The following is a 288,358-nucleotide window of genomic DNA, read 5'->3' as shown; positions in this document are numbered from 1 at the left end:
CAATATAACCCGCAGCAGCCTTCTTTTAGGGTATGGCCAGGGACGGCCACCCTGGAAGATGCGGAAGCCTCGACCTCCAGTACAACCACGAACACGAATAAAAACAAAACCCCCTTTTTTCAAAAAACAAAGAAAATAATACAACCACCAGTAACCATGGAGGTAGGTGGGTGTGGTTCTTTTGTAAAAAAAGGGACCCACGACGGTGGGAGGGAGGTTGCAATACTACAGTGACGAATGGTGTAAAATCACTACAGACTCGTATGTTCTAAGCAGTATTCAGGGTTATCTGATAGAATTTACTCATCCCAATAACCCCCCAGTACAACATACACCAGAAAGGCATTTCGTCCTTACAAAAAACGAACAATCTAAAGCCCACACGGAGCTACAACGATTGTATACAAAAGGTGTAATTGAGCATACTATTCATGAACACTTAGAATTTGTATCAAACATATTTATAAAAAATAAAAAAGATGGGGGTTGCCGGATTATCATTGACCTTTCAACACATTCATTCAATATGTTCATTTTAAGATGGATACTTTTATCACTGCTAAAGAATTAGTGTCAAGTGGGTTCCATATGGCAAGCATTGACTTAAAAGATGCATACTATACAATACCCATCAGAAGGGAACACAGACGGTATTTGAAATTTAACTGGATGGGGGAACTTTGGCAATATAGAGCCTTACCAAATGGGCTAACATCAGCCCCCAGATTATTTACAAAAATTCTGAAACCAGCTTTGGCATTGTTACGTAAACAAAGCCATAGGGTGATGGCATATTTAGACGACATTTTTATTTTTGGCAAAACTTACGAATTGGCACATCAAACAGTACTTGCCACAAAACAATTGTTTGAACAACTAGGGTTTATCATCCATCCAGTCAAGTGTAAATTGATACCAGCAACTAATATGGATTATTTAGGTTTCACCATTAACACGGTCAATATGTTAGTAACTTTACCAATAGACAAAGCTGTAGTCCTACAGGAGGATTGCAGCGAGCTTCTTAACACCAACAGACCCTCCATTAGACGGGTAGCCCGGATGATTGGGAAGATTGTGGCTACATTCCCGGCCACACAATTTGGGCCATTACATTATCAAAATTTGCAAAGAACAAAAATTAGAGCACTCAAATTTAACAAGGGTCATTTTGATAGACCTATGGAGCTGCCTACGGAAGCTATACTTGAACTACAGTGGTGGGAACATAACATTAGGTATTGCTCCAACCCAATCATTATTGACAACCCGTCTATGGTATTACAAACAGATGCCAGCGCCATTGGTTGGGGAGCCACTAATTGTGTTTCTAGTTGTGGAGGGAGGTGGAAGACAGAGGAGGCAGTATTACTTAACACACGTGGTATTAACTGCCTAGAGATGTTAGGGGCATTTTATGGCCTAAAGTCATATTGCTCAGCAATTAACCACCAGCATGTACGATTACAAATTGATAATACCACCGCGGTGGCATATATAAATCACATGGGTGGAAATATATCAACATCTTGTGATCAATTGGCAAATTTAATTTGGCAATGGTGTATCCAAAGAAACATTTGGATATCGGCAACATACCTACCAGGTAAGCTAAATTCAGTGGCAGACACCAGATCACGCAAATTTAACGAAAACACGGAATGGATGTTAAATAAAAATGTATTTGCTGAAATTACAGCAAAATATGGTAGACCAGATATTTATTTTTTTGCATCCAGGTTGAATCACCAATTACCAACGTATGTGTCCTGGGAACCAGACCCTGGGGCAGAAGCTACAGATGCTTTCTCACTGCTTTGGCGGAAATTGATTTTTTATGCATTTCCCCCGTTCTGCCTCATCAATCGGGTACTAAGGAAAATTCAACAAGATTCGGCATCTGGGATTCTCATAGTACCCGATTGGCCTACTCAACCGTGGTATTCGGTCATACAGGGGATGGTGTTAGAACCATGTGCCCTTATTGGACATAGCCCAAATTTATTAATTCATCCAGTGACTGGGGGCAGTCACCCATGCCATAAGACAATGGATTTGTTGATTTGTAGAATCTGAAAGACCCACTACACGGCATGGAGCTGTCAGACAGGACTATGAATCTCATCACATCCGCACAAAGACTGTCAACACGGAAGCAGTACCTCGGACACATCAAGGGCTACAGTGCCATCAATAGTGCCAGAAGTGCACTCTCCAATTACCTATCGCAAGGAACGGAGCGGCACACGGTGGGAACGCACCCCCTGGTAACAAAACTTATGAGAGGCATATTCAATGCAAAACCCCCTAAAACCAGGTACTCCAGAATCTGGGATGTGGGTGTCGTTTTGAACATGCTGAGGAGCTGGTCGCCCATAACAGCATTATCACTTCGGAAACTGACCATGAAGATGGTTATGCTCATGGCGTTAGTTACCGCACAACCAGTCCAGTCATTAAACAAACTGAGCCTGGACTGCTTGATCATCTCACCCGAGAAACTGGTGTTTGTCATACATGATTTAATAAAACAAACTATCTCAAGGTGGCTCAAATGTGTCCTAAAGATGGCAGGAATAGACACTAATGTTTTCAAATTTCATTCCCGCAGGGCTGCAGCAACATCCGCAGCAAAAAATGTGGAGGACTTTCCAAAGGTTTTATAACAAACCAGTTTTGGAGCCATCATCTTTTTTCTGAAAGCGTTTTACGCTCAATAATATAACTTGCCCGAAAGGTTACAGGGCTATGATTTCAATTTAATAAATTTATTTTTCGTTATACCACACAAGTCTTTGTATAAGTGTGTTTTAAAAAATCACTAATGATACCTCCCAGTACCCAAGGCAGTTGTGAAGCATGGACTCGTTCCACGGCATGAGGTCACAGAGCTTTGAAATCTTCACGTAGTCACTCACGTGACTCCGAAGTAAAATAGTAAGATTAAACGAGAACTTACCAGTTTGAAGTTTGATCTGAATTTTATGAGGAGGAACGTTGAGGGAATACGTGCCCTCCGCTCCCACCCTCCTATGATCATATCATAAACTGGTATCTCTTTGATAATCTTACTATGTTAGGTCATTATAGTTTCTGTGACATCACACCGCTGCTTTGAAGAATGACACGCATGCGCTGGAAGCGGGTTCTTCACGTATTCCCTCAACGTTCCTCCTCATAAAATACAGATCAAACTTCAAACTGGTAAGTTCTCGTTTAATCTTACTATTCTGGCATGTCAGAGACTGACTCACCACCAGTGTCCACGTCACCGCCGGCAACTGTTAGCATCAGAAGGTCATCGGCGCCACCGTCCATCGGGAACTGACCGCCCGGACAATCAATGACTTTACTCTCAGGATCGTCATGGTCATCCGGAACCAGATCTAGGAGGAAGAATAAACCGGAATGATCTTCCTGAAAACCTAAATTGTTTTGTAAGCTGCAAGGGATGTGAAATAAACACGGAATATTGGAGTAACTCAGCGGGACAGGCAGCATCTCTGGATAGAAGTAATGGGTGACGTTTAGAGTCGAGACCCTTCTTCAGACTGAGATGTTGTTGTGTAATTGGTATCTGTACGGAGAGAGGACCGTGTTGGGCTTGTGAACTATTTAATGTTGCTCCAATCCAGCGCTATAATTGGTGTTATAGTTCAAGTCCTATCCGCATTGAGAATATAAACACACAATGAATGTTTCATTCAATTACACAGCTGGAGATCGAGAGGTTTATCTTCAGTCAAATTGTTGATGTTTTAAATAGAAATTCCGTACAAGTTATTGAGATCGCCTCTCTATCATTTCACAGCGAACATGCTCGGACACCTTTTCCCTGATATGTTCTGATTACGAACAAAATGAATTAAAATAGGAGAAAATGGGAAGCAAAACATACACCAACCTCGAACACTGGAGGAGGTTCCTTCAGGGAGTTCGCTTGTTGAATGAGCACAACCCAGAGGGTCGCTGGTGTAATATTCTATTTGATTCATGGAATCAATGGATCCAGAGACTAGAAGTCAACGACAGAGATAGTTATTAGACATCGGGCTAAATTGGGCATTGGAGCAGAAGACACACATTATTCGTCGTCCCAATGACAGTATCGCGGATATGACATATGACATAATGGTGCAATGCTGTTCACCAGGAAGGTTAGCTGTAGCGATCTACGAACGAACCAAATAAAGAAACGAGGAACCGCAGATGCTGTTTTACAAAAAAGACACAGTGCTGGAGGATGCGAGCGAGTCAAGCAGCACGCCTGGAGAACATGAAGAGGTGACGTTTCGGGTCGGACTCCTCCTCTCACTGTATGTATTGTTCTATTTTATATTATATATCATGTATTATATTATATATTATATTACATATTATAGCAATTTTAATCCTTACACAACACCCATTCACTGAGCAATATAAACACTGAAAGATGCCATAAATCCATTATAGATATGAACATTTATATGGATACGGTGAGAATCTCACTGTCATAGCTATTCTTCCCTTGCGGAAAGTTTCTGATATCTGTTCGTTTCCATTCGAAATATTGATAACATATTAAAACAAAACACAAGCGCATTCGGTAAACATCATTAACATGTCAGTCACCAGGTGTGGAGAAGAAGCAAATCTATCACCAACCTTCACAGAGCTCATCACTTCCGGTATCTACCCACTACAGTCTGGAAACTGATAGACTCAAAGTTTCCACTGCCCGCCATCGATCCCCCACCATAATGCCATAAACAGGACTGTGCTAATGGGAGATTTTTTTCAACTCCTTTTGTCCCATTGTTTAACCTCAGAGCATAAACGTCCCTCGACCTCGTTGCCAATCGTGTCTGCTTACATCTGCACACCTCAGATGCTCCCCACAACGTTTACAACTTGCAGTCTGTGAGGCTCACTACTCCTCATGTGTATCATCCAGGAACAGTCCCTTCCCATCACAAAGTTTTCTGGACAATTGATTTCGTCCCAGAGCAGTGACCCAATGACTTCAGTGCAGCTAACAGTCTCCTCTGCCTGGTGGTACTTGTCTCCTTTGGATGCCCTAGCGTTCTTCAAATCAAATGAGTAGCCATGGACAATCTCATGGGCCCCATCTAATCATGTCTATCTGTCGGCTTCATTCAACACACTTTTTTTTGGAAAAGCACCCTGGCCATGGATTTGAGGCTGACTCCAGGATGGTGCAGATTCCTTGACTCGATCTATCTTCACACGATCCACCTTGTACATCCCCCTCCCACTAACCACAGGTGATGCAACACCTAGTATTACACCTGCTCCTTTATCTCCATTCAGGGACCTAAACGTCAGTCTCCACTATTCCATTCCATGCTCTCGATGTACCCTCCTTTACCTACGTGATGCCAAATGCAGACGAGGCAACCAGATTCTGTCCGCCAGGAACAGCTGGATTTCAATTCCATTCCTCATTCCCATTCGCCCTCTCTGTTCTCCACCTCTTACATTGCCAGATTGAGTTTACATGCAAGCTGGAAGAGCAGCACTTCAGGTAACGCTGACAATCCGATGGTGTAAATATTTAATTCTCCAATTGTCACCCCAGTTCTCTCTCCTAATAATCAACCCTGGCTCTCTCAAACACAACATTCTCTCCACTGAGCCTGTCCCTCGCTTCCTATTTCCTTTCCTCACCTCCACCATCTCCATCAGCTCATCACCTATCCCTTTCTGCACAGGGTCCACAATTTCCATCCCCTTTTTCCCACCTACCCACCATTCTTCCCAATGTTTCTCCATTTCATTAGTTGACATGTTTTTTCTAATCAAATTCTACCATCTGGAGTCCTTGTCCTCCCTACTATCACCTCCAACCATTGTGGTCACCTCCACTCTTCATCCGCCTCCCCAAATGGATTTGTCTACAATTCCACCCCTCGTTGCATACATCCACCTGTCATCTACCAGAAACTTGTGCAGCATTTCCTCTCGCCACTTTCTATCAACCATCTCCGCTCTACTCCAGACAGGAAGAAGGGTACGGACACAAACGGTCATCTGTACATTTTCCTTCATAGATTCTGCCCGACCCACTGCGTTGCTCCAACAGTTTGCTTTTGTCCGATGTATCTGTTACAATGTTTTTCTTTTTACTCAATGATCATTAATACGGTTATTGGAGTGGAGGGGATATTTATCGCTGAAGAGCGAGTGTCGAGTACAAATACTCACTTGAATCATCCATCTGATTGAAGTTGTTTCCAGGGAGAGTATCGTCAATCTCTTCATAAATTGCTTCGTAAAAGCCAAAGCCCCTGCCTCTCATCTTTCCACCTGTTGAAAGGAGAATGTGGGTTAACTTGTGGATTTACAGGAATAGTATTTAACAGTTAGTAATTTGCGTATGACATGTAAAAATTATGAATTAATGATATTCAAGGTGAACTGTTGATGAGCGTTATTGAAGAATTACACTAGAGGTCTAACGGCTTCTTGCAGAAATTAGCGAATTCTACGAACATCAGGAAGATCACAGCTAGTGTGCATTAGTAGGAAGCAATTCCTCATTTCTGTTCCGCCACGACAATGCCGTTCAAAGCCTGATTGCATTCCCAAATACATACGGATGGTACAAGTGTGTCACTGGGTGATCAGGAGTTGAAATTTCCACAGGTTTGTCAATTTAGGAAATGGAAGACAGATTGTGTTGCATCAAATAAATGGAAGGAGATGGGGAATAAAGCATTGCAGGAGCACAGAATGTGAGGAAAGATCAAGCTTGAGATGTGGTGCCTCTAACCTCATCAGAATGTTCGCGGTTGTGCAGCGCATTGAACAGGATGTTGAATGGAATGTTCTTCTACTTTTTGCCTTTGGCGTACACAGCCTAAAGTTGTCGGACAACTTGTTCTATGTGATCTTATATGATTGTGCACGTCAGGTTGATTGCAATCTTCGAAACAGGGCGGACAGAGTGAAGGTTGCAATCTCCCACCCCAATGGAATGTTGAACAACAGTCAAGTGAACAATTGATGGAGGAACCCAAACAATAATCACATTTAACATTCCATGCTATTACGACAAATTGCTCTTTCCAATAGGAACCATGGAATACCTACACGATGCCGCACAGTCGCATTTGTTGCTCAAAATGCAAGAAAGAAAAGAGCACATGGAAAAGCGAATGAAAGTCTCTTCACGCTATGAAATACTGTCTGGAATAATAACGCTGTAAAGATGAATCTCACCTCTTCTTGCTGATTGTCTCCGAGCTATTATCACCAGTGTGACAAATTCAGCGAAGAGGATGATTCCGAGAGTTGTACAAACCACAACCACCGTGGAGGGCCGCTTCTTTCCCAACTCTGAATTTGAAATTCCTGGATAAACGGAAAACAGGAGCAGTTGGTCCAAACTGAAAACATTTCTAGGGACCATTGATGAATTTTTAACCGCTGGTTGTGCATCTTGCTTTGCTAGAAATGTTCCCCAAAATCCGGGCATACATTGCACCAGAAGAATGGCCGAGAGGAAAACAATAAAAAGCTCAAGTCTCCATTGTATTGTGCGGAGTGGTATAAATAGAAAATATACTAGAATGTCCTGATTCCTCACTGGTGACACTCTGAATCCAGACAACAGTTGCAATATTGTATTCAGGCATAATGTGCATCAACACTGCATCCACACTGCTTGGCACAGACCTCAATGCCATAATATCCAAATCAGAAGAACACAAAGGATATGGAAGCGCATGCCCATAAATTCTTGCTTGATATGAAACTGTTTCCAAAAGACGATATCTATAATATGTACCACGGGTAACATATCAAGACTATTTCATATGGGAGGTGGCTCTAGAAATAGTGGACGTATTGGTGATCATTTTCCAATGTTCAATAGATTCAGGATCAGTTCCTGTGGATTGGAGGATAGCTAATGTTATCCCACATTTCAAGAAAGGAGCGAGAGAGAAAACGGGGAATTACAGACCAGTTAGCCTGACTTCGGTGGTGAGAAAGATACTGGAGTCAATTATTAAAGAGGTAATAACGGGGCATTTGGATAGCAGTAAAATAATGAGTCCAAGTTAGCATGGATTTATGAAAGGAAAATCATGCTTGACTAATCTTCTGGAATTTTCTGACGATGTGACAAGTAAAATGGATGAAGGGGAGCCAGTGGATGTAGTGTATATAGACTTTCAGAAAGCCTTTGATAAGGTCTCGCATGGGAGACTGGTGACTAAAATTAGAGCACATGGTATTGGGGATAGGGTATTGACGTGGATAGAAAATTGGTTGGCAGACCGGAAGCAAAGAGTAGGAGTGAATGGGTCCTTTTCAGAATGGCAGGCAGTGGCGAGTGGAGTGCCGCAAGGCTCGGTGTTGGGACCGCAACTGCTTACTATATATATTAATGATTTGGAAGAGGGAATGAGGAGCAACACTAGCAAGTCTGCGGATGACACAAAGCTGGGTGGCAGCGTGAACTGTGAAGAGGATGCTAGGAGGTTGCATGGTGACCTGGACAGGTTGAGTGAGTGGGCAGATGCGTGGCAGATGCAGTATAATATAGATAAATGTGAGGTTATCCACTTCGGTGGCAAAAACAAGGGGGGCAGATTATTATCTCAATAGGGTTAGGTTAGGTAAGGGGGAGGTGCAGCGAGACCTGGGCGTCCTTGTACACTAGTCACTGAAAGGTGGCGTGCAGGTACAGCAGGCAGTGAAGAAAGCTAATGGAATGTTGGCCTTCATAACAAGAGGATTTCAGTATAGGTTCTTCTGCAGTTGAATAGGGCTCTGGTAAGACCACATCTGGAGTATTGTGTACAGTTTTGGTCTCCTAATTTGAGGAAGGACATCCTTGTGATTGAGGCAGTGCAGCGTAGTTTGATCCCTGGGATGGCGGGACTGTCATATGAGGAAAGATTGAACGGACTAGGTTTGTATTCACTGGAGTTTAGAAAGATAAGGGGGGATCTTATAGAAATATACAGAATTGTAAATAGACTGGACAAGCTGGATGCAGGAAAAGTGTTCCCAATGTTGTGCGAGTCCAGAACCAGGGGCCACAGTCTTAGAATAAAGGAGAGGCAATTTAAGTCTGAGGTGAGAAAATACTTTTTCACCCAGAGAATTGTGAATTTGTGAAATTCCCTGCCACAGAGGGCAGTGGATGCCAAATCACTGGATGGATTTAAGAGAGAGTTGTATAGAGCTCTCGGGGCTAGTGGAATCAAGGGATTATGGGGAGAAGGCAGGCACGGGTTATTGATTGGGGACGATCAGCCATGATTACAATTAATGGCGGTGCTGGCTCGAAGGGCCGAATGGCCTCCTCCTGCACCTATTTTCTATGTTTTCTATGTTCACAAATTTATAAGTTCCTGTGCTCCAGTAGCAGTATAAGGCCATTTGGCCCATCAAGTCCACTCCGCCCTTCAATTACATCGTTCCCTCTTAACCCCATTCACCAGACTTCACCCCATAAACCCGGACACCCGTTCGACAACATTATCATTATCATTATCATTATCATCCTTTTATTCTCATCATGCAAAGCAACAATTGTACAGTGCAAAATGAGAAGACGTTTCTCAGGGAATACCGGAGCATCCCACATAAAACCTTAAACATCTCACGCATGAATAAAAACAACCCAGTTCCTGATAAAAACAGTACGAATAGTTTTAAAAAAGTGCAGCTAAAAAAAGCAACATTAAAATACAATAGAAAACAAATTGCGAAAGAGCCAGAACTGTTTTCACTCCCTCGACATGCCACTAAACAGAGTCACTCACTTACAAATCGAATTATCTTGGTTCCTACACATAATAACAGTTAATTAACAGCCATTAATCAAAGGTCAGTAATCCTCAATGAAAAGCGCAATATGTTTCCTATTACCAACACTTCCTGAGGAGAAAATACTGCAATGAGCCCAATATCCTGTCTTGTCACAGAGATATTTGGCTGTAGCTGGACATCATGTTTTTTTAGAATTTTGCAAGTTCTGTTTCACATACTGAGTCAGCCAAATTGAAAACCAACCATCATGTTCTCAGCAATTAGCAAACAGTAGCTGGCGAATATCAACACAGGCGGCATAGTGTTTAAGTGTAATGGTCAACATCGCATGAATAATAAATACCTGAAGTGCTGGAGCCAGAGGGGGTCAAAACTGGACGTGGACATTGTAAAGAGTTTTTAGCAACCTCATCTCTTTTAGATTTTCAATTTAAAAAAAAAATATTTTACTTATGAAATAGAAGGGGTGTAGAGATCGGGGAATATGCCGAACGATACATACCAGAACAGGTGACAAAGACATCTTCCTTGTGATCACAGTCATGTTGACCGAGTGGTGAAGCCAGACAACGGGACAGGAATGATTCACTTCCCGTGCATTTCACTTCATCCAGCCAGATGTCACCTGAGGCCGGGGCAATGGTCGCCGCTCCTGGAGTCCAAAGAGCAGAGCCACAGCCCAACTGTCTGCAGACGACATTGGCATCGGCGAGACCCCAGGAGTCATCACACACCGTTCCCCAGCGGTTATTGAATAATATGTCAACCCTTCCGGAGCAATTGTTGCTGCCGCCATCAACCCGCAGTTGTAGATCTAAGTGAAGTTAAATTAAATACTCAGTTAAAAATACGTGAGTGCTGAAGTCACTCAACGGGTCAGACAATATATCTGCATGACGTGTGCAGTGACGTTTCGGATCGGGACCCATCTTTAGACTAATTCTTGTAAGAGGGAGGGGAAGCGGCTGTAACAGAGATGAAGGCGGGTCTAATCTAGGCAAGTGATAGGAGGATTCAGGTGTGGGGGTGTTCATTGACGGATCGGTGCACAAAGGTTAGATATGATAAGAGGTCAAAAGGCTGTAATATAAGGAATGATGAGGATGAAATATGAAATATGAAATAGGGGGGGGGGGGGAGGGTATGTGGGTGGTATATTTCATGTCGAAGGAGCGAAGAATGAGGAGTTTGTGGAATTATGCCAGTGCACGTTTGGAAGAAGGACTGGTCACAGTACTTGAATCAAAAGGCAGACATAGCTGGGATCCATGCAAGGACCCATGGCTACACGTTTAACGAGAAGAACGTGATTGAAGTCTAAAGAGAAGTTGTTGAGGGTTCTCAGGTATTTAGTTGATCACTCATTCATCAAACATCCGGGGTTGACGTCACGCTGACGGCGTAAGTAGTAGAATGACTCGCCTGGTAAACGGCGAGATTTAGATTCATTTCCTCCGTCGCAGCCTTTCCCGCGGGTTGTCTCCGGCATTTCAGCATCTGTTGGGAACAGTGAAATGTTGACGGATTTACGCGCGTGTTTAATCTGCCATCGTATGCTGACTTTCCTGTGTTACCTTTACATGAAACGCCTGCATCCTCCCTGTGGTCACAGTTGTGTTTCCCCCACGGGTCAAACTGACACTGCCAAAGGGCTGACTCGTGCGAGCTACATTTCATCTCATCGATCCATATGGGCCCAGAACCTTGTCCATATATCCAGGCGCGATATTCAATATATGCGAGGGGTCCACATTCTAATTGTTTACAGATCACTTCAGCCTCCACTCTATAAAGCTTCTCGGAGCACACTGTTCCCCATGTCCCGTTGTACCACACTTCCACTCTCCCTTCACACCGCCGGCCTCCGTTCACCAGGCGCATCTCTTTGTGTTCTGTGAAGGGAACAGGAGACATACAGGTCATCATAATGTATCCATCCCGCAGATAGCAACAAAGAGGCACGAGATAGATCTGATTCAACAAAAACAGATGTCGCTGGAAAAACTCAACAGGGGCTGGTAATTGGGAACAGATTGGGTGAAGAGGAAATCGCAAGGTCAGCTGTTTTATTAAGTCGCTGAAAGTGGGGGGCAGGGAGATACTCGTGTGAAGTGGTGAAATCTTGCTTCAGTTCTGGTTGAAAATGCGACAATTCTCCATTTAATTAACCTTCGATTGTGCAACATCGAAATGAAAATTGACAATCACGATCCCTAAAGCAAGAGTCTAAAATAAAGAGGGAATATCTCCCGTTCATACAAAATAAGAACATAGAACAGATCAGCTCAGGAACAGACACTTCCGCCCACAATACCTTTGCCGAAAATGCCGAAACAATAAACATCTCGTCGGTCTGTTTCGGGAAATGTGAACAAATGCCGTTAAAGCGGACAACAGCTGAGGGCGAAATGAGCTGAGCTACACTTGGGGAGAGTTTGGTGTTGGTAAGTAGAAGAAACCCTAAGCAGAGAAAGGACTTTATTCCATCAACGAGATTCAATGCTCGCATTGTTTGAGATAAACCATTGAATACATCTCTGGAATGAAGGTCCCCACTATAAGCTGCAGAGAATCAGCAGACCGAACGTATCCTTACCAGAACACTTCACTGTCACATCTTCCTTATGACTGCAATCGTGCCGACCCCACGGTGCGGAGGAACAGTTCCAGAGGTATGATTCGTTACCCGAGCATCTTACTTCATCCAACCAAATTTGGCCTTTACTTTGTCCACAGAATCCCGGAATTTTATCTTCCACAGCATATCCGCAACCTAGCTGCCCACAGACCACGTTAGCGTCGTCTAGATCCCAGGAGTCATCACAAACTGTGCCCCAAGATCCATTGTAATAAATCTCCACTCGTCCAGCACATGTACTTCCACCCCCAGACAGCCGTAATTGGAGATGGTCTGTTGAACACATACAAGGGGGTTAATCACACAATTGCAATGTACACCCATCACCCCACCTTCGGCCGCGCCTTCTATGCTATCTCTCGAAAAGGTACCCCGTGTTGTTCCACACCACATGGAAGTGTTACTTGTCCAGACTTCTCTCACACACGGCCCCTCACACTCACCATCGCCTGCTCCCTGGAACTGGTGGTCTCTTCTGCCGACTGGAAATGGAGAGGGCCCATAGTATACGTGGACAATCTCTATACGTGGACAACCTCCCACTTTACACCCAGGTCCTGGGTGGAGAATGTTGCAAAGGTCCTGCTATGTATTTTGCTTTAATAGACAATAGACAATAGGTGCAGGAGGAGGCCATTCGGCCCTTTGAGCCAGCACCGCCATTCACTGTGATCATGGCTAATCATCCACATTCAGTACCCCGTTTCTGCCTTCTCCCCATATCCCCTGACTCCGCTATCTTTAAGAGCTCTCTCTCTCTCACTTGCTTGGCAGTCTCCTGGGAGCTAACTCTTCAGCGGCGCAGATGGTAATGCTGTGGTCTCACACTACCAGGGACTCCGGTTCGGGGTGGACTCGATGGGCCGAAGGGCCCGTCTCCATGCTGTATCTGTACACGATATTATAACTTTCTCCAGGCTAACATATAAATAAATGTGTGTGTGCTAATGTGTGCGTACGAATGTGCCTGTGTGTGTGATAATGTTGGTGTGTGTGTGATAGTGTTGGTGTGCGCGCGCGCGTGTGTGTGTGTGTGTGTGTGTGTGTGTGTGTGTGTGTGATAGTGTTGGTGTGTGCGTGTGTGTGCGTGTGTGTGTGTGTGTGTGTGTGTATGTGTGTGTGTGTGTGTGTGTGATAGTGTTGGTGTGTGTGTGAGTGTGTGTGTGTGTGTGTGTGTGTGTGTGTGTGTGTGTGTGTGTGTGTGTGTATGTGTGTGTGTGTGTGTGTGTGTGTGTGTGTGTGTGTGTGTGATTGTGTTGGTGTGTGTGTGAGTGTGTGTGTGTGATAGTGTTGGTGTGTTGGTGTGTGGGTGTGTGTGCCTGTGTGTATGTGCATACACCTAGACTATTGTTCAGGTATTATTCTCCAACATAGTTTTAAAGGGATCTCAAGTGTGTAATATATATATTTATATACAAATGTGTAATATAAATATTTATCGACAATCGATTTAAGGAATTCTCTGGAATTCTCTGCCACATAAGATAGTTCAGGCCAGTTCATTAGCTATATTTAAGAGGGAGTTAGTGTGGCCCTTGTGGCTAAAGGGGTCAGGGGGTATGGAGAGAAGGCAGGTACAGGATACTGGGTTGGATGATCAGCCATGATCATATTGAATGGCGGTGCAGGCTTGAAGGGCCTACTCCTGCACCTATTTTCTATGTTTCTAATTTGATAAATTAAGAAATGTTATTTCGACCTTTGATTAGATTGACCAGAACGGATAAATAAAGCTTCTTCATTTTCCGTGCCTTCCCAATTGACAAGTCGAAAACCCAAATGACAGAAGCGCCAATACAACTCGAAAGTCACTAACAATCATTACAATGTCTAATTTGAGTATTTATGCCAATATTTACCTGAGCACAGGACTCCAACACCGATGCTGTCGCTGGATGCCTGATTCAGTGTAAATATGCTGCAATTTCGGAGCTGCGACTCGTTTCCTTCACAGTGAACGTTGTTCACCCACACGGGCAGCTCACTCTCTCCGTACCTTGAGGAGTTGTAGGCGAATATGGCGGAGCCACAGCCCAACTCTCTGCAGACCACGTTGGAATCATTGATGTTCCAGGCGCTATCCTGCACTCTCCCCCATCTACCATTGCGGTAAACCTCCACTCGGCCGTCGCAGCGGCTGCCCCCATTGATCAATCTCAGAGACCAAATTTCATCTATAATACAAAACATGTTGGCTTAAACCATTAATGTGAAGCCAAAATATTCCATAACTTCTCAACATTTACCTGGTGAGCTATTAGTTTTAAGGATTATATTCTGCATCAATTGTCCACATGTCACATGTCCTAATCTGAGGAAAGACATTCTTGCCATAGAGGAAGTTCAGAGAAGGTTCACCAGACTGATTCCTGGAATATCAGGACTTTCATATGAAGAAAGACTGGATAGACTCGGCTTGTACTCGCTAGAAATGAGAAGATTGAGGGGGGATCATATAGAAATTTACAAAATTCGTAAGGGGCTGGACAGGCTAGATGCAGGAAAATTGTTCCCGATGATGGGGAAGCCCAGAACAATAGTCACAGTTTAAGGATAAGGGGGAAATCTTTTAGGACCGAGATGAGAAAAACATTTTTCACACAGAGTGGTGAATCTCTGGAATTCTCTGCCACAGAATGTAGTTGAGGCCAGATTATGGGCTATATTTAAGAGAGAGTTAGATGTGGCCCTTGTGGCTAAAGGGATCAGGGGGTATGGAGAGAAGGCAGGTACAGGATACTGAGTTGGATGATCAGCCATGATCATATTGAATGGTGGTGCAGGCTCGAAGGGCTGAATGACCTACTCCTGCACCTATTTTCTATGTTTCTATGTCACATTGGCAGAAAAACTGCAATGGGCCCAATAACAAGGAATAAACTGGCTATTGAATAAATGATAACCACTCATGCATTGATCTAAACCGAATGCAATAGGCATGCTGAGACCAGTCCAGCGCCCGTTCCTCGTGTAGGCGGGGTCTTTTGAAGTCTCGCTTTATCTTTGTTCTCTTTTGGTAAATAAATACATTCCTGGAACCATTCCAATATCAGGAAAAAAATGATTTTTCCATTTTTCATTCCATATTGCAGATGCTGGTTTAAACCGAAGATAGACACACAAAGCTGGAGTAACTCAGTGGGTCAGATCGCATCTCTGGTGAAAAGGAATAGATGACTGAAGAAGGGTCTCGACCAGAAACGTCACCTATTCCTTTTCTGACGCTGTCTGACCTGCTGAGATACTCCTGCTTTTAGGGTCATGCTCGTGAAAGAATCACTAAGCCACTTCAAATTTCATATCGCATTCTTCGTACAGACTCTATCTCAGATCTCTACAGCTGATGTAACTAATTTATATCTGTGTATTGTAGCAGTGAACCGAGAATTAGAACCCGACTGTACAAATCGCCATCCTTCTCTCTCCTTAATGAACAGTTCTTATCCTTTATACTATCCTTACTATGTTTACTAGATACAATCTCTCAGTTACTATCCATAGAAACTATTTTATGAACTGCAGAATTCTGCACTGCATACTCTAATTCAGTCTATCGATGTATGACAACGTTGTATAACAATTGGCCCCAGTATCCTATCAGTGGGGGAAGGGAAAGACGGCACCTGAAGAAAATAAAGAATAGATCCAGCAGTAGGCCATTCGGCCCATCGACCCAGCCCGCCAAACAATGTGATCATGGCTGATCATCCCCAATTAGTACCCCGTTCCTGCCTTCTCCCCATATCCCCTGACTCCGCTATCTTTAACACCTATCTAGCTCTTTATTGAAAGTATCCTGCTAAAAAGAAAATGAAGATGGTCGTCAGGAAACAGCAGATGTTTTCACTGGTTAAAAGAGTCACCGTGTGAACATCTCTACCACTGGGCAACTCTGTTTTTCAGTTCAAGGATATTTGGTGACTCACCTGAGCAGGTGAGACCGGCGTCGTTTCCGTGTGAACAACTCGTCTGATCCCTGGGTAAGACTGGACAATCAATTAATCGGGACTCGTTCCCCTGACAGTGGTAGTTCTCCTTCCACACAGGGCCGGATCCTCTGCCAAAGTGAGTAACTCCGGGAGTTGCGGCCACTGCACCACAATGTAGTTGTTCACAGACCACGCCGGCATCAAGCAAGCTAAAGTACTGATCGCAAACTGTCCCCCACTCGTCTCTGTGTAGAACTTCCACCCGGCCAGAGCATCTATCCTTCCCACCCACCAGTCGTGGTTGATGGTTCCCTGTTTTTATGGGACAAAATGACAGTTAAATACACAATAAGAATAGAGAAAAATATTTAAAGTTAGAAATTGCTTGTTTATTTTTCTCATTTTCTAAGCGGCCACCTTCAAAGTGTGTGCGCGCGTGGTGATATTTCAATACACACAGTGAATGGTTACGGTCTTCAACTCGGCACGTCGGGATCGTCAGTTTCACATTATTTAGTTTAAAGTCCTGACCAAATAAGTTCAGATCTCATCTGGAATACTTGTGGATTTGGAGCGTTCACCAGAATAGAGTGTACACCCGTGTACACACTAATTGACGGTCTTGTTTCGTGTAGCCTACATTGTTGAACACAGGACTACATATATGCCATATTTTTTGTCCACTCGCTTTTCCGTATGTTTTAGAAGGAACTGCATATGCTGGTTGATGTGTTGTCCAATGCATGTGAAAGACACTCAGCCGATCAGGCAGCATCACTGGACAACATGGATATGTGACATTTCGGGTCGGGACCCTTCTTTAGCTTGAAGAGCCCAGACCTGAGTCGTCATCTATCCATTTTCACCAGAAATGCTGCCTGACCCACTGACTTACTCCAGCATTTTGTGTATTTCACTGTAAACCAGCATCTGCAGTTCCTTCTGCCAACACCTTGCGTCATGGCATTAGCAATATTGAATATGTTACATTTAACAGCAGCAGCTACCACCCCCACCCCCCTCACAAGCCAATGCACCCATTAATATAGTTTGTGAATAAATGGCGTTGCCTTGGCACCCTCCCGACATAACCAGCCAATCTGTTTGGACCCATTCTGTCCTCCCTCCGTCCCCTTTGTCAAGCGTGTTTTGTTGTCATATGTCCCAGATAGAACCTTGAAATTCTTAATTGCTGCAGCACAAGTATAAAAAAGTATAAAAGTATCCTTTATTGTCTTTCAGACATTTCAGTCTGAACGAAATTGTATGACAACAGAATATGTAAACGTGTTAACTGTCTCTTTGATGCAGATCGGTGTGTGATCTTCCTGAAACATAAGAATACATTTCCTGAAAATTCCTCTTTATCTGCCGTGAGAAATACACTTACAAATAGCTTCAGTGGATTCGTCAAACACGGCTTCACTTTGAGCAATTCAACCCGACGTTACTTATTATTTTCAGTGCTTCAGATGGCCCATGTTAATGTGAACTCCATCATTCGTCCAAGGCCGGAACAGATCGGCTGTTCATGTTTTCTCTATCCTCCTCTTTTCAAAGAGTGAATACCGAAGTCAAGTCAAGTCAAGTCAAGTCTATTCGTCACATACACATACGAGATGTGCAGTGAAATGAAAAGTGGCAATGCTCGCGGACTTTGTGTAAAAAGACAAACAAACAAACAACCAAACAAACTATAAACACAATCAAATATTCTTTTACATATTAAATATTGTGGGCATTAAATCCTGTGGGCTGCAATCTGCAAGACCCATTGCAGAAACTATACGTTGTTGGATATTGTAGCGAGCGTGCCCTTTGCTTCAATTATAGTATGATGCGGATCTTTGGATCCATGGAATTTTCAGATATTCAGGCTCACTGTCCTCCCTGGTATTATTTCGTCACTAATATATTTTATATTACTTGCTCGTTTTGTGTGGGCGTTTGGTTTTCCAGCATTTAAACAAGTTTACATTTATTAGCTAAGATGGAATCAACATTTTATAAAATTATTCGGCGAAATAATTTCCGTATTCCACTGTTTAAATTCGCCCCACGTGTGGATAAGTTGCAGTGTTTTCTTCTCTCATTGTTGTCCCTTTTCATATCTGTCCTTTGCCGAATTCTAATTTCACCTTGTCACTGCTTATTCTGGAAACGTTAACCCATCCCATCAAATTTCCATTTTGCACGGATTACATTTCCCCCGTATATGTCGGCAAACAGTTGATATTTCCCCTTGCTAATATTTTCCTTTGCTGAATTCTACAATATTCAAAGTCATCATGCATATTGTTGTCATTGAAAAAATATCAGATACAACCCCTCGTTTCTCCACCCCCCGCCACCTCTCCGGACTATTATATTTGTTCATTTTTCCTGTAGTCTAAGATCTATATTCGTTTCCCGTTGTGTGTTGGGCGAGGTCGAGGACAGATGAAACCAGATGTTTGGATGAAACCCATTATGACATTGCATATTTCTACATTACAGCAATGTATTTACTATGATCCATTTCCCATTAGTTTACTTCGCTCCTGAGTCCAGTTGGGTTCGTATCCCCATGTTATCAAGTGCTGCTTCATCTTGGCGTGATACGGTCTCTGATTACACATGGATGTTCTTCACTCACAGTGATCAGGATGTTATTTCCTTGTACATTATTGTAAATGCTGATGGGAAGTAATCGTTCACTTCGCTATTTTCTAATGCACTAATTGGTTCCTCATTTATAATAGAATCATATGACAACAAAATCATTCCTAACAAAAACTCCTCATAACCCCTATTAAACTAGAATCTGTCAATCCCCGCCTTACAATTATAAGACAATTACAATTAAATGTATCCATTGACTTGGCCTCCACAACCGTCTGTGGCAATGACTTCTGCAGATTTATCATAAAAAAATCTCCAGACATACGGGTGGTGTGTGGAAAAGTAAGTTTTCTATCATTATGCTATTGAGATGTATATTTTAGCAAATAATAAAATGTCCCGACAGCTTCAACACCCACTCCCTTTCAAATATATTGTCAATTTGCTGAGGTTGATTATGTCCAATTAACAGCTAACAATTATGCCATTCCATGGTTTGCATCTGAGTAAAATGTAATTCAATACTTACGCATGGTTTGCGATTAATTTAATGATAAATTTAGCTTCAGAAACGTTTTATTTTTGCATGTAACCCCCACTTGAGATCCTTGGGCGATTAAAAAAATTTACAGCCTGATTTATCACTTCTGAAACTTTTTACATACAAAAGGAATCAAGAAAAAGCACAAATAATGCCTCACTGATGAAATGCAGTGAGCAAACACGATAATTCCCAATGTTTTCAATCTTGATATCTACACGGCCAATGTTCGCCAACCACTTTATCTGTTGTTGTCCCTTCAGCTCTAGCTTCTCTCTACCATCATTTCTCTTCACTTTTGGAATTCTGAAGTAGGATAAATGTCTCTCACGGTTACCCCGATTTCCACAATTATTTACTGCCCAAAAATTGACAATTTCGGCGGTTTTTAATAGGTAAGAAAGTGCTCGTATCGTGTGTTAACAGTGGAGCTGCTCCGTGCGTCGCGCCCTTTGACCCGATGACCTGACGTGCAACCCCCCTATTCCTCTCTTGCCACCAGTCCCCGACAGTTGCTGCTTCACCAACTCAGTTCCTCCAGCCGCGTGTTTCTTGACCCCGTCATTGTACCGGGTGAGAGTATTTAATGCTCCCGGTTGTGTTTTTTAAATTAAATCCAAAATGTGAGATCCAGAAGCGAAATTTGATTCCAATTGGAAAGGAATAAAACGGACAGACACTGGATTTAATTTGACACCACTCGCCGCGGGCGGTCAGTCCGAGTCATTTACATCCAGGGCATCCCGGAAATCACCAAACTGCGGAGCAAAGAGAGAAAAAGCTGATGTTCACCTTCGCAGATAACGCCGGCATCCCGGGAGTGTGGAGCGGCATAGGACTCCCATGACGGTGATCTACACTCCCGCAGAGTGGCCTCGCTCCCGCTGCATTCAACATCATACGTCACAACGGGTCCGGACCCCAGTCCAAAGTGAGCATCGCCCGGGGCTCCCGTGGCGGCGCCGCAGCCCAGCTCCCGACACACCACCGCCGCGTCCTGCAGGTCCCAGCCTTGATCATACACAGTCCCCCAGTTCCCCCTGTAGTGAACCTCCACTCTCCCGGTGCATGGACTGCCCCCGTTCACCAGCCTCAACTTCACGCTTTCTGAAAACAAAAATCAGAAAATAGAAGAACAAACGTTGCCGCCGGTTTGAGCCGCGGGTCAATCGGCGCCCCGCCACCGCGCTCCCAGCCACCCCTGGCTCCAACCATTCAAAGTCCACATGTACCACTGAATGATCAACGGGAGCGGCAGACCCCGAATGAACTGTTAACAGTGTCAACAATATGCAGTAAGCTGGTAACCGTTCGGAGAACCGGGATCAACCGGTCATTCTTGGGATGAAAGCGGCGCCCGAGCAGGCAGGGTGAGCTGCGGACACAGAGTGCTGGAGTAACTCAGCGGACACCCACCCATGTCCTCCTGAGATGCTGCCTGTCTAACCCAGTTACTCCAGCACTGTGATTTTTATTATAAACCCGCATCTACAGTTCCTTGTGTCTCCAAGTTCAGCTGCAGGTTCGTTTTCATTCTCGGGAGAGCGGCTGATGAGCTGCGCGGGTCAGTGCCCCGCTGTACTCAAAGCTCATGTGACGGGCAATGGAACCCAAACGTGTTAGAGGTGTGAAGGCATTTCTGGAATTAGACGCCAAAGGTGAAAGATCCGGACTGGGACTCCACAGTGGGATGAGCAGTGGGAACACGCTTGGAACCGGGAACCACGTCAGCAGAGTCGACTCCCCACACTGTGCGCTTCAGGGACATTACTGATCGTCACTCCGTCTGTAGACGACAGTCTCCGCGCAAGTTGCATTAAAGGTCTTCAGTAACGATCAGTCTCAGTAGCCGCACTCTTAACGCAGTGAAAGTTAAGCGAGGTTACCTGAAGGGTCCGCCTGACAATCCCCGGGGCGGCCTGAAATGAGAAATAAAGAATGAGATTTGACTGTGTGACGGGTGGAGTGATGGGGTTGGGATGTGGGAGCGAATGGGTCCATGGAGAGGTGGGCATCTCATTAATGCAACCATCACCGAAAAACGTCCCGACAGTAACCTGAGATGCAGCGTTCCGAACCGCTACAGAGAGTTGTTTCACCTTCCCACCTGCTTTAAAAAAGCATCTTTAAAAAAGTAACATCTAAAAGTTACTGTAAATGAGTATCAGCAGTCAAAAAATCATATCCTGTCTCTTTTGTAATGACATGTATTGTTAGACCTACAGAGATCTGGATACAATTTACCGATGTGGTAAATTTGGTCCATGACGGCCAGATTATCCCATCTAAGCAAGTTCCATTTGTCCACGTTTGGCCCATGTCTCTCTAAAACGTTCCAATGCTTGTACCTGATCACTGAATTTTAAACGCAGTAAATACCTTAAATACCTGCCCCAGCTGCCTCCCCTGGCAGCTTGTTCCATATACCCACCACCCTGTGTCTGGAAAAAACGCCCCTCTGGGTCCTTTCCCGTCTCATCTTAAACCTTTAGCCGCTGTGGTTTTAATTGATCCTATCCTGGTTTAAAATACTCTGTGCCATTCACTTTATTAATTCCTCTCGTGATTATATGCACCTCCATCGCCCATTGGTCACCTGCGCCCCAAGGAATAAAGTCCTAGCTTGCCCAATCTCTCTCTACAGCTCGGGTCCTTAAGTGCTGGAAACGTTCTTGTAAATCTTCACTGCATTATTTCCATCTTAATGGCATCCTTCCTACACCAGGGTGACCCTTTAGAACGACAGGGAACAATATACATGGAAAGTTGGCCTGTCGGGCCACGACAACTCTCCTATCTCCTCCCCTTCCTTCACCCTCTAGCTGTCTCCTCCCACCCTCCCATCCGCCCGCCCTCGGGCTCCTCCTCCTCCTCCCTTTGTCCTTCTTTCTTTCCCCACCCCCTATCAGTCTGAAGAAGGGTTTCGGCCCGAAACGTCGCCTATTTCCTTCGCTCCATAGATGCTGCTGCACCCGCTGAGTTTCCCCAGCAATTTTGTGTACCTTCGATATTCCAGCATCTGCAGTTCCCTTTTGAACGCCTCTGGTGAACTATCAGGTTCGGACACATTTTACGTAGGATTGAAAATACATTGTGTTGCCACTCTGATATTTCGCATAGGAAAATTCATAATGCAATTCACAGTGATCAACCCAATCTTTATTCCCATAAAAAAAAGTTTTCATTTTTTTCAGTTTTCGGTGCATATGACAGTTTAAAAAAAAAAAAACACTCTTGAAATAGCTCCTGTCTGTGAGGTTCACACTGTCACGAGTTCAGATTCTCATTTCAATTTTACTTTCCACAGGCGATACGAAGTGAACTGACCCGTGTGCCAAACTCGATCATTTTAATTTTCTGCGGACAGCCACTCCTTCATTTCCCCTCCAACAACATTTACGATGAAATTCCCTCCGATGCATTTGCATGATATTTTTCTGTGTTCAACACCGTCTACTACATGATCGACAAATGACCTGATCCCAGACTACTGAAGTTTTCTGCCCCTGATTTCTATACTACTTTCCAGTATCTTAATACAGGTGCGGCGATGCTAATATTTGCGACTCTATGACTCTATTTATTTTCAGATTTGCTTGTGGAGAATGCTTGAATGATATTCCAACGTTACACGTTGGTTCGCTTGTGTCCTGCGTTGTCCAGCAATAACTGGGCACGACTTGCTCCCACACCTGAGTGCTGTTATCCACTTGGCTCCAGGAACAGATACTGTCTCGCCAGTTGCCATTTTCCTTTAACCGATTTTCAAGAAGTGGGGAAAGTCTATTTACGTTCACAGTTTCAAACCCAAGTTACAATTTGTGAATCTAGATAATGTTATTCAATTCTTTGCCTTTCACCGATTGCACAAACCCGGCCCGTGGACAATGCAGTGGACAATTGATCGCATGCACAATAGGCTCATTAATTTAGCGCTATATCTCACGAAGTAATAATAATATAAACAGCACAATCGTATCTGACGATTTGGGAATCATTAGGACCATATTTTCTCAGACGTGTATTACGATTATTCAAGTATTTAATGCACACGGAAGCAGTACCATTACACATCATGTATAAAACACAGTTCCCATTCTAAACTTCTAAGGACAAGGAGGAGACCATTCAGCCCATCGGCTCCATACCAAGCACTGTACCACAGTCACGTTGATTTAATTTACCCTCTCCTTATTTCCCTTCATTCGGGCCCATCAACACTTCTTTCATCCGTTTGACCATTCCACTCAAGATAATTTACAGTAGGTAATTAAACTACCTAGCAACAAATCATTGGGATGCGCGAAGAAACGCGAGCACCCGGGCAAACGCGCACAGTCACAGGGAAGATGCAAGTGTAATAGCATGTCATACAGCACCGGTGGTAAGGAATGAACCGAGATCGCTACAACTGGGTGGAAGCAGCGGTAGTAAAATTAAATAGAGGATACCGATAACTTGCTCCTTCCAACCAGTAGAGCCACTGCAGGCAGCGTCATAGACCCGAGTTCAATGCCGACCTCGGGTGCTGTCAGTGTGGATTTTGCACGTTCTCCTAGTGCCTGTGTGGGTTTCCCCCGCGCGTTCTGTTTTTGTCCTACATTCCAAACCGGGCATTTACCCGCTGTAAATATTCCCTCATGTGCATGAGTGGCAGTATCTTCGGGGAGTTGATGAGAACGAGGAAAAATAAAACAGGATTAATAATGCAATTGGATGTTTGCTGCTCGCCTGAGACTCGGTGGTCAAGGGGTCTTTCCATGTTGTTTGTTTAAACCAGAATCTGCAGTTCCTTCCTACACATTTACTTAGATGCCAACGTGGTGTCAATTACACAGGCTCCAACAATATTCAATAACGTGATGTTATCTTAACGACAAAATCAGAAGAAAAGTTGGTGTTTGATTTAGCCAGCGCCCAATTTCTGCCGATAATTCACGGATGAATATGTCCTGCTTTTGTTTTCTGATTTGTTTAATGAGGTGGACGGGAATGGAGAAACAACAGCGGAATATGTGCCTGAATTTATCTATAAAGCATCAAATGAGATAAATCTTCAAAACAAAGAAGTAAAACTCTGAAACTCTCAACAGAGAGAAAACAGAGATGAGTTCTGTACATCAGTCCCAACGTGGACTGTTTTACTTTCCTCAGAAGCTGCGGCCCCGCCGAAGGTTCTGTTTGCGCGTCTCACTGCCTCATTATGTATTTAACACGAGGTACATGTAGGAGATAAAATATCAAGGCGAAATTTGTGACGGAAATCTGCACTGAGCATTTAACCAAAATAGAGCAAGTGAAAAGCAATTTAAATAAAATTGCAACATCTCTCTAACTGCGATTCTCCACCTAACCAGAATGGAGAATGCACAAATGCCCCGAGAAATAAATGTGTTGCTACTAATAGCCGGACACGCACAGTGCCAAACTGAAAACTCCGTTAATATATAATGTGACGCATTTGAAGATCATTGACAACCGTGTGGAAATGTCAGCGTCAATATCCATCGAAGTGAGTGTTCAATGACAAAATTAATGCTAATTTTAACAGTGTTCATTCTACATCAGGATGACTTTTAATGATAGAAAATTAATAAAACCTTTCCAACAACAGGATACTAACTACATTTTATAAATATGCTCAGTTCACAGTATGACATGGTGGATAAAAATACCTGCAGCTGATCACTATCAGCGACAGGAATTTGTGTGCGGCTTCAGTCAGCAACAGCTGCAGCTTTGGATGCTGTTGTTCACCTCAAGGAGTTTATACTCTCTGGAATCCGATGTTCTCTGCTCCAACAGTGACCGCCCTATACCTCTGATAAATTCAGATGAATAATCTATTTCTGAATTGCAGTACACAAGACCCGAGTCTTGCGGGTGGACTGACCTGTGACTGAAGAACATTCCCGTAGATGAAATTTCACGTTTAAATCTGTTTGCAAAATCGGAATGGGACGCTAAATGTGTTCATCTCGGCGACATTATCCAAACACACACTGTTCCGGCAGAAGTCAGCAACTAGTTACCAAATGGCTCAGTTAGAAAATATTAGAAAATAATGAATAATTTATAAACATAATTGCCACACTTGAATAGGTCACTTCTCCCGTCATAAATTTGAAGTATATGAGCATATTTTCTCATCTCTGCTCCTGTGCGCTCATTATAAAAATACCCAAACTCCTGATCTGGACAGGTGGGCATTTCACACGTGGCAGAAATTTATCATCAATTTAATAAATCACTATTTTAATAATCACAACATTTAGTGATAAGCCACAAAGTGCTGGAGTGACTCAGTGGATCAGGCAGCAACAGTTTGAAGAAGGGTCCCGACCTGAAATGTCATCTATCCAAGTTCTCCAGAGACGCTGCCTGACCCGCTGTGTAATTCCAGCAAATTGTGTCTTTTTTAGTAAAGCAGCATCTGCAGGCCCTTGTGTCTCCATTCAGAGAATAAATATTTTCTACTATCCACAGTCCATACACCACAACGTTCAATTATGCAGCTATAAAGATACGGGAATATAGAGTATAATAATAAATAGCATGTTAATTGATCACCGAATACTTTCAACATTCTCAATGAACTCACAGTTCCAAATCTGCAATACAACCAAAGTCAAGAAGGACCGCAGCATTCTCCCAGCGGCCAATTGCAGCGATGACACCAGGACTTCAACTGAACACCCACTACGGACATAGAATGGTCTCTCCAAAATCTTCTGACACACTAACGTATCTGAGAGTTAATTCTTTGATAACAGTTTTCATAGTAAATGATGTTTTGCTCCAAACAACCAATAGATTTTGAACGAAGTAAGGCGTGAACTGCAGTCTGCTGGAATGCACCAATGAGAAAGAACCTGTCCATTAATGGGTTTATCCCATCCATTTTCTTTCTTTCATCTTCTCTTGAGAAACCAATGAAGGGATTAAAAGTAACATTAACAAATTTGCAGATGACACAAAGCTGGTGGGGGTGTGAACTGTGAGGATGATGCTGTGAGATTGCAGGGTGACTTGGACAGGTTGGGTGAGTGGGCAGATGCAGTTTAATGTGGATAAATGTGAGGTTATCCACTTAGGTGGCAAAAACAGGAAGGCAGATTATTATCTGAATGGTGTCAAGTTGGGAAAAGGGGAAGCACAACTTGATTTTGGGCTCTTTGTTCATTAGTCACTGAAGTAAGCATGCAGGTATAGCAGGCAGTGAAGAAAGCGGATGGCATGTTGGCCTTCATAACAAGAGGAGTTGAGTATTGGAGCAAAGAGGTCGTTCTGCAGTTGTACAGGGCCTTAGTGAGACCACACCTGGAGTATTGTGTGCAGTTTTCTGGACAAATCTGTGGAAAGACATTTTTGCTATTGAGGGAGTGCAGCGTAGGTTCTCTCCCGGGATGGCAGACTGTCATATGTTGATAGAATGGAGCGGCAAGGCTTGTATACTCTGGAATTTAGAGGGTGAGAGGTGATCTTATTGAAACAGAAAATATTATTAAGGGTTTGGACACACTAGAGGCAGGAAACATGTTCCCGATGTTGGGGGAGTCCAGAACCAGGGGCCACAGTTTAAGAATAAAGGGTAAGCCATTAGATTGGAGATGAGGAAAAACCTTTTCACCCAGAGAGTTGTGAATCTGTGGAATTCTCTGCCTGAGAAGGCAGTGGAGGCCAATTCTCTGGATGCTTTCAAGAGAGAGTTAGATAGAGCTCTTAAAGACAGCGGAGTCAAGGGATATAGTGAGAAGGCAGGAACGGGGTATTGATTGTGGATGATCAGCCATGATCACAGTAAATGGCGGTGCTGGCTCAAAGGGCCGAATGATATACTCCTGCACCTATTGTCTATTATCTATTGAATTTGAAACGGAAACGTGTGTACGAGCCGATACCTGCATCCAAGAAGCAGACAGTTAAAGACGCTTACCTTCAGCGAGGAGATGGTTGATCCCAGTGTCCACAGTGTGATCCAGACCATGTGGGTGCTCTTCTCATTTCCATCCTTCCACCACCTGGTGCTTTGGCAATTTGCAAACAGTTCAGAGCACCCAGCCCACCCGCACTCTCAGCAGTCGCCTGAAAATACCACACCATGCTGAATGCAGATTTAATTCATTTTTATTGTGCCCTATATCACAGTCTCCAGTGTAGAAGAGAACAAAAATACTTCATACTCTCGTGTTTTTATGTTCATGTCATAGGAGCAGAATTAGGCCATTTGGCCCATCCTGGCCACTCACTCATCTCCCTGCTGCCTTCAGGTAGAAGGTACAGGAGCCTGAAGTCTGCAACGTCCAGGTTCATGAACAGCTTCTTCCCCACAGCCATCAGACTATTAAACTCAACTGTAACAAATCTCTGAATATTAATAGACCATTATCTGTTTATTTGCACTTTATCTGCTTATTTATTGATGTGTGTATATATTTATATAATGGTATATGGACTCACTAATATGTTCTGTATTCATGCCTACTATGTTCTGTTGTGCTGAAGCAAAGCAAGAATTTCATTGTCCTATCTGGGACACATGACAATAAACTCTCTTGACTTGACTTGACTTGACTTGACAGTCAGTAAAACTTCCAACCTGTGCAAGTACTTCTGCAGACTCCCTGCTTCCTCTACATTAGCTACTCCTCCACCTATCTTTGTATCATCTACAAACAGCCAAATTTCCTCATCCAAATCATTGATAAACTATGTGAAGAGTAGCGGCCTCAACCCCGACCCCAACGGAACACCACTAGTCACCAGTAGCCTATCACAAAAAGTCCCTTTTTCCCACTCTTTGCCTTCTGCCATTCAGCCAACCTGCTATCCATGCAGGTATCTTCCCTCTAATACCTTGCACTCTCATCTTGTTTAGCAGCATCACATGGGGCAAGTTATCCATCTGTCATAGAGTCATACAGCATGGAAACAGGCTCGACAGCCCCAATTGTCCATGCTCACCAAATTGCCCCATCTAAGCTAGTCTCTTTTGCACACATTTGACCCATATGGCTTTAAACCATTCCTTTCATGTATCTCTCCACGTGTCTTTTAAATGCTGTTATAGTACCTGCCACAGCTACTGTCCCTCCTCTGGCAGCTCGTAACAGAAAACCCACCATTCTCTGTGTAAAAAAGTTGTCCCTTGGATTTCTAATGAATTTTTCCCTGTCACCTTAAACCTTTGTCATCTGGTTATTGACTTCCCTACCCTAGTTAAAAGATTGTGCATTAATGGGAAGGGCGGTGTGTCAGATGCTGTGTTGGGGGGGGGGGGGGCAAGTACTGTATGTGGGGGAGGGGCAAGAGCTGCTCTGTGGGGGAGGGGCAAGTGCTGTGTGTGGGGGAGGGGCAAGTGTTGTGTGGGGGGGGGGCAATTGCTGTGTGTGGAGGAGGGGCAAGTGCTGTGTGTGGGGGGAGGGGCAAGTGTTGTGTGGGGGGGAGGGGCAAGTGTTGTGTGTGGGGGGGAGGGGCAAGTGTTGTGTGGGGGGGAGGGGCAAGTGATGTGTGTGGGGGAGGGGCAAGTGTTGTGTGGGGGGGGGGCAAGTGCTGTGTGGGGGGGAGGGGCAAGTGTTGTGTGGGGGAGGGTCAAGTGCTGTGTGTGTGGGGGAGGGGCAAGTGCTGTGTGTGTGGGGGGGAGGGGCAAGTGTTGTGTGGGGGGGGCAAGTTGGTTTAGAAGATAACGTAAATTCTGCACGTGTGTGAGTCTTGTGATTGTTTTTTTCTTTCTTGGGTGAGTGCAGCGCAGGTGGCAGGTAAATTGGTTCAATACTCCTCAATCAGGATGTGGGAAGGTAGGAAAACTGCTGGAGACCGTAACTATTATACCTGTAGTTATTGTGTCCAGGTACAGCGTGTTAAGGACTGTGATCGGAAGCAAGACGTGCATCTGGATGACCTTTGGACTATCCAGGAGAATGAGAGCTTCTTTGATAAGATGTGCAGTGAAGTCATAATGCCCATGGTCCAGGAATAGAGAGGGTGGGTGAGCATGAGAAAAGGAAATAGACAGGGAGTGCATGTAACCTCTGTGGATCACCCCATATAGTGTAACCCCACCCATATAGTAGAGCCAACCTGCTTGCCTGGATATTTGTTCCCTTCCAGTTCAGGTGCAACTCATCCTTCTTGTACACGTCTGGATCAATTGGCCAGGTGGGCGGAAGAATGGTTGATGGAATTCAATACTGAGAAGTGTGAGGTGTTGCATTTTGGGATGTCGAACAAGGGCAGGACCTACACAGTAAATGGTAGGCCCCTGGGTAGTGTTGTAGAGCAGAGGGATCTAGCAGTACATGTGCATGGTTCCTTGAAGGTTGACTCGCAGGTAGGTAGGATGGTCAAAAAGGCTTTTGGCACTTTGGCCTTCATCAGTCAGAGTATTGAGTATAGAAGTTGGGAGGTCATGTTGCAGTGTATAAGATGTTGGTGAGACCACATTTAGAATATTGTGTTCAGTTCTGGGCACCATGTTATAGGAAAGATAATGTCAAGCTTGAATAGGTTCACAAATTATTTACGAGGACGTTGCCAGGACTGGGGGGTGCGAGCTATAGAGGGAGGTTTAGTAGGGTAATCTTATAGAGGTGTACACAATCATGAGAGGAATTGATCAAGAGGTGCACTGTCTCTTGCCCAGAGTAAGGGAATCGTGGACCAGATGTCATAGGTTCAAGATGAAGGGGAAAAGATTTAGACAGGTCCATGGATAAGACAGGTTTGGAGAGAGATAGACCAAGCGCAAGCAAGTGGGTTTAGTGTAGCTGGGACATTGTTGGCTGGGGTGGGCAAGTTGGGCCGAAGGGCCTGTGTCCACACTGTATCACTGTATGACTCTATGTAACCATATAGGTTGATGGCAGAGCTGTAGACATTTTCTACATAGATTTCAGCAAGGCATTTGATGAGGTACCACATGGTAGCTGTTCTGGAAGGTTAGATTGCATGGGATGCAAAGATAGCTAATGGCCTGGATAGAAAATTATTTTTATGGCAGGAAACAGAGGGTGATGGTGGAACATTGTTTTATGGACTTGGGGACTCTGATTAGTGACGTGCCTCAAGGATTGGTGCTGGATCCACTGCTGTTTGTGGTTTACATCAACAATTTGGATGTGAACCTACAAGGCATGGTAAGTAAATTTGCAGATTACATTAAAGTAGCTGGTATTGTAGACAGTGCAAATAGTTGTCAAAAAGTGCAGCAGGATCTTGATCAGTTGGCAAGGGGGCAGAATAATGGTTAATAGAGTTGAATGCAGATAAATGTGAGGTACAGCATTTCGGGAACTCTAATCTGGGCGGGATCTTCACTATAAATATCAGGACTGGGGAGTTTTGCAGAACAGAGATCTCGGAATGCAGGTGAATAGTTCATTGAAATTGGTAGCACAGAGGTTGATAAGCTGGGCAAAAAGGATTTTGGCACTTTGGACTTCATTAATCAGGATTTTGTGGGTAGAAGTTTGGATGTTACAACTGTACAAAGTACTAATGAGGCCACAGTTGTAGTATTGTGATCAGAGTTGGTCACCCAGCTATAGAAGGTGTTGTTAAACTAGAAATAATGTAGAGATTTACCTGAACAAGGATGTTGTCAGGTCTTGAGGGACTGAGCTATAAGGACCGATTGGGCAGGCTAGGACTGTATTCTGTGGAGAGTGCGTGGATGTGAGGTGATATTATAGAGTTGTATATGATCATGAGGGGATAGGATGGATAGTCTATTATCCAGAGTAGGGGAATCAAGAACCAGGGGATTAGGTTGATGGTGAGAGGGCTATATGTATGTATTTATGTATGCACTTAATCTATGAACCAATGTTGTATAACGTTAATACCTCCACCAATGTCAATCACTTTGGCCAACGAGAGTTGTTTGTTAAATGTGCTATAGAAATAAAAGTGACTTGACTTGAAGGGGAACGTTTTCCAAACACAGGGTGATGGGCACAAGAGATGAGCTGCCGGTGGAGGTACTGTAATTGAGGCAGAAACAATAACATTTAAAAGACATACGCACAGGTACATTGAAAGGAAAATTTAAGAGGGATATGGGCCAAACATGGCCAGGTGTAGATGTGGCACCTTGGTTGTCATGGGCCAGCTGGGTCAAAGGGCCTGTTTCTTTGCTGTATGACTCGGAGATACTCTAAGACACCCCACCTTGTAGCTGTGACCTCTAGTGTTTGACTTTTCCAACCTTGGATAAAAGGTTCTGACCATCTACCCTATCCATGCCTCTCATAATTTTGTTTACTTCTATCAAGTCTCCCCTCAACCTTTGACATTCCAACGAAGCAAATTCAAGTCATTGAAACCCTGACAACTGGAAACTGGAAAGTCCTTTCACCAGAGAGAGTGCAGTCCTGACCTCCCATCTACCACATTGGAGACCTTTGAACTATCTTTAATAAACATTATCAGACTTTTTCTTGCACTGAATGTTGCCCCCTTTATCTTGTACCTCTACACTGTGGACAGCATGATTGTAATCATGTGTAGGTTTTTCATTGACAGGATGGCATGCAACAAAAAGCTTTTCACTGTTCCTGAGTGTATGTAACAATAATAAACTAAACTAAACTAATCAGGTAGCATTCTGGGAAACCTCCTCTGCACCCTCTCGAAAACCTCCACATCTTATGAACTGTTTTTCCCGTAGTGGGGCGACCAGATCTGCAGACAATACTTCGAATGTAGCCTAACCAAAGTCCTATACAGCTGCATCGTGACTCCCAGACTCTTGTATTCAATCCCCCTCGCAATGCAGGCAAGCACACAATTTATCTCCTTTACCACCTTATCTACTTCTGCTGCCACCTTCTGTAAACAATGAAATTGGACTCCAAGATCCCTCTGCACGCCAATGCTTTTACGGGTCTTGCCATTAACTGGATGCTCTCTTCTTACATTTGATCCCGCTCTGTCTTCTGGCAGCATTCCTCACTATCGGCAACTCCACCAATATTAGTATAGTCAACAAACATTCTTAACAACCCATCTACATTTACATCAGGTAATTTATATATTACCTGCACAGCATGTCTCTGCAAAATATCTTTTTGCTGTTGAGCTGGCAGGAAACAACTGCTATAGTGGTGTTTGCTGAGCTTATCTGTCATTTATCTTCTGTGAAATATTGGTATGCTGACAAACATGTTTCCGCAGCACACAGATCAGAAGATTTGGGATCTAAGTTCTATTCCAGGCACATATTCAAAATGGTTAATTTGCAACTTCTAGTTCAGTGCCAGGTAAATGGTGTGATGTATAACGTGGAATGCATCATATTTTTCTCTGAGTGATGACCGGTGCTTGTCCCTCATCTGGAAAGTTAACTGTGTCTCTTTCCACATAATCTGCCTATCCTGCATAGATTGTCCAGAATATTCCATTTTCATCATGTCAAGTCAATTTTCTTTTCTAACTCATCAGTTCTAGCCTGTTTGTTCTGACCACAACATTGACTATTCATTACCCAGACAAAGAGTCTTAATGTGCTGGTAACTGCAGTCATGAAGCCATTTCAATTAATCACATCGCATTCATTCCCTTCGCTTTACACATCCTTCCCTCGCCTCCTCATCCAATGAAAACTACCTTGCATCTCTCTCGTTACTGATTCTGTTGAATGGGCATCGACCTTAAATGTTGACTGTACACAAAAATGCTGGAGAAACTCAGTGGGTGCAGCAGCATCTTTGGAGCGAAGGAAATAGGCAACGTTTCGGGCCAAAACCCTTCTTCAGACTGGCGAAGGAAATGGGCAACGTTTCGGGCCGAAACCCTTCTTTAGACTGTTGACTGTTTCTCTTTCCACTGATGCTGAGTTTTACCAGTATTTTCTGTTTTTGTGTCTGATTTCCAGCACATGAAGATTTTTTGTTTTTATTACATTCTTCATTACTCTGCAAATGAATCAGCCTTTGGCTGCCTGCAACAAAATCTAGACAATTTTCTAAAATGTGCTAACAAATGGCAAACAAAGAATTAACGTTTTTTGGACTGGAGTCAGTGTAACATTACAACACTGCTGTTTATCCTGATTCAATAAAGGAACAGCCATGTTTATTTCAAAGTGAGATTACATTTAACTTGGAGAAAACCTTGGAAATGGCTGCTTTTTCATCCGGCTCCTTTTTTCTTCCCTACAGGTGGCAGATGCCAGTGATCTGGAAGATTCTAGAAGGTTGCAGCAGTGCACCCAATCCATGTTATACACTACAGTCACACTGTGTCGGTGAGGCGGCGGGTGGGAGAAATGTTTAAACTGGTGGTTGATTTGTTGCTCAGTAGAATATTTAGGAGTGATTCTACACTCTCTGCAACACCTCCAGTGTTGGTGCAGTCTTGAAACTTACAAACCAACTGTCTCCAATTAGTTAAAATCAGAAGTGCTTCAAGGACTCAACGGGTCGGGCAGTATCTCTGGATTACGTGAATGGGATATGGTTTGAGTTGGAACCTTTCTTCAGACTATTTGTAGTGGGGAGAGAAAGCTGGATAAATGCTGGCGACACAGGTGAGGGGGGGTTGTGATTGGCAGATGGGTGGACAAAGGCCAGATATGAAAAGACAACAAATCCATAAAATAACATAAAATAAGTGAAATATGAAGCCTGAGGAAAGGGTATTGGGCGAAGGGATGGAGGAATTGAGTGGATAGTGGAATAAATGGATGTGCATCTTGGAGAGGCACGGGAAACTGAGGGGGGAAGGATGGGGGATGAGTGTTAGCTCCAATTTTAAGCAACACCCACCTCACCCCATTTCCCTATCTCTCTATCCTGTGCCACAGCTGGAAGCACATTCATTTCTCCCACTAACCCCCCCCCCCCCCCCCCCCCGATCTATTTCCTTTCCTCCGCTTTTACATTACATTCATATTCTCTTTATCTTACATGAGTGAATGTGAGGGTTAGGCAAAAGATTCAAAAGCAGGGCCATTGTGGGTAGTGACCTGTGCCTGCTAGCTCAGTGCCACGTATTACTGAGGGTAGGAATTGGAGTTTAGGATAGATGAGTGTGCGGCTGAAGAGATAGTGCTGGGATTCCAATTTATGGACCATTGGGATCTCATCTGGAGCAGAAGTAACCTGTACTGGAGGAACGGGTTCCACCTGAACTGAAAAGGGACCAATATCCGGATGGGCAGTTTTGCTGTTAATACTTGGAATGGTTTCATCTCGATTGGCGGGGAGGTGGGATCCAAAGGTGTGGTGTGGAATTTGATACAGGTTAGCTTCAGAATGTTCATTATACAAGGCAGGCAGGAGCATGGCAGGGAGCAAGTAAAGACCGTTGGATTAAAATGCATTATTTTAATGCAAGACTCTGACAGGTAAAGTCAGCATGGATTTATGAAGGGGAAATCATACTTGACTAATCTTTTGGAATTTTTTGAGGAACACTTGGTTCGGAAAAAGAGAGAGATCTACAATAATTATAGGCAGCATGGAGTAAATGAAGTGCTTGAGGAGTATAAAGAATGTAAAAAGAATCTTAAGAAAGAAATTAGAAAAGGCAAGTAAGGCGGAAGTAAATCCAAAGGGTTTCCACAGCTATATTAATAGCAAAAGGATAATGAGGGATAAAATTGGTCCATTGGAGAGTCAGAGTGGACAGCTATCTGCAGAGCCAAAAGAGATGGGGAAAATTTTTTTTTCTTCGGCATTCACCAAGGAGGATATTGAATTCTGTGAGGTATGGGAAAAGTAGGGTAGCTAAGGAAACTATGAGGATCAAAGAAGAGGAAGTACTGACACTTTAGAAAAATATAAAAGTGGATAAGTTTCCAGGTCCTGACAGGATATTCCCTAGGGCTGAGGGAAGTTAGTGTAGAAATAGAAGGGGCAATGTCAGAAATATTTCAGATGTCATTAGAAACGGGAATGGTGCCCGAGGATTGGCATACTGCGCATGTTATTCCATTGTTTAAAAAGGGTTCTAAGAGTAAACCTAGCAATTATAGACCTGTTAGTTTGACGTCAGTGGTGGGCAAATTAATGGAAAGGATACTTAGAGATAATATATATAATCATCTGGATAAACAGGAACAGTCAACATGGATTTGTGCCTGGAAGGTCATGTTTGAATAATCGTATTGAATTTTTTGAAGAGGTTACTAGGGAAATTGATGAGGGTAAAGTGGTGGATGTTGTCCATATGGACTTCAGTAACGCCTTTGACAAGGTTCCACATGGAAGGTTGGTTAAGAAGGATCAATTGTTGGGTATTAATAGTGGAGTAGCAAGAAGGATTCAACAGTGGCTGAATGGGAGATACCAGAGAGTAATTGTGGATGGCTGTTTGCCAGGTTAGAGGCCTTCCCATCACCTTTGGAGACTTTTATTGCTGTTTATCAACATGAAAACCAAAGTTGTGCCAATGAAAGTCAAAGAAGTCATTATGAGACCGTGAAACAAGAATAAAACTGTTAGAGACAAAAGCAAAACATTAGGCTTACGAAAATCAACTGATTGGAACATCACTAAGAAGAAAGAGAGCATTGGTGAGCTTACTAATCGCAAAGGGACTGGCAGGCCAAGGAAGACCTCCACAGCTGATGACAGAAGAATTCTCGCTATAATAACGAAAAAAAACCCTAACACCTGTCCGAAAGATCAGAAACACTCTTCAGGAGTCAGGTGTGGATTTGTCAATGACCACTGTCCGCAGAAGAATTCATGAACAGAAATACAGAAGCTACAAGATGCAAACCACTGGTTAGCCACAAAAACAGGAATGGCCAGGTTACAGTTTACCAAGAAATACTTAAAAGAGCAACCACCGTTCTGGAAAAATGTCTTGTAGACAGATGAGACGAAGATCAGCATATCAGAGTAATGGCAAGACCAAAGTATGGAGGAGAGAAGGAACTGCCAAAGATCCAAAGCATGCCACCTCATCTTTGAAACATGGTGGTGGAGGTGTTATGGCCTGGGCATGTATGGCTGCTGAAGGTACTGGCTCACTTATCTTCATTGATGATACAACTGCTGATGGTAGTAGCATAAGCACTACTTTAGAAAGACGTTGTACAGATCTATGGAAAGGAAGGATATGGAGGGCCATGGGTCAATTGCAGACAGATAGTCGGGGGTGAAGGCTGGCAAAGAAAGATGAGGATGGGACAAAGCCTGTTAAGTGTTGGGTGGATATAGGTGAGGGTTTTTGATTGGCAGATGTGTGGAGTGACAAAGCTTGACATTTGTGTTCTTAGGGTCCTCCATTGCCAGAGTGAGGCCACATGAAAACTGGAGGAACAGCAACTCATATTCCTCTTGGGTAGCTTACACCCAATGGTTGGAACACTGAATTCTCTAATTTTAAGCAAGACCCCCAACCTCTCTCCCATTCCTGCACCCCTGCATCCCGGTGCATACATATTTCTCCCATATTTCTTCCTCTTTTTCCCATCGCCCCACCCTCATCTTCCCTTCCAGATATATCCATTTCTCTCCTTCTCTGACCCCCTTTTGTGGTTTCATCTCTAGCCTTTTTTATTTACTCCACCCATCTTGAAAACAAACACCTTTCACATGTATCCATCTATCGCCATGTCCAACTCTCAGGTTTTTTCAGCCTTCACAGTACCACATTCAGACTGAAGAAGGATTCCAGCCTGAAATTACACTTATCCATTCCATCTGCAGATGCTACCTGAGCCAGTCAAGCCCTTGTCCAACTTTCATGACCTAATTGGCGACCTCTGCCAAGTTTGCCCTTGACTCATACTCGCAGCATGGTCGCCACGAGGTCGTAGGAGGTCTTCGTAACTCTTCCTCATGCTCGTGAGTGGTCTCCGCGTACTCGTGGCCTCAAGTAGGTCGCGCTGTTTTTTCCAGCCTGTAAAAAATGCCCACGAGTAAAAAAAAGGTTGGCATGGAAAAAACGGATACTTATTACTCGTAGGTAGATCGTAGGTAGGTCGTAGTAGGTCGTGATAGTAGTCGTAGATAGTCGTAGGTAGTCGTAGGTCGGTAACTGGTCCGAGAAAAAATGCAAACCTGACATCATTTTATCATGCGATCATTTTCCACTCGTAGCTAGGTGTGATAGACTGAGATCCAGGGGGGTCATAGGAAGTCGTAGACAAAGTTGTAGGAGGTCATAGGCGGTCTTTTACTTCAGCGAGTCAACACGACCTTGACATTTTTTTCAACTCGTCTAGGGTCTTCTAAACTCGTGGATTATGTTGTCCAAGTGGGACAGGCCCTTTACTCCACCACGTTGTGTTTAGCTCAAGATTCCAGCATCTGCAGTTTCTGTATCTCCATAGCTTCATTAGCTTTGAAGTCTAGATTTCAAACACTAGATTCAATGTACAGAAATAGATCCTTTATACCACTTCATCCTAACTGTCGGCCCCAGTTTCCAGGTCTTGGCTGATATGCCAGTCACCCTTAATCAGCCTGTGTGCAGATTTTTAATTGGAAGATGGCTCTCATTGTAGTATGGAGGAGAAAGGCTAAAACATAAAAATAACAATTCGGATAATTATCGTTGCATCTCCAACACTTGCTGTAATTTAGGTTATCTGGAGAAGCCTTTAGGCAACATTTGCTAAACAGATTTTAATATAATTAACATCCAAATCCTTGAAGTGAAATAAAAGCGAAAATTCCAAATATGGAGTTGGACAGGCTAGATGCAGGAAGATTGTTCCCGATGTTGGGGAAGTCCAGGACAAGGGGTCACAGTTTAAGGATAAGGGGGACATTTTTTAGGACCGAGATGAGAAAAACATTTTTCACACAGAGAGCGATGAATCTCTGGAATTCTCTGCCACAGGAGGTAGTTGAGGCCAGTTCATTGGCTATATTTAAGAGGGAGTTAGGTGTGGCCCTTGTGGCTAAAGGGATCAAGGGGTCTGGAGAGAAGGCAGGTACAGGATACCGAGTTGGATGATCAGCCATGATCATATTGAATGGTGGTGTAGGCTTGAAGGGCCGAATGGCCTACTCCTGCACCTATTTTCTATGTTTCTATGTTTCTATGTAAAGAGCACATTGTGGTAACAAAATCTCGCAGAATGAATTACACCAAATGTTGGTCACTGGGTAAAATAAACATCACCTCATGGGACCTGGCCATATGTGTAGCATCCATCTTCCAATACAATACCTGGGTCAGGATGGGCTGGTATGTCATCCCAACGCTGTGGCCCAGAATTACTGCATGTGAACAGTATGCCTGAGACTACAACACCAAGGGTCAAGTTCAAACCCACAAGTATTTGAGATAGTTTCAAATCAGGGCAGCTGCAGCCCCAATTTTATACCCGAGCAGATCACTACATCATGGTTCACTGACATTATTACACGCACTAAAATTATTAACGCACAAGAACATTTGGACATAAAGACTACACCTAAACTTGTTTTTATTTTCACTTTCAGATGTAAATGTGTGCTCGAGGCATATATTGAAATAAATAGGCTGTTACCATTTTTTAAAAGATTACCTGTTGAACTAAAGTTGGGGAGGATTCTCAAAGGTCTGTTCTTTGCAAAACAATGACCAAAGGCCGGCACAAATCACATAGCTATCATGTAGTTCAAGTTCAAGTTCAAGTTTATTGTCATGTGTCCCTGATAGGACAATGAAATTCTTGCTTTGCTTCAGCACCCAGAACATAATAGGCATTGACTACAAAACACATGAATAAATAAACTGATAAAGTGCAAATAACATATAATGGGTTATAATGTTCAGAGTTTTGTCCGAGCCAGGTTTAATAGCCTGATGGCTGTGGGGAAGTAGCTATTCCTGAACCTGGTCGTTGCAGTCTTCAGGCACCTGTACCTTCTACCTGAAGGTAGCAGGGAGATGAGAGTGTGGCCAGGATGGTGTGGGTCTTTGATGATACTGCCAGCCTTTTTGAGGCAGCGACTTCGATAAATCCCCTCGATGGAAGGAAGGTCAGAGCCGATGATGGACTGGGCAGTGTTTAGTACTTTTTGTAGTCTCTTCCTCTCCAGGGCGCTCAAGTTGCCGAACCAAGCCACGATGCAACCGGTCAGCATGCTCTCTACTGTGCACCTGTAGAAGTTAGAGAGAGTCCTCCTTGACAAACCAACTCTCCGTAATCTTCTCAGGAAGTAGAGGCGCTGATGTGCTTTCTTGATAATTGTATCAGTGTTCTCCAACCAGGAAAGATCTTCTGAGATGTGCACGCCCAGGAATTTGAAGCTCTTGACCCTTTCAACCATTGACCCGTTGATATAAACGGGACTGTGTGTCCCCATCCTACTCCTTCCAAAGTCCACAATCAGTTCCTTGGTTGTAGCAGAAATAGAATGATGTACCAGGCTGCATTATGCACAAAAGAAATGTTCTTTCAAAGTAGTTTTATACATGCTGGATTGCAAGTGATTGCAACCTTCATGTGGTCCACTCTGTTTCGACGAATGCAATCAACCCGGCGTGAACAATCAAGTAAGATGAAATAGAACAAGTTGTCCTACAACTTTAGGCTGTGCACGTCATACGCAAGAAGAAGAAGAACATCATTTAAAGGACATTTGGATAGGAAACGTTGAGACGAAGACCGTTTAGAAACGTATGGGCCAGATGTGGGCAAATGGGGGTAATTTAGATGACACCTTGGTCGGTATGGACGAGTTGAGCTGAAGGGCCCATTTCCATCCTAAATAACTCTATGACTCTATTACCAATACTCTAACAATCTTCCAACCCAATGCTACAAACATGGAATTCTCCAATTGCAATATACCCTCCCTCCTCTTTTTCCTGTGTCGCTCTTTCCCCATAACCTATCCATATCCATTTGCAGCTTCCTTCTTTCCTTTTACTTTCATGCATAACTTTGCTTATATCAAAAAAATTACTTTGTCCTCCCTTTATCCAAGGTATTTCCATAAATGGTAAAAGGTTGCTGCCTACTACAACTCAATTTGTTTGCCCAGTCTACATGTTGATTTTAGTCCCATATGATTACTATATTACCCGTTAGATGCCCTTCTAATTACCTGACACCATGCCCTATACAACCATTAGCAGTTCGATTCCTATCAATGGTTTTTGATCTTGCTGTTTCTTAGCTCCAATGCAAACTGATTCCACTTGAATTTTCTGAACTGCAGGACAAGAGAATTTTTCCCATCGATGAAAAATAAAAGTGTTATTAGTGTTTAAAAAATGTTGAGATTCTCTCTCCTGAAGGCCACGCTTCTTCCGGAGGGACTATAAAACTCAGAAGTGTTGAGTGCCTCAGTCAGTCTCTGCAAGATGGGGGAGCGAGAGGGTCACGTCTCTCAGTCTGAGCTGTGAATAACACTAAACACATGTCTACTAATCTGTTAGTGTGGTTTTACTGACCTTGAGTGCCCTTAATGTGGTTTGAAAATGAAAATGTGATTGGTTTGAAATAAAGCACAGCAAATGGTTGGTGGTGGTTGGTTTGGAATGGCAAATGATTAAAAGTCTGAACTTGACAATTTCCTGTATATTGGTTTTAGATAAAACGCTACCACTTACGGCTGTGAGTTTTTCGCCATCTTATTCAGTCCCCCTCCACTCATCAGGTGCAGCGGATTCTGCACCTGATGAAATGAAAAATAAAAGTGTTATTAGTGTTTTAAAACTATCGAGAATCGCTCTCCTCTCAATCATGCCATAAAGGCCAAGCCCCCTCCCGTGACCTTGCACCCTGCTTGAAGTGGCATGAAACTGCATTGAATTTGGTGGCTTTGCACCCAGCTTGAAGTGGTACAAAACTGCAGTTGAATTTGGTGGCCTTGCACCCTGCTTGGTGGCATTAAACTGCACTTGATTTTGGTGGCATTGCACCCTGCTTGAAGTGGCATGAAACCACTTGAATTTGGTGGCCTTGCACCGTGCTTGATATGGCATGAAACTGCACTTGAATTTGGTGGACTTGCACCCTGCTTGAAGTGGTAAAAAACTGCAGTTGAATTTGGTGGCCTTGCACCCTGCTTGAAGTGGTCGGAAGCTGCACTTGAATTTGGTGGGCTTGCACCCTGCTTGAAGTGGCATGAAACTGCACGAGTTTGGTGGTCTTGCACCTTGCTTGAAGTGGTAGGAAACTGCACTTGAGTTTGGTGGCTCTGCACCCTGCTTGAAGTGGTAGGAAACTGCACTTGAATTCGGTGGCCTTGCACCCTGCTTGAAGTGTTAGGATATTGCACCTGAATTTGGTGGCCTTGCACCCTGCTTGAAGTGGTATAAAACTGCACTTGAATTTGGTGGCCTTGCACCCTGCTTGAAGTGGTAAGAAACCACACTTGAATTTGGTGGCCTTGCACCCTGCTTGAAATGGAATTTCAAGGAATAGCCGTGAGTGAACTGCCAGCCCACCAGCCATGAGTGAGCTGCCAGCTCATCAGGCTTGAGTGACTGAGCTGCCACCCCAAGAATCCATTTGGCCCACAATGTCCATACTAGTCATCTGAAAACCAGTCCCTTCAGCCCACAACACCCATACCATTGCACCAGAGAGCCCCCCCCCTCCCCCACTGGCCACCAATATTGGAATTGGTGGAGAGGTGCAAAATTGCATTGGGGGCCAGCCCTCCCGTGTGAACATCGGACCTAACGGGTCCCACTTAGTCTAGTATAATAATAAAAATATATTTTTATTTACAGTTGAAAGTTCCCAGTATTGATCCTATCAGTTTGCAACATGCTCAGAAGGAAGATGAAGTATTCAGTTGAGGCCAGATTGTGGGACGGAGTGACCGACTGACCATCCGCCGCTCTCACAGATGACACGACAGTAGATTTCCCGTCACTCCTCAGCAGCTCCTACGACAAAGTAAACGGGCACAGTCACCAATAGCCTGGGCCCGGACTGACAGGCTGACGGGCACACTGGAACACCGCTCACCCGCCGCCTCCTCCACGGGCGCAGAGATTGCAGCACTTCCGGTGCTGCCGCATGCCAGCGGCCGTTGGTCAATCTGAATTCAAACTCCTGCCGGCTGGTAGACACAAAAAGCTGTAGAAACTCAATGAGTGAGGCAGCATCTCTCGAGATATGGAATTGGCGGCGTGTCATATTGAGACCCTTCTTCAGACTGCACACACTGCCACACTGCAAGCCTCAGCTTTCCCAGTCCACATGGCCATTATTAAGTGCAATGCCCATTCGAGTTGCCACAACAAAGCAATCTCTCTGGGGAATGCCCTAGCTGACATTATGGCCCGCTTGGCAGCTTGCGAATTCTGCACATTGGTCCCCACAGAACCAAAGATTCTAATAGACAGAATGGTCTTGCCAGACATGAGGGAGGTTCAGGAATTATAGAGGGACGCCTCTGCACATGAGAAACAAATGTGGAAACAAGAGGGATTCCAAGGAACTTTGGCTCACTCATCTCAGACACGTTTGTGTACCTGATGCTTTTATATATGCTCCCTTATGCATGCTGGAAAGGAGGGAGGGGAATGTGGATTGTGTGGAATGTAGCTTACACTTTGAAAATTTTGTGAAATAGCCCGTGTCTAAGAAGGGGGAGTAGCAACAGCAGAGAGAGAGAGGGGGTCAAGTGTCACTAGTGGAAAAGTACTCGGGGCTCATAAGAGAGACAGGTACGAGCTAGCCCAGAAAAACAGCTACATATTAGAACATCATGACTAATGCTTTTGCTATGCTGCTACTTGACTTTAACAGTATATAAGACCCTGTGAGGCTTTGTTAATTTGAGTGGCAACTCAAGGGGGACTGCAAGTATTCTTGAATACATGCTGAAGCAATCCCTGCCACCCCCGTCATGACGAACTGAAGTAAAACTTGTTTGGTTTACCTCAACCCATTGTGTTCTTGTCTGTATTTAAGTAGCAAACTTTATCGGCATTGTGCGGAAAGCATGTTGATATGCCTTGTGTCTTGAAACTTGGTGCTTCTGTGGAGAATTTTACATGGACTCAATCATCGCCAGTTTTGTGATTTTCTAGGAGAAATTGATTCTGAGTGTTGACTTGCCTTATTATACAGCAGTTTGGTGGTTTAATTGTGGAAAGGTTTTATTGCGGTTCTTTCTGAAAGGATATTAATTCATTTCTCAGAGAGAAAAATCATCCTCAACTGCTTTTATCAGCTGCTGAGTGGCTTTGGAAATTGGCATTATTTGCAGATGTGACAAGCCGTATGAATCAATTGGATTTGAAGCTTCAAGGCGGAAAAAAAAATGATTTGTGACCATTTCTGCTCGTCAAGGCATTCAGAGCAAAACTGATGCTACTTGAAGGCCACGTGAACGTTTATAATTTTGTTAATTTATCATGGTGTGAAGAATTTCATGAAGAAAGTGAAGCAGAATTTTCTTCCCCATTTGCAAATGAAGTAAGTTTACGATTGAAAACATTTTCAGGAGTGATTTTCTGACCTTGATGCCAAAGCAAATGAAATCAGGCTCTTTCAAAATCCATTTGTTTGCAATGTTGCAAATCTCCCAAGTCGGTTTCAAATGGAAATTATTGATCTTCACGCAGATGACGGACTGAAAGACAAGTATAAAGAAAGAAATCTGATTGAGTTTTATACATTTTTGAAGCCTGAGCAGTTTCCAAATTTGAAGCAATTTGCTTGTAGATTTGTGTCCACCTTGGTACAATATACAGTACCTCTGTAAACAAACATGTTCAAAAATGAAGTATGTCACAACTAAATTGGCTCCTCAAATTTGGATCCTCAATTCAATGAAATTTTGAAAACAAAAAAGCAGTTTCATCCTTCCCATTAATGTGGTTACATAAAACTATGATTTCATTGGTTAACCTTGATTGATGGCTACAGGTTTTGCTTTGAGTTTCTTCCAATTGTTTTACTTAAGTTCTTTTTTGAGTTCATTAAATTTATAAAACTGCAATTTCATTATTTTTTCCCACGGCCCGCAAAAATGTGCCAAATATATAATGTGGCCCTCCTGCTGAAAGGTTTGGAGGTCCCTGATATAGATGACTGGCAAATATAGAGAAAGGTGAGATGTTGTCCTCTGCTCCTCAATTCACTTACTCCGGGCAAAAGACTCAACAATATCTTCTGGGCAAAAGACTCAACCATATCTATTCAAATCATGATTTTATACACCTCTATTAGAACATCCCTCATGCTCCTGTGCTCCATGAAATAGAGTCCCAGCCTTCTCAACCTCTCCCAATAACTCTGGCCCTCTAGTCCTGGCAACATCCTCATAAATCTTCACTGTACCCTTTCCAATTTGATGACGTCTTTCCTATAACATGGTGCCCAGAACTGGACACAATACTCTGAATGCGGCCTCGCCAACTTCTTATGCAACTGCAACATGACCTCCCAACTTCTATACTCAGCCTGACCCGCTGAGTTACTCCAGCACTCTGTGAAACGTCACAGAACAGGGCAAGATTAGCAAGTTTGCTGATGATACAGAAGTGAGTGGTTTTGCAGATAGTGAAGATGGTTGTGAAAGATTGCAGCAGGATCTGGATCAATTAGTCAGGTGGGCAGAGGAATGGTTGATGGTTGCATGGTTCCTTGAAGGTCGTGTCGCAGGTATATCAGGTGGTCAAAAAGCATTTTGACACTTTGGCCCTCATCAGTCAGAGTATTGAGTATAGAAGTTGGGAGGTCATGTTGCAGTTGTATAAGACGTTGGTGAGACTGCATTTAGAATATTGTGTTCAGTTCTGGGCACCATGTTATAGGAAAGATGTCAAACTGAAAAGAGTACAGAGATCCCTATCTGGATCAGTCCAATCAGGGTTGTGTCATCCGCAAACTTGAGAAGCTTGATAGAGGTGTCTGTGGAGGTGCAGTCATTGGGTGTGAAGTGGTGATTAGAGTGGGGTGGGTGTAGAAGGGTCCAGTCTTTGCAGACTGAGGTCAGGCTATGAGTGGGTGTGAAGTGTTGGTTGGGGTGGGAAAGGGTCCACTCTTTTCATACTGGAGTCTTGCCTTAAGTAGGTGTGAAGTGGTGAATGGGAAGGAGAGGGTGCAGGGTCCATTCTTTGCAGACTGGGGTCTGGCTGTATTTGTTGGGGAAGCGGTACCAGGGTTTACGTTTCTGATTTTCAAGCCTGCAGTAAAACTCATTCAGGTCGTTTGTCAGCTGACGATTGTCCAAAGTGCGGGGGGCTTTCCTCTTATAGCTGGTGATTTCTTGCATGTCCTTCCAAACTGAAGAAGAGTACCTTTCCGTGGCAGCTCTGATTCCTCTTCTCAGCTCTTAGGCTATCTTCCTCTTAGGCTATATTTTAACTCTTTAACGATTATGCTATCGGCTTGATGCATATTTGCCCCCAGCCCCCCCCCCCCCCCCCTCACCCCGATCTCAAAATGGAAATGTTACATCTGTATATAATGATCCCATTAAAATGTATATTTATGTCACAAACTATGGAATTCATATTTTTCAGTATTGTTATCGAGGAAAAGAAAGCAGTTCCAATTGTTTGATATTATATGATGTTGTTTAATATTATTCATATGGAGGAGAAAATATAATAGCTTTAAACCCTACCTTAATTTTGCAATCTCACTCAAGATAATCCCCCTTTCCCTCTCCCCTCCCCCATCTCTCTCTCCTCTCCCTTCCCCTCTCTCTCTCCCCCTCCCTCCTCTCACAACCACCCCTCTTTCTTGCAGGGGGGGGCGAAGATGAAGGTGGCGCGGTCCCAGCGGGCGGGGGGGATGAAGGTGGCGTTGGCCCAGCGGGGGTCAGCTGGGGTGGCGTGGGACCAGCAGGGGTGGCGTGGGCCCAGTGGGGGTCAGCGGGGGTGGCATGGACCCAGCAGGGGTCTACAGGGGTGGCGTGGGCCCAGCGGGGGTGGTGTAGGCCCAGCGGAGTGGCGTGGGGCCAGCAGGGGTGGCATGAGCCCAGCGGGGATGGCTTGGCCTAGCTGGGGTCAGCGAGGCTGGTGTGGGAGGAAGATGGCTTGGGCCCTGGCGGCCAGGGGGAGGTGAGGGGAGCAGGCTCCGTCTGGTGTTGGGTTTACAGCCGTTGGGTTCACATTCAGCCACTCCCGCCCGGGGACGGGAGAACAGAGAACTGGCCGTTTCCAAAGTGGAAACGTCTATTTTTTTTTTTCCCGAGATTAAGATCAGTAATCCTTGGCTTTTTGGGTACGGGAACAATAGTGGAGACTTTGAAGCTGGCAGGGACAGTGCAGGATTGCAGGGACCGATTGAAAATGTCTGTGAAGACTGGTGCCAGTTGTTCGGCACAGAGCTTGAGGGTAGAGGGGGAAACATTGTCCAGTCCTGGAGATTTCCGGCTTTTCCGTCCCCTGAATAGCTTCTCCACCTCATCAATTGCTTTTGTTAGTTGATGTTGGGCAGAAAGGAGGGGGTGGGTTTGCAGACTGGAGTCAGGCTGTAAGTGGGTGTCGCAGTTATATAGGAAGTTGCTGAGGATGCATTTAGAATATTGTGTTCAGTTCTGGGCACCGTGTTAGAGGAAAGATGTTGTCAAGCTGGAAAGGAAACAGACAAGATTGATGAGGATGTTGCCAGGACTAGGGGGTCTGAGCTATAAGGAGACGTTGAGTAGGCTGGGACTCTATTCCTTGGATCATAGGAGGATGAGGGGGTGATCTTATAGAGTTGTATAAAATCACAAGAGGAATACATCAGGTATATGCACAGAGTCTCTTGCCCAGAGTAGGTAAATCGAGGACATAGGTCTAAGGTGAAGGGGAAAATATTTAATAGGAAATTGAGGGGTAACCTTTTCATACAAAGGGTGGTGGGTGTGTGGAACAAGCTGCTCGAGGAGATAATTGAGGCTGGGACTCTCCCAACGTTTAAGAAACAGTTATGCCCCTGTCCCACTTAGGAAACCTGAACGGAAACCTATGGAGACTTTGCGGCCCACCCAAGGTTTCCGTGCGGTTCCCGGAGGTTGCAGGTGGTTGCCGGAGGTTGCAGGTAGTGGAAGCAGGTAGGGAGACTGACAAAAACCTCCGGGAACCTCCGTGAACTGCACGGAAACCTTGGTTGGGGCGCAAAGTCTCCAGAGGTTTCCGTTCAGGTTTCCTAAGTGGGACAGGGGCTTTACTTTGTGTCTATCTTCGATTTAAACAAGTATTTACAGTTCTTTCCTACACTTCCAGGAATAAGAGTTTTTTTTAACAGAATAGACATATGTGCACCATAGATTTCCCCAGGATTCGCTATTATACTTTTCTCAAGATGGATTAATTGGGTCTACAGGGCGCAGTTTTCAAAATCACAGGTGACACCTGAGGCAGACTGAATTGTAAGACACATACACTGGCACAGCACCACAGACATGGGTCCAATCCTGACCGCAGGTGCTGTCAGTGTCGTGTTTGCACATTCTCCCCATGACTGTAGATAGAGTCATAGAGTGATAGTGCGTGGAAACGGCCCTTCAGCCCAACTTGCCCACACTGGCCAACATGTCCCAACAACACTAGTCCCACCTGCCTGCGTTTGGTCCATATCCCTCCAAACATGTCCGTTCATTGTTCTTTATCTCTCCACATCACCGTCCATATCTCTTGTTTCCCTTATCCCTAACCAGTCTGAAGAAGGGTATCGACCCAAAACGTCACCCATTCATCTTCTCTCCAGAGATGCTGCCTATCCCGCTGAGTTACTACTGAATTATTAGAGTAGCCAATTCAAATGTGGTATCAGTACTCAATTGTTATGCCTATCTAGATCCACTCCCAATCCAGAAACTGCCCTCTACATTACCACAGCACAATACTATAAAACCTGCATTGATGTTTTTACAGTAATTGATACAAATCATTTCTCTTCCTTGTGCTGTAAGTTTGACTTGGGGACAGATTTCCCTTCTCATCATCTCATGTATGGTTATCCAAAATGTTGCAAGAATACTAGCAAAGCTCTCCAACTACATAATATTATGTTACATTGTTTTTTTTAAATATATTCTTACTGATTATTATCCAATATCATTGATGGATCAATTTCGATGTTGGTAGCTGTATCAGATGTGTCTAATATTGTCATAGATGCAGTTGGATGTAAGAAGAGCTTCATCTGCCAGTTAGTTAATGTTATTACTGTCACGTGTACTGAGGTACAGTGAAAAGCTTTTGTTGCGTTCTATCCAGTCAGTAGAATGACAATACATGATTACAATCGAGCCATACACAGTGTATAGATACATGATAGTGCAAGATAAAGCCAGCAAAATCCGATCAAGGATAATCCGAGGGTCAGCACTGCTGTCAGCACTGCTCTCTGGTTGTGGTAGGTTGATTCAGTTGACTGATAACATTGGGGAACTGTCCCTGAATCTGGAGGTGTGTGTTTTCACACTTCTATACTTTTTGCCTGATGGGGGAGGGGAGAAGATGGAGTGGCCAGGGAGCGACTTGTTCTTGATTATGCTGCTGGCCTTGCTAAGGCAGCATGAGGTATAAATGGAGTCTCAATAGAAGGGAGGTTGGTTCGTGTGATGGTCTGGGCTGCGTCCACAATTCACTGCAATTTCGTGTGGTCTTGGATGGAGCTGTTCCCAAGCTAAGCTGTGATTTGGGAACAGCTCCATTTGGAAACTTCACGTTCAGTTAGACCATGTTGAAACCAGGGCACCCTTAACTAGTCAACTTAATTTCTCACAATTGATGGGAAATGCCAAATCAATGGTCCAAAACTTTACACAAAGTTATTACTAGATCAATTTTTATGTTGGTTATCTTTAATCAGATATATCAAATATTCTCATATGTACAGTAAAATGTAAGATGACAACTGATGTATAATTAATGTCACAGATGGGTGAATGCAGATTTAATACAAACTGTTAACCAAAACTGTTTAATGCTATTAACCTTCTGTGTGAATGCTGCTAGAGAAACATTTATTCTTGCAGCCTGATTTCAAACCGAGTGCCCAGAGGTGTGTTAGTGCACGGAGCCATCCACGTTCACACTTTGTCCATCTTCACATTGTATATCTCCTGTCCTGTAAAATAAATGCACGGAACTGCAAGTTTACAGAATGCCTCTGTTGCTGAAATGTGATACATTATTGCTGCATCTCACAGAAGATCAATATGGCCGCCATCTTTTCTAGTGGTAATAATTTTAAAACCACCATATAGTGTGATGTTGGGAGCTTTGGACACAGAGTATTTAATGTAGACAGCGCACTCTGGTGGTGATTTGTGGAACGCAATTTGGTTTCAGAATTGCAATGCTCACAATGTGTGAATGAAAAGAGAATGAGCAGTTGCTTTGTGAGGAACAGCAACCTGTTGATTGGGGAGCAGAAATCAAAACAAAACGTAGACAGTGTGAAGAGTGATGAAAACAAATATCTCATGTAACAACTTGACCTGGGACAAGCAAGGAAGATGCAAATAAATCAAGTTGCAGGTAGAGTCATAGAGTAATTCAACATGGAAAAAGGCCCTTCTTAGGCCCAAATTTCCCACACCGGCCAAAATGTCCAAGCTTGACTAATCCCACCTGCCTGTGTTTGGCCTACATAACTCTAGATCTATCCTATCCATGTACCTGTCTATTTCTTAAACATTGCGATAGTCCCTGCCTCAGATACCTCCTCTGGCAGCTTGTTCCATACACCCATCACCCTTTGTGTGAAAAAGGAACCCCTCAGATTCCTATTAAATCTGTTCCCCTTCACCTTAAATACATGTCCTCTGGTCCTCGATTCCGCTACCCTGGGCAAGAAATTCTGTGCATCTACCCAATCTATTCCTCTCATGATTTTGCACACCTCTATAAGATCACACCTCATCCTCCTGCGCTGCAAGAAATAGAGTCCCAGCATACTCAACTTCTCCCTATGGCTCAGACCTTCGTGTACTGGAAACATCCTCGTAAATCTTCTCTGTACCCTTTCTAACTTTGGAACATCTTTTCTATAATTGGTGCCCAAAACTGAACACAATACTCCAAATGCGGCCTCACCAATGTCCTATATAACTGCAACATGATCTCTCAACTATTGCAGTATACTCAATAGGTAGACACAAAATGCTGTGAGTAACTCAGCAGGACAGGCAGCATCTCAGGAGAGAAGGAATGGGTGACGTTTCAGGTCGAGACCCTTCTTCAGTCTGAGTTACTCCAGCATTTTGTCTCTACCTTCGATTTAAACAAGCATCTGCAGTTCCTTCCTACACATTATATACTCAATACTCTGACTGATGAAGACCAATGTGCCAATAGTCTTTTTTACCTATCCACCTGTGACTCTACCTTCAAGGAAGTATATACCTGCACTCCTACATCCCTCTGCTCTACAACACTACACTCCCCAGAGCCCCAACATTAACTGTGTATGTCCTGCCCAAGTTAGACTTCCCATAATGTAACATTTCACATTTCTCTGTATTAAATTCCATCAACCACTCCTCAGCCCATCTGGCCAACCTGTTGCAATTTTTCATAACCATCATCACTATATGAAATATCACCATTTTTATATTATCTGCAACTAACTAATCTTGCCATGTATGTTCTCATCCAAATCATTACAAACAGTAATGGGCCCAGCACTGCACCATGAGGCACCACTGGTCACAGGCCTCCAGTCCAAGAATCAACGTTCTACCATCACCCATGATGGAGTTCCTTCCATGAAGCCAATTTTCTATCCATTTAGCTATCACTCCATGGCTCCCGTGCGATCTAACTTTTCAGAGCAGCCTACCATATGAAACCTTGTTGAATGATTTGCTCAATTCCATATCTATCTATACTATTACTAAAAGTCACATCTTGTCCCACTACCTGTCTACATTGTAAATACATTTTAGAAAAACGCTACCCTATATCGCTATGATTATTTCGCCATCTTACTCACCGCCCTCCTCTCCTCCAACCACCCCGAGATTTTTTCTGATCGGTGAAATATTAAAAAAGTTATGAATGCTTAAAAAAATCATGAGATCAACTGATTGGTTTTCTCGCCTGTCACTCACCATGATGAAGGTAACACCCCTTCCGGGGGGCCTGAGGAAAAAGCCCCAGATGCCAGACATGAGTCAGCCACTCTGGAAGACCGTGAGTGAGAGTTGAATCCAGAACTTTGATTCTCCGCCGTGTGTGAACTGAAATGTGTCTGTGCTGTACTGATTGAACTGTGCCTGCCCCATGAGTGAACTGAATTGGTAGCCCTGCACTGTGCTTGACTTGAAATGAAATGGATTAAATTGTTGGTCCTGCACTGTGCTTGACTTGAAATGAAATGGATTTTGTTCTTGGCCCTGCACTATGTTTGACTCGAAATGAAATGGATTTTGTTCTTGGCCCTGCACTGTGTTTGACTTGAAATGAAATGGATTTTGTTCTTGGCCCTGCACTGTGCTTGACTTGAAAGGACATGGATTTTGTTCTTGGCCCTGCACTGTGCTTGACTTGAAATGGAATTTATTGAATTGATGGCCCTGCACTGTGCTTGACTTGAAAGGACATGGATTTTGTTCTTGGCCCTGCACTGTGCATGACTTGAAAGTACATGGATTTTGTTCTTGGCTCTGCACTGTGCTTGACTTGAAATGAAATGGATGTTGTTTTTGGCCCTGCACTATGCTTGACTTGAAATGAAATGGATTTTGTTCTTGGCCCTGCACTGTGCTTGACTTGAAATGGAATTTATTGAATTGATGGCCCTGCACTGTGCTTGTCTTGAAATGGAATGGATGTTGCTGTTGGCCCAGCACTGTGCTTGACTTGGAATGGAATGGATGATGCTGTTGGCCCAGCACTGTGTTTGACTTGAAAGGAAATGGGTTTTGTTCGTGGCCCTTCTTCGTGGCCCTTCATAGAAACATAGAAATTAGGTGCAGGAGTAGGCCATTCGGCCCTTCGAGCCTGCACCGCCATTCAATATGATCATGGCTGATCATCCAACTCAGTATCCCGTACCTGCCTTCTCTCCATACCCTCTGATCCCCTTAGCCACAAGGGCCACATCTAACTCCCTCTTAAATATAGCCAATGAACTGGCCTCGACTACCCTCTGTGGCAGGGAGTTCCAGAGATTCACCACTCTCTGTGTGAAAAAAGTTCTTCTCATCTCGGTTTCAAAGGATTTCCCCCTTATCCTTAAGCTGTGATCCCTTGTCCTGGACTTCCCCAACATCGGGAGCAATCTTCCTGCATCTAGCCTGTCCAACCCCTTAAGAATTTTGTAAGTTTCTATAAGATCCCCTCTCAATCTCCTAAATTCTAGAGAGTATAAACCAAGTCTATCCAGTCTTTCTTCATAAGACAGTCCTGACATCCCAGGAATCAGTCTGGTGAACCTTCTCTGCACTCCCTCTATGGCAATAATGTCCTTCCTCAGATTTGGAGACCAAAACTGTACGCAATACTCCAGGTGTGGTCTCACCAAGACCCTGTACAACTGCAGTAGAACCTCCCTGCTCCTGTACTCAAATCCTTTTGCTATGAAAGCTAACATACCATTCGCTTTCTTCACTGCCTGCTGCACCTGCATGCCCACTTTCAATGACTGGTGTACCATGACACCCAGGTCTCGCTGCATCTCCCCTTTTCCTAGTCGGCCACCATTTAGATAATAGTCTGCTTTCCTGTTTTTGCCACCAAAATGGAGAACCTCACATTTATCCACATTATACTGCATCTGCCAAACATTTGCCCACTCACCCAGCCTATCCAAGTCACCTTGCAGTCTCCTAGCATCCTCCTCACAGCTAACACTGCCCCCCAGCTTAGTGTCATCCGCAAACTTGGAGATATTGCCTTCAATTCCCTCATCCAGATCATTAATATATATTGTAAATAGCTGGGGTCCCAGCACTGAGCCTTGCGGTACCCCACTAGTCACTGCCTGCCATTGTGAAAAGGACCCGTTTACTCCTACTCTTTGCTTCCTGTTTGCCAGCCAGTTCTCTATCCACATCAATACTGAACCCCCAATGCCGTGTGCTTTAAGTTTGTAAACTAATCTCTTATGTGGGACCTTGTCGAAAGCCTTCTGGAAGTCCAGATACACCACATCCACTGGTTCTCCCCTATCCACGCTACTAGTTACATCCTCGAAAAATTCTATAAGATTCGTCAGACATGATTTACCTTTTGTAAATCCATGCTGACTTTGTCCAATGATTTCACCACTTTCCAAATGTGCTGCTATCCCATCTTTAATAACTGACTCTAGCAGTTTCCCCACTACCGATGTTAGACTAACTGGTCTGTAATTCCCCGTTTTCTCTCTCCCTCCCTTCTTAAAAAGTGGGGTTACGTTTGCTACCCGCCAATCCTCAGGAACTACTCCAGAATCTAAAGAGTTTTGAAAGATTATTACTAATGCATCCACTATTTCTGGAGCTACTTCCTTAAGTACTCTGGGATGCAGCCTATCTGGCCCTGGGGATTTATCGGCCTTTAATCCATTTAATTTACCCAACACCACTTCCCGGCTAACCTGGATTTCACTCAATTCCTCCAACTCCTTTGACCCGCGGTCCCCTGCTATTTCCGGCAGATTATTTATGTCTTCCTTAGTGAAGACGGAACCAAAGTAGTTATTCAATTGGTCCGCCATATCCTTGTTCCCCATGATCAACTCACCTGTTTCTGACTGCAAGGGACCTACATTTGTTTTAACTAATCTCTTTCTTTTCACATATCTATAAAAACTTTTGCAGTCAGTTTTTATGTTCCCTGCCAGTTTTCTTTCATAATCTATTTTTCCTTTCCTAATTAAGCCCTTTGTCCTCCTCTGCTGGTCTCTGAATTTCTCCCAGTCCTCCGGTATGCTGCTTTTTCTGGCTAATTTGTACGCATCATCCTTCGCTTTGATACTATCCCTGATTTCCCTTGTTATCCACGGATGCACTACCTTCCCTGATTTATTCTTTTGCCAAACTGGGATGAACAATTTTTGTAGTTCATCCATGCAGTCTTTAAATGTCTTCCATTGCATATCCACCGTCAACCCTTTTAGAATTAATTGCCAGTCAATCTTGGCCAATTCACGTCTCATACCCTCAAAGTTACCTTTCTTTAAGTTCAGAACCATTGTTTCTGAATTAACAATGTCACTCTCCATCCTAATGAAGAACTCAACCATATTATGGTCACTCTTGCCCAAGGGGGCACGTACAACAAGACTGCTAACTAACCCTTCCTCATTACTCAATACCCAGTCTAAAATAGCCTGCTCTCTCGTTGGTTCCTCTACATGTTGATTTAGATAACTATCCCGCATACATTCCAAAAAATCCTCTTCCTCAGCACCCCTGCCAATTTGATTCACCCAATCTATATGTAGATTGAAGTCACCCATTATAACGGTTTTGCCTTTGTCGCACGCATTTCTAATTTCCTGTTTGATACCATCTCCAACTTCACTACTACTGTTAGGTGGCCTGTACACAACACCCACCAGCGTTTTCTGCCCCTTAGTGTTTCGCAGCTCTACCCATACCGATTCCACATCCTGCAAACTAATGTCCTTCCTTTCCATTGCGTTAATCTCCTCTCTAATCAGCAACGCTACCCCACCTCCTTTTCCTTTCTCTCTATCCCTCCTGAATATTGAATATCCCTGGATGTTCAGCTCCCAGCCTTGGTCACCCTGGAGCCATGTCTCCGTGATCCCAACTATATCATAGTCATTAATAGCTATCTGCACATTCAACTCATCCACCTTATTACGAATGCTCCTTGCATTGAGACACAAAGCCTTCAGGCTTGTTTTTACAACACTCTTACCCCTTATACAATTTTGTTGAAAAGTGGCCCTTTTTGATTTTTGCCCTGGATGTTCCGGCCTGCCACTTTTACTTTTCACCTTGCTACCTATTGCTTCTACCCTCATTTTACACCCCTCTGTCTCTACGCTCACACATTTAAGAAACCCTTTCCCTTTAACTCCATCCTCCACTAGCCCATTCGACACCCCACCCCCCTTATTCAGTTTAAAACCACCCGTGTAGCAGTGGCAAACCTGCCTGCCAGAATGCTGGTCCCACACCTGTTAAGATGCAATCCGTCCCTTTTGTACAGTTCCCCCTTACCCCAAAACAGATCCCAGTGATCTAAGAATCTAAATCCCTGCCCCGTGCACCAGTTCCTCAGCCACACGTTCAGGTCCCGTATCTCCCTGTTCCTGCTCTCGCCAGCACGAGGAACTGGAAGCAAACCGGAGATAACAACCCTGGAGGTCCTGCTTTTCAGCATTTTTCCGAGCTCTCTAAAGTCACGCTGCAGAATATTCATCCCCTTCTTTCCGACATCGTTTGTGCCGACATGCACTACCACTTCCGGATGTTCACCTTCGCCCTTGAGGATTTTCTGCACTCTGTCCGTGACATCCTGGATCCTGGCACCAGGAAGGCAGCACACCATCCTCGCATCCCGTCTGTTGCCGCAGAAACCCCTGTCCGTACCTCTCACAATGGAGTCTCCTACTACAATGGCGTTGCCTGCCTTAGGCCTTTTTGGTTTCGGCTCAACAGCCCTATTCGCATCACAAGCCAGTCCGCCGCCCAGTGTAAACACCTCTTCTGTCCCGACAGCTTCTAAGTGGGTGAACCTGTTCACAAGAGGTACAACACCCGGGGACGTTGGCATTCCATGCTTCCCTCCCGTTCTCACTGTCTCCCACCTTCTCTCTTCCAGTACCTTAGGTGTAACAATCGTACTGTAGGACTTGTCGAGGAACGACTCCGTTTCTCGGACGAACCGGAGGTCATCCACTTGCTTCTCCAGTTCCCCAACACGGCCCTTCAGGAGCTCTACCTGGATGCACTTTTCGCATTTGTAGCAGCCAGAGGCACCAGCGGTGTCCTTGACCTCCCACATACTGCAAGCATCACACTGAATCAGCTTGCCTGACATCTCCTTCTTTCGTCTCTCCCTCTGCAGTGTTTTGCGTAGTCTCCTCTCCTCAGCCTCCTCTCCGAAGACTCTCGAGCCAAAGACTCACACTTTACTCACAGGGCACTTCCCTCGCAAGGCCGCTCACTCACTGCCGCTCGCTAAGAGCAGTCTTGCTTAAATTGACTGATAAATTGCCTGATTTACCAATTTACAAACCAAATTCCTCAGTTTTCAACTGTTTTCCCAGCACTGACTCACTTCTCTCCTCCCACTTGGGCTAGAGCCAATCAGTCGTATCTCTTGCTAAGCTCCTGCTGCTGTTGTTGCTCCCAAAGCTACAGCAGTCCTTCGTGACCCACTGTGCTGGACTTGGAATGGAATGGATTCAACTGTTGGCCCTGCACTGTGCTTGACTTGGAATGGAATGGATTGAATTGTTGGCACTGCACTGTCCTTGATTTGTAATGGAACGGATTGAATTGTTGGCCCTGCACTTTGCTTGACTTGGAATGGAATGGATTGAATTGTTGGCCCTGCACTGTGCTTGGTCCAAAGGTCCTGCTCACTCCGGAAGTCCTGCTCAGTCCAGAAGTCCCATTCAGTGGAGAGGCCGCGCTCAGCCGCATGAGTAGAACCAAGAAAGTTTTACTGTCATATATATGTTGTGTGTGTGTGTGTTTGAGATGGAGGGCGTCTGTGTGTGTGGCTGTGCGCATGTGATGGAGGGTGTCTGTGTGTGTGTGTGTGTGTGTGTGTGTGTGTGTGTGTGTGTGTGTGTGTGTGTGTGTGTGTGTGTGTGTGTGTGTGTGTGTGTGTGTGTGTGTGTGTGTGTGTGTTGGAGGGTGTGTGTGTGTGTGTGTGGAGGGTGTGTGTGTGTGTTGGAGGGTGTGTGTGTGTGTTGGAGGGTGTGTGTGTGTGATGGAGGGTGTGTGTGTGTGTGTGATGGAGGGTGTGTGTGTGTGATGGAGGGTGTGTGCTTGTGTGTGTGAGCCCACCAGCCGTGAGTCAACTGCCAGCCCACCAGCCGTGAGTGAGTCAACTGCCAGCCCACCAACCGTGAGTGAGGCAACTGCCAGCCCATCTTTGGCCTTCCTGAAATCACTCATTTCAGCCCACAAGGCCCCTATTAGCCCAGAAACCAAGCCCCGTTTCCCAAAATGCCTGTATTAGCCCAGGCGGAGCATTTTGGCCCAAAAGACACGTCAGGCCAGGAAAAGTCCAGAAAAAGTGTCCTTCACTGAGATTTCACTCAGATTGTTTTTGTCTCTTTGGCCCATCAGGCCTGTACTATCCCAGGAGGAGTCCCTTCGGCCCATCAGTAAGTATTCCCCCTGTAAGTGTTAAACCTCAGACAAGTATTTTTATCCCTCCCTTCATTGGCTCCGTGTGAGATCCACGCCAGGATAGGCGTTCCTCCTTCATTGCTGTGATCTGTAGAAAAATGTCTAAAATTGATTCTTCACCCTTCTCTCTCACCTGTTTTGGGCAGAATTTCTGGCAATTTCTGAGCTGCCAGCCCAACAGCCAGGAGTGAGTGTGTTGCCAGCCCACCAGGCCTGAGTGACTGAGCTGTGAGCCCAGCAGGCCTGAGTGACTGAGCTGACAGGCCTGAGTGACTGAGCTGCCAGGCCTGAGTGACTGAGCTGCCAGGCCTGAGTGACTGAGCTGCCAGGCCTGAGTGATTGAGCTGCCAGGCCTGAGTGACTGAGCTGCCAGGCCTGAGTGACTGGGCTGCCAGGTCTGAGTGACTGAGCTGCCAGCCCAAGAATCCATTCGGCCCACAATGTCCATACTAGCCCTCTGGAGCCAGTCCCTTCGGCCCATAACACCCATACTGCGCTCCAGAAACCCACTCCCCCATTGGCCATCAATATTGGAATTGGTGGAGAGGTGGAATATTGCGTTGGGGGACCTGTGTGAACATGGGTCCCAGCGGGTCCCACTTAGTCTAGTATATATCTATAGTTCTGCCTCATCAACCTTTTTGGTCACAGCCTCAAAAAACTCAATCAGATTTGTGAGACATGATCTCCCACATACAAAACCATGCTGGCTACCCCAAATCAGCCCTTGTCCTAGAAAATGCCCTTATATCCTATCCCTCAGAATAATCTCTATTAGCTTTCCAACAACAGATGTTAAGCTCACTGGCCTATAGTTTCATGCATTTTCTCCGCAGCCCTTCTTGCATAGAGACACATTTGCCACCCTCCAGTCTTCTGACACCTCCCCTGTGTTTAATGCCGACTCGTAAATTTCAACTAGGGCTCCAGCAATTTCCTCTCTAGCTTCCCACAATGTCCTTAGATATACGTATCTGATCAGATGCATTTGCAGGAAGTGGCTTGCTCAGTGGAGACAGGTTTCTTCTAAAATAGCTTGTATATGCAAACACTGAACAATATTTTAAAATATAAGATTTAACAATATTTGTTAATTAAAAATATTGACTATTAATAATGTATAAAAATACTAACTAATATACGTGGAAAGATTTTTTTAATGTTGTTAAATATAATGCAAAATAAACTGCTGGAGGACCTCAGCAGGTCAAGCATCATTTATGGAGCCAAAGGGATAGTCAATGTTTTGGGTCGATATCCTCCATTAATAGTGAGAATGTCGCGAGATAGTGACATTTCATATGGTATCTCTTTAAATTTATTCCCTAAAAATCCTTGTCAAATAAGAAATCTTTGTTTCATTTGTGTGAGACATGAAATATAAACTGAAAATGTTGCTATATGAGTTCTGTAAGGGTCTCTAGGTAATAGCAAAATGACATGGTGTTCCATGAAATATGAAAGGTAATGCAATTAAATGACTAAATGCTTCCTGTCCTGGTCCCAGCTCATTGCTACAATCATAAAGAACCATTAACGCCTGTACTTCCTTAAAAGATTGTGGAGATTCGGCATATCGACGAATACGCTCTTGAACTGTTCTGGAGAGGAGACAAAATTGTTGTTCCCCTCTTTGCAGAATATGAATTTGTAAAGAGGGTCTGGTGAACCATGCAAACATTCCTGTCACAGTACATCCCCAACAGTTCCGATTTGTGGGCTGTTCCCAGGGACTCATCAATGTTCCCAGACAGACATCAAATGCTGCTGAAATACCATCAACTCACTTTGGTCTGCCCAAAACTCCAAGCACAGCGATTTGTTCATCAGGGAATGTTGCCGACTATCCCATTTCCCCGTCCGACCTCTCTGTCCTGGGTCTCCTCCATGGCCAGAATGAGCAACACCGGAAATTGGAGGAACAGCACCTCATATTCCGCTTGGGGAGTCTGCATCCTGCGGGCATGAACATTGAATTCTCCCAATTTTGTTAGCCCTTGCTGTCTCCTCCCATTCCTCAGCCCTCGAGCTACTCCTCCTCCTCCTTTTTCCTTTCTTCGCCCCGCCAACCCCCATCAGTCTGAAGAAGGGTTTCGGCTCGAAACGTTGTCTATTTCCTTCGCTCCATAGATGCTGCTGCACCCGCTGAGTTTCTCCAGCATTTTTGTGTACCTTCAAGCTGTAGGCTTGTATGCTGAGCGACGCGCTGAAGCTTGGTGCAGTCAACACCAAGGCTCTGTGGGAGAGGACCACTTTCCAGGGTCGTTCTACTGTTGGGCATTGAAGGGCAGAGTCCAGTGAGGACACCCCTCAAACTAAGTAAGGGAGATCACCTCAAGAGATCAATGGTGTAATGTACATACAAAGATCACTGAGTGTGGCACTATTGAATGTACAGACACGGAGAATGTATGAAGAATTTTTGCACAATTTTTCTTTTGTATATATTTTTTTTCTGAATATAGTTTATTTTTGAAGAAATATCTATTAAATGTATTCTTATAGTTTATTCTTGATATTTTAAAAATCTATTAATTTTATTCTTAATAGTAATGTAAATATTACATATCTTAAATAATTCTGGTCCCAAGCAGAGAGCAAAGCCACCAGATTCCAGCATCTATGTTTCCTTGTGTCAAAGACAATGTTTTCAGTCAGCTGGCTGTATCATTTTTAATACACTCCATCATTAACGGACACATATCCATTAATATTTTCTGATACTCCATGAGCGCCTGACTGTAAGAATCACGTTCTATTACAAATGACCGGAAGAGGTTTATAGGCTCTGCTTTTAGAAGAATTTCTGGAATTTCAATTTGCTTAAGAAATGATTGATTTCCAATCATAAATCTCTGTAGCCTTTTCTCATCCAAACATTTTCCGAGATATTTTAACATATCTCTCAGCCTATGTTCCAGGTGACTTTCATGCCAGTTTGAAAATGGCTGACTTAACAGCAGATGCATAAGGACAGTCTTAAAAACATAGGAACCAAGAACAGATTGCTGGTCTGGAGAACTGCGCAGTTTTTCAGTTAGAAAGATCAGTATTTGAAGGCATTTGAGGTGACACGAGCTTTTGGGGGTATTTTTGGCCATGATTTGCAGAAACCTGTGCTCACAGACTGCACAGGAAATGTTCCAGTAAGTAGTGGATGCTGTACTGTTCATGGAGCAATCGGAAAAACTGGGTACAAGATGGACATCTGAATTCTTCAGCCTCACAGCAGGAAAGACTTTTATGCAAATGGTTCGTCCAGACTGATAATGGACTTTTAACCCACAGCAACCTGTAATATTGCAAAAGGTAAGTTCAAAATCGTACTTATGGCGAATTTTGTTCCAAGATTTGGCTAATAAATCCCTGAACCATTTTACTACCTTCTTATAATCCAAATACCAATCGGAACACATGATAGAAGCAAGGCAATTGGCACGAACATCAGGTTCAAATCTCTTGCTGTGAATAAGACACAGAATATCCCCTTCAAGTTCTGTGGTTTTACATTGGCAGCCCAAGTCAGCATTGTGCGGTGTAACCATGAGAATCCTGCCATAATTCTGTTTTTCAGGTGGGATGTCACAGGAACAAATCTCTGGTTTAAAACAATATCCATCCTGGAGAAAAATTGGAACCAAAATATCATATATAGATGGTGTCTTACAGCCCCATTTTTCAAACTGACTCCCAATACCCACACAGTCTTCAATGATCAGCTCAGAGTTCCACTGACAGAGATTCCTACTGGCCTCCAAAAGATTGTCCACAAAGCTTTCTACAAATTCACAGGTCTGATTTGGCTCTTGGCTCGCATTCTGAATGCAAATGGTGTAGAACTGATCCAGCACACTTTGATCAGGAATATTCAAAATGTTGCCGTAAATTCTTCGAGGAAATTCATTTTCATTTTCTTCTTCCTCTTCTTCCTCACTATTATAGTCCTGGGGAATATGTGGCAAAGTGTCGCCTATCCAGAATCCCAAGAACTGGATTGTGACCAGCAGGAGAATAATATGAGTGTTCCAATTCCATGTTACTGAATCTTCCTTTTTTGCAAATGTATTCCTTATATTACCATCACGGTTACTTTTTTCCTCCATTTCTCTCTGGAGCCGTTCTATCTCCAGTCTGTACCGGTACTCGTGCTCCTTGATTCTGTTCTGGACCTCCTCACTCTCCACTTCATCACTGAGGAGACGAGGGTGGTACAAGCTCCCCGTGATCATCAGAACACACATGTTGAAAAGCTTTAACGCAGTTGTCATCCAATAAAGAACAAGCAGATAACAGATATTCAGGTGTGTGGATAATTCAAGTGGAAGCTACATTAGTACATCTGTAGAAGGATCTGCTATTTTGGGATCATGGAAGATTTCATGAAACATTTATGAAACATTTCATCTTCCATCATTATTTCATAATATATGTGCAGGTACCTTCCTGATCCACAATTGTCGTCAGATATGGGATCACACCACCCCCCCAGACAACAATCGGACTATCGGAACCACCCTGCCTGATGTCATCTGTTGCCAGCCCTGAAATATCCTGGTCTATTCTTGCTTCTCGTTCCTCCCCCCCCCCCCCCCCCCCCCCCACCTCCTATAATCAGTGTTTAAACGGATCCTAACCCAAAACGTCAACTATCCATTTTCTCCAGAGATGCTTCCTTTATCATTGTTACTTTTTTGCCTATTTTTCATTCATGTTTTCTTTATCTATCTATATCACCATCTATATCTCTTGATCACCTTTCCGCTGGCTCACAGTCTGAAGAAGGGTCTTGACCCAAAACGTCACCTATTCCTTTTCTGCAGAGATGATGACTGACCCGCTGAGTTACTCCAGGATTTTGTGTCGACCTTTGGATATTTTCATTGTTGGGTTGGCCCTGGAGAGACTTGGCAGCTTCATAGTCCTGAGCAAGAACATCTCGGATGACTTGTCCGGGGCCCAGTTTATTGATGTTTTCATGAAAAAGGCATGCGATTGCTTCTATTTTCTTCGAAATTAAAGGGATTCAACTTGTCACGGAATATTTTAACAAATTTCTACAGATGTACTATAGAAAGTATCCTGACTGGTCTAATGTAATAGAATGCTAGTGGCTTCAGAGAGTGAAGGACTCAGCCTGGTCCATCACAGGCGCAGCCCATCGCACTATCAAAAGTATCAAAATTATGCACTAACTCAAGAGGGTGCTACTATCAAGGACATACACCCTCTGGACCATCCCCTCTTCTCACAGCTACTATTGGACTATTGCTACGAACAGGTGATAAAGAAAGCATACAACATGCTCGCATTTATTTCAAGAGGGCTTGTTTACAAAAAACAGGGATGTAATGCTGAGGCTCTATAAGGCCGCATTTGGAATATTGTGAGCAATTTTGGGCACCATATCTGAGGAAGGATGTGCTGGCTCTGGAGAGGGTCCAGAGGAGGTTTATAAGAATGATCCCAGGAATGAGTAGGTTATCATATGATGAGCATTTAATGGCACTTGGCCTATGCTCGATGAAGTTTAGAAGAATGAGGGCGGACCTCATTTAAACATACAAAATAGTGAAAGGCTTGGTCAGAGTGGATGTGGAGAGGATATTTTCACTAGTGGGAGAGTCCAGGACTTAGGTTATAGCCTCAGAATTAAAGGACATTCTTTTAGGAAGGAGATGAGGAATTTCTTTAGTCAGAGCCTGATGAATCTGTGGAATTATTTGCCAGAGAAAGCAATGGTGGCAAAGTCAGTTGAAATATTTAAGGCAGAGACAGATAGATTGTTGATTAGTATGGGTGTCAGAGGTTATGAGGGGAGAAAGCAGGAGAATGGGGTAAGGAGGGAGAGATAGATCAGCCATGATTGAATGGCAGAGTAGACGTATTGGGCCGAATGGCCTATTTCTGCTCCTGTCACTTATCTATACTATTACTAAAACTCTCATCTTGTCCTCTTCCGGTTTGCATGGTTTTTAATTTTGCGCAAAAACGACCCCCCATAGCGCTACAATTTTTCACCACCTTACTCACCATTCTCCTCTGCGGTAAGTTATATGTTTCGGTGAAATAGGACAAAAGTTATGAAGGTTTAAAAATTGTAAAAAACACCACTTCCGGCACCCGCTGTCAATAACGGGACATTCTTTTGTAATATTACTCTATGGATTAAACCATCACATCGCAGGAATATTACGCTGTATACAAAAACATACAGTAACTGCAGCATCTACAGTCTAGGACTATTACAGAGCCAGAACAAGTTCCTGAAGTTTACACTCATAAAGGATTTTTCCCTTTGCGAACTGACAGATAATCAGCAGAGGTGGCTGTCTGCTCAAAGTCACACAGTGAGGGTACAGTTTAGCGAAAGCAGATGTTTCTGTCTTCATTTACACTGTGTATTATTCGATTAATAACACTATGAAAGTTCTTCCAGAAACCATCAACGAATTCCTCGGATTCATCTCATGCAAAATCTACATAGAACTTGCAAAAGGCAAAGGAGAACGTCATAAATACTCGTCTATCGTCTTCTGTGGTCACATTGGCAATCCGCACATTTCAGTAGCTGCCTCATAACTTCACCACAAGGCACAACCAGAAGAGGGCGCTCTAGGGCCTTCAAACGTTTTGGACCAAGCAGGAAGGTGAATTAAGGTGATCGAATTGATAACCGAGTGATTACTTATCAATGACTTTTAAATGACATGAGATTTCATCTTTTGTATAATCTCCTTTAATTAAATAGTTATTTTTCGAACATAACACAAAAAACATGGGACAATGCAGCACAAAAACTGACCTGTCGGCCCACACGTCCTGTGCCAAAACATGATGTCAGGACAAACTCTTATCTGCCTGCATATAACCCATATCCCACCATTCCCCGCATATCCATGTTCCGATCAGAAATACACTTCACCGCCACTATCGTATTTGCCTCCACCACCACATATGGCAGCCTGTTCCAAGCACACCATCCTCTGTGTAAAAAAATACTCCTCCCTTAAAAATTGCCACTCTCATCTTCAAACTATGTCCTTAAGTCTTTGACATTTCCGCATTGAGGAAAAGGATCCGACGCTACACCCTATCTAAGCCTCACATAGATTTGCCTAACATACGATCACAAACAACAGAGCGGTGTGTTGACAACAGATGTTGAGAAACTTGTGGGGAGATATTCAACTTTAGCAGGGACTTTTATGGAAATAACGTGAAACTGGTCCCAGTGGGATTGGAACAAACAGAAGAAACAGATGTGGGGTGATTCCTAATAAATCCAGAGGGGAGGTGAGATTTTCTTCACTCCCAGGGAGCGCTATGTTGTGGAATTTGCTCACTGATAGTCCTGTGAATGGATAATTAACAAAGGCCCTCGAAAGAGCATTGTCTACATGTTAATTTGATATAATGAAACACATTGGAGTATGGTCCAGCTGAGGCACAGGTGACAGAGGGCAGAGAAACGGGGGTGTGGGGGAGAATGGGGAGAGAGTGGAAGTTACTTAAAATTGGAAAATTCAATGTTCACACCGCTGGGTGGGAAGCTACACAAGCGAATATGTGGGAAGTTCTTTCAGTTTGCATGACGCCTCACTCTGGCTATTGAGGAGGACCAGGACAGAAACGTTATTGTGGGAACGTGAAAGAGGTTAAAATGGTTAATCACCGGGAGATCCAGTAGGCCTTGGAGGATTGAGAGCAGTTGTCCGGAAAATGGTGGGCGAGACTCTGCTTGGTAAAGTTGATGTACAGGAGGTGGCATCGAGAACACCAGATACAGTAGGTGAGGTTAGAGGAGGTGCACTTGAACATCTGTATCATCTGGGAGGACAGATGGGGTCACTGGATGAAGGCAAGCGAGGAGATATAGGCACAGGTATTACATCTCCTGCGGTTGCAGCGGAACGTACTTGGAGAGGGGCAGGTTTGGGTGGGAAGGGAGTGTGAATGGAGGTTATATGGAGGCAGAGGTCTCTGCGACCAGCAACATGGAGTGGAAATGGGATGATGTAACTGTGGAGAGAACGCATTGGAGGTGACGGAAATGTCGATGGTGCGTTGGTTGCGGAGGCTGGTGGGGAGAAAGGTGAGTATCATGGGAACTCTAACCAGGTTCCATCTGGAGGAAGAGGAGACGAGAGCAGAAGTACGGACTACGAAGGAGACGCCAATGAGGAATCTATCCATGACAGCACGGGGAGGGAGGGGGAGGGTGTGGACAATTACCACATCTCGGATGCCCTAGAATGGAAAGGCTCATCTTGGGAGCAGATGCGACTGAGACGGAGGAATTGAGAGCAGGAGATAGCGTCTTTGAAAGTGGTAGAGTGGGAGGAAATGTGGAATAGATTACTGTGGGAGTCAGCAGGTTTGCAGAACACATACGTTTGGCCTTATTTTACTGTTTTCTCTCCCTATATGACCACTTGGTTACCGGTTTCATGATTTCCCAATTACCCTCTTGATGCCTATATCCATGTACTTACTGGTGAGAATTGGATTTTGCAAATTCAAAGTAAATCGTATAATCTGATTTATTATCCAATGTACATTTATCACCCTGGTCTTGAAAGGATGTTTCCCGCTCATTACTAAGCTTTCACAATTAGACTTATGTTCTGCAATGTCTAGCCTGTGTCTTTAGCTCACATCTTGAGACCACGGGCAATCAACGTGGTGCTTTGTTTTAGTGTCTATGGGATGTGTATGTATGCTCGGACAAAATATGAACACATTAATATCGAATTCCACCTGAAGTATTTATTATGCTTCTTCAATTCTTACATTGAGCGAGATTGAAACAGTTCATTACAAACACCAAAGCAAGGTAAAGCATGATAAGAACAAAGTAACATTCATTTTAACCTGCACAATCTTAAGCATTTACATGGAATATAAAAACGCTTACAAATTCAAATTAACATGGGTTTATTGATTAGGAAAAAAAAAGATCTTTCTTCCAGAAGAAGAATGACGATTGAATATGTTTTTCTACACCTGTCCATAGAGCAGTGCATACATGTTTTCTTCCAAGGTTTAGGGCAAAAAAAAATAATCAAACCAAGTGGTTTAAAATCAAGTCAAAGATTCTGCTTGTTATAAGGTGGCGAGTGATATCAATGCTGTGAAGATCTGCTTGTCGATCTTGCAGGATGGGTGAAAGGCACGTGCTGTCTGCTGAAACGCCGAGCTACTTCAATCATTTCAAGCCAGGCTTTGGAAACAAGGTATCATGCTAGATTCACCTGGGAAAGAAAACAAAGCAAATATTATTGGGCCAGCTAAAATCAAGATTTAACATGATTAAAAAAAACGGATTTTTGTAATATTCGAGGCATGGAGTCATACAGCCCTGAAACAGGACATTTGACTCAACTCGTCAATTCCAACCAAAGAGCCCACCTAAGCTGCTCCCACCAGCCCGCGTTTGGCTCATGTACATTTCACCTAACCTGCCCATGTACCTGTCCAAGTATTGTTTGGAAGCGGTTACATTGCTTGTCCCAACCACCTCCAGCTCGTTCCACGTATCGTCAACCCTCTGAAATAAAAGTTTGCCCTGTCACCTTAAATCTACCACTCTCCCCTTAAACCTATGTACAGTAATTCATGATATCCCTCCTCTAGGTAAAAGGCACTGTACATTTGCCCTATCCGGTCTGCTCAACATTTAGTACATAGAAAATAGGTGCAGGAGGAGGCCATTCGGACCTTCGAGCCAGCATCGCCAATTACTACACACCTATTAGATAACCCTCAGCCTCCTACGCTCCAAGGAACAATGTCCTACTCTGTCCAGCCTTTCGCTACACCTCAGCCGTTCAAATCTTGGTGATACCATTGGATATCATCTCTGTTCTCTTTTCAGCTTAATGACATGCTTCGTGTAGCAGGGCGACACAAACTGAACAGAGTTCCCCAAATGGAACCATGCCAACGTCATGTACGTAACACAACACCCCACGTTAACACTCAAAAACTTGACTAATGAAAGCCAATGCGCTAAAAGCCTTCTTTGCCACACTATCTACCTGTGTAAGTAATTGTGAATTTCAACAAAAGTATGTGGCATTTTCTCACCAATAACGTTATTTCGAATCAGCATCACAGATATTTCAACACAGTCCACCCAAAATTGAACAAATACCCCACGCCCACATCACCGGTGTTGCGATATAGACAGTGAAAGCAAACGCATGAAATATTATTTTCTTTCCGTCTTCATGGCTCTGATATAAAATATGGAATAGAGCCATCAAACCCAATGCGTGCTGTAAGGGCCGGGACTGTGAATGTGCCACAGTGGCGTTCATCATTGCTGTTTGTAGAGCAGGTAGCCGGGAAAACAGGATCAGTGAGAATCTGCGGACTATGCTCTGTATGATTGAACATCAATGACACGAACCTCAGTTTGCAGGAGACGGCATTGTATGGCGAGGATTATTCAATTATGGAAGAACGGCAGCATTGGAATAGAGCGGACACAATGAACTATAGATGTTGGTGTACAAAAAGTAACCCAAAGTGCTGGAGAAACATAACGGATCAAACAACATCTCTTAACCACATGGATAGGGAAGGTTTCGAGTCGGGACCCTTTTCTCAGACAAATTGTAATGGGGGGAGAAATCTGGCGAAGAGGCGGGGGAGGTACAAAATCCTGCCCGTGATTTGTGGATGCAGGTGGGGGTTGTTTGATCGACAGATGGGCGGACCAAGGCTAGAGATGGGGAAAAGGCAAAATGTTGTGAGATAGAGTAAGGTGGGAAATGTGAAGGGATAGAATGGAAAGTGATGGGGAATGGAAAGGGGACGGTACAATGGGGAAATGGTGCGCATTCGGGGTGGTGAACAGGGAAGAGGGGGGATAAAGGGGAGTGCAGTTTTGGTGGGCGGGTGGTTGGGTTGTGTATAAAATGGAAGACTTTAACGTTCATTCCGTTGGGTTGTTATTTCCCCAGCCGTATCCACCTATCAGCTGCCAGACTCTCCCGACTCTTACACAGTCTCTCCCTCCCTCCTAGAATGTTGAAGAACTTGAACCGTTAATCATCCCTGTTGATTGATGTTGATTGACCCTCTGACTTATTCCGCCGCTTTGTGTCTGGCATATTTGTTTTGTTTTTGTTTTTTTTAATAAAGAAAGAAAGGAAGAAATTAGAAAAATAGGATAAACTATCAATAATACAACTTGGGAGATAGGTCCGTAGGTCAGAGAACATAACTATTCATCTAGTCCTGTGTTCAGGCTTCAGTCCGACCTCTGCGCCGGTCTAATCTATCCCTTCAAATCTATATTACTAAATCTCTGTTCTTGACCGCTTTTGGCCAACTGTGCTGCGATTTCCGAGAGAACGCCGCCACCTACGGCCGTCATTTTTGGCCACCTCGCTCAGAGCCCCCCTCCGCCGCATGTGTACCGAGGATTTTTCCCGTTGATGAGAAATGAGAGAGATATTAATGTTTTTACAAAATTCCCCATTCTCTCTGCTGCCCCTGCTGGAGGGAGGGGGAGGGACTATAAAACCAGGCAGTGGTGTGCCTCAATCAGTCTCTGCAAGTGGTGTGCCTCAATCATAATGTGGTTTGAAAATGAAAATATGGTTAGTTTGAGGGAAAAAAGCACTGCCTGCAAATGGTTGTTTGGGTTGAAGTAAAAAGGCACCCTCTCCCTCTCTCCCCTCCTCTCTCTCCCCACCTCTCTCCCTATCCCTCTCTCTTTCTCTCTCTCACTCTCTTCCCCCCTGTCACGCTCCCTTTCTAACTCTCCCCCCCCCTCTCCCCATCACCCCCCCTCTCCCCCCCCCCCCCCCCTCCTCCCTCCTCTCCTCTCGCACCCCCCTTTCCCCCTCCTCTCCCCCCCCTTTCCCCCTCCTCTCCCCCTCTCCTCTCCCCCTCTACTCTCCCCCCTCTCCTCTCCCCTCCCCCCCTCTCCCCCCCCTCTCCCCCCCTCTCCCCTCCCCTCCCCCCACACCCCTCCCCTCCCCTCCCCTCTCCCCTCCCCCCCTCTCCTCTCCCCCCCTCTCTGACCCTCTCCTCTGCCCCCTCTCCTCTCCCTCCTCTCCTCTCACCCCTCCCCCTTTCTCCCCTCTTTTTCTCCCTCTCCTCCCCTCCATCCCATCCCCCACCGTCCCTCCCCTGAACCCCCCTCCCCTCCACACACCCCTACCCCCTTCCCTCCACCCTCCCTCCCCCTCTGCTCCCCACCTCTCCCCCTCCCCTCACCTCACCCCCCTCTCCTCCTCCACTCACCTCACCCCCTCTCAGCACACCCTCTCTCTCCCCCTCTCCCCCTCCCCCTCCTCCCCCTCTCTCCTCCCCCTCTCCCCCCCCCCTCTCTCCTCCCCCTCTCCTCCCCCTCCCCCACCCTCCCTCCCCTAACTCCCCTCCACACCCCCTACCCTCTTCCATCCACCCTCCCCCCTCCCCTCCCTCCCCCCCCTGCTCCCCACCTCTCCCCCTCACCCCCCTCTCAGCACCCCCTCTCTCTCCCCCTCACTCTCACCCTCTCCCTCTCCTCCCCTCCTCCCCCCCCTTGCCCCCTTCACCCACCCTCCCTCTTCTCCTCCTCTCCACCCCCATCCCTCTTGCCCCTCTCTCTGTGTCTCTGTCTCTCTCTCTGTCTCTGCCCCTTCTCTCTCTGCCCTCACTCTCTAACCCCCCCCCCCCCTTCTCTCTAGATGTGACTGCAAGTTGGGGGCTATGCGTCAGTAGATAGGGTGGTTATGGGGTAAAAGGAGCAAATTAATAATAATAATATAATATCAAGGGTGGTAATTAGCGTGAGTGCGCGGGGGGGGGAGGGGATAGTTAGTGTGTGTGACGCTGCATGCCGCCCCCCCCCCCCCCCCCCCCCCCACCCCCGCACGTTGAGGGAACAGACCCAACGGGTCTGCACTTGGTCTAGTAAATCTATAAATGGAGACCATACTCTAATAAATAATTCTGGTTTGTCAATTAAGACAAATCTAATTTTGTCCAAATGTGAGGTCTCCGACATCTCCATAATCCACATCTTGATTGTGGGGGTTGTTGGGTTTTTCAAAAATGTTAATATCAATTTTTTCCCAATTATTTATTGTACTGTAATTTCTTTGGTTTATTGTGAGTTTTAGATATTGTTCTGATATGCCAAATATTATTAATTTAGGGTCGGGATCCAGTTGGATATTAACGACTACAGAAATTATTTTAAAAATATCCATCCAGTAGTGTCTGGCATATTTGGACAGAGAGAGGACCGTGCAATAGAATAGTCAGCAGTCCGGTTTTTTATGTGCAGCAATTATATATTTTGTAAAAGGGGGCTTTGTTTGTGTGCGGAGACTAGAAGTGGTTTCTGTTGGAGTCTCCACCCCCCCCCCCCCCCCCCCCCCCCCCCCTCCCCGTCATTCCCGTGCAGGTTCAGAACGCAGTCTCAAGGGGGAAATAAGCCGACATGGAACATGACAAAATAGATACTGTATTCATATGGTTTACATTGCAGTTGTGAATGACACGTTGTTCGAGTAAGAACAAAACCGTCCGTGGGCAACTTTCTCTGAAAATGTCTTTTCTTTTAGCAAATAATATTTGAAGCAGGAAAGTGAATATAAAACAACGCAGTGGGTGGAATATTTTGCTGAGCATTGGTGATTCTGGCATGTCAGAGACTGACTCACCACCAATGTCCACGTCACCGCCGGCAACTGTTAGCATCAGAAGGTCATCGGGGCCACCGTCCATCGGGAACTGACCGCCCGGACAATCAATGGCTTTACTCTCAGGATCGTCATGGTCATCCGGAACTAGATCTAGGAGGAAGTATAAACCGGAATGATCTTCCTGAAAACCTAAATCGTTTTGTAAGCTGCAAGGGATGTGAAATAAACACAGAATATTGGAGTAACTCAGCGGGACAGGCAGCATATATGGATAGAAGTAACGGGTGACGTTTAGAGTCGAGACCCTTCTTCAGACTGAGATGTTGTTGTGTAATTGGTATCTGGACGGAGAGAGGACTGTGTTGGGCCTGTGAACTATTTAACGTTGCTCCAACCCGGCGCTATAATTGGTGTTATAGTTCAAGTCCTATCCGCATTGAGAATATAAACACACAATGAATGTTTCATTCAATTACACAGCTGGCGGTCGAGAGGTTTATCTTCAAAGTCCAATTGTTGATGTTTTAAATAGAAATCCCTTACAAGTTATTGAGATCGCCTCTCTACCATTTCACGGCGAACATGCTCGGACACCTTTTCCCTGATATGTTCTGATTACGAACAAAATGAATTAAAATAGGAGAAAATGGAAAGCAAAACATGCACCAACCTCGAACACTGGAGGAGGTTCCTTCAGGGAGTTCGCTTGTTGAATGAGCACAACCCAGAGGGTCGCTGGTGTAATATTCTATTTGATTCATGGAATCAATGGATCCAGAGACTAGAAGTCAATGACAGAGATAGTTATTAGACATCGGGCTAAATTGGGCATTGGAGCAGAAGACACACATTATTCATCGTCCCAATGACAGTATCGCGGATATGACATATGACATAATGGTACAATGCTGGTTCAACAAGAAGGTCAGCTGTAGCGATCCACGAGCGAACCAATTAAAGAAACGAGGAACCGCAGATGCTGTTTTACAAAAAGGACACAACATGCTGGAGGATGCGAGCGAGTCAAGCAGCACGCCTGGAGAACACGAAGAGGTGTCGTTTCGGGTCGGACTCCTTCTGACACTGTGTGTATTGTACAAACACCAATGGATATGTGTAAATAAGTTATCATCAATTGTTTATCTCATTGATATCCGACTCGGATAACTGTGATAATGTTGCTGGAGCCAAATGAACAAATAAGGTTGAACTGCTGGCTATTTTAATCATACACAACACCCATTCATTGAGCAATATAAACACTGAAAGATGCCGTAAATCCATTATAGATATGAACATTTATATGGATACGGTGAGAATCTCACTGTCATAGCAATTCTTCCCTTGCGGAAAGTTTCTGATATCTGTTCGTTTCCATTCGAAATATTGAAAACATATTAAAACAAAACAAAGGCGCATTCGGTAAACATCATTAACATGTCAGTCACCAGGTGTGGAGAAGAAGCAAATCTATCACCAACCTTCACAGAGCTCATCACTTCTGGTATCTACCCACTACAGTCTGGAAACTGATAGACTCAAAGTGTCCACTGCCCGCTTCTATCCCCCGCCCTAATGCCATAAACAGGATGGGAGTATTTTTCCAACTCCGTTTGTCCCATTGTTTAACCTCAGAGCTTAAATGTCCCTCGACCTCATTGCCAATCGTGTCTACTTACATCTGCACACCTCAGATGCTCCCCACAACTTTTACAACTTCCAATCTGTGTGGCTCACTACTCCTCATGTGTTCCATCCAGGAACAGTCCCTTCCCATCACGAAGGTTTATGGACAATTGCTTTCGTCCCAGAGCAGTGACCCAACGACTTCAGTGCAGCTAACAGTCTCCTCTGCCTGGTGGTACTTGTCTTCTTTGGATGCCCTAGCGTTCTACAAATCAAATGAGTAGCCATGGACAATCTCATGGGCCCCATCTAATCATGTCTATCTGTCGGCTTCATTCAACACACCTTTTTTTGGAAAAGCACCCTGGCCATGGATATGAGGCTGACTCCAAGATGGTGCAGATTCCTTGACTTGATCTATCTTCACACGATCCACCTTGTACATCCCCCTCCCACTAACCACAGGTGATGCAACACCTAGTATTACACCTGCTCCTTTTCTCCATTCAGGGACCTAAACGTCAGTCTCCACTATTCCATTCTATGCTCTCGATGTACCCTCCTTTACCTACGTGATGCCAAATGCAGACGAGGCAAACAGGGACAGGGACAGCTGGATTTCGATTCCATTCCTCATTCCCATTCGCCCTCTCTGTCCTCCGCCTCTTACATTGCCAGATTGAGTTTACATGCAAGCTGGAAGAGCAGCACTTCAGGTAACGCTGATAATCCGATGGTGTAAATATTTAATTCTCCAATTGTCACCCCACTTCTCTCTCCTGATAATCAACCCTGACTCTCTCAAACACAACATTCTCTCCACTGAGCCTGTCCCTCGCTTCCCATTTCCTGTCCTCACCTCCACCATCTCCATCAGCTTATAACCTATCCCTATCTGCACAGGGGCCACAATTCCCATCCCCATTTTTCCCACCTACCCACCATTATTCCCCAAGGTTTCTATATTTCAATTGTTTACTTTTTTTCTTATCAGATTCCACCATCTGGAGCTCCTTGTCCTCCCTACTATCACCTCCAACCACTGTGGTCACCTCCACTCTTCATCCGCCTCCCCAAATGGATTTGTCTACAATTCCACCCCTCGTTGCATACATCCACCTGTCATCTACCAGAAACTTGTGCAGCATTTCCTCTCGCCACTTTCTATCAACCATCTCCGCTCTACTCCAGACATGAAGAAGGGTACGGACACAAACGGTCATCTGTACATTTTCCTTCATAGATTCTGCCCGACCCACTGCGTTGCTCCAACAGTTTGCTTGTGTCCGATGAATCTGTTACAATGGATACTCAATAACCATTAATACGGTTATTGGAGTGGAGGGGATATTTATCGCTGAAGGGTGACTGTCGAGTGCAAATACTCACTTGAATCATCCATCTGACTGAAATTGTTTCCAGGGAGAGTATCGTCAATCTCTTCATAAATTGCTTCATAAAAGCCGAAGCCCCTGCCTCTCATCTCTGCATCTGTTGAAAGGAGAGTGTGGGTTAACTTGTGGATTTACAGGAATAGTTTCTAACCGTTAGTAATTTGCGTATGACATGTAAAAATTATGAATTAATAATATTCAAGGTAAACTGTTGATGAGCGTTACCATTGAAGAATTACGCTAGATGTCTAACGGCTTCTTACAGACATTAGAGAATTCTACGAACATCAGGAAGATCACAGCTAGTGTGCATTAGTCGGAAGCAATTCCTCATTTCTGTTCCGCCACGACAATGCCGTTCAGAGCGTGATTGCATTCCCAAATACATACGGATGGTACAGGTGTAGCACTGGGTGATCAGGAATTTAAATTTCCATGTGTGTCAATTTAGGAAGTGGAAAATACAGATTGTGTTGCATCAAATAAATGGAAGGAGTCAAATAAAGCATTGCAGGAGCACAGAATGTGAGGAAAGAGCAAGTTTGAGATGTGGTGGATAGAATCTAATCAGAATGTTCGCGGTTGAGCATCGCATTGAACAGGATGTTGAATGGAATGTTCTTCTTCATGCGTATGGCGTGCACAGCCTAAAGTTGTCGGACAACTTGTTCTATTTGATCTTATTTGATTGTGCACGTCAGGTTGATTGCATTCGTCGAAACAGGGCGGACAGAGTGAAGGTTGCAATCTCCCACCCCAATGGAATGTTGAACATCAGTCACGTGAACAATTGATGGAGGAACCCAAACAATAATCACATTTAACATTCCATGCTATTACGACAAATTGCTCTTTCCAATAGGAACCATGGAATACCTACACAATGCCGCACAGTCGCATTTGTTGCACAAAATGCAAGAAAGAAAAGAGCACATGGAAAAGCGAATGAAAGTCTCTTCACGCTATGAAATATTTTCTGGAATAATAACGCTGTAAAGATGAACCTCACCTCTTCTTGCTGATTGCCTCCGAGCTATTATCACCAGTGTGACAAATTCAGCGATGAGGAGGATTCCCAGAGTTGTGCAAACCACAACAGCCACAGAGGGCGTCTTCTTTCCCAACTCTGAAATTGAAATTCCTGGATAAACGGAAAACAGGAGCAGTTGGTCCAAACAGAAAACATTTCTAGGGACAATTGATAAATTTTAACCGCTGGTTGTGCATCTTGCTTTACTAGAAATGTTCCCAAAATCCGGTCATACATTTGCACCAGAAGAATGGCTGAGCGGAAAACTATAAAAAGCTCAAGTCTCTATTGTATTGTGCAGAGTGGTATAAATAGAAAATATACTAGAATGTCCTGATTCCTCACTAGTGACGCTCTGTATCCAGACAACAGCTGCAATATTGTATTCAGGCATAAAGTGCATCCACACTGCATCCACATTGCTTGGCACAGACCTCAATGCCATAAAATCCAAATCAGAAGAACACAAAAGATATGGAAGCACATGCCTATAAATTCCTGCATGATATGATGCTGTTTACAAAAAATCGATATCTATAATATGTACTATGGGTAACATATGAAGACTATTTCATGTTCATAAATTCATAAGCTCCTTTGTTCCAGGAGCAGAATAAGGCAATTTGGCCCATCAGCTCCGCCCTTCAATTATATCTTTCCCTCTTTACCCCATTCACCTGCCTTCGCCCCATAAGCCCGGACACCCTCTCGACAACATCTTGCGAAAGAATAAGCACTGTTTTCACTGCCTCGACATGCCATCAAACAGTCACTCACTTACAAATCGAATTATCTTTGTTCCTACACATAATAACAGTTAATTAACAGCAATTAATCAAAGGTCAGTAATCCTCACTGAAAAGCGCAACATGATTCCTATTACCAACACTTCCTGAGGAGAAAATACTGCAATGAGCCCAATATCCTGTCTTGTCACAGAGATATTTGGCTGGAGCTGGACATCATGGTTTTTTAGAATTTTGCAAGTCCTGTTTCACATACTGAGTCAGCCAATTTGAAAACCACCTATCATGTTCTCAGCAATTAGCAAACAGAAGCAAGCGAATATCAGCACAGTCAGCATAGTATGTAAGTGTAATGGTCAACATCGCATGAATAATAAATAACTGAAGTGCTGGAGACAGAGGGGATCAAAACTGGACGTGGACATTGTAAACAGTTTTTAGCAACGTCATCTCTTTAGATTTTCAATTAAAAAATAAACGATATATTACTTATGAAATTGAAGATGTGCAGAGATCGGGGAATATGCCGAACGACACATACCAGAACAGGTGACAAAGACATCTTCCTTGTGATCACAGTCATGTTGACCGAGCGGTGAAGCCAGACAACGGGACAGGAATGATTCACTTCCCGTGCATTTCACTTCATCCAGCCAGATATCACCTGAGGCCGGGGCAATGGTCGCCGCTCCTGGAGTCCAAAGAGCAGAGCCACAGCCCAACTGTCTGCAGACGACATTGGCATCGGCGAGACCCCAGGAGTCATCACACACCGTTCCCCAGCTGTTGTTGAATAATAACTGAACCCTTCCGGAGCAATTGTTGCTGCCGCCATCAACCCGCAGTTGTAGATCTAAGTGAAGTTAAATTAAATATTCAGTTAAAGATAGGTGAGTGCGGATCGGCCGGTGGCGCCATGCTCTGCTAGCAGTCGCAAATCTTTTAGCTCCGCTGAAAAAATCGCGATTTTTCGCGTAAAAATCGGGTCTGGAGGTCGGGACCGTTTTTAAAAACTTACCGGAGCCCCGGGTCGCTGGGCTGATGACGTCATCCGTAAACGCCGTGAATTTAACGGAGGGAAAGTCATTTTAAATGAAAAACACGTCTCCAGGTCAGAGCCCACAGAGGAAAGCTACAAAACACCTGCTGAACACTCAGGAACATCAAGACACTGCACAGCTGACCTCTGGAGTGGACTCTGGAATGGATACACGATCTAAGACTGAGATGACCACAAAAGAGATAACCGAAATGGAGGAGATAAAGAACTCGGTAAAAGACTTGAGAAAGGACGTTGAAACTGGAAATTTACAAATGATGGAAAACATGGAAGCCGGTAATCAAAAAATCCTTGAGGGCATTGGGGCTCTGCAAAAAAGAGTTGAGGATGTGCAAGAAGAATTAACGGGGAAAATTAATAAGGTGGCAGAAGAGACCACAAAGATGTTTGAGGCTGTGCATGAAACTGTTTCTGCAAATGTAACTGCGGTGAAAGATATGGAAGCTGTTGTGGAAGAGATGACCGGAGAGATGCAGACGATGAAGTTAGAATTAGACAGCCTCAAGAGTCAACTAACAAAAGTCTCTGATAAATGTGTTGACCTCGAAGCTCGCTCAAGACGCCAAAATATACGAATACGTGGAGTAACAGAGGGAGCTGAGGGGGACAATGCCTGTGAGTTCACTGCCAATCTAATCAAACACGTACTCAAGCTACCTGAGGCACCTGTAATTGAAGTAGCACATCGACTACCCAGATTTAAACCAAAATCACAAGGAGACCAAGCCTATCCACGACAGATCATAATCAAACTTCGTGATATCTCAACAGTGGAAGCGCTGATGAAAAAAATTAAACACGGAGAGAAGATGATGTATAGAAATGATTCTATCAAACTCCTACGGGACTACCCTTATGAGATTGTGCAAAAGAGAAGAATGTTCTCACAGACAAGAGAAGCTCTTTACGGTGTCAAGGAAGTCATATGCGGAGTGTATTATCCGGCCAGGATGCGTATTACTTACAAGGGAGTTTCAAAAACATTTACTAATTCGGTAGCATCTCTTAAATATGCTCAAGAAATCGTGGCAGAACTCACAGCGTAGGAAAGAAAATTAATCACGGCATCAGTACGTTATGAACAAACTAGCTTGCTTATTCCCTTAAAGAGAATATTAGAAGAAAAGAGAAATAACACCAATCTTTAAAAATTATTAAATGCAACAGCTTTTCCACGAGAAGTGTCTAGACATTATTATCTCCCCTTGGACATTGTGGAATTCAATTCAAGGACACTTTGTGTTCAAACGGCGAAAGGTTGATAAACATGGGAGTGACGATCTGCTGAGCTGAATGGGGAAAACATCACAAGGACAAGTGTCGCTTTACGATTTTACATAGTTTCACAAAATATAGAGAATTAATAATAATTAATAACTAACAATACTAATATAAAAATAGTAATGGAAACTAACTTGAGGTAAATAATGGTAAAAATTGTAAAAATGCGTTGCCTGATATATAACGCAGACAACTGTAATCTTATGTGTTTCGCAGCTTGAGTGGGGAGGGGAGGAGACTCAGACACCTGGCATAATTCCAGGAGCCTGACTCTGGTTAACCCTTTCAGCGAACAGCTCACTATTAACAAAGCTAAAACCGATTGTAAATAGTTAATAGATAAAGAGTGAGGAATATAGGTAATTCAATATATGATTAGATTTGATAAGTCGGAATGAAACATATATACATAGTGTAACTGGGTGAAATAGAACTAATTTGGAAATGGTAACGACCCCCTAGGTTTAGGGTAATAAAGGCAGCGGGGCTAACTTCATACCACCTACACCGGAAGCGGTATGTCGAAACCCACAGACGAGTGGGACACTCACTACAGTGTCGAATACTCAGACACTGTAAATTTACTTGTTCTATTTTTTTTTTTTATCACAATAGGTCACATCTATGTGCTTTTTTTTTCAAGGAAAATCGCGGAAGGGAGCTACCAAAGAAGTCTATAATATAATCGCCCCCCAAATAACCAGAGTCCTGAGTATGGACGCACCGCAATAAATAAGGTCATTAAAATTGGTAAAAATGCATGACGACAATCAAAAGAAAATGGGAGGAATCACACTATGTAATTGGAATATAAGGGGTATTAATGAACCTATTAAAAGGGGCAAGATACTAGCTCAGTTGAAATCATACAACACGGACATTTCGTTTCTACAAGAAACGCATCTTAAACACCAAGATCAGACGAGACTGAGGGCGAACTGGATAGGCCAAACATTTCACTCTTCATTCACTTCCAAATCTAGAGGCACTGCAATCATTATTCGTAAAGGAATACCATTTAAATCAAAGAATATTATATCAGATAAGGAAGGGAGATACCTTATAGTAACAGGAGAAATCAATACTACGCCAATTACGCTGGTAAACATTTATGCGCCCAATTTTTATAATCCTCAATTTTTTAATAAAATTTTTAATATAATTGCAGAATTTAATTATCAAAATGTTATAATTAGAGGAGACTTCAACTGTGTTTTAGACCCGTATCTAGATAAATCGACGCAAAAACAAAGAGGTAACATGAAATCTAAAACCAGTGAACTCTTACATACATATATAAAAAACACAAATATAGCAGACGTTTGGAGGATTGCAAACCCGACGGGAAGGGATTATTCGTTTTATTCAACGGTACATAAAACATACTCACGTATAGACTATTTCCTAGTGGATACAAAATTAATTCCGCATACTATGAACCCTAAATACCACATCAATGCGATCTCAGACCACTCTCCGTTAACTTTTGTTTTAAAATTAGAAGGAATGTTTATGAATAAATCATTCTGGAGGTTTAACTCGCAAATTTTAAAAGACCCACAAGGGAGTATATATCTAAAAAAACAGATGGACCTATTTTTTGAGATAAATGATACACCAGATATATCCCCCACGCTATTATGGGAATCCTTCAAAGCATTTATTAGAGGAGTCATTATTTCATTTCAAGCTTTTCAAAATAAAAAGAATAAGAATGAACAAAGACATTTAGAAGAACAAATAAAACAATTAGATACAGATAATGCTAAAGATCCAACTATGGATAAACATAATAAAATTCTACTATTGAAATTCAAGCTAAACAAATTGTTGTCAGAGAAAGTTATAACACTATTTCAAATTACTAAACAAGAACATTTTGAATTCGGGGACAAACCCCACAAACTTCTAGCACGCCAATTGAAAAAACGGGAAAAAGAGAATGCAATACTAAAGATTAAATCAGATAGAGGGGAATTATTAACACTACCCAAGGATATCAATAAAAGATTTGCTCAATTTTACCAGAATCTATATACATCTAAAACGTCAATAGACAATAATAAAGTCTCAGAATTGCTGGATAATTGTAATCTCCCTCAATTAGAACTGAGGGAACAAGAGGAATTGGGAGCACAAATTACTTCTAAGGAGATAGAAGACACAATAAACACACTTAAGAATGGAAAAACACCAGGACCAGACGGATTCAGTAACGAATTCTATAAATCCTTTTACGACATAGTTACTCCACGCCTACAGAAAATGTATACATATGCTTTTAAAGAGCAAAGATTACCTGAAACATTAGCAGAATCAACGATCACACTAATACTTAAAAAAGATCAAAATATAGAAGAACCAGGATCATATAGAGCTATTGCTCTGTTAAATACGGATCAAAAAATAATAGCGAAAACACTAGCTAGAAGACTAAGCAGGTATGTTAGTAGATTAATAAATGAGGATCAAACAGGATTTATACCTAATTCAATTCAATTCAATTGAATTGAATTAGGTATAAGAGACACTCATTCAATAATTTGAGACGCTTGCTTAACATAATGCACTCACATAAATCTCATGACCAAGAGTTATGTATCATTTCACTGGACGCAGAAAAAGCGTTTGATCAAGTAGAATGGGATTATATGATTAAAGTATTGCAAAAATTCCAAATGGGAGAGAACTTCATCGCATGGATAAAATTATTATATAGCAAACCCACGGCTAGAATACTAACTAATAATATACTATCCACGAAATTTGAATTATCAAGGGGTAATAGACAAGGATGTTCATTATCACCGCTGTTATTTGCTTTGGTAATTGAACCCCTTGCTCAAAAAATAAGAACACACCCGGATATTTATGGTTATAATACAAAACACTCAAATAACATAATATCTTTATACGCCGATGATGTACTATTGTACATCACAAAACCACAAATTAGTATACCAAACATTTTAAATTTAATTGAGGACTTTGGATCCTTCTCAGGATATAGAATAAACTGGAACAAAAGTGAAATTATGTCGATAAAACCAAAAGACTCAACACACCTCCGGAAATTCCCCTTTAAAATAGCCACAGAAAAATTTAAATATTTGGGAATTGAAATTACTAGAAACTACCTTGATATGTTTAAAGCCAATTATAATCCCTTTCTTAAGAAACTAAATAATTTGATTAAATTCAGGAAAACACTTCCGATGTCCCTAATAGGCAGAATAAACGCTATAAAAATGATCTTTCTACCACAAATCCTATACCTATTTCAATCAATACCTATATATCTCCCAAAAAAGTTTTTCAAAAAATTGGATTCAGACATTACAAATTTTATATGGGATTATAAATCCCATAGAATACAAAGAGTACACCTTAATAAACGAAAAGAGCTGGGTGGTCTAGCGCTCCCCAACTTTATGTATTATAATTGGGCAGTAAATATTAAAAATATGATTCACCTGCTGGACAATTCTGCCCAGCAGGTGGACTGGATTGTAATGGAAAGAGAGGACTGCTCTCCGTGTAATATAGGAGCGACTCTCCTCTCACCAATACATCTGAGTAACAAAAATTATAATAAAAATCCAATTATACATAGCACAATTAGAACATGGAAACAAATAAAACAGAACCAAAAACTAAGAAACCTATCTCTTTTAATACCAATAGTTAATAATCCATTGTTTAAACCATCAATTATAGACAAATCATTCATACAATGGGAAAGAATGGGAATCAAAACGCTCGGAGATCTGTATGACTTGGGAAAATTACTATCATTTCAACAACTACAACTGAAATATAATTTGAAAAATAATCAATATTTTAAATATCTTCAAATTCGTGATTATCTGAAAAAATACACAAAAGACTATCATAAAATGCCTACAGACTTACTGGATGAAGCAATGAAGACAAAGGCGGAATCAGCTAATCTAATATCGTACTTGTATAACATCATCTTAAACATAGAAATACCCACAACTGATGGAATTAGAAGAGACTGGGAACAAGAATTAGCTATAAAAATTTCAAAAGAGAGCTGGGATAATCATTTACTACAGGTGCATAAATGTTCGATCAACGTACGACATTCTCTCATCCAATTCAAAACATTACATAGACTATATTATTCATAAACTAAAATAAATAAATTCTTCCCTAATGTCTCACCCATCTGTGATAAATGTCTGTGTCAAGAAGCTAACATAGCGCATTCTTTCGTTTTTTGTACAAAAATTCTGGAATGAAATATTTGACATCTTTACAAAATTAATTAAAATAAAACTGGTACCAAAACCAGAATGGATTATTTTTGGAATATCGGAAGGTAACCCTGAACTAAACGTGTTTCAGAAGAATTTACTCAATTATGGGCTAATAATGGGAAAAAAGCTTATACTTAAATTCTGGAAAAATGCGCCCACACCAACAATAAAAATGTGGATATCAGATATGTTTGAAACACTACATCTGGAAGAGATGAGATTCCTCTTAGCAGGCAAAGCAGACCAATTCCAAAAGACGTGGTGTACGTTTTTGGAACTATTACAAGCATGAGGTGCAATAGTAATTTAAAAAATAAATAAATAAATGGTACCAGGATCTGGCAACGGGGGTAAAACAACAAAAACAGACTTGGTTGGTAGTTCCCTTTCTGCGGAGTTTAATGTTATAATAGAGCGATTCTTTCTCCTTTCTTTTTCCTTCTTTTCTAGGGTCTACTTTCTTTCTTTCTTTACTTCCTTCTCTAACTTCTTTTCTAAGGGGATTTCTTTTCTCAACACTCTCTTGCACCTTCACGACTTGCGCACTTTCCTTACTTTCTTTACTTCTATCTTTTTCTTAAAGCTTAAAAAATGAAGCGGTACAAAAAAATGTATTAAGACATATGTGTTGTGTATTATTGTAACTTACCGTACTTCTAATAAATATATATTTTTTTTTAAATAAAAAATACGTCAGTGCTGAAGTAACTCAACGGGTCAGACAGCATCTCTGCATGACGTGTGCAGTGACGTTTCGGATAGGGACCCATCTTTAGACTAATTCTAGTAAGAGGGAGGGGAAGAGGCTGTAACAGAGTTGAAGGCGGGTCTAATCTAGGCAAGTGATAGGTGGAAGGTACACAAAAGGCTGGAGAAACTCAGCGGGTACAGCAGCATCTATGGAGCGAAGGAAATAGGCAACGTTTCGGGCCGAAACCCTTCTTCAGTGATAGGTGGATTCAGGTGTGTGAGGTGTTCATTGACAGATGGGTGCACAAAGGTTAGATATGAAAAGAGGACAAAAGGCTGTAATATAAGGAATGACGAGGATAAAATATGAAATAGGGGGGGGGGGGGGGGGGGGAGGGGGGTATGTGGGTGGTATATTTCATGTCGAAGGAGCGAAGAATGAGGAGTTTGGGGAATGATGCCAGTGCACGTTTGGAAGAAGGACTATTCACAGTACTTGAATCAAAAGGCTGACATAGCTGGGATCCATGCAAGGGCCCATGGCTACTCGTTTAACGAGAAGATCGTGAGAGAAGTCTAAAGAGAAGTTGTTGAGGATTCTCAGCTATGTGTTGATCACTCATTCATCAAACATCCGGGGTTGACGTCACGCTGACGGTGTAAGTAGTAGAATGACTCGCCTGGTAAACGGCGAGATTTTGATTCATTTCCTCCGTCGCAGCCTTTCCCGCGGGTTGTCTCCGGCATTTCAGCATCTGTTGAGAACAGTGAAATGTTGACGGATTTACGCGCGTGTTTAATCTGCCATCGTATGCTGACTTTCCTGTGTTACCTTTACATGAAACGCCTGCATCCTTCCTATGGTTACAGTTGTGTTTCCCCCACGGGTCAAAATGGCACTGCCAAAGGGCTGACTCGTGCGAGCTACATTTCATCTCATCGATCCATATGGGCCCTGAACCTTGTCCATATTTCCTGGCGCCATATTCAATATATGCGAGGGGTCCACATTCTAATTGTTTACAGATCACTTCCGCCTCCACTCCATAGAGCTTCCCGGAGCACACTGTTCCCCATGTCCCGTTGTACCACACTTCCACTCTCCCTTCACACCGCCGGCCTCCGTTCACCAGCCGCATCTCTTTGTGTTCTGTGAAGGGAACAGGAGACACACAGGTCATCATAATGTATCCATCCCGCAGATAGCAACAAAGAGGCATGAGAAAGTTCTGATTCAACAAAAACAGATGTCGCTGGAAAAACTCAACAGGGGCTGTTAATTGGGAACAGATTGGGTGAAGAGGAAATCGCTAGGTCAGTTGTTTTATCAAGTCACTGAAAGTGGGGGGCAGGGAGATACTTGTGTGAAGTGGTGCAATCTTCCTTCAGTTCTGGTTGAAAATGCGACAGATCTGAACCTGAAAGAAAATACTCAATGTACTTAACCTTCGATTGTGTAACATCGAAATTAAAATTGACAATCACGATCCCTAAAGCAAGAGTATAAAATAAAGAGGGAATATCTCCCGTTCACAGATATCAGCTCATGAACAGACACTTCCGCCCACAATGCTTTTGCCGAAAATGCCGAAACAATATCATCTCGTCGGTCTGTTTCGGGAAATATGGACAAATGCCGTTAAACCGGACAACAGCTGAGGGCGAAATGAGCAGAGCTACACGTGGGGAGAGTTTGGTGTTGGTAAGTAGAAGAAAACCTAAGCAGAGAAAGGATTTTATTCCATCAAGGCATTAGGCATGCAGATGCAGCAGGCAGTGAAGAAAGCGAATGGTACGTTAGCTTTCATAGCAAAAGGATTTGAGTATAGGAGCAGGGAGGTTCTACTGCAGTTGTACAGGGTCTTGGTGAGACCACACCTGGAGTATTGCGTATAGTTTTGGTCTCCAAATCTGAGGAAGGACATTATTGCCATAGAGGGAGTGCAGAGAAGGTTCACCAGACTGATTCTGGGATGTCAGGACTGTCTTATGAAGAAAGACTGGATAGACTTGGTTTATACTCTCTAGAATTTAGGAGATTGAGAGGGGATCTTATAGAAACTTACAAAATTCTTAAGGGGTTTGACAGGCTAGATGCAGGAAGATTGTTCCCGATGTTGGGGAAGTCCAGGACAAGGGGTCACAGCTTAAGGATAAGGGGGAAATCCTTTAAAACCGAGATGAGAAGAACATTTTTCCCACAGAGTGGTGAATCTCTGGAACTCTCTGCCACATAGGGTAGTCGAGGCCAGTTCATTGGCTATATTTAAGAGGGAGTTAGATGTGGCCCTTGTGGCTAAGGGGATCAGAGGGTATGGAGAGAAGGCAGGTACGGGATACTGAGTTGGATGATCAGCCATGATCATATTGAATGGCGGTGCAGGGTCGAAGGGCCGAATGGCCTACTCCTGCACCTAATTTCTATGTTTCTATCAACGAGATTCAATGCTCGCATTGGTTACGATAAACCATTGAATACATCTCTGGAATGCAGGTTCCCACTATAAGTTGCAGAGAATCAGCAGACCGAACGTATCCTTACCAGAACACTTCACTGTCACATCTTCCTTATGACTGCAATCGTGCCGACCCCACGGTGCGGAGGGACAGTTCCAGAGGTATGATTCGTTACCCGAGCATCTTACTTCATCCAACCAAATTTGGCCTTTACTTCGTCCACAGAATCCTGGAATTTTATCTTCCACAGCATATCCGCAACCTAGCTGCCCGCAGACCACGTTAGCGTCGTCTAGATCCCAGGAGTCATCACAAACTGTGCCCCAAGACCCATTGTAATAAATCTCCACTCGTCCAGCACATGTACTTCCACCCTCAGACAGCCGTAATTGGAGATGGTCTGTTGAAGGGAGTTAATCACACAATTGCAATGTACACCTATCACCTCACGTTCGGCCGCGCCTTCTATGCTATCCCTCGGAAAGGTACCCTGTGTTGTTCCACACCACATTGAAGTGTTTATTGTCCAGACTTCTCTCACACACGGCCCCTCACACTCACCATCGCCTGATCCCTGGACCTGGTGGTCTCTTCTGCCGACTGGAAATGGAGAGGGCCCATAGTATACGTGGACAATCTCTATACGTGGAAAACCTCCCACTTTACACCCAGGTCCTTGGCGGAGAGTGGTGCAAAAGTCCTGTTATGTATTTTGCTTTAGTAGATAATAGACAATAGGTGCCGGAGTGGGCCATTCGGCCCTTCGAGCCAGCACCGCCATTCACTGTGATCATGGCTAATCATCCACATTCAGTACCCCGTTTCTGCCTTCTCCCCATATCCCCTGACTCCGCTATCTTTAAGAACTCTATCTCACTTGCTTGGCGGTCTTCTGGGAGCTAACTCTTCAGCGGCGCAGATGGTAATGTTGTGGTCTCACACTACCTGAGACTCCGGTTCGATCCTGACCTCAGGTGCGGTCTGTGGGGAGATTACACGATTGCACACGTGACCACGTGGGTTACATCCAGATCGAAAGGCGCGTTTGCAGGTTAAATGGCCTTCGTTAAATTTCCCCCAGTGTCAAGGAAGTTTATGAGACCGTGGGATAATATAGAACCAATGGGTAATCAGTCTTCGGGGTGCACTCGATGGGCCGAAGGGCTTGTCTCCATGCTGTATCTGTACACGATACTATAACTTTCTCCAGGCTAACATATAAATAAATGTGTGTGTGCTAATGTGTGCGTACGAATGTGCCTGTGTGTGTGATAATGTTGGTGTGTGTGATAATGTTGGTGTGTGTGTGATAGTGTTGGTGTGTGTGTGTGTGTGTGTGTGTGTGTGTGTGTGTGTGTGTGTGTGTGTGTGTGTGTGTGCGTGTGTGTGTGCGTGCGTGCGTGTGTGTGTGTGTATGTGTGTGTGTATGAGTGTGTGTGATAGTGTTGGTGTGTGGGTGTGTGTGCCTGTGTGTATGTGCATACACCTAGACTATTGTTCAGGTATTATTCTCCAACATAGTTTTAAAGGGATCTCAAGTGTGTAATATATATATTTATATACAGATGTGTATTGTATTGTATTCAATTTATTGTCATTGTCTCAATTAGAGACAACGAAATGAATTTTCCTTACAGTCAGTATCATAAAAATAAATAAATAATAAATAATAAAACATATTAAAAAAATAAAATAGTCGCGTTCTCGAATAATAGTCGCGTCCTCTCCAGGAAGCGACTGAAGGACGGTATCCCCCGCACCGTGCCATCTTCCCCCACATAAAGACATTAAAAAAATCATAAAAAACACACATCAACATAACTAAAAAAGATACCCGGCTGAATGTGGAGGCTGCTGGCACCAGCGCCACCGGAAGTACAATACCGGTGTAATATAAATATTTATCGATAATCGATTTAAGGAATTCTCTGGAATTCTCTGCCACATAAGGTAGTTCAGGCCAGTTCATTAGCTATATTTAAGAGGGAGTTAGTGTGGCCCTTGTGGCTAAAGGGATCAGGGGGTATGGAGAGAAGGCAGGTACAGGATACTGAGTTGGATGATCAGCCATGATCATATTGAATGGCGGTGCAGGCTCGATGGGCCGAATGGCCTACTCCTGCACCTATTTTCTATGTTTCTAATTTGATAAATTAAGACATGTTATTTCGACCTTTGATTAGATTGACCAGAACGGATAAATAAAGCTTCTTCATTTTCCGTGCCTTCCCAATTGACAAGTCGAAAACCCAGATGACAGAAGCGCCAATACAACTCAAAAGTCACTAACAATCATTACAATGTCTAATTTGAGTATTTATGCCAATATTCACCTGAGCACAGGACTCCAACACCGATGCTGTCGCTGGATGTCTGATTCGGCGTAAATGTGCTGCAATTTCGGAGCTGCGACTCGTTCCCTTCACAGTGAACGTTGTTGACCCACATGGGCAGCTCACTCTCTCCGTTCCTTGAGGAGTTGTAGGCGAATATGGCGGAGCCGCAGCCCAACTCTCTGCAGACCACGTTGGAATCATTGATGTTCCAGGCGCTATCCTGCACTCTCCCCCATCTACCATTGTGGTAAACCTCCACTCGGCCGTCGCAGCGGCTGCCCCCATTGATCAATCTCAGAGACCAAATTTCATCTATAATACAAAACATGTTGGCTTAACCATTAATGTGAAGCCAAAATATTCCACAACTTCTCAACATTTACCTGGTCAGCTATTAGTTTTAAGGATTATTTTCTGCATCAATTGTCCACATGTCACATGTCCTAATCTGAGGAAAGACATTCTTGCCATAGAGGAAGTTCAGAGAAGGTCCACCAGACAGATTCCTGGGATATCAGGACTTTCATATGAAGAAAGACTGAATAGACTCGGCTTGAACTCGCTAGAATTTAGAAGATTGAGGGGGGATCATATAGAAACTTACAAAATTCTTAAGGGGCTGGACAGGCTAGATGCAGGAAGATTGTTCCCGATGTTGGGGAAGTCCAGAACAATAGTCACAGTTTAAGGGTAAGGGGGAAATCTTTTAGGACCGAGATGAGAAAAACATTTTTCACACAGAGAGTGGTGAATCTCTGGAATTCTCTGCCACAGAATGTAGTTGAGGCCAGATCATGGGCTATATTTAAGAGGGAGTTAGATGTGGCCCTTGTGGCTAAAGGGATCAGGGGGTATGGAGAGAAGGCAGGTACATGATACTGAGTTGGATGATCAGCCATGATCATATTGAATGGCGGTGCAGGTTCGAAGGGCCGAATGGCCTACTCCTGCACCTATTTTCCATGTTTCTATGTCACATTGGCAGAAAAACTGCATAGAAACATTCTGTCTACGTCTACATAAAACAATGCAGAGAAACCTATGTGCCTCACCAAGAGAAATGGGCCCAATAACAAGGAATAAACTGACTATTGAATAAATGATAACCACTCATGCATTGATCTAAACCGAATGCAATAGGCATGCTGAGACCAGTCCAGCGCCCGTTCCTCGTGTAGGCGGGGTCTTTTGAAGTCTCGCTTTATCTTTGTTCTCTTTTGGTAAATAAATGCATTCCTGGAACCATTCCAATATCAGGAAAAAAATGATTTTTCCATTTTTCATTCCATATTGCAGATGCTGGTTTAAACCGAAGATAGAGACACAAAGCTGGAGTAACTCAGTGGGTCAGATCGCATCTCTGGTGAAAAGGAATAGATGAATAGAATAGAATAGAATAGAATCTTTAATTGCCACGCAACCAGGGTTGGTGGTATTTGGGTTCGGTACATGATGGTACACTGCTTTTGTTACATACCACTAATAACACAGATCACCGTAATAAAGTGCATCCATACCACATCACAAATCACAAATCTCACCAACAATACATAGTGCAAAAGAACAAACAAAGACCATAGACAAGACACTGTATACATCAAAAGTCATATTATTGTCTGATTATTGGACGGAATTGAGAGTTCTTATTGCTGAGGGGAAGAAACTGTTTTTAAAGCGGGTGGTTTTAGTAGCAAGTGACCTGAGGCGCCTCCCCGAAGGGAGAGACTGAAAAGGGTGATTTGCTGGATGGGAGTGGTCCGAGATGATCTTTTTTGCCCGTTTTGAGGTACGTTGGAGATAACTGGAATGGATTGAGGGGAGGGGGGAGTTGATGATCCTGGAGGCCTTGGAGACAATGCGTTGTATTCTGTGTAGTGAGTGACTATCGGTGTTACCGTACCAGACTGTGATTGAGGAGGTGATGATGCTTTCAATGATTGATTGATAGAAACGGACCAGGAGGTGTTTATCGACTCTGAACTTTTTGAGCTGTCTGAGGAAATATAGGCGTCTCGACCAGAAACGTCACTTATTCATTTTCTGACGCTGTCTGACCTGCTGAGTTACTCCTGCTTTTAGGGTCAAGCTCTTGAAAGAATCACTAAGCCACTTCAAATTTCATATCGCATTCTTCCTACAGCCTCTATCTCAGATCTCTGCAGCAGATGTAACTAATTTATATCTGTGTATTGTAGCAGTGAACCGAGAATTAGAACCCGACTGTACAAATCGCCATCATTCTCTCTCCTTAATGAACAGTTCTTATCCTTTATACTATCCTTACTATGTTTACTAGATACAATCTCTCAGTTACTATCCATAGAAACAATTTTATAAACTGCAGAATTCTGCACTGCATACTCAAATTCAGGCTATCGATGTATGACAACGTTGTATAACAATTGGCCCCAGTATCCTATCAGTGGGGGAAGGGAAAGACGGCACCTGAAGAAAATAGACAATAGATCCAGCAGTAGGCCATTCGGCCCATCGAGCCAGCACCGCCAAACAATGTGATCATGGCTGATCATCCCCAATCAGTACCCCGTTCCTGCCTTCTCCCCATATCCCCTGACCGCTATCTTTAACAGCTCTATCTAGCTCTCTCTTGAAAGTATCCTTCTGAAAAGAAAATAAAGATGGTCGTCAGTAAACAGCAGATGTTTTCAATGGTTAAAAGAGTCACCGTATCTCTACAACTGGGCAACTCTGTTTTTCAGTTCAAGGATATTTGGTGACTAACCTGAGCAGATGAGACCGACGTCGTTTCCGTGTGAACAACTCGTCTGATCCCTGGGTAAGACTGGACAATCAACTAATCGGGACTCGTTCCCCTGACAGTGGTAGTTCTCCTTCCACACAGGGCCGGATCCTCGGCCAAAGTGAGTAACTCCGGGAGTTGCGGCCACTGCACCACAATGTAGTTGTTCACAGACCACGCCGGCATCAAGTAAGCTAAAGTGCTGATCACAAACTGTCCCCCACTCGTCTCCATGTAGAACTTCCACCCGGCCAGAGCATCTATCCTTCCCACCCACCAGTCGTGGGCCATGGTTCCCTGTTTTTATGGGACAAAATGACAGTTAAATACACAATAAGAATAGAGAAAAATATTGAAAGTTAGAAATTGTTTGTTTATTTTTCTCATTTTCTAAACTGTCACCTTCAAAGTGTGTGCGCGTGGTGATATTTCAATACACACAGTGAATGGTTACGGTCTTCAATTCGGCACGTCGGGACCGTCAGTTTCACGTTATTTAGTTTAAAGTCCTGACCAAATAATTTCAGATCTCATCTGTAATACTTGCGGCTTTGGAGCGTTCACCAGAATAAAGTGTGCACCCGACCTAATTGACGGTCTCGAATAGTGCAGCCTACATTTTTCAACACAGTACTACATATATACCATATTTTTTGTCCACTCGCTTTTCCGTATGTTTTAGAAGGAACTGCAGATGCTGGTTGATGTGTTGTCCAATGCAAGTGAAAGACACTGAGCCGATCAGGCAGCATCACTGGACAACATGGATATGTGGCGTTTCGGGTCGGGACCCTTCTTTAGCTTGAAGAGCCCAGGCCTGAGACGTCACCTATCCATTTCCACCAGAGATGCTGCCTGACCCACTGACTTACTCCAGCATTTTGTGTATTTTACTGTAAATCAGCATCTGCAGTTCCTTCTGCCAACACCTTGCGTCATGGCATTAGCAATATTGAATACGTTACGCTGAACAGCACCAGCTACCACCCACCTCACAACCCAATGCACCCATTAATATAGTTTGTGAATAAATGGCGTTGCCTTGGCACCCTCCCGACATAACCAGCCAATCTGTCTGGACCCATTCATCCTCCCCCCCCCCCCCCCCCTCTGTCAAGAGTGTTTTGTTGTCATATGTCCCAGATAGAACCATGAAATTCTTAATTGCTGCAGCACAACAGAATATGTAAACGTGTTAACTGTCTCTTTGATGCAGATCAGTGTGTGATCTTCCAGAAACATAAGAACACATTTTCTGAAAATTCTTCTTTATCTGCCGTGAGAAATACACTTACAAATAGCTTCAGTGGATTAGTCAAACACGACTTCACTTTGAGCAATTCAACCCGACGTTACTTATTATTTTCAGTGCTTCAGATGGCCCATGTTATTGTGAACTCCGTCATTCGTCCAAGGCCGGAACAGATCGGCTGTTCATGTTTTCTCTATCCTTCCTCTTTTCAAAGAATGAATACCGAAGTCAAGTCAAGTCAAGAAGTTTATTCGTCACATACACATACGAGATGTGCAGTGAAATGAAAAGTGGCAATGCTCGCGGACTTTGTGCAAAAAGACAAACAAACAAACAACCAAACAAACTATAAACACAATCACATATTCTTTTACATATTAAATATTGTGGGCATTAAATCCTGTGGGCTGCAATCTGCAAGACCCATTGCAGAAACTATACGTTGTTGGATATTGTAGCGAGCGTGCCCTTTGCTTCAATTATAGTATGATGTGGTTCTTTGGATCCATGGAATTTTCGGATATTCAGGCTCACTGTCCTCCCTGGTATAATGTTGTCACTAATATATTTTATATTACTTGCTCATTTTGCGTGGGCGTTTGGTTTTATAGCATTTAAATAAGTTTACATTTATTAGCTAAGATGGAATCAACATTTTATAAAATTATTCGGCGAAATAATTTCCGTATTCCTCTGTTTAAATTCTCCCCACGTGTGGGTAAGTTGCAGTCTTTTCTTCTCTCATTGTTGTCCCTTTTCATATCTGTCCTTTGCCGAAATCTAATTTATTCTTGTCACCGCTTATTCTGGAAACGTTAACCCATCCCATCAAATTTCAATTTTGCACGGATTACATTTCCCCCCTATATGTCGGCAAATAGTTGATATTTCCCCTTGCTAATATTGTCCTTTGCTGAATTCTACAATATTCAAATTCATCATGCATAATGTTGTAATTGAAAAAATATCAGATACAACCCCTTGTTCCCCCACCACCTCTTCGGACTATTATATTTGTTCATTTTTCCTGTAGTTTAAGATCTATATCCGTTTCCTGGTGTGTGTTGGGCGAGGTCGAGGACAGATGAAACCAGATGTTTGGATGAAACCCATTATGACATTGTATATTTCTACATTACAGCAATGGATTTACTACGATCCATTTCCCATCAGTTTACTTCACTCCTGACTCCTGTTGGGTTCGCATCCCCATAACACACTGGTTTAAACCTTTGTTATGGAGAAAAATAAAGTATTCTTGTTCCCCATCCTCTCCTCCTGCCAATGCTCAGGATCTCATTTGTTCAAGAGCCGTCACCGTCTCCACTTCATTTATTTATTCAGTTGGGCATTTTGTCTCCACACTGTTATCAAGTGCTGCTTCATCTTGGCGTGATACGGTCTCTGATTACACATGAATGTTCTTCACTCTCAGTGATCAGGATGTTATTTCCTTGTACATTATTGTAAATGCTGATGGGAAGTAATCGTTCACTGCGCTATTTTCTAATGCACTGCTTGGTTCCCCATTTATAATAGGATCATATGACAACAAAATCATTCCTAACAAAAAATGTAAATCATGGGATAAATTTACTTTTAAACGTCATGCATTCTTCTGCCGTCTCTTTTTATATGTCTTACTGGCAGTTGCATCATCTTATATAACCCCCCCCCCCCCCCCCCCCACCACCACCCCAGTGCCAGGATCCTTGCTTGTATTATCATTATCATTATCATCCTTTTATTGTCATCATGCAAAGCAAAATAGTACTTTTCTATGTGTAATCATTTATATCTAAAACCGTCCATGGTTTTTCTTCCTGCAGTGAGCTGTCTTTCCACTCAAAATGCTCCAAGGTTTCAGTGAAGAAGTACATTTGTTTATAAACAAATATAATTATTTTACTCTAGAGTAATTTTTGATTAGGATTCATTGGACAATCGCTGTTGCATCGCATGGATATCACCATCTAAATATAGTGTTAATTTCCTCCTTCTGAACTACACATTGTAAACCATCATAAATTTTTGTCTATAGGAAATTATTTAAGTTATTTTAGCCGGTTAATACGTTTGCCAATATCACATCAAAGTCGTGTATTGGTCAATTATATTCCAGCATTTTATAACCCTTTGATAAAAGTAAATGGCGAGATCTCATCCCTATCTTCCAAGTATAATGAGTGCTTATTAATAATTAGTTTCCAAAGCTGGCACTCACCAGTACAGATCACACTGACATCGCTCGTGTGGTTGCAATGAAAAGTTCCTAAAGAACGCGGACATTCCCATAGGCTTGTCTCACCACCCTTACATTCAAATACATCATTCCGTACAAGGCCAGTTCCCTTTCCAAAATAAGCCCCTCTCGGAACAGACACGGCGACTCCACAATGAAGCTGACTGCACACCACATTGGCATCATCCATATCCCAGGCCCGGTCACACACGGTTCCCCAGGTTTCACCATACTGCACTTCCAGTCTTCCCGAGCACTGATCATCTTTGGATACCAATCTTGGCTCTCTGTGATCTGAGAAAAAATATAAAAGATAGTCATGAAAGCCACAATTGTGAAGACAATTTACAAAAACATCCCTGAAAGTTCAGCACAAATCTGACGTTGAAATCAGTCCCTTACTAATGACATCTGTGCTCCCCTTCTCCTCCTTCCTCTATCACGATGCGCTAACATGCTGAGTACTATATTCCGCTCTCTGTAACTTCCTCTTTACACTATATATTGTATTTGATTACAAATATGCGTTGTGTATCTGATCTGTTTGCATAGCATGCAAAACAAAGCTTTTCACGCCACCTCAGTAACGTCACAATGATAAACCTAAACCTAATCCTATAAGTCGAATATAATTATTATTTATAGAACATTCCGTCCTGCAGAACTTGACAAACTCCACAGGCAAGACTGTGCTAACTGACCCAGTGTATCTGTCTGCTCCTGTCCCATTAAACGAATTCTAAGTACAAACTGTGGAAAAAAGAACCATATACCATTCGGCCCACGTCTGCTTCACCGTTAAAACGTGGCTGGTCTAGCTTTCCCTCTCAACCCCTTACTCCTCATAACCCCTATTAAACAATAATCTGTCAATCCCCGCCTTACAATTATAATTAAATGTATCCATTGACTTGGCCTCCACAGCCGCCTGTGGCAATGAATTCTGCAGATTTATCATTAAAAAATCTCCAGACTGGTGTGTGGAAAAGTAAGTTTTCTATCATTATGCTATTGAGATGTATATTTTGGCAAATAATAAAATGTCCCGACAGCTTCAACACCCACTCCCTTTCAAAGATATTGTCAATTTGCTGAGGTTGATTATGTCCAATTAACAGCTAACAATTATGCCAATCCTTGGCTTGCATCTGAGTAAAATGTAATTCAATACCTACGCATGGTTTGCGATTAATTTAATGATAAATTTAGCTTCAGAAACGTTTTATTTTTGCATGTAAACCCCACTTGAGATCCATGGGCGATTTAAAAAATTTACAGCCAGATTTATCACTTCTGAAACTTTTTACATACAAAAGTAATCAAGAAAAAACACAAATAATGCTTCACTGTTGATGAAATGCAGTGAGCAAACACGATAACTCCCAATATTTTCAATCTTGATATCTACACGGCCAATGTTCGCCAACCACTTTAGCTGTTGTTGTCCCTTCAACTCTCGCTTCTCTCCACCATCATTTCTCTTCACTTTTTGAATTCTGAGCTGCTCCGTGCATCACGCCCTTTGACCCGATGACCCGACGTGCAACCCCCCTATTCCTCTCTTGCCACCAGTACCCGACAGTTGCTGCTTCACCAACTCAGTCCCTCCAGCCGCTTGTTTCTTGGCCCCGTCATTGTACCGGGTGAGAGTATTTAATGCTCCCGGTTGTGTTTATTTAATTAAAACCAGAATGTGAGATCCAGAAGCGAAATTTGATTCCAATTGGAAAGGAATAAAACGGACAGGCACTGGATTTAATTTGACACCACTCGCCGCGGGCGGTCAGTCCGAGTCATTTACATCCAGGGCATCCCGGAAATCACCAAACTGCGGAGCAAAGAGAGAAAAAGCTGATGTTTACCTTTGCAGATAACGCCGGCATCCCGGGAGTGTGGAGCGTTATAGTTCCCCCATGACGATGATCTACACTCCCGCAGAGCGGCCTCGCTCCCGCTGCATTCAACATCATACGTCACAACGGGTCCGGACCCCGGTCCAAAGTGAGATCCGCCCGGGGCTTTCACCGCGGCGCCGCAGCCCAGCTCCCGACACACCACCGCCGCGTCCTGCAGGTCCCAGCCTTGATCATACACAGTCCCCCAGTTCCCCCTGTAGTGAACCTCCACTCTCCCGGTGCATGGACTGCCCCCGTTCACCAGCCTCAACTTCACGCTTTCTGAAAACAAAAATCAGAAAATAGAAGAACAAACGTTGCCGCCGGTTTGAGCCGCGGGTCAGTCGGCGCCCCGCACACCGCGCTCCCAGCCACCCCTAGCTCCAACCATTCAAAGTCCACATGTACCACGGAATGATCAACGGGAGCGGCAGACCCCGAATGAACTGTGAACAGAGTCAACAATATGCAGTAAGCTGGTAACCGTCCGGAGAACCGGGATCACCCGGTCATTCTTGGGATGAAAGCGGCGCCCGAGCAGGCAGGGTGAGCTGCGGACACAGAGTGCTGGAGTAACTCAGCGGACACCCACCCATGTTCTCCTGAGATGCTGCCTGTCCAACCCAGTTACTCCAGCACTGTGATTTTTATTATAAACCAGCATCTACAGTTCCTTGTGTCTACAAGTTCAGCTGCAGGTTCGTTTTCATTCTTGGGAGAGCGGCTGATGAGCTGCGCGGGTCAGTGCCCCGCTGTACTCAAAGCTTATGTGACGGGCAATGGAACCCAAACGTGTTAGAGGTTTGAAGGCATTCCTGGAATTGGACGCCAAAGGTGAAAGATCCGGACTGGGACTCCACAGTGGGATGAGCAGTGGGAACACGCTTGGAACCGGGAACCATGTCAGCAGAGTCGACTCCCCACACTGCGCGCTTCAGGGACATTACTGATCATCACTCCGTCTGCAGACGGCAGTCACCTCGCAAGTAGCATTAAAGGTCTTCAGTAACAATCAGTCTCAGTAGACGCACTCTTAACGCAGTGAAAGTTAAGCGAGGTTACCTGTAGGGTCCACCTGACAATCCCCGGGGCGGCCTGAAATGAGAAATAAAGAATGAGATTTGGCTGTGTGACGGGTGGAGTGATGGGGTTGGGATGTTGGAGCGAATGGGTCCATGGGGAGGTGGGCATCTCATTAATGAAACCATCACCGGGAAAAGTCCCGACAGTAATCTGAGAGGCAGCGTTCCGAACCGCTACAGAGAGTTGTTTCACCTTCCCGCCTGCTTTAAAAAAGCATCTTTAAAAAAGTAACATCTAAAAGTTACTGTAAATGAGTATCAGCAGTCAAAAAATCGTATCCTGTCTCTTTTGTAATGACATGTATTGTTAGATCTACAGAGATCTGGATACAATTTACCGATGTGGTAAATTTGGTCCATGACGGCCAGATTGTCCCATCTAAGCAAGTTCCATTTGCCCACGTTTGGCCCATGTCTCTCTAAAACGTTCCAATGTTTGTACCTGATCACTGAATTTTAAACGCAGTAAGTACCTTAAATACCTGCCCCAGCTGCCTCCCCTGGCAGCTTGTTCCATATACCCACCACCCTGTGTCTGGAAAAAACGCCCCTCTGGATCCTTTCCCGTCTCATCTTAAACCTTTAGCCTCTGTTATTTTAATTTCTCCTATCCTGGTTTAAAATATTATGTGCCATTCACCTTATTAATTCCTCTCGTGATTATATGCACCTCCATCGCCCCTTGGTCTCCTGCGCCCCAAGGAATAAAGTCCTAGCTTGCCCAATCTCTCTCTACAGCTCGGATCCTTAAGTGCTGGAAACGTTCTTGTAAATCTTCACTGCATTCTTTCCATCTTAATGGCATCCTTCCTACACCATGGTGACCCTTTAGAACGACAGGGAACAATATACATGGAAAGTTGGCCGTCGGGCCACGACAACTCTCCTATTGCCTCTGGTGAACTATCAGGTTCGGGCACATTTTACGTAGGATTGAAAATACATTGTGTTGCCACTCTGATATTTCGCATGGGAAAATTCATAATGCAATTAACAGTGATCAACCCAATCCTCATTCCCATAAAAAAATGTTTTCATTTTTTTCAGTTTTCGGTGCATATGACAGTTTAAAAAAAAAAAACACTCTTGAAATAGTTCCTGTCTGTGAGGTTCACACTGTCACGAGTTCAGATTCTCATTTCAATTTTACTTTCCACAGACGATACAAAGTGAACTGACCCGTGTGACAAACTCGATCATTTTAATTTTCTGCGGACAGCCACTCCTTCATTTCCCCTCCAACAACATTTACAATGATATTCCCTCCGATGCATTTGCAGGATATGTTTTCTGTGTTCAACACTGTCTACCACATGATGGACAAATGACCTGATCCCAGACTACTGAAGTTATTCTGCCCCTGATTTCTATACTACTTTCCAGTATCTTAATACAGGTGCGGCGATGCTAATATTACGACTCTATGACTCTATTTATTTTCAGATTTGCTTGTGGAGAATGCTTGAATGATATTCCAACGTTACACGTTGGTTGGTTTGTGTCCTGCGTTGTCCAGCAATAACTGGGCACGACTTGCTCCCGCACCTGAGTGCTGTTATCCACTTGGCTCCAGGAACAGATACTGTCTCGCCAGTTGCCATTTTCCTTTAACCGATTTTCAAGAAGTGGGGAAAGTCTATTTACGTTCACAGTTTCAAACCCGCGTTACAATTTGTGAATCTAGATAATGTTATTCAATTCCATGCCTTTCACCGATTGCACAAACTGGGCCCGTGGACAATGCAGTGGGCAATTGATCGCATGCACAATAGGCTCATTAATTTAGTGTTATATCTCACGAAGTAATAATAATATAAACAGCACAATCGTATCTGACGATTTGGGAATCATTGGGATCATATTTTCTCAGACGTGTATTACGATTATTCAAGTATTTAATGCACACGGAAGCAGTACCATTACACATCATGTATAAATCACAGTTCCCATTCTAAACTTCTAAGGACAAGGAGGAGACCATTCAGCCCATCGGCTCCATCCAAGCACCGTACAACAGTCTCGTTGATTTAATTTACCCTCTCCTTATTTCCCTTCATTCGGGCCCATCAACACTTCTTTCATCCGTTTGACCATTCTACTCAAGATAATTTACAGTAGGTAATTAAACTACCTAGCAACGAATCATTGGGATGCGCGAAGAAACGCGAGCACCCGGGCAAACGCGCACAGTCACAGGGAAGATGCAAGTGTAATAGCACGTCATACAGCACCGGTGGTAAGGAATGAACCGAGATCGCTATAACTGGGTGGAAGCAGCGGTAGTATAATTAAATAGAGGATACCGATAACGTGCTCCTTCCAACCAGTAGAGCCACTGCAGGCAGCGTCATAGACCCGAGTTCAATGCCGACCTCGGGTGCTGTCAGTGTGGATTTTGTACGTTCTCCTAGTGCCTGTGTGGGTTTCCCCCGCGCGTTCTGTTTTTGTCCTACATTCCAAACCGGGCATGTACCCGCTGTAAATATTCCCTCATGTGCATGAGTGGCAGTATCTTCGGGGAGTTGATGAGAACAAGGACAAATAAAATAGGATTAATAATGCAATTGGATGTTTGCTGCTCGCCTGAGACTCGGTGGTCAAGGGGTCTTTCCATGTTGTTTGTTTAAACCAGAATAGTAAGATTAAACGAGAACTTACCAGTTTGAAGTTTGATCTTTATTTTATGAGGAGGAACGTTGAGGGACTACGTGAAGAACCCCGCCTACGGCGCATGCGTGTCATTCTTCAAAGCAGCGGTGTGAGGTCACAGATAGAAAATAATGACCTAAGATAGTAAGATTATTAAAGAGATACCAGTTTAAGATATGACCATATAAGGGTGGGAGCGGAGGGCACGTAGTCCCTCAACGTTCCTCCTCATAAAATAAAGATCAAACTTCAAACTGGTAAGTTCTCGTTTAATCTTACTATTTTACTTCGGAGTCACGTGAGTGACTTCGTGAAGACTTCAAAGCTCTGTGACCTCATGCCGTGGAACGAGTCCAATTTTCACAACTGCCTTGGTAGTTTGGGAGAAATTGTTACTGGTATTTTAAAAAAAAACACAATGATACCAACATTTTTAAGCAAAAATTGTAAATAATATTGATTAAATCAATTTATAAACCTTATAAGCTTCAGGTGTAAATTAAATAGAACTCAAAATTTTTCCCCGAAAACGTTTCTTCTTTCCTAACTGGTTTGTTGTAATATGTGCGAAACGTTTTCTCTGATGACCATCCTGCAGTTCTGAGGATATTGTCCATCGGTACCTCCAGGCGATTAGCTGCTGATGTAGATGCAGCCCTGGTGGAGTGAGATTTGAATACATTAGTGTCCACTCCTGCCTGAACTAAGCAATATCTCAGCCACCGTGAAATGGTCTGAGTCGAGACTTTATGGTATGGCTTCTTATGGCTAATTAAAAGAGCCTTTTCATTGCCTCTGATAGCCTTCGTTCTGTCCATATATAACATGATGTGTTTTACTACACAGAGACGTTCATCCTGTGGATAGGCTATGAACTCTATCACCTGACCCGCTGATCCTGGTCTATTGTGCTTAATAAGGCCCTGGATCACGAAAATCAGCCTTCCTGTCGCCTCCGTCAAGTTATCCAATCTTAACTTCTGTAATGACTGGACCCTTTGCGCTGTGACCAGCGCCATAAGCATAACCATTTTCATAGTTAGATAGTTTAGCGGTAATGCCGTAGCCGGTGACCAATTCCGTAACATTTTTTAGGACTACGCTCACATCCCAGATTTGGCTATATCTAGCCCTTGGTGGGTTAGTGTTAAAGATGCCTCGTAGCAGTTTTATTACTAGAGGATGTGAGCCGACACCCTGTCTTTCTGTGCCTTCCCATAAATAACTGGACAAGGCACTCCTAGCACTATTGACCGTGCTGTAACTGAGTCCTTCAAAGTGCAGGCTTGTGAGGAATTCTAGGACAGCTGGAATATCCACCTTTCTGTGGTCTAGATTGTTGTCCAGGCAGTATTTAGTCCATTTCTTGACATGACATAAATATTGTTTTTGAGTGGAAAGTCTCTGTGCTGCTGTGATCATGTCCACAGTTCTATCAGATAAACCCATATGCCGAAATGGTTCCTTCAGAGTCTACAAACCAATAAATTTAGATAATTATGGCAAGGATGGCTGTCCCCAGTCACCGGATGCACCAGCAACTGAGGACTATGTTTTAAAGTAATATATGGTGTAAGCACCAAATCCTGCAGCACCGAGAACCATGGTTGGGTAGGCCAATCAGGTACTATGAGAATCCCAGATGCCGAGTCTAGCTGAATTTTCCGTAGTACCCGATTGATGAGGCAGAAAGGAGGAAATGCATAAATGAACCATTTCCCCCAGTGCAAAGAGAATGCATCTGTAGCTTCTGCCTCAGGATCTGGTTCCCATGATATATACCTAGGTAACTGATGATTTAACCTGGATGCAAAAAAGATCAATATCCGGCCTTCCGTACTTTGCTGTGATATCAGCAAATATCTTTCTGTCTAACATCCATTCCGTATTTTCATTAAATTTTCGTGACCTGGCGTCTGCCACTGAATTAAGTATCCCTGGTAGATACGTAGCCGATAACCAAATATTCCTTTGGATACACCATTCCCAAATATGGTTTGCCAATTCATCACAGGATATTGATATATTTCCACCCATATGATTTATATATGCCACCACCGTGGTATTGTCTATCTGCAATCTAACATGCTGGTTAATCATTCCCGAGCAATAAGATTTTAAACCATAAAAAGCACTCAACATTTCTAAGTAATTTATACCCTTTGTGGTAAGTAGGTTAGTTTCCTGTATATTCCATCTCCCTCCAGAGCTCGAGATGGTATCCGTTGCTCCCCAACCCAGTGCACTGGCATCTGTTTGTAATACCACAGATGGGTTTGGAATAACTATTGGGTTGGAGCTATATATAACATTTTGTTCCCACCATTGTAGTTCTTTTATAGCTCTAATTGTTAGCTCCATAGGCCTATCAAAATGGCCTCTATTAATTTTTAGTGCTCTAATTTTTTTCTCTCTGTAAATTTTGGTAATGCAATCGTCCAAATTGAATGGCAGGAAACGTGGCTATAATTTTCCCAATAATCCTGGCTACCCGTCTAATGGATGGTTTAACGGTATTAATAAGCTCTGTGCAATCCTTTTGGAACTCAGTGGCTTTCCCTATAGGTAAAGTCACTAACATATCAAGTGTGTTAATAGTGAACCCGAAGTAATCAATATTAGTTGCAGGTGTTAATCTTGACTTAATTGGATGGATAATGAATCCCAGCTGTTCCATCAATTTTCTTGTGGCAACCACTGCTCTACTAGCCAATTCATAAGTTTTCCCCACAATCAAGATATCCATTTTAAAATGAGCATATTGTACAAACTTATTAAGTGTTGATAAATCAATAATTATCCGGCAACCCCCATCTTTCTTATGTCTAATGAATATATTTGAGACAAATTCCTGTTGTTCATGTTTGGTTTTTTTTTCCTTACTCCTTTCGTGAACAACCTTTGTATTTCAATTTTTGCTTTAGCTCTGTCTAATTTGGTAAGCATATAAGTTCTGTCCGGTGTATGTTGTACTGGAGGTTCTTGTATGTGTATAAACTCTATAAGATATCCCTTAATACTGCTAAGGATATACCTATCCACAGTTAACTTACACCATGCTTCCAAATGAAATTGCAACCTCCCTCCAAGTTCTGTGCTCCTTATTAATTTTTGAGGCACAGACCCACCTACCTCCATGGTTATTGGTGGTGTTACTTTCTTGGTCTTAACCGAGGTTGCGGAGGGCCTTGAGGTTGAAAGTGGGGTAAATGTTGAAGTGGAGGCTTCCGCATTTTCCATTGTGGGCGTCCCGGGCCAACCCCTAAAAAGGACGCTGTTGCTGGTTTCCTCTGGCCTCTCTCCAATTTTTCGTACTATACATACTAGTACTTGCTTTTTTAGTCGTCCCATAAGGATGATACCGTTTTCCGACATATCCTTTGGTCGCTTTTATTAGGCCCAACGTTTTGGCCTCTTCCTCCAAATCTTTGACCTGTTTTGATAGGTCACCCCCAAACAACAAATTTTGAGGTTTTATGGCTTTCTGTTTGCACAGGATTGCAAATTTTGGGTCTAACGTTGGCTGAATAGCCCCTTTCCTGATGTTGTTCAGTTCAAATTGAACATTGCAAAACAGTGCTAAAGCGTCTTTCATGTCATTGGACATATCCACATTTTCCAGCCTACGGGCCAAAGCTGTTATACCCGCCGAGAGTCCTTTACTAGCATTCTGTATTTTTATATCCAGACTCCGAATATCCTGCCCCACGTGTCTCCAAATGCTTCGGTTCACCTTGGGTACATTCAGAGCCGCACAATTTCGCGGAGGTAAATGTCTTGCCCATACCTCAGCTAAGGTATCAGTTTTGAGGTGATGGGTCGTCATATAATCAATGCTGGCCGCCATCCTGGCCTCTAGGTCTTTTCCAGTTTCTTCTTGCTGGAAATATGTGTGCACCATGTCCAGCAACTGTGTTCCCTCATCCTCCATATGGGAACGTGGCTCTGACTCTTGTTCAGAGTCCGAGTCAGGCAGCCCTTGAACACCCTCTTCAGATGAGGATGATATGTCCAGCAGCCTTTTCTGGCCATGCTCTGAGGGACTTACACCTGTATGTGTGCGGCTTTTATCCATTTTCTGGAGCCTGACACTATGGAGATGTTCCTCCCACAACCGCTCCAGCCGACTTTCGTGCTCTCCCGCACTAGTCGCTCGCGGGTGTTTCTTTTTAGCCCACCGCTCCTGCCGACTTTCGTGCCCTCGGGCACTAGTCGCACGCGGTTTAAATCGCAACTCGTCGCCATGCCTACCGGCTCTGGTTGCTCCCGGCCGCTGCAAACGCCGTTTTTTCGCCGTCCCGGTACTCCTCCAAACAGATAGATGACGGCCCCACATGCTGCAGCCACTCGTACTGTTTTCCGAGCTCTGCAGATGCGATCGCTGCCGGCTGCTCTATGCCCTGCAGCTGGTCATCATCACTGCTATACAAGTAAGTATTTACCGGCGATTTTTCGGGCTCACTTTCACAGCGGTTCGTTTTGCGTTTCGCCTTCCCGCCCGGTCTAGAATTAGTTTTTCCCGGCGCGGGGTTTGAATCTGGCACAGCTGGCTCAACGCAAACTGCCTGTGCCGTCGGCTGCTGCTGCGGGTCCCCGGCACCTTTACCGCCGACATCCTGCAGCTTCTTCACAGCCTTTCTGCGTCCTCTATCCATTCCTAAAAAACGGTGAAAATGCAGAATCACTTACCTGCCGTCGACCGGCTTGTTAACTCTCCCGTTCAAGGGGACGTTCTCCCCAGGTCCGACACGTTCAATGCGTGTATGCGATATGACACGCATGCGCCGTAGGCGGGGTTCTTCACGAAGTCACTCACGTGACTCCGAAGTAAAATCTGCAGTTCATTCCTACACATTTACTTAGATGCCAACGTGGTGTCAATTACACAGGCTCCAACAATATTCAATAACGTGATGTTATCTTAACGACAAAATCAGAAGAAAAGTTGGTGTTTGATTTAGCCAGCGCCCAATTTCTGCCGATAATTCACGGATGAAAATGTCCTGCTTTTGTTTTCTGATTTGTGTAATGAGGTGGACGGGAATGGAGAAACAACAGCGGAATATATGCCTGAATTTATCTATAAAGCATCAAATGAGATAAATCTTCAAAACAAAGAATTAAAACTCTGAAACTCTCAACAGAGAGAAAACAGAGGTGAGTTCTGTACATCAGTCCCAACGTGGACTGTTTTACTTTCCTCAGAAGCTGCGGCCCCGCCGAAGGTTCTGTTTGCGCGTCTCACTGCCTCATTATGTATTTAACACGAGGTATATGTAGGAGATAAAATATCAAGGCGAAATTTGTGACGGAAATCTGCACTGAACTTTTAACCAAAATAGAGCAAGTGAAAAGCAATTTAAATAAAATTGCAACATCTCTCTAACTGCGATTCTCCATCTAACCAGAATGGAGAATGCACAAATGCCCCGAGAAATAAATGTGTTGCTACTAATAGCCGGACGCGCATAGTGCCAAACTGAAAACTCCGTTAATATATAATGAGACGCATTTGAAGATCATTGACCACTGTGTGGAAATGTCAGCGTCAATATCCATCGAAGTGAGTGTTCAATGACAAAATTAATGCTGATTTTAACAGTGTTCATTCTACATCAGGATGACTTTTAATGATAGAAAATTAATAAAACCTTTCCAACAACAGGATACTAACTACATTTTATAAATATGCTCAGTTCACAGTATGACATGGTGGATAAAAATACCTGCAACTGATCACTATCAGCGACAGGAATGTGTGTGCGGCTTCAGTCAGCAACAGCTGCAGCTTTGGATGCTGTTGTTCACCTCAAGGAGTTTATACTCTCTGGACTCCGATGTTCTCTGCCCCAACAGTGACCGCCCTATACCTCTGATAAATTCAGATTAATAATCTATTTCTGAATTGCAGTACACAAGACCCGAGTCTTGCGGGTTGACTGGTCTGTGACTGAAGAAAATTCCGGTGGGTGAAATTTCACGTTTAAATCTGTTTTCAAAAATCTGAATGGGACGTTAAATGTGTTCATCTTGGCGACATTATCCAAATATATAGCCTATTCCGACGGAAGTGAGCGACTGTTATACAAGGACTCAAATAGCAAACATTAGAAAATAACTAATTAATTATAGAAAGCAAATAACACACTTCAATATTCCATTCAGCCGTTGTCAAGGTGAATGAGCCTATTTTTTTAATCCACTCTGCTCCTGTGCTCACATTACAAAACACCCAAAGCCCTGATCTGGACAGGTGGAAAATTCACACGTGGACGACATTTTTCATCACTTTAATAGATCACTATGTATTCATCACAACATTTAGAAATACAGAAATAAAGGGCTGCAGTAACCCAGCGGGTCAGGCAGCATCAGTTTGAAGAAGGGGGGCGATTTAAAACGTCACCTATCCATGTTCTCCAGAGATGCTGCCTGACACGATGTGTTATTACAACAAATTGAGTTTTTTTATAAACCAACATCTGCAGGCCCTCGTGTCTCCATTCGGAAATACATATTTTCTGATCGAGATATCAAACAGAGTAAAACTGAAGTTAGCTGTTAATAGAAAATGCAGGACGTGGAGCAAGTGGAAGCAAACTGTAAAAAAGTATCGGTATTTCATCCAACGCAACTGAATATTCTGCAGAAAATTCAATATAGGCGAATCGATTTCAAAAGAAAGGAGATGTAAAGATTGCCGAAAGTCTACTCGATCAGGCAATGCGCATTTCCCTTTGATGGAGTTTATAACATAAACCTTAACCAAAACCGTGAACATTGAGAAACTATACGATCGACTGAACGTGGCACTAAATAGAAGCGTCAATGAGGTGGACGGGGATTGAGAAACAACAGCTGAATCTGTGCCTGAATTAATCAAGAAAGCAGCAAATGGGAGAAATCGTCAAAACAGAGGTAAAACTCTGAAACACTCAGTACCTGTGGAAAGAGAAACAAAGGTGATTTGTTCTCTGCTGTTCTTTCCACAAATTCTGTCCATCAGTCCCAACGTGGACTATTATACTTTCCTCAGCAGCTGCTGCCCCGCCGAAGGTTCTGTTTATATCTCTCTCTCTCGGGGCGAGTGGAGAGAGAGATGAGAGAGAGGAGAAGAGAGAGAGGCGAGAGAGAGAGGAGAGAGAGAGAGAGAGAGAGAGAGAGAGAGAGAGAGAGAGAGAGAGAGAGGAGAGAGAGAGAGATAGAGAGAGAGAGAGAGAGTCGAGAGAGAGAGAGAGAGAGAGAGAGAGAGAGAGAGAGAGAGAGAGAGAGAGAGAGAGAGAGAGAGAGAGAGAGAGAGAGAGAGAGAGAGAGAGAGAGAGAGAGAGAGAGTAGAGAGAGAGAGAGAGAGAGAGAGAGAGAGAGCAGAGAGAGAGAGAGAGAGAGAGCTCGCTCGATCTCTCTGCTCTCTCTCTCTCTCTCTCTCTCTCTCTCTCTCTCTCTCTCTCTCTCTCTCTCTCTCTCTCTCTCTCTCTCTCTCTCTCTCTCTCTCTCTCTCTCTCTCTCTGCATTTAACACGTTAAACTTTCAAGCTGAATCGAAGAAGTGAATTTGCAACATCTCACAAATTGCGATTCTCTATATAAACAAAATGGAGAATGCAAAAATGCCCCGAGCAAAATGAGTTACTATTTATCGCCGCACACACACAGGGGCAAACTGAAAACTCAGTTTAATATATACTGTCACACATTTGAAGAAGGAAATATCCTTCCTAGTGAGTGATTAAGATCAAAGATCAATGACAAAATGAATGTTAATTTTAACAGTGTTCATTCTACATCGGTATGCCTTCTAATGATGTAAAATTAATAAAACCTTTCCAACAACACGATATTAACTGCAATTTATAAATTTGCTCCGCTCACTCTATGACATGGTGGACAAAAAATCTGCAACTGATCACTATCAGCGACAGGAATCTGTGTGCGGCTTCAGTCAGCAACAGCTGCAGCTTTGGATGCTGTTGTTCACCTCAAGGAGTTTATACTCTACGGACTCCGATGTACTCAGTCCCAACAGTGACCGCCCTATATCTCTGATCAATTCAGATTAATAATCTCTTTCTGAATTGCAGTACACAAGACCAGAGTCGTGCGGGTGGACCGATCTGTGACTGAAGAAAATTCCCGTAGATGAAATTTCACGTTTAAATCTGTTTGCAAAATCGGAATGGGACGTTAAATGTGTTAATCTCGGCGACATTATCCAAACACACACTGTTCCGGCAGAAGTCAGCAACTAGTTACCAAATGGCTCAGTTAGAAAATATTTGAAAATAATGAATAATTTATAAACATAATTGCCACACTTGAATAGCCCACTTCTCCCGTCATAAATTTGAAGTATATGAGCATATTTTCTCATCTCTGCTCCTGTGCGCTCATTATAAAAAATACCCAAACCTCTGATCTGGACAGGTGGGCATTTCACACGTGGCAGAAATTTATCATCAATTTAATAAATCACTATTTTAATAATCACAACATTTAGTGATAAGCCACACAGTGCTGGAGTGACTCAGTGGATCAGGCAGCAACAGTTTGAAGAAGGGTCCCGACCTGAAATGTCATCTATCCAAGTTCTCCAGAGACGCTGCCTGACCCGCTGTGTTATTCCAGCAAATTGTGTCTTTTTTAGTAAAGCAGCATCTTCAGGCCCTTGTGTCTCCATTCAGAGAATAAATATTTTCTACTATCCACAGTCCATACACCACAACGTTCAATTATGTAGCTATAAAGATACGGTAATATAGAGTATAATAATAAATATCATGTTAATTGATCACCGAATACTTTCAACATTCTCAATGAACTCACAGTTCCAAATCTGCAATACAACCAAAGTCAAGAAGGACCGCAGCATTCTCCCAGCGGCCAATTGCAGCGATGACACCAGGACTTCAACTGAACACCCACTACGGACATAGAATGGTCTCTCCAAAATCTTCTGACACACTAACGTATCTGAGAGTTAATTCTTTGATAACTGTTTTCATAGTAAATGATGTTTTGCTCCAAACAACCAATAGATTTTGAACGAAGTAAGGCGTGAACTGCAGTCTGCTAGAATGCACCAATGAGAAGAACCTGCCCATTAATGGGTTTATCCCATCCATTTTCTTTCTTTCATCTTCTCTTGAGAAACCAATGAAGGGATTAAAAGTAACATTAACAAATTTGCAGATGATACAAAGCTGGTGGGGGTGTGAACTGTGAGGATGATGCTGTGAGATTGCAGGGTGACTTGGACAGGTTGGGTGAGTGGGCAAATGCAGTTTAATGTGGATAAATGTGAGGTTATCCACTTAGGTGGCAAAAACAGGAAGGCAGATTATTAACTGAATGGTGTCAAATTGGGAAAAGGGGAAGCACAACTTGATTTTGGGCTCTTTGTTCATTAGTCACTGAAGTAAGCTTGCAGGTATAGCAGGCAGTGAAGAAAGCGGATGGCATGTTGGCCTTCATAACAAGAGGAGTTGAGTATTGGAGCAAAGAGGTCGTTCTGCAGTTGTACAGGGCCTTAGTGAGACCACACCTGGAGTATTGTGTGCAGTTTTCTGGACAAATCTGTGGAAAGACATTCTTGCTATTGAGGGAGTGCAGCGTAGGTTCTCTCCCGGGATGGCAGACTGTCATATGTTGATAGAATGGAGCGGCTGGGCTTGTATACTTTGGAATTTAGAGGGTGAGAGGTGATCTTATTGAAACAGAAAATATTATTAAGGGTTTGGACACACTAGAGGCAGGAAACATGTTCCCAATTTGGGGGAGTCCAGAACCAGGGGCCACAGTTTAAGAATAAAGGGTAAGCCATTAGATTGGAGATGAAGATAAACCTTTTCACCCAGAGAGTTGTGAATCTGTGGAATTCTCTGCCTGAGAAGGCAGTGGAGGCCAATTCTCTGGATGCTTTCAAGAGAGAGTTAGATAGCGGAGTCAAGGGATATAGTGAGAAGGCAGGAACGGGGTACTGATTGTGGATGATCAGCAATGATCACAGTCAATGGCGGTGCTGGCTCAAAGGGCCGAATGGTCTACTCCTGCACCTATTGTCTATTATTTATTGAATTTGAAACGGAAACGTGCCACCGAGCCGATACCTGCATCCAAGAAGCAGACAGTTAAAGAAGCTTACCGTCAGCGAGGAGATGGTTGATCCCAGTGTCCACAGTGTGATCCAGACCATGTGGGTGCTCTTCTCATTTACATCCTTCCACCACCTGGTGCTTTGGCAATTTGCAAACAGTTCAGAGCACCCAGCCCACCCGCACTCTCAGCAGCCGATTGAAAATACCACACCATGCTGAATGCAGTTTTAATTCATTTTTATTGTGCCCTGTATCACAGTCTCCAGTGTAGAAGAGAACAAAAATACTTCATACTCTCATGTTTTTATGTTCATGTCATAGGAGCAGAATTAGGCCAATTGGCCCATCCTGGCCACTCACTCATCTCCCTGCTGCCTTCAGGTAGAAGGTACAGGAGCCTGAAGTCTACAACATCCAGGTTCATGAACAGCTTCTTCCCCACAGCCATCAGACTATTAAACTCAACTGTAACAAATCTCTGAACATTAATAGACCATTATCTGTTTATTTGCACTTTATCTGCTTATTTATTGATGTGTGTATATATTTATATAATGGTATATGGACTCACTGATATGTTCTGTATTCATGCCTACTATGTTCTGTTGTGCTGAAGCAAAGCAAGAATTTCATTGTCCTATCTGGGACACATGACAATAAACTCTCTTGACTTGACTTGACTTGACAGTCAGTAAAACTTCCAACCTGTACAAGTACTTCTGCAGACTCCCTGCTTCCTCTACATTAGCTACTCCTCCACCTATCTTTGTATCATCTGCAAACAGCCAAATTTCCTCATCCAAATCATTGATAAACTATGTGAAGAGCAGAGGCCTCAACCCCGACCCCAACGGAACACCACTAGTCACCAGTAGCCTATCACAAAAAGTCCTTTTTTCCCACTCTCGGCCTTCTGCCATTTAGCCAACCTGCTATCCATGCAGGTATATTCCCTCTAATACCTTGCACTCTCATCTTGTTTAGCAGCATCACATGGGGCAAGTTATCCATCTGTCATAGAGTCATACAGCATGGAAACAGGCTCGACAGCCCCAATTGTCCATGCTCACCAAATTGCCCCATCTAAGCTAGTCTCTTTTGCACACATTTGACCCATATGGCTCTAAACCTTTCCTTTCATGTATCTCTCCACGTGTCTTTTAAATGCTGTTATAGTCCCTGCCACAGCTACTGTCCCTCCTCTGGCAGCTCGTAACAGAAAACCCACCATTCTCTGAGTAAAACAGTTGTCCCTTGGATTTCTAATGAATTTTTCTCTGTCACCTTAAACCTTTATCATCTGGTTATTGACTTCCCTACCCTAGATAAAAGATTGCGCATTAATGGGAAGGGCGGTGTGTCAGATGCTGTGTTGCGGGGGGCAAGTACTGTATGTGGGGGAGGGGCAAGAACTGCTCTGTGTGGGGGAGGGGCAAGTGCTGTGTGTGGGGGAGGGGCAAGTGTTGTGTGGGGGGGCAAGTGCTGTGTGTGGGGAGGGGCAAGTGCTGTGTGTTGGGGGGCAAGTGTTGTGTGGGGGGGGGCAAGTGTTGTGTGGGGGGGGCAAGTGCTGTGTGTGGGGGAGGGGCAAGTGTTGTGTGGGGGGGCAAGTGCTGTGTGTGGAGGAGGGGCAAGTGCTGTGTGTGGGGGGAGGGGCAAGTGTTGTGTGGGGGGGCAAGTGCTGTGTGTGGGGGAGGGGCAAGTGCTGTGTGTGGGGGGAGGGGCAAGTGTTGTGTGGGGGGGAGGGGCAAGTGCTGTGTGTGGGGGGAGGGGCAAGTGTTGTGTGGGGGGGCAAGTGCTGTGTGTGGGGGAGGGGCAAGTGCTGTGTGTGGGGGGGGGCAAGTGCTGTGTGTGGGGGGAGAGGCAAGTGTTGTGTGTGGGGGTGGGGGGCAAGTTGGTTTAGAAGATAACGTACATTCTGCACGTGTGTGAGTCTTGTGATTGTTTTTTTCTTTCTTGGGTGAGTGCACTAACTTCCAGGTGGCAGGTAAATTGGTTCAATACTCCTCAATCAGGATGTAGGAAGGTAGGAAAACTGCTGGAGACTGTAACTATTATACCTGTAGTTATTGTGTCCAGGTACAGCTTGTTAAGGACTGTGATCGGAAGCAAGACATGCATCTGGATGACCTTTGGACTATCCAGGAGAATGAGAGCTTCTTTGATAAGATGTGCAGTGAAGTCATAATGCCCATGGTCCAGGAATAGAGAGGGTGGGTGAGCATGAGAAAAGGAAATAGACAGAGAGTGCATGTGACCTCTGTGGATCACCCCATATAGTGTAAACCCACCCATATAGTAGAGCCAACCTGCTTGCCTCGATATTTGTTCCCTTCCAGTTCAGGTGCAACTCATCCTTCTTGTACACGTCTGGATCAATTGGCCAGGTGGGCGGAAGAATGGTTGATGGAATTCAATACTGAGAAGTGTGAGGTGTTGCATTTTGGGATGTCGAACAAGGGCAGGACCTACACAGTAAATGGTAGGCCCCTGGGTAGTGTTGTAGAGCAGAGGGATCTAGCAGTACATGTGCATGGTTCCTTGAAGGTTGACTCGCAGGTAGGTAGGATGGTCAAAAAGGCTTTTGGCACTTTGGCCTTCATCAGTCAGAGTATTGAGTATAGAAGTTGGGAGGTCATGTTGCAGTGTATAAGATGTTGGTGAGACCACATTTAGAATATTGTGTTCAGTTCTGGGCACCATGTTATAGGAAAGATAATGTCAAGCTTGAATAGGTTCACAAATTATTTACGAGGACGTTGCCAGGACTGGGGGGTGCGAGCTATAGAGGGAGGTTTAGTAGGGTAATCTTATAGAGGTGTACACAATCATGAGAGGAATTGATCAAGAGGTGCACTGTCTCTTGCCCAGAGTAAGGGAATCGTGGACCAGATGTCATAGGTTCAAGATGAAGGGGAAAAGATTTAGACAGGTCCATGGATAAGACAGGTTTGGAGAGAGATAGACCAAGCGCAAGCAAGTGGGTTTAGTGTAGCTGGGACATTGTTGGCTGGGGTGGGCAAGTTGGGCCGAAGGGCCTGTGTCCACACTGTATCACTGTATGACTCTATGTAACCATATAGGTTGATGGCAGAGCTGTAGACATTTTCTACATAGATTTCAGCAAGGCATTTGATGAGGTACCACATGGTAGCTGTTCTGGAAGGTTAGATTGCATGGGATGCAAAGATAGCTAATGGCCTGGATAGAAAATTATTTTTATGGCAGGAAACAGAGGGTGATGGTGGAACATTGTTTTATGGACTTGGGGACTCTGATTAGTGACGTGCCTCAAGGATTGGTGCTGGATCCACTGCTGTTTGTGGTTTACATCAACAATTTGGATGTGAACCTACAAGGCATGGTAAGTAAATTTGCAGATTACATTAAAGTAGCTGGTATTGTAGACAGTGCAAATAGTTGTCAAAAAGTGCAGCAGGATCTTGATCAGTTGGCAAGGGGGCAGAATAATGGTTAATAGAGTTGAATGCAGATAAATGTGAGGTACAGCATTTCGGGAACTCTAATCTGGGCGGGATCTTCACTATAAATATCAGGACTGGGGAGTTTTGCAGAACAGAGATCTCGGAATGCAGGTGAATAGTTCATTGAAATTGGTAGCACAGAGGTTGATAAGCTGGGCAAAAAGGATTTTGGCACTTTGGACTTCATTAATCAGGATTTTGTGGGTAGAAGTTTGGATGTTACAACTGTACAAAGTACTAATGAGGCCACAGTTGTAGTATTGTGATCAGAGTTGGTCACCCAGCTATAGAAGGTGTTGTTAAACTAGAAATAATGTAGAGATTTACCTGAACAAGGATGTTGTCAGGTCTTGAGGGACTGAGCTATAAGGACCGATTGGGCAGGCTAGGACTGTATTCTGTGGAGAGTGCGTGGATGTGAGGTGATATTATAGAGTTGTATATGATCATGAGGGGATAGGATGGATAGTCTATTATCCAGAGTAGGGGAATCAAGAACCAGGGGATTAGGTTGATGGTGAGAGGGCTATATGTATGTATTTATGTATGCACTTAATCTATGAACCAATGTTGTATAACGTTAATACCTCCACCAATGTCAATCACTTTGGCCAACGAGAGTTGTTTGTTAAATGTGCTATAGAAATAAAAGTGACTTGACTTGAAGGGGAACGTTTTCCAAACACAGGGCGATGGGCACAAGAGATGAGCTGCCGGTGGAGGTACTGTAATTGAGGCAGAAACAATAACATTTAAAAGACATACGCACAGGTACATTGAAAGGAAAATTTAAGAGGGATATGGGCCAAACATGGCCAGGTGTAGATGTGGCACCTTGGTTGTCATGGGCCAGCTGGGTCAAAGGGCCTGTTTCTTTGCTGTATGACTCGGAGATACTCTAAGACACCCCACCTTGTAGCTGTGACCTCTAGTGTTTGACTTTTCCAACCTTGGATAAAAGGTTCTGACCATCTACCCTATCCATGCCTCTCATAATTTTGTTTACTTCTATCAAGTCTCCCCTCAACCTTTGACATTCCAACGAAGCAAATTCAAGTCATTGAAACCCTGACAACTGGAAACTGGAAAGTCCTTTCACCAGAGAGAGTGCAGTCCTGACCTCCCATCTACCACATTGGAGACCTTTGAACTATCTTTAATAAACATTATCAGACTTTTTCTTGCACTGAATGTTGCCCCCTTTATCTTGTACCTCTACACTGTGGACAGCATGATTGTAATCATGTGTAGGTTTTTCATTGACAGGATGGCATGCAACAAAAAGCTTTTCACTGTTCCTGAGTGTATGTAACAATAATAAACTAAACTAAACTAATCAGGTAGCATTCTGGGAAACCTCCTCTGCACCCTCTCGAAAACCTCCACATCTTATGAACTGTTTTTCCCGTAGTGGGGCGACCAGATCTGCAGACAATACTTCGAATGTAGCCTAACCAAAGTCCTATACAGCTGCATCGTGACTCCCAGACTCTTGTATTCAATCCCCCTCGCAATGCAGGCAAGCACACAATGTATCTCCTTTACCACCTTATCTACTTCTGCTGCCACCTTCTGTAAACAATGAAATTGGACTCCAAGATCCCTCTGCACGCCAATGCTTTTACGGGTCTTGCCATTAACTGGATGCTCTCTTCTTACATTTGATCCCGCTCTGTCTTCTGGCAGCATTCCTCACTATCGGCAACTCCACCAATATTAGTATAGTCAACAAACATTCTTAACAACCCATCTACATTTACATCAGGTAATTTATATATTACCTGCACAGCATGTCTCTGCAAAATATCTTTTTGCTGTTGAGCTGGCAGGAAACAACTGCTATAGTGGTGTTTGCTGCGCTTATCTGTCATTTATCTTCTGTGAAATATTGGTATGCTGACAAACATGTTTCCGCAGCACACAGATCAGAAGATTTGGGATCTAAGTTCTATTCCAGGCACATATTCAAAATGGTTAATTTGCAACTTCTAGTTCAGTGCCAGGTAAATGGTGTGATGTATAACGTGGAATGCATCATATTTTTCTCTGAGTGATGACCGGTGCTTGTCCCTCATCTGGAAAGTTAACTGTGTCTCTTTCCACATAATCTGCCTATCCTGCATAGATTGTCCAGAATATTCCATTTTCATCATGTCAAGTCAATTTTCTTTTCTAACTCATCAGTTCTAGCCTGTTTGTTCTGACCACAACATTGACTATTCATTACCCAGACAAAGAGTCTTAATGTGCTGGTAACTGCAGTCATGAAGCCATTTCAATTAATCACATCGCATTCATTCCCTTCGCTTTACACATCCTTCCCTCGCCTCCTCATCCAATGAAAACTACCTTGCATCTCTCTCGTTACTGATTCTGTTGAATGGGCATCGACCTTAAATGTTGACTGTACACAAAAATGCTGGAGAAACTCAGTGGGTGCAGCAGCATCTTTGGAGCGAAGGAAATAGGCAACGTTTCGGGCCAAAACCCTTCTTCAGACTGGCGAAGGAAATGGGCAACGTTTCGGGCCGAAACCCTTCTTTAGACTGTTGACTGTTTCTCTTTCCACTGATGCTGAGTTTTACCAGTATTTTCTGTTTTTGTGTCTGATTTCCAGCACATGAAGATTTTTTGTTTTTATTACATTCTTCATTACTCTGCAAATGAATCAGCCTTTGGCTGCCTGCAACAAAATCTAGACAATTTTCTAAAATGTGCTAACAAATGGCAAACAAAGAATTAACGTTTTTTGGACTGGAGTCAGTGTAACATTACAACACTGCTGTTTATCCTGATTCAATAAAGGAACAGCCATGTTTATTTCAAAGTGAGATTACATTTAACTTGGAGAAAACCTTGGAAATGGCTGCTTTTTCATCCGGCTCCTTTTTTCTTCCCTACAGGTGGCAGATGCCAGTGATCTGGAAGATTCTAGAAGGTTGCAGCAGTGCACCCTATCCATGTTATACACTACAGTCACACTGTGTCGGTGAGGCGGCGGGTGGGAGAAATGTTTAAACTGTTGGTTGATTTGTTGCTCAGTAGAATATTTAGGAGTGATTCTACACTCTCTGCAACACCTCCAGTGTTGGTGCAGTCTTGAAACTTACAAACCAACTGTCTCCAATTAGTTAAAATCAGAAGTGCTTCAAGGACTCAACGGGTCGGGCAGTATCTCTGGATTACGTGAATGGGATATGGTTTGAGTTGGAACCTTTCTTCAGACTATTTGTAGTGGGGAGAGAAAGCTGGATAAATGCTGGCGACACAGGTGAGGGGGGGTTGTGATTGGCAGATGGGTGGACAAAGGCCAGATATGAAAAGACAACAAATCCATAAAATAACATAAAATAAGTGAAATATGAAGCCTGAGGAAAGGGTATTGGGCGAAGGGATGGAGGAATTGAGTGGATAGTGGAATAAATGGATGTGCATCTTGGAGAGGCACGGGAAACTGAGGGGGGAAGGATGGGGGATGAGTGTTAGCTCCAATTTTAAGCAACACCCACCTCACCCCATTTCCCTATCTCTCTATCCTGTGCCACAGCTGGAAGCACATTCATTTCTCCCACTAACCCCCCCCCCCCCCCCCCCCCCCCCCCCCCCGATCTATTTCCTTTCCTCCGCTTTTACATTACATTCATATTCTCTTTATCTTACATGAGTGAATGTGAGGGTTAGGCAAAAGATTCAAAAGCAGGGCCATTGTGGGTAGTGACCTGTGCCTGCTAGCTCAGTGCCACGTATTACTGAGGGTAGGAATTGGAGTTTAGGATAGATGAGTGTGCGGCTGAAGAGATAGTGCTGGGATTCCAATTTATGGACCATTGGGATCTCATCTGGAGCAGAAGTAACCTGTACTGGAGGAACGGGTTCCACCTGAACTGAAAAGGGACCAATATCCGGATGGGCAGTTTTGCTGTTAATACTTGGAATGGTTTAATCTCGATTGGCGGGGAGGTGGGATCCAAAGGTGTGGTGTGGAATTTGATACAGGTTAGCTTCAGAATGTTCATTATACAAGGCAGGCAGGAGCATGGCAGGGAGCAAGTAAAGACCGTTGGATTAAAATGCATTATTTTAATGCAAGACTCTGACAGGTAAAGTCAGCATGGATTTATGAAGGGGAAATCATACTTGACTAATCTTTTGGAATTTTTTGAGGAACACTTGGTTCGGAAAAAGAGAGAGATCTACAATAATTATAGGCAGCATGGAGTAAATGAAGTGCTTGAGGAGTATAAAGAATGTAAAAAGAATCTTAAGAAAGAAATTAGAAAAGGCAAGTAAGGCGGAAGTAAATCCAAAGGGTTTCCACAGCTATATTAATAGCAAAAGGATAATGAGGGATAAAATTGGTCCATTGGAGAGTCAGAGTGGACAGCTATCTGCAGAGCCAAAAGAGATGGGGAAATTTTTTTTTCTTCGGCATTCACCAAGGAGGATATTGAATTCTGTGAGGTATGGGAAAAGTAGGGTAGCTAAGGAAACTATGAGGATCAAAGAAGAGGAAGTACTGACACTTTAGAAAAATATAAAAGTGGATAAGTTTCCAGGTCCTGACAGGATATTCCCTAGGGCTGAGGGAAGTTAGTGTAGAAATAGAAGGGGCAATGTCAGAAATATTTCAGATGTCATTAGAAACGGGAATGGTGCCCGAGGATTGGCATACTGCGCATGTTATTCCATTGTTTAAAAAGGGTTCTAAGAGTAAACCTAGCAATTATAGACCTGTTAGTTTGACGTCAGTGGTGGGCAAATTAATGGAAAGGATACTTAGAGATAATATATATAATCATCTGGATAAACAGGAACAGTCAACATGGATTTGTGCCTGGAAGGTCATGTTTGAATAATCGTATTGAATTTTTTGAAGAGGTTACTAGGGAAATTGATGAGGGTAAAGTGGTGGATGTTGTCCATATGGACTTCAGTAACGCCTTTGACAAGGTTCCACATGGAAGGTTGGTTAAGAAGGATCAATTGTTGGGTATTAATAGTGGAGTAGCAAGAAGGATTCAACAGTGGCTGAATGGGAGATACCAGACAGTAATTGTGGATGGCTGTTTGCCAGGTTAGAGGCCTTCCCATCACCTTTGGAGACTTTTATTGCTGTTTATCAACATGAAAACCAAAGTTGTGCCAATGAAAGTCAAAGAAGTCATTATGAGACCGTGAAACACGAATAAAACTGTTAGAGACAAAAGCAAAACATTAGGCTTACGAAAATCAACTGATTGGAACATCACTAAGAAGAAAGAGAGCATTGGTGAGCTTACTAATCGCAAAGGGACTGGCAGGCCAAGGAAGACCTCCACAGCTGATGACAGAAGAATTCTCTCTATAATAACGAAAAAAAACCCTAACACCTGTCCGAAAGATCAGAAACACTCTTCAGGAGTCAGGTGTGGATTTGTCAATGACCACTGTCCGCAGAAGAATTCATGAACAGAAATACAGAAGCTACAAGATGCAAACCACTGGTTAGCCACAAAAACAGGAATGGCCAGGTTACAGTTTACCAAGAAATACTTAAAAGAGCAACCACCGTTCTGGAAAAATGTCTTGTAGACAGATGAGACGAAGATCAGCATATCAGAGTAATGGCAAGACCAAAGTATGGAGGAGAGAAGGAACTGCCAAAGATCCAAAGCATGCCACCTCATCTTTGAAACATGGTGGTGGAGGTGTTATGGCCTGGGCATGTATGGCTGCTGAAGGTACTGGCTCACTTATCTTCATTGATGATACAACTGCTGATGGTTGTAGCATAAGCACTACTTTAGAAAGACGTTGTACAGATCTATGGAAAGGAAGGATATGGAGGGCCATGGGTCAATTGCAGACAGATAGTCGGGGGTGAAGGCTGGCAAAGAAAGATGAGGATGGGACAAAGCCTGTTAAGTGTTGGGTGGATATAGGTGAGGGTTTTTGATTGGCAGATGTGTGGAGTGACAAAGCTTGACATTTGTGTTCTTAGGGTCCTCCATTGCCAGAGTGAGGCCACATGAAAACTGGAGGAACAGCAACTCATATTCCTCTTGGGTAGCTTACACCCAATGGTTGGAACACTGAATTCTCTAATTTTAAGCAAGACCCCCAACCTCTCTCCCATTCCTGCACCCCTGCATCCCGGTGCATACATATTTCTCCCATATTTCTTCCTCTTTTTCCCATCGCCCCACCCTCATCTTCCCTTCCAGATATATCCATTTCTCTCCTTCTCTGACCCCCTTTTGTGGTTTCATCTCTAGCCTTTTTTATTTACTCCACCCATCTTGAAAACAAACACCTTTCACATGTATCCATCTATCGCCATGTCCAACTCTCAGGTTTTTTCAGCCTTCACAGTACCACATTCACTGAAGAAGGATTCCAGCCTGAAATGACACTTATCCATTCCCTCTGCAGATGCTACCTGAGCCAGTCAAGCCCTTGTCCAACTTTCATGACCTAATTGGCGACCTCTGCCAAGTTTGCCCTTGACTTATACTCGCAGCATGGTCGCCACGAGGTCGTAGGAGGTCTTCGTGACTCTTCCTCATGCTCGTGAGTGGTCTCCGCGTACTCGTGGCCTCAAGTAGGTCGCGCTGTTTTTTCCAGCCTGTAAAAAATGCCCACGAGTAAAAAAAAGGTTGGCATGGAAAAAACGGATACTTATTACTCGTAGGTAGATCGTAGGTAGGTCGTAGTAGGTCGTGATAGTAGTCGTAGATAGTCGTAGGTAGTCGTAGGTCGGTAACTGGCCCGAGAAAAAATGCAAACCTGACATCATTTTATCATGCGATCATTTTCCACTCGTAGCTAGGTGTGATAGACTGAGGTCCAGGGGGGTCATAGGAAGTCGTAGACAAAGTTGTAGGAGGTCATAGGAGGTATTTTACTTTGGCGAGTCAACACGACCTTGACATTTTTTTCAACTCGTCTAGGGTCTTCTAAACTCGTGGATTAGGTTGTCCAAGTGGGACAGGCCCTTTATTCCACCACGTTGTGTTTAGCTCAAGATTCCAGCATCTGCAGTTTCTGTATCTCCATAGCTTCATTAGCTTTGAAGTCTAGATTTCAAACACTAGATTCAATGTACAGAAATAGATTCTTTATACCACTTCATCCTAACTGTCGGCCCCAGTGTCCAGGTCTTGGCTGATATGCCAGTCACCCTTAATCAGCCTGTGTGCAGATTTTTAATTGGAAGATGGCTCTCATTGTAGTATGGTGGAGAAAGGCTAAAACATAAAAATAACAATTCAGATAATTATCGTTGCATCTCCAACACTTGCTGTAATAAGGTTATCTGGAGAAGCCTTTAGGCAACATTTGCTAAACAGATTTTAATATAATTAACATCCAAATCCTTGAAGTGAAATAAAAGCGAAAATTCCAAATATGGAGTTGGACAGGCTAGATGCAGGAAGATTGTTCCCGATGTTGGGGAAGTTCAGGACAAGGGGTCACAGTTTAAGGATAAGGGGGAAATCTTTTAGGACCGAGATGAGAAAAACATTTTTCACACAGAGAGTGGTGAATCTCTGGAATTCCCTGCCACAGAATGTAGTTGAGGCCAGTTCATTGGCTATATTTAAGAGGGAGTTAGGTGTGACCCTTGTGGCTAAAGGGATCAAGGGGTCTGGAGAGAAGGCAGGTACAGGATACCGAGTTGGATGATCAGCCATGATCATATTGAATGGTGGTGTAGGCTTGAAGGGCCGAATGGCCTACTCCTGCACCTATTTTCTATGTTTCTATGTTTCCATGTAAAGAGCACATTGTGGTAACAAAATCTCGCAGAATGAATTACACCAAATGTTGGTCACTGGGTAAAATAAACATCACCTCATGGGATCTGCCCATATGTGTAGCATCCATCTTCCAATACAATACTTGGGTCAGGATGGGCTGGTATGTCATCCCAACGCTGTGGCCCAGAATTACTGCATGTGAACAGTATGCCTGAGACTACAACACCAAGGGTCAAGTTCAAACCCACAAGTATTTGAGATAGATTCAAATCAGGGCAGCTGCAGCCCCAATTTTATACCCGAGCAGATCACTACATCATGGTGCACTGACATTATTACACGCACTAATATTATAAACGCACAAGAACATTTGGACATAAAGACTACACCTAAACTTGTTTTTATTTTCACTTTCAGATGTAAATGTGTGCTTGAGGCATATATTGAAATAAATAGGCTGTTACCATTTTTTAAAAGATTAGCTGTTGAACTAAAGTTGGGGCGGATTCTCAAAAGTCTGTTCTTTGCAAAACAATGACCAAAGGCCGGCACAAATCACATAGCTATCATGTAGGTCAAGTTCAAGTTCAAGTTTATTGTCATGTGTCCCTGATAGGACAATGAAATTCTTGCTTTGCTTCAGCACCCAGAACATAATAGGCATTGACTACAAAACACATGAATAAATAAACTGATAAAGTGCAAATAACATATAATGGGTTATAATGTTCAGAGTTTTGTCCGAGCCAGGTTTAATAGCCTGATGGCTGTGGGGAAGTAGCTATTCCTGAACCTGGTCGTTGCAGTCTTCAGGCACCTGTACCTTCTACCTGAAGGTAGCAGGGAGATGAGAGTGTGGCCAGGATGGTGTGGGTCTTTGATGATACTGCCAGCCTTTTTGAGGCAGCGACTTCGATAAATCCCCTCGATGGAAGGAAGGTCAGAGCCGATGATGGACTGGGCAGTGTTTACTACTTTTTGTAGTCTCTTCCTCTCCAGGGCGCTCAAGTTGCCGAACCAAGCCACGATGCAACCGGTCAGCATGCTCTCTACTGTGCACCTGTAGAAGTTAGAGAGAGTCCTCCTTGACAAACCAACTCTCCGTAATCTTCTCAGGAAGTAGAGGCGCTGATGTGCTTTCTTGATAATTGTATCAGTGTTCTCCAACCAGGAAAGATCTTCTGAGATGTGCACGCCCAGGAATTTGAAGCTCTTGACCCTTTCAACCATTGACCCGTTGATATAAACGGGACTGTGTGTCCCCATCCTACTCCTTCCAAAGTCCACAATCAGTTCCTTGGTTGTAGCAGAAATAGAATGATGTACCAGGCTGCATTATGCACAAAAGAAATGTTCTTTCAAAGTAGTTTTATACATGCTGGATTGCAAGTACAATAACATCATTTAAGGGTGGAAGATTGCAACCTTCATGTGGTCCACTCTGTTTCGACGAATGCAATCAACCCGGCGTGAACAATCAAGTAAGATGAAATAGAACAAGTTGTCCTACAACTTTAGGCTGTGCACGTCATACGCAAGAAGAAGAAGAACATCATTTAAAGGACATTTGGATAGGAAACGTTGAGACGAAGACCGTTTAGAAACGTATGGGCCAGATGTGGGCAAATGGGGGTAATTTAGATGACACCTTGGTCGGTATGGACGAGTTGAGCTGAAGGGCCCATTTCCATCCTAAATAACTCTATGACTCTATTACCAATACTCTAACAATCTTCCAACCCAATGCTACAAACATGGAATTCTCCAATTGCAATATACCCTCCCTCCTCTTTTTCCTGTGTCGCTCTTTCCCCATAACCTATCCATATCCAATTGCAGCTTCCTTCTTTCCTTTTACTTTCATGCATAACTTTGCTTATATCAAAAAAATTACTTTGTCCTCCCTTTATCCAAGGTATTTCCATAAATGGTAAAAGGTTGCTGCCTACTACAACTCAATTTGTTTGCCCAGTCTACATGTTGATTTTAGTCCCATATGATTACTATATTACCCGTTAGATGCCCTTCTAATTACCTGACACCATGCCCTATACAACCATTAGCAGTTCGATTCCTATCAATGGTTTTTGATCTTGCTGTTTCTTAGCTCCAATGCAAACTGATTCCACTTGAATTTTCTGAACTGCAGGACAAGAGAATTTTTCCCATCGATGAAAAATAAAAGTGTTATTAGTGTTTAAAAAATGTTGAGATTCTCTCTCCTGAAGGCCACGCTTCTTCCGGAGGGACTATAAAACTCAGAAGTGTTGAGTGCCTCAGTCAGTCTCTGCAAGATGGGGGAGCGAGAGGGTCACGTCTCTCAGTCTGAGCTGTGAATAACACTAAACACATGTCTACTAATCTGTTAGTGTGGTTTTACTGACCTTGAGTGCCCTTAATGTGGTTTGAAAATGAAAATGTGATTGGTTTGAAATAAAGCACAGCAAATGGTCGGTGGTGGTTGGTTTGAAATGAAGAACAGCAAATGGTTGGTGGTGGTTGGTTTGGAATGGCAAATGATTAAAAGTCTGAACTTGACAATTTCCTGTATATTGGTTTTAGATAAAACGCTACCACTTACGGCTGTGAGTTTTTCGCCATCTTACTCAGTCCCCCTCCACTCATCAGGTGCAGCGGATTCTGCACCTGATGAAATGAAAAATAAAAGTGTTATTAGTGTTTTAAAACTATCGAGAATCGCTCTCCTCTCAATCATGCCATAAAGGCCAAGCCCCCTCCCGTGACCTTGCACCCTGCTTGAAGTGGCATGAAACTGCATTGAATTTGGTGGCTTTGCACCCTGCTTGAAGTGGTACAAAACTGCAGTTGAATTTGGTGGCCTTGCACCCTGCTTGGTGGCATTAAACTGCACTTGATTTTGGTGGCATTGCACCCTGCTTGAAGTGGCATGAAACCACTTGAATTTGGTGGCCTTGCACCGTGCTTGATATGGCATGAAACTGCACTTGAATTTGGTGGACTTGCACCCTGCTTGAAGTGGTAAAAAACTGCAGTTGAATTTGGTGGCCTTGCACCCTGCTTGAAGTGGTCGGAAGCTGCACTTGAATTTGGTGGGCTTGCACCCTGCTTGAAGTGGCATGAAACTGCACGAGTTTGGTGGTCTTGCACCTTGCTTGAAGTGGTAGGAAACTGCACTTGAGTTTGGTGGCTCTGCACCCTGCTTGAAGTGGTAGGAAACTGCACTTGAATTCGGTGGCCTTGCACCCTGCTTGAAGTGTTAGGATATTGCACCTGAATTTGGTGGCCTTGCACCCTGCTTGAAGTGGTATAAAACTGCACTTGAATTTGGTGGCCTTGCACCCTGCTTGAAGTGGTAAGAAACCACACTTGAATTTGGTGGCCTTGCACCCTGCTTGAAATGGAATTTCAAGGAATAGCCGTGAGTGAACTGCCAGCCCACCAGCCATGAGTGAGCTGCCAGCTCATCAGGCTTGAGTGACTGAGCTGCCACCCCAAGAATCCATTTGGCCCACAATGTCCATACTAGTCATCTGAAAACCAGTCCCTTCAGCCCACAACACCCATACCATCGCACCAGAGAGCCCCCCCCCTCCCCCACTGGCCACCAATATTGGAATTGGTGGAGAGGTGCAAAATTGCATTGGGGGCCAGCCCTCCCGTGTGAACATCGGACCTAACGGGTCCCACTTAGTCTAGTATAATAATAAAAATATATTTTTATTTACAGTTGAAAGTTCCCAGTATTGATCCTATCAGTTTGCAACATGCTCAGAAGGAAGATGAAGTATTCAGTTGAGGCCAGATTGTGGGACGGAGTGACCGACTGACCATCCGCCGCTCTCACAGATGACACGACAGTAGATTTCCCGTCACTCCTCAGCAGCTCCTACGACAAAGTAAACGGGCACAGTCACCAATAGCCTGGGCCCGGACTGACAGGCTGACGGGCACACTGGAACACCGCTCACCCGCCGCCTCCTCCACGGGCGCAGAGTTTGCAGCACTTCCGGTGCTGCCGCATGCCAGCGGCCGTTGGTCAATCTGAATTCAAACTCCTGCCGGCTGGTAGACACAAAAAGCTGTAGAAACTCAATGAGTGAGGCAGCATCTCTCGAGATATGGAATTGGCGGCGTGTCATATTGAGACCCTTCTTCAGACTGCACACACTGCCACACTGCAAGCCTCAGCTTTCCCAGTCCACATGGCCATTATTAAGTGCAATGCCCATTCGAGTTGCCACAACAAAGCAATCTCTCTGGGGAATGCCCTAGCTGACATTATGGCCCGCTTGGCAGCTTGCGAATTCTGCACATTGGTCCCCACAGAACCAAAGATTCTAATAGACAGAATGGTCTTGCCAGACATGAGGGAGGTTCAGGAATTATAGAGGGACGCCTCTGCACATGAGAAACAAATGTGGAAACAAGAGGGATTCCAAGGAACTTTGGCTCACTCATCTCAGACACGTTTGTGTACCTGATGCTTTTATATATGCTCCCTTATGCATGCTGGAAAGGAGGGAGGGGAATGTGGATTGTGTGGAATGTAGCTTACACTTTGAAAATTTTGTGAAATAGCCCGTGTCTAAGAAGGGGGAGTAGCAACAGCAGAGAGAGAGAGGGGGTCAAGTGTCACTAGTGGAAAAGTACTCGGGGCTCATAAGAGAGACAGGTACGAGCTAGCCCAGAAAAACAGCTACATATTAGAACATCATGACTAATGCTTTTGCTATGCTGCTACTTGACTTTAACAGTATATAAGACCCTGTGAGGCTTTGTTAATTTGAGTGGCAACTCGAGGGGGACTGCAAGTATTCTTGAATACATGCTGAAGCAATCCCTGCCACCCCCGTCATGACGAACTGAAGTAAAACTTGTTTGGTTTACCTCAACCCATTGTGTTCTTGTCTGTATTTAAGTAGCAAACTTTATCGGCATTGTGCGGAAAGCATGTTGATATGCCTTGTGTCTTGAAACTTGGTGCTTCTGTGGAGAATTTTACATGGACTCAATCATCGCCAGTTTTGTGATTTTCTAGGAGAAATTGATTCTGAGTGTTGACTTGCCTTATTATACAGCAGTTTGGTGGTTTAATTGTGGAAAGGTTTTATTGCGGTTCTTTCTGAAAGGATATTAATTCATTTCTCAGAGAGAAAAATCATCCTCAACTGCTTTTATCAGCTGCTGAGTGGCTTTGGAAATTGGCATTATTTGCAGATGTGACAAGCCGTATGAATCAATTGGATTTGAAGCTTCAAGGCGGAAAAAAAAAGATTTGTGACCATTTCTGCTCGTCAAGGCATTCAGAGCAAAACTGATGCTACTTGAAGGCCACGTGAACGTTTATAATTTTGTTAATTTATCATGGTGTGAAGAATTTCATGAAGAAAGTGAAGCAGAATTTTCTTCCCCATTTGCAAATGAAGTAAGTTTACGATTGAAAACATTTTCAGGAGTGATTTTCTGACCTTGATGCCAAAGCAAATGAAATCAGGCTCTTTCAAAATCCATTTGTTTGCAATGTTGCAAATCTCCCAAGTCGGTTTCAAATGGAAATTATTGATCTTCACGCAGATGACGGACTGAAAGACAAGTATAAAGAAAGAAATATGATTGAGTTTTATACATTTTTGAAGCCTGAGCAGTTTCCAAATTTGAAGCAATTTGCTTGTAGATTTGTGTCCACCTTGGTACAATATACAGTACCTCTGTAAACAAACATGTTCAAAAATGAAGTATGTCACAACTAAATTGGCTCCTCAAATTTGGATCCTCAATTCAATGAAATTTTGAAAACAAAAAAGCAGTTTCATCCTTCCCATTAATGTGGTTACATAAAACTATGATTTCATTGGTTAACCTTGATTGATGGCTACAGGTTTTGCTTTGAGTTTCTTCCAATTGTTTTACTTAAGTTCTTTTTTGAGTTCATTAAATTTATAAAACTGCAATTTCATTATTTTTTCCCACGGCCCGCAAAAATGTGCCAAATATATAATGTGGCCCTCCTGCTGAAAGGTTTGGAGGTCCCTGATATAGATGACTGGCAAATATAGAGAAAGGTGAGATGTTGTCCTCTGCTCCTCAATTCACTTACTCCGGGCAAAAGACTCAACAATATCTTCTGGGCAAAAGACTCAACCATATCTATTCAAATCATGATTTTATACACCTCTATTAGAACATCCCTCATGCTCCTGTGCTCCATGAAATAGAGTCCCAGCCTTCTCAACCTCTCCCAATAACTCTGGCCCTCTAGTCCTGGCAACATCCTCATAAATCTTCACTGTACCCTTTCCAATTTGATGACGTCTTTCCTATAACATGGTGCCCAGAACTGGACACAATACTCTGAATGCGGCCTCGCCAACTTCTTATGCAACTGCAACATGACCTCCCAACTTCTATACTCAGCCTGACCCGCTGAGTTACTCCAGCACTCTGTGAAACGTCACAGAACAGGGCAAGATTAGCAAGTTTGCTGATGATACAGAAGTGAGTGGTTTTGCAGATAGTGAAGATGGTTGTGAAAGATTGCAGCAGGATCTGGATCAATTAGTCAGGTGGGCAGAGGAATGGTTGATGGTTGCATGGTTCCTTGAAGGTCGTGTCGCAGGTATATCAGGTGGTCAAAAAGCATTTTGACACTTTGGCCCTCATCAGTCAGAGTATTGAGTATAGAAGTTGAGAGGTCATGTTGCAGTTGTATAAGACGTTGGTGAGACTGCATTTAGAATATTGTGTTCAGTTCTGGGCACCATGTTATAGGAAAGATGTCAAACTGAAAAGAGTACAGAGATCCCTATCTGGATCAGTCCAATCAGGGTTGTGTCATCCGCAAACTTGAGAAGCTTGATAGAGGTGTCTGTGGAGGTGCAGTTTGGGTGTGAAGTGGTGATTAGTGTGGGGTGGGTGTAGAAGGGCCCAGTCTTTGCAGACTGAGGTCAGGCTATGAGTGGGTGTGAAGTGTTGGTTGGGGTGGGAAAGGGTCCACTCTTTTCATACTGGAGTCTTGCCTTAAGTAGGTGTGAAGTGGTGAATGGGAAGGAGAGGGTGCAGGGTCCATTCTTTGCAGACTGGGGTCTGGCTGTATTTGTTGGGGAAGCGGTACCAGGGTTTACGTTTCTGATTTTCAAGCCTGCAGTAAAACTCATTCAGGTCGTTTGTCAGCTGACGATTGTCCAAAGTGCGGGGGGCTTTCCTCTTATAGCTGGTGATTTCTTGCATGTCCTTCCAAACTGAAGAAGAGTACCTTTCCATGGCAGCTCTGATTCCTCTTCTCAGCTCTTAGGCTATCTTCCTCTTAGGCTATCTTTTAACTCTTTAACGATTATGCTATCGGCTTGATGCATATTTGCCCCCAGCCCCCCCCCCCCCCCCTCACCCCGATCTCAAAATGGAAATGTTACATCTGTATATAATGATCCCATTAAAATGTATATTTATGTCACAAACTATGGAATTCATATTTTTCAGTATTGTTATCGAGGAAAAGAAAGCAGTTCCAATTGTTTGATATTATATGATGTTGTTTAATATTATTCATATGGAGGAGAAAATATAATAGCTTTAAACCCTACCTTAATTTTGCAATCTCACTCAAGATAATCCCCCTTTCCCTCTCCCCTCCCCCATCTCTCTCTCCTCTCCCTTCCCCTCTCTCTCTCCCCCTCCCTCCTCTCACAACCACCCCTCTTTCTTGCAGGGGGGGGCGAAGATGAAGGTGGCGCGGTCCCAGCGGGCGGGGGGGATGAAGGTGGCGTTGGCCCAGCGGGGGTCAGCGGGGGTGGCGTGGGACCAGCAGGGGTGGCGTGGGCCCAGTGGGGGTCAGCGGGGGTGGCATGGACCCAGCAGGGGTCTACAGGGGTGGCGTGGGCCCAGCGGGGGTGGTGTAGGCCCAGCGGAGTGGCGTGGGGCCAGCAGGGGTGGCATGAGCCCAGCGGGGATGGCTTGGCCTAGCTGGGGTCAGCGAGGCTGGTGTGGGAGGAAGATGGCTTGGGCCCTGGCGGCCAGGGGGAGGTGAGGGGAGCAGGCTCCGTCTGGTGTTGGGTTTACAGCCGTTGGGTTCACATTCAGCCACTCCCGCCCGGGGACGGGAGAACAGAGAACTGGCCGTTTCCAAAGTGGAAACGTCTATTTTTTTTTCCCCGAGATTAAGATCAGTAATCCTTGGCTTTTTGGGTACGGGAACAATAGTGGAGACTTTGAAGCTGGCAGGGACAGTGCAGGATTGCAGGGACCGATTGAAAATGTCTGTGAAGACTGGTGCCAGTTGTTCGGCACAGAGCTTGAGGGTAGAGGGGGAAACATTGTCCAGTCCTGGAGATTTCCGGCTTTTCTGTCCCCTGAATAGCTTCTCCACCTCATCAATTGCTTTTGTTAGTTGATGTTGGGCAGAAAGGAGGGGGTGGGTTTGCAGACTGGAGTCAGGCTGTAAGTGGGTGTCGCAGTTATATAGGAAGTTGCTGAGGATGCATTTAGAATATTGTGTTCAGTTCTGGGCACCGTGTTAGAGGAAAGATGTTGTCAAGCTGGAAAGGAAACAGACAAGATTGATGAGGATGTTGCCAGGACTAGGGGGTCTGAGCTATAAGGAGACGTTGAGTAGGCTGGGACTCTATTCCTTGGATCATAGGAGGATGAGGGGGTGATCTTATAGAGTTGTATAAAATCACAAGAGGAATACATCAGGTATATGCACAGAGTCTCTTGCCCAGAGTAGGTAAATCGAGGACATAGGTCTAAGGTGAAGGGGAAAATATTTAATAGGAAATTGAGGGGTAACCTTTTCATACAAAGGGTGGTGGGTGTGTGGAACAAGCTGCTCGAGGAGATAATTGAGGCTGGGACTCTCCCAACGTTTAAGAAACAGTTATGCCCCTGTCCCACTTAGGAAACCTGAACGGAAACCTATGGAGACTTTGCGGCCCACCCAAGGTTTCCGTGCGGTTCCCGGAGGTTGCAGGTGGTTGCCGGAGGTTGCAGGTAGTGGAAGCAGGTAGGGAGACTGACAAAAACCTCCGGGAACCTCCGTGAACTGCACGGAAACCTTGGTTGGGGCGCAAAGTCTCCAGAGGTTTCCGTTCAGGTTTCCTAAGTGGGACAGGGGCTTTACTTTGTGTCTATCTTCGATTTAAACAAGTATTTACAGTTCTTTCCTACACTTCCAGGAATAAGAGTTTTTTTTAACAGAATAGACATATGTGCACCATAGATTTCCCCAGGATTCGCTATTATACTTTTCTCAAGATGGATTAATTGGGTCTACAGGGCGCAGTTTTCAAAATCACAGGTGACACCTGAGGCAGACTGAATTGTAAGACACATACACTGGCACAGCACCACAGACATGGGTCCAATCCTGACCGCAGGTGCTGTCAGTGTCGTGTTTGCACATTCTCCCCATGACTGTAGATAGAGTCATAGAGTGATAGTGCGTGGAAACGGCCCTTCAGCCCAACTTGCCCACACTGGCCAACATGTCCCAACAACACTAGTCCCACCTGCCTGCGTTTGGTCCATATCCCTCCAAACATGTCCGTTCATTGTTCTTTATCTCTCCACATCACCGTCCATATCTCTTGTTTCCCTTATCCCTAACCAGTCTGAAGAAGGGTATCGACCCAAAACGTCACCCATTCATCTTCTCTCCAGAGATGCTGCCTATCCCGCTGAGTTACTACTGAATTATTAGAGTAGCCAATTCAAATGTGGTATCAGTACTCAATTGTTATGCCTATCTAGATCCACTCCCAATCCAGAAACTGCCCTCTACATTACCACAGCACAATACTATAAAACCTGCATTGATGTTTTTACAGTAATTGATACAAATCATTTCTCTTCCTTGTGCTGTAAGTTTGACTTGGGGACAGATTTCCCTTCTCATCATCTCATGTATGGTTATCCAAAATGTTGCAAGAATACTAGCAAAGCTCTCCAACTACATAATATTATGTTACATTGTTTTTTTAAATATATTCTTACTGATTATTATCCAATATCATTGATGGATCAATTTCGATGTTGGTAGCTGTATCAGATGTGTCTAATATTGTCATAGATGCAGTTGGATGTAAGAAGAGCTTCATCTGCCAGTTAGTTAATGTTATTACTGTCACGTGTACTGAGGTACAGTGAAAAGCTTTTGTTGCGTTCTATCCAGTCAGTAGAAAGACAATACATGATTACAATCGAGCCATACACAGTGTATAGATACATGATAGTGCAAGATAAAGCCAGCAAAATCCGATCAAGGATAATCCGAGGGTCAGCACTGCTGTCAGCACTGCTCTCTGGTTGTGGTAGGTTGATTCAGTTGACTGATAACATTGGGGAACTGTCCCTGAATCTGGAGGTGTGTGTTTTCACACTTCTATACTTTTTGCCTGATGGGGGAGGGGAGAAGATGGAGTGGCCAGGGAGCGACTTGTTCTTGATTATGCTGCTGGCCTTGCTAAGGCAGCATGAGGTATAAATGGAGTCTCAATAGAAGGGAGGTTGGTTCGTGTGATGGTCTGGGCTGCGTCCACAATTCACTGCAATTTCGTGTGGTCTTGGATGGAGCTGTTCCCAAGCTAAGCTGTGATTTGGGAACAGCTCCATTTGGAAACTTCACGTTCAGTTAGACCATGTTGAAACCAGGGCACCCTTAACTAGTCAACTTAATTTCTCACAATTGATGGGAAATGCCAAATCAATGGTCCAAAACTTTACACAAAGTTATTACTAGATCAATTTTTATGTTGGTTATCTTTAATCAGATATATCAAATATTCTCATATGTACAGTAAAATGTAAGATGACAACTGATGTATAATTAATGTCACAGATGGGTGAATGCAGATTTAATACAAACTGTTAACCAAAACTGTTTAATGCTATTAACCTTCTGTGTGAATGCTGCTAGAGAAACATTTATTCTTGCAGCCTGATTTCAAACCGAGTGCCCAGAGGTGTGTTAGTGCACGGAGCCATCCACGTTCACACTTTGTCCATCTTCACATTGTATATCTCCTGTCCTGTAAAATAAATGCACGGAACTGCAAGTTTACAGAATGCGCTGTTGCTGAAATGTGATACATTATTGCTGCATCTCACAGAAGATCAATATGGCCGCCATCTTTTCTAGTGGTAATAATTTTAAAACCACCATATAGTGTGATGTTGGGAGCTTTGGACACAGAGTATTTAAAGTAGACAGCGCACTCTGGTGGTGATTTGTGGAACGCAATTTGGTTTCAGAATTGCAATGCTCACAATGTGTGAATGAAAAGAGAATGAGCAGTTGCTTTGTGAGGAACAGCAACCTGTTGATTGGGGAGCAGAAATCAAAACAAAACGTAGACAGTGTGAAGAGTGATGAAAACAAATATCTCATGTAACAACTTGACCTGGGACAAGCAAGGAAGATGCAAATAAATCAAGTTGCAGGTAGAGTCATAGAGTAATTCAACATGGAAAAAGGCCCTTCTTAGGCCCAAATTTCCCACACCGGCCAAAATGTCCAAGCTTGACTAATCCCACCTGCCTGTGTTTGGCCTACATAACTCTAGATCTATCCTATCCATGTACCTGTCTATTTCTTAAACATTGCGATAGTCCCTGCCTCAGATACCTCCTCTGGCAGCTTGTTCCATACACCCATCACCCTTTGTGTGAAAAAGGAACCCCTCAGATTCCTATTAAATCTGTTCCCCTTCACCTTAAATACATGTCCTCTGGTCCTCGATTCCGCTACCCTGGGCAAGAAATTCTGTGCATCTACCCAATCTATTCCTCTCATGATTTTGCACACCTCTATAAGATCACACCTCATCCTCCTGCGCTGCAAGAAATAGAGTCCCAGCATACTCAACTTCTCCCTATGGCTCAGACCTTCGAGTACTGGAAACATCCTCGTAAATCTTCTCTGTACCCTTTCTAACTTTGGAACATCTTTTCTATAATTGGTGCCCAAAACTGAACACAATACTCCAAATGCGGCCTCACCAATGTCCTATATAACTGCAACATGATCTCTCAACTATTGCAGTATACTCAATAGGTAGACACAAAATGCTGTGAGTAACTCAGCAGGACAGGCAGCATCTCAGGAGAGAAGGAATGGGTGACGTTTCAGGTCAAGACCCTTCTTCAGTCTGAGTTACTCCAGCATTTTGTCTCTACCTTCGATTTAAACAAGCATCTGCAGTTCCTTCCTACACATTATATACTCAATACTCTGACTGATGAAGACCAATGTGCCAATAGTCTTTTTTACCTATCCACCTGTGACTCTACCTTCAAGGAAGTATATACCTGCACTCCTACATCCATCTGCTCTACAACACTACACTCCCCAGAGCCCCAACATTAACTGTGTATGTCCTGCCCAAGTTAGACTTCCCATAATGTAACATTTCACATTTCTCTGTATTAAATTCCATCAACCACTCCTCAGCCCATCTGGCCAACCTGTTGCAATTTTTCATAACCATCATCACTATTTGAAATATCACCCACTTTTATATTATCTGCAACTAACTAATCTTGCCATGTATGTTCTCATCCAAATTATTACAAACAGTAATGGGCCCAGCACTGCACCATGAGGCACCACTGGTCACAGGCCTCCAGTCCAAGAATCAACGTTCTACCATCACCCATGATGGAGTTCCTTCCATGAAGCCAATTTTCTATCCATTTAGCTATCTCTCCATGGCTCCCGTGCGATCTAACTTTTCAGAGCAGCCTACCATATGAAACCTTGTTGAATGATTTGCTCAATTCCATATCTATCTATACTATTACTAAAAGTCACATCTTGTCCCACTACCTGTCTACATTGTAAATACATTTTAGAAAAACGCTACCCTATATCGCTATGATTATTTCGCCATCTCACTCACCGCCCTCCTCTCCTCCAACCACCCCGAGATTTTTTCTGAACGGTGAAATAATAAAAAAGTTATGAATGCTTAAAAAAATCATGAGATCAACTGATTTGTTTTCTCGCCTGTCACTCACCATGATGAAGGTAACACCCCTTCCGGGGGGGCAGAGGAAAAAGCCCCAGATGCCAGACATGAGTCAGCCACCCTGGAAGACCGTGAGTGAGAGTTGAATCCAGAACTTTGATTCTCCGTCGTGTGTGAACTGAAATGTGTCTGTGCTGTGCTGATTGAACTGTGCCTGCCCCATGAGTGAACTGAATTGGTAGCCCTGCACTGTGCTTGACTTGAAATGAAATGGATTAAATTGTTGGTCCTGCACTGTGCTTGACTTGAAATGAAATGGATTTTGTTCTTGGCCCTGCACCATGTTTGACTCGAAATGAAATGGATTTTGTTCTTGGCCCTGCACTGTGCTTGACTTGAAAGGACATGGATTTTGTTCTTGGCCCTGCACTGTGCATGACTTGAAAGTACATGGATTTTGTTCTTGGCCCTGCACTGTGCTTGACTTGAAATGAAATGGATGTTGTTTTTGGCTCTGCACTGTGCTTGACTTGAAATGAAATGGATTTTGTTCTTGGCCCTGCACTGTGCTTGACTTGAAATGGAATTTATTGAATTGATGGCCCTGCACTGTGCTTGACTTGAAATGGAATGGATGTTGCTGTTGGCCCAGCACTGTGCTTGACTTGGAATGGAATGGATGATGCTGTTGGCCCAGCACTGTGTTTGACTTGAAAGGAAATGGGTTTTGTTCGTGTCCCTTCTTCGTGGCCCTTCGTGACCCACTGTGCTGGACTTGGAATGGAATGGATTCAACTGTTGGCCCTGCACTGTGCTTGACTTGGAATGGAATGGATTGAATTGTTGGCACTGCACTGTCCTTGATTTGTAATGGAACGGATTGAATTGTAGGCCCTGCACTTTGCTTGACTTGGAATGGAATGGATTGAATTGTTGGCCCTGCACTGTGCTTGGTCCAAAGGTCCTGCTCACTCCGGAAGGTCCTGCTCAGTCCAGAAGTCCCATTCAGTGGAGAGGCCGCGCTCAGCCGCATGAGGAGACCAAGAAAAGTTTTACTGTCATATATATGTTGTGTGTGTGTGTGTTTGAGATGGAGGGTGTCTGTGTGTGTGGCTGTGCGCATGTGATGGAGGGGTGTCTGTGTTTGTGGTGTGTGTGTGTTGTGTGTGTGGGGTGTGTGTGTGTGTGTGTGTGTGGTGTGTGTGTGTGTGTTGTGTGTGTGTGTGGTGTGTGTGTGTGTGTGGTGTGTGTGTGTGTGTGTGGGTGTGTGTTGGCGGGTGTGGTGTGTGTGTTGGCGGGGGGGAGGGGTGTGTGAGGGGGGGAAGGAATTTGGCGGTGTGTGTGTGTAGCTGGCGTGTGTGTGTGTGTGTGTGTGATGGAGGTGGGTGTGTGTTATGGAGGGTGTGGTGCGTGTGTGTGTGATCCCACCACCATGAGTCAAACTGCCAGCCCACCAGCCGTGAGTGAAGTCAACTGCCTAGCCCACCAACCGTAGGGAGGCAACTGCCAGCCCATCCTTTGACTTCCTGAAATCACTCATTTCAGCCCACAAGGCCCCTATTAGCCCAGAAACCAAGCCCCGTTTCCCAAAATGCCTGTATTAGCCCAGGCGGAGCATTTTGGCCCAAAAGACACGTCAGGCCAGGAAAAGTCCAGAAAAAGTGTCTTTCACTGAGATTTCACTCAGATTGTTTTTGTCTCTTTGGCCCATCAGGCCTGTACTATCCCAGGAGGAGTCCCTTCGGCCCATCAGTAAGTATTCCCCCTGTAAGTGTTAAACCTCAGACAAGTATTTTTATCCCTCCCTTCATTGGCTCCGTGTGAGATCCACGCCAGGATAGGCGTTCCTCCTTCATTGCTGTGATCTGTAGAAAAATGTCTAAAATTGATTCTCCACCCTTCTCTCTCACAGTGCCTCTCACCTGTTTTGGGCAGAATTTCTGGCAGTTTCTGAGCTGCCAGCCCAACAGCCATGAGTGAGTGTGTTGCCAGCCCACCAGGCCTGAGTGACTGAGCTGTGAGCCCACCAGGCCTGAGTGACTGAGCTGCCAGGCCTGAGTGACTGAGCTGCCAGGCCTGAGTGACTGAGCTGCCAGGCCAGAGTGATTGAGCTGCCAGGCCTGAGTGACTGAGCTGCCAGGCCTGAGTGACTGGGCTGCCAGGTCTGAGTGACTGAGCTGCCAGCCCAAGAATCCTTTCGGCCCACAATGTCCATACTAGCCCTCTGGAAGCCAGTCCCTTCGGCCCATAACACCCATACTGCGCTCCAGAAACCCACTCCCCCATTGGCCATCAATATTGGAATTGGTGGAGAGGTGGAATATTGCGTTGGGGGACCTGTGTGATCATGGGTCCCAGCGGGTCCCACTTAGTCTAGTATACATCTATAGTTCTGCCTCATCAACCTTTTTGGTCACAGCCTCAAAAAACTCAATCAGATTTGTGAGACATGATCTCCCACATACAAAACCATGCTGACTACTCCAAATCAGCCCTTGTCCTAGAAAATGCCCTTATATCCTATCCCTCAGAATAATCTCTATTAGCTTTCCAACAACAGATGTTAAGCTCACTGGCCTATAGTTTCATGCATTTTCTCTGCAGCCCTTCTTGCATAGAGACACATTTGCCACCCTCCAGTCTTCTGACACCTCCCCTGTATTTAATGTCACCTCGTAAATTTCAACTAGGGCTCCAGCAATTTCCTCTCTAGCTTCCCACAATGTCCTTAGATATACGTATCTGATCAGGTGCATTTGCAGGAAGTGGCTTGCTCAGTGGAGACAGGTTTCTTCTAAAATAGCTTGTATATGCAAACACTGAACAATATTTTAAAATATAAGATTTAACAATATTTTTTAATTAAAAATATTGACTATTAATAATGTATAAAAATACTAACTAATATACGTGGAAAGATTTTTTTTAATGTTGTTAAATATAATGCAAAATAAACTGCTGGAGGACCTCAGCAGGTCAAGCATCATTTATGGAGCCAAAGGGATAGTCAATGTTTTGGGTTGATATCCTCCATTAATAGTGAGAATGTCACGAGATAGTGACATTTCATATGGTATCTCTTTAAATTTATTCCCTAAAAATCCTTGAATTGAAACATTTTAGAAAAACGCTACCCTATATCGCTATGATTATTTCGCCATCTCACTCACCGCCCTCCTCTCCTCCAACCACCCCGAGATTTTTTCTGAACGGTGAAATAATAAAAAAGTTATGAATGCTTAAAAAAATCATGAGATCAACTGATTTGTTTTCTCGCCTGTCACTCACCATGATGAAGGTAACACCCCTTCCGGGGGGGCAGAGGAAAAAGCCCCAGATGCCAGACATGAGTCAGCCACTCTGGAAGACCGTGAGTGAGAGTTGAATCCAGAACTTTGATTCTCCGTCGTGTGTGAACTGAAATGTGTCTGTGCTGTGCTGATTGAACTGTGCCTGCCCCATGAGTGAACTGAATTGGTAGCCCTGCACTGTGCTTGACTTGAAATGAAATGGATTAAATTGTTGGTCCTGCACTGTGCTTGACTTGAAATGAAATGGATTTTGTTCTTGGCCCTGCACCATGTTTGACTCGAAATGAAATGGATTTTGTTCTTGGCCCTGCACTGTGCTTGACTTGAAAGGACATGGATTTTGTTCTTGGCCCTGCACTGTGCATGACTTGAAAGTACATGGATTTTGTTCTTGGCTCTGCACTGTGCTTGACTTGAAATCAAATGGATGTTGTTTTTGGCTCTGCACTGTGCTTGACTTGAAATGAAATGGATTTTGTTCTTGGCCCTGCACTGTGCTTGACTTGAAATGGAATTTATTGAATTGATGGCCCTGCACTGTGCTTGACTTGAAATGGAATGGATGTTGCTGTTGGCCCAGCACTGTGCTTGACTTGGAATGGAATGGATGATGCTGTTGGCCCAGCACTGTGTTTGACTTGAAAGGAAATGGGTTTTGTTCGTGTCCCTTCTTCGTGGCCCTTCGTGACCCACTGTGCTGGACTTGGAATGGAATGGATTCAACTGTTGGCCCTGCACTGTGCTTGACTTGGAATGGAATGGATTGAATTGTTGGCACTGCACTGTCCTTGATTTGTAATGGAACGGATTGAATTGTTGGCCCTGCACTTTGCTTGACTTGGAATGGAATGGATTGAATTGTTGGCCCTGCACTGTGCTTGGTCCAAAGGTCCTGCTCACTCCGGAAGTCCTGCTCAGTCCAGAAGTCCCATTCAGTGGAGAGGCCGCGCTCAGCCGCATGAGGAGAACCAAGAAAGTTTTACTGTCATATATATGTTGTGTGTGTGTGTGTTTGAGATGGAGGGTGTCTGTGTGTGTGGCTGTGCGCATGTGATGGAGGGTGTCTGTGTGTGTGTGTGTGTGTGTGTGTGTGTGTGTGTGTGTGTGTGTGTGTGTGTGTGTGTGTGTGTGTGTGTGTGTGTGTGTGTGTGTGTGTGTGTGTGTGTGTTAGAGGGTGTGTGTGTGTGTTGGAGGGTGTGTGTGTGTGATGGAGGGTGTGTGTGTGTGTGTGTGATGGAGGGTGTGTGTGTGTGATGGAGGGTGTGTGCGTGTGTGTGTGAGCCCACCAGCCATGAGTCAACTGCCAGCCCACCAGCCGTGAGTGAGTCAACTGCCAGCCCACCAACCGTGAGTGAGGCAACTGCCAGCCCATCTTTGACCTTCCTGAAATCACTCATTTCACCCCACAAGGCCCCTATTAGCCCAGAAACCAAGCCCCGTTTCCCAAAATGCCTGTATTAGCCCAGGCGGAGCATTTTGGCCCAAAAGACACGTCAGGCCAGGAAAAGTCCAGAAAAAGTGTCTTTCACTGAGATTTCACTCAGATTGTTTTTGTCTCTTTGGCCCATCAGGCCTGTACTATCCCAGGAGGAGTCCCTTCGGCCCATCAGTAAGTATTCCCCCTGTAAGTGTTAAACCTCAGACAAGTATTTTTATCCCTCCCTTCATTGGCTCCGTGTGAGATCCACGCCAGGATAGGCGTTCCTCCTTCATTGCTGTGATCTGTAGAAAAATGTCTAAAATTGATTCTCCACCCTTCTCTCTCACAGTGCCTCTCACCTGTTTTGGGCAGAATTTCTGGCAGTTTCTGAGCTGCCAGCCCAACAGCCATGAGTGAGTGTGTTGCCAGCCCACCAGGCCTGAGTGACTGAGCTGTGAGCCCACCAGGCCTGAGTGACTGAGCTGCCAGGCCTGAGTGACTGAGCTGCCAGGCCTGAGTGACTGAGCTGCCAGGCCAGAGTGATTGAGCTGCCAGGCCTGAGTGACTGAGCTGCCAGGCCTGAGTGACTGGGCTGCCAGGTCTGAGTGACTGAGCTGCCAGCCCAAGAATCCTTTCGGCCCACAATGTCCATACTAGCCCTCTGGAAGCCAGTCCCTTCGGCCCATAACACCCATACTGCGCTCCAGAAACCCACTCCCCCATTGGCCATCAATATTGGAATTGGTGGAGAGGTGGAATATTGCGTTGGGGGACCTGTGTGATCATGGGTCCCAGCGGGTCCCACTTAGTCTAGTATACATCTATAGTTCTGCCTCATCAACCTTTTTGGTCACAGCCTCAAAAAACTCAATCAGATTTGTGAGACATGATCTCCCACATACAAAACCATGCTGACTACCCCAAATCAGCCCTTGTCCTAGAAAATGCCCTTATATCCTATCCCTCAGAATAATCTCTATTAGCTTTCCAACAACAGATGTTAAGCTCACTGGCCTATAGTTTCATGCATTTTCTCTGCAGCCCTTCTTGCATAGAGACACATTTGCCACCCTCCAGTCTTCTGACACCTCCCCTGTATTTAATGTCACCTCGTAAATTTCAACTAGGGCTCCAGCAATTTCCTCTCTAGCTTCCCACAATGTCCTTAGATATACGTATCTGATCAGGTGCATTTGCAGGAAGTGGCTTGCTCAGTGGAGACAGGTTTCTTCTAAAATAGCTTGTATATGCAAACACTGAACAATATTTTAAAATATAAGATTTAACAATATTTTTTAATTAAAAATATTGACTATTAATAATGTATAAAAATACTAACTAATATACGTGGAAAGATTTTTTTTAATGTTGTTAAATATAATGCAAAATAAACTGCTGGAGGACCTCAGCAGGTCAAGCATCATTTATGGAGCCAAAGGGATAGTCAATGTTTTGGGTCGATATCCTCCATTAATAGTGAGAATGTCACGAGATAGTGACATTTCATATGGTATCTCTTTAAATTTATTCCCTAAAAATCCTTGAGTCAATTAAGAAATCTTTGTTTCATTAGTGTGAGGCATGAAATATAAACTGAAAATGTTGCTATATGAGTTCTGTAAGGGTCTCTAGGTAATAGCAAAATGACATGGTGTTCCATGAAATATGAAAGGTAATGCAATTAAATGACTAAATGCTTCCTGTCCTGGTCCCAGCTCATTGCTACAATCATAAAGAACAACCATTAACGCCTATACTTCCTTAAAAGATTGTGGAGATTCGGCATATTGACGAATACGCTCTTGACCTGTTCTGGAGAGGAGACAAAATGGTTGTTCCCCTCTTTGCAGAATATGAATTTGTAAAGAGGGTCTGGTGAACCATGCAAACATTCCTGTCACAGTACATCCCCAACAGTTCCGATTTGTGGGCTGTTCCCAGGGACTCATCAATGTTCCCAGACAGACATCAAATGCTGCTGAAATACCATCAACTCACTTTGGTCTGCCCAAAACTCCAAGCACAGCGATTTGTTCATCAGGGAATGTTGCCGACTATCCCATTTCCCCGTCCGACCTCTCTGTCCTGGGTCTCCTCCATGGCCAGAATGAGCAACACCGGAAATTGGAGGAACAGCACCTCATATTCCGCTTGGGGAGTCTGCATCCTGCGGGCATGAACATTGAATTCTCCCAATTTTGTTAGCCCTTGCTGTCTCCTCCCATTCCTCAGCCCTCGAGCTCCTCCTCCTCCTCCTTTTTCCTTTCTTCGCCCCGCCAACCCCCATCAGTCTGAAGAAGGGTTTCGGCTCGAAACGTTGTCTATTTCCTTCGCTCCATAGATGCTGCTGCACCCGCTGAGTTTCTCCAGCATTTTTGTGTACCTTCAAGCTGTAGGCTTGTATGCTGAGCGACGCGCTGAAGCTTGGTGCAGTCAACACCAAGGCTCTGTGGGAGAGGACCACTTTCCAGGGTCGTTCTACTGTTGGGCATTGAAGGGCAGAGTCCAGTGAGGACACCCCTCAAACTAAGTAAGGGAGATCACCTCAAGAGACCAATGGTGTAATGTACATACAAAGATCACTGAGTATGGCACTATTGAATGTACAGACACTGAGAATGTATGAAGAATTTTTGCACAATTTTTCTTTTGTATATATTTTTTATTCTGAATATAGTTTCTTTTTGAAGAAATATCTATTAAATGTATTCTTATAGTTTATTCTTGATATTTTAAAAATCTATTAATTTTATTCTTAATAGTAATGTAAATATTACATATCTTAAATAATTCAGGTCCCAAGCAGAGAGCAAAGCCACCAGATTCCTTGTGTCAAAGACAATGTTTTCAGTCAGCTGGCTGTATCATTTTTAATGCACTCCATCATTAACGGACACATGTCCATTAATATTTTCTGATACTCCATGAGCGCCTGACTGTAAGAATCACGTTCTATTACAAATGACCGGAAGAGGTTTATAGGCTCTGCTTTTAGAAGAATTTCTGGAATTTCAATTTGCTTAAGAAATGATTGATTTCCAATCATAAATCTCTGTAGCCTTTTCTCATCCAAACATTTTCCGAGATATTTTAACATATCTCTCAGCCTATGTTCCAGGTGACTTTCATGCCAGTTTGAAAATGGCTGACTTAACAGCAGATGCATAAGGACAGTCTTAAAGACATAGGAACCAAGAACAGATTGCTGGTCTGGAGAACTGCGCAGTTTTTCAGTTAGAAAGATCAGTATTTGAAGGCATTTGAGGTGACACGAGCTTTTGGGGGTATTTTTGGCCATGATTTGCAGAAATCTGTGCTCACAGACTGCACAGGAAATGTTCCAGTAAGTAGTGGATGCTGTACTATTCATGGAGCAGTCGGAAAAACTGGGTACAAGATGGACATCTGAATTCTTCAGCCTCACAGCAGGAAAGACTTTTATGCAAATGGTTCGTCCAGACTGATAATGGACTTTTAACCCACAGCAACCTGTAATATTGCAAAAGGTAAGTTCAAAATCGTACTTATGGCGAATTTTGTTCCAAGATTTGGCTAATAAATCCCTGAACCATTTTACTACCTTCTTATAATCCAAATACCAATCGGAACACATGATAGAAGCAAGGCAATTGGCACGAACATCAGGTTCAAATCTCTTGCTGTGAATAAGACACAGAATATCCCCTTCAAGTTCTGTGGTTTTACATTGGCAGCCCAAGTCAGCATTGTGCGGTGTAACCATGAGAATCCTGCCATAATTCTGTTTTTCAGGTGGGATGTCACAGGAACAAATCTCTGGTTTAAAACAATATCCATCCTGGAGAAAAATTGGAACCAAAATATCATATATAGATGGTGTCTTACAGCCCCATTTTTCAAACTGACTCCCAATACCCACACAGTCTTCAAGGATCAGCTCAGAGTTCCACTGACAGAGATTCCTACTGGCCTCCAAAAGATTATCCACAAAGCTTTCTACAAATTCACAGGTCTGATTTGGCTCTTGGCTCGCATTCTGAATGCAAATGGTGTAGAACTGATCCAGCACACTTTGATCAGGAATATTCAAAATGTTGCCGTAAATTCTTCGAGGAAATTCATTTTCATTTTCTTCTTCCGCTTCTTCCTCACTATTATAGTCCTGGGGAATATGTGGCAAAGTGTCGCCTATCCAGAATCCCAAGAACTGGATTGTGACCAGCAGGAGAATAATATGAGTGTTCCAATTCCATGCTACTGAATCTTCCTTTTTTGCAAATGTATTCCTTATATTACCATCACGGTTACTTTTTTCCTCCATTTCTCTCTGGAGCCGTTCTATCTCCAGTCTGTACCGGTACTCGTGCTCCTTGATTCTGTTCTGGACCTCCTCACTCTCCACTTCATCACTGAGGAGACGAGGGTGGTACAAGCTCCCCGTGATCATCAGAACACACATGTTGAAAAGCTTTAACGCAGTTGTCATCCTATAAAGAACAAGCAGATAACAGATATTCAGGTGTGTGGATAATTCAAGTGGAAGCTGCATTAGTACATCTGTAGAAGGATCTGCTATTTTGGGACCATGGAAGATTTCATGAAACATTTATGAAACATTTCATCTTCCATCATTATTTCATAATATATGTGCAGGTACCTTCCTGATCCACAATTGTCGTCAGATATGGGATCACACCACCCCCCCAGACAACAATCGGACTATCGGAACCACCCTGCCTGATGTCATCTGTTGCCAGCCCTGAAATATCCTGGTCTATTCTTGCTTCTCGTTCCTCCCCCCCCCCCCCCCCCCACCTCCTATAATCAGTGTTTAAACGGATCCTAACCCAAAACGTCAACTATCCATTTTCTCCAGAGATGCTTCCTTTATCATTGTTACTTTTTTGCCTATTTTTCATTCATGTTTTCTTTATCTATCTATATCACCATCTATATCTCTTGATCACCTTTCCGCTGGCTCACAGTCTGAAGAAGGGTCTTGACCCAAAACGTCACCTATTCCTTTTCTGCAGAGATGATGTCTGACCCGCTGAGTTACTCCAGGATTTTGTGTCGACCTTTGGATATTTTCATTGTTGGGTTGGCCCTGGAGAGACTTGGCAGCTTCATAGTCCTAAGCAAGAACATCTCGGATGACTTGTCCGGGGCCCAGTTTATTGATGTTTTCATGAAAAAGGCATGCGATTGCTTCTATTTTCTTCGAAATTAAAGGGATTCAACTTGTCACGGAATATTTTAACAAATTTCTACAGATGTACTATAGAAAGTATCCTGACTGGTCTAATGTAATAGAATGCTAGTGGCTTCAGAGAGTGAAGGACTCAGCCTGGTCCATCACAGGCGCAGCCCATCGCACTATCAAAAGTATCAAAATGATGCACTAACTCAAGAGGGTGCTACTATCAAGGACATACACCCTCTGGACCATCCCCTCTTCTCACTGCTACTATTGGACTATTGCTACGAACAGGTGATAAAGAAAGCATACAACATGCTCGCATTTATTTCAAGAGGGCTTGTTTACAAAAAACAGGGATGTAATGCTGAGGCTCTATAAGGCCGCATTTGGAATATTGTGAGCAATTTTGGGCACCATATCTGAGGAAGGATGTGCTGGCTCTGGAGAGGGTCCAGAGGAGGTTTATAAGAATGATCCCAGGAATGAGTAGGTTATCATATGATGAGCATTTAATGGCACTTGGCCTATGCTCGATGAAGTTTAGAAGAATGAGGGCGGACCTCATTTAAACATACAAAATAGTGAAAGGCTTGGTCAGAGTGGATGTGGAGAGGATATTTTCACTAGTGGGAGAGTCCAGGACTTAGGTTATAGCCTCAGAATTAAAGGACATTCTTTTAGGAAGGAGATGAGGAATTTCTTTAGTCAGAGCCTGATGAATCTGTGGAATTATTTGCCAGAGAAAGCAATGGTGGCAAAGTCAGTTGAAATATTTAAGGCAGAGACAGATAGATTGTTGATTAGTATGGGTGTCAGAGGTTATGAGGGGAGAAAGCAGGAGAATGGGGTAAGGAGGGAGAGATAGATCAGCCATGATTGAATGGCAGAGTAGACGTATTGGGCCGAATGGCCTATTTCTGCTCCTGTCACTTATCTATACTATTACTAAAACTCTCATCTTGTCCTCTTCCGGTTTGCATGGTTTTTAATTTTGCGCAAAAACGACCCCCCATAGCGCTACAATTTTTCACCACCTTACTCACCATTCTCCTCTGCGGTAAGTTATATGTTTCGGTGAAATAGGACAAAAGTTATGAAGGTTTAAAAATTGTAAAAAAACACCACTTCCGGCACCCTCTGTCAATAACGGGACATTCTTTTGCAATATTACTCTATGGATTAAACCATCACATCGCAGGAATATTACGCTTTATACAAAAACATACAGTAACTGCAGCAACTACAGTCTAGGACTATTACAGAGCCAGAACAAGTTCCTGAAGTTTACACTCATAAAGGATTTTTCCCTTTGCGAACTGACAGATAATCAGCAGAGGTGGCTGTCTGCTCAAAGTCACTCAGTGAGGGTACAGTTTAGCGAAAGCAGATGTTTCTGTCTTCATTTACACTGTGTATTATTCGATTAATAACACTATGAAAGTTCTTCCAGAAACCATCAACGAATTCCTCGGATTCTTCTCATGCAAAATCTACATAGAACTTGCAAAAGGCAAAGGAGAACGTCATAAATACGCGTCTATCGTCTTCTGTGGTCACATTGGCAATCCGCACATTTCAGTAGCTGCCTCATAACTTCACCACAAGGCACAACCAGAAGAGGGCGCTCTAGGGCCTTCAAACGTTTTGGACCAAGCAGGAAGGTGAATTAAGGTGATCGAATTGATAACCGAGTGATTACTTATCAATGACTTTTAAATGACATGAGATTTCATCTTTTGTATAACCTCCTTTAATAAAATAGTTATTTTTCGAACATAACACAAAAAACATGGGACAATGCAGCACAAAAACTGACCTGTCGGCCCACACGTTCTGTGCCAAAACATGATGTCAGGACAAACTCTTATCTGCCTGCATATAACCCATATCCCACCATTCCCCGCATATCCATGTTCCGATCAGAAAAACACTTCACCGCCACTATCGTATTTGCCTCCACCACCACATATGGCAGCCCGTTCCAAGCACACCATCCTCTGTGTAAAAAAATACTCCTCCCTTAAAAATTGCCACTCTCATCTTCAAACTATGTCCTTAAGTCTTTGACATTTCCGCATTGAGGAAAAGGATCCGACGCTACACCCTATCTAAGCCTCACATAGATTTGCCTAACATACGATCACAAACAACAGAGCGGTGTGTTGACAACAGATGTTGAGAAACTTGTGGGGAGATATTCAACTTTAGCAGGGACTTTTATGGAAATAACGTGAAACTGGTCCCAGTGGGATTGGAACAAACAGAAGAAACAGATGTGGGGTGATTCCTAATAAATCCAGAGGGGAGGTGAGATTTTCTTCACTCCCAGGGAGCGCTATGTTGTGGAATTTGCTCACTGATAGTCCTGTGAATGGATAATTAACAAAGGCCCTCGAAAGAGCATTGTCTACATGTTAATTTGATATAATGAAACACATTGGAGTATGGTCCAGCTGAGGCACAGGTGACAGAGGGCAGAGAAACGGGGGTGTGGGGGAGAATGGGGAGAGAGTGGAAGTTACGTAAAATTGGAAAATTCAATGTTCACACCGCTGGGTGGGAAGCTACACAAGCAAATATGTGGGAAGTTCTTTCAGTTTGCATGACGCCTCACTCTGGCTATTGAGGAGGACCAGGACAGAAATGTTATTGTGGGAACGTGAAGGAGGTTAAAATGGTTAATCACCGGGAGATCCAGTAGGCCTTGGAGGATTGAGAGCAGTTGTCCGGAAAATGGTGGACGAGACTCTGCTTGGTAAAGTTGATGTACAGGAGGTGGCATCGAGAACACCAGATACAGTAGGTGAGGTTAGAGGAGGTGCACTTGAACATCTGTATCATCTGGGAGGACAGATGGGGTCACTGGATGAAGGCAAGCGAGGAGATATAGGCACGGGTATTACATCTCCTGCGGTTGCAGCGGAACGTACTTGGAGAGGGGCAGGTTTGGGTGGGAAGGGAGTGTGAATGGAGGTTATGTGGAGGCAGAGGTCTCTGCGACCAGCAACATGGAGTGGGAATGGGATGATGTAACTGTGGAGAGAACGCATTGGAGGTGATGGAAATGTCGATGGTGCGTTGGTTGCGGAGGCTGGTGGGGAGAAAGGTGAGAATCATGGGAACTCTAACCAGGTTCCAACTGGAGGAAGAGGAGACGAGAGCAGAAGTACGGACTACGAAGGAGACGCCAATGAGGAATCTATCCATGACAGCACGGGGAGGGAGGGGGAGGGTGTGGACAATTACCACATCTCGGATGCCCTAGAATGGAAAGGCTCATCTTGGGAGCAGATGCGACTGAGACGGAGGAATTGAGAGCAGGAGATAGCGTCTTTGAAAGTGGTAGAGTGGGAGGAAATGTGGAATAGATTACTCTGGGAGTCAGCAGGTTTGCAGAACACATACGTTTGGCCTTATTTTACTGTTTTCTCTCCCTATATGACCACTTGGTTACCGGTTTCATGATTTCCCAATTACCCTCTTGATGCCTATTTCCATGTACTTACTGATGAGAATTGGATTTTGCAAATTCAAAGTAAATCGTATAATCTGACTTATTATCCAATGTACATTTATCACCCCGGTCTTGAAAGGATGTTTCCCGCTCATTACTAAGCTTTCACAATTAGACTTATGTTCTGCAATGTCTAGCCTGTGTCTTTAGCGCACATCTTGAGACCACGGGCAATCAACGTGGTGCTTTGTTTTAGTGTCTATGGGATGTGTATGTATGCTCGGACAAAATATGAACACATTAATATCGAATTCCACCTGAAGTATTTATTATGCTTCTTCAATTCTTACATTGAGCGAGATTGAAACAGTTCATTACAAACACCAAAGCAAGGTAAAGCATGATAAGAACAAAGTAACATTCATTTTAACCTGCACAATCTTAAGCATTTACATGGAATATAAAAACGCTTACAAATTCAAATTAACATGGGTTTATTGATTAGGAAAAAAAAAGATCTTTCTTCCAGAAGAAGAATGACGATTGAATATGTTTTTCTACACCTGTCCATAGAGCAGTGCATACATGTTTTCTTCCAAGGTTTAGGGCAAAAAAAATAAATCAAACCAAGTGGTTTAAAATCAAGTCAAAGATTCTGCTTGTGATAAGTTGGCGAGTGATATCAATGCTGTGAAGATCTTGCAGGATGGGTGAAAGGCACGTGCTGTCTGCTGAAACGCCGAGCTACTTCAATCATTTCAAGCCAGGCTTTGGAAACAAGGTATCATGCTAGATTCACCTGGGAAAGAAAACAAAGCAAATATTATTGGTCCAGCTAAAATCAAGATTCTCAAGATTAAACATGATTAAAAAAGACGGATTTTTGTAATAATCGAGGCATGGAGTCATACAGCCCTGAAACAGGACATTTGACTCAACTCGTCAATTCCAACCAAAGAGCCCACCTAAGCTGCTCCCACCAGCCCGCGTTTGGCTCATGTACATTTCACCTAACCTGCCCATGTACCTGTCCAAGTATTGTTTGGAAGCGGTTACATTGCTTGTCCCAACCACCTCCAGCTCGTTCCACGTATCGTCAACCCTCTGAAATAAAAGTTTGCCCTGTCACCTTAAATCTACCACTCTCCCCTTAAACCTATGTACAGTAATTCATGATATCCCTCCTCTAGGTAAAAGGCACTGTACATTTGCCCTATCCGGTCCGCTCAACATTTAGTACATAGAAAATAGGTGCAGGAGGAGGCCATTCGGACCTTCGAGCCAGCATCGCCAATTACTACACACCTATGAGATAACCCTCAGCCTCCTACGCTCCAAGGAACAATGTCCTACTCTGTCCAGCCTTTCGCTACACCTCAGCCGTTCAAATCTTGGTAATACCATTGGATATCATCTCTGTTCTCTTTTCAGCTTAATGACATGCTTCGTGTAGCAGGGCGACACAAACTGAACAGAGTTCCCCAAATGGAACCATGCCAACGTCATGTACGTAACACAACACCCCACGTTAACACTCAAAAACTTGACTAATGAAAGCCAATGCGCTAAAAGCCTTCTTTGCCACACTATCTACCTGTGTAAGTAATTGTGAATTTCAACAAAAGTATGTGGCATTTTCTCACCAATAACGTTATTTCGAATCAGCATCACAGATATTTCAACACAGTCCACCCAAAGTTGAACAAATACCCCACGCCCACATCACCGGTGTTGCGATATAGACAGTGAAAGCAAACGCATGAAATATTATTTTCTTTCCGTCTTCATGGCTCTGATATAAAATATGGAATAGAGCCATCAAACCCAATGCGTGCTGTAAGGGCCGGGACTGTGAATGTGCCACAGTGACGTTCATCATTGCTGTTTGTAGAGCAGGGCCGGGAAAACAGGATCAGTGAGAATCTGCGGACTATGCTCTGTATGATTGAACATCAATGGCACGAACCTCAGTTTGCAGGAGACGGCATTGTATGGCGAGGATTATTCAATTATGGAAGAACGGCAGCATTGGAATAGAGCGGACACAATGAACTATAGATGTTGGTGTACAAAAAGTAACCCAAAGTGCTGGAGAAACATAACGGATCAAACAACATCTCTTAACCACATGGATAGGGAAGGTTTCGAGTCGGGACCCTTTTCTCAGAAAAATTGTAATGGGGGGAGAAATCTGGCGAAGAGGCGGGGGAGGTACAAAATCCTGCCCGTGATTTGTGGATGCAGGTGGGGGTTGTTTGGTCGACAGATGGGCGGACCAAGGCTAGAGATGGGGAAAAGGCAAAATGTTGTGAGATAGAGTAAGGTGGGAAATGTGAAGGGATAGAATGGAAAGTGATGGGGAATGGAAAGGGGACGGTACAATGGGGAAATGGTGCGCATTCGGGGTGGTGAACAGGGAAGAGGGGGGATAAAGGGGAGAGCAGTTTTGGTGGGCGGGTGGTTGGGTTGTGTATAAAATGGAAGACTTTAACGTTCATTCCGTTGGGTTGTTATTTCCCCAGCCGTATCCACCTATCAGTTGCCAGACTCTCCCGACTCTTACACAGTCTCTCCCTCCCTCCTAGAATGTTGAAGAACTTGAACCGTTAATCATCCCTGTTGATTGATGTTGATTGACCCTCTGACTTATTCCGCCGCTTTGTGTCTGGCATATTTGTTTTGTTTTTGTTTTTTTTAATAAAGAAAGAAAGGAAGAAATTAGAAAAATAGGATAAACTATCAATAATACAACTTGGGAGATAGGTCCGTAGGTCAGAGAACACAACTATTCATCTTGTCCTGGGTTCAGGCTTCAGTCCGGCCTCTGCGCCGGTCCAATCTACCCCTTCAAATCTATATTACTAAATCTCTGTTCTTGACCGCTGTTGGCCAACTGTGCTGCGATTTCCGAGAGAACGCTGCCACCTACGGCCGTCATTTTTGGCCACCTCGCTCAGAGCCCCCCTCCGCCGCATGTGTACCGAGGATTTTTCCCGTTGATGAGAAATGAGAGAGATATTAATGTTTTTACAAAATTCCCCATTCTCTCTGCTGCCCCTGCTGGAGGGAGGGGGAGGGACTATAAAACCAGGAAGTGGTGTGCCTCAATCAGTTTCTGCAAGTGGTGTGCCTCAATCATAATGTGGTTTGAAAATGAAAATATGGTTAGTTTGAGGGAAAAAAGCACTGCCTGCAAATGGTTGTTTGGGTTGAAGTAAAAAGGCACCCTCTCCCTCTCTCCCCTCCTCTCTCTCCTCACCTCTCTCCCTATCCCTCTCTCTTTCTCTCTCTCACTCTCTTCCCCCCTGTCACTCTCCCTTTCTAACTCTCCCCCCCCTCTCCCCATCACCCCCCTCTCCTCTCCCCCCCCCCTCCTCCGTCCTCTCCTCTCCTCTCGCACCCCCCTTTCCCCCTCCTCTCCCCCCCTTTCCCCCTCCTCTCCCCCTCTCCTCTCCCCCTCTACTCTCCCCCCTCTCCTCTCCCCCCCTCTCCTCTCACATCTCCTCCTCTCTCCTCTCCCCCCCCTCTGCCCCTCTCTCTCCTCCACCCCCTCTCCTCCCCCTCTCCCCCCTCTCCTCTCCTCTCCCCCCTCCCCCCCCTCTCCTCTCCCCCCTCTCCCCTCCCCTCCCCCTCTCCTCCCACCCTCTCCTCTCCCCCCCTCTCTGACCCTCTCCTCTGCCCCCTCTCCTCTCCCTCCTCTCCTCTCCCCTCCTCTCCTCTCACCCCTCCCCCTCTCTCCCCTCTTTTTCTCCCTCTCCTCCCCTCCATCCCATCCCCCACCGTCCCTCCCCTGAACCCCCCTCCCCTCCACACACCCCTACCCCCTTCCCTCCACCCTCCCTCCCCCTCCCTGCTCCCCACCTCTCCCCCTCCCCACACCTCACCCCCCTCTCCTCCTCCACTCACCTCACCCCCCTCTCAGCACACCCTCTCTCTCCCCCTCTCCCCCCTCCCCCTCCTCCCCTCTCTCCTCCCCCTCTCCCCCCCTCTTTCCTCCCCCTCTCCTCCCCCTCCCCCACCCTCCCTCCCCTAACTCCCCTCCACACCCCCTACCCTCTTCCATCAACCCTCCCCCCTCACCACTCCAGTTGGATATTAACGACTACAGAAATTATTTAAAAAATATCCATCCAGTAGTGTCTGGCATATTTGGACAGAGAGAGGACCGTGCAATAGAATAGTCAGCAGTCCGGTTTTTTATGTGCAGCAATTATATATTTTGTAAAAGGGGGCTTTGTTTGTGTGCGGAGACTAGAAGTGGTTTCTATTGCAGTTTCCACCCCCCCCCCCTCCCTCCCCCCCCCCCCCCCCCCCCCCCCCCACCCCCACCCCTCCCCGTCATTCCCGTGCAGGTTCAGAACGCAGTCTCAAGGGGTAAATAAGCCGACATGGAACATGACAAAATAGATACTGTATTCATATGGTTCACATTGCAGTTGTGAATGACACGTTGTTCGAGTAAGAACAAAACCGTCCGTGGGCAACTTTCTCTGAAAATGTCTTTTCTTTTAGCAAATAATATTTGAAGCAGGAAAGTGAATATAAAACAACGCAGTGGGTGGAATATTTTGCTGAGCATTGGTGATTCTGGCATGTCAGAGACTGACTCACCACCAATGTCCACGTCACCGCCAGCAACTGTTAGCATCAGAAGGTCATCGGGGCCACCGTCCATCGGGAACTGACCGCCCGGACAATCAATGGCTTTACTCTCAGGATCGTCATGGTCATCCGGAACTAGATCTAGGAGGAAGTATAAACCGGAATGATCTTCCTGAAAACCTAAATCGTTTTGTAAGCTGCAAGGGATGTGAAATAAACACAGAATATTGGAGTAACTCAGCGGGACAGGCAGCATCTCTGGATAGAAGTAATGGGTGACGTTTAGAGTCGCGACCCTTCTTCAGACTGAGATGTTGTTGTGTAATTGGTATCTGGACGGAGAGAGGACTGTGTTGGGCCTGTGAACTATTTAACGTTGCTCCAACCCGGCGCTATAATTGGTGTTATAGTTCAAGTCCTGTCCGCATTGAGAATATAAATACACAATGAATGTTTCATTCAATTACACAGCTGGCGTCGAGAGGTTTATCTTCAAAGTCCAATTGTTGATGTTTTAAGTAGAAATCCCTTACAAGTTATTGAGATCGCCTCTCTACCATTTCACGGCGAACATGCTCGGACACCTTTTCCCTGATATGTTCTGATTACGAACAAAATGAATTAAAATAGGAGAAAATGGAAAACAAAACAAGTACCAACCTCGAACACTGGAGGAGGTTCCTTCAGGGAGTTCGCTTGTTGAATGAGCACAACCCAGAGGGTCGCTGGTGTAATATTCTATTTGATTCATGGAATCAATGGATCCAGAAACTAGAAGTCAATGACAGAGATAGTTATTAGACATCGGGCTAAATTGGGCATTGGAGCAGAAGACACACATTATTCATCGTCCCAATGACAGTATCGCGGATATGACATATGACATAATGGTACAATGCTGGTTCAACAGGAAGGTCAGCTGCAGCGATCTACGAACGAACCAATTAAAGAAACGAGGAACCGCAGATGCTGTTTTACAAAAAGGACACAACATGCTGGAGGATGCGAGCGAGTCAAGCAGCACGCCTGGAGAACATGAAGAGGTGTCGTTGCGGGTCGGACTCCTTCTGACACTGTGTGTATTGTACAAACACCAATGGATATGTGTAAATAAGTTATCATCAATTGTTTATCTCATTGATATCCGACTCGGATAAACATAGAAACATAGAAACATAGAAATTAGGTGCAGGAGTAGGTCATTCGGCCCTTCGAGCCTGCACCGCCATTCAATATGATCATGGCTGATCATCCAACTCAGTATCCCGTACCTGCCTTCTCTCCATACCCTCTGATCCCCTTAGCCACAAGGGCCACATCTAACTCCCTCTTAAATATAGCCAATGAACTGGCCTCGACTACCCTCTGTGGCAGAGAGTTCCAGAGATTCACCACTCCCTGTGTGAAAAAAGTTCTTCTCATCTCGGTTTTAAAAGATTTCCCCCTTATCCTTAAGCTGTGACCCCTTGTCCTGGACTTCCCCAACATCGGGAGCAATCTTCCTGCATCTAGCCTGTCCAACCCCTTAAGAATTTTGTAAGTTTCTATAAGATCCCCTCTCAATCTCCTAAATTCTAGAGAGTATAAACCATGTCTATCCAGTCTTTCTTCATAAGACAGTCCTGACATCCCAGGAATCAGTCTGGTGAACCTTCTCTGCACTCCCTCTATGGCAATAATGTCCTTCCTCAGATTTGGAGACCAAAACTGTATGCAATACTCCAGGTGTGGTCTCACCAAGACCATGTACAACTGCAGTAGAACCTCCCTGCTCCTATACTCAAACCCTTTTGCTATGAAAGCTAACATACCATTCGCTTTCTTCACTGCCTGCTGCACCTGCATGCCTACTTTCAATGACTGGTGTACCATGACACCCAGGTCTCGCTGCATCTCCCCTTTTCCTAGTCGGCCTGTGATAATGTTGCTGGAGCCAAATGAAAAAATAAGGTTGAACTGCTGGCTATTTTAATCATACACAATACCCATTCATTGAGCTATATAAACACTGAAAGATGCCGTAAATCCATTATAGATATGAACATTTATATGGATACGGTGAGAATCTCACTGTCATAGCAATTCTTCCCTTGCGGAAAGTTTCTGATATCTGTTCGTTTCCATTCGAAATATTGAAAACATATTAAAACAAAACAAAAGCGCATTCGGTAAACATCATTAACATGTCAGTCACCAGGTGTGGAGAAGAAGCAAGTCTATCACCAACCTTCACAGAGCTCATCACTTCCGGTATCTACCCACTACAGTCTGGAAACTGATAGACTCAAAGTGTCCACTGCCCGCTTCTATCCCCCGCCCTAATGCCATAAACAGGATGGGAGTATTTTTCCAACTCCGTTTGTCCCATTGTTTAACCTCAGAGCTTAAATGTACCTCGACCTCATTGCCAATCGTGTCTACTTACATCTGCACACCTCAGATGCTCCCACAACTTTTACAACTTCCAATCTGTGTGGCTCACTACTCCTCATGTGTACCATCCATGAACAGTCCCTTCCCATCACGAAGGTTTCTGGACAATTGCTTTCGTCCCAGAGCAGTGACCCAACGACTTCAGTGCAGCTAACAGTCTCCTCTGCCTGGTGGTACTTGTCTTCTTTGGATGCCCTAGCGTTCTACAAATCAAATGAGTAGCCATGGACAATCTCATGGGCCCCATCTAATCATGTCTATCTGTCGGCTTCATTCAACACACCTTTTTTTGGAAAAGCACCCTGGCCATGGATATGAGGCTGACTCCAAGATGGTGCAGATTCCTTGACTCGATCTATCTTCACACGATCCACCTTGTACATCCCCCTCCCACTAACCACAGGTGATGCAACACCTAGTATTACACCTGCTCCTTTATCTCCATTCAGGGACCTAAACGTCAGTCTCCACTATTCCATTCTATGCTCTCGATGTACCCTCCTTTACCTACGTGATGCCAAATGCAGACGAGGCAAACAGGGACAGGGACAGCTGGATTTCGATTCCATTCCTCATTCCCATTCGCCCTCTCTGTTCTCCACCTCTTACATTGCCAGATTGAGTTTACATGCAAGCTGGAAGAGCAGCACTTCAGGTAACGCTGATAATCCGATGGTGTAAATATTTAATTCTCCAATTGTCACCCCACTTCTCTCTCCTGATAATCAACCCTGACTCTCTCAAACACAACATTCTCTCCACTGAGCCTGTCCCTCGCTTCCCATTTCCTGTCCTCACCTCCACCATCTCCATCAGCTCATAACCTATCCCTATCTGCACAGGGTCCACAATTCCCATCCCCATTTTTCCCACCTACCCACCATTATTCCCAAGGTTTCTATATTTCAATTGTTTACTTTTTTTCTTATCAGATTCCACCATCTGGAGCTCTGTGTCCTCCCTACTATCACCTCCAACCGTTGTGGTCACCTCCACTCTTCATCCGCCTCCCCAAATGGATTTGTCTACAATTCCACCCCTCGTTGCATACATCCACCTGTCATCTACCAGAAACTTGTGCAGCATTTCCTCTCGCCACTTTCTATCAACCATCTCCGCTCTACTCCACACATGAAGAAGGGTACGGACACAAACGGTCATCTGTACATTTTCCTTCATAGATTCTGCCCGACCCACTGCGTTGCTCCAACAGTTTGCTTTTGTCCGATGTATCTGTTACAATGTTTTTATTTTTACTCAATGACCATTAATACGGTTATTGGAGTGGAGGGGATATTTATCGCTGAAGGGTGACTGTCGAGTGCAAATACTCACTTGAATCATCCATCTGACTGAAATTGTTTCCAGGGAGAGTATCGTCAATCTCTTCATAAATTGCTTCATAAAAACCGAAGCCCCTGCCTCTCATCTCTGCATCTGTTGAAAGGAGAGTGTGGGTTAACTTGTGGATTTACAGGAATAGTATCTAACCGTTAGTAATTTGCGTATGACATGTAAAAATTATGAATTAATAATATTCAAGGTAAACTGTTGATGAGCGTTACCATTGAAGAATTACGCTAGATGTCTAACGGCTTCTTGCAGACATTAGAGAATTCTACGAACATCAGGAAGATCACAGCTAGTGTGCATTAGTAGGAAGCAATTCCTCATTTCTGTTCCGCCACGACAATGCCGTTCAGAGCGTGATTGCATTCCCAAATACATACGGATGGTACAGGTGTAGCACTGGGTGATCAGGAATTTAAATTTCCATGTGTGTCAATTTAGGAAGTGGAAAATACAGATTGTGTTGCATCAAATAAATGGAAGGAGATGGGGAATAAAGCATTGCAGGAGCACAGAATGTGAGGAAAGAGCAAGTTTGAGACGTGGTGGATAGAATCTAATCAGAATGTTCGCGGTTGAGCAGCGCATTGAACAGGATGTTGAATGGAATGTACTTCTTCATGCGTATGGCGTGCACAGCCTAAAGTTGTCGGACAACTTGTTCTATTTGATCTTATTTGATTGTGCACGTCAGGTTGATTGCATTCGTCAAAACAGGGCTGACAGAGTGAAGGTTGCAATCTCCCGCCCAATGGAATGTTGAATATCAGTCACGTGAACAATTGATGGAGGAACCCAAACAATAATCACATTTAACATTCCATGCTATTACGACAAATTGCTCTTTCCAATAGGAACCATGGAATACCTACACGATGCCGCACAGTCGCATTTGTTGCACAAAATGCAAGAAAGAAAAGAGCACATGGAAAAGCGAATGAAAGTCTCTTCACGCTATGAAATATTTTCTGGAATAATAACGCTGTAAAGATGAACCTCACCTCTTCTTGCTGATTGCCTCCGAGCTATTATCACCAGTGCGACAAATTCAGCGATGAGGAGGATTCCCAGAGTTGTGCAAACCACAACAGCCACAGAGGGCGTCTTCTTTCCCAACTCTGAAATTGAAATTCCTGGATAAACGGAAAATAGGAGCAGTTGGTCCAAACAGAAAACATTTCTAGGGACAATTGATAAATTTTAACCGCTGGTTGTGCATCTTGCTTTACTAGAAATGTTCCCAAAATCCAGTCATACATTTGCACCAGAAGAATGGCTGAGCGGAAAACTATAAAAAGCTCAAGTCTCTATTGTATTGTGCGGAGTGGTATAAATAGAAAATATACTAGAATGTCCTGATTCCTCACTAGTGACGCTCTGTATCCAGACAACAGCTGCAATATTGTATTCAGGCATAATGTGCATCCACACTGCATCCACATTGCTTGGCACAGACCTCAATGCCATAAAATCCAAATCAGAAGAACACAAATGATATGGAAGCGCATGCCTATAAATTCCTGCATGTTTACAAATGCTGTTTACAAAAAAACGATATCTATAATATGTACTACGGGTAACATATGAAGATTATTTCATGTTCATAAATTCATAAGCTCCTATGTTCCAGGAGCAGAATAAGTCAATTTGGCCCATCAAGGCCACTCCGCCCTTCAATTATTTCTTTCCCTCTTTACCCCATTCACCTGCCTTCGCCCCATAAGCCCTCTCGACAACATCTTGCGAAAGAATAAGCACTGTTTTCACTGCCTCGACATGCCATCAAACAGTCACTCACTTACAAATCGAATTATCATGGTTCCTACACATAATAACAGTTAATTAACAGCCATTAATCAAAGGTCAGTAATCCTCACTGAAAAGCGCAACATGATTCCTATTACCAACACTTCCTGAGGAGAAAATACTGCAATGAGCCCAATATCCTGTCTTGTCACAGAGATATTTGGCTGGAGCTGGACATCATGGTTTTTTAGAATTTTGCAAGTCCTGTTTCACATACTGAGTCAGCCAATTTGAAAACCACCTATCATGTTCTCAGCAATTAGCAAACAGAAACAAGCGAATATCAGCACAGTCAGCATAGTGTGTAAGTGTAATGGTCAACATCGCATGAATAATAAATACCTGAAGTGCTGGAGACAGAGGGGATCAAAACTGGACGTGGACATTGTAAACAGTTTTTAGCAACGTCATCTCTTTAGATTTTCAATTAAAAAATAAACGATATATTACTTATGAAATTGAAGATGTGTAGAGATCGGGGAAGATGTGTAGAGATCGGGGAATATGCCGAACGACACATACCAGAACAGGTGACAAAGACATCTTCCTTGTGATCACAGTCATGTTCACCGAGCGGTGAAGCCAGACAACGGGACAGGAACGATTCACTTCCCGTGCATTTCACTTCATCCAGCCAGATATCACCTGAGGCCGGGGCAATGGTCGCCGCTCCTGGAGTCCAAAGAGCAGAGCCACAGCCCAACTGTCTGCAGACGACATTGGCATCAGCGAGATCCCAGGAGTCATCACACACCGTTCCCCAGCTGTTGTTGAATAATATTTCAACCCTTCCGGAGCAATTGTTGCTGCCGCCATCAACCCGCAGTTGTAGATCTAAGTGAAGTTAAATTAAATATTCAGTTAAAAATACGTGAGTGCTGAAGTAACTCAACGGGTCAGACAGCATCTCTGCATGACGTGTGCAGTGACGTTTCGGATCGGGACCCATCTTCAGACTAATTCTAGTAAGAGGGAGGGGAAGAGGCTGTAACAGAGTTGAAGGCGGGTCTAATCTAGGCAAGTGATAGGTGGAAGGTACACAAAAGGCTGGAGAAACTCAGCGGGTACAGCAGCATCTATGGAGCGAAGGAAATAGGCAACGTTTCGGGCCGAAACCCTTCTTCAGTGATAGGTGGATTCAGGTGTGGGAGGTGTTCATTGACAGATGGGTGCACAAAGGTTAGATATGAAAAGAGGACAAAAGGCTGTAATATAAGGAATGACGAGGATGAAATATGAAATGGGGGGGGGGGGGGGGGGGGGGTATGTGGGTGGTATATTTCATGTCGAAGGTGCAAAGAATGAGGAGTTTGGGGAATGATGCCAGTGCACGTTTGGAAGAAGGACTATTCACAGTACTTGAATCAAAAGGCTGACATAGCTGGGATCCATGCAAGGACCCATGGCTACTCGTTTAACGAGAAGGTCGTGAGAGAAGTCTAAAGAGAAGTTGTTGAGGGTTCTCAGATATTTAGTTGATCACTCATTCATCAAACATCCGGGGTTGACGTCACGCTGACGGTGTAAGTAGTAGAATGACTCGCCTGGTAAACGGCGAGATTTTGATTCATTTCCTCCGTCGCAGCCTTTCCCGCGGGTTGTCTCCGGCATTTCAGCATCTGTTGAGAACAGTGAAATGTTGACGGATTTACGCGCGTGTTTAATCTGCCATCGTATGCTGACTTTCCTGTGTTACCTTTACATGAAACGCCTGCATCCTCCCTGTGGTTACAGTTGTGTTGCCCCCACGGGTCAAACTGGCACTGCCAAAGGGCTGACTCGTGCGAGCTACATTTCATCTCATCGATCCATATGGGCCCTGAACCTTGTCCATATTTCCTGGCGTAATATTCAATATATGCGAGGGGTCCACATTCTAATTGTTTACAGATCACTTCCGCCTCCACTCCATAGAGCTTCCCGGAGCACACTGTTCCCCATGTCCCGTTGTACCACACTTCCACTCTCCCTTCACACCGCCGGCCTCCGTTCACCAGCCGCATCTCTTTGTGTTCTGTGAAGAGAACAGGAGACACACAGGTCATCATAATATATCCATCCCGCAGATAGCAACAAAGAGGCATGAGAAAGATCTGATTCAACAAAAACAGATGTCGCTGGAAAAACTCAACAGGGGCTGTTAATTGGGAACAGATTGGGTGAAGAGGAAATCGCAAGGTCAGCTGTTTTATCAAGTCACTGAAAGTGGGGGGCAGGGAGATACTTGTGTGAAGTGGTGCAATCTTCCTTCAGTTCTGGTTGAAAATGCGACAGATCTGAACCTGAAAGAAAATACTCAATGTACTTAACCTTCGATTGTGTAACATCGAAATGAAAATTGACAATCACGATCCCTAAAGCAAGAGTATAAAATAAAGAGGGAATATCTCCCGTTCACAGATATCAGCTCAGGAACAGACATTTCCGCCCACAATGCTTTTGCCGAAAATGCCGAAACAATATCATCTCGTCGGTCTGTTTCGGGAAATGTGGACAAATGCCGTTAAAGGAGAGAGAGTCTCGGCCCGGTTTAAATGACCGGTTAGGGAGAAAGTGCGTAGGTGGTCAGAGGCCAGCGGCGGGAGTGGGTGGAGGAGCGGCGGTACGCACGCAACTCGCAGGTCGGAGCAGAATATTCCCTGCTGTTACAAAATGACAGGCGAGAGTGGGTCTAGTGGTATGGAGGCCAGTGGAGGATAGGATAATGAAGGAAATGTTGAGAAGGAGTGGGAAACCGTGGGAACACGGGGTAGCCCCAGGAAGAGCAGCCGTAAAAGAAGGAAAATCAATATTGGTGGATGGGAGAGTGAAGACAAGGAACCAGAAAAGGAAGTGGTGAGGTTTGAAGGAGAAGGAGGAGTAAAGAAGATAGATCCATTGAAGCTGACAAAAATAATCAGAGCCCAGGTTGGGGAAGTAAAGTATGCAAGAGTGCTGGAAGATGGAAACATGCTAATAGGGTGCAACAGTGAGGCTCAAGTTGAAAAGGCAATGCAAATGAACAAGATAGACAAAATCAAAATAATCAAAGTAGTGAGAGTGGGAGAACGGAGGAGGGCAGGGTGTAAAGGGGTTATCTATGGAATCCCTCTCAAAGTCAATATGAGTGAACTGGTTCAGGAACTCAGAAAGAGATGTGAATTAATTATGAATGCCAAAAGAATGACCAAAGGAGCAAAGAAAGAGGAAACTGAGTCAGTCCTGCTTGAATTCAAGACAGAATCCCTTCCAAAAATGGTCAATTTTGGATTCATGCGATATAGTGTAAGAGAGTACATACCCAAACCAATGAGGTGCTTCAAATGTCAGAAATTTGGGCATATAGCTAAAATGTGCAAGCGGGCGAGGAAATGCGCAAGGTGTAGTGGGGACCATGAATATGGTCAGTGTGGAGAGGGGGTCAAACCAACGTGCTGTAATTGTGGAGGAGAGCATAGTGTGGCTTACTGGGGATGTGAGATGATGAAACGTGAAGCTGAAGTACAAAACATAAGAGTGAAGGAAAAGGTCTCCTATGCAGAGGCAGCAAAAAAGGCTGACCCTACAAAACAGATGAATGAAAGAAGGATCAGGAGGGAGCAAGATATGGGCATAATGGAAACAATAAAAGAAAAAGAAAAGAGTATATGGAAATAAAATAAAAACCTGGTTATATTTATAGCAGGAGTAATAAATGCGACAGCAGAAGTAAAATCCAAAACAGAAAGGATCCAAATCATTGTAAAGGCAGTCCACCACTTGGGCATGGCAGGATTGAAGTGGGAGGAAATACATGATGGTCTCAGTATCCAGGCGAGCCAAGAGTCAACATGTGTGGGTTAATAATATTAATGTTAATCCTACAATGGAATGCAAGAAGCTTGTTAGCCAATGGGCAAGACTTTAAACAATTCATAGACAGTAGGAAGGAAAAACCAGATGTCGTATGTATCCAGGAAACCTGGTTGAAACCAAGTTTAGATTTTGTTCTATATGATTATGTTACAGTGAGATGTGATAGGGGAAATGGGGGAGGAGGGGGTTGTGCCACTTTCATTAAAAAAGGGATACCATACAAGGTATTAGGAATTGGGCAGGAACAGGAATATGTGGTAATAGAAGTGTGGTCTGAGAGGAGGAAAATAGTGGTAATAGATTACTATAATCGATGTAAGCGATTAGAGGTCAATAAGTTACAGGAAGTAGAAGGCCAGAGCAAATCTAATATTATTTGGTGTGGGGACTTTAACGCACATAATACATTATGGGGCAGTGGAAAGTCAGATAATAATGGACAGGTAATTGAGGAATTATTAAATGATGGTAATCTAGTATGTCTAAATGATGGAAAGAAGACCAGGGTAGATGTTAGGACAAGGAAGGAGTCTGTGTTGGACCTTACACTTGTTTCTAATAGGATTGCTGCTAAATGTAACTGGGAAGTATATGAAAAGGGTACCATAGGAAGTGATCATCATCCTGTGCTATGCAAAATAAATATTACTTTAACTATGAGTAAAGAAAACAGAAGTGGACGATGGGTGTTTGGAAAGGCTAATTGGGAGAAATTTAAGGAGGAAAGTGATAGATATGTAAAATCGATACAAGAAGAGACAGATATAGAAAACTTTGAGAATAAATTGTCAGAAGGTATCAAAGGAGCAGCATTAGTTTCCATACCTAAAAGTAAAGGAAGATCAAAAAGGAAAGCTGTGCCGTGGTGGGACAATAAGTGTAAAGAGGCGGTGGTGAATAGAAACAGAGCATTCAGATTATTAAAAAGAACTCATAACTACCAACACATGATTAATTACAAACAGGCTCAGGCAATTGTAAGGAGGACTATAAGACAAACAAAAAGAGCATATTGGAGGCAGTATTGTGATTCAATTGGAAGCACAACACAGGTAGGGGAGATATGGGGGATGATTAAAAAAATGGAAGGTGATAAAAGGGAGTGGAGTTATCCTAGCTTAACAAATGGAGATCAAACTGTAGTCTCAAATAAAGACAAAGCAGAACTAATGGTTAACACTTTTAGTAGGGTTCACAGCTCCCACAACTTATCAGATGAAGGAAGAAGTGGTAGGGAAAGGACAAGAGAGGAAAATGTTGAGGCCTTACAAAGGAAAGGTATCACAGAGGACAAGTACAATATTCCATTTAATTTGGGGGAGCTAAAGAGAGCTCTGGCCAAGTGTAAGAACTCAGCCCCAGGGAAGGATGATATTTGTTACATAATGATAAAGCATCTAAGTGAGAAGGGACTCCAAAAGATACTTGCACTATATAACAAGGTGTGGGAAGAAGGGCGAATACCGGAGAGGTGGAAGGAAGCAATCATTGTGCCTATTAGGAAACCAGGGAAAGATGCAAGTAATCCAGTAAATTATAGACCTATAGCTTTAACAGCACACATGTGTAAACTGATGGAAAGAATGGTAAATGAAAGATTAAGGCATCTAATGGAAGAAAACGGTATAGTGGCTAATTATCAGAGTGGCTTTAGAAAAGGGAGAGGTACTAATGATCCAGTTCTGTGCTTGGAATATGATATAAGGAAAGCACCAGTTAAAAAAGAATCTGTAGTTACCGTATTTTTTGATGTAGAGAAGGCTTATGATATGTTGTGGAGAGAAGGTCTTCTAATAAAGCTGCATTTAATGGGAGTAGGGGGAAATATTTTTAACTGGATAATGGATTTTCTTAACGGTAGAAGTATCCAAGTTAAAATAGGGTCAGACATCTCTAGTAAATGTGTAGTCGAGAATGGAACTCCCCAGGGAAGTGCGATAAGCCCGATCCTATTCTCAATCATGATCAATGATATATTTGCAAACATTCAACCAGAGATGGGGCGATCGCTCTTTGCAGATGATGGCAGCCTACGGAGAAAGGGGAAGAATATAGATGTTATCGTGGAAAAAATGCAGCAAGGGATAGCCCAGGTGGAAGAGTGGGGAGTGAAATGGGGTTTTAAATTCTCTATAGAGAAGACAAAGACAATGGTTTTCACAAGGAAGAAAATTAAAGAGGATGTCCAGTTAAAACTATACGGCAACAATTTGGAAAGAGTAAAAGATTTCCGTTTCCTGGGAGTCCATTTTGACTCCAGATTAACATGGAGGGTCCACATTACAAAAATAATTGGAAAATGCAAAAAAGCCATCAACGTAATGAGATGCTTAGCAGGTTTAGAGTGGGGAGCAGATATATTATCTCTTAGATCCAGACTAGAGTATGGCAGTATAGCTTATGGATCAGCATCTAAGTCAGTGTTGTCCGAGTTGGACACAGTCCAAGCGGAAGCTCTAAGAATCTGCATAGGAGGTGTGCGGACGTCACCTGTATGTGCACTACAGGTGGAAACTGGGGAGATGCCGTTGAGACTGCGCCGCAGACAACAAATGGCTAATTACTGGCTAAGCCTTAAGGGTCATGGAGAGAACCACCCAACAAAACAGGTAGTACAGGAGTGCTGGGAGAGAGGGGTGGCTCAGTCTGGAAGCTTCGGCTGGGTTGGAGGAGGTGTGGCAAGGGACATGGAAGTAGAGGACAAAGAGTTCTGCAGTGCAGTATTGTGGCCATCTGTCCCAATATGGTTACTAAACATCCCAAAAGTTGATCTGGAGATATGGGAGGCAAAAAGGAGGGGGGAAAAATTCGGACCTAAAAACAGAATACCATAACCATATATATAATAGATACAGGGAACACCTCTTAATTTTCACAGATGGATCAAAGGACCCAGTAGCTGAAACAACAGGGGCAGCTGTGGTAGTGCAAGGGATGAATGTTGAGATTTGCAAAAGAACAAATAACTATTTAGCAGTATATACAGTGGAACTGTACGCTATTTTGATGGCAGTTCGGTGGATAGAACAGGTGCAACCATGCAAAGTATTAATATGTAGCGACTCATTGTCTGCAATCCAGAGTATTGGGTCTGGTGCATCCCATAGGCGGCATGACCTAGTGTATGAAATTCTACTACTATTAAGCCAAGTAACAAGGAAGGGCAGTGACGTGACTTTGTTGTGGGTCCCAGCACACATTGGTGTGCTAGGAAATTTAAAAGTGGATAAATTAGCAAAAGAGGCCGTTAAAAAAGAGAACATAGAGGTAAACCTACAATTATCCAAATCTGAAGGAAGACACATTTTGTGGAAGAAAATATATCAGGAATGGCAACAATACTGGGAACAGGAGACAAAGGGGAGACACCTCTATTCGCTACAAAACAGAGTGGGCATTACAGCAAGAAGAGGGGGGAACAGGAGAGAACGGGTAGTATTAGCAAGATTGAGGATAGGACACACCCACCTGAATAACACATTAAAAATGTTGGGAAAACACCCTACTGGGATGTGTGAGGAATGCCATCAGCCGGAAACAGTTCAGCATGCTCTAGTTGCATGTAGAAGATATGAAACAGAAAGAAGAGTTTTGATCAGTGAAATGAAGAAAATTGGAATGACAGATATATCAGAAAAGAACATTCTAGAGTATGGAGGGGAAGGAAAAGGAGTAAAGGTGTTGTTTAATTTCTTGAGGGCCTCTGGCCTTATAAAAAGGATATAACGTAAAGACATGAGGACTGTGGAGTGAAGCCAGAAGGTGGCAGCAATGCAACATTGTGGATGCCGGCTGCCGTAAAACTCCAAAGAAGAAGAGGAAGAAAATGCCGTTAAACCGGACAACAGCTGAGGGCGAAATGAGCAGAGCTACACGTGGGGAGAGTTTGGTGTTGGTAAGTAGAAGAAAACCTAAGCAGAGAAAGGACTTTATTCCATCAATGCATTAGGCATGCAGGTGCAGCAGGCAGTGAAGAAAGCGAATGGTACGTTAGCTTTCATAGCAAAAGGATTTGAGTATAGGAGCAGGGAGGTTCTACTGCAGTTGTACAGGGTCTTGGTGAGACCACACCTGGAGTATTGCGTATAGTTTTGGTCTCCAAATCTGAGGAAGGACATTATTGCCATAGAGGGAGTGCAGAGAAGGTTCACCAGACTGATTCCTGGGATGTCAGGACTGTTTTATGAAGATAGACTGGATAGACTTGGTGTATACTCTCTAGAATTTAGGAGATTGAGAGGGGATCTTATAGAAACTTACAAAATTCTTAAGGGGTTGGACAGGCTAGATGCAGGAAGATTGTTCCCGATGTTGGGGAAGTCCAGGACAAGGGGTCACAGCTTAAGGATGAGGGGGTAATCCTTTAAAACCGAGATGAGAAGAACATTTTTCCCACAGAGAGTGGTGAATCTCTGGAACTCTCAGCCACAGAGGATAGTCGAGGCCAGTTCATTGGCTATATTTAAGAGGGAGTTGGGATGTGGCCCTTGTGGCTAAGGGGATCAGAGGGTATGGAGAGAAGGCAGGTACGGGATACTGAGTTGGATGATCAGCCATGATCATATTGAATGGCGGTGCAGGCTCGAAGGGCCGAATGGCCTACTCCTGCACCTAATTTCTATGTTTCTATCAATGAGATTCAATGCTCGCATTGTTTACGATAAACCATGGAATACATCTCTGGAATGCAGGTTCCCACTATAAGTTGCAGAGAATCAGCAGACCGAACGTATCCTTACCAGAACACTTCACTGTCACATCTTCCTTATGACTGCAATCGTGCCGACCCCACGGTGCGGAGGGACAGTTCCAGAGGTATGATTCGTTACCCGAGCATCTTACTTCATCCAACCAAATTTGGCCTTTACTTCGTCCACAGAATCCTGGAATTTTATCTTCCACAGCATATCCGCAACCTAGCTGCCCGCAGACCATGTTAGCGTCGTCTAGATCCCAGGAGTCATCACAAACTGTGCCCCAAGACCCATTGTAATAAATCTCCACTCGTCCAGCACATGTACTTCCACCCCCAGACAGCCGTAATTGGAGATGGTCTGTTGAAGGGAGTTAATCACACAATTGCAATGTACACCCATCACCCCACGTTCGGCCGCGCCTTCTATGCTATCCCTCGGAAAGGTACCCTGTGTTGTTCCACACCACATTGAAGTGTTTCTTGTCCAGACTTCTCTCACACACGGCCCCTCACACTCACCATCGCCTGCTCCCTGGACCTGGTGGTCTCTTCTGCCGACTGGAAATGGAGAGGGCCCATAGTATACGTGGACAATCTCTATACGTGGAAAACCTCCCACTTTACACCCAGGTCCTTGGCGGAGAGTGGTGCAAAAGTCCTGTTATGTATTTTGCTTTAGTAGATAATAGACAATAGGTGCCGGAGTGGGCCATTCGGCCCTTCGAGCCAGCACCGCCATTCACTGTGATCATGGCTAATCATCCACATTTAGTACCCTGTTTCTGCCTTCTCCCCATATCCCCTGACTCCGCTATCTTTAAGAGCTCTATCTCACTTGCTTGGCAGTCTCCTGGGAGCTAACTCTTCAGCGGCGCAGATGGTAATGTTGTGGTCTCACACTACCTGAGACTCCGGTTCGATCCTGACCTCAGGTGCTGTCTGTGGGGAGATTACACGTTTGCACACGTGACCACGTGGGTTACATCCAGATCGAAAGGTGCGTTTGCAGGTTAAATTTCCCCCAGTGTCAAGGAAGTTTATGAGACCGTGGGATAATATAGAACCAATGGGTAATCAGGCTTCGGGGTGGACTCGATGGGCCGAAGGGCCTGTCTCCATGCTGTATCTGTACACGATACTATGACTTTCTCCTGGCTAACATATAAATAAATGTGTGTGTGCTAATGTGTGCTTACGAATGTGCCTGTGTGTGTGATAATGTTGGTGTGTGTGTGATAATGTTGGTGTGTGTGTGATAGTGTGTGTGTGTGTGTGTGTGTGTGTGTGTGTGTGTGTGCGTGTGTGCGTGTGTGTGTGTATGTGTGTGTGTGTGTGATAGTGTTGGTGTATGAGTGTGTGTTTGTGTGTGTGATAGTGTTGGTGTGTTGGCGTGTGGGTGTGTGTGCCTGTGTGTATGTGCATACACCTAGACTATTGTTCAGGTATTATTCTCCAACATAGTTTTAAAGGGATCTCAAGTGTGTAATATATATATTTATATACAGATGTGTATTGTATTGTATTCAATTTATTGTCATTGTCTCAATTAGAGACAACGAAATGAATTTTCCTTACAGTCAGTATCATAAAAATAAATAAATAATAAATAATAAAACATATTAAAAAAATAAAATAGAAGTTAACAAAAAGCACAAACACAGAAAGTCCACGACACAACATAACACAATGGCACCAAGGTGAGGAAGGCACCATAGTCCAGCCAGCTTCCCCTCCGATCTTCCCAGATGTTCATCCGTGGTCGGGGCCTTCCGAGCACCCGCAGTCGCCGCACCGAGCGGCCCGATGTTCAGGCCCTCACGCCGGGCTGGTGGAACGCCGATGCTGATCCCCGACGGTGAACATCCTCCTCCTCAGCGGCCCGGACCTCCAGATCAGCCGCCTCCCGCAGCCGGAGTCCGCAGCTCCCGAGCCGGGCGGAGTCGCAGGACCCCGCGCTGTCCATCAGCGCCGCCCGCGTTGGGAGCCCGCAAACCGCAGCTCCATGATGTCGGTGCCGCAGGCCCAGCACTCCGGGCTCCAGACGGCGACCCCCGTTATGGCATCGCCAGCCCCGCGGTGTTTCAGCGCTGTCCCGCCGCTGCTGGAGCTCTGGTCGATCCCGGCAGGAAAGGCCGCGCCAATCTAGGTAGACCGCTGGGGGGGGCGGGGGGGGGGGGGAGGGGGGCGAGGACACGACTCGAATAATAGTCGCGTCCTCTCCAGGAAGCGACTGAAGGACGGTATCCCCCGCACAGTGCCCTCTTCCCCCACATAAAGACATTAAAAATATCATAAAAAACACACATCAACATAACTAAAACATTTTTTAAAAAATTTAAAAAGATACCCGGCTGAAGGTGGAGGCTGCTGGCACCAGCGCCACCGGAAGTACAATACCGGTGTAATATAAATATTTATCGATAATCGATTTAAGGAATTCTCTGGAATTCTCTGCCACATAAGGTAGTTCAGGCCAGTTCATTAGCTATATTTAAGAGGGAGTTAGTGTGGCCCTTGTGGCTAAAGGGATCAGGGGGTATGGAGAGAAGGCAGGTACAGGATACTGAGTTGGATGATCAGCCATGATCATATTGAATGGCGGTGCAGGCTCGATGGGCCCCAATGGCCTACTCCTGCACCTATTTTCTATGTTTCTAATTTGATAAATTAAGAAATGTTATTTCGACCTTTGATTAGATTGACCAGAACGGATAAATAAAGCTTCTTCATTTTCCGTGCCTTCCCAATTGACAAGTCGAAAACCCAGATGACAGAAGCGCCAATACAACTCGAAAGTCACTAACAATCATTACAATGTCTAATTTGAGTATTTATGCCAATATTCACCTGAGCACAGGACTCCAACACCGATGCTGTCGCTGGATGTCTGATTCAGCGTAAATGTGCTGCAATTTCGGAGCTGCGACTCGTTTCCTTCACAGTGAACGTTGTTCACCCACACGGGCAGCTCACTCTCTCCGTTCCTTGAGGAGTTGTAGGCGAATATGGCGGAGCCACAGCCCAACTCTCTGCAGACCACGTTGGAATCATTGATGTTCCAGGCGCTATCCTGCACTCTCCCCCATCTACCATTGTGGTAAACCTCCACTCGGCCGTCGCAGCGGCTGCCCCCATTGATCAATCTCAGAGACCAAATTTCATCTATAATACAAAACATGGTGGCTTAACCATTAATGTGAAGCCAAAATATTCCACAACTTCTCAACATTTAACTGGTCAGCTATTAGTTTTAAGGATTATTTTCTGCATCAATTGTCCACATGTCCTAATCTGAGGAAAGACATTCTTGACATAGAGGAAGTTCAGAGAAGGTCCACCAGACTGATTCCTGGGATATCAGGACTTTCATATGAAGAAAGACTGAATAGACTCGGCTTGTACTCGCCAGAATTTAGAAGATTGAGGGGGGATCATCTAGAAACTTACAAAATTCTTAAGGGGCTGGACAGGCTAGATGCAGGAAGATTGTTCCCGATGTTGGGGAAGTCCAGAACAATAGTCACAGTTTAAGGATAAGGGGGAAATCTTTTAGGACCGAGATGAGAAAAACATTTTTCACACAGAGAGTGGTGAATCTCTGGAATTCTCTGCCACAGAATGTAGTTGAGGCCAGATCATGGGCTATATTTAAGAGGGAGTTAGATGTGGCCCTTGTGGCTAAAGGGATCAGGGGGTATGGAGAGAAGGCAGGTACATGATACTGAGTTGGATGATCAGCCATGATCATATTGAATGGCGGTGCAGGCTCGAAGGGCCGAATGGCCTATTCCTGCACCTATTTTCTATGTTTCTATGTCACATTGGCAGAAAAACTGCATAGAAACATTCTGTCTACGTCTACATAAAACAATGCAGAGAAACCTATGGGCCTCACCAAGAGAAATGGGCCCAATAACAAGGAATAAACTGGCTATTGAATAAATGATAACCACTCATGCATTGATCTAAACCGAATGCAATAGGCATGCTGAGACCAGTCCAGCGCCCGTTCCTCGTGTAGGCGGGGTCTTTTGAAGTCTCGCTTTATCTTTGTTCTCTTTTGGTAAATAAATGCATTCCTGGAACCATTCCAATATCAGGAAAAAAATGATTTTTCCATTTTTCATTCCATATTGCAGATGCTGGTTTAAACCCGAAGATAGAGACACAAAGCTGGAGTAACTCAGTGGGTCAGATCGCATCTCTGGTGAAAAGGAATAGATGAATGAAGAAGGGTCTCGACCAGAAACGTCACCTATTCATTTTCTGACGCTGTCTGACCTGCTGAGTTACTCCTGCTTTTAGGGTCAAGCTCTTGAAAGAATCACTAAGCCACTTCAAATTTCATATCGCATTCTTCCTACAGCCTCTATCTCAGATCTCTGCAGCAGATGTAACTAATTTATATCTGTGTATTGTAGCAGTGAACCGAGAATTAGAACCCGACTGTACAAATCGCCATCATTCTCTCTCCTTAATGAACAGTTCTTATCCTTTGTACTATCCTTACTATGTTTACTAGATACAATCTCTCAGTTACTATCCATAGAAACTATTTTATAAACTGCAGAATTCTGCACTGCATACTCAAATTCAGTCTATCGATGTATGACAAAGTTGTATAACAATTGGCCCCAGTATCCTATCAGTGGGGGAAGGGAAAGACGGCACCTGAAGAAAATAGACAATAGATCCAGCAGTAGGCCATTCGGCCCATCGAGCCAGCACCGCCAAACAATGTGATCATGGCTGATCATCCCCAATCAGTACCCCGTTCCTGCCTTCTCCCCATATCCCCTGACTCCGCTATCTTTAACAGCTCTATCTAGCTCTCTCTTGAAAGTATCCTTCTGAAAAGAAAAGAAAGATGGTCGTCAGGAAACAGCAGATGTTTTCAATGGTTAAAAGAGTCACCGTGTAAACATCTCTACCACTGGGCAACTCTGTTTTTCAGTTCAAGGATATTTGGTGACTAACCTGAGCAGATGAGACCGACGTCGTTTCCGTGTGAACAACTCGTCTGATCCCTGGGTAGGACTGGACAATCAACTAATCGCGGCTCGTTCCCCCGACAGTGGTAGTTCTCCTTCCACACAGGGCCGGATCCTCGGCCAAAGTGAGTAACTCCGGGAGTTGCGGCCACTGCACCACAATGTAGTTGTTCACAGACCACGCCGGCATCAAGCAAGCTAAAGTACTGATCACAAACTGTCCCCCACTCGTCTCCGTGTAGAACCTCCACCCGGCCAGAGCATCTATCCTTCCCACCCACCAGTCGTGGTCGATATTTCCCTGTTTTTATGGGACAAAATGACAGTTAAATACACAATAAGAATAGAGAAAAATATTGAAAGTTAGAAATTGTTTGTTTATTTTTCTCATTTTCTAAACGGTCACCTTCAAAGTGTGTGCGCGCGTGGTGATATTTCAATACACACAGTGAATGGTTACGGTCTTCAACTCGGCACGTCGGGACCGTCAGTTTCACGTTATTTAGTTTAAAGTCCTTACCAAATAATTTCAGATCTCATCTGTAATACTTGCGGCTTTGGAGAGTTCACCAGAATAAAGTGTGCACCCGACCTAATTGACGGTCTCGAATAGTGCAGCCTACATTTTTCAACACAGTACTACATATATACCATATTTTTTGTCCACTCGCTTTTCCGTATGTTTTAGAAGGAACTGCAGATGCTGGTTGATGTGTTGTCCAATGCAAGTGAAAGACACTGAGCCGATCAGGCAGCATCACTGGACAACATGGATATGTGACGTTTCGGGTCGGGACCCTTCTTTAGCTTGAAGAGCCCAGGCCTGAGACGTCACCTATCCATTTCCACCAGAGATGCTGCCTGACCCACTGAAGTACTCCAGCATTTTGTGTATTTTACTGTAAACCAGCATCTGCAGTTCCTTCTGCCAACACCTTGCGTCATGGCATTAGCAATATTGAATACGTTACGCTGAACAGCACCAGCTACCACCCACACCCCCCCCCCCCCCACAACCCACTGCACCCATTAATATAGTTTGTGAATAAATGGCGTTGCCTTGGCACCCTCCCGACATAACCAGCCAATCTGTCTGGACCCATTCATCCCCCCCCCCCTCTGTCAAGAGTGTTTTGTTGTCATATGTCCCAGATAGAACCATGAAATTCTTAATTGCTGCAGCACAACAGAATATGTAAACGTGTTAACTGTCTCTTTGATGCAGATCGGTGTGTGATCTTCCAGAAACATAAGAACACATTTTCTGAAAATTCCTCTTTTTCTGCCGTGAGAAATACACTTACAAATAGCTTCAGTGGATTAGTCAAACACGACTTCACTTTGAGCAATTCAACCCGACGTTACTTATTATTTTCAGTGCTTCAGATGGCCCATGTTATTGTGAACTCCATCATTCGTCCAAGGCCGGAACAGATCGGCTGTTCATGTTTTCTCTATCCTTCCTCTTTTCAAAGAGTGAATACCGAAGTCAAGTCAAGTCAATAAGTTTATTCGTCACATACACATACGAGATGTGCAGTGAAATGAAAAGTGGCAATGCTCGCGGACTTTGTGCAAAAAGACAAACAAACAAACAACCAAACAAACTATAAACACAATCACATATTCTTTTACATATTAAATATTGTGGGCATTAAATACTGTGGGCTGCAATCTGCAAGACCCATTGCAGAAACTATACGTTGTTGGATATTGTAGCGAGCGTGCCCTTTGCTTCAATTATAGTATGATGTGGATCTTTGGATCCATAGAATTTTCAGATATTCAGGCTCACTGTCCTCCCTGGTATAATGTTGTCACTAATATATTTTATATTACTTGCTCGTTTTGTGTGGGCGTTTGGTTTTATAGCATTTAAACAAGTTTACATTTATTAGCTAAGATGGAATCAACATTTTATAAAATTATTCGGCGAAATAATTTCCGTATTCCACTGTTTAAATTCTCCCCACGTGTGGATAAGTTGCAGTCTTTTCTTCTCTCATTGTTGTCCCTTTTCATATCTGTCCTTTGCCGAATTCGAATTTCTCCTTGTCACCGCTTATTCTGGAAACGTTAACCCATCCCATCAAATTTCCATTTTGCACGGATTACATTTCCCCCGTATATGTCGGCAAATAGTTGATATTTCCCCTTGCTAATATTTTCCTTTGCTGAATTCTACAATATTCAAATTCATCATGCATATTGTTGTCATTGAAAAAATATCAGATACAACCCCTCGTTTCCCCACCCCCCGCCACCTCTCCGGACTATTATATTTGTTCATTTTTCCTGTAGTCTAAGATCTATATTCGTTTCCCGTTGTGTGTTGGGCGAGGTCGAGGACAGATGAAACCAGATGTTTGGATGAAATCCATTATGACATTGTATATTTCTACATTACAGCAATGGATTTACTACGATCCATTTCCCATTCGTTTACTTTGCTCCTAACTCATGTTGGGTTCGCATCCCCATAACACACATAACTTTGTTATGGAGAAAAATAAAGTATTCTTGTTCCCCATCCTCTCCTCCTGCCAATGCTCAGGATCTCATTTGTTCAAGAGCCGTCACCGTCTCCACTTCATTGATTTATTCAGTTGGGCATTTTGTCTCCACACTGTTATCAAGTGCTGCTTCATCTTGGCGTGATACGGTCTCTGATTACACATGGATGTTCTTCACTCTCAGTGATCAGGATGTTATTTCCTTGTACATTATTGTAAATGCTGATGGGAAGTAATCGTTCACTGCGCTATTTTCTAATGCACTGCTTGGTTCCCCATTTATAATAGGATCATATGACAACAAAATCATTCCTAACAAAAAATGTAAATCATGGGATAAATTTACTTTTAAACGTCATGCATTCTTCTGCCGTCTCTTTTTATATGTCTTACTGGCAGTTGTATCATCTTATATAACAACCCCCCCCCCCCCCCACCACCCCAGTGCCAGGATCCTTGCTTGTATTATCATTATCATTATCATCCTTTTATTGTCATCATGCAAAGCAAAATTGTACTTTTCTATGTGTAATCATTTACATCTAAAACCGTCCATAGTTTTTCTTCCTGCAGTGAGCTGTCTTTCCACTCAAAATGCTCAAAGGTTTCAGTGAAGAAGTACATTTGTTTATAAACAAATATAATTAATAGAGTAATTTTTGATTAGGATTAATTGGACAATCGCTGTTGCATCGCATGGATATCACCATCTAAAGATACTGTTAATTTCCTCCTTCTGAACTCCACATTGTAAACCATCAATAATGTTGGACTATTGGAAATTATTCAAATTATTTTAGCCGGTTAATATGTTTGCCAATATCACATCAAAGTCGTGTATTGGTCAATTATATTCCAGCATTTTATAACCCTTTGATAAAAGTAAATGGCGAGATCTCATCCCTATCTTCCAAGTATAATGAGTCCTTATTAATAATTAGTTTCCAAAGCTGGCACTCACCAGAACAGATCACACTGACATCGCTCGTGTGGTTGCAATGAAGAGTTCCTAAAGAACGCGGACATTCCCATAGGCTTGTCTCATTACCCTTACATTCAAATACATCGTTCCGTACAATGCCAGTTCCCTTTCCAAAATAAGCCCCTCTCGGAACAGACACGGCGACTCCACAATGAAGCTGACTGCACACCACATTGGCATCATCCATATCCCAGGCCCGGTCACACACGGTTCCCCAGGTTTCACCATACTGCACTTCCAGTCTTCCAGAGCACTGATCATCTTTGGATACCAATCTTGGCCCTCTGTGATCTGAGAAAAAAAATAAAAGATAGTCATGAAAGCCACAATTATGAAGACAATTTACAAAAACATCCCTGAAAGTTCAGCACAAATCTGACGTTGAAATCAGTCCCTTACTAATGATATCCGTGTTCCCCTTCTCCTCCTTCCTCTATCACGATGCGCTAACATGCTGAGTACTATATTCTGCTCTCTGTAACTTCCTCTTTACATTATATATTGTATTTGATTATAAATATGCGTTGTGTATCTGATCTGTTTGCATAGCATGCAAAACAAAGCTTTTCACTTCACCTCAGTAACGTCACAAAGATAAACATAAACCTAATCCTACAAGTCGAATATAATTATTATTTATGGAACATTCCGTCCTGCAGAACTTGACAAACTCCACAGGCAAGACTGTGCTAACTGACCCAGTGTATCTGTCTGCTCCTGTTCCATTAAACGAATTCTAAGTACAAACTGTGGAAAAAAGAACCATATACCATTCGGCCCACGTCTGCTTCACCGTTAAATCGTGGCTGGTCTAGCTTCCCCTCTCAACCTCTTTCTCCTCATAACCCCTGACAATTTTATTAAACAAGAATCTTTCAATTCCCGCCTTACAATTATAAGACAATTACAATTACATTTATCCATTGACTTGGCCTCCACAGCCGTCTGTGGCAATGAATTCTGCAGATTTATCATTAAAAAATCTCCAGACTGGTGTGTGGAAAAGTAAGTTTTCTATCATTATGCTATTGAGATGTATATTTTAGCAAATAATAAAATGTCCTGACAGCTTCAACACCCAGTCCCTTTCAAAGATATTGTCAATTTGCTGAGGTTGATTATGTCCAATTAACAGCTAACAATTATGCCATTCCTTGGCTTGCATCTGAGTAAAATGTAATTCAATACCTACGCATGGTTTGCGATTAATTTAATGATAAATTTAGCTTCAGAAACGTTTTATTTTTGCATGTAAACCCCACTTGAGATCCATGGGCGATTTAATAAATTTAGAGCCAGATTTATCACTTCTGAAACTTTTTACATACCAAAGGAATCAAGAAAAAACACAAATAATGCCTCACTCTTGATGAAATGCAGTGAGCAAACACGATAATTCCCAATATTTTCAATCTTGATATCTGCGCGGCCAATGTTCGCCAACCACTTTATCTGTTGTTGTCCCTTCAACTCTTGCTTCTCTCTACCATAATTTCTCCTCACTTTTGGAATTCTGAAGTAGGATAAATGTCTCTCACGGTTACCCCGATTTCAACAATTATTTACAGCCCAAAAATTGCCAATTTCGGCGGTTTTTAACAGGTAAGAGCGTGCGCGTATTGTGTGTTAACAGTGGATGCCGAGGCTGCCTTGTCCTCCACATGGATGGAGCTGCTCCGTGCATCACGCCGTTTGACCCGATGACCTGACGTGCAACCCCCCTATTGCTCTCTTGCCACCAGTCCCCGACAGTTGCTGCTTCACCAACTCAGTTCCTCCAGCCGCTTGTTTCTTGGCCCCGTCATTGTACCGGGTGAGAGTATTTAATGCTCCCGGTTGTGTTTGTTTAATTAAAACCAGAATGTGAGATCCAGAAGCGAAAGTTGATTCCAATTGGGCAGGAATAAAACGGACAGACACTGGATTTAATTTGACACCACTCGCCGCAGGCGGTCAGTCCGAGTCATTTACATCCAGGGCATCCCGGAAATCACCAAACTGCGGAGCAAAGAGAGAAAAAGCTGATGTTTACCTTCGCAGATAACGCCGGCATCCCGGGAGTGAGGAGCGTCATGGTTCCCCCATAGCGGTGATTTACACTCCCGCAGAGCGGCCTCCCTCCCGCTGCATTCAACATTAAACGTCACAATGGGTCCGGACCCCGGTCCAAAGTGAGCTCCGCCCGGGGCTCCCGTGGCGGCGCCGCAGCCCAGCTCCCGACACACCACCGCCGCGTCCTGCAGGTCCCAGCCGCCATCATACACAGTTCCCCGGTTCCCCTTGTATTGAACCTCCACTCTCCCGGCGCATGGACTGCCCCCGTTCACCAGTCTCAACTTCACGCTTTCTGAAAACAAAAATCAGAAAATAGAAGAACAAACGTTGCCGCCGGTTTGAGCCGCGGGTCAGTCGGCGCCCCGCCTCCTCTCCGGACTATTATATTTGTTCATTTTTTCTGTTCTATATCCGTTTCCCGGTGTGTGTTGGGCGAGGTCGAGGACAGATGAAACCAGATGTTTGGATGAAATCCATTATGACATTGTATATTTCTACATTACAGCAATGGATTTACTACGATCCATTTCCCATTCGTTTACTTTGCTCATGACTCCTGTTGGGTTCGCATCCCCATAACACACATAACTTTGTTATGGAGAAAAATAAAGTATTCTTGTTCCCCATCCTCTCCTCCTGCCAATGCTCAGGATCTCATTTGTTCAAGAGCCGTCACCGTCTCCACTTCATTGATTTATTCAGTTGGGCATTTTGTCTCCACACTTATCAAGTGCTGCTTCATCTTGGCGTGATACGGTCTCTGATTACACATGGATGTTCTTCACTCTCAGTGATCAGGATGTTATTTCCTTGTACATTATTGTAAATGCTAATGGGAAGTAATCGTTCACTTCGCTATTTTCTAATGCACTGCTTGGTTCCCCATTTATAATAGGATCATATGCCCACAAAATCATGCCTAACAAAAAATGTAAATCATGGGATAAATTTACTTTTAAACGTCAGCATTCTTCTGCCGTCTATTTTTATATGTCTTACTGGCAGTTGTATCATCTTATATAACAACACCCCCCCCCCCCCCCCCCCCCCCCCCACCACCACCACCACCACCCCAGTGCCAGGATCCTTGCTTGTATTATCATTATCATTATCATCCTTTTATTATCATCATGCAAAGCAAAATTGTACTTTTCTATGTGTAATCATTTACCTCTAAACCCGTCCATGGTTTTTCTTCCTGCAGTGAGCTGTCTTTCCACTCAAAATGTTCAAAGGTTTCAGTGAAGAAGTACATTTGTTTATAAACAAATATAATTATTTTACTCTAGAGTAATTTTTGATTAGGATTCATTGGACAATCGCTGTTGCATCGCATGGATATCACCATCTAAAGATACTGTTAATTTCCTCCTTCTGAACTCCACATCGTAAACCATCAATAATGTTGGACTATAGGAAATTATTCAAATTATTTTAGCCGGTTAATACATTTGCCAATATCACATCAAAGACGTGTATTGGTCAATTATATTCCAGCATTTTATAACCCTTTGATAAAAGTAAATGGCGAGATCTCATCCCTATCTTCCAAGTATAATGAGTCCTTATTAATAATTAGTTTCCAAAGCTGGCACTCACCAGAACAGATCACACTGACATCGCTCGTGTGGTTGCAATGAAGAGTTCCTAAAGAACGCGGACATTCCCATAGGCTTGTCTCATTGCCCTTACATTCAAATACATCGTTCCGTACAAGGCCAGTTCCCTTTCCAAAATAAGCCCCTCTCGGAACAGACACGGCTTCTCCACAATGAAGCTGACTGCACACCACATTGGCATCATCCATATCCCAGGCCAGGTCACACACGGTTCCCCAGGTTTCACCATACTGCACTTCCAGTCTTCCCGAGCACTGATCATCTTTGGATACCAATCTTGGCTCTCTGTGATCTGAGAAAAAAAATAAAAGATAGTCATGAAAGCCACAATTATGAAGACAATTTACAAAAACATCCCTGAAAGTTCAGCACAAATCTGACTTTGAAATCAGACCCTTAATAATGATATCTGTGCACCCCTTCTCCTCCTTCCTCTATCACGATGCGCTAACATGCTGAGTACTATATTCTGCTCTCTGTAACTTCCTCTTTACACTAAATATTGTATTTGATTATAAATATGCGTTGTGTATCTGATCTGTTTGCATAGCATGCAAAACAAAGCTTTTTACTTCGCCTCAGTAACGTCACAATGATAAACCTAAACCTAATCCTACAAGTCGAATATAATTATTATTTATGGAACATTCCGTCCTGCAGAACTTGACAAACTCCACAGGCAAGACTGCTAACTGACCCAGTGTATCTGTCTGCTCCTGTTCCATTCTAAGTACAAACTGTGGAAAAAAGAACCATATACCATTCGGCCCACGTCTGCTTCACCGTTAAATCGTGGCTGGTCTAGCTTCCCCTCTCAACCTCTTTCTCCTCATAACCCCTGACAACTTTATTAAACAAGAATCTTTCAATTCCCGCCTTACAATTATAAGACAATTACAATTACATTTATCCATTGACTTGGCCTCCACAGCCGTCTGTGGCAATGAATTCTGCAGATTTATCATTAAAAAATCTCCAGACTGGTGTGTGGAAAAGTAAGTTTTCTATCATTATGCTATTGAGATGTATATTTTAGCAAATAATAAAATGTCCCGACAGCTTCAACACCCAGTCCCTTTCAAAGATATTGTCAATTTGCTGAGGTTGATATGTCCAATTAACAGCTAACAATTATGCCATTCCTTGGCTTGCATCTGAGTAAAATGTAATTCAATACCTACGCATGGTTTGCGATTAATTTAATGATAAATTTAGCTTCAGAAACGTTTTATTTTTGCATGTAAACCCCACTTGAGATCCATGGGCGATTTAAAAAATTTACAGCCAGATTTATCACTTTTGAAACTTTTTACATACCAAAGGAATCAAGAAAAAACACAAATAATGCCTCACTGTTGATGAAATGCAGTGAGCAAACACGATAATTCCCAATATTTTCAATCTTGATATCTACACGGCCAATGTTCGCCAACCACTTTATCTGTTGTTGTCCCTTCAGCTCTAGCTTCACTCTACCATCATTTCTCCTCACTTTTGGAATTCTGAAGTAGGATAAATGCCTCTCACGGTTACCCCGATTTCCACAATTATTTACAGCCCAAAAATTGCCAATTTCGGCGGTTTTTAACAGGTAAGATAGTGCGCGTATTGTGTGTTAACAGTGGATGCCGAGGCTGCCATGGATGGAGCTGCTCCGTGCATCACGCCGTTTGACCCGATGACCTGACGTGCAACCCCCCTATTCCTCTCTTGCCACCAGTCCCCGACAGTTGCTGCTTCGCCAACTCAGTTCCTCCAGCCGCGTGTTTCTTGGCCCAGTCATTGTACCGGGTGAGAGTATTTAATTTTCCCGGTTGTGTTTGTTTAATTAAAACCAGAATGTGAGATCCAGAAGCGAAAGTTGATTCCAATTGGACAGGAATAAAACGGACAGACACTGGATTTAATTTGACACCACTCGCCGCGGGCGGTCAGTCCGGGTCATTTACATCCAGGGCATCCCGGAAATCACCAAACTGCGGAGCAAAGAGAGAAAAAGCTGATGTTTACCTTCGCAGATAACGCCGGCATCCCGGGAGTGTAGAGCGGCATAGTTCCCCCATGACGGTGATCTACACTCCCGCAGAGCGGCCTCGCTCCCGCTGCATTCAACATTATACGTCACAACGGGTCCGGACCCCGGTCCAAAGTGAGCTCCGCCCGGGGCTCCCGTGGCGGCGCCGCAGCCCAGCTCCCGACACACCACCGCCGCGTCCTGCAGGTCCCAACCGCCATCATACACAGTCCCCCAGTTCCCCTTGTTGATAACCTCCACTCTCCCGGTGCATGGACTGCCCCCGTTCGCCAGCCTCAACTTCACGCTTTCTGAAAACAAAAATCAGAAAATAGAAGAACAAACGTTGCCGCCGGTTTGAGCCGCGGGTCAGTCGGCGCCCCGCCACCTCTCCGGACTATTATATTTGTTCATTTTTTCTGTTCTATATCCGTTTCCCGTTGTGTGTTGGGCGAGGTCGAGGACAGATGAAACCAGATGTTTGGATGAAATCCATTATGACATTGTATATTTCTACATTACAGCAATGGATTTACTACGATCCATTTCCCATTCGTTTACTTTGCTCCTGACTCCTGTTGGGTTCGCATCCCCATAACACACATAACTTTGTTATGGAGAAAAATAAAGTATTCTTGTTCCCCATCCTCTCCTCCTGCCAATGCTCAGGATCTCATTTGTTCAAGAACCGTCACCGTCTCCACTTCATTGATTTATTCAGTTGGGCATTTTGTCTCCACACTGTTATCAAGTGCTGCTTCATCTTGGCGTGATACGGTCTCTGATTACACATGGATGTTCTTCACTCTCAGTGATCAGGATGTTATTTCCTTGTACATTATTGTAAATGCTAATGGGAAGTAATCGTTCACTGCGTTATTTTCTAATGCACTGCTTGGTTCCCCATTTATAATAGGATCATATGCCCACAAAATCATTCCGAACAAAAAATGTAAATCATGGGATAAATTTACTTTTAAACGTCATGCATTCTTCTGCCGTCTCTTTTTATATGTCTAACTGGCAGTTGTATCATCTTATATAACAACCCCCCCCCCCCCCACCCCCCCCCCCCCCCACCACCACCCCAGTGCCAGGATCCTTGCTTGTATTATCATTATCATTATCATCCTTTTATTGTCATCATGCAAAGCAAAATTGTACTTTTCTATGTGTAATCATTTACATCTAAAACCGTCCATAGTTTTTCTTCCTGCAGTGAGCTGTCTTTCCACTCAAAATGCTCAAAGGTTTCAGTGAAGAAGTACATTTGTTTATAAACAAATGTAATTATTTTACTCTAGAGTAATTTTTGATTAGAATTCATTGGACAATCGCTGTTGCATCGCATGGATATCACCATCTAAAGATACTGTTAATTTCCTCCTTCTGAACTCCACATTGTAAACCATCAATAATGTTGGACTATAGGAAATTATTCAAATTATTTTAGCCGGTTAATACGTTTGCCAATATCACATCAAAGTCGTGTATTGATCAATTATATTCCAGCATTTTATAACCCTTTGATAAAAGTAAATGGCGAGATCTCATCCCTATCTTCCAAGTATAATGAGTCCTTATTAATAATTAGTTTCCAAAGCTGGCACTCACCAGAACAGATCACACTGACATCGCTCGTGTGGTTGCAATGAAGAGTTCCTAAAGAACGCGGACATTCCCATAGGCTTGTCTCATTACCCTTACATTCAAATACATCGTTCCGTACAAGGCCAGTTCCCTTTCCAAAATAAGCCCCTCTCGGAACAGACACGGCGACTCCACATTGAAGCTGACTGCACACCACATTGGCATCATCCATATCCCAGGCCCGGTCACACACGGTTCCCCAGGTTTCACCATACTGCACTTCCAGTCTTCCCGAGCACTGATCATCTTTGGATACCAATCTTGGCTCTGTGTGATCTGAGAAAAAAAATAAAAGATAGTCATGAAAGCCACAATTATGAAGACAATTTACAAAAACATCCCTGAAAGTTCAGCACAAATCTGACGTTGAAATCAGTCCCTTACTAATGATATCCGTGCTCCCCTTCTCCTCCTTCCTCTATCACGATGCGCTAACATGCTGAGTACTATATTCTGCTCTCTGTAACTTCCTCTTTACACTATATATTGTATTTGATTATAAATATGCGTTGTGTATCTGATCTGTTTGCATAGCATGCAAAACAAAGCTTTTCACTTCACCTCAGTAACGTCACAAAGATAAACATAACCCTAATCCTACAAGTCGAATATAATTATTATTTATGGAACATTCCGTCCTGCAGAACTTGACAAACTCCACAGACAAGACTGTGCTAACTGACCCAGTGTATCTGTCTGCTCCTGTTCCATTAAACGAATTCTAAGTACAAACTGTGGAAAAAAGAACCATATACCATTCGGCCGACGTCTGCTTCACCGTTAAATCGTGGCTGGTCTAGCTTCCCCTCTCAACCTCTTTCTCCTCATAACCCCTGACAACTTTATTAAACAAGAATCTTTCAATTCCCGCCTTACAATTATAAGACAATTACAATTAAATTCACCCATTGACTTGGCCTCCACAGCCGATTTCCACAATTATTTACAGCCCAAAAATTGCCAATTTCGGCGGTTTTTAACAGGTAAGAACGTGCGCGTATTGTGTGTTAACAGTGGATGCCGAGGCTGCCTTGTCCTCCACATGGATGGAGCTGCTCCGAGCATCACGCCGTTTGACCCGATGACCTGACGTGCAAGCCCCCTATTCCTCTCTTGCGACCAGTCCCCGACAGTTGCTGCTTCACCAACTCAGTTCCTCCAGCCGCTTGTTTCTTGGCCCCGTCATTGTACCGGGTGAGAGTATTTAATGCTCCCGGTTGTGTTTGTTTAATTAAAACCAGAATGTGAGATCCAGAAGCGAAAGTTGATTCCAATTGGGCAGGAATAAAACGGACAGACACTGGATTTAATTTGACACCACTCGCCGCGGGCGGTCAGTCCGAGTCATTTACATCCAGGGCATCCCGGAAATCACCAAACTGCGGAGCAAAGAGAGAAAAAGCTGATGTTTACCTTCGCAGATAACGCCGGCATCCAGGGAGTGTGGAGCGGCATAGTTCCCCCATGACTGTGATCTACACTCCCGCAGAGCGGCCTCGCTCCCGCTGCAGTCAACATTATACGTCACAACGGATCCGGACCCCGGTCCAAAGTGAGCTCCGCGCGGGGCTCCCGTGGCGTCGCCGCAGCCCAGCTCCCGACACACCACCGCCGCGTCCTGCAGGTCCCAGCTGGGATCAGCCACAGTCCCCCAGTTCCCCCTGTAGTGAACCTCCACTCTCCCGGCGCATGGACTGCCCCCGTTCACCAGCCTCAACTTCACGCTTTCTGAAAACAAAAATCAGAAAATAGAAGAACAAACGTTGCCGCCGGTTTGAGCCGCGGGTCAGTCGGCGCCCCGCACACCGCGCTCCCAGCCACCCCTAGCTCCAACCATTCAAAGTCCACATGTACCACGGAATGACCAACGGGAGCGGCAGACCACGAATGAACTGTGAACAATGTCAACAATATGCAGTAAGCTGGTAACCGTCCGGAGAACCGGGATCACCCGGTCATTCTTGGGATGAAAGCGGCGCCCGAGCAGGCAGGGTGAGCTGCGGACACAGAGTGCTGGAGTAACTCAGCGGACACCCACCCATGTTCTCCTGAGATGCTGCCTGTCCAACCCAGTTACTCCAGCACTGTGATTTTTATTATAAACCAGCATCTACAGTTCCTGGTGTCTCCAAGTTCAGCTGCAGGTTCGTTTTCATTCTCGGGAGAGCGGCTGATGAGCTGCGCGGGCCAGTGCCCTGCTGTACTCAAACCTTATGTGACGGGCAATGGAACGCAAACGTGTTAGATGTGTGAAGGCATTCCTGGAATTGGACGACAAAGGTGAAAGATCCGGACTGGGACTCCACAGTGGGATGAGCAGTGGGAACACGCTTGGAACCGGGAACCATGTCAGCAGAGTCGACTCCCCACACTGCGCGCTTCAGGGACATTACTGATCATCACTCCGTCTGCAGACGGCAGTCACCTCGCAAGTAGCCTTAAAGGTCTTCAGTAACAATCAGTCTCAGTAGACGCACTCTTAACGCAGTGAAAGTTAAGCGAGGTTACCTGTAGGGTCCACCTGACAATCCCCGGGGCGGCCTGAAATGAGAAATAAAGAATGAGATTTGGCTGTGTGACGGGTGGAGTGATAGGGTTGGGATGTTGGAGCGAATGGGTCCATGGGGAGGTGGGCATCTCATTAATGAAACCATCACCGGGAAAAGTCCCGACAGTAATCTGAGAGGCAGCGTTCCGAACCGCTACAGAGAATTGTTTCACCTTCCCGCCTGCTTTAAAAAAGCATCTTTAAAAAAGTAACATCTAAAAGTTACTGTAAATGAGTATCAGCAGTCAAAAAATCGTATCCTGTCTCTTTTGTAATGACATGTATTGTTAGATCTACAGAGATCTGGATACAATTTACCGATGTGGTAAATTTGGTCCATGACGGCCAGATTGTCCCATCTAAGCAAGTTCCATTTGCCCACGTTTGGCCCATGTCTCTCTAAAACGTTCCAATGTTTGTACCTGATCACTGAATTTTAAACGCAGTAAGTACCTTAAATACCTGCCCCACCTGCCTCCCCTGGCAGCTTGTTCCATATACCCACCACCCTGTGTCTGGAAAAAACGCCCCTCTGGATCCTTTCCCGTCTCATCTTAAACCTTTAGCCTCTGTTATTTTAATTTCTCCTATCCTGGTTTAAAATATTATGTGCCATTCACCTTATTAATTCCTCTCGTGATTATATGCACCTCCATCGCCCCTTGGTCTCCTGCGCCCCAAGGAATAAAGTCCTAGCTTGCCCAATCTCTCTCTACAGCTCGGATCCATAAGTGCTGGAAACGTTCTTGTAAACCTTCACTGCATTCTTTCCATCTTAATGGCATCCTTCCTACACCAGGGTGACCCTTTAGAACGACAGGGGACAATATACATGGAAAGTTGGCCGTCGGGCCACGACAACTCTCCTATTGCCTCTGGTGAACTATCAGGTTCGGGCACATTTTACGTAGGATTGAAAATACATTGTGTTGCCACTGATATTTCGCATGGGAAAATTCATAATGCAATTAACAGTGATCAACCCAATCCTCATTCCCATAAAAAAATGTTTTCATTTTTTTCAGTTTTCGGTGCATATGACAGTTTTTTTTTTAAACCCACTCTTGAAATAGCTCCTGTCTGTGAGGTTCACACTGTCACGAGTTCAGATTCTCATTTCAATTTTACTTTCCACAGACGATACAAAGTGAACTGACCCGTGTGCCAAACTCGATCATTTTAATTTTCTGCGGACAGCCACTCCTTCATTTCCCCTCCAACAACATTTACAATGATATTCCCTCCGATGCATTTGCAGGATATTTTTTCTGTGTTCAACACTGTCTACCACATGATGGACAAATGACCTGATCCCAGACTACTGAAGATATTCTGCCCCTGATTTCTATACTACTTTCCAGTATCTTAATACAGGTGCGGCGATGCTAATATTTACGACTCTATGACTATTTATTTTCAGATTTGCTTGTGGAGAATGCTTGAATGATATTCCAACGTTACACGTTGGTTGGTTTGTGTCCTGCGTTGTCCAGCAATAACTGGGCACGACTTGCTCCCGCACCTGAGTGCTGTTATCCACTTGGCTCCAGGAACAGATACTGTCTCGCCAGTTGCCATTTTCCTTTAACCGATTTTCAAGAAGTGGGGAAAGTCTATTTACGTTCACAGTTTCAAACCCGCGTTACAATTTGTGAATCTAGATAATGTTATTCAATTCTATGCCTTTCACCGATTGCACAAACTGGGCCCGTGGACAATGCAGTGGGCAATTGATCGCATGCACAATAGGCTCATTAATTTAGCGTTGTATCTCACGAAGTAATAATAATATAAACAGCACAATCGTATCTGACGATTTGGGAATCATTAGGATCATATTTTCTCAGACGTGTGTTACGATTATTCAAGTATTTAATGCACACGGAAGCAGTACCATTACACATCATGTATAAAACACAGTTCCCATTCTAAACTTCTAAGGACAAGGAGGAGACCATTCAGCCCATCGGCTCCATACCAAGCACCGTACAACAGTCTCGTTGATTTAATTTACCCTCTCCTTATTTCCCTTCATTCGGGCCCATCAACACTTCTTTCATCCGTTTGACCATTCTACTCAAGATAATTTACAGTAGGTAATTAAACTACCTAGCAACAAATAATTGGGATGCGCGAAGAAACGCGAGCACCCGGGCAAACGCGCACAGTCACAGGGAAGATGCAAGTGTAATAGCATGTCATACAGCACCGGTGGTAAGGAATGAACCGAGATCGCTACAACTGGGTGGAAGCAGCGGTAGTAAAATTAAATACAGGATACCGATAACGTGCTCCTTCCAACCAGTAGAGCCACTGCAGGCAGCGTCATAGACCCGAGTTCAATGCCGACCTCGGGTGCTGTCAGTGGGGATTTTGTACGTTCTCCTAGTGCCTGTGTGGGTTTCCCCCGCGCGTTCTGTTTTTGTCCTACATTCCAAACCGGGCATTTACCCGCTGTAAATATTCCCTCATGTGCATGAGTGGCAGTATCTTCGGGGAGTTGATGAGAACAAGGAAAAATAAAATAGGATTAATGATGCAATTGGATGTTTGCTGCTCGCCTGAGACTCGGTGGTCAAGGGGTCTTTCCATGTTGTTTGTTTAAACCAGAATCTGCAGTTCCTTCCTACACATTTACTTAGATGCCAACGTGGTGTCAATTACACAGGCTCCAACAATATTCAATGACGTGATGTTATCTTAACGACAAAATCAGAAGAAATGTTGGTGTTTGATTTAGCCAGCGACCAATTTCTGCCGATAATTCACGGATGAATATGTCCTGCTTTTGTTTTCTGATTTGTTTAATGAGGTGGACGGGAATAGAGAAACAACAGCGTAATATGTGCCTGTATTTATCTATAAAGCATCAAATGAGATAAATCTTCAAAACAAAGAAGTAAAACTCTGAAACTCTCAACAGAGAGAAAACAGAGGTGAGTTCTGTACATCAGTCCCAACGTGGACTGTTTTACTTTCCGCAGAAGCTGCGGCCCCGCCGAAGGTTCTGTTTGCGCGTCTCACTGCCTCATTATGTATTTAACACGAGGTATATGTAGGAGATAAAATATCAAGGCGAAATTTGTGACGGAAATCTGCACTGAACTTTTAAGCAAGTGAAAAGCAATTTAAAGAAAATTGCAACATTTCTCTAACTGCGATTCTCCACCTAAACAGAATGGAGAATGCACAAATGCCCCGAGAAATAAACGGGTTGCTACTAATAGCCGGACACGCATAGTGCCAAACTGAAAACTCCATTAATATATAATGTGACACATTTGAAGATCATTGACCACTGTGTGGAAATGTCAGCGTCAATATCCATCGAAGTGAGTGTTCAATGACAAAATTAATGCTAATTTTAACAGTGTTCATTCTACATCAGGATACTTTTAATGACAGAAAATTAATAAAACCTTTCCAACAACACGATACTAACTACATTTTATAAATATGCTCAGTTCACAGTATGACATGGTGGATAAAAAAAAGCTGCAACTGATCACTATCAGCGACAGGAATGTGTGTGCGGCTTCAGTCAGCAACAGCTGCAGCTTTGGATGCTGTTGTTCACCTCAAGGAGTTTATACTCTCTGGACTCCAATGTACTCTGCCCCAACCCCGCCCTATACCTCTGATAAATTCAGATTAATAATCTATTTCTGAATTGCAGTACACAACACCCGAGTCTTGCGGGTGGACTGATCTGTGACTGAAGAAAATTCCAGTGGACGAAATATCACGTTTAAATATTTTCAAAAATCTGAATGGGGAGTTAAATGTGCTCATCTTGGCGACATTATCCAAATATATAGCCTATTCCGACGTAATTGAGCGACTGTTATACAATACAATACAATACAATTTATTGTCATTTGAGCCCCAGTGAGACTCAAACGAAATTTTGTTTCCACAGCCATACAAACAAAGACAATGTCCTACAGACATACACACAATTAAGTTCACACAAACATCCATCACAGTGAACCCACTGTGATGGAGGCAAAGTCTTTTCTCTCCCCTGCTCTCCATGTCTCTCCCGATGTCCAAGCCCCAGGCGGGTGATGATAAGTCCCACGGCCATTTTAGGCCGCGCGGGGCGATTTACGGCCCCGCTCCCGGTCTGAAAGTACAAGGTCGGAGCCCCAGCGTGCGATGGTGAGTCCCACGGCCATGAAGCCGTGCCGGGTGATGTATGACCCCGCTCCAGGTCGTTCCAACCCCGCGACACGGGCTGGAGAAGTCGCGTTGCGGGAGCTCCGGGAAGCGGTCTCTCTCTCTCCCCCCGGACCCGCGAGCTCCCGATGTCCCAGTCCACCGGACCTGCGGCTGCGTTGCTGGAGCCTCCGAGCCCCAGGAGTCGAGTCGCAGCAGCGAGTCACCACCGCTCCCCACGCACCGAGGCCGGCCAGCCCCACGATGGTGAGTAGTCCGCAGCTCCACAGCTCCGCAGACTCCCGAGCCCCCGGGTCGTTCAGGTTGGAGGCCGCTCCACGGTGCTAGGCCCCAACGACAACGGAGACCCGACAGGGAAAAGGTCGGGTCTCCCGTACAGGGAAGAGATTTAAAACGGTTTCCCCCTCCCCCCCCCCCGCCCGCCCCCCACATATACACATTTAAAACCAAGCTTAAAAAAACACAAACACTACATTTAACTAGACAAAAATAAAAAAAAGACAGACAGGCTGTAGGAGCCGCTGCAACGAGTCGCGCCGCCACCAGGAATATACCCCACCAGGAATATACAAGGACTCAAATAGCAAACATTAGAAAATTACTAATTAATTATAGAAAGCAAATAACACACTTCAATATTCCATGCAGCCGTTGTCAAGGTGAATGAGCCTATTTTTTTAATTCACTCTGCTCCTGTGCTCACATTACAAAACACCCAAAGCCCTGACCTGGACAGGTGGAAAATTCACACGTGAAGACATTTTTCATCACTTTAATAGATCATATGTTTTCATCACAACATTTAGAGATACAGACATAAAGGGCTGCAGTAGCCCAGCGGGTCAGGCAGCATCAGTTTGAAGAAGGGGGCCGATTTGAAAGTCACCTATCCATGTTCTCCAGAGATGCTGCCTGACACGATGTGTTATTCCAACAAATTGAGTTATTTTGTAAACCAGCATCTGCATGCTCTCGTGTCTCCATTCGGAGATACATATTTTCTGATCGACATATCAAACAGAGACAAACTGAAGTTAGCTGTTAATAGAAAATGCAGGACGTGGAGCAAGTGGAAGCAAACTGTAAAAAAGTATCGGCATTTCATCAAACGCAACTGAATATTCTGCAGAAAATTCAATATAGGCGAATCGATTTCACAAGAAAGGAGATGTAAAGTTTGCCGAAAGTCTACTCGACCAGGCAATGCGCATTTCCCTTTGATGGAGTTTATAACATAAACCTTAACCAAAACCGTGAACATTGAGAAACTATACGATCGACTGAACGTGACACTAAATAGAATCGTTAATGAGGTGGACGGGGATTGAGACACAACAGCTGAATAAATGCCTGAATTTATCTAGAAAGCAGCAAATGGGAGAAATCTTCAAAACAGAGGTAAAACTCTGAAACACTCAGTACCTGTGTAAAGAGAAACAAAGGTGATTTGTTCTCTGCTGTTCTTTCCACAAATTCTGTCCATCAGTCCCAAAGTGGACTATTATACATTCCTCAGCAGCTGCTGCCCCGCCGAAGGTTCTGTTTACACGTCTCTCTCCATCTCCCTCTCTCTCTGTCTCTCTCTCTGTCTGTCTGTGTGTGTCTCTCTCTCTCATTGAGCATTTAACACGAGACACATGAATGAGATAAAACATCAAGCTGAATTTTGTCACGGAAATCTGCACTAAACTTTCAAGCTGAATCGAAGAAGTGTTCTGTTTATACGTCTCTCTCTCTCTCTCTCTCTCTCTCTCTCTCCTCTCTCTCTCTCTCTCTCTCTCTCTCTCTCTCTCTCTCTATCTCTCTCTCTCTCTCTCTCTCTCTCTCTCTCTCTCTCTCTCTCTCTCTCTCTCTCTCTCTCTCTCTCTCTCTCTCTCTCTCTCTCTCTCTCTCTCTCTCTCTCTCTCTTTCTCTCTCTCTCTCTCTCTCTCTTTCTCTCTCTCTCTCTCTCCTCTCTAATTGTGCATTTAACACATTAAACTTTCAAGCTGAATCGAAGAAGTGAATTTGCAACATCTCACAAATTGCGATTCTCCACATAAACAAAATGGAGAATGCAAAAACGCCCCGAGCAAAATGAGTTGCTACTTATCGCCGCACACACACAGGGGCAAACTGAAAACTCAGTTTAATATATAATGTCATACATTTGAAGATAATTGTAGGCAAATTAAACTCTACCGCTGTGTGGAAATGTCGGTGTCAATATCCTTCCTTGTGAGTGATTACGATCAATGACAAAATGAATGTTAATTTTAACAGTGTTCATTCTACATCGGTGTGCCTTCTAATGATGTAAAATTAATAAAATCTTTCCAACAACACGATATTAACTGCAATTTATAAATTTGCTCCGCTCACTCTGTGGACAAAAAATCTGCAACTGATCACTATCAGCGACAGGAATCTGTGTGCGGCTTCAGTCAGCAACAGCTGCAGCTTTGAATGCTGTTGTTCACCTCAAGGAGTTTATACTCTCCGGACTCCGATGTACTCAGTCCCAACAGTGACCGCTCTATATCTCTGATCAATTCAGATTAATAATCTATTTCTGAATTGCAGTACACAAGACCCGAGTCTTGCGGGTGGACTGATCTGTGACTGAAGAGAATTCCCGAAGATGAAATTCCACGTTTAAATCTGTTTGACAAAATCGGAATGGGACGCTAAATGTGTTAATCTCGGCGACATTATCCAAACACACACTGTTCCGGCAGAAGTCAGCAACTAGTTACCAAATGGCTCAGTTAGAAAATATTAAAAAATAATGAATTATTTATAAACATAATTGCCACACTTGAATAGGCCACTTCTCCCGTCATAAATTTCTCATCTCTGCTCCTGTGCTCTCATTATGAAAACACACAAACCCCTGATCTGGACAGGTGGGCATTTCACACGTGGCAGAAATTTATCATCAATTTAATAAATCACTATTTTTTCATCACAACATTTAGTGATAAGCCACAACGTGCTGGAGTGACTCAGTGGATCAGGCAGCAACAGTTTGAAGAAGGGTCCCGACCCGAAATGTCATCTATCCAAATTCTCCAGAGACGCTGCCTGACCCGCTGTGTTATTCCAGCAAATTGTGTCTTTGTTCGTAAAGCAGCATCTGCAGGCCCTTGTGTCTCCATTCAGAGAATATATATTTTCTACTATCCACAGTCCATACACCACAACGTTCAATTATGTAGCTATTAAGATACGGGAATATAGGGTATAATAATAAATATCATGTTAATTGATCACCGAATACTTTCAACATTCTCAATGAACTCACAGTTCCAAATCTGCAATACAACCAAAGTCAAGAAGGACCGCAGCATTCTCCCAGCGGCCAATTGCAGCGATGACACCAGGACTTCAACTGAACACCCACTACGGACATAGAAAGGTCTCTCCAAAATCTTCTGACACACTAACGTACCTGAGAGTTAATTCTTTGATAACAGTTTTCATAGTAAATGATGTTTTGCTCCAAACAACCAATAGATTTTGAACGAAGTAAGGCGTGAACTGCAGTCTGCTCGAATGCACCAATGAGAAAGAACCTGCCCATTAATGGGTTTATCCCATCCATTTTATTTCTTTCGCCTTCTCTTGAGAAACCAATGAAGGGATTAAAAGTAACATTAACACATTTGCAGATGACACAAAGCTGGGTGGTAGTGTGGACTGTGAGGAGGATGCTATGAGATTGCAGGGTGACTTGGTCAGGTTGGGTGAGTGGGCAGATGCATGGCAGATGCAGTTTAATGTGGATAAATGTGAGGTTATCCACTTAGGTGGCAAAAACAGGAAGGCAGATTATTATCTGAATGGTGTCAAGTTGGGAAAAGGGGAAGCGCAACTTGATTTTGGGCTCTTTGTTCATTCGTCACTGAAGTAAGCATGCAGGTACAGCAGGCAGTGAAGAAAGCGGATGGCATGTTGGCCTTCATAACAAGAGGAGTTGAGTATTGGAGCAAAGAGGTCGTTCTGCAGTTGTACAGGGCCCTAGTGAGACCACACCAGGAGTATTGTCTGCAGTTTTCTGGACAAATCTGTGTAAAGACATTCTTGCTATTGAGGGAGTGCAGCGTAGGTTCACGAGGTTATCTCCTGGGATGGCAGACTGTCATATGTTGATAGAATGGAGCGGCTGGGCTTGTATACTCTGGAATTTAGAGGGTGAGAGGTGATCTTATTGAAACAGAAAAGATTATTAAGGGTTTGGACACACTAGAGGCAGGAAACGTGTTCCCGATGTTGGGGGAGTCCAGAACCAGGGGCCACAGTTTAAGAATATAGGGTAAGCCATTAGCCGACTGAAAATACCACACCATGCCAAATGCAGTTTTAATTCATTTTTATAATAATAATAATGTTTTGTTTATAGGGACAGTGCATATTAATGAACATTTGCATGTAAATATGCGAGATTGTAGCCAATCAGTAGCTAATTTCCGTCTCTAGTCCCAGGCAAAGGTAGGTGAAGTGTCTTGCCCAAGGACACAACGACAGTACACACTCCAAGCAGGATTCGAACCGGCCACCTTCAGGTTGCCAGCCAAACACTTAGCCCATTGCGTCATCTATTGTACCCTGTATCACAGTCTCCAGTGTAGAAGAGAACAAAAATACTTCATACTCTCATGTTTTTATGTTCATGTCATAGGAGCAGAATTAGGCCTTTGGCCCATCCTGGCCACTCACTCATCTCCCTGCTGCCTTCAGGTAGAAAGTACAGGAGCCTGAAGTCTACAACGTCCAGGTTCATGAACAGCTTCTTCCCCACAGCCATCAGACTATTAAACTCAACTGTAACAAATCTCTGAACATTAATAGACCATTATCTGTTTATTTGCACTTTATCTGCTTATTTATTGATGTGTGTATATATTTATATAATGGTATATGGACTCACTGATATGTTCTGTATTCATGCCTACTATGTTCTGTTGTGCTGAAGCAGAGATAGAATTTCATTGTCCTATCTGGGACACATGACAATAAACTATCTTGACTTGACTTGACTTGACAGTCAGTAAAACTTCCAACCTGTCCAAGTCCTTCTGCAGACTTCCTGCTTCCTCTACATTAGCTACTCCTCCACCTATCTTTGTATCATCTGGAAACGGCCAAATTTCCATCAATTTCCTCATCCAAATCATTGATAAACTATGTGAAGGGTAGCGGCCTCAACCCCGACCCCAACAGAACACCACTAGTCACCAGTAGCCTATGAGAAAAAGTCACTTTTTCCCACTCTCGGCCTTCTGCCATTCAGCCAACCTGCTATCCATGCAGGTATCTTCCCTCTAATACCTTGCACTCTCATCTTGTTTAGCAGCATCACATGGGGCAAGTTCTCCATCTGTCATAGAGGCATACAGCATGGAAACAGGCTCAACAGCCCCAATTGTCCATGCTCACCAAATTGCCCCATCTAAGCTAGTCTCATTTGCACACATTTGACCCATATGGCTCAAACCTTTCCTTTCATTTATCTCTCCATGGGTCTTTTAAATGCTGTAATAGTACCTGCCACAGCTACTGTACCTCCTCTGGCAGCTCGTACCAGAAAACCCACCATACTCTGAGTAAAAAAGTTGTCCCTTGGATTTCTAATGAATTTTCCCCTGTCACCTTAAACCTTTGTCATCTGGTTATTGATTTCCCTACCCTAGATTGTGCATTAATGGGAAGGGCGGTGTGTCAGATTGTGGGGAGGGTGGGGGCGTAGGGTGGGTCAGGTACTGTGTGGGGGGGAGGGGCAAGTACTGTGTGTGGGGGAGAGGCATGTGTTGTGTGTGTGTGGGGGTGGGGGTGGGAAGGTGGGGGCAAGTTGATTACGAGAATAACGTAAACTTGTGTGTGAGTCTTGTGAATGTTTTTTTCTTTCTTGGGTGAGTTCAGCGCAGGTGGCAGGTAAATTGGTTCAATACTCGTCAATCAGGATGTAGGAAGGTAGGAAAACTGCTGGTGACTGTGACGATTATACCTGTAGTTATTGTGTCCAGGTACAGCTTGTTAAGGACTGTGTTAGCAAGCAAAACATGCATATGGATGACCTTTGGACTATCCAGTAGAATGAGAGCTTCTTTGATAAAGATGTGCAGTGAAGTTACAGTATAATTCCCATGGTCCAGGAAGAGAGAAGGTGGGTGAGCATGAGAAAAGGAAATAGACAGGGAGTGCAGGTGACCTCTGTGGATCACCTTATATAGTGTAAACCCACCCATATAGTAGAGCCAACCTGCTTGCCTGGATATTTGTTCCCTTCCAGTTCAGGTGCAACTCATCCTTCTTGTACACATCTGGATCAATTGGCCAGGTGGGCGGAAGAATGGTTGATGGAATTTAATACTGAGAAGTGTGAGGTGTTGCATTTTGGGATGTCGAACAAGGGTAGGACCTACACAGTAAATGGTAGGCCTCTGGGTAGTGTTGTAGAGCAGAGGGATCTAGGAGTACATGTGCACGGTTCCTTGAAGGTTGACTCGCAGGTAGGTAGGGTGGTCAAAAACGCTTTTGGCACTTTGGCCTTCATCAGTCGGAGTATAGAGTATAGAAGTTGGGAGGTCATATTGCAGTGTATAAGATGTTGGTGAGACCACATTTAGAATATTGTGTTCAGTTCTGGGCACCATGTTATAGGAAAGATAATGTCAAGCTTGAATAGATTCACAAAATATTTACGAGGACGTTGCCAGGACTGGAGGGTGCGAGCTATAGAGGGAGGTTTAGTAGGGTAATCTTATAGAGGTGTACACAATCATGAGAGGAATAGATCAGGAGATGCACTGTCTCTTGCCCAGAGTATGGGAATCGTGGACCAGATGTCATAGGTTCAAGGTGAAGGGGAAAAGATTTAGACAGGTACATGGATAAGACAGGTTTGGAGGGAGATAGACCAAGCGCAAGCAAGTGGGACTAGTGTAGCTGGGACATTTTTGGCCAGGGTGGGCAAGTTGGGCCGAAGGGCCTGTGTCCACACTGTATCACTGTATGGCTCTATGACTCTATGTAACCATATAGGTTGATGGCAGAGCTGTAGAAATTTTCTACATAGATTTCAGAAAGGCATTTGACGAGGTTCCGCATGGTAGGCTGTTCTGGAAGGTTAGATTGCATGGGATCCAAAGATAGCTAATGGCCTGGATAGAAAACTGTTTTCATGGCAGGAAACAGAGGGTGATGGTGGAACATTGTTTTTTGGAATTGAGGACTCTAAGTAGTGAAGTGCCTCAAGGATTGGTGCTGGATCCACTGCTGTTTGTGGTTTACATCAACAATTTGGATGTGAACCTACAAGGCATGGTAAGTAAATTTGCAGATTACATTAAAGTGGCTGGTATTGTAGACAGTGAAAATAGTTGTCAAAAAGTGCAGCAGGACCTTGATCAGTTGGCAAGGGGGCAGAATAATCATTAATAGAGTTGAATGCAGATAAATGTGAGGTACAGCATTTCGGGAACTCGAATCTGGGCGGGAACTTCACTATAAATATCAGGACTGGGGAGATTTGCAGAACAGAGATCTCAGAATGCAGGTGAATAGTTCATTGAAATTGGTAGCACAGGTTGATAAGCTGGGCAAAAAGGATTTTGGCCCTTTGGCCTTCATCAATCAGGATTTTGTGGGTAGAAGTTTGGATGCACAGGGTGATGCCGGGATCGACCAGAGCTCCAGCAGCGGCGGGACAGCGCTGATACATCGCGGGCTGGCGATGCCTTACCGGGGATCGCCGTCTGGAGCCCGCGGCACCGACATCCTGGAGCTGTGGTTCGCGGAGCTCCCAACGCGGGCGGCGCTGACAAACATCGTGGGGTCCTGCGACTCTGCCCGGCTCGGCCTGCGGACTCGGGAGCTGCGGACTCCGGTGGGAGGCGGCTGATCGGGAGGTCCGGGCCGCTGAGGAGGATTTTCACCGTCGGGGTTCGGCGTCGGCGTTCCATCAGCCCGGCGAGAGGGCCTGAGCATCAGGCCGCCCGGGGTGGCGACTGCGGGTGCTCGGAAGGCCCCGACCACGGGTGAACATCTGGGAAGATCGGAGGGGAGGCTGGCTGGACTATGGTGCCTTCCTCACCTTGGTGCCACTGTGTTATGTTGTGTTGTGGACTTTCTGTGTTTGTGCTTTTCTTTTTTTAATTCAATTTTTTTAATTCAATTTTATTTTTAATATGTTTTATTATTTATTATTTATTTATTTTTATGATACTGCCTGTAAGGAAAATTCATTTCGTTGTCTCTAATTGAGACAATGACAATAAATTTGAATACAAAAATGTTACAACTGTACAAGGTACTAGTGAGGCCACAGTTGTAGTATTGTGATCAGAGTTGGTCACCCAGCTATAGAAGGTGTTGTTAAACTAGAAATAATGTAGAGATTTACCTGAACAAGGATGTTGTCAGGTCTTGAGGGACTGAGCTATAAGGACTGGTTGGGCAGGCTTGGACTGTATTCTGTGGAGAGTGCATGGATGTGAGGTGATATTATAGAGTTGTATATGATCATGAGGGGATAGGATGGATAGTCTATTACCCAGAGTAGGGGAATCATGAACCAGAGAATTAGGTTGAAGGTGAGAGGGCTATATGTATGTATTTATGTATGCACTTAATCTATGAACCAATGTTGTATAACGTTAATACCTCCACCAATGTAAATCACTTTGGCCAATGAGAGTTGTTTTTTAAATGTGCTATAGAAATAAAAGTGACTTGACTTGAAGGGGAACGTTTTCCAAACACAGGGTGATGGGTACAAGAGATGAGCAGCCGGTGGAGGTACTGTAATTGAGGCAGAAACAATAACATTTAAAAGACATACGCACAGGTACATGGAAAGGAAAATTTAAGAGGGATATGGGCCAAACATGGCCAGGTGTAGATGTGGCACCTTGGTTGTCATGGGCCAGCTGGGTCAAAGGGCCTGTTTCTTTGCTGTATGACTCGGAGATACTCTAAGACTCCCCACCTTGTAGCTGTGACCTCTAGTGTTCGACATTTCCACCTTTGGATAAAAGGTTCTGACCATCTACCCTATCCATGCCTCTCATAATTTTGTTTACTTCTATCAAGTCTCCCCTCAACCTTTGACATTCCAACGAAGCAAATTCAAGTAATTGAAACCCTGACAACTGGCAACTGGAAAGTCCTTTCACCAGAGAGAGTGCAGTCCTGACCTCCCATCTGCCACATTGGAGACCTTTGAACTATCTTTAATAAACATTATCAGACTTTTTCTTGCACTGAATGTTGCCCCCTTTATCTTGCACCTCTACACAGTGGATACCATGATTGTAATCATGTATAGTTTTTCCGTTGACTGGATGGCATGCAACAAAAAGCTTTTCACTGTTCCTGAGTGTATGTAACAATAATAAACTAAACTAAACTAATCAGGTAGCATTCTGGGAAACCTCCTCTGCACCCTCTCGAAAACCTCCACATCTTATGAACTGTTTTTCCGGTAGTGGGGCGACCAGAACTGCAGGCAATACTTCGAATGTAGCCTAACCAAAGTCCTATACAGCTGCATCGTGACTCCCAGACTCTTATATTCAATCCCCATCGCAATGCAGGCAAGCACACAATTTATCTCCTTTACCACCTTATCTACTTCTGCTGCCACCTTCTGTAAACAATGAAATTGGACTCCAAGATCCCTCTGCACACCAATGCTTTTACGGGTCTTGCCATTAACTGCATATCCTCTTCTTACATTTGATCCCGCTCTGTCTTCTGGCAGCATTCCTCACTATCGGCAACTCCACCAATATTAGTATAGTCAACAAACATTCTCAACAACCCATCTACATCTGGTCATTTATATATTGTGACAACATGTCCACTTTAAGGTCCGCTCCGATTCCCAGCCACGGGCAAATGAGCAACAGTTGGATCTGATTAATGGTTATTGAACCAATTCATCTGATCCTTGTCCTTATAAATCCTGGGGGGGGGGGGGGGGGGGGGGGAGGGAGGTGGAAGAGGAATGATCTTGTTTTGTGAAATAAAGCCCATTTTGTGAGTTCACCTTACTGTGTGTTCCAGTGTGTTAATTGCTGATGTGGTGTCATGACCAATGTCACATTGGTGGAGAATGTGGGCATGAATACTGGGTCCTGAGGGACTGACTGGCATTTATCTGAGACCAGCATTGAATAAGAGTGAGTTGCCTGAGAACTACAGCAGCAACCCAAGAGTAGACTCATAACAGAATCACTGCTGCTTTGTGCCAGTGAAGGATCATTGCCCTGGGGTGCATGTGCAAGCATGCCTAAGCATTTTTAAACACATTTCAACTGACTGCTGAGAGGGAAGGATGGGGGTGTCAGGAATTGGATGCACATCTTGGCTCCATACCTGAGTGGGCAGGCTTATTTATCACCTACTGTTCAATGACTACAGACTGTGATGCCACCAAGACAGAGGTACTGCAATGTGTTGGCCTCTCCCTCGTGGTCATGGCACAATTCCATGACTGGAAATACCACCCCAACAAACCTCCCTGACCTGAGCTGCCCCAACTAAGGAGTCTCGCCACTTGCTGGCTCCAGCCCGACCGGCATAACTGTGAGGAAGTTGCGGAGCTGTGGACCAGGGTGCAGTGGTACCTTAGGCCGCCCAAACGAATGTGGAAATTATTGAATGTGCTGAAGGAACCCAAACTGTACAAGCCATCGCTTGGGGCCCTGCATGGGCAATAGCCCCTCTCAACACTAGAGGGAGGTGAAGCCCCGACTGGCTCAGCCAACTGGCAGGAAGGAATGGCATAAGCACCCCTGACAACCAGAGGCTGAGGAGGCCAATTCAATTGATATTTTAAAGGCGGAAATTGAGAGATTCTTGATTAGGATGGGTGTTAGGGGTTATGGGGAGAAGGCAGGAGAATGGGATTGAGAGGGAAAGATAGATCAGCCATGATTGAATAGCAGAGGAGACTTGATGGGCCGAATGGCCAAAATCTGCTCTTGTAACTTATGAACATCAGCAAAAAATAGTGATGATAAGAAGTACAGTGAACATAAATAATTATACAGAAACTTCATCCCCGCCATTCTCCAATTGAACTTGCATCCTTTTGGGAATTCTGCACCAGCACTCACAGGGCACTTCGAAATTCTCTCCCCATTTAGAAAATAGTCTACGCCTTTATTCCTATGACCAAATGCATGAGTCAACACGTTGCTACACTGTATTCCATCTGCCACTTCATTACCCTCTCTCCCAACCAGTCTACGTCCGTCTGCAGAGGCCCTGCTTTCTCTGCACGAACTGTCACTCCACCTAGTAGATGCAACACCGCTAGTCACTGGCAGCTAACCAGAAAAAGCCACCTATATTGCTACTCTTTGCCTTCTGTCCTCCAGCCAACCTGCTATCCATGCTAGTATCTTCCCTCAATCCCTGATGCCATGGGTTCTCATCATCTTTCGCAGCTTCACGCATGGCACTTTATCAAAGGCCTTCTCAAAATCCCGGTAAACAACATCCACTGACTTTCCTTTGTCTATCCTGCTAGTTAATCCCTCAAAGAATTCCAACAGGCTCGCCAGGCTAGATCTCCTTTTCACCAAACCATGCTAACTTCGGCTTATTTTATCATGTGTTTTTCAGTACTGTACGTATAATCCTCATCCTTTGTAATGGACTCGCTAATCTTACCAACCACTGAAGTCAGGATAACCGGACAAGTGTTTCCACTTTTTTTGCTCCAGTATTGAATAGCGGAGTAATATTTACAATTTTCCTATCGACTGGAAGCATTCCTGATTTTAGTGATTCTTGAAATATCACTACCAATGCCTCAAATCTCTAAAGCCACCTCTATCAAAACCCTGGGGTGCAGTCCATCTTATCCACCTTTAGACCTTTCAGCTTCCCAAGCACCTTCTCCTTGGTAATAGCCACTACGCTAACTTTTACCTCCTAACTCTCTTGTATTTCAGGCACATTGCTGGTGCCTTCCACTGTAAAGACTGATGCAAAAAACGTATTCAATTCATCTACCATTTCTTTATGCCCCATTATCACTTCTCCAGCATAATTTTCCAGTGGTCCAATGTCCACTCTTGCCTCTTTCTTACACTTTATGTATCTGAAGATACTTTTGCTATCCTCTTTATTATTATTAGCAAGCTTGCATTCATATTTCATCTGTTCACCCATATTGCCTTTTTAGTTACCTTCTGTTGTTTTTTAAAAGCTTCCTAATTCTCTAGCTTTCTACTTATCTTTTCAATGTGTTATCCCTTTTCTTTTAGTTTTTTACTGTCTCTGACTTCCCTTGTCACCACCGTCATCTCATTTTCCTCTTAGAATCTTTCTTCCTCTTCGGAATGAAAAGATCCTGTATCTTCTGAATTATCCCCTGAAATTCCTGCCATTGCTGTTCCATTGTCACTCCAGCTCAGGTCCCTTTCCAATCAACTTTTGCCATCTCCTGCCTCATGCTTCTGTGATCACCATTCCTCAATAGTATTACTGACACATCCAATTTCATCTTCTCCCTCTCAAATTGATGGTTGAATTTGATCACCTTATTTTCACTATCTCCTAGTGCTTCCATTACCTTAAATTCCCTAATCAAATCCGGTTCATTACACAAAACCAAATCCACAGTTTCCTTTTCCCTGGCGGAATTTTGATCTTTCCATTCCAACTTGACGCTTCCATGGATCTGACCCCTTGAATTAAGGGCAATAGTTCAGAAGTTTCATAATTTCATAAGTCATTGGAGCAGAATTAGGCCATTCGACACATCAAGTCTACTCCATCATTCAACCATGGCTGATCTATCTTTCCCTCTCAAGCCCATTCTCCTGCCCCTCCCCATAAACCCTGACACCCGTACTAATCGATCATCTATCAATCTCTTCCTTAAAATTATCCATTGATGCCCTCCACAGCCTTCTATGGCAATTAATTCCACTGATTCACCATCCACTGACTAAAGAAATTCCTCCTCATCACCTTTCTAAAGATCTGTCCATTTATTCGGAAGCTAAAGCCACTGGTCCTCAACTATCCCATTAGTGGAACCATACTCTCCACATCCACTCTAGCCAGGCTTTTCACTATTCGGTACGTTTCAATGGGATCCTCCTTCATCCTAAACTCCAGCTAGTACGGGCCCAGTGCTGTCAAACTCTCATCAGATGTTAATCAATCATTCCTGGGATCATTCCTGTAAACCCCCACTGGACCCTTTCCAAAGCCAGCACATCCTTCCTCAGATATGGGGCCTCAAACTGCTCACAATACTCTAAATGCGGTCACACCTGTGCATTGAATAGCCACAGCATTACATTCCTGTTTTTATACTCTAGTCCTTTCAAAATAAATGTTACCATTGCATCTGCCTTGCTTACTACTGGTTCGACTTGCAGATTAACTTTTTGGGGATCCTAAAAATGGTAAATCCTAATTTACCACCTTAATGGATTTTCTCCGACCGTTGACATTTAGAATTCTTTCAAAACAAAGGCCACGATTGGCTTTCACGAGGACTTGAGGCAGTTGGTTATGAATCTTAATATACGTATTCTAATAACACACCCTCTTGCAGAAATGATCATGTTCAATAAGCAGTGTTCCCAACACACAATTAGGAGAGGTCTTATGAGAAGGTGACACTGATATTTTAAACATTGAATGTAAAAAGTACTGGCCACATCCTGCAGAGGCACAGCATGTCTCTGCAAAATATCTTTTTGCTGTTGAGCTGGCAGGAAACAACTGCTATAGTGGTGTTTGCTGCGCTTATCTGTCATTTATCTTCTGTGAAATATTGGTATGCTGACAAACATGTTTCCGCAGCACACTGATCAGAAGATTTGGGATCTAAGTTCTATTCCAGGCACATATTCAAAATGGTTCATTTGCAACTTCTAGTTCAGTGCCAGGTAAATGGTGTGATGTATAACGTGGAATGCGTCATATTTTTCTCTGAGTGATGACCGGTGCTTGTCCCTCATCTGGAAAGTTAACTGTGTCTCTTTCCACATAATCTGCCTATCCTGCATAGATTGTCCAGAATATTCCATTTTCATCATGTCAAGTCAATTTTCTTTTCTAACTCATCAGTTCTAGCCTGTTTGTTCTGACCACAACATTGACTATTCATTACCCAGACAAAGAGTCTTAATGTGCTGGTAACTGCAGTCATGAAGCCATTTCAATTAATCACATCGCATTAATTCCCTTCGCTTTACGCATCCTTCCCTCGCCTCCTCATCCAATGAAAGCGACCTTGCATCTCTCTCGTTACTGATTCTGTTGAATGGGCATCGACCTTAAATGTTGACTGTACACAAAAGTGCTGGAGAAACTCAGTGGGTGCAGCAGCATCTATGGAGCGAAGGAAATAGGCAACGTTTCGGGCCAAAACCCTTCTTCAGACTGGCGAAGGAAATGGGCAACGTTTCGGGCCGAAACCCTTCTTCAGACTGTTGACTGTTTCTCTTTCCACTGATGCTGAGTTTTACCAGTATTTTCTGTTTTTGTGTCTGATTTCCAGCACATGAAGATATTTTGTTTTTATTACATTCTTCATTACTCTGCAAATGAATCAGCCTTTGGCTGCCTGCAACAAAATCTAGACAATTTTCTAAAATGTGCTAACAAATGGCAAACAAAGAATTAACGTTTTTTGGACTGCAGTAAGTATAACATTACAACACTGCTGTTTAACCTGATTCAATAAAGGAACAGCCATGTTTATTTCAAAGTGAGATTACATTTAACTTGGAGAAAACCTTGGAAATGGCTGCTTTTTCATCCGGCTCCTTTTTTCTTCCCTACAGGTGGCAGATGCCAGTGATCTGGAAGATTCTAGAAGGTTGCAGCAGTGCACCCAATCCATGTTATACACTACGGTCACACTGTGTCGGTGAGGCGGCGGGTGGGAGAAAAGTTTAAACTGGTGGTTGATTTGTTGCTCAGTGGAATATTTAGGAGTGATTCCACACTCTCTGCAACACCTCCAGTGTTGGTGCAGTCTTGAAACTTACAAACCAACTGTCTCCAATTAGTTAAAATCAGAAGTGCTTCAAGGACTCAACGGGTCGGGCAGTATCTCTGGATTACGTGACTGGGAGATGGTTTGAGTTGGAACCTTTCTTCAGACTATTTGTAGTGGGGAGAGAAAGCTGGATAAATGCTGGCGACACAGGTGAGGGGGGGTTGTGATTGGCAGATGGGTGGACAAAGGCCAGATATGAAAAGACAAAAAATCCATAAAATAACATAAAAGAAGTGAAATATGAAGCCTGAGGAAAGGGTATTGGGCGAAGGGATGGAGGAATTGAGTGGATAGTGGAATAAATGGATGTGCATCTTGGAGAGGCACGGGGAACTGAGGGGGGAAGGATGGGGGATGAGTGTTAGCTCCAATTTTAAGCAACACCCACCTCACCCCATTTCCCTATCTCTCTATCCTGTGCCACAGCTGGAAGCACATTCATTTCTCCCACTAACCACCCCCCCCCCCCGATCTATTTCCTTTCCTCCGCTTTTACATTACATTCATATTCTCTTTATCTTACATGAGTGAATGTGAGGGTTAGGCAAAAGATTCAAAAGCAGGGCCATTGTGGGTAGTGACCTGTGGCTGCTAGCTCAGTGCCACGTATTACTGAGGGTAGGAATTGGAGTTTAGGATAGATGAGTGTGTGGCTGAAGAGATAGTGCTGGGATTCCAATTTTTGGACCATTGGGATCTTATCTGGAGCAGAAGTAACCTGTACTGGAGGAACGGGTTCCACCAGAACTGAAAAGGGACCAATATCCGGATGGGCAGTTTTGCTGTTAATACTTGGAATGGTTTAATCTCGATTGGCGGGGAGGTGGGATCCAAAGCTGTGGTGTGGAATTTGATACAGGTTAGCTTCAGAATGTTCATTATACAAGGCAGGCAGGAGCATGGCAGGGAGCAAGTAAAGACCGTTGGATTAAAATGCATTATTTTAATGCAAGACTCTGACAGGTAAAGTCAGCATGGATTTATGAAAGGGAAATCATACTTGACTAATCTTTTGGAATTTTTTGAGGAACACTTTGTTCGGAAAAAGAGAGAGATCTACAATAATTATAGGCAGCATGGAGTAAATGAGGTGCTTGAGGAGTATACAGAATGTAAAAAGAATCTTAAGAAATAAATTAGAAAAGGCAAGTAAGGCGGAAGTAAATCCAAAGGGTTTCTACAGCTATATTAATAGCAAAAGGATAATGAGGGATAAAATTGGTCCATTAGAGAGTCAGAGTGGACAGCTATCTGCAGAGCCAAAAGAGATGGGGAGGTATTGAACAATTTTTTTTTCTTCGGCATTCACCAAGGAGGATATTGAATTCTGTGAGGTAAGGGAAAAGTAGGGTAGCTAAGGAAACTATGAGGATCAAAGAAGAGGAAGTACTGACACTTTAGAAAAATATAAAAGTAGATAAGACTCCAGGTCCTGACAGGATATTCCGTAGGGCTGAGGGAAGTTAGTTTTGAAATAGAAGGGGCAATGTCAGAAATATTTCAGATGTCATTAGAAACGGGAATGGTGCCCGAGGATTGGCACACTGCGCATGTTATTTCATTGTTTAAAAAGGGTTCTAAGAGTAAACCTAGCAATTATAGACCTGTTAGTTTGACGTCAGTGGTGGGAAAATTAATGGAAAGGATACTTAGAGATAATATATATAATCATCTGGATAAACAGGAACAGTCAACATGGATTTGTGCCTGGAAGGTCACGTTTGAATAATGGTCTTGAATTTTTTGAAGAGGTTACTAGGGAAATTGATGAGGGTAAAGTGGTGGATGTTGTCTATATGGACTTCAGTAACGCCTTTGACAAGGTTCCACATGGAAGGTTGGTTAAGAAGGATCAATTGTTGGGTATTAATAGTGGAGTAGCAAGAAGGATTCAACAATGTCTGAATGGGAGATGCCAGAGAGTAATGGTGGATGGCTGTTTGTCAGGTTGGAGGCCTTCCCATCACCTTTGGAGACTTTTATTGCTGTTTATCAACATGAAACCCAAAGTTGTGCCAATGAAAGTCAAAGAAGTCATTATGAGACCGTGAAACAAGAATAAAACTGTTAGAGACAAAAGCAAAACATTAGGCTTACGAAAATCAACTGATTGGAACATCACTAAGAAGAAAGAGAGCATTGGTGAGTTTACTAATTGCAAAGGGACTGGCAGGCCTAGGAAGACCTCCACAGCTGATGACAGAAGAATTCTCTCTATAATAACGAAAAAAAACCCTAACACCTGTCCGACAGATCAGAAACACTCTTCAGGAGTCAGGTGTTGATTTGTCAATGACCACTGTCCAGAGAAGAATTCATGAACAGAAATACAGAAGCTACAAGATGCAAACCACTGGATAGCCACAAAAATAGGAATGGCCAGGTTACAGTTTACCAAGAAATACTTAAAAGAGCAACCACCGTTCTGGAAAAATGTCTTGTAGAAAGATGAGACGAAGATTAACATATCAGAGTGATGGCAAGAGCAAAGTATGGAGGAGAGAAGGAACTGCCCAAGATCCAAAGCATGCCACCTCATCTTTGAAACATGGTGGTGGAGGTGTTATGGCCTGGGCATGTATGGCTGCTAAAGGTACTGGCTCACTTATCTTCATTGATGATACAACTGCTGATGGTAGTAGCATAAGCACTACTTTAGAAAGACGTTGTACAGATCTATGGAAAGGAAGGATATGGAGGGCCATGGGTCAATTGCAGACAGATAGTCGGGGGTGAAGGCTGGCAAAGAAAGATGAGGATGGGACAAAGCCTGTTAAGTGTTGGGTGGATATAGGTGAGGGGTTTTGATTGGCAGATGTGTGGAGTGACAAAGCTTGACATTTGTGTTCTTAGGGTCCTCCATTGCCAGAGTGAGGCCACATGAAAACTGGAGGAACAGCAACTCATATTCCTCTTGGGTAGCTTACACCCAATGGTTGGAACACTGAATTCTCTAATTTTAAGCAAGACCCCCAACCTCTCTCCCATTCCTGCACCCCTGCATCCCGGTGCATACATATTTCTCCCATATTTCTTCCCCTTTTTCCCATCGCCCCACCCTCATCTTCCCTTCCAGATATATCCATTTCTCTCCTTCTCTGACCCCCTTTTGTGGTTTAATCTCTAGCCTTTTTTGTTTACTCCACCCATCTTGAAAACAAACACCTTTCACATGTATCCATCTATCGCCATGTCCAACTCTCAGGTTTTTTCAGCCTTCACAGTACCACATTCAGACTGAAGAAGGATTCCAGCCTGAAATGACACTTATCCATTCCCTCTGCAGATGCTACCTGACCCAGTCAAGCCCTTGTCCAACTTTCATGACCTAATTGGCGACCTCTGCCAAGTTTGCCCTTGACTCATACTCGCAGCATGGTCGCCACGAGGTCGTAGGAGGTCTTCGTAACTCTTCCTCATGCTCGTGAGTGGTCTCCGCGTACTCGTGGCCTCAAGTAGGTCACGCTGTTTTTTCCAGCCTGTAAAAAATGCCCACGAGTAAAAAAAAGGTTGGCATGGAAAAAACGGATACTTTTTACTCGTAGGTAGATCGTAGGTAGGTCGTAGTAGGTCGTGATAGTAGTCGTAGATAGTCGTAGGTAGTCGTAGGTCGGTAACTGGCCCGAGAAAAAATGCAAACCTGACATCATTTTATCATGCGATCATTTTCCACTCGTAGCTAGGTGTGATAGACTGAGGTCCAGGGGGGTCATAGGAAGTCGTAGACAAAGTTGTAGGAGGTCATAGGAGGTCTTTTACTTTGGCGAGTCAACACGACCTTGACATTTTTTTCAACTCGTCTAGGGTCTTCTAAACTCGTGGATTAGGTTGTCCAAGTGGGACAGGCCCTTTACTCCACCACGTTGTGTTTAGCTCAAGATTCCAGCATCTGCAGTTTCTGTATCTCCATAGCTTCATTAGCTTTGAAGTCTAGATTTCAAACACTAGATTCAATTTACAGAAATAGATCCTTTATACCACTTCATCCTAACTGTCGGCCCCAGTTTCCAGGTCTTGGCTGATATGCCAGTCACCCTTAATCAGCCTGTGTGCAGATTTTTAATTGGAAGATGGCTCTCATTGTAGTATGGAGGAGAAAGGCTAAAACATAAAAATAACAATTCGGATAATTATCGTTGCATCTCCAACACTTGATGTAATTTAGGTTATCTGGAGAAGCCTTTAGGCAACATTTGCTAAACAGATTTTAATATAATTAACATCCAAATCCTTGAAGTGAAATAAAAGCGAAAATTCCAAATATGGGGTTGGACAGGCTAGATGCAGGAAGATTGTTCCCGATGTTGGGGAAGTCCAGGACAAGGGGTCACAGTTTAAGGATAAGGGGGAAATCTCTTAGGACCGAGATGAGAAAAACATTTTTCACACAGAGAGTGGTGAATCTCTGGAATTCCCTGCCACAGAATGTAGTTGAGGCCAGTTCATTGGCTATATTTAAGAGGGAGTTAGATGTGGGCCTTGTGGCTAAAGGGATCAGGCGGTATGGAGAGAAGGCAGGTACAGGATACTGAGTTGGATGATCAGCCATGATCATATTGAATGGTGGTGCAGGCTTGAAGGGCCGAATGGCCTACTCCTGCACCTATTTTCTATGTTTCTATGTTTCTATGTAAAGAGCACATTGTGGTAACAAAATCTCGCAGAATGAATTACACCAAATGTTGGTCACTGTGTAAATAAACATCACCTCATGGGACCTGCCCATATGTGTAGCATCCATCTTCCAATACAATACCTGGGTCAGGATGGGCTGGTATGTCATCCCAACGCTGTGGCCCAGAATTACTACATGTGAACAGTATGCCTGAGACTACAACACCAAGGGTCAAGTTCAAACCCACAAGTATTTGAGATAGTTTCAAATCAGGGCAGCTGCAGCCCCAATTTTATACCCGAGCAGATCACTACATCATGGTGCACTGACATTATTACACGCACTAATATTATAAACGCACAAGAACATTTGGACATAAAGACTACACTTGAATTTGTTTTTATTTTCACTTTCAGATGTAAATGTGTGCTCGAGGCATATATTGAAATAAATAGGCTGTTACCATTTTTTAAAAAGATTAGCTGTTGAACTAAAGTTGGGGAGGATTCTCAAAAGTCTGTTCTTTGCAAAACAATGACCAAAGGCCGGCACAAATCACATAGCTATCATGTAGTTCAAGTTCAAGTTTATTGTCATGTGTCCCTGATAGGACAATGAAATTCTTGCTTTGCTTCAGCACACAGAACATAATAGGCATTGACTACAAAACACATGAATAAATAAACTGATAAAGTGCAAATAACATATAATGGGTTATAATGTTCAGAGTTTCGTCCGAGCCGGGTTTAATAGCCTGATAGCTGTGGGGAAGTAGCTATTCCTGAACCTGGTCGTTGCAGTCTTCAGGCACCTGTACCTTCTACCTGAAGGTAGCAGGGAGATGAGAGTGTGGCCAGGATGGTGTGGGTCTTTGATGATACTGCCAGCCTTTTTGAGGCAGCGACTTCGATAAATCCCCTCGATGGAAGGAAGGTCAGAGCCGATGATGGACTGGGCAGTGTTTACTACTTTTTGTAGTCTCTTCCTCTCCAGGGCGCTCAAGTTGCTGAACCAAGCCACGATGCAACCGGTCAGCATGCTCTCTACTGTGCACCTGTAGAAGTTAGAGAGAGTCTTCCTTGACAAACCGACTCTCCGTAATCTTCTCAGGAAGTAGAGGCGCTGATGTGCTTTTTTGATAATTGCATCAGTGTTCTCGAACCAGGAAAGATCTTCCGAGATGTGCACGCTCAGGAATTTGAAGCTCTTGACCCTTTCAACCATTGACCCGTTGATATAAACGGGACTGTGGGTCCCCCATCCTACTCCTTCCAAAGTCCACAATCAGTTCCTTGGTTGTAGCAGAAATAGAATGATGTACCAGGCTGCATTATGCACAAAAGAAATGTTCTATCAAAGTAGTTTTATACATGCTGGATTGCAAGTACAATAACATCATTTAAGGGTGGAAGATTGCAACCTTCATGTGGTCCACTCTGTTTCGACGAATGCAATCAACCCGGCGTGCACAATCAAGTAAGATGAAATAGAACAAGTTGTCCTACACATTGCAATACGCAAGAAGAAGAAGCAGAACACAATTTAAAGGACATTTGGATAGGAAACGTTGAGACGAAGACCGTTTAGAAACGTATGGGCCAGATGTGGGCAAATGGGGGTAATTTAGATGACACCTTGGTCGGTATGGACGGGTTGAGCTGAAGGGCCCATTTCCATCCTAAATAATTCTGTTACCAATACTCTAACAATCTTCCAACCCAATGCTACGAACATGGAATTCTTCAATTGCAATATACCCTCCCTCCTCTTTTTCCTGTGTCGCTCTTTCCCCATAACCTATCCATATCCATTTGCAGTTTCCTTCTTTCCTTTTACTTTCATGCATAACTTTGCTTATATCAAAACATTTCTTTGTCCTCCCTTATCCAAGGTAATTCCATACATGGTAAAAGGTTGCTGCCTACTACAACTCAATTTGTTTGCCCAGTCTACATGTTAATTTTAGTCTCATATGATTACTCTATTACCCGTTAGATGCCCTTCTAATTACCTGACACCATGCCCTATACAACCATTAGCAGTTCGATTCCTGTCAATGGTTTTTGATCTTGCTGTTTCTTAGCTCCAATGCAAATTGAATCCACTTGAATGTTCTGAACTGCAGGACAAGAGAATGTTTCCCATCGATGAAAAATAAAAGTGTTATTAGTGTTTAAAAAATGTTGAGATTCTCTCTCCTGAAGGCCACGCTTCTTCCGGTGGGACTATTAAACTCAGAAGTGTTGAGTGCCTCAGTCAGTCTCTGTAAGATGGGGGAGTGAGAGGGTCACGTCTCTCAGTCTGAGCTGTGAATAACACTGAACACATGTCTACCAATCTGTAAGTGTGGTTTTACTGACCTTGAGTGTCCTTAATGTGGTTTGAAAATGAAAATGTGGTTGGTTTGAAATAAAGCACAGCAAATGGTTGGTGGTGGTGGTTGGTTTGAAATAAAGCACAGCAAATGGTTGGTGGTGGTTGGTTTGAAATAAAGAACAGCAAATGGTTGGTGGTGATTGGTTTGAAATAAAGAACAGCAAATGGTTGGTGGTGGTTGGTTTGGAATGGCAAATGATTAAAAGTCTGAACTTGACAACTTCCTGTATATTGATTTTAGATAAAACGCTACCACTTACGGCTGTGAGTTTTTCGCCATCTTATTCAGTCCCCCTCCACTCATCAGGTGCAGCGGATTCTGCACCTGATGAAATGAAAAATAAAAGTGTTATTAGTGTTTTAAAACTATCGAGAATCGCTCTCCTCTCAATCATGCCATAAAGGCCAAGCCGTGACCTTGCACCTTGCTTGAAGTGGCATGAAACTGCATTGAATTTGGTGGCTTTGCACCTTGCTTGAAGTGGTACAAAACTGCAGTTGAATTTGGTGGCCTTGCACCCTGCTTGAAGTGGTCGGAAACTGCACTTGAATTTGGTGGCGTGCACCCTGCTTGAAATGGTATGAAACTGCACTTGAATTTGGTTGTCTTGCACCCTGCTTGAAGTGGTATGAAACTGCACTTGAATTTGGTGGCCTTACACCCTGCTTGGTGGCATGAAACTGCACTTGAATTTGGTGGCCTTGCACCCTGCTTGAAGTGGCATGAAACTGCACGAGTTTGGTGGCCTTGCACCTTGCTTGAAGTGGTATGAAACTGCACTTGAATTTGGTGGCCTTCAACCTGCTTGGTGGCATTAAACTGCACTTGATTTTGGTGGCATTGCACCCTGCTTGAAGTGGCATGAAACCACTTGAATTTGGTGGCCTTGCACAGTGCTTGCTATGGCATGAAACTGCACTTGAATTTGGTGGACTTGCGGATTCTGCACCTGATGAAATGAAAAATAAAAGTGTTATTAGTGTTTTAAAACTATCGAGAATCGCTCTCCTCTCAATCATGCCATAAAGGCCAAGCCGTGACCTTGCACCTTGCTTGAAGTGGCATGAAACTGCATTGAATTTGGTGGCTTTGCACCTTGCTTGAAGTGGTATGAAACTGCACTTGAATTTGGTGGCCTTCAACCTGCTTGGTGGCATTAAACTGCACTTGATTTTGGTGGCATTGCACCCTGCTTGAAGTGGCATGAAACCACTTGAATTTGGTGGCCTTGCACAGTGCTTGCTATGGCATGAAACTGCACTTGAATTTGGTGGACTTGCACCCTGCTTGAAGTGGTACAAAACTGCAGTTGAATTTGGTGGCCTTGCACCCTGCTTGAAGTGGTCGGAAACTGCACTTGAATTTGGTGGCCTTACACCCTGCTTGAAATGGTATGAAACTGCACTTGAATTTGGTTGTCTTGCACCCTGCTTGAAGTGGTATGAAACTGCACTTGAATTTGGTGGCCTTACACCCTGCTTGGTGGCATGAAACTGCACTTGAATTTGGTGGCCTTGCACCCTGCTTGAAGTGGCATGAAACTGCACGAGTTTGGTGGCCTTGCACCTTGCTTGAAGTGGTATGAAACTGCACTTGAATTTGGTGGCCTTCAACCTGCTTGGTGGCATTAAACTGCACTTGATTTTGGTGGCATTGCACCCTGCTTGAAGTGGCATGAAACCACTTGAATTTGGTGGCCTTGCACAGTGCTTGCTATGGCATGAAACTGCACTTGAATTTGGTGGACTTGCGGATTCTGCACCTGATGAAATGAAAAATAAAAGTGTTATTAGTGTTTTAAAACTATCGAGAATCGCTCTCCTCTCAATCATGCCATAAAGGCCAAGCCGTGACCTTGCACCTTGCTTGAAGTGGCATGAAACTGCATTGAATTTGGTGGCTTTGCACCTTGCTTGAAGTGGTATGAAACTGCACTTGAATTTGGTGGCCTTCAACCTGCTTGGTGGCATTAAACTGCACTTGATTTTGGTGGCATTGCACCCTGCTTGAAGTGGCATGAAACCACTTGAATTTGGTGGCCTTGCACAGTGCTTGATATGGCATGAAACTGCACTTGAATTTGGTGGACTTGCACCCTGCTTGAAGTGGTACAAAACTGCAGTTGAATTTGGTGGCCTTGCACCCTGCTTGAAGTGGTCGGAAACTGCACTTGAATTTGGTGGCGTGCACCCTGCTTGAAATGGTATGAAACTGCACTTGAATTTGGTTGTCTTGCACCCTGCTTGAAGTGGTATGAAACTGCACTTGAATTTGGTGGCCTTACACCCTGCTTGGTGGCATGAAACTGCACTTGAATTTGGTGGCCTTGCACCCTGCTTGAAGTGGCATGAAACTGCATGAGTTTGGTGGCCTTGCACCTTGCTTGCAGTGGTAGGAAACTGCACTTGAGTTTGGTGGCCTTGCACCCTGCTTGAAGTGTTAGGATATTGCACTTGAATTTGGTGGACTTGGACCCTGCTTTAAGTGGTATGAAACTGCACTTGAATTTGGCGGCCTTGCACCCTGCTTGAAGTGTTAGGAAACTGATTTTGAATTTGGTGGCCTTGCACCCTGCTTGAAATGGAATTTCAAGGAATAGCCGTGAGTGAACTGCCAGCCCACCAGCCGTGAGTGAGCTGCCAGCTCATCAGGCTTGAGTGACTGAGCTGCCACCCCAAGAATCCATTTGGCCCACAATGTCCATACTAGCCATCTGAAAACCAGTCCCTTCAGCCCACAACACCCATACCAATGCACCAGAGAGCCCCCCCTCCCCCACTGGCCACCAATATTGGAATTGGTGGAGAGGTGCAATATTGCGTTGGGGGCCAGCCCTCCCGTGTGAACATGGGACCTAACGGGTCCCACTTAGTCTAGTATAATAATAAAAATATTTTTTTATTTATAGTTGAAGGTTCCCAGTATTGATCCTATCAGTTTGCAACATGCTCAGAAGGAAGATGAAGCATTCAGTTGAAGCCAGATTGTGGGACGGAGTGACCGACTGACCACCCGCCGCTCTCACAGATGACACGACAGTAGATTTCCCGTCACTCCTCAGCAGCCCCCACGACAAAGTAAACGGGCACGGTCACCAATAGCCCGGGCCCGGACTGAGAGACTGACGGGCACACTGGAACATCGCTCACCCGCCACCTCCTCCATGGGTGTGAGATTGCAGCACTTCCAGTGTTGCCGCGGGCCAGCGGCTGTTGGTCAATCATAATTCCATCTCCCGCCAGCTGGTAAACACAAAAGGCTGTAGAAACTCAATGAGTGAGGCAGCATCTCTCGAGAGATGGAATTGGTGACGTGTCATATTGAGACCCTTCTTCAGACTGCACACACTGCCACACTGCAAGCCTCAGCCCTCCCAGTCCACATGGCCATTATTAAGTGCAATGCCCAATTGAGTTGCCACAACAAAGCAATCTCTCTGGGGAATGCCCTAGCTGACAGTGCGGCCCGCGTGGCAGCTTGCGAATTCTGCAGAACCAAAGATTCTAGTAGACAGAACGGTCTTGCCAGACATGAAGGAGGTTCAGGAATTATAGAGGGACGCCTCTGCACATGAGAAACAAATGTGGAAACAAGAGAGATTCCAAGGAACTTTGGCTCACCCATCTCAGACAAGTTTGTGTACCTGATGCTTTTATATATGCTCCCTTATGCATGCTGGAAAGGAGGGAGGGGAATGTGGATTGTGTGGAATGTAGCTTACACTTTGAAGATTTTGTGAAATAGCCCGTGTCTAAGAGGGGGGAGTAGCAACAGCAGAGAGAGAGAGGGGGTCAAGTGTCACTAGTGGAAAAGTACTCGGGGCTCATAAGAGAGACTGGTACGAGCTAGCCCAGAAAAACAGCTACATATTAGAACATCATGACTAATGCTTTTGCTATGCTGCTACTTGACTTTAACAGTATATAAGACCCATTGAGTCTTTGTTAATTTGAGTGGCAACTCGAGGGGGACTGCAAGTATTCTTGAATACATGCTGAAGCAATTCCTGTCACTGCCGTCATGACGAACTGAAGTAAAACTTGTTTGGTTTACCTCAACCCATTGTGTTCTTGTCTGTATTTAAGTAGCAAACTTTATCGACATTGTGCAGAAAGCATGTTGATATGCCCTGTGTCTTGAAAATTGGTACTTCTGTGGAGAATTTCACATGGACTCAATCATCGCCAGTTTTGTGATTTTCTAGGAGAAATTGATTCTGAGTGTTGACTTGCCTTATTATACAGCAGTTTGGTGGTTTAATTGTGGAAAGGTTTTATTGCGGTTCTTTCTGAAAGGATATTAATTCATTTCTCAGAGAGAAAAATCATCCTCAACTGCTTTTATCATCTGCTGAGTGGCTTTGGAAATTGGCATTATTTGCAGATGTGACAAGCCGTATGAATCAATTGGATTTGAAGCTTCAAGGCGAAAACAAAAAGATTTGTGACCATTTTTGCTCGTCAAGGCATTCAGAGCAAAACTGATGCTACTTGAAGGCCACGTGAACGTTTATAATTTTGTTAATTTCTCATGGTGTGAAGAATTTCATGAAGAAAGTGAAGCAGAATTTTCTTCCCCATTTGCAAATGAAGTAAGTTTACGATTGAAAACATTTTCAGGAATGATTTTCTGACCTTGATGCCAAAGCAAATGAAATCAGGCTCTTTCAAAATCCATTTGTTTGCAATGTTGCAAATCTCCCAAGTCGGTTTCAAATGGAAATTATTGATCTTCATGCAGATGACGGACTGAAAGACAAGTATAAAGAAAGAAATCTGATTGAGTTTTATACATTTTTGAAGCCTGAGCAGTTTCCAAATTTGAAGCAATTTGCTTGTAGATTTGTGTACATTCTTGGTACCATATACCTCTGTAAACAAACATGTTCAAGAATGAAGTATGTCACAACTAAATTGGCTCCTCAAATTTGGATCCTCAATTCAATGAAATTTTGAAAACAAAAAAGCAGTTCCATCCTTCCCATTAATGTGGTTACATAAAACATTATAATTTCATTGGTTAACCTAGATTGATGATTACAGGTTTTGCTTTGAGTTTCTTCCAATTGTTTTACTTTTAAGTTCTTTTTTGAGTTCATTAAATTTATAAAACTGCCATTTCATTATTTTTTCCTACGGCCCGAAAAAATGTGCCAAGTATATAATGTGGCCCTCATGCTGAAAGGTTTGGAGGTCCCTGATATAGATGACTGGCAAATATAGAGAAAGGTGAGGTGTTGCATTTTGGGAAGTCTAACATGGGCAGGACCGACACAGTGAATGGTCGTGCTCTGGGGAGTGTAGTGGAGAAGAGAGAGCTTGCAGTGCAGGTGCATGGTTCCTTGAAGGTGGAGTCAAGTGGTCAAAAAGGATTTTGGCACATTGGCCTTCATCAGTCAGAGTATTGAATAATTGAATTGAATACATTTTATTAGCCAAATATGTATACATACAAGGAATTTGCCTTGGTGCTTTGCTCGTAAGTAACAACACGATATACAGTAGACAATTAAAAATAAAACATAATTGAAACTATGAAGAAAGAAAGAAAATACCAGAGCAAAAGGAGGCTACAAACGTTTGGCTGTTGAGTAGAGCTACTGCTTGTGCAAAAAAAGCAGTTTTTATGTCTGGCTGTAGTGGCTTTGACAGTCCGGAGTCGCCTTCCAGAGGGAAGTGCTTCAAAGTGTTTGTGGCCAGGGTGAGAGGGGTCAGGGATGATCTTACCCGCTAGCTTCCTGGCCCTTGCAGTGTACAGTTCGTCGATGGGGAGGAAGGTTGCTGCCAACAACCTTCTCGGATGATCGAACGATGCGCTACAGCCTCTGGATGTCATGCTTGGTGGCTGAGCCAAACCAGACAATGATGGAGAAGGTGAGGACTGACTCTATAATGGCAGTATAAAACTGAACCATCATTGCCTGTAGCAGATTATGTTTTCTCAGCTGCCATGGGATGTACATCCTCTGTTGAGGCTTTTTGACTGTGGAGTTGATGGTGTCCTCCCATTTAAGGTACCTGGAGATTATGGTTCCAAGTAACTTAAATGACTCCACAGATGTGACTTTGGTGTTGTAGATGGTGAGTGGGGGATGGGGAGGAGGAGTTCTCCTAAATTCTAAAATCAATTCCACCGACTTAAGAGCATTGAACTCCAGATGTTTGCGATGGCACCAGAACGGCAGCTGCGTCACTTCCTGTCTGTAGGCAGATTCCTCCCCATCCCGGATCATTCCAATCAGGGTTGTGTCATCCGTAAACTTGAGAAGCTTGACAGAGGAGTCTATGGAAGTGCAGTCGTTGGTGTAGAGAGAGTACAGGAGAGGGGAAAGTACACAGCCTTGCGGTGCTCTTACGCTGAGGATCTGCGGGTCCGAGATGTGCTTTCCCAGCCTCACTTGCTGCTTCCTGTCTTTCAGGAGGTTGATAGTCCACTGACAGAAGGGTTCAGGCACAGTCAACTGGGAGAGTTTGAAGTGTAGTAGCTCTGGCACAATGGTGTTGAATGCAGAGCTAAAAGCCACAAACAAAATCCTTGCACTACGTCATCCACTGATCCAGTATGCAAACTACAGGGGGTTCAGCATGGAGTTTATGATATTTTTCAGGTGGGCTAGCACAAGTCTTTCAAGGATCTTCATGATTACAGAGGTCAGTGTGACAGGCCTGTAGTCATTAAGATAGTCATCCTTGGCTTTTTGGGTACGGGAACAATAGTGGAGACTATGAAGCAGGCAGGGACAGTGCAGGATTGCAGGGTCCGATTGAAAATGTCTGTGTAGACTGGTGCCAGTTGTTCGGCACAGAGCTTGAGGGTAGAGGGGGAAACATTGTCCAGTCCTGGAGATGTTCGGCTTTTCTGTCTCCTGAATAGCTTTTCCACCTCATCAATTGCTTTTGTTAGTGATGGAGAAGTGGCCAGACTGATGTTGGGCAGCAAGGAGGGGGTGGGTTTGCAGACTGGAGTCAGGCTGTAAGTGGGTGTAGCAGTTATATAGGAAGTTGCTGAGGATGCATTTAGAATATTGTGTTCAGTTCTGGGCACCGTGTTATAGGAAAGATGTTGTCAAGCTGGAAAGGATACAGACAAGATTGATGAGGATGTTGCCAGGACTAGGGGTCTGAGCTATAAGGAGACGTTGAGTAGGCTGGGACTCTATTCCCTGGATCATAGGAGGATGAGTGGGTGATCCTATAGAGGTGTATAAAATCACGAGAGGAATACATCGGGTATATGCACAGAGTCTCTTGCCCTGAGTAGGTAAATCGAGGTCATATGTTTAAGGTGAAGGGGAACATATTTAATAGGAAATTGAGGGGTAACCTTTTCATACAAAGGGTGGTGGGTGTGTGGAACAAGCTGCTCGAAGAGATAGTTGACGCTGAGACTCTCCCAACGTTTAAGAAACAGTTATGCCCCTGTCCCACTTAGGAAACCTGAACGGAAACCTCTGGAGACTTTGCGGCCCACCCAAAGATTCCGTGTGGTTCCCGGAGGTTTTTGTCAGTCTCCCTATCTGCTTCCACTACCTGCAACCTCTGGCAACCACCTGCAACCTCCGGGAACTGCACGGAAACCTTTAGTGGGGCGCAAAGTCTCCAGAGGATTCCGTTCAGGTTTCCTAAGTGGGACAGGGGCATGGATAGGACAGGTTTGGGCGGATATGGACCAAATGCAGGCAGGTGGGACTAGTGTAGTCTGGACATGTTAGTTAGTGTGGGCAAGTTGGGCTGAGGGGCCTGTTTCCACACTGTATCACTTTATGATTCTATGCGCTTCCAAAAGCCATCTGCAAAGTTCCACACAGTGGACTCGCCCTATCAGGAGGATAAGGCAGGCTTCAATGGCATGAATAGATAATTAACTGCATTCCAGGAACAAGAAGATAGACACAAAAGGCTGGAGTAAATCAGTGAGACAGACTCTGAAGAAGGGTCTCGACCCAAAACGTCACCCATTCCTTCTCTCCAGAGATGCTGCCTGGCCCGCTGAGCCCCCGTCCCACTTAGGAAACCTGAACGGAAACCTCTGGAGACTTTGTACCCCTCCCAAGGTTTTCGTGCGGTTCCCGGAAGTTGCAGGTGGTTGCCGGAGGTTGCAGGTAGTGGAAGCAGGTAGGGAGATTGACAAAAACCTCCGGGAACCTCCAAGAACCGCACGGAAACCTTGGTTGGGGCGCAGTCTCCAGAGGTTTCCGTTCAGGTTTCCTAAGTGGGACAGGGGCTTTACTTTGTGTCTATCTTCGATTTAAACAAGTATTTACAGTTCTTTCCTACACTTCCAGGAATAAGAGTTTTTTTACAGAATAAACAAATGTGCACCATAGATTTCCCCAAGATTCGCTAATATACTTTTCTCAAGGTGGATTAATTGGGTCTACAGGGCGCAGTTTTCAAAATCACAGGTGACACGTGAGGCATACTGAATTGTAAGACACATACACTGGCACAGCACCACAGACATGGGTCCAATCCGGACCGCAGGTGCTGTCAGTGTCGTGTTTGCACATTCTCCCCGTAACTGTAGATAGAGTCATAGAGTGATAGTGCGTAGAAACGGCCCTTCAGCCCAACTTGCCCACACTGGCCAACATGTCCCAACAACACTAGTCCCACCTGCCTGCGTTTGGTCCATATCCCTCCAAACATGTCCATTCATTGTTCTTTATCTCTCCACATCACCGTCCATATCTCTCGTTTCCCTTATCCCTAACCAGTCTGAAGAAGGGTCTCGACCCAAAACGTCACCCATTCATCTTCTCTCCAGAGATGCTGCCTATCCCGCTGAGTTACTACTGAATTATTAGCGTAGCCAATTCAAATGTGGTATCAGTACTCAATTGTTATGTCTATCTAGATCCACTCCCAATCCAGAAACTGCTCTCTACATTACCACAGCACAATACTATAAAACCTGCATTGATGTTTTTACAGTAATTGATACAAATCATTTCTCTTCCTTGTGCTGTAAGTTTGACTTGGGGACAGATTTCCCTTCTCATCATCTCAAGGATGGTTATCCAAAATGTTGCAAGAATACCAGCAAAGCTGTCTAACTGCATAATATTACGTTACATTGTTTATTTTAATATATCCTTACTGATTATCATCCAATATCATTGATGGATCAATTTCGATGTTGGCAGCTGTATCAGATGTGTCTAATATTGTCATAGATGCAGTTGGATGTAAGAAGAGCTTCATCTGCCATTTAGTTAATGTTATTACTGTCACGTGTACTGAGGTACAGTGAAAAGCTTTTGTTGCGTGCTATCCAATCAGTAGAAAGACAATACATTATTACAATCGAGCCATACACAGTGTGTAGATACATGATAAGGGAATAATGTTTAGTGCAAGGTAAAGCCAGCAAAGTCCGATCAAGGATAGTCCGAGGGTCCCTAAAGAGATAGTTCAGCACTGCTCTCTGGTTGTGGTAGGTTGATTCAGTTGACTGATAACATTGGGGAACTGTCCCTGAATCTGGAGGGGTGTGTTTTCACACTTCTATACTTTTTGCCTGATGGGGGAGGGGAGAAGATGGAGTGGCCAGGGAGCGACTTGTTCTTGATTATTGTGCTGGCCTTGCCGAGGCAGCATGAGGTATAAATGGAGTGTCAATAGAAGGGAGGTTGGTTTGTGTGATGGTCTGGGCTGCGTCCACAATTCACTGCAATTTCTTGAGGTCTTGGATGGAGCTGTTCCCAAGCTAAGCTGTGATTTGGGAACAGCTCCATTTGGAAACTGCACGTTCAGTTAGACCATGTTGAAACCAGGGAACCTTTAACTAGTCAACTTAATTTCTCACAATTGATGGGAAATGCCAAATCAATGGTCCAAAACTTTACACAAAGTTATTACTAGATCAATTTCTATGTTGGTTATCTTTAATCAGATATATCAAATTTCCTCATAGGTACAGTTGGATGTAAGATGAGAACTGATGCAGCTGATGCAGAACTGATTAATGTCACAGATGTGTGAATGCAGATTTAATACAAACTGTCCACCAAAACTGTTTAATGCTATTAAACTACTGTGTGAATGCTGCTAGAGAAACATTTATTCTTGCAGCCTCATCTCAAACCGAGTGCCCAGAGGTGTGTTAGTGCACGGAGCCATCCACGTTCACACTTTGTCCATCTTCACATTGTATATCTCCTGTCCTGTAAAATAAATGCACGGAACTGCAAGTTTACAGAATGCGCTGTTGCTGAAATGTGATACATTTTTGCTGCATCTACCACAAGATCAATATGGCCGCCATCTTTTCTAGTGGTAATAATTTTAGAACCACCATATTGTGTGATGTTGGGAGCTTTGGACACAGAGTATTTAAAGTAGACAGCGCACTCTGGTGGTGATTTGTGGAAGGCAATTTGGTTTCGGAAATACAATGCTCACACTGTGTGAATGAAAAGAGAATGAGCAGTTGCTTTGTGAGGAACAGCAACCTGTTGAATGGGGAGCAGAAATCAAAACAAAACATAGACAGCGTGAAGAGTGATGAAAACAAATATCTCATGTAACAACTTGACCTGGGACAAGCAAGGAAGATGCAAATAAATCAAGTTGCAGGTAGAGTCATAGAGTAATTCAACATGGAAAAAGGCCCTTCTTAGGCCCAACTTTCCCACACCGGCCAAAATGTCCAAGCTTGACTAATCCCACCTGCCTACATACCTCTAGATCTATCCTATCCATGTACCTGTCTATTTCTTAAACATTGCGATAGTCCCTGCCTCAGATACCTCATCTGGCAGCTTGTTCCATACACCCATCACCCTTTGTGTGAAAAAGGAACCCCTCAGATTCCTATTAAATCTGTTCCCCTTCACCTTAAATACATGTCCTCTGGTCCTCGATTCCGCTACCCTGGTCAAGAAATTCTGTGCATCTACCCAATCTATTCCTCTCATGATTTTGCACACCTCTATAAGATCACCCCTCATCCTCCTGCGCTGCAAGGAATAGAGTCCCAGCATACTCAACTTCTCCCTATAGCTCAGACCTTCGAGTACTGGAAACATCCTCGTAAATCTTCTCTGTACCCTTTCTAACTTTGGAACATCTTTTCTATAATTGGTGCCCAAAACTGAACACAATACTCCAAATGCGGCCTCACCAACGTCCTATATAACAGCAACATGATCTCCCAACTATTGCAGTATACTCAATAGGTAGACACAAAATGCCATGAGTAACTCAGCAGGACAGGCAGCATCTCAGGAGAGAAGGAATGGGTGACGTTTCAGGTCGAGTTCCTTCTTCAGTCTGAGTTACTCCAGCATTTTATGTCTACCTTCGATTTAAACAAGCATCTGCAGTTCCTTCCTACACATTATATACTCAATACTCTGACTGATGAAGACCAATGTGCCAATAGTCTTTTTACCTGTCCACCTGTGACTCTACCTTCAAGGAAGTATATACCTGCACTCCTACATCCCGCTGCTCTACAAAACTACACTCCCCAGAGCCCCAACATTAACTGTGTATGTCCTGCCCAAGTTAGACTTCCCAAAATGTAACACTTCACATTCCTATGTATTAAATTCCATCAACCACTCCTCAGCCCATCTGGCCAACCTGTTGCAATTTTTCATAACCATCATCACTATTTGAAATATCACCCACTTTTATATTATCTGCAACTAACTAATCTTGCCATGTATGTTCTCATCCAAATCATTACAAACAGTAATGGGCCCAGCACTGCACCATGAGCCACCACTGGTCACAGGCCTCCAGTCCAAGAATCAACGTTCTACCATCACCCATGAGTTCCTTCCATGAAGCCAATTTTCTCCCTCTACGCAGGGATTCTCCCCCTCTACATTGGGGACCTGGGGTGGAGGGTATTGCACCAAGGTGTTCCCTGCAACCTGTTTCTCTCGCGGTTCACAGACTCACCAGCCGCCTGCCACTTTTGTGGGCTGGAAGAGTCTGTGTACCACGTGTACATGGAGTGCGTGAGGCTGCAGCCACTGTTTGAATATCTAAAGGAGCTGCTCCTTGCGTTCTGGCTGCAATTTTCACCCACCATCCTCATCTTTGGACACCCTGTGCGTAGGGGAGAGGGTAGGGCTGAAGATGTCCTGGTTGGGTTGCTCCTGGGCCTGGCCAAGCTAGCCATCCGCGAGTCACGCGCCAGATGGTGGAGGGCTCTACCCGAGCCAGCTGCCTGCCCCTTTTCCGGGGTTACGTCCGTGCCCGGGTGGGGTTAGAAACGGAATACGCCCTGTCTACGGGCACCCTGAGGGAGTTCCAGGACCGCTGGGCTCCGCAGGGTGTTGAATGTATCCTCAATAAGGATTGTAACATAGTTGTATAGTAGTTTATTATGGATACATGTTTGTATTGTATTATGGTGGTGAGTTCTGGCTTGTTTTATTGTAGTGTAAATATTATTTTAAATAATTGAATACATTTTTTGATTTAAAAAAAATAAAAATAAATAAAGAAATAAAAAAATGATTCTAAAAATCCATTTAGCTATCTCTCCATGGCTCCCGTGCGATCTAACTTTTCAGAGCAGCCTACCATATGAAACCTTGTTGAATGATTTGCTCAATTCCATATCTATCTATACTATTACTAATTGAAGATGGCGGCGCGTCCAGACGCAGCGGCTTTGCGCTCCCAAGCCCGAGTTTACTCGGAGCAGCCCGGTACCGAACGCGGTTGGAAAAACAAGGTAATTAAAAACCCCAGAACCCCTAGAACCCATAGGAACCCTAGTAACCCCGGAAAACCCAGGAACCATAAGAACCATAAGATGAAACTCACCTACAGGACGAGGGAATCCAAGACCCGCATCGTAATCCCGACTGGTCGCACATGGAGCCGCTCGGAACTACTCAGCATCGGACGCGGCTGCGAGAAACTGGCGTGTGAGTACTACAGTACCCTTACCGTCCCGTCGGATCTGGGCAGGAAAGCCCCTTGGATCACCACTCCGGAGGGCAGGAGACGGAGCAAGCGCCGGGAACGGAAGCAGAAACGTGGAAGGCGAGCGGGGGTGCAGGACAGGCTACGGAGGGCTCCACAAAGACCATCGCTCCCAAACGTCTTTCTCGCGAATGTCCGGTCACTCACCAACAAGATGGATGAGGTAAGGCTCTGGATCAACACCCAGCGATCCCTGGAAGACTGCTGTGTGCTGATCTTCACAGAGACCTGGCTCAGCGCGCTGGTTCCCGATGGGGCTGTGGACCTGACCAACCAGTCGCTGCATCGTGCTGATAGAACAAAGGACTCCGGTAAGAGCAAGGGTGGCGGGCTCTGCGTCTACATCAACAATGACTGGTGTACCAACCACACTGCAGTAGAGAGCTACTGTTCCCCTGACCTGGAATACCTACTGCTTAAATGTAGACCGTTTTACCTGCCTCGGGAGTTTACTGTGGTTTTCATCATGGCCATATACATCCCACCACAGGCTAATGCTAACCTAGCGCTAGCACAGCTGCACTCGGCCATCAGTAAGCAGCAGGATGCTCACCCCGACGATTCCTTAATTGTTGCAGGGGACTTTAACCAGGTCGACCTACGTGCCACACTCCGCAAATTCCACCAGCATGTGCAGTGCCCTACCAGGGGCTCAAACACGTTGGATAAAGTGTACACCAACATCAAGGACACATACAGAGCTCTCCCCCGCCCATCCCTGGGACAATCCGTTCACCTGTCACTGTTTCTACTGCCTGCATATAAACCCCTCATCCGCAAGACCAAACCTGCAATAAGGACGGTCAAAATATGGCATCAAGGATGCCACCCTACAACTCCAGGACTGCTTTGATCGCACCGACTGGGACCTGTTTGCACAACAGGCTACCAGTGGTACAGAGATAGACTTGGAGGAGTACACATCCACTGTGCTCTCCTACATCATCTGCTGTGTGGAGACTGTCACAGTGGACAAGCAAATAAAGATGTTCCCAAACTGGAAACCCTGGATGGACAAGGAGGTTCAGGATCTGCTAAGGGCACACAACAACGCCTTTAAATCCAGGGACACTTCTGCTTACAGTGCGGCCAGGTCGAACCTGAACAGAGGCATAAAAAAGGCCAAAGTCATCCACAGGCAAAGGGTAGAAGACCACTTCAATACCGCGGACACCAGAAGCATGTGGCAGGGTGTCAGGGACATCACTGACTACAAGAGCAGCCCCGCCTGCCCCCACGATGATATCACACTGGCCAACGAACTAAACACCTTCTTTGCCCGGTTCGAAACTGGCAACACCACCAGGTGTGGAATAACCCCGGCCATTGCGGAGGGACAGGCCTTAACACTGAGCACTCAGGAGGTACAGTGCGCTCTGCGTAGGATCAATCCACGCAAGGCTGCAGGCCCGGATGGAGTCCAGGGAAGAGTATTAAAGGACTGTGCTGGACAGCTGGCGGAGGTATTCACGAGAATCTTCAATCTATCTCTATCTCTGGCAACGGTCCCCAAGTGCCTGAAAACAGCCACCATAGTGCCGGTGCCGAAAAAGTCCAAAATCACCAACCTCAACGACTACCGGCCGGTTGCCCTGACTCCAATCCCTATGAAGTGCTTAGAAAGGCTGGTCCCCTCCCATATTAAGTCCAGCACCCCTGCCTCACTGGACTCCCATCAATTTGCATACAGGGCAAATAGATCGACAGAGGATGCCATCTCTCTGGCCCTTCACACTGTCCTGACTCACCTGGACAGACAGGGCACGTATGTGAGGATGCTCTTCATTGACTATAATAATAATAATAATAATAACTTTATTTATAAAGCACTTTAAACAACTACAGTTGCCACAAAGTGCTGTACATGAGAACTCATGAACAAAAATCTATTAGAAACAATTAAAGACCATTAAAAACCGTAAAACGAAGGACTATAAAAACACACTAAAAATTAAAAGACATTAAAAGCACTAAAAACAGGAGCAATGCCTCAGCCAGTGTCGAAAGCCAAAGAATAAAAATGTGTTTTTAGGGAGGATTTGAAGATGGACAGTGAGGGGGCCTGTCTGATGTGCAGCGGCAAGGTGTTCCAGAGTGCCGGAGCAGCAACAGAAAAGGCTCTATCCCCTCTGAGCTTCCGCTTAGACCTTGGTACCTCAAGGAGCAGCTGATCAGCTGACCTGAGGCACCGGGCAGGAGCATATAGGTGGACCAGCTCAGAGAGGTAAGGCGGGGCGAGCCCATTCAACGATTTAAAAACAAATAAAATAATTTTGAAATGAACTCGAAAGTGCACTGGGAGCCAGTGTAGGGAGGCCAAAATTGGCGTAATGTGCTCCCTCTTTCGAGTTCCAGTCAAAAGGCGAGCGGCAGCATTTTGAACAAGCTGGAGACGAGCCAATGAAGCTCGTGCGACTCCAGAGTAGAGTGTGTTACAGTAATCCAGCCTAGATGTAATAAAGGCATGGATTACTGTTTCAAAATGCTCCCGCTCGAGAATGGGCTTCACCTTTGCCAGCTTCCTTAAGTGAAAGAAGCTGGACTTAACCACCGCGCCTATTTGTTTGTCTAGTTTAAAATCACCGTCCATCCTAAAACCCAGGTTCAAGACGGTTGGCTTTACAGACAATGCCAGTGGACCCAAGTCAACAAAGGGAGGTTCACGGCAGCCATTGGGGCCAAACAAAATCACCTCTGTCTTCTCTTCATTAAGTCCCAGAAAGTTTAAGGCCATCCAGGACTTAATGTCCTCATGACAAGACAGAAGTGATTTTCTGCATTCAATACGGTCATCCCCACCAAGCTCACCACCAAACTCCACCAGCTAGGCCTCAGCTCACCGATATGCGCTTGGATCCTGAACTTTCTCACGGAGCGACCGCAGGCAGTGAGACTGTGCCCGCACCTGTCCTCCACCATCACCCTGAGCACCGGCACACCACAGGGTTGTGTACTAAGCCCCATGCTCTACTCCCTCTTCACTCACGACTGGGTCCCTGCATTCGACACCAACACCATCGTGAAGTTTGCAGACGACACAACAGTGAGTGGGCTGATCACCAACGGTGATGAAACAAACTACAGAGCGGAGGTGCAGAACCTGGCGGACTGGTGCGCCAATAACAACTTGGCACTAAACACCTCCAAGACCAAGGAGCTGATTATTGACTTCAGGAGGTCCCATTCTGGAGAATACGCCCCAATCTCCATTTACGGGGAAAGTGTGGAGAGAGTGTCCAACTTTTTCTGATCGGTGAAATAATAAAAAGTTATGAATGTTTAAAAAAATCATGAGATCAACTGATTGGTCTTCTCGCCTGTCACTCACCATGATGAAGATAACGCCCCTTCCGGGGGGCCAGCAGTATAAAGCTCATATGCCAGACATGAGTCAGCCACTAATTGGGAGAAATTTAAGGAGGAAAGTGATAAATATGTAAAACCGATACAAGAAGAGACAGATATAGAAAACTTTGAGAATAAATTGTCAGAAGGTATCAAAAGAGCAGTATTAGTTTCCATACCTAAAAGTAAAGGAAGATCAAAAAGGAAAGCTGTGCCATGGTGGGACAATAAGTGTAAAGAGGCTGTGGTGAATAGAAACAGAGCATTCAGATTATTAAAAAGAACTTATAACTACCATCACATGATTAATTACAAACAGGCTCAGGCAATTGTAAGGAGGACTATAAGACAAACAAAAAGAGCATATTGGAGGAAGTATTGTGATTCAATTGGAAACACAACACAGGTAGGGGAGATATGGGGGATGATTAAAAAAATGGAAGGTGATAAAAGGGAGTGGAGTTATCCTATCCTAACAAATGGAGATCAAACTGTAGCCTCAAATAAAGACAAAGCAGAACTAATGGTTAACACTTTTAGTAGGGTTCACAGCTCCCACAACTTGTCAGATGAAGGAAGAAGTGGTAGGGAAAGAGCAAGATAGGCAAATGTTGAGGCCTTACAAAGGAAAGGTATCACAGAGGACAGGTACAATATTCCATTTAATTTGGGGGAGCTAAAGAGAGCTCTGGCCAAGTGTAAGAACTCAGCCCCAGGGAAGGATGATATTTGTTACATAATGATAAAGCATCTAAGTGAGGAGGGACTCCAAAAGATACTTGCACTATATAACAAGGTGTGGGAAGAAGGGCGAATACCGGAGAGGTGGAAGGAAGCAATCATTGTGCCTATTAGAAAACCAGGGAAAGATGCAAGTAATCCAGTAAATTATAGACCTATAGCTTTAACAGCACACATGTGTAAACTGATGGAAAGAATGGTAAATGAAAGATTAATGCATCTAATGGAAGAAAAAGGTATAGTGGCTAATTATCAGTGGCTTTAGAAAAGGGAGAGGTACTAATGATCCAGTTCTGTGCTTGGAAGATGATATAAGGAAAGCACAAGTCAAAAAAGAATCTGTAGTTACCGTATTTTTTGATGTAGAGAAGGCTTACGATATGTTGTGGAGAGAAGGTCTTCTAATAAAGCTGCATTTAATGGGAGTAGGAGGAAATATTTTTAACTGGATAATGGATTTTCTCAACGGTAGAAGTATACAAGTTAAAATAGGGTCAGACATCTCTAGTAAATGCGTAGTCGAGAATGGAACTCCCCAGGGAAGTACGATAAGCCCGATCCTATTCTCAATCATGATCAATGATATATTTACAAACATTCAACCAGAGATGGGGCGATCGCTCTTTGCAGATGATGGCAGCTTATGGAGAAGGGGGAGGAATAAAGATTTTATCGTGGAAAAAGTACAGCAAGGGATAGCCCAGGTGGAAGAGTGGGGAGGGAAATGGGGTTTTAAATTCTCTATAGAGAAGACAAATATAATGGTTTTCACAAGGAAAAAAATTAAAGAGGATGTCCAGTTAAAACTATACGGCAACAATTTGGAAAGAGTAAAAGATTTCCGTTTCCTGGGAGTTCATTTTGACTCCAGATTAACATTACAAAAATAATTGAAAAATGCAAAAAAGCCATCAATGTAATGAGATGCTTGGCAGGTTTAGAGTGGGAAGCAGATGTATTATCTCTTAAACATATTTATGTATCACTGATCAGATCCAGACTAGAGTATGGTAGTATAGCTTATGGGTCAGCATCTAAGTCAGTGTTGTCCGAGTTGGACAAAGTCCAAGCGGAAGCTCTAAGAGGCTGTATAGGAGGTGTGCGGACGTCACCTGTATGTGCACTACAGGTGGAAACTGGGGAGATGCCGTTGAGTCTGTGCCGCAGACAACTAATGGCTAATTACTGGCTAAGCCTTGAGGGTCATGGAGAGAACCACCCAACAAAGCAGGTAGTACAGGAGTGCTGGGAGAGAGGGGTGGCTCAGTCTGGAAGCTTTGGCTGGGTTGGAGGAGTTGTGGCAGGGGACATGGGAGTAGAGGACAAAGAGTTCTGCCCAGCAGCATTGTGGCCATCTGTGCCAATATGGTTACTGAACATCCCAAAAGTTGATCTGGAGATATGGGAGGCAAAAAGGAGGAACAAAAATTCAGACCTAAAGACAGAATATAATAGCCATATAGATAATAGATAGAGGGAACACCTCTTAATTTTCACAGATGGATCAAAGGACACAGTAGCTGAAACAACAGGGGCGGCTGTGGTAGTCCAGGGGATGAATGTTGAGCTTTGCAAAAGAGCAAATAACTATTTGACAGTATATACAGTGGAACTGTACGCTATTTTGATGGCAGTTCGGTGGATGGAACAGGTGCAACAATGTAAAGTAGTAATATGTAGCGACTCATTATCTGCAATCTAGAGTATTGGGTCTGGTGCATCCCATAGGCGGCCTGACTTAGTTTATGAAATCCTACTACTATTAAGCCAAGTGACAAGGAGGGGCAGTGACGTGACTTTGTTGTGGATCCCAGCACACATTGGTGTCCTAGGTAATGAAAATGTGGATAAATTAGCAAAGGAGGCTTAAAAAAAAAAGAAACATAGAGGTAAACTTACAATTATCCAAATCTGAAGGAAAACACATTGTGTGGAAGAAAATAAATCAGGAATGGCAACAATACTGGGAACAGGAGACAAAGGGGAGACACCTATATTCGCTACAAAACAGAGCGGGCATTACAGCAAGAAGAAGGGGGAACAGGTAGTATTAGCAAGATTGAGGATAGGACACACTCACCTGAACAGCACATTAAAAATATTGGGAAAACACCCTACTGGGCTGTGTGAGGAATGCCATCAACCAGAAACAGTTCAGCATGCTCTAGTTGCATGTAGGAGATATGAGACAGAAAGAGGAGTTATGACCAGTGAAATGAAGAAAATTGGAGTAACAGAAATATCAGAAAAGAACATTCAAGAGTGTGGAGGGAAAGGAAAAGGAATAAAGGTGTTGTTTGATTTCTTGAGTGCCTCTGGCCTTATAAAAAGGATCTAATATAAAGACATGAGTACTGTGGAATGAAGCCCGAAGGTGGCAGCAATGCAACATTGCGGATGCCGGCTGCCGTAAAACTCCGAAGAAGAAGAAGAAGAATGAGTCAGCCACTCTGGAAGACCGTGAGTGAGAGTTGAATCCAGAACTTTGATTCGCCTCCGTGTGTGAGCTGAAATGTGTCTGTGCTGTGCTGATTGAACTGTGCCTGCCCCAAGATTGAACTGAATTGGTAGCCCTGCGCTGTGCTTGACTTGAAATGAAATGGATTGAATTGTTGGTCCTGCACTGTGCTTGACTTGAAATGAAATGGATTTTGTTCTTGGCCCTGCACTGTGCTTGACTTGAAATGAAATGGATTTTGTTCTTGGCCCTGCACTGTGCTTGACTTGAAAGGACATGGATTTTGTTCTTGGCTCTGCACTGTGCATGACTTGAAAGTACATGGATTTTGTTCCTGGCTATGCACTGTGCTTGACTTGAAATGAAATGGATTTTGTTCTTGGCCCAGCACTGTGCTTGACTTAAAATGAAATGGATTTTGTTCTTGGCCCTGCACTGTGCTTGACTTGAAATGGAATTCAGATTCAGATTCAGATTCAGAAAACTTTATTGTCTGTCGCAACAGAAAATCTTCTTTGACGCGGCTCCACATACAAACATACGGGAGCAACGCGCCGCGAGTCGCTCACAGAGTAGCGCCCCGCCCCTTGGGTTGTTTAATTTATTGAATTGATGGCCCTGCACTGTGCTTGACTTGAAATGGAATGGATGTTGCTGTTTGCCCAGCACTGTGCTTGACTTGGAATGGAATGGATGATGCTGTTGGCCCAGCACTGTGCTTGACTTGAAAGGAAATGGGTTTTGTTCGTGGCCCTGCACTGTGCTGGACTTGGAATGGAATGGATTGAATTGTTGCCCCTTCACTGTGCTTGACTTGGAATGGAATGGATTCAATTGTTGGCCCTGCACTGTCCATGATTTGTAATGGAATGGATTGAATTGTTGGCCCTGCACTGTGCTTGGTCCAAAGGTCCTGCTCACTCCGGCAGTCCTGCTCACTCCAGAAGTCCCATTCAGTGGAGAGGCCACGCTCAGCCGCATGAGTAGATCCAAGAGAGATTTACTGTCATATATATGTTGTGTGTGTGTGTGTGAGTGAGTGTGTGTGTGTTTGAGATGGAGGGTGGCTGTGTGTGTGTGGCTGTGCGTGGCTGTGTGTGTGTGTGTGTGTGTGTGTGTGTGTGTGTGTGTGTGTGTGTGTGTGTGTGTGTGTGTGTGTGTGTGTGTGTGTGTGTGTGTGTGTGTGTGTGTGTGTGTGTGTGTTATGGAGGGTGTGTGTGTGTAATGGAGGGTGTGTGTGTGTGTGTGATGGAGGGTGTGTGTGTGTGTGTGTGTGATGGAGGGTGTGTGTGTGTGTGTGTGATGGAGGGTGTGTGTGTGTGATGGAGAGTGTGTGCGTGAGCCCACCAGCCGTGAGTCAACTGCCAGCCCACCAGCCGTGAGTGAGTCAACTGCCAGCCCACCAACCGTGAGTGAGTGAGGCAACTGCCAGCCCATCTTTGACCTTTCTGAAACCACTCATTTCAGCACACAAGGCCCCTATTAGCCCAGAAACCAAGCCCCGTTTCCCAAAATGCCTGTATTAGCCCAGGCGGAGCATTTTGGCCCAAAAGACACGTCAGGCCAGGAAAAGTCCAGAAAAATTGTCTTTCACTGAGATTTCACTCAGATTGTTTTTGTCTCTTTGGCCCATCAGGCCTGTAGTAGCCCAGGAGGAGTCCCTTCGGCCCATCAGTAAGTATTCCCCCTGTAAGTATTAAACCTCAGCCAAGTATTTTATCCCTCCGTGTGAGATCCACGCCAGGATAGGCGTTCCTCCTTCATTGCTGTGATCTGTAAAAAAATGTCTAAAATTGATTCCCCGCCCCCCCCCCCCCCCTTCTCTCTCACAGTGTCTCTCACCTGTTTTGGGCGGAATTTCTGGCAGTTTCTGAGCTGCCAGCCCACCAGCCATGAGTGAGTGTGTTGCCAGCCCACCAGGCCTGAGTGACTGAGCTGCCAGCCCACCAGGCCTGAGTGACTGAGCTGCCAGGCCTGAGTGACTGAGCAGCCAGGCCTGAGTGACTGAGCTGCCAGGCCTGAGTGACTGAGCTGCCAGGCCTGAGTGACTGGGCTGCCAGCCCAAAAATCCATTCGGCCCACAATGTCCATACTAGCCCTCTGGAAACCAGTCCCTTCGGCCCACAACACCCATACTGCGCTCCCGAACCCCCCCCCCCCCCCCCCCCACTGGCCATCAATATTGGAATTGGTGGAGAGGTGGAATATTGCGTTGGGGGACCTGTGTGAACATGGGTCCCAACGGGTCCCAAATCAGCCCTTGTCCTAGAAAATGCCCTTATATCCTATCCCTCAGAATAATCTCTATTAGCTTTCCAACAACAGATGTTAAGCTCACTGGCCTATAGTTTCATGCATTTTCTCTGCAGCCCTTCTTGCATAGAGACACATTTGCCACCCTCCAGTCTTCTGACACCTCCCCTGTGTTTAATGTCGACTCGTAAATTTCAACTAGGGCTCCAGCAATTTCCTCTCTAGTTTCCCACAATGTCCTTAGATATACGTATCTGATCAGATGCATTTGCAGGAAGTGGCTTGCTCAGTGGAGACAGGTTTCTTCTAAAATAGCTTGTATATGCAAACACTGAACAATATTTTAAAATATAAGATTTAACAATATTTTTCAATTAAAAATATTAACTATTAATAATGTATAAAAATACTAACTAATATACGTGGAAAGATATTTTTAATGTTGTTAAATATAATGCAAAATAAACTGCTGGATGACCTCAGCAGGTCAAGCATCATTTATGGAGCCAAAGGGATAGTCAATGTTTTGGGTCGATATCCTCCATTAATAGTGAGAATGTCGCGAGATAGTGACATTTCATATGGTATCTCTTTAAATTTATTCCCTAAAAACCCTTGAGTCAAATAAGAAATCTTTGTTCCATTAGTGTGACACCATGAAATATAAACTGAAAATGTTGCTATATGAGTTCTGTAAGGGTCTCTAGGTAATAGCAAAATGACATGGTGTTCCATGAAATATGAAAGGTAATGCAATTAAATGACTAAATGATTCCTGTCCTGGTCCCAGCTCATTGCTACAATCATAAAGAACAACCATTAACGCCTATACTTCCTTAAAAGATTGTGGAGATTCGGCATATCGACGAATACGCTCTTGACCTGTTCTGGAGAGGAGACGAAATGGTTGTTCCCCTCTTTGCAGAATATGAATTTGTAAAGAGGATCTGGTGAACCATGCAAACATTCCTGTCACAGTACATCCCCAACAGTTCCGATTTGTGGGCTGTTCCCAGGGACTCATCAATGTTCCCAGACAGACATCAAATGCTGCTGAAATACCATCAACTCACTTTGGTCTGCCCAAAACTCCAAGCACAGCGATTTGTTCATCAGGGAATGTTGCCGACTAGCCCATTTCCCCGTCCGACCTCTCTGTCCTGGATCTCCTCCATGGCCAGAGTGAGCAACACCGAAAATTGGAGGAACAACACCTCATATTCCGCTTGGGGAGTCTGCATCCTGCGGGCATGAACATTGAATTCTCCCAATTTTGTTAGCCCTTACTGTCTCCTCCCATTCCTCAGCCCTCGAGCTCCTCCTCCTCCTTTTTCCTTTCTTCTCCCCGCCCCCCCCCCCCCCCCCATCAGCCTGAAGAAGGATTTCGACCCGAAACGTTGCCTATTTCCTTCGCTCCATAGATGCTGCTGCACCCGCTGAGTTTCTCCAAGCTATAGGTTTGTATGCTCAGCGACGCGCTGAAGCTTGGTACAATACAATACAATACAATACAATTCAATTTATTGTCATTTGGACCCCTTGAGGTCCAAACGAAATGTCGTTTCTGCAGCCATATATTACAAACAAATAGACCCAAGACACAACATAATTTACATAAACATCCATCACATTGCTGTGATGGAAGGCCAAAAAAACTTCTCTCTCCACTGCACTCTCCCCCCCCCCCCCCCCCCCCATGTCAGAGTCAAAGTCAAAGCCCCCGGCGGGCGATGGCGATTGTCCCGCGGCCATTAACGCCACGCCGGGTGATGCAAGGTCGCGCACCGGGTCTTGGTGTTAGAGCCCCCGGCGTGCGCTCGCAGTCCCGCGGCCATTCCAAGCCGCGCGGGGCGGTGATGTAAGGCCCCGCTCCAGGAGCTCTTCAACCCCGCAACTCGGGCGGGAGAAGTCGCCGTTGCGGAAGCCCCGAAAAGCGGTCTCCCCCCAGGGACCCGCGGGCTCCCGGTGCCGCCCGCCTGGCCCGCAGTTGCAGCCACCGAAACTCCGGGGGTCGGGCCGCAGCAGCGTCCACCACAGCTCCACCCGCTCTGGACTCGGCCAGCTCCGCGACGGTGAGGTGAGTAGGCGGCACCACAGGGCCCGGGTCTTCCTGTTGGAGGCCGCTCCTCGTTGCAGCCCCAACGACAACGGAGACCCGACAAAGAAAAGGTCGGGTCTCCCGTGCAGGGAGAGATTTAAAAGTTACCCCCTCCCCCCCACACCACCCCCACCCCCCCACACACATACCCCAACAAAAAATAACAAAAACTACATAAAAACAAAGACATAAAATAATAAAAACGCAGACGGACTGCAGAGGCCGCTGCTGACGAAAGTCGCGCCGCCCACCGGTGAGGTGCAGTCAACACCAAGGCTCTGTGGGAGAGGACCACTTTCCAGGGTCGTTCTACTGTTGGGCATTGAAGGGCAGAGCCCAGTGGAGACACCCCTCAAACTAAGTAAGGGAGATCACCTCAAGAGACCAATGGAGTAATGTACATACAAAGATCATTGAGTATGGCACTATTGAATGTACAGACACTGAGAATGTATGAAGAATTTTTGCACAATTTTTCTTTTGTATATATTTTTTATTCTGAATATAGTTTATTTTTGAAGAAAAATCTATTAAATGTATTCTTATAGTTTATTCTTGATATTTTAAAAATCTATTAATTTTATTCTTAATAGTAATGTACATATTACATATCTTAAATAATTCTGGTCCCAAGCAGAGAGCAAAGCCACCAGATTCCAGCATCTATGTTTCCTTGTGTCAAATACAATGTTTTCAATCAGCTGGCTGTATCATTTTTAATGCATTCCATCATTAACGGACACGTCCATTAATATTTTCTGATACTCCATGAGCGCCTGACTGTAGGAATAACGTTATATTACAAATGACCGGAAGAGGTTTATAGGCTCTGCTTTTAAAAGAATTTCTGGAATTTCAATTTGCTTAAGAAATGATTGATTTCCAATCATAAATCTCTGTAGCCTTTTCTCATCCAAACATTTTCCGAGATATTTTAACATATCTCTCAGCCAATGTTCCAGGTGACTTTCATGCCAGTTTGAAAATGGCTGACTTAACAGCAGATGCATAAGGACAGTCTTAAAGACATAGGAACCAAGAACAGATTGCTGGTCTGGAGAACTGCACAGTTTTTCAGTTAGAAAGATCAGTATTTGAAGGCATTTGATGTGACACGAGCTTTTGGGGGTATTTTTGGCCATGATTTGCAGAAACCTGTGCTCACAGACTGCACAGGAAATGTTCCAGTAAGTAGTGGATGCTGTACTATTCATGGAGCAATCGGAAAAACTGGGTTCAAGATGGACATCTGAATTCTTCAGCCTCACAGCAGGAAAGACTTTTATGCAAATGGTTCGTCCAGACTGATAATGGACTTTTAACCCACAGCAACCTGTAATATTGCAAAAGGTAAGTTCAAAATCGTACTTATGGCGAATTTTGTTCCAAGATTTGGCTAATAAATCCCTGAACCATTTTACTACCTTCTTATAATCCAAATACCAATCGGAACACATGATAGAAGCAAGGCAATTGGCATGAACATCAGGTTCAAATCTCTTGCTGTGAATAAGACACAGAATATCCCCTTCAAGTTCTGTGGTTTTACATTGGCAGCCCAAGTCAGCATTGTGCGGTGTAACCATGAGAATCCTGCCATAATTCTGTTTTTCAGGTGGGATGTCACAGGAACAAATCTCTGGTTTAAAACAATATCCATCCTGGAGAAAAATTGGAACCAAAATATCATATATAGATGGTGTCTTACAGCCCCATTTTTCAAACTGACTCCCAATACCCACACAGTCTTCAAGGATCAGCTCGGAGTTCCACTGACAGAGATTCCTACTGGCCTCCAAAAGATTGTCCACAAAGCTTTCTACAAATTCACAGGTCTGATTTGGCTCTTGGCTCGCATTCTGAATGCAAATGTTGTAGAACTGATCCAGCACACTTTGATCAGGAATATTCAAAATGTTGCCGTAAATTCTTCGAGGAAATTCATTTTCATTTTCTTCTTCCTCTTCTTCCTCACTATTATAGTCCTGGGGAATATGTGGCAAAGTGTCGCCTATCCAGAATCCCAAGAACTGGATTGTGACCAGCAGGAGAATAATATGAGTGTTCCAATTCCATGTTACTGAATCTTCCTTTTTTGCAAATGTATTCCTTATATTACCATCACGGTTACTTTTTTCCTCCATTTCTCTCTGGAGCCGTTCTATCTCCAGTTTGTACCGGTACTCGTGCTCCTTGATTCTGTTCTGGACCTCCTCACTCTCCACTTCATCACTGAGGAGACGAGGGTGGTACAAGCTCCCCGTGATCATCAGAACACACATGTTGAAAAGCTTTAACGCAGTTGTCATCCTATAAAGAACAAGCAGATAACAGATATTCAGGTGTGTGGCTAATTCAAGTAGAAGCTACATTAGTACATCTGTAGAAGGATCTGCTATTTTGCGACCATGGAATATTTCATGAAACATTTATGAAACATTTAATCTTCCATCATTATTTCAAAATATATGTGCAGGTAATTTCCTGATCTACAATTGTCGTCAGATATGTTTCACTGGAGATGGCAGGTGGATAGCAATTAATGAGGCAGGACACAATAGACAATAGACAATAGGTACAGGAGTAGACCATTCAGCCCTTCGAGCCAGCACCACCATTCAATGTGATCATGGCTGATCATCCCCAATCAGTACCCCGTTCCTGCCTTCTCCCCATATCCCCTGACTCCACTATTTTTAAGAGCCCTATCTAGCTCTCCCTTGAAAGCATCCAGAGAACCTGCCTCCACTGCCCTCTGAGGCAGTGAATTCCACAGATTCACCACTCTCTGTGAGAAAATGTGTTTCCTTCTTAAACTGTGGCCCCTGGTTCTGGACTGCCCTAACATCAGGAACATGCTTCCTGCCTCTAGCGTGTCCAAGCCCTTAACAATCTTATATGTTTCAATGAGAATCCCTCTCATCCTTCTAAACTCCAGAGTGTACAAGCCCAGCTGCTCCATTCTCTCAGCATATGACAGTCCCGCCATCCCGGAAATTAACCTTGTAAACCTACGCTGCAATCCCTCAATAGCAAGAATGTCCTTCCTCAAATTAGGACACAGACAATAATTTTAAGAACATAAACTACCAGTGCTGAGACTCATTAGAAATACAGTTAGAATTCATGGGAACATTGCCATTCATTAAACATAAATATTAGAAATTGTAAATGGCAAAACAAGTTCCTGGCATTATGATTAGATAATGAAGAAATCAGAATTTAAAAGTCTATATTTACATCTGCAAGAAACAACTAAGGACACGAAGGCAAGCATTGGTAGTTTGCCAATGATTAATCAAGAATAAAGACACAGCAGCCATAAAAATGAAATAAATTTTGCCCCAAAGACTTTGAATTTTGCATTTTTTTACATATTTCACTCACCCAAGAGCCATGTGAATTCAAGGTGAAAGCTCATAAAAAAAGAGGAATTGAAGATGAAATGTGGAATATTCCTCTCTGATCCTACCATAGGTTATCAAAACAAGTTAGTAATGCCCCTGTCCCACTTAGGAAACCTGAACGGAAACTTCTGGAGACTTTGCGCCCCACCCAAGGTTTCCCTGCGGTTTCCAGGGGTTCCCGGAGGTTTTTGTCAGTCCCTCTACCTGCTTCCGCTACCTGCAACCTCCGGCAACCACCTGCAACCTCCGGGAAATGCACGGAAACCTTGGGTGGGGCTCAAAGCCTCCAGAGGCTTCCGTTCAGGTTTCCTAAGTGGGACAGGGGCTTAAGCCACTCTGACTTGGATAAGCAATGCATATTCATCTTATACATGCTGAACTCCATCCCAGTTTGAAATGGACCTGGCTAACCTTTGAACCATTATTCACCAGGGAAAAAAAAGACAGCTATCCATTCCTTTGCAGATGCTGCCTGACCCACTGAGTTACTCCAGCACTTTGTGTTTTACTCAAGATTCTAGCATCTGCAGTTCCTGTTGTCTCCATTCTATCACCTCACCATCTAACATGGTTCTGATCTTATAATGTTAAAATGGTAACTGTTTTTTCTCCAACCGATGCAGTTGAAAAAAATACTGGCAGAAACACATTTTATAATGTCTTATAAGTAATCAAATCTCTCCTTAACACATAGATGATGACAGGAAGAATCAAGAGAGAGAGAAATTAAACCCGTAGGGATGGAGTCATGAGTGTAATTATTTGTTTCCAAAAAGCTTAAGAGAAAAAGTCTGAAGAAGGGTTTCGGCTCGAAACGTTGCCTATTTCCTTCGCTCCATGGATGCTGCTGCACCCGCTGAGTTTCTCCACCATTTTTGTGTACCTTCGATTTTCCAGCATCTGCAGTTCCTTCTTAAAAGCTTAAGAGAAACTTGGCTTTATTAAAGAGGAACAAATACAAATAAAAAGTTATGCTAAGAGATTTGGCCTCAATTGGAATATAGTTCTCAGCATTGAACTTTGTGAAAGGTGTCAATGCTTGGAAAATGGTGCCTAAGTTTTCTCTATTTCAGATTTTCCAGAAACCACTTAAGTTGTTAACTTAAATCTGTTGAACATAGAAAAGTACAGCACAGAAACAGGCTCTTCTGCCACAATGTATATGCCAAACACGAGGGATCTGCGTTGGATTCTTATCCTTTCATTTCTTGCATACCCATATGCCTATTTAAAAGCCTCTCAGATGACCCTATCGTATCTGTCTCCGCGATCAACCTGGCAGTGCGTTCCAGGCACACACCACACTACAAAAAAATGTTGCCAGCACATCTCCTTTAGACTTTGTACCTCTCATCGTAAAGCCAAACCCACTGGCCTCCCATAATTCTATATACTTCTAATCTATACTCCTAATCACCATCATGATTTTTTTGATTTTCTTTTAAATAATTTTATTTATTAGAGGTAATGTACATTACAATAATATAAGCCAAAAATAACATAATACATTTCCTGTACCACTTCATGTTTTAAACTTTAAAAAGAAGAAAAGTAAAGAAAGTGAGATAGGATAGTAAGTGTGTGAAAGAATGATCAAAAAAAGACCCTTAGACACCAAAAGTTCAAAAAAAAGTTAAGAAGTAAGCCATAGAAAAAGAAAAAGAGAAAAATAAAACAGAAGATATATTAAAAGCAAAAAAAAGAGATTAAAGGGATATACCAACTTCATATTTTTCCTCCCCCCTCACCAGGTCCTGTAACCATTTATTTTCAGAATTCTGTTGCACCTTATACTTGTAGTAAGTCGATAAATGGAGACCAAATCTTTTGGAAATGGTCTGGTTTGCCTGCTAGAAGGAATCTCATATCTTCCAGGTGTACCATCATGATTTTTCGTCTTCACTTTTCTTTTTGGCGTTCAATATAACACTGCCTTCCTTATTTTAAATAACTTACTAATTGTATTCAATAACAGCTTCATTGCCACCCTGACATTATTAAAATATATTGTAAGCAAGATCTCGTGGTTTAGTTATCCGCAAATGTGAGTAACATATAGGTTGCACACTGATTTTCCGGCAACCCTATTGCCCCTATAATCCGGTCAACATTATGAGAGCTCAGTTGAAATTTCCTGAGCAGCCACAGACGACATTACAGTGGCGAGCACTTTCGGCCATGTCCCTCCGTCGTGAACCATGCTCTCAATCTTCTCTCCTTACACAGTGACAATACAGTAAACCCTTGTTTTAACAACCCCTTTATAATAGATGTCGGATTTAGCATATGGACCTGCCGACCCATCCCCGGCTTGCACCATCTCCCCGGGCGTTTAGAGCCCCGGCTTCCAACCCTACTCCCAACTCGCAAGGTGCATCAATGAGCCCTTCTTCGCCCACCGAAAGGACGCAAAGTGCGGGAGCAATTCAGTGGGTCAGGGTCTCTGGAGAACATGGATAGGTGCACTTCCTCAGACCGATTCAGTCAGCTGGGTCACTCCAGCACTTTGTTTCGTTTCACTTTAAATCTTGGGGCCGGAGCCGCTGGTCTGCACCAGCGAGCCCTACTTCACCGGTTCACACGCCTGTTGTTGCGACTCACACTGCAGCCCCCGACAAGACGCACTTTTTTCAGGGTGGCCCCACCGACAGGATGCACTCGATCACTGTGTGGCTCCCTCTCACCTGCCTTCGCTTCCAAGGTGGAGTATGTCGGCGACCCTGGGGATGGAGGAGGTCCGGTGGGGGGCAGTGGGTGAAGTAGGGCTCCTTGCGAGTCGGGAGCGTGGGCAGACGCCGGAGGGCTAAACAGCCGGGGAGATGGTGCAAGCCGGGGATGGGTCGGCAGCTCATCCATTCACATTGAGTTTACATGTTATATTTATGTTATTGAAGTTTCTGCCACTCCATTTAGAGACACGGGGGGGGGGGGGGCATTAGCGGGCCAGGGGTGTATAGTTGTTTCATTATAACGTCACCTCTTTGGTCCAGAAAAAACGAATAATGCAAAAAGGCTCTGGAACCAAGGGTGCCAGAAAATCGCCGTTCAACCTGTACTACGGTACCTATAACTTCTTTGATCTGCAGTGTGCTTCTTCTCATTTGGATGTGAAGCTAATTTTCCAGTTCCCTTTTTCAACATGACCATACTCTAATTTCCACGTTCTTGTCCATCTATAAAAATGTTCCAAAAATAATTGAACCTTAACTCTAGGGACAATCTTCATTTTTGATCCAGCGGATTTAATATTACATCCAAAGTCCCATCTTTTATATCCTTGTGGTGCTGTTATCAGCCACTTTTGCCTACTTCGTCATTCTTGTTATCAATTACGCTCAGCTACATTCTATGCTGTTACAGAATAGCTGAACAGCCCTTGTTCCAAACATATATTGTCACCATCCCCTTCCTCTGCTAGTTCTATGCCTACATCAGGGCTGCCCTGCACCCATGCTGAACTTGATTTAATTAGCTTTACTGCTAACTTCCAAAATGCAATTCAAATGGCCCTCACATTCACTTGACCTATCTCTGTCACCTCTCTTCTCTTTCTTGATCTCTGTCTCCATCGCAAGTGTCAGACTATTAACTGACGTCTTTTACAAACCTACTGATTCCCACGGTTATCTGGATTACTTCAATGTTTCATATTCATTTTCCGCTCATGTCTTACAACCCAATGGTATGAACAATGAATTCTCCAATTTTAGGAAATGACATAACCCTCCCCCTCTCACTTCTTCCCCCATTCTTACCCCCTCCTCCACCTCATCCCTGTGCCCCACCTGGACGCACCTATTTATCCCCCTCCCCTTCCACCTCTAGCTTCACAATTCACAACCCTTCAATCCGCTTATCTTATTTGTGTCCTTTCATCATTTGTGTCCTTTCATCAACCATTTGCCAATCAAAAAACCGTCCCCTCAACTGTGTTGGCCTATTCCCTCGAAGCTTTATCCAGCCCTTCCTCTCTTCCAGCTTTCCTCCCCAATAAACAGTCTGCAGTGGGATTGAGCCAAAACATCACCAATCCATGTTCACCAGAAATGCGGCTTGATTTGCTGTTACTCCAGTACTTTGTGTCTTGTATAAGGGAGCATCTGCAGTTCCTTGTTTCTACTATCCCATTACAGACCTATTTAGTTCCTTCCCCTTCTCCCACCCCATCACCTCACCTGCACCTTAGAACTGGTTCCCTAACTTTTCCAGACATCATATATTTCTTTATTTATGCACACAACTAAACTTACAATGTTGTTATTGTTACAAGCATTGTTACAATTTCAGATTTTCAGCAAATGTTATTTTGAATTTGTCAGACGATACTTGCTTAAAAGGTATATTAACAAACAGATGTGTTTAAAACACTTTAAAGGAACAATAACGGACAAGGGAGGCATTAAATCTTACCCTTGACAATAAATACCAAGTAAGTTGTCAAGGAAGTCACAAGAGGGAGGTTCCTCTGGAAATGTAAAAGCTCTAAAGGAGAAGAATTTGTCTCCAATTCTACTCCTTGAAGGTGGAATGTTCTTTGTTGATCACATTTCCATAGAACTAAAGAAAATAATGCAGCATCTTTCAAGGTAATACATCGGTAAAGATCTGCCCGCTGTGTTACCCTGTCAACAACATTTTAGCCACATACTTTCAATTGTAGTACCATGCTCACAGGTACAGGAATAAACACATCACTATCAAGTAATGGGTGAATGAAAAACACTTTGTTGTGTTCAATGCTATGAGAATGCAGGGTGACTTGGACAGGTTGGGGGAGTGGGTAGATGCATGGCAGATGTAGTTTAATGCGGATAAATGTGAGGTTATCCACTTTGGTAGCAAAAACAGGAAGGCAGATTACTATCTAAATGGCGTCGTTGGGAAAAGGAGAAGTACAACGCGATCTGGGGATCCTTGTACATCAGTCTATGAAAGTAAGCTTGCAGGTACAGCAGGCAGTGAAGAAAGCGAATGGCATGTTGACCTTTATAACAAGAGGAATCGAATATAGGAGCAAAGAGGTCCTTCTGCAGTTGTACAGTTGTCCTTGAGACTCTTGAAAGGCGCCCATAAATAAAATGTATTATTATTATTATTATTATTATTATTACAGAGCCCTAGTGAGACCACACCTGGAGTATTGTGTGCAGTTTTGGTCCCCTAATTTGAGGAAGGACATTCTTGCTATTGAGGGAGTGCAGCGTAGGTTTACAAGGTTAATTCCCGGGATGGCGGGACTGTCATATGCTGAGAGAATGGAGCAGCTGGGTTACAATCTGGAGTTTAGAAGGATGAGAGGAGAACTCATTGAAACATATAAGTTTGTTAAGGGCTTGGACACACTAGAGGCAGGAAACATGTTCCCGATGTTGGGGGAGTCCAGAACCAGGGGCCACAGTTTAAGAATAAGGAGTAAGCCATTGAGAACGGAGACGTTTTCTCACAGAGAGTGGTGAGTCTGTGGAATTCTCTGCCTCAGAGGGCGGTGGAGGCAGGTTCGCTGGATGCTTTCAAGAGAGAGCTAAATAGGGCTCTTAAAGATAGTGGAGACAGGGGATATGGGGAGAAGGCAGGGACGGGGTACTGATTGGGGATGATCAGCCATGATCACATTGAATGGCAGTGCTGGCTCAAAGGGAAAATGGCCTACTCCTGCACCTATTGTCTATTGTCTAAAAACAGAAAATACTGGACTCAACCAGTCAGGCAACATCTGTGGAAATAAAAACAGTTATTGTTTCAGGTCAGAGTTCCTTCCTCTATTTTTTTAATCTCACCATTCCACAACAAATTATTGACTTCAGAAAGAGCAAGTCAGGAGAGCACAAGAAAATGAAAAATTGAAAATCTCTCTCCCCTTTTTTGATCCCTCTGTTTAAATCACAGGAGAAAGATTGCCGACTGATGTTTAGTTTAGTTTAGTTTAGAGATACAGCGTGGAAACAAGCCACGCCGAGCAACGATCCCCGCACATTAGAACTATCCTACACACACTAGGGACAATTTACACATACACCAAGCAATTAACCTGCACACCTGTACGTCTTTGAAGTGTGGGAAGAAACCGAAGATCTTGGAGAAAACCCACACGAGAACGTACAAACTCCGTACAGACAGCACCCATAGTCGGGATCGAACCAGGATCTCTGGTGCTGCAAGCGCTGTAACCACTGCACCACTATGGCCGCCGTCGGACGTCTCCTACAAACATACGCACTCCCACGGTTATCTGGACTACAGTTCTTCTCACCCTGCTTCTTGCAAAGATGCTATCCTCTACTCTCAATCCCTCCGTCTCCACTGTATCTGCTTCCAATATGAGCTTTTCTATCAGAGGACATCCAAGAGGACCTAGTTCATTAGGGAATGTGGGTGCCCCCCTTCTGTCATAGATGGCTCCCTCACATATATCTCCTGCATGTCCTGTAGTTCTGTTCTCTCTTCCCTTCCCCCCAGAGGCAACAATGACAGAGTACCCCTGGTCCTCACCTTTCAACCTACCAGCTTCTGCATCAAACACTCCATCTCCATTCTTTTCCACCTTCCACAAAGCTTTTGCAACCCCTTGCGTTTGCTCATCCCTTCCAGCCCAAACCACACCCTCCCCAGGCACTTTCCCCTGCAACCACAGGAGATCCAACGCCTACCCTTATACCTCCTCCTCGCCTCCATCCAGGGACCCCAACAATCCTTCTAGATGAGACAGAGGTTCACATGTACCTCCTCTAACCACATCCACTGCAACTGTTGTTCCCAAGGTGGACTCCTGCACGTCCATGAGACCAACGAGCAGACCCTAGTGAGAGCCTCATCTATAATGGAAGTGGGGAACCCCCATTTCCTAAAGAATGAGGACATCTCCGATGACCTGGTATGGAACACAGATGCGGCATAGACGGAGGAAATGGGAGTCGGGATTAGAGTATTTACAGGAGGCAAGGCTGGAAGAAGTGTAGTCTAGATAGTTATGGGAGTCAGTGGGTTTGTAATAGATGTCAGTCGATAGTCTGTCTCCTGTGGTGGAGACAGTGAGATCTAAAAAAGCTAAGGAGATGTCGGAGATGGTCCACGTGAATTTGAGTGCAGGATGGAAATAAGTCTTGAAGTTGATGAAGCCAGTGAGTTCTGCATGGGTGCAGGAGGTAGCACCGATGCAGTTGTCAATGAGGCGGAGGTAGTTTGTGCAATTGTACGCCTGGAACAGGGATTGTTCGACGTACCCTACAAAGAGGCAGGCAAAGCTGGGGCCCATGCGAGTGCCCATAGCTATGTCTTGCATTTGGAGGAAGTGGGAATAGTCGAACGAGAAGTTGTTAACGGTAAGGACCAGCTCTGCCAGATGGAGGAGAGTGTTAATAGACGGAATTTGGCTGGTTTTGCGATCGAGGAAGAAACGGACGGCCTTAAAACCTTACTGGTGGGGGATGGAGGTGTAGAGTGACTGAACATCCAACGTAAAGATGAGGTAGTGGGGGACTGGAAAACGGAAGTCATTGAAGAGACGACGGGTGTGTGAGGTGTCTTGGACATAGGTGGGGAGAGATTGGACCAGGGGGGATAGGATGGAGTCGAGGTATGTGGAATTTAGTTCAGTGGGACATGGACAAGCAGAAGCAATGGGTCTGCCAGGACAGTTCTCTTTGTGGATTTTGGGGAGAAGATAAAATCGGGCCGTGCTGGGCTGGGGAACGATAGGGAAGGTTTGGAGTTCAGACGGCCGGAAGTAATGAAGTCAGAAATGGTGTGTGAAGTTAAGCCCTGGTGCTCCTCTGTGGGATCATGTTCCAATGATAAGTAGAAGGAGGTGTCTGAGAGCTGTTGTCTGGCCTCAGCCCAGTAGAGGGCAGTGCGCCAGATTACCACGGCATCTCCCATGACAGTGGGTTTGATTATCATGTCGGTGTCGCTGTAGAGTAAACGAGGGCTGTACGTTCGGGGGGGGGGGGGGGGGGGGGGGGGGGGTTAGAGTAGGTAAGGGGAGTGGAAAAGTTGAGGCGGTTGGTGTCCCACCAACAGTTGAAAATAAAAACGTCTAAAGGGGATAGAGGGCCATCCGGTGGAGTCCAAGAGAAGGGGGACCAGTGGAGACGGGAGAAGGGGTCATCACTGGGTGGTGAGGACTCCTTCCCATAGAAAAAGATGCGGAGGCGGAGGCGACGGAAGAGAAGAGAGGCGGACCCGGAACTCGTTGAGGTGGGGACGGAGGGGAACAAAGGTGAGTCTCTGCTGAGGACAGACCGTTCCGTATCAGAAAGGGGGAGGTCAGGGGGGATGGTGAAGACACAACAAGGGTGGGGGTTGGGGTCGGAGGAGGGCAGGTGAGTACATGGAGGCTGAGGCGATGTCTGGTGGGTGTTCAGAGAGGAGGGGGCTTGAATTCTATCATTTAGAACTCTATATTTCCATTATATATAATTCTATTATATAATATATATTGAATTCTATAATTTACTTAACTATACAAACATTCCCTTCCCCCTCCCTCCAAAAGGTCACAGTTTAGGAATAAGTTGGAGGCCATTTAGGACTGAGATGACAAAAAACTTTTTCAGCCAGAGAGTTGTGAATCTGTGGAATTCTCTGCCACAGAAGGCAGTGGAGGCCAATTCACAGGACGTTTTCAAGAGAGAGTTAGATATAGCTCTTAGGGCTAAAGGAATCAAGGGATATGGGGGGAAAAGTAGGAACGGGGTACTGATTTTAGATGATCAGCCATGATCATATTGAATGGTGGTGCTGGCTTGAAGGGCCGAATGGCCTACTCCTGCATCTATTTTTCTATGTGTCTAAGTCCATTAACCAGTTCCACAATTCACAATGTACCCCTCTTGAGATCATACCGCCCCCCAGCCAACAATCGGACTATCAGAACCACCCTGCCTGATGTCATCTGTTGCCAGCCCTGAAATATTCTGGTCTATTCTTTCTTCTCGTCCCTCCCCCCCCCCCCCCCTATAATCAGTGTTTAAACGGATCCCAACCCAAAACGTCAACTATCCACTTCTCCAGAGATGCTTCCTTTATCATTGTAACTTTTTTGCCTATTTTTCATTCATGTGTTCTTTATATATCTATATCACCATCTATATCTCTTGATCGCCTTTCCACTGGCTCACAGTCTGAAGAAGGGTCTTGACCCAAAACGTCACCTATTCCTTTTCTGCAGAGATGATGTCTGACCCGCTGAGTTACTCCAGGATTTTGTGTCGACCTTTGGATATTTTCATTGTTGCGTTGGCCCTGGAGAGACTTGGCAGCTTCATAGTCCTGAGCAAGAATATCTCGGATGACTTGTCCGGGGCCCAGTTTATTGATGTTTTCATGAAAAAGGCATGCGATTGCTTCTATTTTCTTCGAAATTAAAGGGATTCAACTTGTCACGGAATATTTTAACAAATTTCTACAGATGTACTATAGAAAGTATCCTGACTGGTCTAATGTAATAGAATGCTAGTGGCTTCAGAGAGTGAAGGACTCAGCCTGGTCCATCACAGGCGCAGCCCATCGCACTATCAAAAGTATCAAAATGATGCACTAACTCAAGAGGGTGCTTCTATCAAGGACATACACCCTCTGGACCATCCCCTCTTCTCACTGCTACTATTGGACTATTGCTACGAACAGGTGATAAAGAAAGCATACAACATGCTCGCATTTATTTCGAGAGGGCTTGTTTACAAAAAACACGGATGTAATGCTGAGGTTCTATAAGGCCGCATTTGGAATATTGTGAGCAATTTTGGGCACCATATCTGAGGAAGGATGTGCTGGCTCTGGAGAGGGTCCAGAGGAGGTTTATAAGAATGATCCCAGGAATGAGTAGGTTATCATATGATGAGTATTTAATGGCACTTGGCCTATGCTCGATGAAGTTTAGAAGAATGAGGGCGGACCTCATTTAAACATACAAAATAGTGAAAGGCTTGGTCAGAGTGCATGTGGAGAGGATATTTCCACTAGTGGGAGAGTCCAGGACTTAGGTGATAGCCTCAGAATTAAAGGACATTCTTTTAGGAAGGAGATGAGGAATTTCTTTAGTCAGAGCCTGATGAATCGGTGGAATTATTTGCCAGAGAAAGCAATGGTGGCAAAGTCAGTTGAAATATTTAAGGCAGAGACAGATAGATTGTTGATTAGTATGGGTGTCAGAGGTTATGAGGGGAGAAAGCAGGAGAATGGGGTAAGGAGGGAGAGATAGATCAGCCATGATTGAATGGCAGAGTAGACTTATTGGGCCGAATGGCCTATTTCTGCTCCTGTCGCATCTATACTATTACTAAAACTCTCATCTTGTCCTCTTCCGGTTTGCATGGTTTTTAATTTTGCGCAAAAACGACCCCCCATAGCGCTACAATTTTTCACCACCTTACTCACCATTCTCCTCTGCGGTAAGTTATATGTTTCGGTGAAATAGGACAAAAGTTATGAAGGTTTAAAAATTGTAAAAAACACCCCTTCCGGCACCCGCTGTCAATAACGTTACATTCTTTTGCAATATTACTCTATGGATTAAACCATCACATCGCAGGAATATTACGCTTTATACAAAAACATACAGTAACTACAGCAACTACAGTCTAGGACTATTACAGAGCCAGAACAAGTTCCTGAAGTTTACACTCATAAAGGATTTTTCCCTTTGCGAACTGACAGATAATCAGCAGAGGTGGCTGTCTGCTCAAAGTCACACAGTGAGGGTACAGTTTAGCGAAAGCAGATGTTTCTGTCTTAATTTACACTGTGTATTATTCGATTAATAACACTATGAAAGTACTTCCAGAAACCATCAATGAATTCCTCGGATTCATCTCATGCAAAATCTACATAGAACTTGCAAAAGGCAAAGGTGAACGTCATAAATACGCGTCTATCGTCTTCTGTCGTCACATTGGCAATCCGCAAATGTCAGTAACTGCCTCATAACTTCACCACAAGGCACAACCAGAAGAGGGCGCTCTAGGGCCTTCAAACGTTTTGGACCAAGCAGGAAGGTGAATTAAGGTGATCGAATTGATAACCGAGTGATTACTTATCAATGACTTTTAAATGACATGAGATTTCATCTTTTGTATAATCTCCTTTAATAAAATAGTTATTTTTCGAACATAACACAAAAAACATGGGACAATGCAGCACAAAAACTGACCGGTCGGCCCACACGTTCTGTGTCAAAACATGATGTCAGGACAAACTCTTATCTGCCTGCATATAACCCATATCCCACCATTCCCCGCATATCCATGTTCCGATCAGAAAAACACTTCACCGCCACTATCGTATTTGCCTCCACCACGACATAAGGCAAGCACACCATCCTCCGTGTAAAAAAATACTCCTCCCTTAAAAATTGCCACTCTCATCTTCAAACTATGTCCTTAAGTCTTTGACATTTCCGCATTGAGGAAAAGGATCGGACGCTACACCCTATCTAAGCCTCACATAGATTTGCCTAACATACGATCACAAACAACAGAGCGGTGTGTTGACAACAGATGTTGAGAAACCTGTGTGGAGATATTCAACTTTAGCAGGGACTTTCATGGAGAAAACGTGAAACTGGTCCCAGTGGGAGTGGAACAAACAGAAGAAACAGATGTGGGGTGATTCCTAATAAATCCAGAGGGGAGGTGAGATTTTCTTCACTCCCAGGGAGCGCTATGTTGTGGAATTTGCTCACTGATAGTCCTGTGAATGGATAATTAACAAAGGCCCTCGAAAGAGCATTGTCTACATGTTAATTTGATATAATGAAACACATTGGAGTATGGTCCTGCTGAGGCACAGGTGACAGAGGGCAGAGAAACCGAGGTGTGGGGGAGAATGGGGAGAGAGTGGAAGTTACTTAAAATTGGAAAATTCAATGTTCACACCGCTGGGTTGGAAGCTACACAAGCGAATATGTGGGAAGTTCTTTCAGTTTGCATGACGCCTCACTCTGGCTATTGAGGAGGACCAGGACAGAAACGTTATTGTGGGAACGTGAAGGAGGTTAAAATGGTTAATCACCGGGAGATCCAGTAGACCTTGGAGGATTGAGAGCAGTTGTCCGGAAAACGGTGGGCGAGACTCTGCTTGGTAAAGTTGATGTACAGGAGGTGGCATCGAGAACACCGGATACAGTAGGTGAGGTTAGAGGAGGTGTACTTGAACATCTGTATCATCTGGGAGGACAGATGGGGTCCCTGGATGAAGGCAAGCGAGGAGATATAGGCACGGGTATTACATCTCCTGCGGTTGCAGCGGAACATACTTGGAGAGGGGCAGGTTTGGGTGGGAAGGGAGTGTGAATGGAGGTTATGTGGAGGCAGAGGTCTCTGCGACCAGCAACATGGAGTGGAAATGGGATGATGTAACTGTGGAGAGAACGCATTGGAGGTGATGGAAATGTCGATGGTGCGTTGGTTGCGGAGGCTGGTGGGGAGAAAGGTGAGTATCATGGGAACTCTAACCAGGTTCCATCTGGAGGAAGAGGAGACGAGAGCAGAAATACGGACTACGAAGACGCCGATGAGGAATCCATCCATGACAGCACGGGGAGGGGGAGGGTGTGGACAATTACCACATCTCGGATGCCCTAGAATGGAAAGGCTCATCTTGGGAGCAGATGCGACTGAGACGGAGGAATTGAGAGCAGGAGATAGCGTCTTTGAAAGTGGTAGAGTGGGAGGAAATGTGGAATAGATTACTGTGGGAGTCAGCAGGTTTGCAGAATACATACGTTTGGCCTTATTTTACTGTTTTCTCTCCCTATATGACCACTTGGTTACCGGTTTCATGATTTCCCAATTACCCTCTTGATGCCTATATCCATGTACTTACTGATGAGAATTGGATTTTGGAAATTCAAAGTAAATCGTATAATCTGACTTATTATCCAATGTACATTTATCACCTTGGTCTTGAAAGGATGTTTCCCGCTCATTACTAAGCTTTCACAATTAGACTTATGTTCTGTAATGTCTAGCCTGTGTCTTTAGCTCACATCTTGAGACCACGGGCAATCAACGTGGTGCTTTGTTTTAGTGTCTATGAGATGTGTATGTATGCTCGGACAAAATATGAACACATTAATATCGAATTCCACCTGAAGTATTTATTATGCTTCTTCAATTCTTACATTGAGCGAGATTGAAACAGTTCATTACAAACACCAAAGCAAGGTAAAGCATGATAAGAACAAAGTAACATTCATTTTAACCTGCACAATCTTAAGCATTTACATGGAATATAAAAACGCTTACAAATTCAAATTAACATGGGTTTATTGATTAGGAAAAAAAAAGATCTTTCTTCCAGAAGAAGAATGACGATTGAATATGTTTTTCTACACCTGTCCATAGAGCAGTGCATACATGTTTTCTTCCAAGGTTTAGGGCAAAAAAAAAAAATCAAACCAAGTGGTTTAAAATCAAGTCAAAGATTCTGCTTGTGATAAGTTGGCGAGTGATATCAATGCTGTGAAGATCTTGCAGGATGGGTGAAAGGCACGTGCTGTCTGCTGAAACGCCGAGCTACTTCAATCATTTCAAGCCAGGCTTTGGAAACAAGGTATCATGCTAGATTCACCTGGGAAAGAAAACAAAGCAAATATTATTGGGCCAGCTAAAATCAAGATTTAACATGATTAAAAAAAACGGATTTTTGTAATATTCGAGGCATGGAGTCATACAGCCCTGAAACAGGACATTTGACTCAACTCGTCAATTCCAACCAAAGAGCCCACCTAAGCTGCTCCCACCAGCCCGCGTTTGGCTCATGTACATTTCACCTAACCTGCCCATGTACCTGTCCAAGTATTGTTTGGAAGCGGTTACATTGCTTGTCCCAACCACCTCCAGCTCGTTCCACGTATCGTCAACCCTCTGAAATAAAAGTTTGCCCTGTCACCTTAAATCTACCACTCTCCCCTTAAACCTATGTACAGTAATTCATGATATCCCTCCTCTAGGTAAAAGGCACTGTACATTTGCCCTATCCGGTCCGCTCAACATTTAGTACATAGAAAATAGGTGCAGGAGGAGGCCATTCGGACCTTCGAGCCAGCATCGCCAATTACTACACACCTATGAGATAACCCTCAGCCTCCTACGCTCCAAGGAACAATGTCCTACTCTGTCCAGCCTTTCGCTACACCTCAGCCGTTCAAATCTTGGTAATACCATTGGATATCATCTCTGTTCTCTTTTCAGCTTAATGACATGCTTCGTGTAGCAGGGCGACACAAACTGAACAGAGTTCCCCAAATGGAACCATGCCAACGTCATGTACGTAACACAACACCCCACGTTAACACTCAAAAACTTGACTAATGAAAGCCAATGCGCTAAAAGCCTTCTTTGCCACACTATCTACCTGTGTAAGTAATTGTGAATTTCAACAAAAGTATGTGGCATTTTCTCACCAATAACGTTATTTCGAATCAGCATCACAGATATTTCAACACAGTCCACCCAAAAGTTGAACAAATACCCCACGCCCACATCACCGGTGTTGCGATATAGACAGTGAAAGCAAACGCATGAAATATTATTTTCTTTCCGTCTTCATGGCTCTGATATAAAATATGGAATAGAGCCATCAAACCCAATGCGTGCTGTAAGGGCCGGGACTGTGAATGTGCCACAGTGACGTTCATCATTGCTGTTTGTAGAGCAGGGCCGGGAAAACAGGATCAGTGAGAATCTGCGGACTATGCTCTGTATGATTGAACATCAATGGCACGAACCTCAGTTTGCAGGAGACGGCATTGTATGGCGAGGATTATTCAATTATGGAAGAACGGCAGCATTGGAATAGAGCGGACACAATGAACTATAGATGTTGGTGTACAAAAAGTAACCCAAAGTGCTGGAGAAACATAACGGATCAAACAACATCTCTTAACCACATGGATAGGGAAGGTTTCGAGTCGGGACCCTTTTCTCAGACAAATTGTAATGGGGGGAGAAATCTGGCGAAGAGGCGGGGGAGGTACAAAATCCTGCCCGTGATTTGTGGATGCAGGTGGGGGTTGTTTGGTCGACAGATGGGCGGACCAAGGCTAGAGATGGGGAAAAGGCAAAATGTTGTGAGATAGAGTAAGGTGGGAAATGTGAAGGGATAGAATGGAAAGTGATGGGGAATGGAAAGGGGACGGTACAATGGGGAAATGGTGCGCATTCGGGGTGGTGAACAGGGAAGAGGGGGGATAAAGGGGAGAGCAGTTTTGGTGGGCGGGTGGTTGGGTTGTGTATAAAATGGAAGACTTTAACGTTCATTCCGTTGGGTTGTTATTTCCCCAGCCGTATCCACCTATCAGTTGCCAGACTCTCCCGACTCTTACACAGTCTCTCCCTCCCTCCTAGAATGTTGAAGAACTTGAACCGTTAATCATCCCTGTTGATTGATGTTGATTGACCCTCTGACTTATTCCGCCGCTTTGTGTCTGGCATATTTGTTTTGTTTTTGTTTTTTTTAATAAAGAAAGAAAGGAAGAAATTAGAAAAATAGGATAAACTATCAATAATACAACTTGGGAGATAGGTCCGTAGGTCAGAGACCATAACTATTCATCTAGTCCTGGGTTCAGGCTTCAGTCCGACCTCTGCGCCGGTCCAATCTACCCCTTCAAATCTATATTACTAAATCTCTGTTCTTGACCGCTGTTGGCCAACTGTGCTGCGACTTCCGAGAGAATGCCGCCACCTACAGCCGTCATTTTTGGTCACCTCGCTCAGAGCCCCCCTCCGCCGCATGTGTACCGAGGATTTTTCCCGTTGATGAGAAATGAGAGAGATATTAATGTTTTTACAAAATTCCCCATTCTCTCTGCTGCCCCTGCTGGAGGGAGGGGGAGGGACTATAAAACCAGGAAGTGGTGTGCCTCAATCAGTCTCTGCAAGTGGTGTGCCTCAATCATAATGTGGTTTGAAAATGAAAATATGGTTAGTTTGAGGGAAAAAAGCACTGCCTGCAAATGGTTGTTTGGGTTGAAGTAAAAAGGCACCCTCTCCCTCTCTCCCCTCCTCTCTCTCCTCACCTCTCTCCCTATCCCTCTCTCTTTCTCTCTCTCACTCTCTTCCCCCCTGTCACTCTCCCTTTCTAACTCTCCCCCCCCTCTCCCCATCACCCCCCTCTCCTCTCCCCCCCCCCTCCTCCCTCCTCTCCTCCCTCCTCTCCTCTCGCACCCCCCTTTCCCCCTCCTCTCCCTCCCTTTCCCCCTCCTCTCCCCCTCTCCTCTCCCCCTCTACTCTCCCCCCTCTCCTCTCCCCCCCCTCTCCTCTCACATCTCCTCCTCTCTCCTCTCCCCCCCTCTGCCCCTCTCTCTCCTCCACCCCCTCTCCTCCCCCTCCCCCCTCTCCTCTCCTCTCCCCCTCCCCTCTCCCCCTCTCCTCTCCCCCCTCTCCCCTCCCCTCCCCCTCTCCTCCCCCCCTCTCTGACCCTCTCCTCTGCCCCCTCTCCTCTCCCTCCTCTCCTCTCCTCTCACCCCTCCCCCTCTCTCCCCTCTTTTTCTCCCTCTCCTCCCCTCCATCCCATCCCCCACCGTCCCTCCCCTGAACCCCCCTCCCCTCCACACACCCCTACCCCCTTCCCTCCACCCTCCCTGCTCCCCACCTCTCCCCCTCCCCTCACCTCACCCCCCTCTCCTCCTCCACTCACCTCACCCCCCTCTCAGCACACCCTCTCTCTCCCCCTCTCCCCCCCTCCCCCTCCTCCCCTCTCTCCTCCCCCTCTCCCCCCCTCTTTCCTCCCCCTCTCCTCCCCCTCCCCCACCCTCCCTCCCCTAACTCCCCTCCACACCCCCTACCCTCTTCCATCCACCCTCCCCACTCCCTCCCCCCCCTGCTCCCCACCTCTCCCCCTCACCCCCTCTCAGCACCCCCTCTCTCTCCCCCTCACTCTCACCCTCTCCCTCTCCTCCCCTCCTCCCCCACCTTGCCCCCTTCACCCACCCTCCCTCTTCTCCTCCTCTCCACCCCCATCCCTCTTGCCCCTCTCTCTGTGTCTCTGTCTCTCTCTCTGTCTCTGCCCCTTCTCTCTCTGCCTTCACTCTCTAACCCGCCCCCCCCCTTCTCTCTAGATGTGACTGCAAGTTGGGGGCTACGCGTCAGTAGATAGGGTGGTTATGGGGTAAAAGGAGCAAATTAATAATATTAATATAATATCAAGGGTGGTAATTAGCGTGAGTGCGCGGGAGGGGGAGGGGATAGTTAGTGTGTGTGACGCTGCATGCCGCCTCCCCCCCCCCCCCCCCCCCCCACAACCGCACGTTGAGGGAACAGACCCAACGGGTCTGCACTTGGTCTAGTAAATCTATAAATGGAGACCATACTCTAATAAATAATTCTGGTTTGTCAATTAAGACAAATCTAATTTTTTCCAAATGTGAGGTCTCCGACATCTCCATAATCCACACCTTGATTGTGGGGGTTGTTGGGTTTTTCAAAAATGTTAATATCAATTTTTTCCCAATTATTTATTGTACTGTAATTTCTTTGGTTTATTGTGAGTTTTAGATATTGTTCTGATATGCCAAATATTATTAATTTAGGGTCGGGATCCAGTTGGATATTAACAACTACAGAAATTATTTTAAAAATATCCATCCAGTAGTGTCTGGCATATTTGGACAGAGAGAGGACCGTGCAATAGAATAGTCAGCAGTCCGGTTTTTTATGTGCAGCAATTATATATTTTGTAAAAGGGGGCTTTGTTTGTGTGCGGAGACTAGAAGTGGTTTCTATTGCAGTTTCCACCCCCCCCCCCCCTCCCCCCCACCCCCACCCCTCCCCGTCATTCCCGTGCAGGTTCAGAACGCAGTCTCAAGGGGTAAATAAGCCGACATGGAACATGACAAAATAGATACTGTATTCATATGGTTTACATTGCAGTTGTGAATGACACGTTGTTCGAGTAAGAACAAAACCGTCCGTGGGCAACTTTCTCTGAAAATGTCTTTTCTTTTAGCAAATAATATTTGAAGCAGGAAAGTGAATATAAAACAACGCAGTGGGTGGAATATTTTGCTGAGCATTGGTGATTCTGGCATGTCAGAGACTGACTCACCACCAATGTCCACGTCACCGCCGGCAACTGTTAGCATCAGAAGGTCATCGGGGCCACCGTCCATCGGGAACTGACCGCCCGGACAATCAATGGCTTTACTCTCAGGATCGTCATGGTCATCCGGAACTAGATCTAGGAGGAAGTATAAACCGGAATGATCTTCCTGAAAACCTAAATCGTTTTGTAAGCTGCAAGGGATGTGAAATAAACACAGAATATTGGAGTAACTCAGCGGGACAGGCAGCATCTCTGGATAGAAGTAATGGGTGACGTTTAGAGTCGCGACCCTTCTTCAGACTGAGATGTTGTTGTGTAATTGGTATCTGGACGGAGAGAGGACTGTGTTGGGCCTGTGAACTATTTAACGTTGCTCCAACCCGGCGCTATAATTGGTGTTATAGTTCAAGTCCTGTCCGCATTGAGAATATAAATACACAATGAATGTTTCATTCAATTACACAGCTGGCGGTCGAGAGGTTTATCTTCAAAGTCCAATTGTTGATGTTTTAAATAGAAATCCCTTACAAGTTATTGAGATCGCCTCTCTACCATTTCACGGCGAACATGCTCGGACACCTTTTCCCTGATATGTTCTGATTACGAACAAAATGAATTAAAATAGGAGAAAATGGAAAACAAAACATGCACCAACCTCGAACACTGGAGGAGGTTCCTTCAGGGAGTTCGCTTGTTGAATGAGCACAACCCAGAGGGTCGCTGGTGTAATATTCTATTTGATTCATGGAATCAATGGATCCAGAAACTAGAAGTCAATGACAGAGATAGTTATTAGACATCGGGCTAAATTGGGCATTGGAGCAGAAGACACACATTATTCATCGTCCCAATGACAGTATCGCGGATATGACATATGACATAATGGTACAATGCTGGTTCAACAGGAAGGTCAGCTGCAGCGATCTACGAACGAACCAATTAAAGAAACGAGGAACCGCAGATGCTGTTTTACAAAAAGGACACAACATGCTGGAGGATGCGAGCGAGTCAAGCAGCACGCCTGGAGAACACGAAGAGGTGTCGTTTCGGGTCGGACTCCTTCTGACACTGTGTGTATTGTACAAACACCAATGGATATGTGTAAATAAGTTATCATCAATTGTTTATCTCATTGATATCCGACTCGGATAAACATAGAAACATAGAAACATAGAAATTAGGTGCAGGAGTAGGTCATTCGGCCCTTCGAGCCTGCACCGCCATTCAATATGATCATGGCTGATCATCCAACTCAGTATCCCGTACCTGCCTTCTCTCCATACCCTCTGATCCCCTTAGCCACAAGGGCCACATCTAACTCCCTCTTAAATATAGCCAATGAACTGGCCTCGACTACCCTCTGTGGCAGAGAGTTCCAGAGATTCACCACTCTCTGTGTGAAAAAAGAGAGTATAAACCAAGTCTATCTAGTCTTTCTTCATAAGACAGTCCTGACATCCCAGGAATCAGACTGGTGAACCTTCTCTGCACTCCCTCTATGGCAATAATGTCCTTCCTCAGATTTGGAGACCAAAACTGTATGCAATACTCCAGGTGTGGTCTCACCAAGACCCTGTACAACTGCAGTAGAACCTCCCTGCTCCTATACTCAAACCCTTTTGCTATGAAAGCTAACATACCATTCGCTTTCTTCACTGCCTGCTGCACCTGCATGCCTACTTTCAATGACTGGTGTACCATGACACCCAGGTCTCGCTGCATCTCCCCTTTTCCTAGTCGGCCTGTGATAATGTTGCTGGAGCCAAATGAAAAAATAAGGTTGAACTGCTGGCTATTTTAATCATACACAACACCCATTCATTGAGCAATATAAACACTGAAAGATGCCGTAAATCCATTATAGATATGAACATTTATATGGCTACGGTGAGAATCTCACTGTCATAGCAATTCTTCCCTTGCGGAAAGTTTCTGATATCTGTTCGTTTCCATTCGAAATATTGAAAACATATTAAAACAAAACAAAAGCGCATTCGGTAAACATCATTAACATGTCAGTCACCAGGTGTGGAGAAGAAGCAAGTCTATCACCAACCTTCACAGAGCTCATCACTTCCGGTATCTACCCACTACAGTCTGGAAACTGATAGACTCAAAGTGTCCACTGCCCGCTTCTATCCCCCGCCCTAATGCCATAAACAGGATGGGAGTATTTTTCCAACTCCGTTTGTCCCATTGTTTAACCTCAGAGCTTAAATGTACCTCGACCTCATTGCCAATCGTGTCTACTTACATCTGCACACCTCAGATGCTCCGCACAACTTTTACAACTTCCAATCTGTGTGGCTCACTACTCCTCATGTGTACCATCCATGAACAGTCCCTTCCCATCACGAAGGTTTCTGGACAATTGCTTTCGTCCCAGAGCAGTGACCCAACGACTTCAGTGCAGCTAACAGTCTCCTCTGCCTGGTGGTACTTGTCTTCTTTGGATGCCCTAGCGTTCTACAAATCAAATGAGTAGCCATGGACAATCTCATGGGCCCCATCTAATCATGTCTATCTGTCGGCTTCATTCAACACACCTTTTTTTGGAAAAGCACCCTGGCCATGGATATGAGGCTGACTCCAAGATGGTGCAGATTCCTTGACTCGATCTATCTTCACACGATCCACCTTGTACATCCCCCTCCCACTAACCACAGGTGATGCAACACCTAGTATTACACCTGCTCCTTTATCTCCATTCAGGGACCTAAACGTCAGTCTCCACTATTCCATTCTATGCTCTCGATGTACCCTCCTTTACCTACGTGATGCCAAATGCAGACGAGGCAAACAGGGACAGGGACAGCTGGATTTCGATTCCATTCCTCATTCCCATTCGCCCTCTCTGTTCTCCACCTCTTACATTGCCAGATTGAGTTTACATGCAAGCTGGAAGAGCAGCACTTCAGGTAACGCTGACAATCCGATGGTGTAAATATTTAATTCTCCAGTTGTCACCCCACTTCTCTCTCCTGATAATCAACCCTGACTCTCTCAAACACAACATTCTCTACCCTGAGCCTGTCCCTCATTTCCCATTTCCTGTCCTCACCTCCACCATCTCCATCAGCTTATAACCTATCCCTATCTGCACAGGGTCCACAATTCCCATCCCCATTTTTCCCACCTACCCACCATTATTCCCAAGGTTTCTATATTTCAATTGTTTACTTTTTTTCTTATCAGATTCCACCATCTGGAGCTCCTTGTCCTCCCTTCTATCACCTCCAACCGTTGTGGTCACCTCCACTCTCCATCCGCCTCCCCAAATGGATTTGTCTACAATTCCACCCCTCGTTGCATACATCCACCTGTCATCTACCAGAAACTTGTGCAGCATTTCCTCTCGCCACTTTCTATCAACCATCTCCGCTCTACTCCAGACATGAAGAAGGGTACGGACACAAACGGTCATCTGTACATTTTCCTTCATAGATTCTGCCCGACCCACTGCGTTGCTCCAACAGTTTGCTTTTGTCCGATGTATCTGTTACAATGTTTTTATTTTTACTCAATGACCATTAATACGGTTATTGGAGTGGAGGGGATATTTATCGCTGAAGGGTGACTGTCGAGAGCAAATACTCACTTGAATCATCCATCTGACTGAAATTGTTTCCAGGGAGAGTATCGTCAATCTCTTCATAAATTGCTTCATAAAAGCCGAAGCCCCTGCCTCTCATCTCTGCATCTGTTGAAAGGAGAATGTGAGTTAACTTGTGGATTTACAGGAATAGTATTTAACAGTTAGTAATGTGCGTATGACATGTAAAAATTATGAATTAATAATATTCAAGGAAAACTGTTGATGAGCGTTACCATTGAAGAATTACGCTAGATGTCTAACGGCTTCTTGCAGACATTAGAGAATTCTACGAACATCAGGAAGATCACAGCTAGTGTGCATCAGTCGGAAGCAATTCCTCATTTCTGTTCCGCCACGACAATGCCGTTCAGAGCGTGATTGCATTCCCAAATACATACGGATGGTACAGGTGTAGCACTGGGTGATCAGGAATTTAAATTTCCATGTGTGTCAATTTAGGAAGTGGAAAATACAGATTGTGTTGCATCAAATAAATGGAAGGAGATGGGGAATAAAGCATTGCAGGAGCACAGAATGTGAGGAAAGAGCAAGTTTGAGATGTGGTGGATAGAATCTAATCAGAATGTTCGCGGTTGAGCAGCGCATTGAACAGGATGTTGAATGGAATGGTCTTCTTCTTCATGCGTATTGCGTGCACAGCCTAAAGTTGTCGGACAACTTGTTCTATTTGATCTTATATGAATGTGCACGTCAGGTTGATTGCATTCGTCGAAACAGGGAGGACAGAGTGAAGGTTGCAATCTCCCGCCCAATGGAATGTTGAACATCAGTCAAGTGAACAATTGATGGAGGAACCCAAACAATAATCACATTTAACATTCCATGCTACTACGACAAATTGCTCTTTCCAATAGGAACCATGGAATACCTACACAATGCCGCACAGTCGCATTTGTTGCACATAATGCAAGAAAGAAAAGAGCACATGGAAAAGCGAATGAAAGTCTCTTCACGCTATGAAATATTTTCTGGAATAATAACGCTGTAAAGATGAACCTCACCTCTTCTTGCTGATTGCCTCCGAGCTATTATCACCAGTGTGACAAATTCAGCGATGAGGAGGATTCCCAGAGTTGTGCAAACCACAACAGCCGTGGATGGCGGCTTCTTTCCCAACTCTGAAATTGAAATTCCTGGATAAACGGAAAACAGGAGCAGTTGGTCCAAACAGAAAACATTTCTAGGGACAATTGATAAATTTTAACCGCTGGTTGTGCATCTTGCTTTACTAGAAATGTTCCCAAAATCCGGTCATACATTGCACCAGAAGAATGGCTGAGCGGAAAACTATAAAAAGCTCAAGTCTCTATTGTATTGTGCGGAGTGGTATAAATAGAAAATATACTAGAATGTCCTGATTCCTCACTAGTGACGCTCTGTATCCAGACAACAGCTGCAATATTGTATTCAGGCATAATGTGCATCCACACTGCATCCACATTGCTTGGCACAGACCTCAATGCCATAAAATCCAAATCAGAACAACACAAAAGATATGGAAGCGCATGCCTATAAATTCCTGCATGATATGATGCTGTTTACAAAAAAACGATATCTATAATATGTACTACGGGTAACATATGAAGACTATTTCATGTTCATAAATTCATAAGCTCCTATGTTCCAGGAGCAGAATAAGGCAATTTGGCCCATCAAGTCCACTCCGCCCTTCAATTATATCTTTCCCTCTTTACCCCATTCACCTGCCTTCGCCCCATAAGCCCGGACACCCTCTCGACAACATCTTGCGAAAGAATAAGCACTGTTTTCACTGCCTCGACATGCCATCAAACAGAGTCACTCACTTACAAATCGAATTATCTTGGTTCCTACACATAATAACAGTTAATTAACAGCCATTAATCAAAGGTCAGTAATCCTCACTGAAAAGCGCAACATGATTCCTATTACCAACACTTCCTGAGGAGAAAATACTGCAATGAGCCCAATATCCTGTCTTGTCACAGAGATATTTGGCTGGAGCTGGACATCATGGTTTTTTAGAATTTTGCAAGTCCTGTTTCACATACTGAGTCACCCAATTTGAAAATCACCTATCATGTTCTCAGAAATTAGCAAACAGAAGCAAGCGAATATCAGCACAGTCAGCATAGTATGTAAGTGTAATGGTCAACATCGCATGAATAATAAATACCTGAAGTGCTGGAGACAGAGGGGATCAAAACTGGACGTGGACATTGTAAACAGTTTTTAGCAACGTCATCTCTAGATTTTCAATTAAAAAATAAACGATATATTGCTTATGAAATTGAAGATGTGTAGAGATCGGGGAATATGCCGAACGACACATACCAGAACAGGTGACAAAGACATCTTCCTTGTGATCACAGTCATGTTGACCGAGTGGTGAAGCCAGACAACGGGACAGGAATGATTCACTTCCCGTGCATTTCACTTCATCCAGCCAGATGTCACCTGAGGCCGGGGCAATGGTCGCCGCTCCTGGAGTCCAAAGAGCAGAGCCACAGCCCAACTGTCTGCAGACGACATTGGTATCAGCGAGATCCCAGGAGTCATCACACACCGTTCCCCAGCTGTTGTTGAATAATATTTCAACCCTTCCGGAGCAATTGTTGCTGCCGCCATCAACCCGCAGTTGTAGATCTAAGTGAAGTTAAATTAAATATTCAGTTAAAAATGCGTGAGTGCTGAAGTAACTCAACGGGTCAGACAGCATCTCTACATGACGTGTGCAGTGACGTTTCGGATCGGGACCCATCTTCAGACTAATTCTAGTAAGAGGGAGGGGAAGAGGCTGTAACAGAGATGAAGGCGGTTCTAATCTAGGCAAGTGATAGGTGGAAGGTACACAAAAGGCTGGAGAAACTCAGCGGGTACAGCAGCATCTATGGAGCGAAGGAAATATGCAACGTTTCGGGCCGAAACCCTTCTTCAGTGATAGGTGGATTCAGGTGTGGGAGGTGTTCATTGACAGATGGGTGCACAAAGGTTAGATATGAAAAAAGGACAAAAGGCTGTAATGTAAGGAATGATGAGGATGAAATATTAAATAGGGGGGGGGGGGGGGGTAGGTGGGTGGTATATTTCATGTCGAAGGAGCGAAGAATGAGGAGTTTGGGGAATGATGTCAGTGCACGTTTGGAAGAAGGACTATTCACAGTACTTGAATCAAAAGGCTGACATAGCTGGGATCCATGCAAGGACCCATGGCTACTCGTTTAACGAGAAGATCGTGAGAGAAGTCTAAAGAGAAGTTGTTGAGGATTCTCAGCTATGTGTTGATCACTCATTCATCAAACATCCGGGGTTGATGTCACGCTGACGGTGTAGAATGACTCGCCTGGTAAACGGCGAGATTTTGATTCATTTCCTCCGTCGCAGCCTTTCCCGCGGGTTGTCTCCGGCATTTCAGCATCTGTTGAGAACAGTGAAATGTTGACGGATTTACGCGCGTGTTTAAACTGCCATCGTATGCTGACTTTCCTGTGTTACCTTTACATGAAACGCCTGCATCCTTCCTGTGGTTACAGTTGTGTTTCCCCCACGGGTCAAACTGGCACTGCCAAAGGACTGACTCGTGCGAGCTACATTTCATCTCATCGATCCATATGGGCCCTGAACCTTGTCCATATTTCCTGGCGCCATATTCAATATATGCGAGGGGTCCACATTCTAATTGTTTACAGATCACTTCCGCCTCCACTCCATAGAGCTTCCCGGAGCACACAGTTCCCCATGTCCCGTTGTACCACACTTCCACTCTCCCTTCACACCGCCGGCCTCCGTTCACCAGCCGCATCTCTTTGTGTTCTGTGAAGGGAACAGGAGACACACAGGTCATCATAATGTATCCATCCCGCAGATAGCAACAAAGAGGCATGAGAAAGATCTGATTCAACAAAAACAGATGTCGCTGGAAAAACTCAACAGGGACTGTTAATTGGGAACAGATTGGGTGAAGAGGAAATCGCAAGGTCAGCTGTTTTATCAAGTCACTGAAAGTGGGGGGCAGGGAGATACTTGTGTGAAGTGGTGCAATCTTGCTTCAGTTCTGGTTGAAAATGCGACAGATCTGAACCTGAAAGAAAATACTCAATGTACTTAACCTTCGATTGTGTAACATCGAAATGAAAATTGACAATCACGATCCCTAAAGCAAGAGTATAAAATAAAGAGGGAATATCTCCCGTTCACAGATATCAGCTCAGGAACAGACACTTCCGCCCACAATGCTTTTGCCGAAAATGCCGAAACAATATTATCTCGTCGGTCTGTTTCGGGAAATGTGGCCAAATGCCGTTAAACCGGACAACAGCTGAGGGCGAAATGAGCAGAGCTACACGTGGGGAGAGTTTGGTGTTGGTAAGTAGAAGAAAACCTAAGCAGGGAAAGGACTTTATTCCATCAAGGCATTAGGCATGCAGGTGCAGCACGCAGTGAAGAAAGCGAATGGTACGTTAGCTTTCATAGCAAAAGGATTTGAGTATAGGAGCAGGGAGGTTCTACTGCAGTTGTACAGGGTCTTGGTGAGACTACACCTCAGTATTGCGTATAGTTTTGGTCTCCAAATCTGAGGAAGGACATTATTGCCATAGAGGGAGCGCAGAGAAGGTTCACCAGACTGATTCCTGGAATGTCAGGGCTGTCTTATGAAGAAAGACTGGATAGACTTGGTTTATACTCTCTAGAATTTAGGAGATTGAGAGGGGATCTTATAGAAACTTATATAATTCCTAAGGCTAGATGCAGGAAGATTGTTCCCGATGTTGGGGAAGTCCAGGACAAGGGGTCACAGCTTAAGGATAAGGGGGAAATCCTTTAAAACCGAGATGAGAAGAACATTTTTCCCACAGAGAGTGGTGAATCTCTGGAACTCTCTGCCACAGAGGGTAGTCGAGGCCAGTTCATTGGCTATATTTAAGAGGGAGTTAGATGTGGCCCTTGTGGCTAAGGGGATCAGAGGGTATGGAGAGAAGGCAGGTACGGGATACTGAGTTGGATGATCAGCCATGATCATATTGAATGGCGGTGCAGGCTCGAATGGCCGAATGGCCTCCTCCTGCACCTAATTTCTATGTTTCTATGTTTCTATCAATGAGATTCAATGCTCGCATTGTTTACGATAAACCATTGAATACATCTCTGGAATGCAGGTTCCCACTATAAGTTGCAGAGAATCAGCAGACCGAACGTAGCCTTACCAGAACACTTCACTGTCACGTCTTCCTTATGACTGCAATCGTGCCGGCCCCACGGTGCGGAGGGACAGTTCCAGAGGTATGATTCGTTACCCGAGCATCTTACTTCATCCAACCAAATTTGGCCTTTACTTCGTCCACAGAATCCTGGAATTTTATCTTCCACAGCATATCCGCAACCTAGCTGCCCGCAGACCACGTTAGCGTCGTCCAGATCCCAGGAGTCATCACAAACTGTGCCCCAAGACCCATTGTAATAAATCTCCACTCGTCCAGCACATGTACTTCCACCCCCAGACAGCCGTAATTGGAGATGGTCTGTTGAAGGGAGTTAATCACACAATTGCAATGTACACCCATCACCCCACGTTCGGCCGCGCCTTCTATGCTATCCCTCGGAAAGGTACCCCGTGTTGTTCCACACCACATTGAAGTGTTTATTGTCCAGACTTCTCTCACACACGGCCCCTCACACCCACCATCGCCTGATCCCTGGACCTGGTGGTCTCTTCTGCCGACTGGAAATGGAGAGGGCCCATAGTATACGTGGCCAACTCTATACGTGGAAACCCTCCCACTTTACACCCAGGTCCTTGGCGGAGAGTGGTGCAAAAGTCCTGTTATGTATTTTACTTTAGTAGATAATAGACAATAGGTGCCGGAGTGGGCCATTCGGCCCTTCGAGCCAGCACCGCCATTCACTGTGATCATGGCTAATCATCCACATTCAGTACCCCGTTTCTGCCTTCTCCCCATATCCCCTGACTCCGCTATCTTTAAGAACTCTATCTCACTTGCTTGGCAGTCTCCTGGGAGCTAACTCTTCAGCGGCGCAGATGGTAATTCTGTGGTCTCACACTACCTGAGACTCCGGTTCGATCCTGACCTCAGGTGCGGTCTGTGGGGAGATTACACGTTTGCACACGTGACCACGTGGGTTACATCCAGATCGAAAGGCGTGTTTGCAGGTTAAATGGCCTCCGTTAAATTTCCCCCAGTGTCAAGGAAGTTTATGAGACCGTGGGATAATATAGAACCAATGGGTAATCAGTCTTCGGGGTGGACTCGATGGGCCGAAGGGCCTGTCTCCATGCTGTATCTGTACACGATACTATAACTTTCTCCAGGCTAACATATAAATAAATGTGTGTGTGCTAATGTGTGCGTACGAATGTGCCTGTGTGTGTGATAATGTTGGTGTGTGTGTGATAATGTTGGTGTGTGTGTGATAGTGTTGGTGTGTGTGTGTTTGTGTGTGTGTGTGTGTGTGTGCGTGTGCGTGTGTGTGTGCGTGCGTGCGTGTGTGTGTGTGTATGTGTGTGTGTGATAGTGTGGGTGTATGAGTGTGTGTGATAGTGTTGGTGTGTGGGTGTGTGTGCCTGTGTGTATGTGCATACACCTAGACTATTGTTCAGGTATTATTCTCCAACATAGTTTTAAAGGGATCTCAAGTGTGTAATATATATATTTATATACAGATGTGTATTGTATTGTATTCAATTTATTGTCATTGTCTCAATTAGAGACAACGAAATGAATTTTCCTTACAGTCAGTATCATAAAAATAAATAAATAATAAATAATAAAACATATTTAAAAAATAAAATAGAATTTAAAAAAAAAGCACAAACACAGAAAGTCCACGACACAACATAACACAATGGCACCAAGGTGAGGAAGGCACCATAGTCTTAGAAAGGCGCTATATAAATCCCATCCATTATTATTATTATTATAGTCCAGCCAGCCTCCCCTCCGATCTTCCCAGATGTTCATCCGTGGTCGGGGCCTTCCAAGCACCCGCAGTCGCCACCCCGGGCGGCCCGATGTTCAGGCCCTCTCGCCGGGCAGGTGGAACGCCGACGCCGATCCCTGACGGTGAACATCCTCCTCCTCAGCGGCCCTGTCCAAAGATCCTATAGCTATAAGATCTTTGGCCCGGACCTCCAGATCAGCCGCCTCCCGCAGCCGGAGTCCGCAGCTCCCGAGTCCGCAGCTCCCGAGGCGGGCAGAGTCGCAGGACTCCGCGCTGTCCATCAGCGCCGCCCGCGTTGGGAGCCCGCAAACCGCAGCTCCATGATGTCGGTGCCGCAGGCCCAGCTCTCCGGGCTCCAGACGGCGATCCCCGGTAAGGCATCGCCAGCCCCGCGATGTTTCAGCGCTCTTCCGCCGCTGCTGGAGCTCTGGTCGATCCCGGCAGGAAAGGCCGCGCCAATCCAGGTAGGCCGCTGGGGGGGGGGGGGGGGCGGGGGCGAGGACGCGACTCGAATAATAGTCGCGTCCTCTCCAGGAAGCGGCTGAAGGACGGTATCCTCCGCACCGTGCTCTCTTCCCCCACATAAAGAAATTTTAAAAATCATAAAAAACACACATCAACATAACTAAAAAAAAAAAAAAAAGATACCCGGCTGAAGGTGGAGGCTGCTGGCACCAGCGCCACCGGAAGTACAATACCGGTGTAATATAAATATTTATCGATAATCGATTTAAGGAATTCTCTGCCACATAAGGTAGTTCAGGCCAGTTCATTAGCTATATTTAAGAGGGAGTTAGTGTGGCCCTTGTGGCTAAAGGGATCAGGGGGTATGGAGAGAAGGCAGGTACAGGATACTGGGTTGGATGATCAGCCATGATCATATTGAATGGCGGTGCAGGCTCGAAGGGCCGAATGGCCTACTCCTGCACCTATTTTCTATGTTTCTAATTTGATAAATTAAGAAATGTTATTTCGACCTTTGATTAGATTGACCAGAACGGATAAATAAAGCTTCTTCATTTTCCGTGCCTTCCCAATTGACAAGTCGAAAACCCAGATGACAGAAGCGCCAATACAACTCGAAAGTCACTAACAATCATTACAATGTCTAATTTGAGTATTTATGCCAATATTCACCTGAGCACAGGACTCCAACACCGATGCTGTCGCTGGATGTCTGATTCGGCGTAAATGTGCTGCAATTTCGGAGCTGCGACTCGTTTCCTTCACAGTGAACGTTGTTCACCCACACGGGCAGCTCACTCTCTCCGTTCCTTGAGGAGTTGTAGGCGAATATGGCGGAGCCACAGCCCAACTCTCTGCAGACCACGTTGGAATCATTGATGTTCCAGGCGCTATCCTGCACTCTCCCCCATCTACCATTGTGGTAAACCTCCACGCGGCCGTCGCAGCGACTGCCCCCATGGCTCAATCTCAGAGACCAAATTTCATCTATAATACAAAACATGTTGGCTTAACCATTAACGTGAAGCCAAAATATTCCACAACTTCTCAACATTTACCTGGTCAGCTATTAGTTTTAAGGATTATTTTCTGCATCAATTGTCCACATGTCACATGTCCTAATCTGAGGAAAGACATTCTTGCCATAGAGGAAGTTCAGAGAAGGTCCACCAGACTGATTCCTGGGATATCAGGACTTTCATATGAAGAAAGACTGAATAGACTCGGCTTGTACTCGCTAGAATTTAGAAGATTGAGGGGGGATCATATAGAAACTTACAACATTCTTAAGGGGCTGGACAGGCTAGATGCAGGAAGATTGTTCCCGATGTTGGGGAAGTCCGGAACAATAGTCACAGTTTAAGGATAAGGGGGAAATCTTTTAGGACCGAGATGAGAAAAACATTTTTCACACAGAGAGTGGTGAATCTCTGGAATTCTCTGCCACAGAATGTAGTTGAGGCCAGATCATGGGCTATATTTAAGAGGGAGTTAGATGTGGCCCTTGTGGCTAAAGGGATCAGGGGGTATGGAGAGAAGGCAGGTACATGATACTGAGTTGGATGATCAGCCATGATCATATTGAATGGCGGTGCAGGCTCGAAGGGCCGAATGGCCTACTCCTGCACATATTTTCTATGTTTCTATGTCACATTGGCAGAAAAACTGCATAGAAACATTCTGTCTACGTCTACATAAAACAATGCAGAGAAACCTATGTGCCTCACCAAGAGAAATGGGCCCAATAACAAGGAATAAACTGGCTATTGAATAAATGATAACCACTCATGCATTGATCTAAACCGAATGCAATAGGCATGCTGAGACCAGTCCAGCGCCCGTTGCTCGTGTAGGCGGGGTCTTTTGAAGTCTCGCTTTATCTTTGTTCTCTTTTGCTAAATAAATGCATTCCTGGAACCATTCCAATATCAGGAAAAAAATGATTTTTCCATTTTTCATTCCATATTGCAGATGCTGGTTTAAACCGAGATAGAGACACAAAGCTGGAGTAACTCAGTGGGTCAGATCGCATCTCTGGTGAAAAGGAATAGATGAATGAAGAAGGGTCTCAACCAGAAACGTCACCTATTCATTTTCTGACGCTGTCTGACCTGCTGAGTTACTCCTGCTTTTAGGGTCAAGCTCTTGAAAGAATCACTAAGCCACTTCAAATTTCATATCGCATTCTTCCTACAGACTCTATCTCAGATCTCTACAGCAGATGTAACTAATTTATATCTGTGTATTGTAGCAGTGAACCGAGAATTAGAACCCGACTGTACAAATCGCCATCATTCTCTCTCCTTAATGAACAGTTCTTATCCTTTGTACTATCCTTACTATGTTTACTAGATACAATCTCTCAGTTACTATCCATAGAAACTATTTTATAAACTGCAGAATTCTGCACTGCATACTCAAATTCAGTCTATCGATGTATGACAACGTTGTATAACAATTGGCCCCAGTATCCTATCAGTGGGGGAAGGGAAAGACGGCACCTGAAGAAAATAAACAATAGATCCAGCAGTAGGCCATTCGGCCCATCGAGCCAGCACCGCCAAACAATGTGATCATGGCTGATCATCTCCAATCAGTACCCCGTTCCTGCCTTCTCCCCATATCCCCTGACTCCGCTATCTTTAACAGCTCTATCTAGCTCTCTCTTGAAAGTATCCTTCTGAAAAGAAAAGAAAGATGGTCGTCAGGAAACAGCAGATGTTTTCAATGGTTAAAAGAGTCACCGTGTAAACATCTCTACCACTGGGCAACTCTGTTTTTCAGTTCAAGGATATTTGGTGACTAACCTGAGCAGATGAGACCGACGTCGTTTCCGTGTGAACAACTCGTCTGATCCCTGGGTAGGACTGGACAATCAACTAATCGGGGCTCGTTCCCCCGACAGTGGTAGTTCTCCTTCCACACAGGGCCGGATCCTCGGCCAAAGTGAGTAACTCCGGGAGTTGCGGCCACTGCACCACAGTGTAGTTGTTCACAGACCACGCCGGCATCAAGCAAGCTAAAGTACTGATCACAAACTGTCCCCCACTCGTCTCCGTGTAGAACCTCCACCCGGCCAGAGCATCTATCCTTCCCACCCACCAGTCGTGGTCGATATTTCCCTGTTTTTATGGGACAAAATGACAGTTAAATACACAATAAGAATAGAGAAAAATATTGAAAGTTAGAATTTGTTTGTTTATTTTTCTCATTTTCTAAACGGTCACCTTCAAAGTGTGTGCGCGCGGTGATATTTCAATACAAACAGTGAATGGTTACGGCCGTGAACTCGGCACGTCGGGACCATCAGTTTCACATTATTTAGTTTAAAGTCCTGACCAAATAATTTCAGATCTCATCTGTAATACTTGCGGCTTTGGAGCGTTCACCAGAATAAAGTGTGCACCCGACCTAATTGACGGTCTCGAATAGTGCAGCCTACATTTTTCAACACAGTACTACATATATACCATATTTTTTGTCCACTCGCTTTTCCGTATGTTTTAGAAGGAACTGCAGATGCTGGTTGATGTGTTGTCCAATGCAAGTGAAAGACACTGAGCCGATCAGGCAGCATCACTGGACAACATGGATATGTGACGTTTCGGGTCGGGACCCTTCTTTAGCTTGAAGAGCCCAGGCCTGAGACGTCACCTATCCATTTCCACCAGGGATTCTGCCTGACCCACTGACTTACTCCAGCATTTTGTGTATTTTACTGTAAACCAGCATCTGCAGTTCCTTCTGCCAACACCTTGCGTCATGGCATTAGCAATATTGAATACGTTACGCTGAACAGCACCAGCTACCACCCTCACCCCCCCCCAACCCACTACACCCATTAATATAGTTTGTGAATAATTGGCGTTGCCTTGGCACCCTCCCGACATAACCAGCCAATCTGTCTGGACCCATTCATCCCCCCCCCTCTGTCAAGAGTGTTATTTGTTGTCATATGTCCCAGATAGAACCATGAAATTCTTAATTGCTGCAGCACAACAGAATATGTAAACGTGTTAACTGTCTCTTTGATGCAGATCGGTGTGTGATCTTCCAGAAACATAAGAACACATTTTGTGAAAATTCCTCTTTATCTGCCGTGAGAAATACACTTACAAATAGCTTCAGTGGATTAGCCAAACACGAATTCACTTTGAGCAATTCAACCCGACGTTACTTATTATTTTCAGTGCTTCAGATGGCCCATGTTAATGTGAACTCCATCATTCGTCCAAGGCCGGAACAGATCGGCTGTTCATGTTTTCTCTATCCTTCCTCTTTTCAAAGAGTGAATACCGAAGTCAAGTCAAGTCAATAAGTTTATTCGTCACATACACATACGAGATGTGCATTGAAATGAAAAGTGGCAATGCTCGCGGACTTTGTGCAAAAAGACAAACAAACAAACAACCAAACAAACTATAAACACAATCACATATTCTTTTACATATTAAATATTGTGGGCATTAAATACTGTGGGCTGCAATCTACAAGACCCATTGCAGAAACTATACGTTGTTGGATATTGTAGCGAGCGTGCCCTTTGCTTCAATTATAGTATGATGTGGATCTTTGGATCCATGGAATTTTCAGGTGTTCAGGCTCACTGTCCTCCCTGGTATAATGTTGTCACTAATATATTTTATATTACTTGCTCGTTTTGTGTGGGCGTTTGGTTTTATAGCATTTAAACAAGTTTACATTTATTAGCTAAGATGGAATCAACATTTTATAAAATTATTCGGCGAAATAATTTCCGTATTCCACTGTTTAAATTCTCCCCACGTGTGGGTAAGTTGCAGCCTTTTCTTCTCTCATTGTTGTCCCTTTTCATATCTGTCCATTGCCGAATTCTAATTTATCCTTGTCACCGCTTATTCTGGAAACGTTAACCCATCCCATCAAATTTCCATTTTGCACGGATTACATTTCCCCCGTATATGTCGGCAAATAGTTGATATTTCCCCTTGCTAATATTTTCCTTTGGTGAATTCTACAATATTCAAATTCATCATGCATAATGTCGTCATTGAAAGGAATATCAGATTCCACCCCTCGTTCCCCGACCCCCCGCCACCTCTCCGGACTATTATATTTGTTCATTTTTTCTGTTGTCTCAGATCTATATCCGTTTCCCGTTGTGTGTTGGGCGAGGTCGAGGACAGATGAAACCAGATGTTTGGATGAAATCCATTATGACATTGTATATTTCTACATTACAGCAATGGATTTACTACGATCCATTTCCCATTCGTTTACTTTGCTCCTGACTCCTGTTGGGTTCGCATCCCCATAACACACATAACTTTGTTATGGAGAAAAATAAAGTATTCTTGTTCCCCATCCTCTCCTCCTGCCAATGCTCAGGATCTCATTTGTTCAAGAGCCGTCACCGTCACCGCTTCATTGATTTATTCAGTTGGGCATTTTGTCTCCACACTGTTATCAAGTGCTGCTTCATCTTGGCGTGATACGGTCTCTGATTACACATGGATGTTCTTCACTCTCAGTGATCAGGATGTTATTTCCTTGTACATTATTGTAAATGCTGATGGGAAGTAATCGTTCACTTCGCTATTTTCTAATGCACTGCTTGGTTCCCCATTTATAATAGGATCATATGACAACAAAATCATTCCTAACAAAAAATGTAAATCATGGGATAAATTTACTTTTAAACGTCATGCATTCTTCTGCCGTCTCTTTTTATATGTCTTACTGGCAGTTGTATCATCTTATATAACAACCCCCCCCCTCCCCCCCACCACCACCCCAGTGCCAGGATCCTTGCTTGTATTATCATTATCATTATCATCCTTTTATTGTCATCATGCAAAGCAAAATTGTACTTTTCTATGTGTAATCATTTACATCTATACGTCCATAGTTTTTCTTCCTGCAGTGAGCTGTCTTTCCACTCAAAATGCTCAAAGGTTTCAGTGAAGAAGTACATTTGTTTATAAACAAATATAATTAATAGAGTAATTTTTGATTAGGATTCATTGGACAATCGCGGTTGCATCGCATGGATATCACCATCTAAAGATACTGTTAATTTCCTCCTTCTGAACTCCACATTGTAAACCATCAATAATGTTGGACTATTGGAAATTATTCAAATTATTTTAGCCGGTTAATACGTTTGCCAATATCACATCAAAGTCGTGTATTGGTCAATTATATTCCAGCATTTTATAACCCTTTGATAAAAGTAAATGGCGAGATCTCATCCCTATCTTCCAAGTATAATGAGTCCTTATTAATAATTAGTTTCCAAAGCTGGCACTCACCAGAACAGATCACACTGACATCGCTCGTGTGGTTGCAATGAAGAGTTCCTAAAGAACGCGGACATTCCCATAGGCTTGTCTCATTACCCTTACATTCAAATACATCGTTCCGTACAATGCCAGTTCCCTTTCCAAAATAAGCCCCTCTCGGAACAGACACGGCGACTCCACAATGAAGCTGACTGCACACCACATTGGCATCATCCATATCCCAGGCCCGGTCACACACGGTTCCCCAGGTTTCACCATACTGCACTTCCAGTCTTCCCGAGCACTGATCATCTTTGGATACCAATCTTGGCTCTCTGTGATCTGAGAAAAAAATAAAAGATAGTCATGAAAGCCACAATTATGAAGACAATTTACAAAAACATCCCTGAAAGTTCAGCACAAATCTGACGTTGAAATCAGTCCCTTACTAATGATATCCGTGCTCCCCTTCTCCTCCTTCCTCTATCACGATGCGCTAACATGCTGAGTACTATATTCTGCTCTCTGTAACTTCCTCTTTACACTATATATTGTATTTGATTATAAATATGCGTTGTGTATCTGATCTGTTTGCATAGCATGCAAAACACAGCTTTTCACTCTACCTCAGTAACGTCACAATAATAAACCTAAACCTAATCCTACAAGTCGAATATAATTATTATTTATGGAACATTCCGTCCTGCAGAACTTGACAAACTCCACAGGCAAGACTGTGCTAACTGACCCAGTGTATCTGTCTGCTCCTGTTCCATTAAACGAATTCTAAGTACAAACTGTGGAAAAAAGAACCATATACCATTCGGCCCACGTCTGCTTCACCGTTAAATCGTGGCTGGTCTAGCTTCCCCTCTCAACCTCTTTCTCCTCATAACCCCTGACAACTTTATTAAACAAGAATCTTTCAATTCCCGCCTTACAATTATAAGACAATTACAATTACATTTATCCATTGACTTGGCCTCCACAGCCGTCTGTGGCAATGAATTCTGCAGATTTATCATTAAAAAATCTCCAGACTGGTGTGTGGAAAAGTAAGTTTTCCATCATTATGCTATTGAGATGGATATTTTAGCAAATAATAAAATGTCCCGACAGCTTCAACACCCAGTCCCTTTCAAAGATATTGTCAATTTGCTGAGGTTGATTATGTCCAATTAACAGCTAACAATTATGCCATTCCTTGGCTTGCATCTGAGTAAAATGTAATTCAATACCTATGCATGGTTTGCGATTAATTTAATGATAAATTTAGCTTCAGAAACGTTTTATTTTTGCATGTAAACCCCACTTGAGATCCATGGGCGATTTAAAAAATTTACAGCCGGATTTATCACTTCTGAAACTTTTTACATACCAAAGGAATCAAGAAAAAACACAAATAATGCCTCACTCTTGATGAAATGCAGTGAGCAAACACGATAATTCCCAATATTTTCAATCTTGATATCTGCGCGGCCAATGTTCGCCAACCACTTTAGCTGTTGTTGCCCCTTCAACTCTCGCTTCTCTCTACCATCATTTCTCCTCACTTTTGGAATTCTGAAGTAGGATAAATGTCTCTCACGGTTACCCCGATTTCCACAATTATTTACAGCCCAAAAATTGCCAATTTCGGCGGTTTTTAACAGGTAAGGAAGTGCGCGTATTGTGTGTTAACAGTGGATGCCGAGGCTGCCTTGTCCTCCACATTGATGGAGCTGCTCCGTGCATCACGCCGTTTGACCCGATGACCTGACGTGCAACCCCCCTATTGCTCTCTTGCCACCAGTCCCCGACAGTTGCTGCTTCACCAACTCAGTTCCTCCAGCCGCGTGTTTCTTGGCCCCGTCATTGTACCGGGTGTGAGTATTTAATGCTCCCGGTTGTGTTTGTTTAATTAAAACCAGAATGTGAGATCCAGAAGCGAAAGTTGATTCCAATTGGACAGGAATAAAACGGACAGACACTGGATTTAATTTGACACCACTCGCCGCGGGCGGTCAGTCCGAGTCATTTACATCCAGGGCATCCCGGAAATCACCAAACTGCGGAGCAAAGAGAGAAAAAGCTGATGTTTACCTTCGCAGATAACGCCGGCATCCCGGGAGTGTGAAAAGTCATAGCCCCCCCATGACGGTGATCTACACTCCCGCAGAGCGGCCTCGCTCCCGCTGCATTCAACATTATGCGTCACAACGTATCCGGTCCCCGGTCCAAAGTGAGCTCCGCCCGGGGCTCCCGTGGCGGCGCCGCAGCCGAGCTCCCGACACACCACCGCCGCGTCCTGCAGGTCCCAGCCGCCTTCATACACAGTTCCCCGGTTCCCCTTGTTGTGAATCTCCACTCTCCCGGCGCATGGACTGCCCCCGTTCACCAGCCTCAACTTCACGCTTTCTGAAAACAAAAATCAGAAAATAGAAGAACAAACGTTGCCGCCGGTTTGAGCCGCGGGTCAGTCGGCGCCCCGCCACCTCTCCGGACTATTATATTTGTTCATTTTTTCTGTTCTATATCCGTTTCCCGTTGTGTGTTGGGCGAGGTCGAGGACAGATGAAACCAGATGTTTGGATGAAATCCATTATGACATTGTATATTTCTACATTACAGCAATGGATTTACTACGATCCATTTCCCATTCGTTTACTTTGCTCCTGACTCCTGTTGGGTTCGCATCCCCATAACACACATAACTTTGTTATGGAGAAAAATAAAGTATTCTTGTTCCCCATCCTCTCCTCCTGCCAATGCTCAGGATCTCATTTGTTCAAGAGCCGTCACCGTCTCCACTTCATTGATTTATTCAGTTGGGCATTTTGTCTCCACACTTATCAAGTGCTGCTTCATCTTGGCGTGATACGGTCTCTGATTACACATGGATGTTCTTCACTCTCAGTGATCAGGATGTTATTTCCTTGTACATTATTGTAAATGCTAATGGGAAGTAATCGTTCACTGCGCTATTTTCTAATGCACTGCTTGGTTCCCCATTTATAATAGGATCATATGCCCACAAAATCATTCCTAACAAAAAATGTAAATCATGGGATAAATATACTTTTAAACGTCATGCATTCTTCTGCCGTCTCTTTTTATATGTCTTACTGGCAGTTGTATCATCTTATATAACAACCCCCCCCCCCCCCCCCCACCACCACCACCCCAGTGCCAGGATCCTTGCTTGTATTATCATTATCATTGTCATCCTTTTATTGTCATCATGCAAAGCAAAATTGTACTTTTCTATGTGTAATCATTTACATCTAAAACCGTCCATAGTTTTTCTTCCTGCAGTGAGCTGTCTTTCCACTCAAAATGCTCCAAGGTTTCAGTGAAGAAGTACATTTGTTTATAAACAAATATAATTATTTTACTCTAGAGTAATTTTTGATTAGGATTCATTGGACAATCGCTGTTGCATCGCATGGATATCACCATCTAAAGATACTGTTAATTTCCTCCTTCTGAACTCCACATTGTAAACCATCAATAATGTTGGACTATAGGAAATTATTCAAATTATTTTAGCCGGTTAATACGTTTGCCAATATCACATCAAAGTCGTGTATTGGTCAATTATATTCCAGCATTTTATAACCCTTTGATAAAAGTAAATGGCGAGATCTCATCCCTATCTTCCAAGTATAATGAGTCCTTATTAATAATTAGTTTCCAAAGCTGGCACTCACCAGAACAGATCACACTGACATCGCTCGTGTGGTTGCAATGAAGGGTTCCTAAAGAACGCGGACATTCCCATAGGCTTGTCTCATTGCCCTTACATTCAAATACATCGTTCCGTACAAGGCCAGTTCCCTTTCCAAAGTAAGCCCCTCTCGGAACAGACACGGCGACTCCACAATGAAGCTGACTGCACACCACATTGGCATCATCCATATCCCAGGCCCGGTCACACACGGTTCCCCAGGTTTCACCATACTGCACTTCCAGTCTTCCCGAGCACTGATCATCTTTGGATACCAATCTTGGCTCTCTGTGATCTGAGAAAAAATATAAAAGGTAGTCATGAAAGCCACAATTATGAAGACAATTTACAAAAACATCCCTGAAAGTTCAGCACAAATCTGACGTTGAAATCAGTCCCTTACTAATGATATCTGTGCACCCCTTCTCCTCCTTCCTCTATCACGATGCGCTAACATGCTGAGTACTATATTCTGCTCTCTGTAACTTCCTCTTTACACTAAATATTGTATTTGATTATAAATATGCGTTGTGTATCTGATCTGTTTGCATAGCATGCAAAACAAAGCTTTTCACTTCGCCTCAGTAACGTCACAATGATAAACATAAACCTAATCCTACAAGTCGAATATAATTATTATTTATGGAACATTCCGTCCCGCAGAGCTTGACAAACTCCACAGGCAAGACTGTGCTAACTGACCCAGTGTATCTGTCTGCTCCTGTTCCATTAAACTAATTCTAAGTACAAACTGTGGAAAAAAGAACCATATACCATTCGGCCCACGTCTGCTTCACCGTTAAATCGTGGCTGGTCTAGCTTCCCCTCTCAACCTCTTTCTCCTCATAACCCCTGACAACTTTATTAAACAAGAATCTTTCAATTCCCGCCTTATACAATTATAAGACAATTACAATTACATTTATCCATTGACTTGGCCTCCACAGCCGTCTGTGGCAATGAATTCTGCAGATTTATCATTAAAAAATCTCCAGACTGGTGTGTGGAAAAGTAAGTTTTCTATCATTATGCTATTGAAATGTATATTTTAGCAAATAATAAAATGGCCTGACAGCTTCAACACCCAGTCCCTTTCAAAGATATTGTCAATTTGCTGAGGTTGATTATGTCCAATTAACAGCTAACAATTATGCCATTCCTTGGCTTGCATCTGAGTAAAATGTAATTCAATACCTACGCATGGTTTGCGATTAATTTAATGATAGATTTAGCTTCAGAAACGTTTTATTTTTGCATGTAAACCCCACTTGAGATCCATGGGCGATTAAAAAAATTTACAGCCAGATTTATCACTTCTGAAACTTTTTACATACCAAAGGAATCAAGAAAAAACACAAATAATGCCTGTTGATGAAATGCAGTGAGCAAACACGATAATTCCCAATATTTTCAATCTTGATATCTACACGGCCAATGTTCGCCAACCACTTTAGCTGTTGTTGTCCCTTCAGCTCTAGCTTCTCTCTACCATCATTTCTCCTCACTTCTGGAATTCTGAAGTAGGATAAATGTCTCTCACGGTTACCCCGATTTCCACAATTATTTACAGCCCAAAAATTGCCAATTTCGGCGGTTTTTAACAGGTAAGAAAGTGCGCGTATTGTGTGTTAACAGTGGATGCCGAGGCTGCCTTGTCCTCCACATGGATGGAGCTGCTCCGTGCATCACGCCGTTTGACCCGATGACCTGACGTGCAACCCCCCTATTGCTCTCTTGCCACCAGTCCCCGACAGTTGCTGCTTCACCAACTCAGTTCCTCCAGCCGCGTGTTTCTTGGCCCCGTCATTGTACCGGGTGTGAGTATTTAATGCTCCCGGTTGTGTTTGTTTAATTAAAACCAGAATGTGAGATCCAGAAGCGAAAGTTGATTCCAATTGGACAGGAATAAAACGGACAGACACTGGATTTAATTTGACACCACTCGCCGCGGGCGGTCAGTCCGAGTCATTTACATCCAGGGCATCCCGGAAATCACCAAACTGCGGAGCAAAGAGAGAAAAAGCTGATGTTTACCTTCGCAGATAACGCCGGCATCCCGGGAGTGTGAAACGTCATAGTCCCCCCATGGCCGTGATCTACACTCCCGCAGAGCGGCCTCGCTCCCGCTGCATTCAACACTATACGTCACAACGGGTCCGGACCCCGGTCCAAAGTGAGCTCCGCCCGGGGCTCCCGTGGCGGCGCCGCAGCCCAGATCCAGACACACCACCGCCGCGTCCTGCAGGTCCCAGCCGCCATCATACACAGTTCCCCAGTTCCCCTTGTAGTGAACCTCCACTCTCCCGGCGCATGGACTGCCCCCGTTCACCAGCCTCAACTTCACGCTTTCTGAAAACAAAAATCAGAAAATAGAAGAACAAACGTTGCCGCCGGTTTGAGCCGCGGGTCAGTCGGCGCCCCGCCACCTCTCCGGACTATTATATTTGTTCATTTTTTCTGTTCTATATCCGTTTCCCGTTGTGTGTTGGGCGAGGTCGAGGACAGATGAAACCAGATGTTTGGATGAAATCCATTATGACATTGTATATTTCTACATTACAGCAATGGATTTACTACGATCCATTTCCCATTCGTTTACTTTGCTCCTGACTCCTGTTGGGTTCGCATCCCCATAACACACATAACTTTGTTATGGAGAAAAATAAAGTATTCTTGTTCCCCATCCTCTCCTCCTGCCAATGCTCAGGATCTCATTTGTTCAAGAGCCGTCACCGTCTCCACTTCATTGATTTATTCAGTTGGGCATTTTGTCTCTACACTGATCAAGTGCTGCTTCATCTTGGCGTGATACGGTCTCTGATTACACATGGATGTTCTTCACTCTCAGTGATCAGGATGTTATTTCCTTGTACATTCTTGTAAATGCTAATGGGAAGTAATCGTTCACTGCGCTATTTTCTAATGCACTGCTTGGTTCCCCATTTATAATAGGATCATATGCCCACAAAATCATTCCTAACAAAAAATGTAAATCATGGGATAAATTTACTTTTAAACGTCATGCATTCTTCTGCCGTCTCTTTTTATATGTCTTACTGGCAGTTGTATCATCTTATATAACAACACCCCCCCCCCCCCCCACCACCACCACCACCCCAGTGCCAGGATCCTTGCTTGTATTATCATTATCATTATCATCCTTTTATTGTCATCATGCAAAGCAAAATTGTACTTTTCTATGTGTAATCATTTACATCTAAAACCGTCCATAGTTTTTCTTCCTGCAGTGAGCTGTCTTTCCACTCAAAATGCTCAAAGGTTTCAGTGAAGAAGTACATTTGTTTATAAACAAATATAATTATTTTACTCTAGAGTAATTTTGATTAGGATTCATTGGACAATCGCTGTTGCATCGCATGGATATCACCATCTAAAGATACTGTTAATTTCCTCCTTCTGAACTCCACATTGTAAACCATCAATAATGTTGGACTATAGGAAATTATTCAAATTATTTTAGCCGGTTAATACGTTTGCCAATATCACATCAAAGTCGTGAATTGGTCAATTATATTCCAGCATTTTATAACCCTTTGATAAAAGTAAATGGCGAGATCTCATCCCTATCTTCCAAGTATAATGAGTCCTTATTAATAATTAGTTTACAAAGCTGGCACTCACCAGAACAGATCACACTGACATCGCTCGTGTGGTTGCAATGAAGAGTTCCTAAAGAACGCGGACATTCCCATAGGCTTGTCTCATTACCCTTACATTCAAATACATCGTTCCGTACAAGGCCAGTTCCCTTTCCAAAATAAGCCCCTGTCGGAACAGACACGGCGACTCCACAATGAAGCTGACTGCACACCACATTGGCATCATCCATATCCCAGGCCCGGTCACACACGGTTCCCCAGGTTTCACCATACTGCACTTCCAGTCTTCCCGAGCACTGATCATCTTTGGATACCAATCTTGGCTCTCTGTGATCTGAGAAAAAATATAAAAGGTAGTCATGAAAGCCACAATTATGAAGACAATTTACAAAAACATCCCTGAAAGTTCAGCACAAATCTGACGTTGAAATCAGTCCCTTACTAATGATATCTGTGCACCCCTTCTCCTCCTTCCTCTATCACGATGCGCTAACATGCTGAGTACTATATTCTGCTCTCTGTAACTTCCTCTTTACACTAATATTGTATTTGATTATAAATATGCGTTGTGTATCTGATCTGTTTGCATAGCATGCAAAACAAAGCTTTTCACTTAGCCTCAGTAACGTCACAATGATAAACATAAACCTAATCCTACAAGTCGAATATAATTATTATTTATGGAACATTCCGTCCTGCAGAACTTGACAAACTCCACAGGCAAGACTGTGCTAACTGACCCAGTGTATCTGTCTGCTCCTGTTCCATTAAACGAATTCTAAGTACAAACTGTGGGAAATGAACCATATACCATTCGGCCCACGTCTGCTTCACCGTTAAATCGTGGCTGGTCTAGCTTCCCCTCTCAACCTCTTTCTCCTCATAACCCCTGACAACTTTATTAAACAAGAATCTTTCAATTCCCGCCTTACAATTATAAGACAATTACAATTACATTTATCCATTGACTTGGCCTCCACAGCCGTCTGTGGCAATGAATTCTGCAGATTTATCATTAAAAAATCTCCAGACTGGTGTGTGGAAAAGTAAGTTTTCTATCATTATGCTATTGAGATGTATATTTTAGCAAATAATAAAATGTCCCGACAGCTTCAACACCCACTGCCTTTCAAAGATATTGTCAATTTGCTGAGGTTGATTATGTCCAATTAACAGCTAACAATTATGCCATTCCTTGGCTTGCATCTGAGTAAAATGTAATTCAATACCTACGCATGGTTTGCGATTAATTTAATGATAAATTTAGCTTCAGAAACGTTTTATTTTTGCATGTAAACCCCACTTGAGATCCATGGGCGATTTAAAAAATTTACAGCCAGATTTATCACTTTTGAAACTTTTTACATACCAAAGGAATCAAGAAAAAACACAAATAATGCCTCACTGTTGATGAAATGCAGTGAGCAAACACGATAATTCCCAATATTTTCAATCTTGATATTTACACGGCCAATGTTCGCCAACCACTTTATCTGTTGTTGTCCCTTCAACTCTCGCTTCTCTCTACCATCATTTCTCCTCACTTTTGGAATTCTGAAGTAGGATAAATGTCTCTCACGGTTAACCCGATTTCCACAATTATTTACAGCCCAAAAATTGCCAATTTCGGCGGTTTTTAACAGGTAAGAAAGTGCGCGTATTGTGTGTTAACAGTGGATGCCGAGGCTGCCTTGTCCTCCACATTGATGGAGCTGCTCCGTGCATCACGCCGTTTGACCCGATGACCTGACGTGCAAGCCCCCTATTCCTCTCTTGCCACCAGTCCCCGACAGTTGCTGCTTCACCAACTCAGTTCCTCCAGCCGCGTGTTTCTTGGCCCCGTCATTGTACCGGGTGAGAGTATTTAATGCTCCCGGTTGTGTTTGTTTAATTAAAACCAGAATGTGAGATCCAGAAGCGAAAGTTGATTCCAATTGGACAGGAATAAAACGGACAGACACTGGATTTAATTTGACACCACTCGCCGCGGGCGGTCAGTCCGAGTCATTTACATCCAGGGCATCCCGGAAATCACCAAACTGCGGAGCAAAGAGAGAAAAAGCTGATGTTTACCTTCGCAGATAACGCCGGCATCCCGGGAGTGTGGAGCGTCATAGTCCCCCCATGGCCGTGATCTACACTCCCGCAGAGCGGCCTCGCTCCCGCTGCATTCAACATCATACGTCACAACGGGTCCGGACCCCGGTCCAAAGTGAGCTCTGCCCGGGGCTCCCGTGGCGGCGCCGCAGCCCAGCTCCCGACACACCACCGCCGCGTCCTGCAGGTCCCAACCGCCATCATACACAGTCCCCCAGTTCCCCTTGTTGATAACCTCCACTCTCCCGGCGCATGGACTGCCCCCGTTCACCAGCCTCAACTTCACGCTTTCTGAAAACAAAAATCAGAAAATAGAAGAACAAACGTTGCCGCCGGTTTGAGCCGCGGGTCAGTCGGCGCCCCGCCACCTCTCCGGACTATTATATTTGTTCATTTTTTCTGTTCTATATCCGTTTCCCGTTGTGTGTTGGGCGAGGTCGAGGACAGATGAAACCAGATGTTTGGATGAAATCCATTATGACATTGTATATTTCTACATTACAGCAATGGATTTACTACGATCCATTTCCCATTCGTTTACTTTGCTCCTGACTCCTGTTGGGTTCGCATCCCCATAACACACATAACTTTGTTATGGAGAAAAATAAAGTATTCTTGTTCCCCATCCTCTCCTCCTGCCAATGCTCAGGATCTCATTTGTTCAAGAGCCGTCACCGTCTCCACTTCATTTATTTATTCAGTTGGGCATTTTGTCTCCACACTGTTATCAAGTGCTGCTTCATCTTGGCGTGATACGGTCTCTGATTACACATGGATGTTCTTCACTCTCAGTGATCAGGATGTTATTTCCTTGTACATTATTGTAAATGCTAATGGGAAGTAATCGTTCACTGCGTTATTTTCTAATGCACTGCTTGGTTCCCCATTTATAATAGGATCATATGCCCACAAAATCATTCCTAACAAAAAATGTAAATCATGGGATAAATTTACTTTTAAACGTCATGCATTCTTCTGCCGTCTCTTTTTATATGTCTAACTGGCAGTTGTATCATCTTAAATAACAACCCCCCCCCCCCCACCCCCACCCCCACCACCACCACCACCACCCCAGTGCCAGGATCCTTGCTTGTATTATCATTATCATTATCATCCTTTTATTGTCATCATGCAAAGCAAAATTGTACTTTTCTATGTGTAATCATTTACATCTAAAACCGTCCATAGTATTTCTTCCTGCAGTGAGCTGTCTTTCCACTCAAAATGCTCAAAGGTTTCAGTGAAGAAGTACATTTGTTTATAAACAAATATAATTATTTTACTCTAGAGTAATTTTTGATTAGGATTCATTGGACAATCGCGGTTGCATCGCATGGATATCACCATCTAAAGATACTGTTAATTTCCTCCTTCTGAACTCCACATTGTAAACCATCAATAATGTTGGACTATAGGAAATTATTCAAATTATTTTAGCCGGTTAATACGTTTGCCAATATCACATCAAAGTCGTCAATTGGTCAATTATATTCCAGCATTTTATAACCCTTTGATAAAAGTAAATGGCGAGATCTCATCCCTATCTTCCAAGTATAATGAGTCCTTATTAATAATTAGTTTACAAAGCTGGCACTCACCAGAACAGATCACACTGACATCGCTCGTGTGGTTGCAATGAAGAGTTCCTAAAGAACGCGGACATTCCCATAGGCGTGTCTCATTACCCTTACATTCAAATAAATCGTTCCGTACAAGGCCAGTTCCCTTTCCAAAATAAGCTCCTCTCGGAACAGACACGGCGACTCCACAATGAAGCTGACTGCACACCACATTGGCATCATCCATATCCCAGGCCCGGTCACACACGGTTCCCCAGGTTTCACCATACTGCACTTCCAGTCTTCCCGAGCACTGATCATCTTTGGATACCAATCTTGGCTCTCTGTGATCTGAGAAAAAATATAAAAGGTAGTCATGAAAGCCACAATTATGAAGACAATTTACAAAAACATCCCTGAAAGTTCAGCACAAATCTGACGTTGAAATCAGTCCCTTACTAATGATATCTGTGCACCCCTTCTCCTCCTTCCTCTATCACGATGCGCTAACATGCTGAGTACTATATTCTGCTCTCTGTAACTTCCTCTTTACACTATATATTGTATTTGATTATAAATATGCGTTGTGTATCTGATCTGTTTGCATAGCATGCAAAACACAGCCTTTCACTTAACCTCAGTAACGTCACAATGATAAACATAGACCTAATCCTACAAGTCGAATATAATTATTATTTATGGAACAATCCGTCCTGCAGAACTTGACAAACTCCACAGGCAAGACTGTGCTAACTGACCCAGTGTATCTGTCTGCTCCTGTTCCATTAAACGAATTCTAAGTACAAACTGTGGAAAATGAACCATATACCATTCGGCCCACGTCTGCTTCACCGTTAAATCGTGGCTGGTCTAGCTTCCCCTCTCAACCTCTTTCTCCTCATACCCCCTGTCAACTTTATTAAACAAGAATCTTTCAATTCCCGCCTTACAATTATAAGACAATTACAATTACATTTATCCATTGACTTGGCCTCCACAGCCGTCTGTGGCAATGAATTCTGCAGGTTTATCATTAAAAAATCTCCAGACTGGTGTGTGGAAAAGTAAGTTTTCCATCATTATGCTATTGAGATGTATATTTTAGCAAATAATAAAATGGCCTGACAGCTTCAACACCCAGTCCCTTTCAAAGATATTGTCAATTTGCTGAGGTTGATTATGTCCAATTAACAGCTAACAATTATGCCATTCCTTGGCTTGCATCTGAGTAAAATGTAATTCAATACCTACGCATGGTTTGCGATTAATTTAATGATAAATTTAGCTTCAGAAACGTTTTATTTTTGCATGTAAACCCCACTTGAGATCCATGGGCGATTAAAAAATTTACAGCCAGATTTATCACTTCTGAAACTTTTTACATACCAAAGGAATCAAGAAAAAACACAAATAATGCCTCACTGTTGATGAAATGCAGTGAGCAAACACGATAATTCCCAATATTTTCAATCTTGATATCTGTGCGGCCAATGTTCGCCAACCACTTTAGCTGTTGTTGCCCCTTCAACTCTCGCTTCTCTCTACCATAATTTCTCCTCACTTTTGGAATTCTGAAGTAGGATAAATGTCTCTCACGGTTACCCCGATTTCCACAATTATTTACAGCCCAAAAATTGCCAATGTCGGCGGTTTTTAACAGGCAAGAAAGTGCGCGTATCGTGTGTTAACAGTGGATGCCGAGGCTGCCTTGTCCTCCACATGGATGGAGCTGCTCCGTGCATCACGCCGTTTGACCCGATGACCTGACGTGCAACCCCCCTATTCCTCTCTTGCGACCAGTCCCCGACAGTTGCTGCTTCACCAACTCAGTTCCTCCAGCCGCGTGTTTCTTGGCCCCGTCATTGTACCGGGTGAGAGTATTTAATGCTCCCGGTTGTGTTTGTTTAATTAAAACCAGAATGTGAGATCCAGAAGCGAAAGTTGATTCCAATTGGACAGGAATAAAACGGACAGACACTGGATTTAATTTGACACCACTCGCCGCGGGCGGTCAGTCCGAGTCATTTACATCCAGGGCATCCCGGAAATCACCAAACTGCGGAGCAAAGAGAGAAAAAGCTGATGTTTACCTTCGCAGATAACGCCGGCATCCCGGGAGTGTGGAGCGTCATAGTCCCCCCATGACGGTGATTTACACTCCCGCAGAGCGGCCTCGCTCCCGCTGCACTCAACATCATACGTCACAACGGCTCCGGACCCCGGTCCAAAGTGAGATCCGCCCGGGGCTCCCGTGGCGGCGCCGCAGCCCAGCTCCCGACACACCACCGCCGCGTCCTGCAGGTCCCAGCCGCGATCATACACAGTCCCCCAGTTCCCCTTGTAGTGAACCTCCACTCTCCCGGCGCATGGACTGCCCCCGTTCACCAGCCTCAACTTCACGCTTTCTGAAAACAAAAATCAGAAAATAGAAGAACAAACGTTGCCGCCGGTTTGAGCCGCGGGTCAGTCGGCGCCCCGCACACCGCGCTCCCAGCCACCCCTAGCTCCAACCATTCAAAGTCCACATGTACCACGGAATGATCAACGGGAGCGGCAGACCCCGAATGAACTGTTAACAGTGTCAACAATATGCAGTAAGCTGGTAACCGTCCGGAGAACCGGGATCACCCGGTCATTCTTGGGATGAAAGCGGCGCCCGAGCAGGCAGGGTGAGCTGCGGACACAGAGTGCTGGAGTAACTCAGCGGACACCCACCCATGTTCTCCTGAGATGCTGCCTGTCCAACCCAGTTACTCCAGCACTGTGATTTTAATTATAAACCAGCAACTACAGTTCCTTGTGTCTCCAAGTTCAGCTGCAGGTTCGTTTTCATTCTCGGGAGAGCGGCTGATGAGCTGCGCGGGTCAGTGCCCCGCTGTACTCAAAGCTCATGTGACGGGCAATGGAACGCAACCGTGTTAGAGGTGTGAAGGCATTCCTGGAATTGGACGCCAAAGGTGAAAGATCCGGACTGGGACTCCACAGTGGGATGAGCAGTGGGAACACGCTTGGAACCGGGAACCATGTCATCAGAGTCGACTCCCCACACTGCGCGCTTCAGGGACATTACTGATCATTATTACTGATCTGTAGACGGCAGTCACCTCGCAAGTAGCATTAAAGGTCTTCAGTAACAATCAGTCTCAGTAGCCGCACTCTTAACGCAGTGAAAGTTAAGCGAGGTTACCTGAAGGGTCCGGTTGACAATCCCCGGGGCGGCCTGAAATGAGAAATAAAGAATGAGATTTGGCTGTGTGACGGGTGGAGTGATGGGGTTGGGATATGGGAGCGAATGGGTCCATGACATCTCATTAATGAAACCATCACCGGGAAAAGTCCCGACAGTAACCTGAGAGGCAGCGTTCCGAACCGCTACAGAGAGTTGTTTCACCTTCCCACCTGCTTTAAAAAAGCATCTTTAAAAAAGTAACATCTAAAAGTTACTGTAAATGAGTATCAGCAGTCAAAAAATCGTATCCTGTCTCTTTTGTAATGACATGTATTGTTAGATCTACAGAGATCTGGATACAATTTACCGATGTAGTAAATTTGGTCCATGACGGCCAGATTATCCCATCTAAGCGAGTTCCATTTGTCCACGTTTGGCCCATGTCTCTCTAAAACGTTCCAATGCTTGTACCTGATCACTGAATTTTAAACGCAGTAAATACCTTAAATACCTGCCCCAGCTGCCTCCCCTGGCAGCTTGTTCCATATACCCACCACCCTGTGTCTGGAAAAAACGCCCCTCTGGATCATTTCCCGTCTCATCTTAAACCTTTAGCCGCTGTGGTTTTAATTTATCCTATCCTGGTTTAAAATACTCTGTGCCATTCA

The 288,358-nt window shown here is 44.2% G+C and overlaps 5 protein-coding genes and 1 long non-coding RNA gene across 6 annotated transcripts; all 6 read right to left on the bottom strand.

The window, feature by feature from the left end:
- Nucleotides 1-9,774: 9,774 nt before the first annotated feature.
- On the bottom strand, nucleotides 9,775-18,944 carry LOC116967302 (scavenger receptor cysteine-rich type 1 protein M130-like). The gene is made up of 8 exons (XM_033013802.1): nucleotides 18,890-18,944; nucleotides 16,354-16,668; nucleotides 14,287-14,601; nucleotides 12,386-12,700; nucleotides 11,364-11,681; nucleotides 11,212-11,286; nucleotides 10,292-10,603; nucleotides 9,775-9,806 (listed from the first exon to the last, which is right to left on the bottom strand). Exons 1-8 carry the CDS (start codon nucleotides 18,942-18,944, stop codon nucleotides 9,775-9,777), a joined length of 1,737 nt encoding a protein of 578 aa, XP_032869693.1.
- A 1,541-nt stretch (nucleotides 18,945-20,485) lies between these two features.
- LOC116967341 lies at nucleotides 20,486-26,230 on the bottom strand. Its single transcript, XR_004410195.1, has 3 exons — nucleotides 26,100-26,230; nucleotides 21,385-21,417; nucleotides 20,486-20,605 (listed from the first exon to the last, which is right to left on the bottom strand). It is a non-coding gene; the product is annotated as an uncharacterized LOC116967341 (long non-coding RNA).
- Nucleotides 26,231-66,837: 40,607 nt separating this feature from the next.
- LOC116967301 (scavenger receptor cysteine-rich type 1 protein M130-like) lies at nucleotides 66,838-175,128 on the bottom strand. The gene is made up of 11 exons (XM_033013800.1): nucleotides 174,872-175,128; nucleotides 90,932-91,246; nucleotides 88,186-88,500; nucleotides 85,938-86,252; nucleotides 84,228-84,545; nucleotides 76,623-76,934; nucleotides 75,315-75,446; nucleotides 74,301-74,402; nucleotides 71,956-72,066; nucleotides 71,304-71,435; nucleotides 66,838-66,887 (listed from the first exon to the last, which is right to left on the bottom strand). The coding sequence occupies exons 1-11, from the start codon at nucleotides 175,077-175,079 to the stop codon at nucleotides 66,847-66,849; spliced, it is 2,301 nt and encodes a 766-aa protein (XP_032869691.1). The 5' UTR covers nucleotides 175,080-175,128; the 3' UTR covers nucleotides 66,838-66,846.
- Nucleotides 175,129-178,448: 3,320 nt separating this feature from the next.
- LOC116967300 (deleted in malignant brain tumors 1 protein-like) lies at nucleotides 178,449-183,416 on the bottom strand. Its single transcript, XM_033013799.1, has 4 exons — nucleotides 183,380-183,416; nucleotides 182,282-182,506; nucleotides 180,577-180,891; nucleotides 178,449-178,858 (listed from the first exon to the last, which is right to left on the bottom strand). The coding sequence occupies exons 1-4, from the start codon at nucleotides 183,414-183,416 to the stop codon at nucleotides 178,449-178,451; spliced, it is 987 nt and encodes a 328-aa protein (XP_032869690.1).
- A 146-nt stretch (nucleotides 183,417-183,562) lies between these two features.
- Nucleotides 183,563-276,386, bottom strand: LOC116967299 (deleted in malignant brain tumors 1 protein-like). Its single transcript, XM_033013798.1, has 9 exons — nucleotides 276,368-276,386; nucleotides 275,622-275,936; nucleotides 273,570-273,881; nucleotides 270,087-270,401; nucleotides 267,952-268,266; nucleotides 265,062-265,376; nucleotides 263,335-263,670; nucleotides 262,178-262,494; nucleotides 183,563-183,947 (listed from the first exon to the last, which is right to left on the bottom strand). The coding sequence occupies exons 1-9, from the start codon at nucleotides 276,384-276,386 to the stop codon at nucleotides 183,579-183,581; spliced, it is 2,613 nt and encodes an 870-aa protein (XP_032869689.1). The 3' UTR covers nucleotides 183,563-183,578.
- A 3,047-nt stretch (nucleotides 276,387-279,433) lies between these two features.
- Nucleotides 279,434-288,079, bottom strand: LOC116967297 (deleted in malignant brain tumors 1 protein-like; the record flags this gene model as incomplete). Its single annotated transcript, XM_033013797.1, has 6 exons — nucleotides 288,058-288,079; nucleotides 287,709-287,741; nucleotides 286,551-286,926; nucleotides 284,648-284,865; nucleotides 282,939-283,253; nucleotides 279,434-279,594 (listed from the first exon to the last, which is right to left on the bottom strand). Coding segments are annotated over exons 1-6 (1,125 nt in total), but the record flags the coding sequence as incomplete, so codon positions are not given.
- Nucleotides 288,080-288,358: the final 279 nt, after the last annotated feature.

The sequence above is a fragment of the Amblyraja radiata genome, chromosome 39 (assembly GCF_010909765.2).
Source record: "Amblyraja radiata isolate CabotCenter1 chromosome 39, sAmbRad1.1.pri, whole genome shotgun sequence".
Classification (NCBI taxonomy): domain Eukaryota; kingdom Metazoa; phylum Chordata; class Chondrichthyes; order Rajiformes; family Rajidae; genus Amblyraja; species Amblyraja radiata.
The sequence above is the reverse complement of the archived record's forward strand: the minus strand, read 5'-3'. Positions and strand labels throughout refer to the sequence as shown.

Excerpts from the sequence above, each read along its gene's own strand:
- LOC116967301 (XM_033013800.1), bottom strand. The coding sequence starts at position 175,079 with ATGGATGATGCCAATGTGGTGTGCAGTCAGCTTCATTGTGGAGTCGCC. Across the intron at positions 84,546-85,937 it reads TGTGACAGTGAAGTGTTCTG|AACACAAAGAGATGCGGCTG; the intron begins GTAAGGATACGT and ends TTCCCTTCACAG. Across the intron at positions 72,067-74,300 it reads CAGTCAGATGGATGATTCAA|TCTCTGGATCCATTGATTCC; the intron begins GTGAGTATTTGC and ends ATTGACTTCTAG.
- LOC116967300 (XM_033013799.1), bottom strand. The coding sequence starts at position 183,416 with ATGACGGGGCCAAGAAACAAGCGGCTGGAGGAACTGA. Across the intron at positions 182,507-183,379 it reads CAAGCGGCTGGAGGAACTGA|ATCACACAGAGCCAAGATTG; the intron begins GTTGGTGAAGCA and ends TTTTTTTCTCAG. Across the intron at positions 178,859-180,576 it reads TGCCGGCGTTATCTGCGAAG|ATCACAGAGAGCCAAGATTG; the intron begins GTAAACATCAGC and ends TTTTTTTCTCAG.
- LOC116967299 (XM_033013798.1), bottom strand. Across the intron at positions 268,267-270,086 it reads CGTCGGTCTCATCTGCTCAG|ATGAAATTTGGTCTCTGAGA; the intron begins GTTAGTCACCAA and ends TTTGTATTATAG. Across the intron at positions 262,495-263,334 it reads AGGTAACACAGGAAAGTCAG|TGCGGGTTGATGGCGGCAGC; the intron begins CATACGATGGCA and ends TAGATCTACAAC.
- LOC116967302 (XM_033013802.1), bottom strand. The coding sequence starts at position 18,944 with ATGAAGCAGCACTTGATAACATGGGGATACGAACCCAACTGGACTCAG. Across the intron at positions 11,287-11,363 it reads TGCAGGCGTTTCATGTAAAG|ATGCTGAAATGCCGGAGACA; the intron begins GTAACACAGGAA and ends TGTTCCCAACAG. Across the intron at positions 9,807-10,291 it reads TGTCTTTGTCACCTGTTCTG|GAACCAAGATAATTCGATTT; the intron begins GTATGTATCGTT and ends TATTATGTGTAG.